Raw genomic sequence first — 269,217 nt, forward strand, 5'->3', positions numbered from 1 at the left:
AGGCTGAAGGCAGGTGGATTTCTGAGTTTGAGGCCATCCCCCACCCCCCAAACAAAGAAAAGAAAAGAAAAGAAGAGAAAGAACTGACCTAGGTTGAAGAAGTGTTATGTGCCTGGAGATGAGGGGCATGGAGGAGGCATGGTGGCGAGCATGTGCAGCCTCAAGAAAGAAAATAAACAGGGCTTGGAGGCAAGAGTGAGTCCACTTTGACTCAAACCAGAATTTCCTCATTTCTCTCTATTTTATTACTGTGGAAATTCGTGCACTCTTTATTTCCCCACAGTCCAAGCAGGGCCATTATGAAGCTAGTTTCCCTAAACTCGGCTCTAGGGATAACTCGGGGCCAGTGCTCTAAAGGTTGAGTTACAGAGCACAGGATAATTAAGTGATCATTAATTAAGTTGTACTTCAGAGTGTTCCCCTGTCTCAATTAGGTAGTAAGCCCTCTGAAAGCCGGAATTCCATAATTCATCCCTTGTCCTGCGAGGAGAATGAATGGTATTAGTTGAAGTGTCTAGTGTATGGGTGAATCTTGAGAGTCCTTGATGAAAACGGTCCTGGGAGGTGCGGTCGGGCTCAGAACCCGAAGTCAGACGGATGTGCTGGGTCGGACTCCCAGTCGCAGGGGGCGCTCTAGGTCAGCCTCGCGATCGGAGCTGCGACGCCGCTCTAGCCTCCGGGATGCCGCTCTCTGGTCTTGAGCCGGGGACAAGCTGCTGCTTTTTTGTCCTGGTGCGGCGGGAGCGCGCAGGGCGCGTGCGCACGCGGGGGTGTTTGGCTTCGCGCGGAGCGTGAGAGGTGCGGGGCGGAGAGGCGCGAGGCGGCTGCGGACCCACGGAGCGGCAGACCGATCGGCCCCCGCGGCCCGCGGCGGCCAGGCGGCCCGAGATGTTGTCTGGGAAGAAGGCGGCGGCGGCGGCAGCGGCGGCGGCGGCAGCGGCGGCTGCTGGGACCGAGGCCGGGCCCGGGGCGGCGGGCGGCGCCGAGAACGGCTCTGAGGTGGCCGCGCCGCCCGCGGGCCTGGCGGGCCCCACCGACATGGCTACGGGGGCGGCGGGCGAGCGCACTCCCCGAAAGAAGGAGCCTCCGCGGGCCTCGCCGCCCGGGGGCCTGGCCGAGCCGCCGGGGTCCGCTGGGCCCCAGGCGGGGCCCACAGCCGGGCCCGGCTCCGCGACGCCCATGGAGACCGGAATAGCCGAGACCCCGGAGGGCCGACGGACCAGTCGGCGCAAGCGGGCCAAGGTGAGGCCGTGATCGAACCGCTGGCCCGGGGGACGGGAGTGGGGCCGGGAGAGGGGAGGCCCGGCCTTTGTGCGGGGGACCCGGTGTATCGGGCGCTGGAGGGTGTGACCGTGATGGTCTGACTGGGAAAGATGGCTTCCCGACGGGTTTGTCTACCTGTGTGTCTGATGTGTGCGGACGGCGGGCGGCGTCTGGGTTGGGTACACAGGGGAGATGGGTGTGATGCTCTAGAGTCAAGCCGCATGAAAAGAAAGAGACTTTTTCTTTGTTTTTGAAAGGTCTTGCTGTACGCCAGGTACGCGTAGACTCTTCTTTCCTTTTTTTTTTTTTTTTTTAAAGATAAAAAAATAAAATAATACAAAGACCAATCGTTTATTGTGCGTGTGCGAGTTGCGGTCATAGGACATCTCGCCTGAGTCCGTCCTGTCTTTCCACCATGCTAAGTAAGGAATCGAACTGAGGTTGTCAGGCTTGGAGACCAGCGCTTTCTTGGGGCCCTGGTAGACTTTTTCAAATTGTGGAAGCGAGTGAAGAATACCAGTTGGTCACGGGGCGAATATAAAGATAAAGATTTGGCATCAAATCCAACACTATGCACAGATAACCTCTGTCTCACACCCCAGTATGCCAGATGGTGCATTTGGCACAGGGCCAGCGTTTTTCGTTTTCCCAAACACCACTGGACTGGTATTGTTAGCTTCATTTTCAGAATGAGTAAAAAGAGGTTTGCAGTTTCAGAGTTTGGTGTTTTGACAAGGTGTTATTCGTTATTGAAACAAACAAACAAACAACCTTCAGGGTCAATAACCTTGCTAAGCATTGGTGTGGCTTTATTGCACAGTATTAGCCTTTCCCAGAGATGCTTAATCTGATTGGGGAATTGGAAATACATATGGGTATGTAATAAATACAAGAAGTAGTCTAAGGGGCTGGAGAGATGGCTCAGTGGTTAAGACTGCTGACTGCTATTCCAGAGGTCCTGAGTTCAATTCCCAGCAACCATATGATGGCTCACAACCATCTGTAATGGGATCTGATGCCCTCTTCTGGTGTGTCTGAAGACTGCTAGTGTACTCAGATAAATAAATCTTTAAAAAAGAAAGTAGTCTAAGGGTATGGCTGAATGGCACAGGACTCGCCAAGCAGAATTGAGAATTTGTGTTTCTGTTTGTAGCACTGCAAGATAAATACAAGTGTTAAGTAGTGTGATTTAGGTAACTTCTTGTACATTGTTCTCCTGCTGTGCTGGGGAGTTGAATCTCTTATGTGCTAGACAGGTTCTCTACTATAGCCCCAGTCCTCCTTTTTATTTTGAAACTATATTGGCCCTAAATTTATCTTGTGGCTTAAACAGGGCTTGAACTTGTGAACCTCCTGGGTCAGCCTTCCAAGTGACTGGGATTCTAGACCTGCCTCATTAGGCCTGGTTTGTTAGTTTTTGATTAACAAATATCTTGTTATGTTGCTCGTAAGATCTCAAATTCCTATGCTCAACACATAGTCGGACCTAGGCTTCCAGAGTGGTCCCTACACTGTACCAGGCTGCCGGGTACCATTTCCAGGGCAGTGGGATGAGTGTTGCTGGAGGGCCTTCAGCTTCCTGCTTGAGATCTTCCTACTCACTGCTCAGTCATTTGGATTTGGAGGAAAGGCCGGTTGGCGGAGGAGGGATTATCAGACATGCATTAGAAAGGTGGAGTATTGGGGATACTGGAATAGTTTTAGCAGAGATGGAGAGGAAGGGTCAACCAAAACCAATGATGTGTGAAAATGCTATAAGGAAACCTACCAAATACGTTTTTAAAATCCACAAAACTAGAATCCTCTTAAAACTGAAGAAAGTGCATGTGGGAAGGCAAAGGCACACAGTGACGCCCTGCCCCCAAGATAATCTGAATACATTTCAAACCGCCTGCGTTAGTTTGTTTGTTTGATTTTTATTAAAGGCACAGAGGTTGACTTCAACCCTTGGACATGAAAGAAGGCAGAGTCCAGTAGGAACCCAATTTATCAAGTCAGGGCCAGAAACAGATAACTTAAAAACAGATTTGAGGTCTGGAGAGATGGCTCAGAAGTTAAGATTGCTGGCTGCTCTTCCAGAGGTCCTGAGTTTAATTCCCAGTAACCACATAGTGGCACAGAACCATCTATAATGAGATGTGGTGCCCTCTTCTGGCACGCAAGCATACGTGCAGTCAGAACACTGTATACATAATAAGTGAATGAATGAATGAATCTATCTCAAAACAGATTTGAGATAATTAATGTGTCAGTGTTGCTTTTAAATTATGTAATCTGGGGCTGGAGAGATGGCTCAGCGGTTAAGAGCAGTGACTGCTCTTCTGAAGATCCTGAGTTCAAATCCCAGCAACCACATGGTGGCTCACAACCATCCTTAATGAAATCTGACTCCTTCTTCTGGAGGTCTGAAGACAGCTACAGTGTACTTACATATAATAAATAAATACATCTTTAAGAAAAACTCTTTAAAAAATAAAATAATATAAATTATGTAATCATAAAAACACCACCACAGTCAGTTTAGAACATTTCATTGTTTCCCAGAGACACCTGGGTTTTTTTGTTTGGTTTTGTTTGGTTTTGTTTTGTTTTTGAAACAGGGTTTCTCTGTATAGCCCTGGCTGTCCTGGAACTCACTTTGTAGACCAGGCTGGCCTCGAACTCAGAAATCTGCCTACCTCTGCCTCCCAAGTGCTGGGATTAAAGGCGTGCGCCACCACTGCCCAGCTTTTTTTTTTTCCTGTTATGTATAAGGTAGCTGTGAACAGTAATGTAAAACATGCAAGCCTGTGTTTTCAAGTCTCTTGTAAGACTGTAGAGGAATTTTTAAAAAGATTTATTTATTTATTCCATGTATGTGAGTACACTGTCACTATCTTCAGACATACCAGAAGAGGGCATTGGATCCCATTACAGATGATTGTGAGCCACCATGTGGTTGCTGGAATTGAACTTAGGACCTCTGGGAAGAGCAGTCGGTACTCTTAACCACTGGGCCCTCTCTCCAGCCCTGTAGAGGAATTTTAATCTAGCAATATGACTGCTCTGGCAAGGGATCACATTCAGAGACCTTCTAGGTCTGTGTGAGTCAGCTGGAAAGACATCACTCTGTCTGAAATAAGACGTTCCCTTAGTACACATGAATCCCAAACAGTGTGTAAAGTCAGTTTGTAGAAGGAAGAGCCGTATTTGAGAATGACATCTAATTTCGAGTCAGAAAGACTCTCGACAGAATGAGTCAGAGATAGGATATGCCCAACACTCGCCAGAACAGCACAGGAAAGGATGGTAACTCAGGAGAGCAGCCCAGAGAGAGGCAGTTTTACAGAGACGGGCTGCAGGTGAACATAGACAAGCTCGGGCTTGTCTGGCATGAGGAGGAGCCTGAAGGTTAGAACAGATTGCTAGAATTAGTTTGAGGTTAAGCAGAGCAATTTAGTGAGAAGCCAAGAAGCCAGTTTGAATCAGTTAGCTTGGAGAGGAGTTTGGGCCAGAACATATGAGTTGAACCAGCCAGCTGTAGTTGAGCATGCACTAGAAAGGGTGAGCTCACTCAGCAGTAAGCCTCTGAGACACAATTACATCTGAGGAAATAAAGTTTACTTTTGCATAATACCTGATTATAATCTGTAAATCACATGTGGATTCTGCTTTTCTTTTGTGAGGAATTGCTACCAAGTGTTTTTCTAAAATAGCAGCTACAGTTTCACCTTTTCCTTAGCAATGTATGTGGGTGCTAGCTCTCCATATCTTTGTCTGTGTTTACATCGTCTGTCTTTTTATAGCCATCTTTGTAAAGTTGAAATGCTATTTCATTGTAGACATGTTCATTTTCGTAATGGCTAATGATGTTGAACATGGTTTTGTTTTGTTTTTATATTTGTATGCAAGATAGCTATTTTTAAAAGTTTGTAGTGCCCCCCCCCCCCAAAGGACAAACCAAGCTGGTCTTAAACTCATTATCTCCCTGTGTACTTGAGGATAACCTTAAGTTTCTGATCACTTGTACTCACCTTTTGTTTGTTTTGTTTTGTTTTGACATAGGGTTTTGGTTTCTTAGTAGAACAACCTGGCTGTCTTTTTTTTTTTTTTTTTAAAGGAATATAAAACTATTTATTGACCACTGTTCACCATTATTTACAGTAAAGTAAATATACAGTTGGATGACATTCTGATACTACAAAGTTACTTTTCTGGCTCATTGAACCATAACCCAAATACTGAAAAGATTGATCCTACCAGTAAGGAATGAGTCAGGGTAAAGAAAAAGCATGCAGGTCATTAAATGATATTAGCAAATTTTGTTCACTCACTTAGTCAGCAGGTCTTAAATTGCCAACGTCAGCTCCAACCACGATTCTATTTCCACATCAAACAGATTCCATGAATCATAACCTTTTAGTACAGACTTTAACTTTCTACAAAGGGATGGTTCACCAGAGGAACCTTTACACAGACTGGCTGACCTGGACCTGCCTCTGCAGACCAGCTGGCCTCTTAGGTCAGAGCTCTATCTGCCTCTAGCCCAAGTCTTGTTATTAAATCACACTATTACTTAGTCTAATTCCATTTTCCAAAGGGGACGTGTACAACATTCTGTAAATAAACCTCTGTATTTATGTGATAATTCATCAATTCTGATACAACCTGGCTGTCTTAGAATTCAATTTGTAAACTAGGCTAGCCTCAAACTCAACAGAGATCTACCTGCCTCCACCTGAGTGCTGGGACTAAAGGCCACATTCAGCCCTGCATCCACCTCGTAATTGCAGTGCTGGGATTACTGGTGTGTGTCGCTTATACCCATTTTTATCTGGCTCTGGGGATCAAATCCAGGGCATCCACTGTGGTAGGCAGGCACTATACTAGCTGAGCTATATCCCCAGCTCTACTTAGTCACATTCTTGGCTCTTTTTTTTTTTTAATGGGTTTAAAAGATCGTTTTAAAGTAAGATTTATTTTTTATTCTAGTTTCAAAACTTTTTTTTTTTTTTTTTTGGTTTTTCGAGACAGGGTTTCTCTGTGTAGCCCTGGCTGTCCTGGCACTCACTTTGTAGACCAGGCTGGCCTCGAACTCAGAAATCCGCCTGCCTCTGCCTCCCGAGTGCTGGGATTAAAGGCGTGCGCCACCACGCCCGGCTGTTTCAAAACTTTTAAACTTTAATTAGGTCCAATTTATATATTTGACTTATTCTGTTACTCCCAGGGTTGCATGTAAGGAATATTTTTTGGTCCCAACCATGTGTTTTCCTGTCATGCCACTACCGCAGTTCTGGTTACTGTGTTTTTATATAAGATGTGTGAACTCTTCAACTCTTTTTTTTTTTTTTGGTTTTTTCGAGACAGGGTTTCTCTGTGTAGCCCTGGCTGTCCTGGCACTCACTTTGCAGACCAGGCTGGCCTCGAACTCAGAAATCCGCCTGCCTCTGCCTCCCGAGTGCTGGGATTAAAGGCGTGCGCCACCACGCCCGGCTTTTTTGGTTTTTCGAGACAGGGTTTCTCTTTATAGCTCTGGCTGTCCTGGAGCTCACTTTGTAGACCAGGCTGGCCTCGAACTCAGAAATCCGCCTGCCTCTGCCTCCCGAGTGCTGGGATTAAAGGCGTGTGCCACCACGCCCGGCTGTATACTTTATTTTCTGAACCCCAGACATCTTGCATTTTTGATTTTGCGTGCCCGTCTCGTCAGCTTACTCCAGGGATCCCCTGTGTATCTTGAGCATTGGGATCACATGTGGGCATTCATTCTCGACCACCTTTTATGTGGGTGCTGGGGAGTCTGCTCTTCATTTCTGTCTCTTTTGTTTGTGCTTTTATCCCAGGAGCCACTTCCCAACTCTGTGGTCAGTTCTTAAACTTTCTTTCGTTCTTTCTTTTTTTTAGATTTATTTATTATTATATCTAAGTACACTGTAACTGCCTTCGGATGCACCAGAAGAAGGCGTCAGATCTCATTATGGATGGTTGTGAGCCACCATGTGGTTGCTGGGATTTGAACTCAGGACCTTTGGAAGAGCAGTCAGTGCTCTTAACCACTGAGCCATCTCTCCAGCACAGTTCTTCAAAAGAAACATAAAATATGTGTTTATTTTGGGACAGTTAGAAGCAAGGATGTGGAGCTAGAGAGATGGCTCAGTGGTTAGTACCCAAATGGCGGCACACAACCCTCCTGTAACTCCAGTTAAGGAGACCCAGTGCCTAAGTGAACAATGCATGTATATGGTGCACAAAAATACATGGACAGTCAGGCAGTGGTGGTGCACGCCTTTAATCCCAGCACTTGGGAGGCAGAGGCAGGCGGATTTCTGAGTTTGAGGACAACCTGGTCTACAGAGTGAGTTCCAGGACAGCCAGGGCTACACAGAGAAACCCTGTCTCAAAAATCCACCCCCCCCCAAATAAATAAAAATAATACTTGGATGAAAAATAAATAAAAACAAAAAATGGAGCAGTAGTAAAGAGATGAGAAGTCTCATCCCTTCATAGCCAGACTTAGAGCAAATGTGACCTGTAACTTGAGTGGAATGGTGTGTATCCATTTAAGGAGTAGAAAGCAAACTGATGGATGTGGGTTCCACTGGCCGGCGTGTGGGGGAGTGGAGGCAGCAGGAAGCTAGCAGAAGTGTGCCAAGTTTCAGGTTCAGTGAGAGGCCCTGTAGGGAAGAGAGCAGAGTAATGGAACAGGGCACCCAGTGTCCTTCTTTGGCCTTAGCCTGTGTAAGAGTACTTAATTAACACCTGTGCATATACACCACACAGAGAATTTCTTAAAAAGGAAGCTGAGGCGTATTATTGGGGTGGGATTTTGGGGGATCTGCTTGAGGTTTAATAATAAAGACGCAGGAACATTTGTATAGTAAGTATAAAGCTGTTGACCTTTTACTGGGGCAGACTCTTAGCTACAGTCTAACCTAACTTTTCTGCCATTGCATCCCCACTAAGTTACTTTTTTTTAAAAATTTTATTTATTTATTTATTTATATTCCAGTTGTTTCTCTCCCCTCCTGTCCCCCTTCCCACAATTCCTCATCCCATTCTTCTTCCCTCTTGCCTCTGAAAGGGTGCTCCCGCCCCCCACCAGGCCATCCCCCTTTCCTTGGACTTCAAGTCTCTTGAATCAAGCACATCTCCCATTGAAGCCAGACGGGACAGACCCTGTTATTTATGTGCCAGGGCCGTGTATGCTTGAGGTTGGTGGCTCAGTCTCTGGGAGCTCCCTGGGGTCTGGGTTAGTTGAGACTGCTAGTCTTCCTCTGGGGCACCCTCCCTTTCAGCTTCAATCCTTCACCTAATTCAACCATAGGAGCCCCCTATTTCAGTCCAGTGGTTGGGTATAAGTATTTGCTTTTGTCTCAGCTGCTGGTAGGACCTCTTGGAGGACAGCCATGCCAGCCAGATTCCCATCTGGGAGCACATCATAGCATCAGTAATAGTGTCAGGCCTTGGTGCCCCTCCTAACCCCTCCCCCCTCAACCCCCCATGAGATGGGTCTCATGTTGGGCCTGTCACTGGACCACCTTTCCTTCAGCCTCTTCTCCATTTTTGTCCCTGCAGTTCTTTTTAGATAGGAACAATTCTGGGTCAGAAATTTTGACTGAGGTTTAGTAACTCAGTCCCTCTACTTGAGGCCTGTCTGTCTACTGGAGGTGGACTCTCCAGTTCCCTCTCCCTAAGGAGACTGGGGCATTTTGGCTAAGGTCACCCCCATTTAGTCCTGAGAGTCTCTAAGTTACTCTTAGTCTCTTAAACTCCCTGCTTCATTCCCCTCAGCACTCTGTCTGCTTTGCCCAGTTATCTGTCCCTCCCCTTCCCCAGCTCTTTATTCTCCAAAAAGCCACATTCCAGTCTGAACCAGTCAGCTGCTGGACAACTCTAGATCCATCTCTTTGAGTTGCTCTTTGGCCTTGTTGATTGTTGCTTTTGGCCACTTGCTTTTTAACATAATCTCAGATCAGGTGAGGAAGGATAAGCATTTACATATAGAAAGCTGGTAATGGGCTGTAGAGAGAATAATACCAAATATTCTGCTAGCACCGGAGTCTGCCAGGGCAGAGCATTTAAAATTGGGAATGCAGGGGCACCTACAAGCTATTTGGTGCAATGTGTGGGGTAGGTCATTCCTAACTGTAGACTGGCTTTGCTTTAAGAGTTTTGAGGTGTATATAAATACTGTTTTATTGCCTAAAGATTGTTTAGTATGGGGGCCTCTCATTTAAAAATATGATGAAATTGCATAATCAAAATTAGTTTGAAGTTTTATAAAGGTGTTACTGAAGATGTCAGGGTTAAGGCCTGGGACCTGGCAGGTCTAACAAGCTAGGCTGGGCCATCTGTCCTCAGTTTGTCAATTAAAGAGACAAATAATAGCAAAAAGCAGAGAAAAGATAGCCAAAGTAGCCACAGCAGGAATAGAAACTAATACCTGAACTAATACATTCTCAGTCCATGGTATTTTAAGACCAGGGTCTCTTTATGTAGGCTATGCAGGCTGGCCATGAGATTGTGTAGCTCAGGTTGGGGTGACGTAAAAGTCACCTGGGTGCCGGAGTTACAGGCACGTGCCACATATCTGGCTCACTAGTTAACTGTATTTTTGGATGAGGGCCATTTTAATTGATACTTTCAATATGTGAACATGATAATACACATACTGGGAAAAAAACCCAAAACTACAGGAGGAGCTCTTGGGTCAGAGATGTGACCAGTGTTGGATAAAAAAGTTACACACAGACTGGGCTAAGCCTGGACTGACACAGTATGCTTTTCTTGAGGCTTTATTCTTTAGTAACTATTATAAATTGGTTTGATCGTTGTTATTTCTTTAAAATTTGAAGTATGAAAGCAATTAGTTGAGCCATTAATGGTTCCAAACAGAACCCCTGATTGAGGTTCTCAGTGTATTTAGTTCTTTTCTGGTATAATCTCCATGTAGGTAGAATACAGAGAAATGGATGAAAGCTTGGCCAACCTCTCAGAAGATGAGTATTATTCGGAAGAAGAAAGAAATGCTAAAGCAGAAAAGGAAAAGAAGCTCCCCCCACCACCTCCTCAAGCCCCACCTGAGGAAGAAAATGAAAGTGAGCCAGAAGAGCCGTCTGGTGAGTTGTAATGGTCAACCATCGTTTGTTATCTTAGAAATAAGAATCACTTGTTCTGTTCTTATATTGTAGTGTCATTTATGCCTCCATCTCTGGTTTATTCTGATTCTGGGGCTCTTTGCTGTGACTTTCTATGTGGTTGTATACATGAATGTGTGCACATCTATACATAGTGCTGCTGATCATCTTTTTGTTTATGTCTGAAGGAAGTAAGGGATGGTGATAGATAATAGCAATGTAAGTTGGTTAGAATTAGAAGAAAATAAATGGTTAGAGAAAACAAAGAATGTCAGATCCACAGAGCCAGTCAGTCCTGCCAAGGACAATTTGAGTTCACAGCTTAAAGTTTTGTTTTTTTGTTTTTGTTTTTATATACACATACTCATTATTAGTAAAAAGTTTTTCTTGGTAAACATATCAAAACATTCTGAAGTTAAAGGGATCAGGCCTAACGTCCTGTAATTTTAGTTATAGGGCTTTCTAATCAAAGGAATGGTATAAGGAGAGACTAAGGGGGTGGGGAGATGTTCAGTCAAGAGAGTTGGTGCAGCTCACAAGGACCCAAGTTCCTTTTTCTAACACTGAGTAAAAGCTGAGTGTGGTGGCAGGAGTGTGGAGTCTCAGTGCTGAGAGGCAGGGGCATGATTAATGATTGCTGCTGAGGTCTGATGGCCAGACAGCCTAGCTGAATCTGCCAGCTCCGGGTTCAGTGAGACTGCTCATTAGATAAGAGTGATCAAAGAAGATAGCCACTGTTGAACTCTGGCATCTATATGTGCGGTTGCTCGATTCTCCCTGTCCCGTCCCCCCCCCCCCCCCCGCCCCCATCTCTTTCTCTGTCTCTCCTCTGTCTCTGTCTTTCTTATGTGCATTTGCACGAACTCACACACAAAAAGAAAAGGATACAGGCGCGAAGAGAATCTGATCTCACATAAACTTCCTTATACCATGAAAAGATTATTGGATTTATATTTGTGTCAGAACTTCATCTAGCTGTTTTGTTTTGTTTTGTTTTGTTTTGTTTTGTTTTGTTTTGTTTGAGACAGGATTTCTCTATATAGCTCTGGCTGTCCTGGAACTCACTCTGTAGACCAGGCTGGCCTCAAATTCAGAAATCCGCCTGCCTCTGCCTCACAAGTGCTGGGATTAAGAGCGTGCACCACCACTGCCCGGTCTTCATATTAAATAGCCTGGCTGTGGTGGTACACACCTTTAATCCCAGCACTCAGGAGGCAGGGGCTGGGGGATCTCTGAGTTTGAGGACAGAGCTATGCAGAGAAACCCTGTCTCAAAACAAAAAAAAATCCTCATAAATCATTAAATATTGTCAGCCTTGAGTCCTAGCTCTCTGTGGCTATCCTAATCAGTTGTTTTGTTTTAGAAAAACAGTGTAAAACACGAGTCTTAATTAGTTTTTTTGTGTTTTTTGCTCTAAATAACATCTCATTAACTCATTTTTACTTTGAATGATCACAATGTTTCTTCTCCTTGAAATGACTTTTTAAATTTCTATTAGCTACAGGCCCCATACTTTACCAACTCTTTAGATGCAGATTTTAGGCCTCCTCTGCTGTCTTTTGCAGTACTTTCACTGTTACCCAGATCAAACTTATTTTGACAAGTTCTAGCTTTTGACCCAGGATCTTCAGCATCTTTTTATTTATTTTATCCACACCAAAAAACATGCTCTTTGATGTTACTGTAAATTACCAGATCTTACATATTTCTTTAAAAACCCACCATTAATGCTGTTACTCCATTTGAGGGAATTAAACGTTAGCTGTTAATGTAAACTTAGGTTTAGGCTTTGACTAGAGCTCTTACAAATAAATATCTTGTACAATTGAAATAAAATATTATAAAAATACTTTCTGAAAAAAAGAAAGATTAAATTCTGGACTCAATTCATCCAAGTGTCCAGGCGTTTGCTTGACCTCAGACTGTCTTAAAATACTTGATCAGACAACTCCGAACTGGAAGCCTTCCAGTCCTCGTGGTGCACCCTGTGCACTCGTGTCTAGAGGCAGCAGAGCCTTCTCCGCAACACCTTCTCAGTGTCTTCCTTCCCGTCCCCCATTTTGTATTTAGCTTTCTTGCCTTTGTTCAATCTGTATCTCCCTCTCTTTATCTCTAATATAATCTTTTTGATTCTCTTTCTTCTGCCTTTGCTGGGTACTTGCTATGTGAAATGCCTGTTGTAACTCATCAGGCTATAGAGTCCTCAACTTAAGAGTTAAGTATTGTACAGTGGTGATATGATATGTTAGAAGTTGGTTTTTGGTGTGGTATTTTGTGATCCTACTGTAAGGGTCCGAGAATTGCTGAAAAGATCCCAAACTCAAAAGTATGCAAAGACAAAAGCATTTATTTTGCAGAAACAGCCGGCATGAGTTCAGCTATCAAAGGATAATGGTGGCAACCACGAGGGAAGCTCATAGGCCCCTTGGTTTTCCAGTTGCGGTTAGGTCACCTTCCTTAGGATTGTTTGCACTTACAGGATATTTGTGCACTTCTGATTGGTTTGTACCTGGAGGAAGGGAGGGTTACCTTGTAGGTACCTTTTCATATTTGTTCTAAGCCCCAGGCCAGATGTCAGGGCAGTTGATGACTGGCTGCTCTTTGTGGTTTTTTTCCAAGAAGCCTGGGCTGCCCTTCTGGGAAATTGAAACTTAAGACCTAACATGGCTGCCTGTTCTAAAATGGAGTGAGTTGGGTCCTCTCAGAGGCTAGAAAACAGATGGAAGCCATACTGTAGAAAGCCTGGCTTGACTGGTCGGAGGTAGAAAGTAACCAGGTTGTTTTGTTTTGGGGACCTGACGAAGGGCCTGGAGGCATTCTACCAGTTGTGTGCTAGCACTTACCCCGCTGTCTGAGGTTCTGTAGACTGAAAGGATGGCACTGAGGCATTTGGTGTAGAAAAGGCAATCTGTAAGGGGCTAAAGGTATAGAGAGATTAAAGTGTCATGAGAGTTGACGTCATGGGTGCCTTTCTTACGCTAAGTGATACTCCATCCAGCCCCCAGTGAATTTCAAAATGAAAATAAGAGGTTTTATTTGTTTCACGTTGTTGGCCTAGCCTTGCTTTATTAGGATGAAGTTCTCTCTGGGCTTGACAACCCTCCCTCCCTTTTTTGACCGTTTCACTGTGGCATTATAGACCTATCAAGAGTCATGAGTAATACACAGAATTTTAAATAGCTGTTGCTTATGTTTAAACCTGTATTGTTTTGTTTTCTTAAAATTTTCATGTTGGTTATATTTGGTTTAACGAGTTTCATTTCGGAAGTATCTTTTGTGTGAAGATTAAACGTTGTTTGATCCTGGGGACGATTGGGAGCATCCGGACTTTGGGCTGTGTGGACTGCATGGTTAGTGGAGGAGCCTCTGTGAGAGGACTCATTCCGCTGACCTTAACTGGGTTAGAGTAACTGCCCCTTGGTTGAAGGAATCCGTTGGAAATACACTTTATTTGGAGCTTACCTCAGCTTGTCTCGTGCTTCACATCATCCCTTAATAGTTTCTGTGAGCTGCTCTGTTGTTGCTAAACCGCTAATGTACAGAAGTATCACGTGTGCTGGTCCTGGCGCCTTGCACTGATTTTACAGTTTCACTATTGGACTCTACTTTAGGAAGATAATATTTTGAGTAATAAGTAGCTTTGTTGTGTATAACTTGAAACATTTATGAAAATTTAGTAAAAGCACAGGAGTTTAATCCCAGCACTCAGGAGGCAGAGGCAGTTGGATCTCTTTGACTTTCAAGCCAGTCTGGTCTACAGAGTGAATTCCAGGACAGCCAAGGCAACACAGAGAAACCTGTATCAAAAAAATTCCTCCAAATGTAATAATTCCTTATTCACTGTATTCAGCACACCACAACAACTTTTTGTACAGTTTTAATCCGTTGTTGCAAGTGTAGTTCTTTTTTTTTTTTGGTTTTTCGAGACAGGGTTTCTCTGTGTAGCCCTGGCTGTCCTGGCACTCACTTTGTAGACCAGGCTGGCCTCGAACTCAGAAATCCGCCTGCCTCTGCCTCCCGAGTGCTGGGATTAAAGGCGTGCGCCACCACGCCCGGCGCAAGTGTAGTTCTTTAGTCTAAGAATTATTAAAAAAATAAGACTAAGAATTATTCAAAAACTAAGATAAGATCCTCCACCATAATATTCAGTCTGAAAGGACTCCAGATATTAGCAGCTAGCTGGTTGTAGGCATGAAGCACCACAATAAATGTATTTAAAGAAAACTGTAGTGAGAATTGAGAAGTTAGTTTAATTTTTTTAAAGTGGTGGATAAAATTGTATGACTTTGCTGTATATAATCTGCTTTAAAGAAATGTATATTTGTAGAGTTATAATCTAGTGAGGTTACCTTGATCAGATCGTTGTTTTTTTGATAAGGCTACTTAACATATACTCTTGGCATTTTTTTCTAAAGAACACAGCTTATTGTTTGTTGTTTACTATAGTCACTGTGTTGTATAATAGATTTTTTTTTTTTTAAAGAAATTGTTTGCAAGCTAATGTTTCCGTCCTAGATTGGATTTTGAAAAATTTATGTTAAACATGAAGAACTGATGTTAGGTTTTTATAAAGTGGTTTTAAATTCTTGATTTTGAACTGTTAATTGCTTTTGACTGGTAAGAGGAACCATTGAATACTATGTTTGGTCTTAGAGAGATTACCCTGCTTCGCTTCTTTGCTTTTCTTTTCTTTTCTTTTCTTTTTTTTGAATTGTGAAAGGTAATATATTTTACTCTACATGATTTACAGTTTTATTGTGGACAAACAAGTGAAAATGAGTTCTACAAAGTGGTGCCTTAAATTGCAATCTGTAGAGAAATTGTCTTTTTTAAAAAACTTCTTATTGTGTGTGTGTGCGTGCGCGCGCGCGTGAATTTCACATTGTGCACCCAGTCCCTCTTATCTCCTCTCTCCTAGTATCTACCCTCCACCCTTGCAGCTTCCCCCGAAACTGAAGCCGTAGTGTGTCAGTGTCCCACAGTGTACACTTTTCTCCACAAGGTTTTGCTTCTAAATGTTGATTGCAGTGACTTGATGGCTCTGCTGCTTATCAATGCTGGAGCCTCACTTTGTATTCTGTTGTTGCCCTGAGTCATGGAGATCCTGTAGTTTTGAACTAGCCCCTTCATGTTCAGTTCATCAATGGGGTAGGTGTTGAGGTGGGTCAATTCAAATCCCAGGATCTGGGCCTGAGAAGTATCTGAGCTATCCGCTGGCCAACTTTGCAGAGTGCTGCAGTAGGTGAGAGGACGGGCCAACTCTCCTACTCTGATGAGCTCTGATGACTTGGGGCCAGCTCTTCTGCCTGTTATAGGTGGCAAGGGGCATGCGTGTGTGGGTGCATTCACTGCAGGGAAGACATCTGGTAGGGTCAGCTCTCTTACACTCATGCCCTTGGGGCTGGCTCATGGTCCCCCCTACTGTTTTGCTCGGGTGAGGTGCAGGACCCTCTCTCCTGAGTGCTGTAGCTGGTGAGGGGAAGGGCCGGCTTGCACAGGATGCCCAGGTGAGGGGTGGGGCCAGTTCTGCACATGCCCCCAGGTGGCAGCCCAGACCAGGGACTTCTGCCTGGCTTTTGATGGTAACTGACCCCTGCTACTGCAGGGCCAGAGACCCAGACATGTGCCCTCTCCCCCCAGACCCTCCCCCATCCACCCCCCATGGCAGCACAGGCCAGGACCCCACCACTGTCCTAGGTGGCATCACCAGCTGCTCACATCAGGCTGTTCCTCACTACCGTCCAGTCTCCTTTCTGTCTCTCTTTAGTGTGCCCACATCCTTCTGCTTCTCTTTCTCTTCCATTTCTCCATTACTTACTTGCTCTTCTTAGTGAGTGGTGCCCGGGATCTCTGGGGTCATCTTAGGAGTGCTATGCTCAGCTTATGCATTATGGCACCCGGCAGGGGTCATTGGGGCATGGTCTGCTCCGCCGCTCTATGTGAGCACCAGACTGGCGATCATCTCAGGCTCCCTCCCTCTGGGAGCCCCATAGCACTGGTGGTTGTCTCATGGCTCTTCTGTCTTGGACTCAGTCCCACACAGCCTGTGGTCCTAGGCAGGATTCCGGCTCCCTTCAGGTGGAGCTCTGGGTTGCTTCCAGGGGGGCGAGGGCAGTTGCCTCAGGCTCTTTCTCCAGAGATTGTTAGGCTACTAATCACTCAGATGTTCACAGTGTTGAACAATAAAGTTGAACTAGGAATAGGATAGATTAATATTGTAGTCAGATTATAACTACATAGATCATTTTGGAAACTGGAGAGCCATTTTAGTACCTTATTGTCAAATGCATGCAACTATGAAGTATAATAGTGACATGTGGTATGGAATGTTACAGTGGTACTTTTAATAGTGGCACCAGGAGAAAGTTTGATATTGTCCATGTTTAAAACAGGTAAATAAAAAAAGTAAGCTTTTTTTTTAACTGCTCAGACACCTTAATCAGAATTAAGAATCAGAATTATATATTTCCTTTGAAGCATTGTGAAACCTACACTATGAGTTAAGACTTTGCATAAAAGTAAGGATCAAGAAAATGTCTACTGTCGACTCTGGGAGAACACTGTGTGAGAGTAGTCTTTCTGATTTCTAGGGGCTTTGTGCTCCTTCCTTCCTTCCTACTGTGCTGACGACTTCTTTGTCTGTGGTTCCTGCTGTTTCTGACCTCTGTGCCTTCTGGAGTGCGGAAGGAGAGCCTGCTGTTAGCAGACCCCTTTCTAGTTCCAGTTCTTGACAGGATGAGGGTTGCCTGGTTGAGTCCATTTGTTCAATGGTGGAGTAACTCTAGGTTTGCTGTTTCCATTGACACGTGTGAATTTCATGTAGAACGATATTGTTGCTCAAATACTGACCATCGGGAGCAGCTGTGAAAGGCCTCGGTAGTCAGTGTGCTCGAAGATTCTTCTGCTCAGTGTTTGCTCCCCGAGAGCCTCAGTTACTTCACCTTGCATTTATTCTGACAGACATAGCTCTTTTATCCTACACAAAACTGGTCAAATAGACAGTAGACGTGTACTTAGTTTATTTTAATTCTGCCTTAGTTTTTTTGGTTTTGTTTTTTATTTAAATGTATGAGTGTAATCTGAAACAGGAATTACAGCCAGTTTTAAGTCACTTAATGTGGGAGCAGGTATCCACCTCAGGTCCTGCCAGAAAAACAGGAATCTTTATTTCAAGCCCCTTGAATTTTGTTTTGTTTTGTTTTTTTGGGTTTTTTGATTGTTTTGGTGTTTGTTATTGTTGATTTTCTTTCTTTCTTTATTTTTTTTAAGGTCAGGCGGTTCTATAATTTTCTGGATGTTCTGGAACTTATGTAGATCAGGCTGGCTTGGAATTCAAAGAGATCCATCTGCCTCTGACTCCCCAGTGGTGGGAAAAGGCAGGCCAGCTTTTTAATGGTGTTTTTAAAACCACTTCTTAATATGGAGATAGGAGAAAAGTAGTGCAAAGTAGTGATGGTTTGTTCCATTTTTTAAAAAAGATTTTAAATTTCTTTTACATATATTAGTATTCTATCAGCATGTACCTCCATGCCAGAAGAGGGCATCGGATCCCAGATGGAAGTGGTTGCTGGGAATTGAACTCAGGGCCTCTAGAAGAGCAGTCAGTGCTCTTAACCCCTGAGCCATCTCTCCAGCCCCACTCTCAATTTTTATTTGCATGTGCCTATGTGGCCCAGAATAGGACGAATGTGCAGGAGTCAGTTCTTTTTAACCACCATGTAGGTCCCTCGAATCATCTGTTCACCACTTCTGGCAGCCAGTGCCACCCTAAGATCACCTGAGATCAATCATATATTTACTTACAAGCTTGAACTTGCATAGCCTCTTTCTACCTCCATGCAGTTTTTAAATCTTGAGATTTGTTGTTCCTTTTATGTTCTACAGTTTCTAGACATCTTTAGAATGCTGTTCCAGCTTCTCTCTTCCCAGTGTATCTGTTGCATTACCATGCTCCTAAACTAAAATGGAGCAGTATTTACCTTACCCACTTACACCCTCACTTGCACAGCCTTTCTGATTTACTAAGTCTTGTTTACGTACTCATTTCGTTCCAAGTTATTACACCTCACATATAAATTATTTTGTAACCCTTTAATTGAATTTTCTTCTGCTAGGTCATCCTTCCTACCAAGACATCTGTTACAAAGTGGTCAGATCAGTTTAATTAAAATTAAGTAAAATTGTTTTACTGCCTTGCTAACAATCAGTTTTCTTCCATTAATGCTAAGATTAAGATTAGGGTTCAGAGTGTCCAAGGTTTTGACAGGTTATTCTCTGCTGATGAAATGAGTCGATTCAAGCCAGATTTAAGTATATTTTAAAGGTTTATTGAGAAACAGCTTTTGGGCAGGTTCACTGGTCCCAAGGAACTAGGCCAGGGAAGTCACATGGGAAGTAGAAAGGGTGCCTGCGTACACAGGGAGAGAGAAAATTTGGGCAATGGGTGGAGAACCAAAGTGTCTGGATTCTATGGGGAGGGGAAGCCTAGCCTCTGGGCTGGAAAGTGCATCATTGAGTGGCCAGGTAAGGACTGATGGATGTTGAAAGGGCCTGGAGGCCAGGTTAAATAGACACCTCAGCTATGGATTCGTTCTGAGTCTGAAACCCAGCAAGCAGCTACAGAGTTGTTTTCCATTAGTCCGCATCTTTTATATTACCTTTTACACTCATCCTCTGAGTTCTTTACCTAAGAAATATTTTAGATTTGAATTTTTCATATTATGAAAGAGCTTTTAAAATATTTCCAGACCCTGTTTCAAAAAACAAACAAACAAACAAATATATATATTCCCAGTATGTTAGATAGCTTCTAAATTCACTTATATTATTATCAAATTACAGTATATTTTTATAATTAAAAATTATTATTAGGTTTTTACTTATTCTCTGCTCACTGCTCCCCCCCCCCGTTACTCCCTCCCACAGTCATTCCCCCCATCTTCTCTCCCCTTCTCCTATGAGAGGTGCCCCCTAGGTATTAGTATTATCCCCACTATGGCACATCAAGTCTCGGTGAGGCTAGGTGTATCCTCTCCCACTGAGGCCAGACAAGGCAGCCTAGCTAGAAGACTGCATCCCACATACAGGCAGCAGCTTTTGGAATAGCACCCCTGCTCTAGTAGTTCAGGACCCATATGAAGACCAAGCTGCACATCTGCTACATACATGCAGGGAGACTAGGTCCAGCCGGTGTGTTTTTAGTTGGTGGTTCAGTTTTTGAAAGCCCAAAGGATTCAGGTTAGTTGCCTCTGTTGGTCTTCTTGTGGCGTTCCTGTCTCCTTTGGGGCTGCAGTCCTTCCTCCTCATATTCTTCCATAAGAATCTCCAAGGTCCACGCTGGCTATGGGAGTCTGCATCTGTTTAAGTCAGCTGCTGGGTGGAGTCTCTCAGATGATAGTTGTGCTAGATCCTGTCTGTAAGTGTGACAGTATCTATCATTAATAGTGTTAGGGATTGGTGTTGGCCCATGGGTTGGTGGCCCGTAAGAGTATCTTTTTTTTTTTTTTTTTTTTTGTCTTTCCTCAGAAATCCGTCTGCCTCCCAAGTGCTGGGATTAAAAGCATGTGCCCCCACTGTCTGGCCAAGAGTATTTTTTTAAAAAAAAAAAAAACAGTTTTGTTATGTAGGCTAGGTTAGACCTGAATTTGGTCCCCACTTGAGCCTCCCAAGTAGTTGGGGTTTTAGGCATACATTATTCCACTTGGCTTGGTGTCTTTTTAAGAACTTTTAAAATGTAATTTTAAAAGCAGAAGCAAGGCAAAAGCCATCGGTTACCGTGTAGACACAGCCAAGTTCAAGAACTACATCACACACAACCAGTCCAAATGGCACAGAATGGCATCAAGAAACCCTGTCTCAAAGATACGAATCTCTTAAGGGGAGTGACCCCAAGTTCCTGAGGAACATGCGCTTTGCCAAGAAGCACAAGACAGGCCTGAAGAAGACGCAGGCCAACAATGCAGAGGCCATCAAGGCCCTTGTGAAGCCTCAGGCCATCAAGCCCAAGATGCCAAAGGGCTCAGCCACAGCTCAGCTGTCTGGCTTTCATCGCTCACCCCAAGCTTGGGAAGCGGATTCGAAGCTACATGGCCAAGGGTCAAGGCAGGGGCCAAAGCTCCAGCTAAGGCCCAGGCTTCAGTTCCAGCCCAGGCTCCCAAAGGTACCCAGGCCCATGTGAAGGCCCCACAGAAAAGGTTCCTGCCTGTATGAAGACAGTTGTACTGCTGTGACACAGCCTATCCACACACTGTTTGCAGATGACCAGTGCCTTATGCTGTTTTTACAAATAAACTCGAGGCAAGAAAAAAAAGCAGAAGCAAGAAAAAACTGCCTTACCTTGGTCTTGTCATATTATTTGTAGCACAATAATCATGAATAAGAAATATATCTCTTGATATAATAATATATATCATTGACAATAGAAAAACAAGAGTCTTGTAGCTGAAACAAGTTTGGTTATTGAATGACATGCATTGTAGTTGGAGAAAAAAAGAAAGGGAAATGATAAGAATAGAAAGGGTAGAGTAATTGAGTTTCAGTACCCAGTTGAAAGTGCTTTTGTAGCCTGGTGTGTTGGCACAGGCCTTTAAACCTAGCACTCGGGCCGGGCGTGGTGGCGCACGCCTTTAATCCCAGCACTTGGGAGGCAGAGGCAGGCGGATTTCTGAGTTCGAGGCCAGCCTGGTCTACAAAGTGAGTGCCAGGACAGCCAAGGCTACACAGAGAAACCCTGTCTCGAAAAACCAAAAAAAAAAAAAAAAAAACCTAGCACTCGGGAGACAGTCACGGGTTCTCTGTAAGTTCAGGTGTAAGACCATTCTGGTCTACAGAGCGAGTTCCAGGACTGCAAGAGCTACACACATAGTGAAACCCTATCTCAAAAAACAAAAAAGGGTACTTTTTCTTTTCTTTTCTTTTTTTAAAGTAGTAAAATGTCTCTGAGATAAGAAACCTTCATTTATGCCAAGTCAGGAACATCATTTGAGAGAGAACAGCTAGTGTTCCAATGTTAATCTTAAACTGGATTTGTTTACTATTATAAGCTCATAGCTCTGTTGAGAAACAAGTGAACAATGTCTTTCCTTTTTTTAAATCCACAGCACTTTCTAGGAATAAATGATGATACCCAGAGTGAACATTTCTGACTTCAACTGTAGGCCTGTGATCTCAAGATTAGCTTGTACATTGGGTTAGCAGTTCAGTCTTCCCATCATGCTTATGTGCTGTTTCGTAGGGCCTCTAAACAAGTCATACAGTGTAGCTTATCTAGGCTGAAGAACCTTCTAGAACCTAGTGGGTCCTTTAGACAAGAGCATAGGAAAATCCTTAAAACTGTCTGCCACATACCAGCATATTCTGTTAGTATTGTCAAAAATCATTGCTTGTATTTCTTTAGGATGGAGATATTTAAAATTGCATAGACCTTGGAACATTTTTATAAGGGCTTTGATTGTTTGACTTTACTGCTGCTTCAGACCCTGGTGGAATAATCAATCTGCTGTCCTGTGGGAACATTTTAAAATAAACTGTAATGAAGCTTGTCTTAAGTTCAGATCACTGGGAGATTGTTTTCCTGCTTTCATAGGCCACACTGTGATCTCCCGACAGTGTACCGGGGGCTGGAAGCTTAATGTCATAGTGTCTACCTTGGTGATAGATTGTGTAAGATTGTGTGATGATATTTTTAGATTGAATTTAAAGCTTCGATTCTTGAAGTTCTACAAAGTAGCATTGAGGAGATTTTTTTTTCTTTTTTTAAATATCAAGGCTTAGTATATAGCTTAAGGTGTAAATTCCCCTAGTGTGTTGCCTGGGTGTTTCCATCCTCCCACAAACAGATGTGTCTGCAGCTTGGCCTCTCATCATATGATGTCTTTACTGAGGAAACACTGGAATATTCAGTCCAGTCCTGTCTATTGTGTATGGAAGGAAAACAAAACTACTTTGGGTAGCTGAATTTTTTAGTTATATCCCCTGCTGTCATAAGAGCAGGATTTTTATTTTTATTTTTATTTTTCTAAGATTGTCAGTCATTTGCTTGTTGTCTTTTTAGATAGGAAATTAAGAGACTTGAATTGATGCTGAATTGTTGCAGTTTCAGGTCCTGTAGCCCATTTCAGACACAACTCAGTGTAGCAACAGTTAATTAAAGGATATTAGAACCCATCTCCCATCCCCACCCAGATTTACTAAATAAGAGTGGCAGCAAAAATGTAGGGATTAGAAATACTGTGTGCTTTGTCCTACTGCCTTTCAACAAGGATCAGCATGTGAAGTTGCAATGTCCTGACCAGAATTTGAAAGATGATGTAATTCCCTGGGCCTTGATTACAGAAGGAGCTTTCTGATGGGTTTACTAGTTGGTGGTAAATTCTTGAGTCACCAGCTATTAGGCCTTTATGTCCAGATATTATTTTAATTTATGGAGTAAGGTCCCTGAGTTCTCCTCTTTCCTTCCACAGGGCAAGCAGGAGGACTTCAAGACGACAGTTCTGGAGGGTATGGAGACGGCCAAGCATCAGGTGAGGGTGGCATTAGATGCTTGCCACTTTAGCAAGGTCAGGGAGTGATTGATGCTTGCAAGTGTTTTTGGCTATGGTATTCTCATTGTAGCCAGAACCGCAGGGGTGATGTAACCCACAGGACAGAGTAGTGTAAGGAGAGAGTGTAGCCAGAGCAAAGGCAAGCAGACTGTTGAAGTCCTCAGGCCGATCTCAGCCCTCCATTCTTCATGTTTTTGAGGAGATGGCGGGTACTTCTCTCGGGAATAATGGGACCTTTAAAGAGAAACAGAAGTAGTCACAGACAGGAAACAGGCCTCAGGTCTTTACAAGGCTAAGGTATTTTAGTTCTAGCCTGCAGGTGGCACCTTACACAGGTATGATTGTTGGTGCTGGGCACTTTCCCAGTTAATCATATGTAGTCACTTTACAGTTGAATTATTAGCATAAAAGTTGCCTTTTAAAAAAAAGTATATTCAAAGGGTTTTCTCTTTCAGACCAAACTATGGATTTTGACTTCTAGGAAAAAAGTAAAGAATTTATAGGGCCATCATTTGGAACAGTTAAGCTTGTTCCCAGAATTTGAAATAACAAGTTTGTGTTTCATCCTTTCGTCGTTGAAGTAAGTGTATGAGTGTGTGCGTGCCAGGGCCAAAAGCTGGTTTCTTTAGACACTTGGAGAAAATTGGAATACATATTACTTAATGTTAAAGACTGTCAACTCTCATTTAAGTATAGATTAAAGATATTTATCTGTAGCAGTTTGTCTAGCAGGTTCAGGACATATTTGTGTTTTATTTTGGATCAGATGTAGTTCCTTGGAGATAGAGCAGTTGGTAGGCAGACGGACATGTGAAACCATAGTGCATAGTTCTGGTTGTTGCCGGGAAGGCCATGAATGTTGTGAACCCTTCAGCCCTCTCTTGTATACATATGTGACACTGAGTTTAAAACATGCCTGAGTGGTCAGCATTCTTCTCCAAATGAAGGCAGATAATCTTGAGGGTTTCTTATAGCCAGGATTGTGTCTTGGTTTCTTAAAATCCATGTTGCTGTGTGTTCCTAAGTCTTAGAGCTAGAAGGGAGCTTGAGGTCATCTTGTCTAGCGTCCTGCCTTCAAACCAATATAGAGCTATGTCTCCTGTGTATGAGTTAGAGCCCAAAGCCAACAGCCGTGAAGTGAGAACTCAGGACCTCACTCCTTGATGTATAGACTGTTCTGCATCCTGATGACAGGCATCTGCCGCAAACACAAAATCTAATATGAGAACTCATGACTTTGCTTTTTTCCTCCTGTCTTTACTCTTTTTTTATTTTAAACTTGTTTTAGGACCTGCTACATCTGCTGATTTTAAGAAAAGATTTTGTATATAGATCCAGATCCCATCAGGCTTTTGTTTTCACTTTCAAGTCTGAAATCTTGTTAATTTACCTTTTTTATTTAACCAAAAGCAAGTGATACCAGAGGCCTCCTTTCTCTAACTTCTCTATTGCTTACACAAGTCAGAATATCATTTACATCTTATAAAAATCAGGGAAAAATAATTTGTGGCATAAAATCCCTGCGTTAGTCTTTCCTAGTTAACCCACCCTGCAAAATCTATGATGTTTCTTTTCTTTTCTTTTCTTTTCTTTTCTTTTCTTTTCTTTTCTTTTCTTTTCTTTTCTTTTCTTTCTTTCTTTCCTTTCTTTTTCTTTTTCTTTTTCTTTTTTTTTTTTTTTTGAGACAGGGTTTCTTTGTGTAGTCCTGGCTGTCCTGAACTCACTCTGTAGACCAGGCTGTCCTTGAACTCAGAGATCTGCCTGCCTCCGCCTCCGAAGTGCTGGGATTAAAGGCGTGCGTCACCACTGCCCGGCACGTTGTTTCTTTAAAAAGGAAGGCTTTATGTTTTCAGAGATGGCATCAGGTTAGAAAGGGCATTGTGGTTCAGTGTGATTTGCAGACTGGAAGGAAGACCATTCTAGAACTTAACTGTATGAGGGTTTGGGAGACAGGACTGAAGCTAGGCAGGCTGAGTGAGGCTTTTTAAAAATTTAGGCAACAATGAAAAAAATATCTAATAAAAAAATGTCTAAAAAAATGTAGGCAACATCTTTGTAAAATACTCGAATAATAGATTGTATCAAGTGTGCCCAATCACAAAAGTGAAAACTGTATTCCAGAGTCAAGCGTAAGTTACTTCTGAATCCTGTGTGCTGTCGGTTACTTAAAAACGAAAAGCACAGTCGCTATCCAGGCAGGCAGGCTCCTGTAGAGATGACTGCTGTGGGTTGTTGGGTTTTCCAGGGCAGTCGCTGCTTCATTCTGGAAGCTAAATCAAAACACTAAGGGAGATGTTTTGATTTCGTTTCTGGACAGTTTGTGCCAAATTAACCTTTTATTTTCTTTGAAAATAAGCTAGAGTTGTTTTTCAATCTTGTCACCCAATTTTCATAATGGCCTTCATTCTTTGAAATAAAAATCTATCTCTAAAGAAAGAAAAGATCATGACTGAGAGTCTTGATTTGTTAGCCAGGCCTGCAGATGTCTGTGCCAGGCCTGTTCTCTGAGCCGTCGGCACTCTCTAGTGTCCTAGAGGCTGTCTCACCTTGAGAACCTGCTGTCCCAGTGTCAGAGCAGGAAGATGGACCTGGAAAGTAGTGTTGTTCCTGATGTAGCAATACCATCTATTTAGCTTCTTAATTGCATTTGTGTAGTATTTTTGAATTCTGGTTTGGAGAAGTACTTTGTAGTCGCGGGGTGGAGTAAATAGCTTACCCAGTTGTTACACAGCCCCGGTGCCCAGAGTTGGCCAAGTGTCTGAGGGTTTTGTTTGTTTTTCCCAAAGAACACTTGCTTCTTGGAACCAAATGTCATAAGTAATTTTGGGAGGATTTTTTTCTATATACCTTTTCTTGCTGTCATTTGAAAAATAATCTGTTGTAGTAAAAGTCTCTTAAGCCAGGGTACAATACAGTATTAGCTAGGAAAGAAAATTATTTTTAGCAAGCCAAAGAATTCTGTTAATGTTATGTTGGGTTTACAGTGGAGTTTTGTCATATAGCCCAGGTTGGCTTTAAATGTGATCCTCCTGCCTCAGCCTCTGGAGTGCTGGTGTTACAATATGCACCATCATGGTCAGCTGAGAAATAGAGTTTAATGCAGATTTAATAGTAATCATTATTTTCATGTTAATAGTAAACACATGAACATTAAGTGTTTGGCCTAGGTACTAAACAGGAATGAGTAGAGAACTGTTCATTATAAGGATTTGAGATATTTTAGAGTTTGATTTTTGTTTTTTGTTCATTTGTTTTGGTTTGGGGATAGGAGACAGGGACATCAAAGCTGTATAGTTTTAGAAAATTTCTGTCCTTGCTAGCACCTTCTCCACCACTACTTCCTCCTTGAGTAATAGCACATGCTACCAGCAAAAATACAGCTTTTATTTTTATCCCTTAAGGCATATTTAGTTATCTGACAATCTTTGGTTTTTAGATTGGAGTTAGTTAAATTAGGATTGAGTATTGATTTTGTTTAGTAATGTGGAACACAGGGCTTTTGCCCTTAGATCTAGTGGTGGGTGGTGCTTCTCTTTTAGAATAGCTATTTAAAATGGGTGGCCTCTGGCAGCACTGGGCAGTTGCACTTGGCCTTTTTCTTAACTACTAATTTCTCTAAGTGGTGACTGTTATTTGAGTGTCGGTGGAAACAGGTCCGTTAGGAGAGTGGCTACAGTCTTCAAGGTAAAGTTGTGCCTGCTGTGTTCTTTACTACAAAGAAATCGTCTTTACCAAACTCACTCTTCCAGCGCTGCTTCTAACTTCTTGTTTCATGACCTTTTACTATTCTGTGTAGGAACTTTGGTTTTGTGTTGTTACCTCCTGTTTTACCTTTTGATACCGAATCTAGAAAGTCTAAAATTGTACCCTTTCTTGTCCCTTTCCTGTTTCCAGAGTGGAAATGGGCTAGGGATTGGCTCCTAGGGCCAGCTAAGCACGCGTACTCTTCCTGAGCTGCACCCGGGCCTGCTGGGCTGTTCAGATGCTGCTGTAGTGTTAAGATATTTGAGTTATAACCCCAGCGTGTGCCTGACTTTCCCAAAATCCTAACAGACATGAGTTTATCACTAGCTTATCAAATATTTAAAAGCCAATTTAAACAATTTCAGAATAACTCATTTTATTTGTAGTATATGTGTACACTCTCATACAGTGTGTGTAGCAGCAAGTCTTGTATATAGTGAAGTGTTTCTGATGTTGCTGGCAGAAATAAATTCTTGGACTTCTTCTGACTTAACTATTACGGTCTGCTTAATTTCTCTGCCCCCTTGCCAACACTAGATAGTGAGGACTAATAAATACATCCTGCTCTTGATAAATTGTGTAATTTTGTTGAGTTTTGAACCTTTAACTTTCCATTTCCTGCTGCAATCACAAATGAAGGCCTGTGCTTAAATGTTTCCTCCTGGCCTCTGTTAGTGAGCTTTCCTTTCATTTGTTTCTTCTCTAAGTTGTATGCTATCTGTGGTATTCATTTTAATTAGAATATAATCCACTCTTACATAATTGATGGATGAAAATATTCTAATTGGCTTGTTGTAAAGTAATAATTCATTAATAAACTCTAAACTTTGAGATGTTAAGCTTGAAATAGTACCTGAAATTTTAACTTTTGAGGCAAAATTAAAAAAACAAAACAAAACAGCTTTTAACAGGCAGTATCAGTCTGAATTAGGCAAAGCTTTGTAACTCTTCTCAGGCAGGAAAGGATTTGAGGTTTCATCATTGCTGGTCTCTGCTCATTTGCACTGTTCTAGTGGTCCTCTGCTTCCTTTGCTAGGTGTGGAGGGTGCAGCCTTTCAAAGCCGACTTCCCCATGATCGAATGACCTCTCAGGAAGCAGCCTGTTTCCCAGACATCATCAGTGGGCCTCAGCAGACACAGAAGGTGTTTCTGTTCATCAGGAATCGCACAGTAAGTGGCTAGGCCTCTGTTTTTCGCTTGGATTTTGAAAAGTGCCTATGAATTTTATCAGGAATACGGAAAACAAATAGAAGGGAGGGAAAAATTAAATTGTAATATATTTTTTACAGAATTTATTGCCAGAGATAAATTGTCTTTTCCTTTAGGTATTTAATTCTATTGGTTTTGGTTTTGTGCGTGTGTGCTTGTGTGTGTACTTGCATGTGAATGCATAGGTGTCTATGGAAGCCAAAGGAATCATCAGATGTCCTAGAACAGGAGCTACAGGCAGTTGTGAGGCATCCAGTGGGTACTGGAGCTGATGTGTATAAAGTTTCATTTCTGTATGCATTCATTTTTAGGGATCCTTCTCATACTTCATAAATATATTAAGAATCTACGGCCGGGCGTGGTGGCGCACGCCTTTAATCCCAGCACTTGGGAGGCAGAGGCAGGTGGATTTCTGAGTTCGAGGCCAGCCTGGTCTACAAAGTGAGTTCCAGGACAGCCAGGGCTACACAGAGAAACCCTGTCTCGAAAAACCAAAAAAAAAAAAAAGAATCTACATTGAAAAAAAATTGTCTCAACTCTTTTTGGGGTGGAATGGGAAGAAGTGCAAAGATGGGCTGTTTATATGGCAAGTGTTCTAACACTGAGCCATATCCCAGCCAGACCCCAGCGGATATAAATTACTTTAAGCAGTCACTGCCTTTCCCTTCAAACCTGCATCCTCAGTCAGGCTGTAGTGGCACACACTTTTCATCCCAGCACTGGGGAGGAAGAGGCAGGCTGATCTCTGTGAGTTCAAGGTCAGCCTAGTCTATGAGATTGAGTTCAGGATGGTCGGGGTTACCCTGTCTCAGAGAAACAAACAGAAAGAAAGGCTGCACTCCTAACCCTGTTTTGTCACCTGGTTTACCTTCTTCCTCTAGATTTAATGATTAATATCTTTATAATATTTCTCTTGATAGTTGGACCATAATTTAAATAACATAAACTTCCATTTTTACTTTGTTGTAATTAACCTCAGGCTGGTTTTAGTGCATTCTGGTTGTGTGTATGGAACATCCTTGCTGTGTGCATGATTCCTAGTGTATGTAAGTAGAATCTCAATTTGTAAAAATCAAAACTTAGTATGCATATTTTTCAATAACCAAAGAGAAGACTCATTTTAATAGTGGTTATAGTAGGATTAAAACCCTCAGCTGTTAGAAACGTTTTTAGCATTTTGGTACAGATAATCTACTAGAATATACTCTCATTGTCCTGCCCTGCCTCGTTTGTGTTATTAACTAGTTGTGCGCTACTGTAAGCAAACCCACCCTAGTTTGATTTCTTAGGCTACTGTTGCTGACTGTTGTTTTTGTATTTATTAGTCTTTTATATGGTCTTTTCTTCTCTTTTAAATGTTCTTTGCCAAAAAATTCTTTAGCTATCAGGCATAGTAACCTTGCCTTTAACTGCAACAGTCAGGAGGCTGCAGCAGGAGAAGCTCATTCAAGGTTAGTGTAGGCTACAGAATAGGAATCTGTCTCAGAACAAAACAAAATTCATCAGCTATTGGGGAAGGCAAGATGTTATTTGTTAACATACCCGTCATTTTCTCAAAGTATCTATCCGTGAAGTTTCTCCTGCTTTGAGTATGTCTCTGCGCATGTTTACTTTTTAGGCCCCACTTCTTTAATTTGGTTACTAGGTTGTACAATCACTGCTAAATTTGTATCACAAAAATACTATATAGCTAAGATGACAGGTCAGTTATACTGGAATTTTGACACACAGGAAAGTCGGGGTAAAGTAAGTGAATGGAAATGTCTTGTTTTATAAAAGTTTCTCTGGCTAGTGATTGCTTTTTTTCTGCAGTGATTGTGTCTGTTCCCTGATTCGGTTAGGTCTTTATCCTTGTGACTTGAGCACAATTGAAATAAAACCGTGACTGAGTTTTATTTCCTAGGATGGAAAGAGAAAGCAGCTGTGAGGAGGTTGAAGGGCTTGAGCCATGGCTGTGGGAGAAACTGCATTCTCTTCTGATTGTAGCTCTCCACAACGTGGGATCGCTCTAGTCACACCTTTTGTAATTGGTGTATCTAACCAAACTAACTCCTTGGTTAGAACTTAATCTACAAAACAGGGCTTGTTAATTTTTTAGTAAGACTTTAAATATGATGCTATTTATCCTGCTTTGTATTTTCTGTGTGTGTGTGTGTGTGTGTGTGTGTGTGTATTTTAGAAATTTCTGTTAAAACTCATGTTGACTATGAGTTTTAACATTGACTATGTTGTAATCTTTTCATTCTTTTTCTTTTTTTTTTTTAAAGATAGATTTATTTATTTATTTATTATATATAAGTACACTGTAGCTGTCTTCAGACACTCCAGAAGAGGGCGTCAGATCTCGTTACGGATGGTTGTGAGCCACCATGTGGTTGCTGGGATCTGAACTCCGGACCTTCGGAAGAGCAGTCGGGTGCTCTTACACACTGAGCCATCTCACCAGCCCTTTTTTTTGTTTGTTTTTTGTTTTTCCAAGACAGGGTTTCTCTGTGTAGCCCTGGCTGTCCTGGCACTCATTCTGTAGACCAGGCTGGCCTCGAACTCAGAAATCCGCCTGCCTCTGCCTCCCGAGTGCTGGGATTAAAGGCGTGCGCCACCACGCTCGGCATCTTATCTGCAAGCTTTGAAAATTATTTAATTATTATTCGCTGGCTCTTTTTTTCTTTCTTAAACATAATACTTTCTTGGCTTGAGTAACATAATATTCTGATTTTCTCCTGTGTCTACCATGTAGTCAGATGCTTTCCAACTCATTATTATGAGGTCTCCTCCATTCTAGGAGTCTTGTATACATTCACTCCATTGTCACACTGCAGACCTTATCTCCTCCGAGCCTCCTATCTTCTCTTGTCTCAGAACTAGAATCCGAGTATAATCTGCCTGTGGTTTTTCACTTACGCCATTTATCAACTCATTTACTTGTTCAACCCAAAACCGAGGGGCTGTCATTGACACTTTTCAGCCCCTGTAAACCTGCATGATTATAGCCATGTGATTTTTTTTTTTTTTAAATCTGATCAGTATCTGGAATTATATAATCCCCAGTTTAAATGCTAGCTATTCCTTACTGGTTATTTAGAATTTTTTTTTCTTTTTTAGGTCAAATAGCCTCCAGTGTCAAGAATCCATTGGTGTAGTTTTATGTAATAGCTTCCTTGTCAGTGCTCTAACCCTTCTGTGTGTGAGAATAGAAAATTCATAGCTGGAGTCTTAAATTTAAGAGATAATTTTACGGCTGATCAGGTGACGTGTTTCTGGGGATGTGTAATACAACTTCTGTCATCTAAAAACAGTTGCAGTTATGGTTGGACAACCCAAAGATTCAGCTGACGTTTGAAGCTGCTCTCCAACAGCTGGAAGCACCTTACAACAGTAAGTCCTGGGTTTATGGGAGAAGGTCCCTTGGGAACCTTGTGGCTTCTGATGGCTTTTATTTCATCTTGTGCTGTGCAGAAGTGACCTTTATGATTTTTGCTTGTTTCCTTGGCCTATAAATTGTATTGATGCACGTGTTTAAGAGGTTTCTAAATGTTTTCTCAGATCTATTGTCTCACTTTGACCTATGGAGTACTTTAGTATTTGATTAGCTAATTATCTGGTTTTCTTTCTGTTGACCACCAACAACGTCTTATAAAGGTTTTGCTAAAATATATGAATGTTGTTCATATCTTTATCTGTAATGTAACATCTTTTTAAAAGATTTGTTTATGTATTTGAGTTTTTAGTTCATATATATATCTGCACACCAGAAGCTGTCATCAGATTCCATTGTAGGCACTTGTAAGCCACCATGTGAATGCTAGGTATTGAACCTGGGAACCCTTGGAAGCATAGTCCGTGCTCTTAACTGCTGAGCCATCTCTCCAGCCCATAATATCTTTAAAATGCCAATTTAGCCAGGTATGCGGGCACATAGCCATGACCTCAGCATACTAGGGCAGAAGCAGGAGGGTTATTAGTTCTAGGTCAGCCTCAGCTACATAGCAAGTTTGAAACCAGCCTCAACTTCTTGAAACTGTCTCCAAATAGCACTCTCTCTCCGATCCCCATTTGTTGAACATTTTGAACTATGTTACAGCCTGATAGTACTGTGCCTTTGTTTGCTAAAGGCATCACCTGTCCAAGGGTCACATGAGTTGTATGTATGAAGGCTTCACATTAGAGAGAGAAGAATTAGTATAGCTTATTGTTTAAACTGTTGGAAATATGAACATGTTTTTAATGTGCTCTACAGGCGATACTGTGCTTGTCCACCGAGTTCACAGTTACTTAGAGCGCCATGGTCTTATCAACTTCGGCATCTACAAGAGGATAAAACCCTTACCAAGTAAGGACTTCCCTACCAAATGAATTAAGTGGCTTTTTGTAATACTTTTAGGTCTGTGTTTAATATTTGTGGTGCTGGTGACATTTTACTTTTATTAATATTTCCATTAGTGAAAATAATCTCAAGATTATAAGTCAAATGTTAAATAAATAAATGAATGTACATTTCTTTGAATTTCCTGTTTGAGAAGGTTTTAGGAAGAGAATAATTCCAGTTTTTAAAATTTTGAATTAAAGAGCTGTTAGAAATGGGAGAAGTCAGTGATGCAGGCAGCAGGTTTGAGGCTTTCCTCTGTGGTTCCTCTTGCTTTCTAAGTATTTGCCCTATTCATGCTGTTTGAGCAATGTCTGCTGCCAGGGATCTGAGAGATAAAGATATTCTGGAAAAAATTTAATATTTTCAGGAAGGAATACTAACTTAAACAGAAGTGAGACTCTTAAAGAGAATGGCTCACATTGGTACAGTTGTGAAGGCCTTCCTGAGTGGTTAGGCCACAGAACTTCAGATTTCTAATAATGGCTCAGACCTGTACGTTCAGTTACAAGTTTACGGTATTGAATTAATTTCTACAAGTTTCTGACATTTATAATTTCCACAGTCTCTACAGTTTGAAAGTAACTGAATTGTTAAGACATTACATTAAAAAGCCAAAAGTTCTCATGAGAAGAAAAAACATGCAAACTCAGAATTATAAAATACTATAATTTTTGTTCTCTTTTCTCCCTTTCAGTTAAAAAGACAGGGAAGGTGATTATTATAGGCTCAGGTGTTTCTGGCTTGGCAGCAGCTCGACAACTACAGAGTTTTGGGATGGATGTCACACTTCTAGAAGCCAGGGTGAGTTAGATTTTGGGATTAGAGGCCTGATCTAATGGAAACATGGTAAGGAATGAAAAGGATTGGAGACTCTGTGCTTGCCCAGGCTGGTTTCTGTGGTGTTGCAGGATAGCCTTGGGTGCTCTTTAGTGCTGGTGCTGTAGCTGTTGCTTATATTATGGTTATTTGGTGCGGGGAATCAAACCCAAGAGCCTTGCACACCGTAGTTTAGTAAATGCTCTACCATTGAGCTATATTTTTGCTAAATTATTTTTGACAGTAGATCTTGTGATCAGTGACTATGTGGAGTTCATAAAGGCTCCGTCCGTCCTTTGGGTGGATAATCTCAGATAGGTTTTTACTTGAAACACTCTATGTCTGCTTTAAGGTGTATAATTGTGTGTTTTATGCATTTATCTGGGTGTGACTACATGCACATGTGAGTGTAGGCTCCCAGAAGAGGGCATCACTCTCTTGAGCTGGATTGAGTTGGTTGTGAGTCACTTGGGGGTGCTGGGAATTGAACTCAGATCCTTTACAAGAGCATCCAGTGCTCTTAACTAGTGAGTTCTCTCTCCAGCTCTAAAGTTAGCGCTTTAATTTGGGGTGGTCAGAAACCTTGTAGGAGGTGATATTTCAGTTATTAAATTATATCCCTTGTTTGCTAGATAGGGAAAGGGAATTACCTGCGGTTGAGCAGGTCTTTCAGGAGCAGCTAAAGCTAGAAGAAGTAGTTCATCATCCCAGACCTGGGAGTAGAAACTGAGGTGGCGGGGTGAGAGCAGGTCACCTCAGGGACCTGTTAGAAAAGTGGTTTGTATACATCTTTTTTTTCTTCATATTTTGCCTTCCAGTGACTGATTTTTTAATTAAAAAAATGAAAGAAACTTTCTTAGTAACCTAAACATTTAAGCATTTTATAAAATCTTTAAAATACTATGTGTAGTTAATTCAAAATTGCTTTTTATGAAGTTTTAATTTTTTAAATAATATTTAAATAGAACATGGGGAAATGAAAATGATTTTCCTGATAGGCTGTTGCTTTTGTATGTACTCTGTACCATGTGTTAAGAGTAAAGGAAGGCAGGCATAGCAGCTCATTGTGATCCTTCCCACATTATAGCTCGTAAGATTTGCTCTGCAGGTTTTGTAGTGTATTCAAGTTTACAGGGTGCTTTGATATTTTCAATAATTTTAAGTTACCACTGTAACTCAGTAAGGTTTTTCTATCCCCGAAACCTTAATCAGTAGACATAAGCCTGGACCTGTTTAGGACTAAAATCTCTTGTTACCAGTTTGTGTTCCTGGGCATTAGGTTCCTTGGCAGAGGACATTTGTCAGAGAAGTTATTGATCCAAAGATGCAGTTACAATAACCAGTGACTGCATCCATGGCCCAGACTGCTGGGCCTTCTGGGAGCGCATCAGTCTAACCCTGGCTGGGGCAGCTTGTGATTCTCATCCCCACTGCAAAGGGCTGTAGTGATCCAAGGATGAGCATCAGCTCACGCGGGAGAGAGTTGTTTACTGATGGATTTATAAGCATATATGTTTTGAGTGGGCCTTGTGAGTCCTGTGCACTTAGAATAGCTGAGTTTCAGGTAGAGTAGAGTAGAGTATTGTAGTGTGCTTAGTTATGGTTAAAACAGGCTAAATGACTTTGACCATTTCATTTCTAACAAACAGGATCGTGTAGGTGGACGGGTTGCTACATTTCGCAAAGGAAACTATGTAGCTGATCTTGGCGCCATGGTTGTAACAGGTCTTGGTAAGTAGTTTAATTTGATACTGCATTACACAATCGAAAATGAGAAAGAGCTTACATTTAAACCAGTGGTTAATTTTATAATATACTAATTGGGGACTCATAGACAGTAAGTCATAATGACTTACCACAATCATAGGGACACACCATAGACAGACAGGAGTCATAGAGACACAGCACAGACAGACAGTGAGTGAGTCATAGGGACACAGCACAGTGAGTGAGTCATAGGGACACAGCACAGACAGACAGTGAGTGAGTCATAGGGACACAGCACAGTGAGTGAGTCATAGGGACACAGCACAGACAGTGAGTGAGTCATAGGGACACAGCACAGACAGACAGTGAGTGAGTCATAGGGACACAGCACAGACAGACAGTGAGTGAGTCATAGGGACACAGCACAGTGAGTGAGTCATAGGGACACAGCACAGACAGACAGTGAGTGAGTCATAGGGACACAGCACAGTGAGTGAGTCATAGGGACACAGCACAGACAGTGAGTGAGTCATAGGGACACAGCACAGACAGACAGTGAGTGAGTCATAGGGACACAGCACAGACAGACAGTGAGTGAGTTATAGGGACACAGCACAGACAATGAGTGAGTCATAGGGACACAGCACAGACAGATAGTGAGTGAGTCATAGGGACACAGCACAGACAATGAGTGAGTCATAGGGACACAGCACAGACAGACAGTGAGTGAGTCATAGGGACACAGCACAGACAGACAGTGAGTCATAGGGACACAGCACAGACAGACAGTGAGTGAGTCATAGGGACACAGTGAGTCATAGGGACACAGCACAGACAATGTGAGTCTTAGGGACACAGCACAGACAGATAGTGAGTGAGTCATAGGGACACAGCACAGACAGACAGTGAGTGAGTCATAGGGACACAGCACAGACAGACAGTGAGTCATAGGGACACAGCACAGACAGACAGTGAGTGAGTCATAGGGACACAGTGAGTCATAGGGACACAGCACAGACAATGTGAGTCTTAGGGACACACTACAGACAGACAGACAGTGAGTCATAGGGACACAGCACAGACAGAGTCATAATGAGAGTTTACTTACTTTCCTTATAGTTGTGGTTCTAGGCCAAAGGAGCAGTGATCTGATAGGCTTCTTGCTAATAGTTTCTGGTAGTTCAGATCACATGGCAAGAAACTGTATGTGAGTGCCTTTATGTCTCACCCTCCTAAGGCTAATAAGAGTCAGTCAAGTTCACCTATTATATCCTCTCCAAAGCGTTTACCTTTTGAATAGGAGGATTAAGTGGGAATTCAACTCCAGCCTGAGTTTGTTGTTTTGGTTCTGAGTTTGTTTTGTTCTAACGAGACAGGGTTTCTCTCAGTAGCTCTGAAAGTCCTGGAACTCAATCTGTAGATCAGGCTGACCTGGAGCTCAGAGATCCAATTGCTTCTGTGTCCCCACCCCCAAGTGCTAGGATTGAAGGCATGCGCCACTACAACCTGGCCCAACCTGTGTTTTGAGGGAGCAAAGTATATTCAAATCACAGCAGGTCCTTATCTCCTATTAGTGGAAGGTACCTTAACAATTATACTTTCTGAAGGCAGAAAAATGTGAATTGTACAAGTCTTTTGACACTAGGGCATCTTTTTATAGTTTAAAGAATTTATCCTAAGGAAACAGACCAGTGAGTGATGCTGTGTTTGGATCATTTCCAACACAACATTGTTTTTAATGGCACAGCGTTAGAAACCACATTAGAAGATTAAATTATTATATGGTGAGACATGAATATCCACTAAGAATTATAGCTTCATAGCATAACTTGTTTGCAATGTACTGCTAAATTATAACTATTGCAGAATGGGTTATAACCCTTTTATGTGAAGCCCTGTACACCTAAATCGCAGAAAGCTCTGTATTAAAACATTAACTTAAAGGATTATGAGTAATATAACTTTTCCCCCCCTGGTTTTTCTGAACAGGGTTTCTCTGTGTAGCCCTGGCTGTCCTAGAACTCACTCTATAGACTAGGTTGGCCTCAAACACAGAGATCCACCTGTCTTTGCCTCCCAAGTGCTGAGATTAAAGGTGCCTGGCTTATTTAATATTTTCACCTTGGTCTACGTTTTCCCTGTGAGCTTTAGAACAGAAGATATAATTAACACCCTGCATTGTCAGCTGCTTACTCGGTTTTTTGGCAGTGCTGCTGGGGATCCAGCTCAGTGCCTTGAAAATGGGAGACCACCTCTAGTACTGAGTTCTATGCCCGCCCTTGCTTATTCTGCAGGGTGTCTCATTGCATAGCTGGCTGGCCTTGGACACCACTCCGTCTTCCTGTCTCTCACCTTGAAAGGGCTGCAGCACCGGCATAGGCCACCAAGGCTGAATTTAGCAAGTTTTTGTTTTGAGTAAAGAAAATTTGACTTTGAGGTTTTCCTTTTCAAGGATAGGCTGACTTTGTTTGAGTTTTTTCCTAGGAGGGAATCCCATGGCTGTCGTCAGCAAACAAGTAAATATGGAACTGGCCAAGATCAAGCAAAAATGCCCACTTTATGAAGCCAATGGACAAGCTGTAAGTTGATGACAAACAGGTTTTCAAAATTTCTTTGGTTTGGTTGGAAATCATTTTAGGGAACTGTATGACTGAGCATGCTATGAGTATACAGACTGAGAAGAGAGATGAGCATGGCGTGACTATATAGACTTAGAAACAATTGACGTTTTTCTAGCTGTTTTCTTAACTCTGAGTTATTTAGGAAGAGATAATGGTATATGTGCAAATTTACATGTCTGCCTAGGCATTTTGTCTGTAGGAATTGACTGAAGGCTGGCCACACAGTTAATTGGCCCTAGCCAATTTTTTTCAATAGACCTATGGAATTGAACCTGAGTCTTCCTATTTCTGTGCTGTCCCTCCATCATGTGCTTTAGCTCTGTGTGCTCTGTCACTTCCCTTTGTGTGTATAGATAGAGGCTTCTGACGGGCGGGCTAGCAAACAGCCAGGGACACTTACCCAGAGGTAGAGTAAGTTAGTGCTTATGGTCAGAGAGAGGCCTAGGAGCTTCTTGTCCTTGGTGTGAGATTAGCAGCAACATGGCGATTGGTCTGAGATGTGAGAGAACAGGCCTTGGTCAGACATGCCTAGGCTGCCCCTGGCAATCCTGATTTTGGAGGTATGAGTAAAATTCAGAAGTTTGTGTTTAGCAGAAATTTGACCAGCTCCCCTGTCAGGATGAGAAAACACTGTCTGAGAATGTAAAAATATGGTTAACTTTGTATTTTGAGAAAGAAAGTTTGCTATGTAGTGTATATGTATAGCTAAGTTATTGTTACCAGGGTGATAAGATTCCCTGCTCTTAAGTTTTACAGGATGATGATCTCAGGGGACATCTGTGTTTACTCCTGATGTGGGCTTTATGGGCTTCAGACCAGAAAGAGGCTGATGTTAAGGAAACGCCTTGGGTTATGTCTACCAGATGTGCAGATTTCTTTCCAGGGCTTATTTGTGAGAGACATCTAACAAAATAGGAATGGAATGAGAGAGAAGGGATATAATTTATGCTAACTTATTAATAACTTATAAAAAGTTACTAATAATTTACTGACAAAAGTCAGTAAAAAAAATAAAGTTGAAGACAAGTTCTCTGCTGCAATCTACTGTTCCTTATATGGAAGTAGCACCCTCCAGTTTTTATTATGGAATTTTTAAAAATTTACAAAGTAGGAAGAGTATTATAGTACTCCCATTTCCCCAGTCTGTTTAACTTTCCTGTTTCTCCTGCAGGGAAAGAGGGTCTAAGAGTAACTGTTACCACAAGGGTTGCAGGTGCTAATTCATGTCTACTCAAGCCAACTTGGTTGCGACTCAGGTCCTAGCTCCCCGCCCCAGTGTTCTGGGTTCCGGAGTGAAAGAACATGCACAAAGTCTGTCAGCAAGATCAAGCTGAGGCAGATTTGCCAAGGGTTAGAGCCATTGCTACAGAAGAGTCAGGGCATGAGGGTGTGTGGAAGTGACTGGCAGGACAGGGTCACAGAGGGAGGGAACACATTTGTGAGTTGCAGTTTAGGACTTCAGCCGAGGTTGCACACTGGGGCTGAGGAAGGTGAGTAGGTGGAGAGAGCTCTGTGGGACGGGGTGAGGTCATCCTAGTGAGGTAAGAAGACAAGCTACAGTGTAGCCTTGCTGTGGGGGTGCTGGCCCAGGAGAAGTGACTTAGACAAGGCAGGAAAGAGCCTGGCTGTGTGAGGGGAACAGCAGCAAGTAAAGATCTAGGCAGAGAAGTGTGTTCAGCGCTTATACACTCCGTCTGTGACTGCTGGCTCCTGAGCCCTCCAGGGGCTGAGCCAGCGGGCCTCTGTACTAACTAAGCACAGCTTAGCTAAGCTCATAAAATAAGCTTTTAGTTTTGTGTTTGCTGGGTCGGGAATGGGATCCAGCCCCTCATGCTTCTCTAGGCGATTGCTCTATCAGTGCTGGCTTGTTTTGTTTTGTTTTTGTTTGTGTGGGGTTTTTTGGGGGGAGGGGTTGTTGTTATTGGTGATTTTATTTTTGTGTAGCACATTTTAAAAAACGTTTTAACAATATACCCACTAGCACGTTCCCCCGAAGCATAGTCACCAATCTGTCCTGTTACAGTGTGGGATATGATAAACAGCTTGTATAAGAACCACTTCTGCTGATCATACTATAGAAACTTGTCTATTATGTCCTGGTTAAGCTCCCTATCTGAGGACTAGGCCTGTGGGGAAACATTGAGTAATTTGAACAAGGGATATGGTTTTTCTTTCCTTTTTTCCCTTTAGAGTTAATTATTTTATGTATTTGCGTGTTTTGCATACATGATCTCTGTGCATAATGTGTGCCTGCTGCCCATGGAAGACAGAAGAGGGTTTTGGAACCCCAGGTACTGGAATTACAGTTGGTTGTGAAATACCACGTGGGTGTTGGGTATTGAACCTGGGTCCTCTGCAAAAGCAACGGTGCTCTTCACTGCCGAGCCGTCTTTCCTGCCTATGGTGTGGTGTTCCCTAAGTCCATTTGTGTTTGGTGCTATAGCCAAGTGATGGTTCTTCAGGCATTTTAGTTTTAGAAAGAATTCTTTGTAGCTTTGAGTTCCTCTTGCCTTTTGCATAGCTATATGTTAGAAACCACATTAATATGTTTTTCTGTCTCCGATGGTCTGGCTCAGTAAGAATGCAGAACTGTTGACCTGTAGGCTAGTTTTTCATTTAGAGGACAGGTACAGAGAACCTTGTTTGCTGTTGTTGAAGAAAGATGAGAAGTTGAGTAGGTCAGTAGTTTCATTTTGTAGAATGGAAAACTATTTCTCATGGATTTCCCTAAAGCCACTGTGATCAAGCATTTAAGAATCAGTTTGTTTCCTGGGGTTCTAGCTCAGATTCTCATTTTGTTCTGTTACACCTGCCTGTATTTTCAGGAGGATAGGTGGGGTAGGGCGAGTGATTGCCTGTGTGACTGTGTCCTCTTAAAGAGTTTAAAAATAGTTCCCTAAGGCTTAGCTCCATGGAGTATTCCTTTAATCCCAGCACTCAGGAGACAGAGGCACAAGGAGTTCTGTGAGTTTGAAGCCAGCTTGGTCTACATAGCAAGTTCCAGGACAGACAAGGCTACATAATAGAGAGACCCTGTTTCAAAACAAAACAAAATAGTTTCCCTTGGAGCCAGCAAGGCCCACCTAGAGTAGAAATTACTCAGCTATTAAGATTTCTTACTGTTTAAAAAATGAGATTCTAGCCGGGCGTGGTGGCGCACGCCTTTAATCCCAGCACTCAGGAGGCAGAGGCAGGCGGATTTCTGAGTTCGAGGCCAGCCTGGTCTACAAAGTGAGTTCCAGGACAGCCAGAGCTATAAAAAAAATGAGATTCTATGTTCTTTTATGTGCAACCTTAGTCAAAATTTACCCAGCACAGTTCTGTAATTCCAGCTACTTAGGAGCTAAAGCAGGAAGATCAAAAGAAATAAGAAGTAACAACAAACACCACCTATTACATTTTCTTCCTATAGCAAGGGTGGCCAGGTATAGAGCTGTGTGTGCCCTTAAGCAAGCACCGCCTGTGATATCTATAGCCTTCTCTCCTTTGTCTTTTGGTTTTTGTTTTTCTTTTGAGACCGGGTTTCCCTGTGTAGCCCTGGCCATTCTGGAACTCACAAAGACTGAGTGAACCCATTCATCTGGGGTTCAGTCCTTAGTATCACAAAGGAGGGAGGGAAGCAATTTGATGGTTCTTTTGTTAGTGCATAGAGAATTATTTTCCCATGTTTAATAAGGCCAGCAGTTACTGAAAGTTACAGATAGCACCGGATATGGAGGTACACATCTTCAATCCCGGCACTTAGGAGGCAGGTACAGGTGGATCTTTGTGAGTTCCAGGATAGCCAGGGTTACACAGAGAAACCCTGTCTCCAAAAACCAAAAAAAGAGAGAGGTTATAGATATCACAGGTGGTGCTTGCTTAAGGACACAGCTCCTTATCTAGCCACTTTTTGCTAGGAAAAAAATGTAAATAGATGGTGTTTGTTGTTACTATTCATTTTTTGTGTATGTGTACTTCTGTGTACATGTATGTCTGGTGTATATTGTGTTTGGAGTGTAAATGTACATAAAAGGTTGGTGTCTCCCTCTTTCATTCTTTGTCTTATTTCTGAGACAGGGTCTCTCACAGAACCTGGAGCTCACTGGTTGAGCTCTTTGGCTGGCCAGCAGGCTCTAGGGATCCTTGTGTCCCTGCTTCCCCTGCACTGGGTTACCTTCTTATGTGAAGGCTGGGATCTGAACTCAGCTGTGTGGTGGCACTCTGACTGACTTAATTAAGAATCTTATTGTCCTGGTGCCTATTGTTAAACTACTAAAATGACAATGATCCCTAAGGCAGTACCTCACCATTCTCTGCGGTTCTCTATGGGCAGCTAGAGAGAGTGTTGAGCTTCAGTGTTCGTTGGGGTTGGGGATGCACGATGATCCATCCTGCATGTCTAGAGTTTTCCTTTAGAGAAACATCTCCATAATTATTTGTAGAAGTAATAGAGTCCAAAGATTTTAAGCAAAGGGAATGAAATATAGAACACTGGTCATTTTTAAGTCCTTAGTCATTTACTAGATCTTTAAATTGTCAGATATGTAAAACATAGTGTCTGTAACTGGCCTTTTGGCAGTGGATTCAGTATTTAAATGCATTCAAAACACATTTGAGTTTCTCCTGATCACTATTGGTCTGCCAGCGGACACCTATGCTATTTACATTTCCCAATACTCCTTTCATTTACAACTGAAATGTTAGTGTTAATGTAGAACAGCCCGACTTCTCCTGGTTACACTGGCAAAATCAGCATTGCTGTAATTGCTCACCTGGGCAGAGAATGGATGGGCCTGGTTGCTGACTGCCTCACATACCTCATAACTCGGAGACTTGGGTCTAAGTGGGTACTGGACATGCAGTCTTTCATCTGGTATCAAATGTGGTAGTACTTCTTTGGTTTGAGTCTTGTTTGTTTTTGTGTTACTGTTCTGTGTTTTCTGTTTTTTAATTGAGTTTTCCTTTTGTTCGAGTGCTTTCTCACTCCCACCCCCGCCTGCCTTTGTTAAATTGCCCCGACCCCTGGCCATTTCTATGCCTTGACTCTCCCATTTTGGTCTCTGTATAGTCTGTTCCTTATTTCTCCAGTGGTTGCAGCTTCTAAGCTAACAGAATGCTTCTGTCATGCTATGTGTTTAAAGCCTTGATTTTACTGCTGTCATACAAAACTAAACTCGACGTGGCTGTTGGGCTGTTATTTACAGTTTATTTCTCCCTCTGCTGCACTGATTAAAAGGACACTGTCAAGGTATTTTTTCATAATTTTTCAAATCATTTTCTTCACTGTTTACAGTAACCCATTAAAAGCTTAACACTTAAATCTTTTCCTTTCAATGATCCTCTCCATCACACATTCACACTGGTTTGTTGTTGTAGAGTTGCGCCTATATGTTGGGCTGGTGCGTTTAGTTTTTGTCATTGAAAGCGCATGTAAAACATCAGTTTTGTTTTGTTTTGTTTTTTGGTGGGGAGTGTGGATGGGAAAGGGGGAAGTGTAATGAATCAAGCAGGCTGCTCAGAAAATAGAGGGAAGAAACAAAGGTCAATTTGGTCCCTCTAACCTTGACAGTGTCCCTTTAAATATTTCTCTACCACACACCCTAGGCCCAGTTCCTGAAAGGGGATGCTGGGTGTTTCTCAGTTGAACTCTTTTATGTGACTGTCACCCTAACCACAAAGATTAAAGCTTGTCTGAAGCAAGCCATCCAGTTGGCACTGGAAGAGCTTTAATCTGCCCCATTGCGCTCTTGTGTTTTGGCACATCCCGCCCCGCCCCGTGGTAGAGGAGGCATATGTGGTTTAGTAGCTCCTCTTGGTAGAGCATCCTCTTGTGAGGCATTTTAGAAACCTGCATAGAAACACTCCAGGAAAGCAGTCTTGCTGTTACCATTGGGGAGTCATGGAGATTTTTATACTGAGACGTGATTGTCTCCTTCTGAGAGGAGAGCTCAGTGCCGAGTGCTCGAGCCATCTTTTATAGCACTATTGCAGGCTTGCTTGCACCAGAAATAGCAAGTTCCCGGCAGGATTTCACTTTAAGTTACTGAATACATGGCCATCACATCTTTGAAAGTAACTGATGAGAATGTGAATGAAATTCATGAGAGGGTCTCTGAACAACTCTAGTGGTGCAGTCAGAGCAAGCAGGACCATCACTGAGAGCTCTTCTTTCACTGTGGAAATGGGGCACCAGCTATTCTGACCCACCAGCTCCTGAGACCACGGTAATGCATAAACAGCACCAAGCATCTGAAGCCTGGCTCTCTATCTCGTTTTCTACACAAACGAGATTATTGGAGTTTAGATTTCCTTTAGGCGGGGAGTAGCTAATTCTCTGTGAAAGCCACCTCTCTCCTTGAGGTGTTAAGTATGACTGTCACTTGTATCTGTTGTGTTCACAGATCCAAAGCAGAGCTGCTTTGGCGCTCTTCCCCTTCTCTTTTAGAGACAGTCACCCTTTTTTGATAGGTCATCTGTCTTTGCCATAGGAGTGACCCATCTCATGGGATGGTATAGTTGAGTGCTTGCAAGTGTAAAATTGAAGGGTTTCCATTGAGAGGTAGCTTCTTACTGTGGTGATTTTGTCCCATCCTACCAAACACTTCAGGCTTGGTAGCTTGGTAGCTGCTAGAGCCTATTTTACTGCTTGGTTTTCTTGTTCCCTATTGTAGATTGATTGCACAGTGAAGTCTATATTTTAAATCTCATTTCTTACACAGTGCCCAGCCCTGGCAAAAGATGCTTATCTTAGGCCTTGGTGTCTCTCACTATTGCCAATGACTCCAGCAGTGGGGCTGCAGATAGTTTACATTGGGACAAAACTAAGATGTATCCAAGGAATGGTACTAATGAACTAATTAATGCTGCTGTCTGTAGAGCCTGTAGAATGGTCTAGGTCAGCTAGAGGACTGCTTGGTTGTATGTTCCCTTCCTCTGCCACAGCAAGGCACCAGACCTTCTGGTAACTATTCATAGTCTAAGACCTTTAGCATTGAACTCTGAAGCTGAGACTCCATTATTAATTACTATGTAAAAGTATGGTTATGATGGGTTATTGTCGGCACCATGAATTTACTTCCATATTTTCTCCTGTCCTTTGAAATTCTTTCATCCTTGAGCAGGTAACTTGAGCTGCTTCTTTTCCCATTTTGTTCTTATTCTTTAAGGCCTTGAGGTGTGTGATCACAGTTTTTGTTCTCTGGGACTTTTCTAGTGTGTCCTTTGCATGTCAGTGCAGCGTAGCTCAGTGTACCTTGTGCTTTGTGTAACTTCAGCTAGTGCCAATGCAGGTCTTCTAGCTCCAGAGTCCCAGCTCTGAGGGAAAAGTGGGAGAGAAGGAAATATTTCAGGCCTGAAACATTTCATATCTCATTTAAATGGACTTACCACTTCATAGAAAAAGTCAAATCATTGTCCTCAAAGGTTTTCCTTTGAAATGCATATTTTGGCCTCTAAACTGTAGAACATTTTTGTGTGTTCATGGATGACTGCTTATAGTCTTATAAGGACCAACTCTGCTATATTCATATTTGCAGGTTCCAAAAGAGAAAGATGAAATGGTAGAACAAGAATTTAACCGGTTGCTAGAAGCCACCTCTTACCTTAGTCACCAGTTAGACTTCAACGTCCTCAATAATAAACCTGTATCCCTTGGCCAGGCATTGGAGGTTGTCATTCAGTAAGTACTTTGAAACTGTTTATTGCATAGTGAATTCCATTTACAGATTGTTATTTATGTCTTATTTGAGCTAATTTTTACATATTTTCATGTGAGATTTTAAGTTCTAAAATCAGGGCTGGAGAGATGACTCAGTGGTTAAAGAGGAGCACGGGCTGCTCATCCAGAGGGCCTGGGTTCAGTTCCCAGCGCTCCTACAGCCACTCATAACGGCTGTCTGTATAGTAACAGAAGAGCTGACACTCCCTTGCCCCTCCCTCTGAAGTAACTACACGCATGCAGTGCATAGACAAGACAGGCAAACACTCAAAATAAAACTAAATAAATTTTTTTTTAAAAAAGATGAATTTCAAAGTAACACATTTTAAAAAATTATAGAATCCCCAAGGCCACTTTCTAAAATGTACCTGTTCTAAAAGGTACCATTTTAATGCATATTATTTATCTTGTAGGCTAGGTAACAAATAGAACAAGCTAATTTCCTTGTCTGAATATTTGACATTTGTTGGGCTTTGGCCCTTGGATTTTTGGCTAGGTTCCAATTTTGTGCTATAGAGCCGGTTCTGCAGCTGGGCCATATATATGTGTTGTCTCTTACAGGCTGCAAGAAAAGCATGTCAAAGATGAGCAGATTGAACATTGGAAGAAGATAGTGAAAACTCAGGAGGAGTTGAAAGAGCTTCTTAATAAGGTAGAGCTTTGCATTCAGTGTTCTAAAAAACTAAAACGGGGATTCCTTTAACTTAAAATGCTAAAGGCCTTTTTGGAGCAGCCCGGCTGGGTCTCCTTATCCTTACCAACTGCAGTTGATTGGTACAGCACCTGTGCTGAGGTCTGGGGCTAGAGCAAGATGAGCTGAGGCCAGCTACTCATTGAAGACAACAACCTAGTCAGCCCATTCATTGCCATAATTCTCTCAGATGCCAACATTCCCACCTCCATTTCCTAACTGAGGACTCTGTCACCACCAAGTTTCAGGTTCTAGGTGTTTCAAATATAGTTGTATTTTCCTTTTTATTTTACCAACTGCAAAAAATATCAGTTTATGGAGAAATGGTTCCTTAGCTGGGGACAGGGCCTCACATTGTCAGGCTTCCTGTCACACAGGAACTCCAGCGCAGCTCTGTATGGACTGTGGCAAGGATTGAGGAGTAGCTGGAGAATTGCCAGTTGGTAGACATCTGCGGGCCAGGTTTCAATACCTTGTTGATAACTGAGAAACTAACATTAGGAATGATCGCTTAAGGTTCTTTTTGTAGTGATCTGACTTTTACATGTAAGTTTAATATAAGGATCAAAGCTGGGCATGGTGGTGAGCCTGTGAGATTCCAACACCCAAGAGGCTGAAGCAAGAGGAGCTGTGAGGTTAAGATCTGGGCTACATAGTGAGACCTTGTCTCAAAGCAAAGCAGTGACAGCTAGCTGCTTTCCCAAAATAAGTTTAAATTGATGGTAGGTTGTTTCACATATTTTTAAAAATGGAATATTCATTTCCCTCTTTATTGTTTTGGAAGACAAAAATCCATCTTAGTTACCTGATAATGTTTCAGAAACCTCTGTTAAACTCTGTTTTTTTCCCAAATGGCAGGACATAGAACTGGTATTCAGAATTTCCCAGGCTCTTTCATAACAGTGTACAGGAAGACTCACTGTGAAGGGTATGTTATTTGGGAATGAATTGCTTTGCTATCGAGTATGAAAATTTTTTACTTTTCCATCTTAGATGGTAAATTTGAAGGAGAAAATTAAAGAGCTCCATCAGCAATATAAAGAAGCTTCAGAAGTGAAACCGCCCAGAGATATTACAGCCGAGTTCCTGGTGAAAAGCAAGCACAGAGATCTGACTGCCCTCTGCAAGGTCAGTGCCGTCCTGCCCTGAACAGTCAGGGAGAGGTAGGGAGCCTGAGCCGAGCCACAGCCAATGGTAACTGTCTGTACTAGGAGAAGGGGTTTTGGTGCCTTAGGAGCCATGGAGAGTCAGTATTGTGTGAGAATGTTTCCTGCAGGGTTCTTATCCTGACGGTTGAGATTGGTAATGCATGTGAAGTTTGAAGTCAGACTGTGGTTTAAGTAACCCACCTGGTGTCCCTAACACCTTGGCCTCCGTAGTCACCTTATCTGTGGCAGGCATGGTATTAGCCACACACAGATTGGAGGGTCCTTGTGAAGCTTAAATGAACTATGTCTAAGGAGTCCTGTCCCAAGGCCCCGAGAGGTGCTGAGAGCATAGTAGCTGCTTTGCTCTACATCCTGGCTTGGAACACACTGCTAGTGCTTTTACCATTTCTCCTCCTGCCCTGTCTCACCCCAGACTCATAACTTGTTTCCAGATAAAGAACCCCGCCTTAAATTAAATCACACTTTATAAGCATGGTCTGAGCAGGAAGTGTGCTACATATGAATTAGGTAGATATCTATTTAAGATTAAGCCACACTCATTTATTTTTTTATATAATGTCAGGAATATGATGAATTAGCTGAAACACAAGGAAAGCTAGAAGAAAAACTTCAAGAATTGGAAGCCAATCCCCCAAGGTAAGGAGAGAAACTCAGACATTAAGAATTTTAGCTTCGCTTTCCTTGAGATCAGTTTGGAAGATAATAAAACAGTGATGCTTTTTTTCTTGAGCGTATTGAATTATGTGATGAATGGGAAGTGTGTGTGGACATGGGCTGTTTCTCAGGTTTGTAGTCTCCTCCTCTTACATGTTAGTGTGACGACATTCTCAGTATCTACAGTTAGCCCTTCTCCACGAGTCCTGGTATTGAGATGACCTCTCATAGGTGGGAATTGTCTTTGAGTGTGATTTAAAAGTACTGTTGCTTTATACTGGAAAGATTTGGAGCAGGAGACAGAACTGTTCTTGTTATTTCCACTGGGGTCAGGCAGTGACTGCATGCTAATAAAATACTCCACATGCATCCGCCCTGTTTTCTTGCAGACAGAGATGCTGTCTGTCCTTGGAGTAAATTAGCCTGTGGATTTGAGACGAAGCTTACACTTTTGTGATGTATGAAGACTTAGTATGAGGAAATTTTTTCACACAAAGGTGACCCCACTGTAATTTGCTAAACCAAGTTTGACATTGCTCTCTAGAAATTAGGGACAGAGTAGTTTAATAACAGAGGTGAGAGCCTGTTCTGTGCTTTAGATATAAGGCAGAGTCCCCCCCCCCCCCCCCCAGCTTAAAGTCCAGATTGGCTTACACCATCCATGGAGCTCATTGAGACTAGTAGTGATGTCTTTTGTATTTTTGTTAACCCTGTACTCCCTAATTTTTTTTTTTTTCAGTGATGTATACCTCTCATCAAGAGACAGACAAATACTTGACTGGCATTTTGCAAATCTTGAATTTGCCAACGCCACACCTCTCTCTACCCTCTCTCTTAAACATTGGGATCAGGTAGGACTCCTTCATTATTCTGTCTGTCTGTCTATATGTCTGTCTTGTAGACAGCTTCAGGAGGAGATGGCATTTGCTTACAAAAAATCTGCATAAGCAATCAGCTTGATGATTTGCCAAGCTTGTTTCACAATGAGCTACCACCACAACTAGGATATAGAGCATTTCACCCTGTTGTCATGGTGCACTCCTGTCATCCCAGTGCTTTGGAGGCTAGGACAGAAAAAAATTAGTGAATTCAAGGTCAGTATAGCCTAGATTGCCTCTTTAAAAACTTTTAGTTACAGAACATTTACATTATCCTGAGTTGTCTTCTGCCCTTTGCAATTAATCGCTCTGCCCGATACTGCTTTTCTTTCTTTCTTTCTTTTTGTTTGTTTGTTTGTTTGTTTTTTGAGACAGGGTTTCTCTGTGTAGCCCTGGCTGTCCTGGAACTCACTTTGTAGACCAGGCTGGCCTTGAACTCAGAAATCTGCCTGCCTCTGCCTCCCGAGTGCTGGGATTAAAGGCGTGCGCCACCACGCCCGGCCTTTGTCTTGTTTTCTTGTAAGTTGTCTTTATGAATGACTTCACTTACCATGATGTTGTTTATCTCTTTATTACAGCTCTACCGTAGAGATAAACATAGGTTGTTAATTTATTGCTGGTGATGTATGTGTGTATTGTGGTAATATTAGTGAAGTTGCTCTGAATATTATTTTTATCAGATAAAAATGTAAGAGTGGAGCTGAGCATGGTTGGTCATGCCTTTAATCCTAGCACTTGCAATTTAGGCAGAGGTGGATGTCTGAATCCATAGCCAGCCTGGTAGACATAATGAGTTCCAGGACAGCCAGTGAGACACACCGTGAGATCCTGTCTCTGACTGCTCCCCCACCCTCCAAAGAAAGTAGGAATGGAATTGCTAAGATCTTAGGGAAAGTAGTTTCTGGCTTTGGTGGTACTGGGGATCGGGTTCAGGGCCTGTGCCTATCAGGTAATTGCTCTGCCACTGCACTGTGCTTACACCCCTAGCCCTGTTTTTAACCATGTAACAAACTTCCGAACTGCATACTAGGTGACTTTCCCCTTTTAAGTCAGCGACGATCCATGTGTTTCACATCTCCAGAGATGCCACCATTCCAGTGACTGTCAGGATAGTACCTTCATGTTTATCAGCTGCTCTGTCTTCTTTCAGTGAAAATCTGGTTGTCTTTTAAGTCAGAAGAGCTCATTTGTCAGATACATATTTTACACTATTTTCTTCTAGTCTTTGGCTTGTCCTTTTTGTTACTGACTCTACATGACCCTAGGGCGCATGCTCTATCATTGTTACCCTTCTAGTTCTGTCTGTACTTTTTACATTCTGAAAAATTGTCATCCTCACACCTGAGCTTATCTTTGCTGCTAGATCAGTTTTAACATCTAATTACTAAAAATCATAATTCCTCCCCCCCCCCCCCCCCCCCAGTTTCTAGACCATTGGTATACTCTTAGCTTCCAGGTCAGACCCTGGCTTGATAACTTCAGATGTCCAAGAACTTAAGCCTCTGGGCTGCCTTCGCCTCACTTGACCAACTAGTTTTGGAAATCTTCCTCAACTTTAGTCTGTCAATTTAAGAACTAAAAGTGGATTTTGCTCTTAAGTAAAAATGTAATTATGGCAGTGGATCTGATGCCTTGAACATCTATAATGCTGTAAGGATTTTATTCATATGAATAAAATATATATATGTGTATATGTATATATGTGTATATATATGTGTGTGTGTGTGTGTATATGCTTTGTACTTCCTGATCATCTGTCTCTATCCCATCACATATGGATGGATGGACTATACCTGGTCATATAGGACTGTGCTAATAACTATCTAGGGACAAAAGAAACTTCTTACTGGAGATTAGGAGCAAGATCAGCCAGTGGTTCCTCCCACCCACCCCTGGGTAGTTTAACTTTTGAATACTGAGTAACTGTTTGTGGTCTTAAAATACTGTTTGGGGCAGGAGAGGTGGGACATAAGGGAGAGGGCAGGCAGTCAAGTGGGTTGGCTGCTCTGGCAGAGGATCTGGGTTTGAATGCCAGCACCAACATGACAGTTGTTCATTCTGGTCCCAGAGTATCCAATACCCTCTTATGGCTTCTATGCAGGAAAACATCCATACACACAAAATATAAAGATTTTAAAAATTGATTTGTACAAGCTTGTGGTCTTTAACACTATCCTATAGAACCCAATGCAAATGGCATAGCATAAATTATATTTTAAAAGTGTAACAACAGGCCTTTCTTTTACCTTGATAGGATGATGACTTTGAGTTTACTGGAAGCCACCTGACAGTAAGGAATGGCTACTCATGTGTGCCTGTGGCTTTAGCTGAAGGCTTGGACATTAAACTGAACACAGCAGTGCGACAGGTTCGCTACACAGCCTCAGGTACGTGCCTGCTCTATAGGAAGGTAGAGCACCTTTCCTGAATGAAACAGGGCTAATTTTTATCTTTATTTTTGGTAACTCGTTTGCATGATTCATGTGTACATTTTGTAGACACCTTTTGCAATCAGATGGCAAAGTGACAGAAAACATAATACCGTCTTCATTCTGTGTCCACAGGAAGTGAGTGTAGGTTAGTTATCATACTTATGATGTGCCATGTTCTCAAAAAAAATCATAATTATGTTTACAGGGAATTGATCAAAAAAGATATATGCGTATCTTTTGTATGCAAATATTCATGAACAGTTATACAACTACATGTGCATAGATACATATATACATACATACACGTGTTCATAAAAACCACCTTAGGGCTCATCAGCCACCTGCTTGTTGGTGCTCAGTCTTAGAGTTTATTCTGATTTTATTTTTGTTAATCTGTGTTATTTTTTTTAAGTACATATTAGTACATTTTTAAGTCAACTTAGAGATCAATTAGCATTATAGTGTATCTCACAGTTTGAGGCTATGTATCAGTCTTCGAGTTGTCATCCTTAGTGAGCAGGTCACCACTTTACTCCAGTGATAACTCGTGTAGGATTTATCAAGTGTGAGTGAGGGTTTAAAGCCTGGCAACCTTAGGTTCGCCTCTTCTGTTTTCTTGTCTGGAAAGTGAAGGAAATAGCATGTTGAACCTGTTGGCTGCCATATTCAGTTTCCTCATTGGAGCTATCCTTGTTACCATTAAAGTTTTCCCACTTTCTCTAGGATGTGAAGTGATTGCTGTGAACACACGTTCCACAAGTCAAACCTTTATTTATAAGTGTGATGCAGTTCTCTGCACACTTCCTTTGGGAGTGTTGAAGCAGCAGCCACCAGCTGTTCAGTTTGTGCCACCTCTTCCTGAGTGGAAAACATCTGCAGTCCAGAGGATGGGATTTGGCAACCTTAACAAGGTGCTGTGCTTTCCTCTCTCCTGTCGCTTAGTATTTGGTGTCCGGTAGCATCAGTGAAGAATGGGCTCTGCATGTAGCCATGTTTGCCTGTTCCCTCAGCTGTCTGATCCAGGCCTGAGGCCTGGCAGTGCCTGGTTGTATAATATTCAAGCACACACTTTATAATCCCAAACCTACTTGGGATTCTCTTAGGAGTGGTTAGTAAGTCGTAAGAAGTCTGACTCTGGAAGGGGACAGTGATGCTTAGAGAGCAGCACTCCGAGGCCAGCTGATGTGCTCCCTTCCTCTGCTAGGTGGTGTTATGCTTTGACCGTGTGTTCTGGGATCCGAGTGTCAATTTGTTTGGGCACGTTGGCAGTACAACTGCTAGCAGGGGTGAGCTCTTCCTCTTCTGGAACCTATATAAAGGTAACTGTTTGCTATTTTATTTTTTCATACTCTTATAGAGACAGAATTAGGAATATTGAAGTTTTCTAATGTAGATATGACTTTTTTTATTAACTTAATAAGCAAATCCTTAAAAAGCCCTTCAAAGTGTTGCATGTAAAAAAATGCATGTAAAAATGAAGAAACATCCTGATCCTATTTGCCCATAAGCCTCAGATCACTTCCTTAAAATGTGTTTATGTTCCTATCTCCCATCCTGTTTATTTTACAATCAGTTGGTTAACTAGAGCTAAATAAGTATATTTAATTCCCTCTTCCAAGAGAGTGAAGAACAGGTGTTTCCTATGCAGCAGTTGTAGGCCACTGCTCAGCAGCACAGACACGTTTTTGACCTGTCATTCAATCCCTGGTGAAGAGGCATTCATACACTGAGGGCACCATGCTTTTCCCTGGTTATATCCAGGCCATCTGGTCCTGTCACTGCCAGTATCATGGAATATCTCCCACACCCCCTTAGCATTCCTTACCCACCACCACCCATGTCCTTGTCCAGGCCATTGTCACCTCCTGTAACAGCTGCTAATAGTTACTAGTGTCCCTGTTTGTTGATTGCTAATGGGGAAGAAGGGTTTCCTACCAAGGATTTACTGAAGCCCTTCCTTTGTTCCCCATCTATCCTCCCTGCCGGCTCTAAGAACTTGGAACTGTTTTCAAATCCTGGTTGCTTTGTTGTTGAGAGCTTCTGTGTGTATTCCTTCTCTTTTCACTGTCTGGCTAGCTTTGCCTTTACAGCTTGATCAAATGTATATAATTGAGGGCATACATTCCTGTTGCCTAGAATCTGAATTAAATCTCTTATTCTGTTCTCTTTACTATGTCTTGTGTCACGATTCTGTGCCCATATGGTTATTTGCCTGTTAACTGTAGTATAGTTTGTATCTTTCACAACCACAGGAACTAGGTAGCCCTGGGGTTGTCATGCAATTCTGTTAATACTCACCAAATGGATGACTGTGGGTAGTAATAGGTATGAACTAGGTAAAAGGGATGTTGCTTGCCATTGCCATGGAGCCACCTTAAGTGGCCAGGACTAAAAATTCTAGGGGGTGGTGAAAGCCCACCAGTCAGTTTCTAGGGACAGAGCTGAGAACAGTAGTTTCCAGCTTTTTGTGGTATATGGCTTGTTGACTTTGTTCTCTTAAGAAAACCCTGGAATTGTTCTGTTTCCCCAGCTCCAATACTATTGGCCCTGGTAGCAGGAGAAGCTGCCGGCATTATGGAGAACATTAGTGATGATGTGATTGTCGGCCGGTGCCTGGCCATTCTCAAAGGGATTTTTGGCAGCAGTGCAGTACCACAGGTATGGGAGTGAGTGGACAAGCAGGGATTCAGCTTGCAACTGAACTAGGGCTTGGCCAGGATATTCCTTCCATGTCAGGATGAAGATATGTGCTGAGTGGACATGAATTTTAATGTGTGAAACTAAAGAATAATACTCTAGGGTGTGTCCCAGAAAAATCAAAGCTGCTAGCTTTTGATTCTCTTTTGTATGTGGGATCACATCCCAAGTAGCTTAATTCACCAAATACCTTGGGAAGTCTTAAGAATTTCTTGGTAGCTTATTTTTCAGGCCAATTGCAATACTTTTAGCCCCCTATGAAAGAGTAAGCAACATGGTTCTTCTCACATAAATAAGGTCTTCCCTAGTTGTCAGAGATGGCTGATTTGTCCTGGAAATGTGACTAACTCACATTTCTGTGTAGCCCAAGGAAACTGTGGTGTCTCGCTGGCGTGCTGATCCGTGGGCCCGGGGCTCCTATTCTTATGTGGCTGCAGGATCCTCTGGAAATGATTATGATTTAATGGCTCAGCCGATCACTCCTGGCCCCTCAATTCCAGGTGCCCCACAGGTAAGAAACTAGGAATCTGTGTCTGAGCCTATTTGGGAAAAGACCACAAGCTTAGGGAAGAACTGATATCTCTGACAATTTTAGACTATTATTTATTCTACCCTTAAGATACTTTTGGAATAAAGTACTATTTCTCATACATGAGCTTTGCAAATGTAGCCGAGATTAGAAATTAATCTAGAGTGTATACAAAGTCGGTAATTTTTCTTGCTCACTTTTTCCCTTTAAAAAGTCCTAGCCGGGCGTGGTGGCGCATGCCTTTAATCCCAGCACTTGGGAGGCAGAGGCAGGCGGATTTCTGAGTTCGAGGCCAGCCTGGTCTACAAAGTGAGTTCCAGGACAGCCAGGGCTACACAGAGAAACCCTGTCTCGAAAAACCAAAAAAAAAAAAAAAAAAAAAAAAAGTCCTATTTGAGGATTAGGAAAACAGCTAAGCATTTAAGAGTGGCTGCTGGTCTTCCAGAAGACCTGAGTTCAGCCCCCAGTACCTGTATCGGATGGTTTATCACCTCTTGGAATGATAGCTTCAGGGTATCTGACATTCTCTTCTATCTCCCTAGGCATACAAACTTTTTGAAGCCTTATCAATTGTACCTAATTTTCTGACAGCGTGTAGGATTGCAAAGGTCCGAGTTACTAGGGCTTTGTAGGTTGTAGGTCCTGCTCTTATATAGACTATGGTAAACCTTGTTACAGTATTTCTCAGTATCATAACCCCAAGGCTTGGTATCTGCTCTGAACTAGAAAGTCAAGTACATTCCTATCCCTAAGAAGGCTCTCCCCTTGTGGATCAGAGTTTAGGATGCCTTGCCAATCTTAGCCAGCAGGTACTACATGAAAACTAGAATATTGAGCATCAATAAACTGATCAAGAGACACTTTGGTAAACTGACAAACTAGTGATGGTAGCAGATCGGTCTTCAAAAGTCAACAGGAATTTAGCGATTTGAACACAATCAAGTTACGTTTGCAACTTGGTGATTCTCCTACCTCTATCCCCACTAGCCGATCCCGAGACTTTTCTTTGCTGGAGAACACACAATCCGCAACTACCCAGCTACAGTCCACGGTGCTCTGCTGAGTGGGCTTCGAGAAGCAGGAAGGATTGCCGACCAGTTTTTGGGAGCCATGTACACTTTGCCTCGTCAGGCCACACCAGGTGTCCCTGCACAGCAGTCCCCAAGTATGTGAGACAGATGTTTCTGAACAGAGAGATCCAATGGCATGTCGTCTGCCATGTAAGCAAGCTCTTCTAGCAATACTAGATCCTACTGAGGAACTCCATGTCATCAGCTGCTGGGACTCCTAGTTTGACAGCAGAGGCTGGCTCCTTTGGCTGACAGCACAGACAGGAACTTACCCATTGATTTGGAAGTACAGCTCCATAAAGACTGCTCGAGAAGCAAGTGGTGTGAGATAACCTCTTAGTCTATGGTGTTTGTTTGTTTTTTTTTTTTTTAATATATTTTGAGAATAAAACTTTAAAATAATTTTATATGAAAATTTATTTTTAGTTGTGTATGTGTGTGTCTATGTTGGAATGCACATTTAAGTGGGTGCCTGTGGAGGCCAAAGGCATTGGAGCTGATCACAGGTGGTTCTAAACCATCCAAACCACCATAGTTGTTGGGAACCAAACTCAGGTCTTCTGCAAGAACAGTGTGGTTTTTTTTAACCATTGGACCATCTCTCTAACCTCATATAAAGTTAGTTTGATCTTTTGGATTAAAGTTGTATATACACAGTACACAAGTGTTGCTCCCTTGGAAATGCAAAATCCTACCTCTGACAATAGCTTATCTGTTCTCTCCTTGTCTGTGAGGAGGGTCCGAGGGCTCTCCTACACTTGCAGTTCCTTTTTTAAAGCTTTTTGTGTATCAGTGTTTGCCTACGCGTGTCTGGTGCCCATGGGCCTTCATTTGGGTGCTAGGAACCAAACGTGTTCTCTCCAAGAGCTGCAACTGCTCTTAACCATAGAGCTATCTCTCCAGCCCCACTATAGTTATTAATGGCAGTCTATTAAATGAAAGGTTACATGGAAATGTTTCTTTGCACTTCTCATGTACTGGTGGTGATCATGTGTTGGCATAGAGCACCTTGTAATTGAACTGTCTCCTCTATAGCTACTAGAATAGTACCTATACCCTCTCCCCATCTCTAAATATAGTATCTGTAAAGTCTTCACTGCTATAGGTAGGTGTGTGTGTGTGTGTGTGTGTACTCAGGATGGCCTTGAACTCAGGATCTTTTTGCCTTCGTGTACTGGGATAATTGGTCTGCATCACTATACCTAGCTTTAAATGAAGCTGAGTTAAGGAACATTATTCTGGGTTTGGTTAGACGATGAAAACGGAGTGGGGGCTTTTCTCCTAGTCTCCCCGTGTGACAGCAATAGAAAAATGATGTTAGAGATGGAAAGGTGATTTCTGGTGCAGTAAATGGCAGATGCTTTTAAGACAAGGTCTCACTGTGTAGACCTGGCTGTCCTAAAACTCTGTTGGGATTAAAGGCATATAATTTCAGAGAAATTCTCTTTGACAACAGACAAACCTAAAAAGAAAATAGAGCAAAGAGTTAGCTGCTAGTTTTAATTCTGTATTTTGCCTAAATTTGTGAAATGTTATACCAGCAGTACCAATTCAGAGATAACAGCTGTTTCCAGAAATTATATTGACAAAATTGGCATCAATGACTCAAAGGAGCATATAGAAACAAGGGAGCTTTATTGGTTACAATATTGTGCTGCAGAGCCAACAGAGAGCATTACAGCCAAAGGATACATGCAGACAGGCAGCTTCAACTATACACATGCACCCAAGGAGCCCTGAGCCACTGCCTGTGGCTGTGCCCTGCTTTCCAGAGGCAGGTTCTGGCCTCTCTGGTCCCATGCTTGGAGCAGGAATGTAGAAGCTGCTGCACCTAGACTCCAAGGGGCAGAGGTGAAGCCAGAGCCACCTGCCTGGGCAGGTGTAGACCAACAGCTGAGGCCCCAGCAAAGGACCTATCATGCGTAAGTTTATTTAAGGGCTATCTATCTTTCTAGCCCTCTCAATCTTTAAAATACAAAAAAATAGACTTTATTCTCTTAAAAATACATTCCATTCAATACATGTTCTGAGCTGTGAAGCAGCAGGAAAATAGGACCTCTTTCCTATGACTCTGGTTGAGGTGGTAGAGGAGAACCCTGTTCCCCATTCAGGGTGTTTAAAAGATAATCCCTAAAAAGCAGCTCTTACAAAGCATTCTTTGTCTGAATAGAAACCCATGCCAACAAAGGCGGCCATGGGCCAGCCTCTGAGTCCCTGTTCCTTTACTGACCCATTAAATCTAAACAACTAACACAGCCCAGGACAAGAAATCCACTATTGCTCTAGGCACCGGCCCCTGCCACTTGAGAGGGATGGCTGGTGTGCAAGCTTGCCTGTAGCCTTGGCCCCACACAGATCTCTTCAACTCACTTGAACTGTCTCACTGCCTCAGAGTTGGAGTAGCTTCCCTGCCTGCCACACTGCAGCCTTTTCTGATTGTTTCAATATCAGAGTAGTAGCTGGTAACAGCAGCAGTGGAAGATAGCAGTTCCTGGCATGTAGCCAGCTCTTCATCCTCCAACCAAGCATATCCAGGACCAGGTTCCTGTACTCAGAACTCTCATAGACTCCTGACCTGCTGGCTCAATTTAGCCACCTATCCAAACTTTAGAGAAGCACTGTCAGGAAAGTGGGCCTTTTAGTGGGGAATATTTGGCTTGATTAGACAATGGTTTGAATACCAGTCTCCCTTCTATGTGGAGGCTTCCTGCAGCTTCTGGCTTGGGCCCAAAGGTTACATCTTGGTGTTTTCAGAAGTGATATGTCTTTCGACCTTGGAATCAGAGCCAGTCTAGCCATCCATATGAGGCCCAAGGGGACTTGAACCCTCTAGCCTCCATTTGCTTGGTATAAACGTTTGCAATGCTGAAGGTATTTAAAAATAAAATCTACTTTATGGCAGGACTAAAATGTGCAGACTAAAGAAACAAAATATCCTGAAATAATTGTTACAATCAAATGCTATTGCACTCAGATTTTCAAAATGGCATCCCACAGCTGTCCCTTTTCCACAGAACATTTCAAATAGCAGCAGGTGTTGGTGCTGCTAAAATGTGGAAAGATCCAGACTTTGGCACCAGGAGCTACAGCACCAGAAGAATCCAGGGCTCAATACCCAAAGACAAAAATTATTGACGAGATATTTTGAGGCAGGGCTTGGTGCCCCTCTGTTTTTATCAGCAGAGAAGAGCCACAGACTTAATTTCCTATACTCTTCAGTGGACCACCACAGGGGTCTGTTTCCTTTTAACTCTCAGGGCTGCCAATTGGTACAGGAGAGTGGCAGGGGGCACTGCAAGTGAAAGATTGCAGCCTTGAATTAAGGAGTTTCTGGCCAGTAACCTAAAAGCAGCAGCAGGAACAGATCTTGAAAACACTATCTTAGTTGTCTATCAAGTTGGGATGTGGAGGCAAGACACATGGCAGCAATGCCCTCAGGTTAGCAAAACTCCATTAAAACAGAAGTGCTAGTTATTCCTGTCCCTTGGGGGCTGGGGGAAGCAAACAAACAAAACATGGTAGATCTCCCCACACCCTGGCAGGATGGCTGAGTCTGATGCAGACAAGGGCAGATAAGTGCCAGTGTGTGTGTGCTAAGAAGGGTGAGGGGAGACTACTCAGTCCTCCTGAGGATGTCCTGTGTCTTCCCTGTGGCCAGGAAATTCACAGGAAAGGCACGGGAACAGGAATCAAACAGACTTACGTTATAAAAAGCACCTAGCTTGAAAGCCAGGAAATGTGGCACTGGGCAAGAGCCACATAAACCTGAGACCACCCAATCCAATCCCTTTACCTCATTGAAAACAGGCCTTACAGACTCATCCCCATGACAGAAACATGAGGAAGAGAGAAAAAAGACCCAGAAACAACTGAAGGCAGAAAGATGTTCCCCAGACTCATGTGGACATCACCTTCCAAAACCAAGAGTCAGCTCTCACTGATGGGTGAAACAAGTGTAGAACACCAAAGTTAAGGCCTTAAGAGGTCATCCACTCCATAGAACTCATTCTGAGCTGGGAAGCAGCAGTGGCAGAACACCTGCCTTGCACACCAGGTCCTATGCTCAATCCCCAGCATGCATCTGCAGGTGACACATGGGCACACATGCATGCAACCAACGAACCAACAAAGAACCCATTTTAAAGATAGGGAAAACTGAGGCTTCAAGAAGACTTGCCAAAGATCACAGAGCAAGGAATGACAAAGCCAGGAGGGATGGGGAAAAGTGGCTTTCCAAATTCCTAGTCTAGTGATAAGGCAATGACATCTACTTCACAAAGGTAGCCAAAGAGGGTCCCTTTGAATTGAAACAATGCTTCAGAAGATTCAGCAACAAGCAAACAGTTCTTAACTCCCCATGTGGTCAGTGTCAGTGTAAGGAGATAAAAGTTTATTATCTGCCTTCCTAAAAGGCTTAATGCACTTTGAATTGCATCAGTCCGAGGCCCTCAACAGGCAGGTATTGGCTTTCCTCCAATGAAATCTCTCAACTGGTAGATACTGAACTCGTAGATACTGAGGGCTTGCCTTTGCATCAGCAGTCAGCATGGTAAAGTGCAAGGTTTCCTCCACAGGGGATGGAGGAGCAAAGGGAGGGAAGCAGTCCATCCATGCCTTTCATGGAGCTATTGCTTGTGAAGTGACAAGAGGAATTTTTGTTTGCTTTCCCATTTGCTGGGCACTTCCTAAAAGGCAGGCTGTGCCGGGTCTGTCTACTCAGTGTAGGGATTTTCCTAAGAGGAAGTCAGCTGAAGTTTCCAGCTCCCAGAGAGGAAAGGTGATGCCAGCAGCAGTGTTGGTGCCTAGGAAAGGAGATGTACCAGATCTGTCTGTTCCTGATGCCTTTGGAAGGTGAGCTGAAAGCTGGCGTCGGAGGATGATGTCATTCCATTTGGTATCCGGCTCTGTCTCCATGAAACTGGTTATCCAAAAGTCAGGTCAGGGAAGCTTCAACATAAGGATGGTCCCCATAATTACTTAGGGGCAGCAGACCCTTTTTTGGTTTCCAAATTCTCAAGAACTCAAAGACAAAGGAATGTAAGTGTCTTAGGATAGAAATGATGGCTGATAATTCTTAATGTGTTCTTGGTGGGGGTAGAGGTGTCTCTTACAGCAAACAAAGAGCCAACCGGATATAGTGAGGAGACAAATCAGGGTATCAAACACAGAGCAAAAGGGACTGGGCTTTGATATACAAACTGCTTACCATGGAGCAGAGGAAAGGGCTTTGGCTACCTCTATATGGTAGTGGGTTTCTGTAGTTTCCCATTTGGGGGTCAAAGAATGGTCCATGCTACTTGGGGACAGAGATAGGAGAGAGGACTACTCATGCATCAGGGAAAGCTGGGCCTGAGTGACTGGTTTGTAGTCTCTGATCCTTTCTGGACAACTGGCAAAAATTACCTGAGCCATAGCCTGGCTCTCTACAGTCTCCCAGCCAAGGCCTTTGTGTCTAGCCTGGTTAACTGGCCTTGGGTCCTTCACAGGCCAGGATTGGGGAGAAGCTGAGAAGCAGGAGGAGAGAAGAAGCAGCAGACTTCACCTAGCTGGCTTAGTCTTCCTCAGCATAAGGCTTTGCTGGGTGTAGCCGCTCCTCAGTCCAAACTCGCTCATGCTCTGGCAGTCCCTGCTTCCCAGGCAGTTCAGAATGCTCCAGCGGGTTGTGTATTCGCCTGCTGGTAACAAATGTGCTGTCCTCCCCTTCCTCCTGTGCCAATGAGTAACAAGTAAAAAGTGAGCTGCAAAGAGTACAGGGAGGAATGAGACCCTCACCTTCCACCCTGGGAAGTTCTCCCACCTGGCATAAGACGCTGCACCACACAGTAACTACAGAGATATTCTTGGGGCGTGGGGGTGGGGAGCAGGAGTCAGTATAAAGCCCCTTGGAAATAGAGAACAACTGAGGAGACCAAGAAACTCATAACTGGGGCTGGAGAGATGGCTCAGAAGTTAAGAGCATTGGCTATTCTTCTAGAGGTCCTGAGTTCAATTCCCAGCAACCACATGGTGGCTCACAACCATCTGTAATGGGATCCGAGGCCCTCTTCTGGTGCGTCTGAAGGACAGCTACAGTGTACTCATATAAATAAAATAAATAAATCTTTAAAAAAAGAGAGAGAGAGACTCATAACTGAACAGAAGCCTGTCTATAGTCCAGAGCTTAAAACAGAAGTATGAGAGCAGACCCCCAAGTGGCATGTGTGAAAGCCACTTCCTTGATGCATGGCAGGACTATGCTGAATTGGGCAGCTCCTTACTTCTTACATATCGATGAAAAAGCACATACCTTCCCCCTTATATCATTCTTTCCCTTGGCTTGGTTCTCCCTGGAAACTCAGATAGCCAAATCTTCAAGACCCTAGATATCCATCTTTCTCAGCACTCTTGGAATTCTGCTTGGCAATATTCTTTGTCAAAGAATAATGAGTATGAGCAGAAAAGCCAGGTGAACAGGGTAGAGAGGCACTGGATCTACAGAGGGATCTTAGGTTCCAGTCTGAGGTCTTTTGTTGTTTTATGCATCTGGATGACCATGAATAAAGCATTTTGTCTTACCTTCACTTTACTATTCACATATGAAAAGTGAGGCTAGCACTCTCACAGGGATGTTTTAAGGGACACTGGGTGAACCTAAGAGTTAAGCGCCTGAAAGATTGACAGGCTTGCCCAGTTAACCCAGTCACTTGCCTTTTAAAATAACTACTACTGTGGGCTAGAGATGGCTCAGTGGTTTAAGAGCACAGACTATGCTTCCAGAAGACCTGGGTTCAATTCCCAGCACCCACAAGGCAGCTCACAACCATCTGTAACTCCAGTAGCAGGGGATCTGACAGCCTCTTGGCCTCTGTGAGTACCAGGCACACACTTGGTGCACAGACATACATGCACACTAAATAAATAAAACTTGATATAAAATTTAAAAGGTACTAGTAGTGAGTCTAGAGGCAAGACATTTTCATGGTCACGGGTTCCTGGTCCAAGACGCTCCTAGAGCCTTCTCCATACTGTTTTCACTCTGGTTCTCAAGTCAGTTGGTTCTGTATTCATCTGTTCTTTAATGAGTCATACTGAACTAGTCTCAGACAGAGAATACAATGGATCAGGCCTATCTAGAACTAAACAAAGTAACACTTGGGTATATAAAGTTTATAAAGTAGATCCAGGGTCAGACCTCATTCTCCCTATCTGTCAGCTGCCCACAGAGGCCTCCTGACCAACTGAGGCAGCAGGACAAGAAGAACCTGTTCACTGCCATCCTACGGGCACCTAAGAGCTTCCTGTTCACTACTCTGGAGATCTCAGGCAAACCAGGGAATAAATGCCACTTTGTTTGCCTCCCCTCTGTGTGAGAGCAAAATGGAGAAGACAGACAAAGAGATGAGAGAGAGGTTCTGGAAGTCGTGCTGCTTTCTCCCAAGCCTACCTGAAACACAGCATCTCTCAACCTTCTGGGTTCCCTAAGTCCTCAGTCAAACAGATCAAGGCCAAGGGAAGGAAAGTGAGACTCACCACGCTTGCTGAGTGGTTCCAGGAGGCAGCAGTGATAGCATCTCCCATCCGATCCCTCCGGGTGAGCACCTCTGATGCAGTGAGGCTACTTTGGGTCCTCCTTGAGGAGAGCTCAGGAGCATCCCCTGAATTTCCTACTTTTCGAGCGCCCTGTTCAGATGGGTGTGACCTGGGTTGTTCAAGTTCTAAGAAGTCTGTGGAAGACCTCTGTGTATAGGCGTTAGTAGCTTCCATGTTTCTACCTATTCGAGCTGGGGGGTCTTCTGAACATTTCAAGTCTCTCTTACTCTTCCAGGCATTCCGCACTGTGATGTGTCTGGTGTCTGAAGAGGCCACCTCTGAAGAGGCACTATGGCTTTTCCACCTGATTGTCTCGGCTGGGGGCACATGACTATTCTTCTCCACAGATTCTGATGGCTTGATTAGAATGCTACTCCGAGAGACCACCGTTTCTGCTCTATTCTTTGGAGACCCATCTCCCACTCTTTCAGCTTCTGTGAGCTGCAAAGTGATGTCATGTTTATGAATAGAGAGCTCAAGAGGGGAGCTGACATGGTTGCTAACTGCTGTGAGCTCTGGGGGCCCCACCTGGATGTTGCTGGTGGATGTATGCCTCTCCCTTGGGGCCTCGCTTGGGACAGCTCTAGGCCCACTGCTGTCAGAGGGGTAGATGGTAATGCTGCTTGTCACTTTGCTTGTCACAGATTTAGAGGTGGATTTCTGCTTCTCCAATACAACCTCAGTTCCAGATCCACCCATGATTTTTTTCACATCTTTATCAATGATAACGGGTTTTATAATTGCTCTAGACCGCAGGGCCTCTCTAGGGCTGAAGGGCCTTTGATTTTTCACCCCAGGACAGTTGGCATCTGGGAATTCTATAGCATTGGAGGATGGCCTGGTAGGTTTCACAGAGTCATTTTCTATTGCAGCATTTTTATCATTTTCAAATAGGGCAGTTCTAGTTCCCCCTCTGGACTTAACCTTTTCTCTTGAGTTTGGCTGTGGTTTGGGCTCTGGCTCTGGAGTGATAGTTGTGTTCACCAACTTGGCAGTAACAAAAGACTCTATGTCCAGGTCATCATCTGAGTCTGGCTTCTCTCTGCCACTGGATTTGATGACACGGCACCTCAGAGCTTCATGCTGACTGCTGTCTTCCATCACAACTGCTACAGACTGATCAATTCCTTCTTTATTTGGCAATGAAAAGCCTTGAAGTATATTTTCTTGGCTTCTTGAACTATAAAGATATTTTGATAAAATTGGAGATTTAGAATTTGAAAAATTGGCATCAGCCTCTACGCCATTGGCAGCCTTTTTACCCTTAGAAAGTCCTTCTGAGGAGGCTTTTTGAGATGAGGAGAGAGCTCCGATGGCCTTAGAGCAGCTAGACTCTACAGCCTGTGTTCCCTGACTTGCATGGCCAGGCACCTGTCCTCTCTTCCCACAGTGTGCCTCAGAGGAGAGGTCAGAAGTCTTATCACCTCTCCCCACTATATCATTGGTCACAGATCCATGAGTGGAATCACTAAATGTTCGCGTTGTCTTCTCTACTTTTCCCTTTAGTCCACTCTCAGTGCCTGGCTTGGGAGCTCCTTTCCAAACTTTAGTGTGCTCCTGGGCAGCAGGAGGGTAACGGCTAAGCACTGATGGCTGCTCCCTACCCCTTTTCCCTTCACTGTGAGAGGACCCAGGTGCAAATCGGTCTTCATTTCTCTTTGTCTCCTGAGTCCCACCGTCTGTACCCATTCCCATGTTGGAGGCTTTTGCTGCCCTTTTGTTTGTGAAAACGGGAGAAGAAGCCTGTTTGCTACTTAGAGAATAGTGTTCGTTACTGAGAGCAAACTCCCTGTTCCGGAGCCTTTCCCGCTTATGTTGGGGAGACAATTCCCGTGATGTATGCTTGGACACAGAGGCCTCACTCCCATGGCCTTTGAGCTTAGTCCTCTCGTGCCTGCCTCTGCCCAAAAGGAAAGCATCTTCACCTTCTATGTCGCCATTTCCTAACTCTTTTTGTTTCCTGACCTGCAGCTTTATCTCCTCTAGCTGGCTGGCTAAGCTTCTGCTTCTATTCAGTTCAGTTAGGTAATTATCCTGAAGGTCATTGTTTTTAGCCCTCATTTTCTTAAGCTCCTCTTCCAAAGATTCAAAATGTTTGATTTGTGTCTTAAGTTTCTCAATCTCTTGGTTAAGGTCTTTCACTTTGTTGTCTTCCTGATTCCGGTTCTTTTCATTTTCTGATTTGTCTCTGGTTTCATTCTCGACCTGCTTTAGATAGTCTAGACTGCCCTTCCTTTTTGACTCTTTGGATGACAGTGTAGAGGAAATACCGTCCTCTATCCGTAGGTCATTCCTTTCCAGAAAAGTGGAAGCGTTTCTCATGTGGTCTCGGTTCATTTTCTTGTTCTGCTCCAGTTTTTGAGTAAGCTCTTTTATTAATTTCTCATTTTCTTTCTCCTTTTCATTCAAGTATTTTCTCTCATTTACAAAGCTCAGGGTTAATGATTTTAGCTTTTCTAATTCTGACACTAAACTCTGCTCAGTTTTATCTAAGCGGTCCTCCGAAGATTCTAGTTCTTTCACTTTGACTCTGAGCATTTCCAACTCAGAAGAGATTTTCTTGGTCAGATTTCTCTCTTCATTGAGGCTCAAACAAAGCTGGGAACACTCATTCTTACTCCTGCTCAAAGCCTCCTCTAGCTTCTCTAAATCAACCATTCGTTTCTGAAGCCGCTCAATTTCAGATTTTAGCTCTCGGGTAAGGTTTTCTTCCTCTTCAAGTTTCTCCTTCATTGTATGACATAGATCCTCTGCTCTCTTAATTTCCTCATCTTTACCTTCAATCTTCAGTACTCGCTGGCGCAGCACCTCGATCTCAGCCAGCATGCTGGAGTTGCTGCCCTCTGCCTGGATCACCTTGTCCTGGAGGTCCAGGAGCTCATCCTCGGCTTTCTGGAGGTTTTTTGTAGCTTCCTCTAACTCATCGAGGCGGCGGCTCAGGCTCTGTAACTTAAATCGCAGGTGGCGATTGGAGGCAGCATCCTTGTAGTTAGCGAGTTCTGCCATGTCTACAGCCAATCAAGATGGGCTGCTAGAGACATCCAACTGCACTGGAGAAATTGGTTACCTTTCTCTTGGCATCCACAACTTTCTTTGGCAACTGAAGACCATTATCAGTCTACAGAATAAAAGCAGAAAGCATGACTGTAAAAAGAGCTCCAACCAGCAGTCCTTGTAGAGGACATACATAGTAGGTACATACAATTTTAATGGCTCAACTTGAGTAAACCTGCAAAACAAACCTGTTCTTTACAGCTGACAATGAACTGTAGCACCTAAGCACAGCATGGCATAGAAGTGCCAGGGAACAATACTCATGGCAGAGCACAAGGACCTCTACCACGCACACAATCTTCACCCTTTCTGTATTCATTTAAAAATAGAGCCTTTCTCCCTTAGCTATAAAGTGAGCATCGCCCTCTTTCCCCATTGCCCTTAAGAAAACATGTGGTGAGCTCTTGATAAGAACACACTAAATAATCCTGAGGTAGGAGGAGGGATAGGGAGGTTCACAGACCAAAGGAGGGAAGAATATCTGAAACAAGTTGGTGAAAGAACTGTATGTAAAAGAAATCCTGCCTCAAACAAAATAAAGTTAAATCTGCTTACAGACACAAGTTATACAAAAGAAAAACACAATTATAAAAGTAACAGGATTTTAAAAGTTGTCTCAATCCATCGAGCTGTTAGGACAAGAGATACAACACTGGATCTTTATAAGGGCAAGATGAGGTTCTGGAAGCTGGAAAATGCAAATTGAGGCAACTGGTAGGTTTTTCTCTGCCAGGTACAGGCCTGGTATCTTCTGCTAAGAGAGTACCTTAAATTTTTGGACTTGAAAGTGGAAGGACAAAAAGGTTAAGATACTAATTCTGTATGGGTGACAAACCTAATCACCTCTTAAAGGCCCCACCTCTTAATTATATTGTGGGGGATTAAGCTTGAACACGAGTTTTGTGGGGCACACAAACATTCAAATCATAGCAACAATCTCTGAAGAGTCATCAATTGAACATTAACTGAGTGGCAAGTAGAAGACAAATAATACTTATATAAACTGTCAGACTCGAGTTTTATACCTCCACTAAACTACCAAACCGACTGGGTTTAACCTATGAACTCATGAGCACCATCATGAACTGGACAGAGCCACGTGCACAGTATATGCCAGCACCAGCAGATGGCACGTTCTCAAGCTCATGTTCAAGGCTGTAATAACAAAGCTGTAATGGCTGGTGTTAACTGTCTACTGGACAGAACCTAGCCTTACCTGGGAGATGGGCCCTGAGCATGGAGTGGGGAAGTTGACTATGTTCATTGCTGCCTGCTGTGCGTGGCCCCTTTCTTGACAAGGATCCTGTCCTATATAAATGGAGAAAGGAAGGTGAGCAGCAGTGTGCATTCATTGCTCTCTGTTCCTGATCGTGGATGTGACAGGACCAGCTGCTTAAGATGCCTGCTACATTGATGAACTGTGCCCTTAAACCGTAAGCTGAAATAAACCCTTTCTCCCTTGAGCTGAGTTTATTTAGCAAGGTATTTTATCACATCAACAGAAAAAGAAACAGACGCTCACCTGAACAATTCTAAAAGAAATCTTAAATTAGTCCACAAAGGAATCAAACAAATCAGTAACAGAAGATGACTGGAAATAGACATATTTTGAAAGAAAAATACAACTTTCTGAAACCTGTAAGATAAACTTGGAACAACCCAAAAGAGAAAATGGAAAGATTTTTAAGAGCCAGAAGACTGGAGGTCTGCTACTATACGATGGTATCTTCTATGGATGACAGGGAGCTGCACCCACGAAATCTTAACAGTGAGGTTGCCAAAACAATCTGAACAACTGATGCCATCCCAACAGGGCCTGGAGGGATGTGTCACAGAGCCCAACCACCAGAAGAACAACTATAGGCAACTGATAGCTGCTAATTCCAAGTGGTCAACCCTAATACATATTTACTCAGTAGGAAGGGAGGGAGTGTGAGTGTGAGTGAGTGTGTGTGTGTGTAACAATAATAATTAAAGAGGCCATGAATCTGAAGGAGGAGCATATAGGCTAGAGGAGGAGAGAGTGGGTGTAAATGATGGAAATTCAGTATTTATGTATGATATTCTCTAAAGAATTGTAGGAAGAAGTCACAGTGTGGCTAAGAGATATTTATGGCACTCAGTGCACACGGTTGATGAAGTTTAACAATAATCTCAAAGGTAAGAAACAAACCGACAAACAGGCAAAGTAAACCGGATGTGATGGCAATCCCACAGCCAAGCAAAATAAAACAGGATGATTGGTTAAACAAAGGAGGTTAGCCTCGAGACCACTCACTACGAGCTAACGTAAATAATGTTAAATCATTAAAAAGTAAAAAAAGAGTGAAAATCTGGTTGAAACAAGAAAACAAGTGTGTGTGTGTGTGTGTGTGTGTGTGTGTTAGGGGTATGTTAACCAAAGACAAAGCTGTCTCTAGAAAGATAATAAAAACAGATGACAGAGATGACACTATAGATCTCAGAGACATTAAAGAGTAATTTATGAACAATTTTGTAGCCAAAATTTGGTAATCCAGATGAAACAGACCAATTACCTGAAAGCCACAATTTATCCAAATAGTAGACAATGTTGAGTAGGCCTATTCTGTTCACCAATAACTTTGCAAAATATATATAAAAGCCCAAATGGATTTACTGGTAAGTCCTTCAAGCATTTAGAAGAGTGTACCAATTTTCTAGAAGACAGAATCACAGCAAATTATTTCCCAGTTTATTCTGTAAGGCCAACAAAATCCTCATAAGATCAAAGATATCACAAGAAAATACAATCTACAGACCAGTATCTCCTGTACAGAGATACATCTAAGGTTCTTCCACAAAATACTAGTATATGAAAACTAGCAATGTAGAGGAAGAATTAAATGCTACAACCAACTGGATTTATCCAAGGAATGAAGGCTGCATCAGCTTTTGAAAACTGATATAAGTCATCATACCAATAGGTTCAAGAGAAACCAACAGGAATCACACACGGAAGCTCAGCACCTCCTGTGTGATGAGGGACAAGGCAAGAATTCTTGCCACCTATTTTCAACACTGTACTAGAAGCTTAGATAATACATTAGGCAAAAAAATAAAAAGATATGCTGATTGGGAGGAAAGAAAAACTTAGAGAAAGACATGCCTCTCTATGTAGAAAATTCAACAGAATGAGCAAGAAAATAAAGGCCACTTTAAAACAATGAGTGATTACAGATGGTTGCATGATAGACAATATATATAAAAACCAAGCCATTTCCCAATGTACCAGCAGTGAGCAAATAGAATTTGAAATTAAAGTACAGTATCATTTTTATTAACACTATAAAAATGAAATTTAAATGTAAACTCAAGTCCTATATGCATTTTTCATAGTTCTGCAGATTGTAAAACAGGAGACCTAAGTAAACGGGGAGAGTTTCCATGTTTCCTGGTAGGAAGACTCAATACAGTTCCGAATGTCAGTTCTATAGGCTCAATCAAAATCAAAATCTCTAGCAACTATTGTGTGGATACTGACAAACTGGTAAAGTTTTGGTAGACTTGGATGACCAGAAGAACTAACATAACATTAAAAATTAACAAAACTGATGCTATCCATCTAAGAAAGTCATCAGTCACAGCAGTAAGTATGAAAAGAATAGATAGATAAAGGAACAAAACAGCCCAGACTAAAAGCTGTCCTGTGATCTCTGAGAAAAGAGTAAAGGCAAAAAACACAACAAAAATCATCTTCTCTATAGACGAGGCTATAACCAGACTATATGCACAGACTTGAGTATAAAATGCAAAACTATCAACTCCTAAAAAAAATGAAAGGAGAAAAACCAGATGACCCTGAGTACAGTGGTAACCTCAGGTACTGTTCTAAAAGTACAATCCATGGAGGAAAGAACCAATAATCTAAGCTTGTTAAGGTGAAAGACATCTAGGCAAACCAAATACCAGGGAAAAAAATAACTAAACTACTTTTAGCAATAATACCAGGAACAGTGGTATACAACTTTAATTCCAGCACACAGGAAGCAGAAGCAAAACAGATTCTCTGTGAGTTCAAGGCCAGCCTAGTCTATAATGTGAGTCCCAGAACTGTTAGAGCTACACACATATAGAGACCTTGTCTTAAAAAAACAAACAAAAAACACCGGGCAGTGGTGGTGCGCACCTTTAATCCCAGCACTTGGGAAGCAGAGGCAGGCAGACTTCTGAGTTCGAATCAAGGCCAGCCTGGTCTACAAAGTGAGTTCCAGGACAGTCAGGGCTATCCAGAGAAACCCTGTCTCGAAAAAAACAAAAAACAAACAACAAAAAAAAAAAAAAAAAAAAAAACAAAGGGGGGGCCGTATAGTCATATATATAAAATCTCAGTAAGAAAAACATGAGTCAACATGAGTCCTTAACAAAGGATATATACAGATTACAAATAAGTGTATGGAAAAATTAGGTTGATTTAGAACTGAAAAAATACAATATACCAAAAGCGGTCCTGGTTGCTCATGCTCATAATCCCAACACTCGGAAAGCTGAGTCAGGAGAAAAGCACCTTCAACTTGAGGCCAGCTTGATCAACAGCCAGACCTTGTCTCAAAAAACAAAGACCCTCAGCACCACTACATATCTATTAAAACGTCCAAATCACTGCTAACAAGGAGGATACAGAGCAACAGGAATTCTCAACTCCATACCAGTGGTAATTCAAAATGGTAGCACCACTTCTGAAGACAGTTTCTAGCAAAACCAAGCATACTCTTACCGTATGATCTAGCAGTTTAACTCCTCGCTTACCAAAAATGGTTGAAAAACTATGTTTATATAAAAGCAGGCACATAAATATCTATAGTAATTGCATTTATAATTGGTTAAACCTAGAAGCAGGGAAATAAGTAAGCAGAGGGATACACTGTGACATCCAGACAGTGGAGTATTATTCATCTTTAAAATGAAATGAGTTATCAAGTTTAAAAAGCCTCACATGGTATGACTAACTGAATGGCATCTGGAGAAGGCCAAACTATAGAAACAGGAAGGGTGACTAGTGACATGGAGCCCGGCAATGACATACTCTGTATACTTGAATTATGCATCCATGGCATTCTACCTCTCTTTAAACCTATAAAATATACAAGATCAAGAGTAAAACCTATGCTGTCATGGCAGCACATACCTTTAATCACAGCACCTGAGGCAGAGACAGCTGGATCGCTATGAATTTTGAGGTCGGTCCACCCTTATGGGCATATTATTTTTATGTGCTATGTAAAGTTTACCCTTGTGTTATTCAAATGCTGATTTTCCTACCCTCATATCTTGTTTCAATCCAGACACAGCTTTGTAATGTTTATGTCAAGAATCTCAAGTTTGTGTAAACAATTTTTACCATTTATTCTCTGCCATGTTAATAAATATTGATCATCCAATGGCTGGGAAAAACAGAGCAGTTGGGGAAAGAGAAACAGAGAAATCCTCCAGGAGTGAGGAGGAGAGAATTTGTGAGAGTTTAGCAGAAACACCAAAGTCCCAATTACAAGAATTATTGGGATTTTGGCTGGTAGGTAGCCAGATTAGTTTAAGTGTTAAGATAAAACTGCCCAGATATTGAGGAGGGGCCTTGAAATAAATCTTGGTCTCCCTGTGTTGTTATTGGGAACTAGCCAGGATAAAGTAATATAGCTGATGTATTAATTTAATACATATTTAGATTAAATAATTCATTTTGCATTTGGTGCTCAATATGGAGAAGTACTCACACTTTTTTTTTAGGGGGGGGGGATTCGAGACAGGGTTTCTCTGTGTAGCTCTGGCTGTCCTGGAACTCACTTTGTAGACCAGGCTGGCCTCGAACTCAGAAATCCGCCTGCCTCTGCCTCCTAAGTGCTGGGATTAAAGGTGTGCGCCACCACGCCCGACTCAGTATTCACACCTTTAAAATTCATATTTAGTTATTAGATAGAAAGTTCCAGGTGAAAAGCAGAAAAGGCAAAGCTCCATTAGAGCTCTGAGTCTCTAAACCACTTGCAAGAATTCTGCTCTCCTCCAGGAGAGTCCTGCTGTGCACATGGCATTGGTTAATTAACAAAGGCCATTCCTAAAGTAGGGGCTTAGGGGATTCTTGAATGAATCCCCTTGGGGCGGCGGGGGTGGGGTTGGGTGGGGTGGGAGAGTCAGGACAGGACGAAAACAAAGAAAAGCAATACTTTTTTTCCTATTGACTATCAATAGATTGATACCCAATTTCAATGACTTAGAAGTTTACCCCAGGTAAAACAAAGTATTAAATGGCTTAAATGTAAAGCCAAAAAGTCAAATAGGAAATTTAAGGCCTTACGTGGTTAATATAGCCATAAATTAATGGGGAGACATGGGTTACCATTCCTCCAAGCTTCAAGGACAAGCCATAAAATAGGAGATGTTCTTGACGACACTATTAAAACTTTTTATCAAGAACAGTCATAGACTGTCCAAATTATCCATAAACAAGACAACAGCAGCTGACTATCCAGAGGGAGAGAGACTGCTAAAAGAACACAAATGGCCTTGCCACTAAGGACCATCCCACTAGGATAGAACAATGGCCTATGACAAAAAAAAAAAAAAAAAAAAAAAAAAATACAAGTACTAGAACAACTATATAAGAGCAGCTGTAGGCTCAACATATAGAAGAGTCCACCAGCCCTTGGAATTCTCCTGTATTTGTCATTTAAAAAAAAAAAAAAATCTAGCAAATGGAGGATATTGACAGATCTGAGAGCAATTAATAAAATCATTCAGCCAATGGCTTCTTTACAGTCTAGAATCCTGTCATTTTCCTTGTTACCTAAGGAATGGCCTATTATAGTGATTGATTTAAATTGCCTTTTTTATGATTCCTTTACAAAAACAATATAAAGAAAGGTTTACTTTTTCAATACCTACTTATAATAACAGCTGTCCAATAGAAGGTCTTGCCTCAAGGAATGTTGAACAGTCCTACTTTATGCCAATATTTTGTACAACAGCCATTCGAAATAATCCTTAAGCCATTTCCTCAATCCATAATTTACCATTACATGGATGATATTTTGTTGGCTGATTCAAATGGAGATACCTTAGAAAAAATGTTTAATAAAACAAAAAAAAATTCCTTTGCTTTCTTGGGGATTACAAATTACTCATGAAAAAACACAAAGAGGTGATTCTATTATTTATCTAGGACATAAGATAAGTCTGCAGAAAATTCAGCCACAAAAGACACAAATCAGGAGAGACCAATTAAGAACTCTTAATGATTGTTAAAAATTGCTGGGTGATATTAACTGGCTACAGACAACAATTGCTCTCACAATTCAAGAGCTAAGTAATTCATTTCAAACTTTATAAGGTGATAAAGAATTAAATAGTCCAAGAAACTTAACAGCTGAAGCTGAAAGGGGATTGACTCTGGTAGAAAAGAAACTAGAAGATGCACATACAGGTCATACTGACCCAACGATGGTCTGTATTTTAGTTATCTCACCTTCTACTCATTCTCCCATAGGAAATCTTATGCAGAGCAATTATATCTTAGAATGGATATTATTAGCTCACAAAAGGAATAAAAAATTAAAAACATATAGAAAAAGTTTCTGCACTTATTCTAAAAAGAAAAACGAGACTCTGTAAATTAGCTGGAATAAAAGCATCTGAGATTCTGATACCTTTCACTAATAATAGTGAGATTACCTCATTATGGGCACAAGATGAACACTGGCAAAGAGTTTGAAGTAATGTGGGGGAGGATATTAACAGCAAATACCCAAAAGCAAGAGACTTCAATTTATAAAAACTAATTGGATTCTCCCTTGTATAATAAAAGAAACACCAATTTCTAGAGGCCCTACATTCTCTATTGTTGCAAAAAAATCAGAAAATGTAGGTTATAAATCAGGAAAAAAATAGTAAAGTGGTTGAGAGTCCTTATGATCCAGTTAAAAATCAGAGTTCTATACAATTCTTACAGTATTATTAGGCTTTTCAGAGTCTCTTAATATAGTTACTAAGTCTCAATATGCAGAAAGAGTTGTCTGTATATAAAAACTGCTGAATTGATTCAGCATGATTCAGAATTAATTTCAAATACAGCAAGTAATCAGAAATGGAAATCATCCACTGTGTGTAACACATATCAGATCCCATATGGGTCTACCAGGTCCTCTAGCACAAGGTAATGCTAAAACTGATCAACTATTAATAAGAAATGTAAGCCGGGCGTGGTGGCGCACACCTTTAATCCCAGCACTCGGGAGGCAGAGGCAGGAGGATTTCTGAGTTCGAGGCCAGCCTGGTCTACGAAGTGAGTGCCAGGACAGCCAGGGCTACACAGAGAAACCCTGTCTCGAAAAACCAAAAAAAAAAAAAAAAAAAAAAAGGAAATGTACTAGAAGCCTCAGTATTTCATTAAAACTACCATGTGAACAATAAAGGTTTAAAAAGAGATTTTTCTATCATTTAGCAACTAGCCAAGGAAATTATTTTAAAAAATGTCCTATACTTGTTCTTTATATAACCACTTCATTACCTGCCGGGAGTAACCTTAAAGGTACCCAGAGAAATAAAATTTGGCAAATGGATATATTTTATTTTGCAGAGCTTGCAAAATTAAAATATGTGCACCATACCGTAGATAGATATTCAAGGTCTCAATAGGCGGCTGCTTTACCTTCTGAAAAGGCTGATTTGGTAATCACACATCTATTAGATGGTATGGCAACTATGGGAATACCTGTACAAATTAAGACTGACAATGCTCTAGCATGTGTCCCTAGTAAAATGAAACATTTTTTTTTACATATTTCAATATAAAGCATATTACAGATATACCACATAATTCTATGGGGCAAGCAGTTGTAGAGATCCAATCATACTTTAAAAGAAATGCTTAACAAACAGAAAGGGGTAACAAAGACCTTCAATCATAAATTACATAATGCTTTATTGACCTTAAAAACTCTTGAATGCTAATGAATAAAATCAGCTGCTTAGAGACAATGGACTATGGGGAAAAACTGAACTAAATTAGCCTGTATATATTAGGGATGTCTTAACATCTAAATGGAGGGAAAGAGCCGGGCGGCACACGCCTTTAATCCCAGCACTCAGGAGGCAGAGGCAGGCAAAGTGAGTTCCAGGACAGCCAGGGCTATACAGAGAAACCCTGTCTCGAAAAACAAACAAACAAACAAATAAATAAATGGAGGGAAAGAAAGAGGGTATGCCCATGTCTCCAGAGTAGAAGAAAAACTATGGATTCCATCCAAATTGATAATAATCAGATATGACCAGGGAGCATTCCTGAAGATCTTGGCTGCAGACAGGAAGAAAGAAATCAAGACAATTAAACAGGACAGGTAACATAATTTGCTGATCCCTCCATATGCAAACAGCTCTAAGATTGGCTGAGACATAAAAACGTCTCCAGCCAGAACTTCAGCTTGCTTAGCCAATAACCCTTTGGCTACAAAGTCCTCAGGACTTATCATGCCAACTTATAAAGAAAGACTGATGTCTTTCACCTGCTCAAACAAGAACAAAGAATCTTCATTAATTGATTTGTGCACCTTGCATTCCATAAATATGTTAACACAGAGCTATGTATTACTTGTGAGAGTTTATATATTTACAGATGCCAATGAAGTCAATACAACCCTGACAAGATTCACCCTCAGGGGTGCTGAGATGCTCAGGCTTACTGATCCACTCTCCTGCCTGACCCTCCCTCAGACTACCTCAGTGCTGTTTCTTCTAAAGACGTGCTCTCAGGACAACTTCAAAACACCCTACTTACTTAGTCCACCCTTTCAGACTGTTTCAATCAGGACTGTGTTTAAGACTGCACTTTCCCAACATACAGAGACTGAACAACAAATGCTACAGCTAACTTTCTTAAGACTAACAATTTTCACAATTTTCTTGGGCTCCCAAAAGGAATACTATATCTAAAATCAGCAGGAAGCAATTATACGAGAAGCAGGACCCATTCCCAAGAGGTGGAGTAGATGATTTTTGGTCCTTCAATGGGTGTTGGATGTTTGTCATCATTAAAAGAGGGATGGTTAGAGCTGAAGAGATGGCTCAATGGTTAAGAGCACTGTCTGCTCTTCCAGAGGTCCTGAGTTCAATTCCCAGCAACCACATGGTGTCTTCCAGCCAACTGTCATGGGACCTGATGCCCTCTTCTGGTGTGTCTGAAGACAGCGACAGTTACTCATATACATAAAATAAATAAATCTTAAAAAAAAAAAAAGAGGGATGGTTATAGTAGTTATGGTCTTAGACAGGGAAGAAACAAAACACGGTGTTTAGGTTCAAGGATTTCTTTTTCTTTTTTCTTTTCTTTTTTTTTTTTTTTGTTCTTTTTCTTTCCTCTATTATTCTTTCTCTCCTAGCTAGGGTTAGGGAGGAGGGGACAGAGGAGGAGAGAGGGAGAAAAGAGAAAGGGGGAATATAGAAATATTATAAGAATAATAGGAAAAAGGGATAGAGATCACTGAATTTACTTTTAAACCAAAAAAAAAAAAAAAAACCACCATTTTTTTAAGCCATAATCTTACATTGGTATAGATCTTTGTATATTGATATAAAAATTAAGGTTATATTTTTACACCGGCATAACGTTTTGTATATGTATACAAATGTAAAGTTTTTGATTCACATAATGTATATGTTTTCAACATTTGGGATATTGTACCAATATAATTCTTAAAGATACAATGAAAATTCTATTCCTTTTAAGCCTGCTATTACAAACTGTTTAGGATAATTAAGTAATGTGAATTAAAAGTCAGGCAATCAAACTTGTGGTCATAATAGATACTAGTTGAGTTAATTACAGTAAGATGTTTTCACAGTCATTCAAATAGTAAATAGAATAAACAGTGGGTGACAATTCAGATATACAATAGATAGATGGTCTTCAAAAACCTCAGAGATCCACAGAATATGACATTTAGAATGATTTCATTATTAAAAGATCTTTTCCAACAATGAGAAAGATCTGCTCCTGGAAGTTATCTCTAATCCACTTCAAAGAAGATAAAAGAGCATCAAAGAACCTCCATATGGAGTTCATCTCAGATGTGACAAAGCTGCCCATGTTTCATCTGCAGACAAAATGCTATCCAGAAAGAACAAACAGGATGCAGGGAAGTTGACTGCCAAGCTCCGCCAAGTTAGGGTTAGCAGTCCTTCATACTTCCTGCTTCACAAAAGGTCTGTCAGATATTCTGGGCATGAAGGCTGAAGATAGAACCTAGAGAATTTCTGGGGGACTTCCCAGACAACCTGCTCCTCTGTCATTTCTATAGTTTCAGAAGCTGCTGGCCTGTACTTCCTACATACTCAAGTAATATTTATTCCTTCTCAGGTCTGTGATAGGGGAAAAGACTAGATAAAGTTTCACAATTAATCTTAAGTTATACAGGATTTAATAAAATGTTTTATGTCTTAGAAGATGCTTTAGGTCAATAAGACAAGTTATGATAGAAAATGATTTAGGTACAAAACTCTAAATTCACCAAGTTAGGATGGACAATAGAATATTATCTACAAAATTGGCAAATAGTTATAGACTAGACATAATGTGAATCTTACCTGATTAGTCGTAACTGTTATCACTGTATATAGATTATTTATTATGAGTCTTCTGTCTAATATTTGTCTTTTATTAGACAAAAAAGGTGGAATGTAGGCATAATGCACTGTGTAAAGGTTACCCTCATATTATTCGAACGCTGACTTCTCCGCCCTCATATCTTATTTCAATCCAGACATGGCATTGTAATTCTTGTGTCAAGAATCTCCTCTCTCAAGTCTGTGTAAGCAATTCTTACCATTTATTCTCTGCCTTGTCAATAAATGCTGATTACCCAATGGCTGGGCAAAACAGAGAATAGGGCAGGACTTCTGCCAGCCAGGGGAAGGAGGAAGAGATCAGTCAAGATGAGTAAGGTGGAAAGAATTCTTGAGAGTTTAGCAGAAATATGAAGTCCCAAGTTGCAAGTATTCTTGGGATTTTGGCTAGTAGGTAGCCAGACTAGTCGAGGGGTTAGAATAGATAAGATAGACTGCCTAGATATTGAGGTGGAGCCTTGAAATATTTATATTAAATAATTAATTTTGTAAACCCTGTCTCAAAAAACTTTTTAAAAAAGTGAATCTTAATATATAGATAAGTTGGGTGATAACAATTATTATGACTAGCTCATGATGAAAATCAATATAAATGCCATGGTTTTTTCAAAAGACTACTAAAGAATCTGACTAGGAAGACCAAACAGGAAGCACTGTGATACTCCAAGCAAAAGCCGGTGTGGCTGATAACAGACACACTAAGAAGTGGTCAGAACTCTGGCCATGTGGAGGGAGAACCCCGTGCTTTTGTTCCTAGCCTGCACGTGATGTATAAGACAGGCAAGAAATCAAGGATGCTTCAGGTCAAGGTTGCTGGCCTAAATTTGTAGGACAGTGCTGTCCTAAGTCCAATGAAATTAAGTATAGATGGAACAGTAAGAAAAGGAAGATAAGTTTAAAACATTATCTGTGAGGGATTAATGGTCATCCAAAGACAATAGAGCCCATAAACACACAAGCAGGGTCAGAACTCAAAAGAGAGGTATTCTTACAATATAAATCTGTGAGTCAACAAAAACAGATGGCTTAGAAAAATATCGACATTGCCAAGGAATTGAGTGAGCATAGAGAAAATAAGACATCAACGGTCTAAACCCCAATGCTCACAGGGATGAAAATAGCAAAGGGGACAAAGCATCTGTGAGACAAGTGGAAAATCACAAGAGTGCATAGCACATAGTGTAATGGAAGCTTCCAAAAAGTAAGATTAACACAGGTGGATCTATCAAGACAATGATGTAACAAGTATTGCCAGCACGACACCAGTAGGGCTGAGGAGATATCTCAGTTGTAAGGCATTTTGTCCAGCATATGTGAAGCCTGGTGTTCCATCTCCAGTACCACACGTGCAGGGTGGCAGGGGTTCAGCATTATTTAACAGAATAGTGCTGGAAACAGCAACAGAATCAGGATTTGAAATTAGGGGCAGTCCATCCCATAATCAGCCACCAAACGCAGACACTATTGCATATGCCAGCAAGATTATGCTGAAAGGACCCTGATATAGCTGTCTCTTGTGAGGCTATGCCAGTGCCTGGCTAATACAGAAGTGGGTGCTCACAGTGATCTATAGGATGGAACACAGGGCCCCCAATGGAGGAGCTAGAGAAAGTACCCAAGGAGCTAAAGGGGTCTGCAACCCTATAGGTGGAACAATATGAACTAACCAGTACCCCAGAGCTCGTGTCTCTAGCTGCATATGTAGCTATGGGAAGAGAGGCCCCTTGGTCTTGCAAACTTTGTATGCCCCAGTACAGGGGAACACCAGGGCCAAGAAGTGGGAGTGGGTAGGTAGGAGAGAGGGTGGGGAGAGGGTATAGGGGGCTTTTGGTATAGCATTTGAAATGTGAATGAAGAAAATATCTAATAAAAAATTTAAAAATTAAAAAACACAGTCTAACCTATAAGAGAACACCCAGCATCTTATAGTAAAACTGACTCCCAACAATTCAACTGCAACTGAGGTTTGAAATAGCAAATGCCTTCTGGAGCACTGGCTGCACTACATGGTCTGAGCCACCAGATGGAGCCCGTGCACAGCTCTTATAGAACAGCAATGCTTGGGAGAAACTGCTACCATCAAACATGGATCATCCTTCACTCTGCTCCATCTATGGTTCAGCTCTCTTCTCTCCTCTAGGTTCTTCTAGACTCTTTCCCATCTCTCCGTAGCCTACATGCTTCCACGTTCTCCAAAACTGAAGGGAACAAGTCTCTTTCCTTTGGCTATTTGTCCACTGGCACAGCAAAAGCCTTAACTATTTTTACACTAGTTGGGGGATTAGGGACTCCACAAATTTCATATGTTCAGTAATAGAAAGGATAAAGAATTATTAAAGGATTTATACTAACTTAACAGTTACCAGAAGACAAATAATACCATGTGTCTACGAGAAGCTTTAAAAGCAATGTATCATTGTCAATATGCTTAAAACCATTAAGTTGTACAATGTAGAGGTTAACGTGATATATAACATTGCAATAATAATTTGTTTGCTTTCATTTTTCGAGACAGGGTTTCTCTGTGTGGTCCTGGCTGTCCTGGAACTCTCTCTGTAGACCAGGCTGGTCTCAAACTAACAGAGATCCACCCGCCTCTGCCTCCCAAGTATTGGATTACAGGTGTGTACCACCATGCCAGGTTCAATAGTGCAAAAAAAATTTAAAAACCCACACAACTGGGCATGGTAGTATTTCTGTAGTTCCAGCTACTCAGAAGTCTAAAGCAAGGGGATTCTTTAAACTAAGGAGCTTAAGCCTAGGAAACATAGTGAGGACCCCATACAAAACCAAAACAGAACAGAATGGCCTACCCTCCACTGACATTCTCCAAACATTCCCCTTTTACTACTTTATACTGAACTTTTCATGAACAAATATCTTAAGAGGAAATTATAATAGTTAGTCAACTTGATAACAATTTGGTATCCAACAAATCTCCAGGCAGACCTGTGAGAACTGTCTTGATTATATGATTATATTAACTGAAAGGGGAAGACCCACACTAGAAGTGAATGGAACAATTCCCCAGGATTAGCTCTGTAGATTCAGTGTGACCAGCCTTGACTTCTTCACCAAATGGGAACATTCTAAGTGTAAGCCAGAATAATCCTTTCTCCCTTAACTTTTTTTAAAAATCAGAATATTTTATTCTGGAAACAGGAAAAGAACTAATATAGATATGAAACTTTAGCGCTTCTCCATCTATAAATTACCACTATTCTGAATTATAAAAAGTTCAGGAACCTGACTACTGTTTTCATGTGGATCACATTTTTCTTTTTCGATGTTTTTAGTTATGTGTATATGTCTTTGTGAGTGTGCATGTCTGTGAGGGAACTGGGTCCCCTGCAGCTGGAGTTACATGCAGCTATGGTATCGCAGCTATGGTATCGCAGCCCAGCATAGGTGCTAAGAAGTGAACTCTAGTCCTCTACAAGTGCATTTAACCACTGAGCCACCTCGCCAGTCCCTCCATTTGGATTTTAGTGTTAATTTTCTATCTTCTGTTCAAAATTGAGTGTGGAGACTCAACCAGTATAGCACAGGAATGAAAAAGCTAAACTCAGTTAACAACCAACAAGTACTTACTTGACACTAAAAAGAGAGCATTACATTTCCTATCTGAAATCTTTTCAAGGCTCTTATTCTTCTTAGGTTAAAGTCCAAATTCTCCAATTAAACCAAGAAGCCCTGCATGTTCTGGCCTTGCCTGCCCAACTATCTCTCCAGCCTTATCTTCAGCCTGCATGTTAAGTCTCATTTTTAGCTGGTTGTAGTGGTAGAAGTACTGGAGATTGAACCCAGGGCCTTGAGCATGTCAGACAAATGCTCACAACAACTGTATGTGTATGAGTTTTATTTACTCAGTATATTCCTCCCTACTTGCTTTCTTATTTGTATTCTGAATTCTCAGTACTCAGCAAGGAGCCTAGCACACAATAAATGCTTTAAACTTAGTGACTGCGAGTATCTGAATGAACTTCCTAATGATTCGGTGTCTGGCCAGACACTGGCCTTTAACAGACAACACTAAGTAATACCAAGGAACTAACTGTTCATGGGTTACAACGGAGGAAATGAGTGGATCAGATGGAACAGGTTATCAGGTCCTGGACACATGTTCTCAAAGATCACACCCAAGCCCTATACCCACTTGCTCAGTGGCTTAACCATCATATTGTCCCCCTTCAAGACTGCAGGTCTGCGCGCCATGGAAACTGGGCCAAACTGCTGAAACCACTCCTTATAGGCTGCCCAAATATCATCACTGGGCTGGTAAGAACAAAAAGTATTTCTGGATCTTCCTCTACTCCTTAGAATGTTTTATACATTTATTTTTCTGTTTTTGTTTTTTGTTACAGGGTCTCTCAAAATAGTCCTGGCTGTCCTGAAACTCACTATTGACCAGGCTGGCCTCAAACTACATACCTTTAATTTCTTTAATACACATCTCTTATCTGAAGAAAGCGGTGGAGGTGCTGTATCCTGGGCTATCTACAAAAGAGAAAAGATTCCTTTCTTCCTAACGTTTCCCTGCTCTCTGCAGAAGATTCATTATTCAGTAAATATTTATGGCACTTCTATGATGTACCCAGACTTCTGTGAAGTGCAAGAATGAAAAACTTAAGAGCTTCTCCTTTGTCTTTAAAAAAATAAGACAGACATAGCCAAAGGTAAAACAATGTTTTTAAAAAAATAAAGCCATCCCTACTGGGCATAATGTCACTCTCCTGTGATCCAAGCTCTTGGGAGTCTGGGGCAAGAAGATCAAGAACTCACAGAGAGGGCTGGAGAGATGGCTCAGCGGTTAAGAGCACTGGCTGTTCTTCCACAGGTCCTGAGATCAATTCCCAGCAACCACATGGTGGCTCACAACTATCTGTAATGAGATCTGACGCCCTCTTCTGTATATATAAGTAAATAAATAAAGTGTTTCATTTCCACACTTTCACTCTAGAGTCCAAGTGCTCCTGGAACTTACCATGTAGCCCACACTAGCCTCAAATTCATAATGCTCCTGCCATGTGCCTGGGTCACAGGCATGTACCAACCGTCAGTTCCATCTTTTACAGCCAATGTCTCTCACATCAATATCTACCTCAGTTCTGATTAATATTAGAAAGATATCAATTGCATTTCCATTTGGCAGCTCATTTTTGCCAAACTTCTTAAGCCTCTTTAAAAAACAAAACAAAACAAACAAAAAACAAAACCAAGAACAGGGCCTTGTTTGTTTCATGCTGACCTTGAACTCAGTATGTAACCAAGGATGGCCTAGAATTTTTTAGACCCACTGCCTCTACTTCCCAAGTGCTAAGACTATATAGGTATATATCATAGCACCTGCCTTATGTGGTACTGGGGACCTGAACCTGGGCATGCTAAACAAGCATTTCACCAACTGAGCTACATCCTAAGCCCCTTAAACCTACTTCTAAGTGAACCTAGCTAGCCCTTTAGAAACTAGCTCTTCTTCCTGCCCTTGCAGATCAGGAAGATCTGAAATAGAACATAAAAAATCCTGCCCTGCCCCTTCTCCCAACATAGTTGCCATGATTCATTTCCTGTTCCCAACAGTCATTTATAGCAGGGGTCAGCAAACTTCTTTGCAGTTTGATATATAACCATACAGACTTAGGTTGGTCCTGGGGACTAAACCTGGGCATGCTAAACAAACATTCTACCAACTGAGCAGCTTGCCTGATTTTATAAATAATTTAAATATGGCTATGTTTATTCACTTCTATGTCTGACATGTCTGCTTCACACTATAGAGTTGTTGGGCCAGGCACTTTTCAAAGTGGAAAGAATTCAATGTACAAGCTGTCTTAGTAACTCATCATCAATTCTTATCTAAGCACTTTTCTTTTTCTTTTTCTTTTTTTTTTTTTTTTTTTTGGTTTTTCGAGACAGGGTTTCTCTGTGTAGCCCTGGCTGTCCTGGAACTCACTTTGTAGACCAGGCTGGCCTTGAACTCAGAAATCCACCTGCCTCTGCCTCCAAGTGCTGGGATTAAAGGCATGTGGCACCACGCCCGGCGTCTAAGCACTTCTAATGACAAGAAAGACAGACACTTTCCCACCAGAAAACTCATTCCATCTTTGAAGGCTCTACAGGAATTCACTATTTGTCAGCCTCAAATGTTAACCACATTATATGAAAACTCAATACTGTCTGACTTACACCAGACTGAGATCCACAGGGTAAAGGACATGTTTATATGCTATCCACTACCTCATGACAAGTTCCTCCTTGTCCTTACAACGTCCTTTTCATGAGTGGATTGACTTGAGTAGTGTTACCGAGATGTCTCTCTGTATCCAGGCATTTCCATGGCCACTACACATTTTCCAAACTTTCCCCCAGTCCTTTCTCTATCCACAGTACACCAGAAGTGACAAGGACCACGAAATCCCTTAGCTGTCCCCCCTCCTCAGTTCTCGTCCTCACAGTCCTAGTTCATTGTCATTCTCCACAGCCTTCCTGTGCCAATAAAGACTGGCTCACAAAACCCAGAGAAAGCAAAGGAATAGCTGTTAGTCTAAGTTTCTCTAATGTTTATTCTGGTGTGCTTCTGAAAGGTAAGTGAACCACCATCTCAACCCAGAAAGTAACGTTCTCAAAAGGTGAATGTGATACAATGAAAAGGACCTAGTTTAAAAACTTAATTCTGCCTCTTTTGTTGCCTGTGTAAACTTGATAAGTTATTTAACCTCTCACCTCACTTTCTGGCAATGATAAAAGCACTAACCTCAAAGAGTTGGAATAGGTATTAAGAAAGAAAACTATGACAGACAGGCCTGACACACAGTAAATACTCAATAAGTGACAGGTTAGCCCTGCTCCTTAAAATTTTTGGCTTCCTGAGTAGACTATAACCCTATCAGGCTGGGGACACAACAGAGAAAACATGTAAAGCACTTAGCTTAGCTTAGCCTCATATATGGTTCAAACAACAATGTATCAACCAATACTGACTTTCCTCCCTGGGATAGAAAATTGTCAAGACCTCAGAAAACACCCAATTCCACTGGTCTGCCAGGCATCTCTGTGCAGTATACTTACCATTTAGGTAATGGGAGCTTTCTGTGGGAACTTATGGTTGCCCTCCCCACTGTCTGCTGTCCTGTAAACAGTCACTGCCTTTCACTGGTAGCTGCTTGTTGACCTAGACAGAATATAAAAGAAGAAGTAAGTATAGCATGAATCATGCCAAGGCTCAGGTGACCCAAAGACTTTCACATATAGTTCAGCATCAGAAAAAGACAAGAAGAGCTATTTCTATAGCCTGACTGTAAAGAAAGCTACCTATGTCTCTGAAGGAGATAGAGGCTCCATGCTACCTCCCCTCCTATCAGATAACATGATTCCAGGCCAGATTGTCTTAAATTAAAAATCTATTATTTCCCAATATTCTAAAGATTTATGACATCTTGCATCTGGGAAGCACCTCAGAAATCAACTAAATGCCCAAGTGAAAGAGGAAACTGGATCTTGGAAAAGGTAAATCATGCAATGACATAGGGGTAAAGCTGGAATTATACTAATAATGTTTGGGAAGACAAGTAGAAAATCTATTACATCCTGAGCAGTTTATTTTATATATAAAACATCAATGTGATAATGTTGCATATAGATAATCTAAATCTTTTTTTTTGTTTTTTTTTTTTTTGTTTTTTTGTTTTTTTTTTTGGTTTTTCGAGACAGGGTTTCTCTGTGTAGCTCTGGCTGTCCTGGCACTCACTTTGTAGACCAGGCTGGCCTCGAACTCAGAAATCCACCTCCTTCTGCCTCCCGAGTGCTGGGATTAAAGGCATGCACCACCATGCCCAGCTTCTAGTTTTATTTAAAAGAAATCACTCCCTAAAAGAAAGGTGATAGAGTTAATCAATCTGAACCTTACTGCTAACATTAGAGAAAAGTTATGGGGGTAGAGGACTTGGGTCAAATCTTCCTGTCTATACTCTCAAAGAATGAAAATGGCATATGGGTGAGTGCTAACCTAAAGCTTTTGGACACAATCTCACATTCAAACATGTCCTTCCTTGAACCATAACTTACCATCCCTACAGACCACCTTCTAGCTTCCTTCCAAGACTGCTGGTCCCTTTAGTCTGAACTCTACAACCCTAAAATGTATGCATGCCACAGAACCAACTGTCTCTATTCTCTTAGAGAGCTAGGACAGAATTAGAGAAGGAGATAATAGTTTTGTTGTTTGTTTCTTTAATGGCTTAAAAGACTGGACAGGAAAAGAAGTATCTGAAGCGATAAGCCAGTAACCTGAAGCATGGACTAGGGGGTGTAGCTCAATTGGTAGCATGCATTAAGCCCAGGACACGATCCTCAGCATAATTTGGTTCTACAAAGACCAAAAGAGGACATGAGAGCCCTGGGACTGGAGCTACAGATAGTTGTGAGTCACTGCATAGGCACTGGGGACTGAAGGAAAGTCTTCCTCTGTTCTTCACCCTTCACCCATCTCTCCAGCCTAAAGAATTTCTTTTTAAAAGGAATCATACCCAGGGCTGAAAAGATGGCTCAGGGGTTAAGAGGATTGATTGCTCTTCCAGAGGTCCTGAGTTCAATCCCCAGCAACCACATGGTGGCTCACACCCATCTGTAATGGATTCCAATGCCCTCTTCTGCTGTGTCTGAAGACAGCTACAGTGTGCTCGTATGCATAAAATAAATTAATAAATATTTTAAAAAGAAAAATAAAATTAAAAGGCTCTATACTCTTTCTTTCTACCATGTGTATGTATCCCAGGAGTTGGACTCAGGTTGTCAGGCTTTATGGAACAGGTCTTTACATACTGAGTTCCTCACCAGCCCAAAATGACTGACAGTGGGAATACCAACTCCAGGCTACAGCTCCTTCAAAAAGCTTTTGCTTGGCCCTGACAATGTTATATACCAGTGGGATATATAGTAAGTGCAAGGCTATCTTCAAAGCAGAGGTGAAAGGATGAGTCCTTACACAGTATGGACAGTTCACCAACTGCCTCATTGTCCTGAGGAGCAAGGAAGTTCCAGAGAGGAAAGACTTGTCCAAGGTTACAAAGCACATTAACATGAACATTGTTATCTCTTTCTGTTTCCACAATTCTTCTGTAATGAATAAAATACTTTTAGAGAATTCTGCTTCCACATGACCCTCTCAAAGATTACAGCTATAAACATGATAAAAACAAAAACAACCATATAAAATGAACAGAAACTGGCAGATTTAGGAAAACTCAAAAAGGGACTGGGGTAGGTTCTGGCTGAAAGCATCTAGCTGTAGTCCTAATGAAAAAGCAAATATTAGGATTCTGGAAGAACCAAAGAGACTGGACCAGCCAAAGATAATGGGAAATAGGAAAATCAAGACCCAGCTGTGGGTGCAAACTTGGTTTTAAACTGGCCAACAGCCATGAACTATGCAACGTAGAAGGCAGAATCCAAAGACCTCATTAAAGACAAAAGAGTAGGAAAGAATACTGGCCACCACTAGGGTGGCAAAGCTTGTAATGTGAAGCCGGATGTGGTGGCACACACCTTTTGCCCCAGCACTCAGGATGAGAAACAAGAGGATCTCTGTGAGTTCAATGCCAGCCTGATCTACAAAGTGAGTTCCAGGACAGCCAGGGCTATACAGAGAAACCCTGTCTCAAAACCACACCGCCCTCCAAAAAATCCGAAAGAACTCCTGCATCCAAATGTATAAATATAACCCTAAATTATGTAAAGAATTAGAAAAATGAAGCCTAGTAACTAAAAACCCATAAGCAGAAGGCAACACTTTAAGACTCTGTAGAGGAATTTTAATCTAGCAACATGGCTGCTCTGGAAAGGGATGGCATCCAAAGTCTTTCAGGTCTGTATGATCTAGATGAAATGATACACCTTTAACCCCTCTGGTTGAAATACAGACATGCCCTTAGTACACCTTTAATCCCAAACAATGTAGGTAAGGTTAGTTCATAGAAGGAAGCAGCCATGCTTGAAAATGTCCTATTGAGGGGTAGGCAAAGTGATGAACCAGAGAAAGACTTTACAGAATGAGTCAGTCAGTTGAGAGGCAGTGCAGTGAAGTTGAGTTCATGGTAGTTCAGCTGGTGGCAGTTCAGTTTGTGGAATTCAGAGGCAGTTTTTACCAGGACAGTTTTACAGAGACAGGTTGTAGACAGAATAAGCTAGACATAGCCGAAGACAGAATGAGCCAGAGAATGAGATGGAAGCAGAAAATTAGAACACATTGCCAAAGTTAGTTTGAGACCACACAGAGCAATTCAGTCAGAAACCAAGAGAAGTCAGTTTGAATCAGTGAGCTTGGAGAGGAGTTTGAGTCAGAACAGCTGAGTTGAACCAGCCAACCAAAGATCAGAAAGATCTGCAAAGGGTGAGTTTATTTAGCTGTAAGCCTCCAAGATGACAATTACAAGTGAAAGATCCTGACAGAATGTAAAAGGTCACAGAAGCCCTGAAATTGGCAAAATAGATTTCATTGTTAGCAGAACTAGCTTCACTGATTTAGAAAAATAGAGGTGCACAATGCTCTGGGCGCTCCTTGAACCTGTGTGTCCGCCAATGTTCTGACCGTTCCTTGAACCCAGATGTGTGCTCACTGCTGCACCTCACTGTCAGGTGTTTGTGATATTGGTTGCTGGGATAGAGTCGGAAAATCACCCCAGCAACCACAGTTGGGGCCAATCCGGAGTTGCTGCACCTGCACCAGACTCTTTCCTTGTACCCCTCCCATACCCATTTCTTGAGAACAGACATTGTTTAGATCTGGAAATCCTCTACTCCCCCCTCCTCCTTTCCCCCCTGAGGGCCTATAAAAACTGGGACCCCTTTCCCCTCCAGGTCGACCCCTCTACCTCCTCTGCGTGGGATATGAGTCGTCCCCAGAGCTCTGGCTTTCCCCAAATAAAGCCTCATGTGGTTTGCATCAAGCTTGGTCTCTCGTGAGTTCTTGGGGGTCCGCTATTATCCCGAGGCCTGAGCAAGGGGCTCCTTTCGGAGTCTTTCATTAGTAACTTTTACAGGACTCAAATTGACCAAAGATAGAAGTATTACACCTCAAAGAAATGCTCAAAACGAAAGGAAAAATGGTAAATCTTGGATGAGAAATTGGAAGTTTTTTTAAAAGTAAGGAGTTTAGAACAGAAATATAATTGTATTTTGTTCTGTTTTAATTCACTAGACAGACTTAACAGAATTGAGTACTGGGGAGATGACTCAGTGAGTAAAATGGTTGTTACACAGACAATAGGATCTGAGGTCACAGTTATTTTAGGTATCTTAGAGATCTTCAACACCCATGTGCAGAAACCTGATATGGTAATGCACATCTGTTACCCCATTCTGGATGGTTGCTGGTCAGCCAATCTCCGAGAGTCCCAGGTTCAATAAAAGACACTATCTCAAAAACAAGATATAGAGCAAAGGCTGGGCGGTGGTGCCTTTAATCCCAGCACTTGGGAGGCAGAGGCAGGTGGATTTCTGAGTTCAAGGCCAGCCTGGTCTACAGAGTGAGTTCCAGGACAGCCCAGGCTCACAGCTGATAAAGGGTAAAGTGGACTCTCACCCAGGTTATTCCGCTCCAAATTCTGCTTCTCTTCTGGGGCATTATCTCAAATTGGCCACAGGAAAGCCAGTCCTGCTCCACAGTGCAATCATCATAAGCATAAGTAACTGACGAGCAGTTACTGAATTCATTTGCTTATCCATTCAAATAGCAACTAACTTCCTATAGTATATGGATCTCTTAGGTCAGCATTGAGAATGAAAAGTGAATAGAAACAGTCCTTGTCTTCACAGTAGTGAGAGCAGACTGAAATAGAAAATAAATAACCATAAAATACATAAATGATATGTACTGTGACTGGATAGAAATTTCCTCAAAGTGCCTAATGGGTGCCCTCTGGTAAGTGAAAGGGGAACAGTAAAAAATCAAGAGAAAGCAGCCTACCATGGTGGCTCAAAGCTATAACCCCAGCACTTTTATAAGGCTAAGGCAGGAGAAATGTTATGAGTTCAAAGCTAGCCTGGGCCACATAATGAGTTCTAGACCAGCCTGGGCTACAAGAGTGAGACCCTACACACCCTCTCCCCTCCCCTCCCCTCCCCTCTCCTCTCCCCTCCACTCGCCCCCCTTTAAAAACAAACAAACAAACAAACAAAGAGGATACTGCAGAGGTATGTAGGAAGCCACACCATGTACACATGCACACCTTGGAGAATAAATTATTAGGTTTTGTTTGTTTGGTTTGGTTGGTTTTTGTTTTTTCCTGGTTTTTACAAGACAAGTGTTTCTCTGTGTAGTCCTGGCTGTCCTCGAACTCAAAGATTCCCCTGCCACTGCCAGACATTGGTTTAAATCTTTATCTAAAGAATTACAGGAAGTCCCTTAAGTAGTAAAGATAAGACATTTGTGCTCTGAAAAGATCACTTTGACTTCAGTATGGGAGGAAGAATGTTCCTAAGAGAGATCAGTTGGAAACTGATTTTTGAAGTCCTGGAGAAATTATGTAAAAGCTAGTAAGAGGTGTATGCTGAGATTTATCATATACTACACCTAACCATTTTTTCTTAACACTTACAAAAGTTTTGCCTGCATGTATCAGTGGCCCACATGCATAACTGGTGCCAGAGGCCAGAGAGGATGCTACGTCTCTTGGGACTGGAGTTATAGATGGTTTATGAGCTTCCATGTGGGTGCTGGAAATTGAACCCTGGTGGTCTGGAATAGCTGACTACTAAGCCATCTCTTCAGGCACTGGGAACCATTTTTTCTTATTACTTTGTATCAATCAATTTAAACAAGTCTATGTGACAGACACTGTTATCACTCTTATAAAAGTTTACATACCCATCTTCATGCTGCTTCCCTTGTAACTCCTACCTAGTATGGATTTTAAATATACTGGCTGCCCCTCCTTTTTCTGCACATTACAAACATCAAGCCTGTCTAAGCAAAAAGCCTGTCCACACAAAAGCAGCTAGATGTCAAAGAAAAAAACCACTGGAACCATGGACCAGTGTCTTTTTAAATACATCACCACAGACTTCAAACACACATCTCTACACTGCTAGCAACTGTGCCATGCTTTTCCCTAAATTCCCTTTCATGCCTTTACTTCCCTTTTCAATTAACCTCTAAAGCCATGAGCTGATAACATGTCACCAAGAAGCAATATCTAGACCTTTATTTTCCAAGTCTACTACTATGCCAGCATTTTGCTTTCCTTAGTTACAGCAGATACTGCCCCTGCTGTTCTTTGTATACACATTACTCTCACTCTCTTCTCATAGCATTACTTTTTCTCTTTGCAGCCATCAGCATACAACATTCACTAGAAGGTGCCTACTTGGAGTAAACTGCACAATTCAACACTGGCCCTTCCAATAGAGCCAAAGAAGTGAAAGTTAACACTAAGACACTTGTGTAACAACTTGTCAATTGCTGCAACATCCAAATCCATGATTAGTGGATCCATCTCAAACAGAGTCTAGACAGCAAAGGTACTAAAGAGCATGTGGAGTGGGCACATGCACAGTATGCAGCCATGCAATGGTCTCTGGCAGATTAGGAAACAAACAAACAAACAAACAAACAAACAAATAAATAAAAACTGGTTTCAACTCACAGATAATTTGAAAAGTCATGCTCTTAGAACAGAAAAATAATGTGATACAAGATGACTAGAGGGACTCAATAAAATGAGATTCTAGGGACAGGAAATATTGCTTAGCAGTTAAGAACATTTGCTCTTGCAGAGGACTTGAATTTGGGTCCCAGCAATCCACAGGAAGGCCCCCAACTGTCCATAATTCCAGTACCAGGAGATCCAAATCCTTCTTTAAACTTGTAAGAGTACATGGTGCACAGATATATATGCAGGCTCAACAGTCATATAAATAAAATGAGATAATCTAAAAAAAATAAAATAAAAATAAAACCAATGAGATTCTAGGTTTCTAAAGGGTTGTCACATTGATCCAGAGAGCATATTTGGGAAATAAGATTCTACAATTTCCTATTTAGAAAAAAACAAAACAAAACAAGAAACTCTCCTTTGATCTCTACCTAAATGTCTAATTTGCAGCTAGCCTCCACAAACTCATATTCTTCATGAATCCTGCCTTCCACTCTTCTCACTACAAACACATCCCCTCAGTGCCCGCCTACCTCAGTCATAGCACAACCACTCATCAAGCTGTGCAGATCAAGCACCTAGACTCACTCTGGACTTTTCTTTGCCTTAAAAAATGTCAATCAGCAGGTCCTGTCAATCCTACTTCCCAGGGTACTTGGTTCTGTCCCTGTTCTCCACATTCCTTGCTGTACTTACTCTCACTTGCTGCTGTAAAAATCCCATTAAGCTTCTCTGATTCCAGCTGTCCCCATATAAACCACTCTCGAAACATTACATTTCCAAAATTTTAATTTTGGATCAAAACTCGAAACTATCAAGCAAACAAAAAGCTCCAGTGGCCTTCTATTTCACTTATCCACAGCCTTCAGCCCCAGCCTATGGGGGCTGTACAAGCTTCAGTCCTACTCTAACTTTCTGATGTCAGGGCTTACCCTCCTCTCTTCACTTTCCGTTTCATGTATATGCTGTCTTCATTTCTACCTAGAGCCTTTGCACTACCTGTTCCCTCTTCCCTTTGTATAGCTAGCTCCTTTTAGTCATTCAAAATTCAACATAAATTTTACTACCTCAGTAAAGTTAGGATCAGCCAACATAAAATAACTCTCACCCTCTACTATATCATCATACTTTGTGCTCATCTTAGCACATCCCTGCCTGCTATTTTACTATTCATCCCTCCTCTGTATAAATAACCATAACTTTTCTGTCTAGTTCATCACTATATCCCCAGTGCCTAGAGCAGTACTTGGTAGATAACAGATGGGTCTATATCCCCAGAGGAGTGGTGTGGGTTGGAGACACAAAGGTATGACTCATATCCATAAAGCCAATGGGGGTGGATGGAGATTACTCAGGGAGAATGTCTACTATGTGAGAGAGGAGGGCATGGAAGCATAAGCATTTAATAGCCACAGAAAGGAGGATGAGCCTGTAAAAACACCAGAGACGTAGGAGGAAGATTAGGGCAGTGAGTATTACACCACTGGAGTCAAAAGAAGAGTCCTAGAAGGAATGAGTGGTAACAGTTCACTAGCCAAGAAAACTACAGACAACATTTTTGTAAAATTAAATTTGGTAGAAGATACTGGTGACCTCAATAAGGATGTTACTGTGAAATGTAAGGGACAGAAGCCAGATGGACAAAGTGGAGAGTCAGTAAATATAGACAGCTGTGGTGGTTTATATATGCTGGGCCCATGGAGTGGCACTATTAGGAAGTGTCCTTGTTGGAGTAGATGTGTCACTGTGGGAGTGGACTTTAAGACCCTAGTCCTAGCTGCCTGGAAGCCAGTCTTCTCCTAGCTGCCTTTGGAACAAGATGTGAAACTCTAAGCTCCCCCAGCACCATACCATGTCTGCCTGGACACTGCCATGCTCTCACCTTGATGATAATGGACTGAACCTCTAAACCTGTAAGCCAGCCCCAATTAAATGTTGTCCTTATAAGAGTTGCCTTGGCCATAGTGTCTGTTCACAGCAGTAAAACCCTAAGACAACAGCTATGTAGAAGCATTTATATGTGTAAAAGTAAAGGTGGCTAAGAATAGGGAGAGTTGAAGAGGGGCTTCTGTTTGGTTTTGTCTAAACCAAGGAGGTAACCAAGTTCTATCCTATCAATCACAGGATGAACTCCATCCAAGTCTTAACAGGTATTAGTCACTCAAAGGTTTCAAATTGTTTTTAATCACACTAAACTTAGAATGTGACTTTTTTTATTAATTTCTAAGTGCCTAAAAATCAATGTGCAAGTCTTTTGCTTACAACAAACATCTCATCTCTCTATTACAATGCAAGATTAAAAAACAGCTTCTATATACAACCTTGGTACTATAAAAGCACCAACTGTCTTTCGTTTTACAGTGTCTAGAGAACAGCCTTTAGTCTCTATTTCACACTTTTTCCTCCCTGTTTCCTGCCAGGGCAACGTACTACAGTGGAAAGAGCAGACAGTCAAAAGTCAGAGGAGCTGGGTCCCAGCTTTAATTCAGTTACATAGCAATGTTGATAACTAAACTTTACCACATGTAGTTTTTCCACTGTATATAGAAGTCATATCTAAACGTCATGAAACTACTGTTAAGGTCTATTTAACAGTAGACTGCCTAGCCATGTACCACCTGGAACAGTTTCATTTACACTGACATTGTAATTAAATCTTACGTATTTTAATTGTCAATCCCTTTGTCTAGGTGTATCAGGAAGTCTTTGGAAAAAGAAACTTTGAAAAACACAGGTGTGGTTCCAACAGAAAGAATTTTAAAGACATACTAAGAGTGGTGGTTGGGCAAGACCGGAAGTATAACCAAGCAACATCCAAAAGGACAGGGAGGATGCCCAAGTCAGAGAAACAGGCTCTTCTCCCTCCCAAGTTCCTTCCTGTACTTATGTCTTTCTGTGTACAAGTACCATTTCTGTGTGAACATATACCATGTGTGTGCAAGTAGCCATAAGTACCTCCCAACCCCTCAACAGAAACATACCAAAAAACTTCTAGTGGTGTACTACAGCTTCCTGCCACTTCAGTGAACTCAGGCTGATTGGATGCATATGCATGTGCATCATGTGGAAGACACATGATATCTGGAGGGTATAAATAGGACTCTATGGAGTGATGGAGACAGAGCTTGGCTTGCTCGTACAGTTAGCTATGCTTGTGGGTCTCTTGTCTCCGCTGATCTTTGCTTCCCTGAGAGAGACACAGCTGAGAACTTCTCGTGGTGTTCCTATTGGTCCCTCCTGCTAACTCAAGTCAAGGCTGAGGCCTGGCTGTCTCTGCTAGTCTCTGCTAGGTTGTGTCACCACTGTTGCTATCCTGACTCTACTGAACTGGACTGGTGGTGTATCTGTGGAGTGTTTGTGAGTGGATTGAGCTGCTGCTGCTGCCTGCTAACCTGTGAACTGAACTGCCAATTTCCAGACAACACAGATGGGAGTTGCTCTAAAGAACTTTTCTGGGCTGGTGAGATGGCTCAGTGGGTAAGAGCACCCGACTGCTCTTCCAAAGGTCCAGAGTTCAAATCCCAGCAACCACATGGTGGCTCACAACCATCCGCAACGAGATCTGGCGCCCTCTTCTGGAATGTCTGAAGACAGCTACAGTGTACTTACATATAATAAATAAATCTTTTTTTAAAAAAAATCTTTAAACAAACTGAAATTTAAAAAAGAAAAAAAAAGAACTTTTCTAAACAGGTCCACTTTGCACACCACACCCCCATCCTTTCCTTTTCACTACCTCCGGTGGGTGGTAGGCTACAAGAGAGTTTAAAGTGTTTAAGAACCATCATTAAAAATAAAGTTTGAAAAAAGTTACACTAATAACAGCTCTTATACAGGGGTAAATAAAACACAAGTACTGAAGGATCATTTGTCCTCTCTAGCATCAACTGTATAGTAAAAAGGCAAATACATACATAATGTTAAGTTTTCTTTTTTTTTAAATTTTTAATATTTTTTATTACATATTTTCCTCAATTACATTTCCAATGCTATCCCAAAAGTCCCCCATAGCGCCCCCCACTTCCCTACCCACCCATTCCCATTCTTTTGGCCCTGGCATTCCCCTATATTGGGGCATATAAAGTTTGCAAGTCCAATGGGCCTCTCTTTCCAGTGATGGCCGACTAGGCCATCTTTCGATACATATGCAGCTAGAGACAAGAGCTCCGGGGTACTGGTTAGTTCATCATGTTGTTCCAACTATAGGGTTGCAGATCCCTTTAGCTCCTTGGGTACTTTCTCTAGCTTCTCCATTGGGAGCCCTGTGATACATCCAATAGCTGACTGTGAACATCCACTCCTGTGTTTGCTAGGCCCCGGCATCGTCTCACAAGAGACAGCTATATTTGGGTCCTTTCAGCAAAATCTTGCTAGTGTATGCAATGGTGTCAGCGTTTAGAAGCTGATTATGGGATGGATCCCTGGATACGGCAGTCTCTAGATGGTCCATCCTTTCATCACAGCTCCAAACTTTGTCTCTGTAACTCCTTCCATGGGTGTTTTGTTCCCAATTCTAAGAAGGGGCACAGTGTCCACACTTTGGTCTTCATTCTTCTTGAGTTTCATGCGTTTAGCAAATTGTATCTTATATCTTGGGTATCCTAAGTTTTGGGCTAATATCCACTTATCAGTGAATACATATTGTGTGAGTTCCTTTGTGATTGTGTTACCTCACTCAAGATGATGCCCTCCAGGTCCATCCATTTGGCTAGGAATTTCATAAATTCATTCTTTTTAATAGCTGAGTAGTACTCCATTGTGTAAATGTACCATAATTTCTGTATCCATTCCTCTGTTGAGGGACATCTGGGTTCTTTCCAGCTTCTGGCTATTATAAATAGGGCTGCTATGAACATAGTGGAGCATGTGTCCTTCTTACCGGTTGGGACATCTTCTGGATATATGCCCAGGAGAGGTATTGCTGGATCCTCCGGTAGTACTATGTCCAATTTTCTGAGGAACCGCCAGACTGATTTCCAGAGTGGTTGTACACGCTTGCAATCCCACCAACAATGGAGGAGTGTTCCTCTTTCTCCACATCCTCGCCAGCATCTGCTGTCACCTGAATTTTTGATCTTAGCCATTCTGACTGGTGTGAGGTGGAATCTCAGGGTTGTTTTGATTTGCATTTCCCTGATGATTAAGGATGTTGAACATTTTTTCAGGTGCTTCTCTGCCATTCGGTATTCCTCAGGTGAGAATTCTTTGTTCAGTTCTGAGCCCCATTTTTAATGGGGTTATTTGACTTTCTGGAGTCCACCTTCTTGAGTTCTTTATATATATTGGATATTAGTCCCTTATCTGATTTAGGATAGGTAAAGATCCTTTCCCAATCTGTTGGTGGTTTTTTTGTCTTATTGATGGTGTCTTTTGCCTCGCAGAAGCTTTGCAGTTTCATGAGGTCCCACTTGTCAATTCTCGATCTTACAGCACAAGCCATTGCTGTTCTATTCAAGAATTTTTCCCCTGTGCCCATATCTTCAAGGCTTTTCCCCACTTTCTCCTCTGTAAGTTTCAGTGTCTCTGGTTTTATGTGAAGTTCCTTGATCCACTTAGACTTGACCTTAGTACAAGGAGATAGGAATGGATCGATTCGCATTCTTCTACATGTTAACAACCAGTTGTGCCAGCACCATTTGTTGAAAATGCTGTCTTTCTTCCACTGGATGTTTTTAGCTCCCTTGTCGAAGATCAAGTGACCGTAGGTGTGTGGGTGATGTTAAGTTTTCTAAAAATGGTTTCCAGTGGTGACTACTATCATTATCAGGATTTTTTTTTTTCCAAGACAGGGTTTCTCTGTAGAGCCCTGGCTGTCCTGGAACTCACCTTGTAGACCAGGCTGGCCTTGAACTCAGAAATCCGCCTGCCTCTGTCTCCCAAGTGCAGGAATCAAAGGTATGTGCCACCAACAATCAGTGAAGTTCTTCATATATTAAAAAAGAAAAAACTAATACAACCACAAAAATGTTTGGAAGTATCAACCAAAGTAGAATAAATGACTTAGCAATTTTTACCAATTTTATTCCTTGGTATATAAAACCAAGAGTAATGAGGGCATATATCTACCAAGACATATACACTAGAGCGAAATGTTCATTGCAACTTTCTCACATAGCCGAAGTGGGTATGATCCCAAGTGTCCATCAACAGTAAAACCAGTAACTTTGGCCTGGCCATACAATTCAATATCAATAGGATGTTGGGGGGGTTGGGGGAGAGCCAGAACCAAAAGAATGCATACTATCTGACTATGTATGAAATTCAATAGGCAAAACAGCCAGGCCTACTGAAGAGCACTTATAAAAGCCATTCAAGAGGTTGAGACAGGATCTCTGGCTCATCCCCACCCCCCAACCCCCACAACCCACCCCCAGCTACAGAGGGAGTTCAAGTTAGCCTATGCAATTTAGTGACACTGTCTCAAAATATGTAAAAAGTAACAGAAGGGCTGGTGGGTATACTCAGTGACACAGGGCTGCACCAGCATGCTCAAGGCCACAGGCTCAATCCTAGTACTGCAACAACAAAGACAAAGCTAATTAACAAAGACGGTGCAATAGCCAAATGGGCCACACAACTGGGCTACAAACATATCAAGACCCTGTCTCAAACAAACAAAAACAAACCCAGACATGGCGGTGCACACCTATGATCTCAGCACTTAGGAAGGAAGCAGGAGAAACTAAAGTTCAAGGCACAGTGAGTTGGAACCCAGTTTGGCTACAAAATACCCGGTTTCAAAAGAAACATAAAAGTTAATTAATTTAATTAATGTCAACTTACTGTGGGAGCCAGTAATGATGATGAAGAATTATGAGGGAATGAATGGTCTGGAGTTCTGCAAATAGTCTGTGTTTTGATCTGCTATGTATCTTAATATAAGTCATTTTTATATTATATACACATAAAAATTTATTGAACAATTTGGGTCGATTACTACAGATATATAATATAATCATAAGAAAACAAATAAAAAATAAAATCAAAACTTTAGACATTGTTATTTTGTAAAAGTCATATAAGCAATTCTAATATATAGTCAGTACTTGGAACCTTTTATGTCAAAAAACTCAAACTCATGATTCCCTGGTCTTCTATTATAATATCAACTGTGAGGGAGAAAAAAAAGATGAAAAGATGGGGGTGGGTGCAGAATGTGGAGGGAAGGACTTAACTGAAAAAGGAAATGGTCAGAGCAAAGAGAAAAACAAAGGTCAGTTCTGATGTGACTAGGGACCCACACAGCTAACAGCAGCAGTGGGTGAGGCAAATCGCATCTTAGTTCAGCTCTGTACCTAAACATTGGCTGTGACCCTTAGGCAAACTGCTCCGTTTCTCTTAGGACTTCTTATAGTTTTAGTAATAACAAAGAATCCAGTAAGAACCAGGTCTCTTGACAGATCCTAGATTTATTCAGTATTGTAAGTGCCTATTTGTTTATTTCCTGTTCCAAACCCTACTCTTACTCTCTGAATAATACACCTTTCAGCTATTCAGAAAATTGAGGCAAGAATTCAAAACTTGCGTGGCCAACATACCAAGACTCTGTTTCAGAAAACAAAAGAAAAGAAATAATATAGCTCCTACTGCCCATTGCTTACACAGTACTTCATGGTTCAGATGACCTACACTCACACACACTCTCAGTCCTCAAACAATCCTCTCAGATTACAAGATTGCCAAAACTATTTTATATATTAAGAAGAAAAGCTGAGGCTCAACTTTTAAATAATTCCTATCGGGGGTGGTTAAGAGCACAGACTGCTCTTCCAGAGGTTCTGAGTTCAATTCCCAGCACCTACATGGTAGCTTACAACTATCTGTAATGGGATCCTATCCTCTTCTGGTGTGTCTGAAGACAGCTACTGTGTACTCATATAAAATAAATATACATAAATCTTTATAAAAAGAAAAGAGAAAAAACTTGTTAGCCGGAGGTAAACAACTGAAGAAGGGTTTTCCCTGCAGTTTCCTCAGGCCTAGGAGAGAGAAATTTATCACTGCTGCCACCCCTCTGGCCTCCCCAAATAGAGTAACCCTCTAGCTGTGACTGCAAGCTTTTCTTACCCCCTCTATCCCCCACCCCTGAGTATCAGCTTCACCAGCTATTTTTTGTTTTAACTTTTTATTGATTCTTTGTGAGTTTCACATCATGCACCCCAGTTCTGCTCACCTCCCGCCCCCTCATATCCACTGGCACTCTTGCAACCTCACAGAACACACAGAGGAAAACATCACGGAAGCTGTAGTATGTAAGAGTGTGTCCCACAAGGTATCCCTCTGTCCACACATCTTTACTTGCAAATGACTCATTGCTCTGGTTCAAGTTCTCTGGCTTCCGTGAAACCATCAATACTGGATGTTCACCAGGACTCCTCCTGATTATCTTGTTGTTGCCCTGTGTCATGGAGATCTTGCAGCAGGGCTGGCCCTTTCACACATCCCAATCATTCTCAGATGATACAGATCTGGGCCTGGGTGGTAGCTGAGCTGGTCAGTGTACCAGCTCTCCCTTATCCGAGCCACTAGCTCCAGCACTGCTCCAGCTGGGCCACCCAATGCTGCCACTGGCAGGAGACAGGGTCAGCTCTCCTGCTCTCATGCCCTTGGGGCTGCTTACCCACACACACACACACAGCTCCTGAGCCAGCTCCACTGTGCTGCCCAATCATGGCACCTGGCCTACTCTCCCAAGTACTGCAGCTGGCCAGGGACAGGGCCAGCTCACCTGCTCTCATGATGGGGGATGGGAGAAAGCAGTTCTCCCTCACTCTTGCCCTAAGGGCTGGCTCACCTGCACCCTCTTGACAAGAGCCAGCCCTACTATGGTGCATGCACAGATGAGGAGCAAGTTATTTTATTATAGTTTTGTTTAGTTGTTTTTGTTACTTTTGTGATAGACACTGAATGCAGGACTGTGCATATGTTAGGCAAGTGCTCTACCACTAAGCCACAATCCCAGCCTTCATTTTTACTCTTTTAAGAAAAAAATAAGACCAGACCAGGAAGAAAAATCTCCAAGACTTCAAACAGTCATACTCACAAGCTTCTATTATGTATAAAGCTGGAGAAATTAGGGCAAGACATGTCCCAGCAGGAAGATACCCTCCCACCAGCCCTCATTCAGTCAACTGTTTAGAGGACACTTGTTTTACTTAAGTCTACTGTTTTCTCCTCACCATTCTCGCTTCTTCAAAGAGTTGAAATGACATCTTCTTGAGTCTACATTCTCCTGTACGACGATCAAAATACCTAAATCAAAACTAAGCCACAAACTACATTTTTCTGACTTAGTAATTTAAACAGTCTTTTCCAAATTTTAAAATTAAAATTGTTTAAATACTTAGCCAGATATTCTTCAATGAATAATATAAGAAACACTAAAGAAAAAAAAATAACCAAAAACACTAACAGCTACACTGGGCATATATATTTATGGAAGTGTGGTACAAGAATAATAGCTGGGAACTTAAAATCCATTAAAAACCACTTGTGGGAAATAAAATATCTAGGGTGAGAACCAAGAGACTGGGCAACTGAGTCAAGCAAACTGGGTTTTAAAACAGTTTTACCAAAATATGCCTAGCATGCAGAGGTTTTACGCACCATACACAGCACCTATGGCAGCCAGTGTAGCCCAAGTGAATACAATGGAGCTGAGCACAACATGCGTGTTCTCTCCTCAGGCCAGCACCTAAACCAGCAGCAGCTCACCCTTGTCATCCACGACACCCCCTAACAATGCCCCACAGCCCAGCTATAGCACTGCAGGAGTTAAGCCAAGCAGTCCTCAAACTCAGGAGGAAACGAGCTTGCCACCTGACACTTCTCTGGCACATAAGCCGATTAGTTTGAGTTACAAACATAACTGCAAGATTCCAGTATGATGATGAAACCACTCTTTTTCTACAAACTAAAAATAACTTCTGTATCAAAATGGAAGCTTCTCCAAATATTTCTGCCCTGTCAGCAACCCAAAATTCTATTTCCCCAAATAATTAATCTATACATATATTGTTACTGAACCTTAGAATCCACATTTCCCCTATGTTCACATTCCTCATCCTAATGCTACCCTTCAAACAGAACAACAGTCCTAATGCCTTCCCACCTCTTGCATTTTAAGTTTCTCTTCCAATTACCAACCATGTACCAAGTTGTGGCTCACACTTTGTGTTGAGCCACAAGTGGAAGAGCTGAGCTGTAGCAAACCAGAATGAAATGCAAAAAGAATGAGAGACAAGACAGGGCATGATTGAAAATCAGCTAAATGTTTTTTATTAAGAAAGGGATGGAAGGCACTCCACCCACCTAGAAGAATATGAAGCTCTGTCCAGCATAGAGCCAGAGTATCCTATATAACTTTAGAGCATAGCCTTTACGTTTGTTCTAGAGTCAGGTGTATCCAAGTAGCTGAGTGTTCTACAAGAATTAGGAAGCTATCCTGAGTTGAAGTGACTTCTGTGTTGAAAATAAACTCCCATAGTTAAAGCCAAACAAGTTTGAATTGCAGATTTTTCCAGTCACAAGAAGAGGGGCTCTACAAAGAACTAGAAAGCTATGTCCTTTGTATCTTAGACTCAGTAGTAAGTCACCACTCCTTCCCAAAGCAAAAGCTGACTAGACTTCCTTGTTCTTTGCAACTGGCATCATAAAATGCCACAGTGCTGTGCCACCCTATAAAGGCCCAACAAGGCATTTGTTATTAGAACAGTCACTTGGGACACACATTAATGCACTTCCTACAGATCCAAGTTTCAAATAGTCTTTTAATATCCTTCTGTTGTTTTATGGTGTTTTGTTTGTTTGTTTTCGCTGTTTTGTTTTGTTTTAGATAGGGTCTCATATAGCTCAAGCAAGTCTCAAACTCACTATGAAGGCAAGAATGACCTGAACTTCCAATCTTCCTGCCTCTCCTTGAGTGTTGGATTACAGGTGAGCATATCATACCCAGTTTATGTATGTTGGAATAAATCTGGGGCCACATTGATATTAGGCAAGCTCTCTACCAATTGAGCTACAATCTTAGCTCCTATAGCTCTTTTAACATTTTACCATCTCTTTAAAAAAGCAAAACTAAAACTAGATTAGCTATAAAACCTATACTCATGGAAACATTTCTCAAAGAAAAAAAAGATTATCTCAGCCTGAGACCACCCAAGAAGCACAATGCAGGATTTGTAGCCTCCCAGTCTACAGTCTATCCACCAAACTGCAGAGCCATGGAGGCCAGAGAATGGATGGTACAGAAGCTGAACGCTATCAAAGATCTCAGCATGACCAAAAAGAAGTAAAAGGCATAGAGAGAGGAGGCAAGGTGAAACTACTGGAAGTAATGAAGTGAAGAAGAAGAAAAGTGGACTTGGACATTCAGTGGAAAATCACAAAGTATCCAACATACACAAGCAGAGTACAAAGGACTTGAAGGCACCTGGATCCACATACAGAACACTACCATATCCTCCAAGGTAGGACCAGTTGCTGCACAGGGTACAGCTATATGGCAGCATAAGGAGAAACGCGAGTCAAACTCAGGATCAGACTGGTCCATGTGGTATTCTGTAGAAACATTCTTCAATACATGTTTGTTGAAAAAAAATGAGATTTATTAATTTTATGTGTCTGAGTGGCCTAACATACATGTCTCTGTACCATGTACATGCAGTGCCCACAGAGGACAGAAGAGGGCATCTGTTCCCCTGGGCCTGAATACAGAACAGCTGTAAGATGCCATGTTGGTGCTGGACATGTTGGTTTGGTGTTCCTTCTGCAGGAACACCAAACCAAGTGCTCTTAACCACTGAGCTAGTTTTCCAGCCAGTTTTATTTTCTGCTGAGTCTGTACTTTTCAAAACTCTCCCTCAATTTGGAACCTGACTAAAGACTGCTCAATCTTGGTTTCTAGGTAACACTAAAAGATAACTTTTTAATTTGAAATGAAAAGCCCTGGATTTATACTAAACAAGGCCATTTTTACTCCTGAGTTAAATCTAAAATTCCCTGGCCAATCACAGCAGTGATTCCAGAAGATGGGAAAATAAGTCCCAGAGGAAATATGAGCTTAAAGTTAGACCTAAGTATCTAGAACTTCAACTGTAGTACCTTTGCCACATCAGACCTCTTCACAAGACTATCATTGGCAAATCACTGAAGAAAGAAGGCAAAAGAAAGTAAATACAGTAAATGGTAAAAGAAAAATGAATTTACTCTTCAGTACTAAGCAGAAAAACCAGTCTTTCTTTGTGAACTCTCCATAGAAAATAGAACTTCTTTGCGACCCAAGACCAGTTATTCCTTAATTTAATGACCTTTTCTCTTACACATCACATCATTTTTACTAAAAAGCAAATTGTAAATTACTACCCACTGCAATGAGCTAATCACTGGATTGGTAAAATCAGAAACCACCAACTGCAAGGATGGAAAGACATGAAAGCTCTTAGATTAATAACAGGGTAGGGAGATATATTCAGGGTAAGAAGACACTTATATTTTATTTGCAGGGTTTTGTTTGTTTATTTGGCTTATTTGTTTTAAGACAGGGTTCATTAGGCACCTCTGGCTTTCCTGGAACTCTGTATGTATAGACCTGACTAGCCTCAAACTCAGAGATCTGCCTGCCTCTGCCTCCTGAACATTTGGGATTAAAGGTTTACACACAGAGACTTGAGGGTACTTTCTATTAGAAAACTAGATAACTCCACCAAAGAAAACCTGACTTCATTATCTATATTCCAGTACTTAGATCGTGGAGGAAATTTCCTTTTCTTTGACTCTCAGCTTCTTTGATAGAAGAGAGGTTTATATTTTTTCCAAAAAGCCCAACCACAAGAGGAGCTGACTGCACAAGAAAAGATATGAAAGTCAGACTTGCTCACAGGCACAGCATAGCCCTAACAGAGAAGCATCTTAGCTATTAGGTCTCCCACAACATGACATTAACAGTAGTGCCATTAAAGCTGGGGCAACCATACACAAGAGAGGTTTATATTTTTTCCAAAAAGCCCAACCACAAGAGGAGCTGACTGCACAAGAAAAGATATGAAAGTCAGACTTGCTCACAGGCACAGCATAGCCCTAACAGAGAAGCATCTTAGCTATTAGGTCTCCCACAACATGACATTAACAGTAGTGCCATTAAAGCTGGGGCAACCATACACATCCTTCAACAGTGTGCCTGCCCACTAGAATAGTGGCTGTGACATTCTCGCACCCAGTTCAACATCTACAAACAGCTTACATTTGCCACTGATGACTGCAATCTCCTCCCTTAAAACCAAACTACACATTATACCTCTTCTCAGTGCCTTCATTTTGTTCACTTTCACTAAGATATTTTCATGCTAGAGACTTAATACTGTGTGAAAACTATAACATCTTTTTGGAGGGGGTACAGGGGGTTGGGTTTTTTTCAAAATAGGGTCTCACTATGTAGCTCAGGCTGTCTTGAAACATTCTGTAAATCAGACAAGACTCAAACATGAAGAGATTGATGTGTCTCTACCTTCTAAGTGCTAAGATTAGAGGTATGTGTCACTACATCTGGTGAAAATTTAATCGTAAGTAACTTTAATTTTCAAGATTGAATGATTGATTGATTGATTATATGTAAGTACACTGTAGCTGTCTTCAGATACTCCAGAAGAGGGCATCAGATCTCATTATGGATGGTTGTAAGCCACCATGTGGTTTCTGGGATTTGAACTCAGGACCTTCAGAAGAGCAGTCAGTGCTCTTAACCACTGAGCCATCTCTCCAGCCCTTGAATTTTCAATGAGCAGAAAATCCCCAAGGTATTGAATGTGAGCAAGGTTTTGCTTTGTTTCATTTTTGGTTTTTGTTGTAGAACATAAGTGTATAGCGGAATTGGCCTTCTCTATTCAAAGGTTTCTCCCTCCTGGGTTTATGGCTAAGGTGAAAATTAAGAACACTAATAGGAAAGAAGATAAAGGCTCCTTTTTTTTTTCCTGCTGTGGCATCAATATATCTTAGAGTAGGCAATAGAGACTAAAGCCAGACTTAAAGCTCTGTGGTGCACGCCTTTAATCCCAGCACTCGGGAGGCAGAGGCAGGCAGATTTCTGAGTTCGAGACCAACTTGGTCTACAAAGTGAGTTCCAGGACAGCCAGGGCTACACAGAGAAACCCTGTCTCGAAAAACCAAAAAAAAAAAAAAAAAAAAAAAAAAAAGTAAATACAAGATCCACTGGACATTATACAAGAATGGGTCTTCGGGCGTGGTGGCGCACGCCTTTAATCCCAGCACTTGGGAGGCAGAGGCAGGCAGATTTCTGAGTTCGAGGCCAGCCTGGTCTACAAAGTGAGTTCCAGGACAGCCAGGGCTACACAGAGAAACCCTGTCTCGAAAAAACAAAACAAAACAAGAATGGGTCTTAAGTAAGGAGGTGCTAGCCTGCACAGCCACTAAGCTCAGGGTAAAGATGACGTCTAATGACAAGAATAGAGAAAATAAATTTCAAACCCTGGTTTCAAACTTTGGTACTTGTTAATATTGCAAACTTCCCGATACTGTCCTCAGATGTCCATACGTGGATATGTGGTAGAGCCAATTACTTTTTAATTTGCACTTTGGTAGTGGACTACTTTTTTATGTTTTTTAAATTACACTTATGGGGGAGAGAGCTGTAGCATGGCTTGTATATAAAGGGCAAAGGACAATTTTGTGGGAGTCACATCTCTCCACCATGTAGATCTTTCAGGAATCAAACTCAAGTGGCAAGTGCTTTTATCCACTAAGTCATCTCATCAATCCAAAACTACTTTATACAGGCTGTTAATGACTTGAATCTGGACTATTCTCCCCTACTAATGTATTCAGTACTCTCTGTCTCAGTTGGTGGCACTGTTTTATGGAGCTCTGAGTTTTAAGAGGTGAGGCACTAAAATGAGCCTTTGAAGGTTATACAGCCTAATTAATCTATGCTTCATAATCAGACAAGATATGAGATATCACCTCAGCCCCTGCCATCACAGGCAGAAATGTTACTGTGGCCATGACTTTCTGACCATGATGTACTGTATCATCTAAATCATAAGCTAAAATAAAGCTTTTCTCCTCTAAATTGTTTCTGCCAGATATTTTATTATAATGTCAAGATAAGTAAAAATGAATTCTAAGCCAGCCTGGACTTAAATAGCAAAATTCTTCTCAAATATTAATAATCATAATAATAACAAAAAGAATCTTTTTTAAATTAAATGTAGCCGGGCGTGGTGGCGCACGCCTTTAATCCCAGCACTTGGGAGGCAGAGGCAGGCGGATTTCTGAGTTCGAGGCCAGCCTGGTCTACAAAGTGAGTGCCAGGACAGCCAAGGCTACACAGAGAAACCCTGTCTCGAAAAACCAAAAAAATAAAAAAATAAAAAATAATAAAATTAAATGTAAATACACTGTAGCTGTCTTCAGACACCCCAGAAGAGGTCACCAGATCCCATTATGGGTGGTTGTAAGCCACCATGTAGTTTTTGGGATTTGAACTCAGGACCTTAGGAAGAGCAGTGAGTCAGTATTCTTACCCACTGAGCCATCTCTCCAGCCCCCACAAAAAGAATCTTTAACTTGATGCTTGCTCTTTTCCTGTTTTTTTTTTCCCCCTTCATGGTTCTTAGCACTTCCTAAGACTTAATACTTACCTTCCTCACTAGAATGTAACTCCATTAGGAAAGGGGCTTCCCTACCACTACCACTGTATTCCTAGGACCCTCAAACAATACCTGAAATATAATAGGTATCCTTTATAAATGTTTATAAATATGGAACTACTTCAGCCGGGCAGTGGTGGCACATGCCTTTAATCCCAGCACCTGGGAGGCAGAGGCAAAGGCAGGCAGATTTCTGAGGCCAGCCTGGTCTACAAAGTGAGTTCCAGGACAGCCAGGGCTAGACAGAGAAACCCTGTCTCGAACAGCCAAATATGTGTGTGTGTGTGTGTGTGTGTGTGTGTGTGTATGGAACTACTTCAGAAAGCAAAATATGGTCTTATTAGCCTCACTCATTTGCTGGCTAACCTCTAGGCAGTCACTTTCCTGTTTTGATGGTGACCACATTCAGCAAAGTGAATCTAGGGACTATCCTAGAGAGGTACTCTGCCACCTGACTTTTACTATGATAATACAATTTTCTCCCTAGCTGAACTACAACTGAGGCTTAAAGATCCAATCTATAGCTGTTTTCAAAGGACTTACATTCCACAGGAATGACCTGGCCCCTACTATATGAGAAGCCAAATACAGTGCTGGGAACACCAATGTGAGAGCTGCAAGTTTCAACAGCACGATACAACATACCACACAAAGATTGCTACATTCTGTTCTGCAATGGGTCAGCCAGACACTTCCTGCCCAGACATAACTAATTAACCACATGTCCTAGATTAGGGTTACTATTGCTGTGATGAACCACCATGACCAAAGCAATCTGGGGAGGAAAGGGTTTATTCAGCTAATACTTCCACATTGCTGTTCATCACTGAAGGAAGTCAGGACAGGAACTCAAACAGGACTGGAACCTGAAAGCAAGAGCTGATGAAGAGGCCATGGAGTAGTACTGCTTAGTGGCTTGCTCCTCATAGTATGTTAGCCTGCTTTCTTATTGAATCCGGGACCACCAGTCCAGGGATGGCACCACCCACAATGGGCTGTGCCCTTCTCCATCAATCATTTAAAAAAAAAAAAAAAAAAAAGCCTTACAACCAGATCTACAGAGACATTTTCTCAATTGAGGTTCCTCCTTTCAGATAACTCTAGCTGTGTCAAGCTGACATATAACTAGCCAGCACACCATGTATGTGTCTATATTCACCTGTGATCAGAAATACCTTGGACAGCATATACTAAGGTCTATATATCACTTTATTCCTCAAAACAACCCTGGGGCTGGAGAGATAGCTCAGTGACTAACAAGTGTGTACTCTCAAAACCGAAACAAGAAAAAGGAAGGAAGGAAAGGAAGAAGGGAGGAAGTAGAAAAGGCTCAAACTCACAAACTCACTCCCTTTGAATAGTAAGAAACAACAGAAAACAGCTTCCAAAATTGGATTTAACATAATCCATTTTTGCAAAATTGGGAGAGGGTGGGTTTTTTTTTTTTTTAAATGGTTTTGTTGCTTAAGATACAGTCTGGAATATGTTAGCCAGGATAGCCCTGAACTTGTGGACTTAAGCAATCCTGCCACCTCAATGTCTCAAGTGCTGGGAGGTACAGGTATATGCCACAAAGCCAGAAGAGAATTTGGATATAAATTAAGCCAATCCAGGTACTGTACTAAAGGGGAGATATAAAATAAAAATCTAAGTTTAAATTATTAAGTAGTGATAAATTCTCTGGCTTTTCCATCTAACAATGGTACCCTAAAATTCAAATTTGACAAAACCAAAACAAACAAACCACTATTACAGTATTATGTGAAAATAACAAGTGCGTAATGAACGTTGATGGTAGAGCAACACTACTCAACCTACAAAGGACTGCATTACAGCCTCACCACAGTGGAAATACTGACATAAGATTCTTAAATTCCAACTAGTTTGTCCTTCAGAAAGGATATGGTTTACTTATCATCTTTTTTTCCCGGGGGCTGGGTCGATATTACCTCTCTAACAGCACCAGAGTCTCTCAATAGTCAAGACTGGGATATAGATCTAATCATATACTGTTTTGTTTTAAGAAGGATTTTCAACAATAGCCTTACCACATACTGCGGAGGGAGGACGATGGGGACTGCATTTCTCTATATCCAGTCAATAATTCCCTCCTTTCATGTTATGGTTTGACCCACTTGAGACATCTGTTGTCAGTTCTATTAAATCAAATTCAGGGGGAGGAGGAGAACAATACAACTCCAGAAGACGTCTAAGGACTCTCCTTAGGGGAGGCCAATAAACACCATCAGCACATGCCTAATGTCGGGCTTATTCTTCTATAGCAAATTATAAAAAAGCAAGCCAGCCAGTCATAAAAAGACACTCAAGAGGCTGGTGAGATGGCTCAGTGGGTAAGAGCACCCAACTGCTCTTCCAAAGGTCCAGAGTTCAAATCCCAGCAACCACATGGTGGCTCACAACCACCCGTAATGAGATCTGATGCCCTCTTCTGGAGTGTCTGAAGACAGCTACAGTGTACTTACATATAATAAATAAATAAAATAAATCTTAAAAAAAAAAAGACACTCAATAATCTCAAATTTTAGACAACATTTAGAAAGTGCCAAATTATCTCTCTACCACTTGCTTAGCTTCTCTCAGCACTCCCTGCTGGTAGTTCCTGTACCTGCATGGGCTCCAGAAGCAGAGTGCTAATGTACCTCCTATGGGAGGGCCCTGGGCTACATCTTCAGTAGAGCACCCACATCTGATATGGGAAAGCCCTGCTCCAACAAATAAACAGTAACATTTACAAAACTGGATTTGTTCTAAACACTTATTTTTCTATAAAGTATGTGAATACAGTCACTGACATGAAAAGAAAGGATCAGCTCTAATTAGTGCCACAAAGTACTTTTTCCTATTGATAACACTGTTGAGGCTGGTATTAAGCAATAAAGGGGTTTTTTAAAGTCAGAGTTAAGGTAGGGGAAAGAGAAATTGTACAGGAGTTGTTTTGATTGCATTATGTGTGTGATTATTCTAAATAAAGACTAATATTTTAAATATTATTAAGCCCAGCAGTCTCATTTCTAGCCCTCAAATATAAAAGACTATGACTCTATCAAATCTCAACTATAGTGAGGATAGTAAATCTTGCAATACATTTCAACAACTACGTTCAACATTTCCCCATCCATCCCTAAACAACAAAAAACTCAACTACACAGCACCTATTAATAATATGAATTCTATCCTAAGTAGGAGCTCTTTCCTAAAGATACAGAGCTTAAAAAATCCTTCCCATTAATTTTCAGAATGTGTCGCTATATCTATGTATAAACCATATGACAGAAGTGACAGAATCCAATTAGAGTTGGATTTAATCTGTGTCTGTGTGTGGGGTGTGTGGGCGTGGGTGTGTACATATATGAAAGCTATATGGTTTCTTACTCAAAAGCTCCTTGTGTTTACACCACAATTTTACTAACTCCAACCCAAACTTAAAACTGTAGAACTATATAACTTCTTTGTAATTCTACTAATAAGACAAAGAATATAATATTATTTAGTAGGATACGCTGAAAGAAAAAGTGAAAGTTAATGAAACCTGAGGCTCTTCCGGTTTCAGCAAGTTAAAGGCTTTTGTAATTAGTCTGCTGGTTTGGTTTTATTTGGTTTTCTTTGAAACAGCATCTCCCTATTTAACCCAAGCTAGCTTCTATCTGGTCTCCTCCTACCCCAGCCTCCTAAGTGCTAAAATTGCAAGCATAAGGCTAAAAATAAACAGTTTCTTAAAATCAAGCCTATTCACACAGGTGTGGTGCTGCATCCATCTGTACTCCAGGCACTTGGAAGCTGAAACAAGAGGATCTTGAAGTCAAGACTATTTAAACATCACCAACATCAGGCTCTATCAATGGATTGAATATTTTGGATGTTTTATGGAATATAACTTGGATTCCTCCATGTCTCTCCACCACACAAAGTAACTCTACTGAATCTGGTTATTACGCCTCTTACCGTGCAGCCTCTCCCACCATTCCTAATATCATGGTGTCTATCACTTCGTAATTCAAGTCACAGGTCAAAGGTAATTTCCTCGAAATGCCTTACCTGATGATCTGGGCTAAAGCTGCACCCCTCTCCTAACATGTCTGGGAATCTATATCCAAAATCATACTACTACTATGTTTGTTTGTTTGTTTGTTTGAGACGGGGTTTTTCTGTGTAGCTCTGGCCATCCTGAAACTTAGAGATCTGACTGCCTCTATATGTTGAATGTGGGATTAAAGGAATCTGCCACTATGGCCTGGACTACTTTATGTCTTTTTTTTTTTTTAAACTGCTTTCTTTCCCAAATAATTTATAAACTCTACAAAGATAAAGACTTTGTGAGTGTTGTTTAATCACTATATCCAATGCCCAGAATACTGTACAGCATGCAAAAGGTAGTCAATAAATATTAACCATACAAAGACTGTATTTGCTCACTCTTACACAACACTACAGGTTTTCTAAAGATCATTAACATTGTTTTCTATTTATTTCCCACAGCATCATACTGATTAAATGTATAAAAGCGACCAAATAAAAGTTTTAACTACTGAGCAAAGAAAGAGTTTCCTTTTCTGTTATAGTCTTCCAATCTGTTGGAGTCTTTTGTTTTGGTTTGTTTTGGTTTGTTTTGGTTTTGGTTTTTCGAGACAGGGTTTCTCTGTGTAGCCCTGGCTAGCCTGGAACTCACTCTGTAGACCAGGCTGGCCTCGAACTCAGAAATCCGCCTACCTCTGCCTTCCAAGTGCTGAGATTAAAGGCATGCGCCACCACGCCCCGCACTGTTGGCATCTCTAAATCAACAAAAATTACTCATTAACTACCTTCTAAAAGCCATGCATTATTAACTAAGTATCTACCATAAGCCAAGTTAGGCTGCATTCTAGGCTTTTTTGCTTTGCTTTGGTTTGCTTTGGTTTGTTTGTTTTCAAGAGATCTCACTCATCACTGATTTTGTTGTTGTTGTTTTGTTTTAATTTTGCAGAGCTAGGAATCAAATACAGAGGAGATTCACCACTTAGTTCTCAGTCCTGGTATTCTGAACAATCTAATACTTGAACATGAGCCAAAGAAGCCCTGAAACCTTCTCCTGTTTTCATTCTGGTGATCTCATATTTTATTGACCAAAGGAATCCAAGTGGTTATTGCTACCTGCAGGGCATCACTTAAACACAGTGGTATTTTTTATGTCAAAAGAGACCACAGTGAGAACTTTACTGTCCAACTATATCAATATCTCTTTAGCTACTGTAAACCCTTTTAAAGTTTTATGTTATGTATATGAGTGTTTGGGCTGCCATGTATGTCTGTGCACCATATACATATGGTGAATATAGAGGCCAGAAAAGGGCATCTGATCACCTGGAGCTGGTGTTACAAACAACTGTAAGCTACCATGTGGATGCTAAGAACTGACAGAGCAACAACTACTGAGCCATCATCTCTCCAGCCCCCAATTATTATACTTTCAACGAATATTTCTTAAAAAGCCAAAAACGACATTCCTAAGAGATCAGGAGGCATCTGGACGGAGAAACTATTTTTCTAGGTGTGATAATATTGTGGTTGTGGTAGATGGTACTCCTTCATTCACACCTGAATTTTATTAAGTAGTGGGGGGGGGGGGCATGTTTAGGTTTTATTTTTCCCAGTGCTGGAAATCAAACCTAAGTCTTCACACATAGTAGGCAAATACTCTACACTGCTGAGCTGCATCCCCAGCCTGGGGGTAATCATATTCAAATAGTTACTTACAAAAACATATACTATAGAGGATTATTAGGTGCATTTTTCTAGTTATAACTACCTGGTTAACTTTCAGTACAGGCTTAATAGTAACTTGACCATAATTGATTCAGAGACTACTAAGAGGACACAGAAACCAAACCACTAAAACATATAAAATATTGACAAAGGAATAAAGAATAAAAAAAAAAAAAAAAAAAAAAAAAAACCTTATCAAGGCCAAAACAACTAACAGGATCAAGGCCCTTCTTCTTCCCAGCAGAAAAACCAACCACAGAACTGCAGTGACAATGTATCTGAAAAGGGTTTTGTTAAGCTCATGAGGATTTGAAAATACAAATTTTCAAATTTGTTGTTGTTACTTAAGTATATGTTAAGAACTTTAGTTCCAGCTTTAGGGCTGGAACAATGGATGGCTCAGTAGTTAAGAGCACATACTACTCTTCCTGAGGACCTGAGTTCAAAATGCCACTAAAGATACATACGCAAATGTGGGAAGGTTGTTCTAGATCAAGGATCTATAAACAGAAGTTTTACCAGAGCACAGCCACTCACATGCACTCATGTGGTGCTTATGGTTGTGATTCCCTAATAAGCAAGAGACTCTGGAGCCCACAAAGCTGGAAATCCTTCTAACTTTAGATAACAAGGAGTTATGTTAGATATGAACAAAAATTAAATACTGTATGAATGCTAATGCTAAAGTATATTAAGTATTGATGAATAATGTATGCAGTTTTCTTCCAAATATTTCAGATGAGAAAGTATAAGAAAAATAAATAAATAAAGCAAATGTGTATTAACAAGTGTAGAATCTAGGCCAGCAGTTATCAAGTTTTCAGATGTGTCTCCTTTACTTTAAAGCATTAATGAAGGTCTCAAAGGGCTTTTTTTATATTATATATGTAGATAGCTATATTAACTATATAAAACTTAAAACAAAACCTTGAGTGCCGGGCGTGGTGGCGCACGCCTTTAATCCCAGCACTCCGGAGGCAGAGGCAGAGGCAGAGGCAGAGGCAGGCGGATTTCTGAGTTCGAGGCCAGCCTGGTCTACAAAGTGAGTTCCAGGACAGCCAGGGCTACACAGAGAAACCCTGTCTCAAAAAACAAAACAAAACAAAACAAAACAAAACAAAACAAAGAACAAAAAACAAAACCTTGAAAACAGGCTGGAGAGATGGCTCAGTGGTTTAGAGCACTGGCTACTCTTTGAGTTCAATTCCCAGCATCCACTCCAGCTCAAGGGATCTGGCACCCTCACAGACAGATATGCAGGCAAAACACCAATACACATAAAAGAAAAAGAGTTTAAAAAAATTTTTTTGAAGGATGGCAATGGCACACACCTTTGATCCCAGCACTCTTCAAGAGGCAGAGGCAGTGGTTCTCTGTAAGTTCGAAGCCAGCCTGGTTTAAAGAATAAGTTTCAGGACAGCCAGGTTATAAAGAGAAACTTTGTCTCAAAAAACCAAAAGGAAAAAAAAAAGAAAACCTTAAAAACATATTTTAGTTTTAATAACATTCAATAGAAATTACAAACTTTAACAATAACTTCTCCAAAAAAAAAATAAAATCTGATGAAAAGAGTAAAATGAGTCTCACTGCAGTCCCAGGGCCCTTCTTGGTGTTTGCTGTAGCTCTCTAAAACTTACTTTGATATGCAATCATTTTAACATGGTGTTCTGTTTGAAATGGATAAAGAAATATCCTGCTGGGCAGTGGTGGCGCACACCTTTAATCCCAGCAGAGGCAGGTGGATTTCTGATTTCAAGGCCAGCCTAGTCTATAGACTGAGTTCCAGGACAGCCAGGGCTACACAGAGAAACCCTGTCTCAAAAAAAAAAAAAAAAGAAAGAAAGAAAAAAAAGAAAGAAAGAAAGAAATATCCCCTACTTCACAAAGTATGTATACATTAAGGTATTTTAATAACCTGTAAAAATAATTAAGAGATATTTTTCTTTGCTATTGTACCAGAATTTGACAGGTAGAAGTTTTTAAAGGTTAACTGTAATGTAGATTCTTAACAACCTCTATTATATAAAATTCTTTGACCAGTTTTTCACTTTGAATGCATCTTTTACCTCTGTAAATGCCCACACTGGTCATTTAAAAATGCTGTGTCACTAAAGTGACAACAAACAATCAAATAAACAGAACTTTCACAGTGTACTCCATTGTCAGTGTCAAAACAGTTAGTATTGCCAATGTCATTTAAAAACAAGTCTAAGTTGGATATAATGTCAAACTCCCAGAAATAAGTCACCTTTAATTCTATTTTTTCCTTGGAAGCTCAAATTGTATCCTTGAAAATAAATAAATACCATCAGTTTCCTTTACAGTGACAAGCTACATTTCATTTATTTTCAAGATGATGTTAGCCAAAGGTTTAAGTCTAAACTTAGTTTAGCTATCAATCACCCCTTCAAATGAAACTAGTGCTTCCTGAAAAAGAAAAATGTTACTGTAGCTTGAAATTCAAACTGCAGCAATGTTTTTCTTGATGTATTAACTGGACATAGGCAGAAGGGCTTCACATGAACTTCCCATCATACCAAATACAACAGTATGCACTCAAGGATCAATATATTAATAAAACTGATGGTTTTGGTGCTTCATCAATTACTTTTAAAAGTGAAACTAGTATTCTTGCTTTTAAACATGTGTCATGAGCATAATTCTCATCAACACAATTAAATGCTGTTCCCCCACCCACCACCACACCCGAGACAGGGTTTCTCTGTAGCCCTGGCTGTCCTGGAACTCACTCTGTAGACCAGGCTATCCTCGAACTTAGAAATCCACCTGCCTCTGACTCCCAAGTGCTGGGACTAAAGACATGTGCCACCACCACCTGGCAAAATGCTGCTTTCTTTATGTAGGCTAAGACATAAATAAGCAACATTATTGGCTATTAGCTTTTGTAACACTAGTACAAATAGTAATGTATTGGCATTAATAAAATAGTTTTGATTACCTTTAATTTAATTAAATAATTTAATTAAATTTAGTTTAATTTAAATATATTAATTACATTTAATTAAAATAGTTTTTAGGACCTTAAGAATTTTATAAATCCATGAGTACTAATGTGTATGAAAGGGTTATGAACATTCATAATACTATTTATCCAACTGCTTCACTTTAGGAAATTTCAAAATATATGATTGGAAGCCATATTAATATATGAATGTTGTAAGTCTGAAGCCTGCCTGAAGCTAAATAGGAAGATTTTGCAAGAAAGCAAGCATTAGCTTATCATTAGTAATAAGTAAATGCAAATCAAAATAATTTTACCTCCACTAGTGTAACTAAAAAATAAAAAAAGACATGCATTAATAAAGCAATATGGAAACAATTTCCATCCATACTATTAGGAGTGTAAAATAAAAATGACACAAACACCAGGAAGGTTGGCAGCAAGTCCTCAAAACATTAAGCAGAGTGAGTATATGACCCTGCATCTGTTCAAGGTATTTACCCAAGGGATGGAAAGTTCCTAATAGACTAGAAGTAAAAACAGCCCAAATGTCCACAAATGAATGAGAAACAAAGCTGGAATTTTCACCAGGCATGCCTATAATCTCAGAACCCAGGAAAGAGAGATGGGAGGATTACAAATTTGAGGTTGGCATAATTACATAGTTCTAGGCCAAATAGTGCTATACTATATAGCAAGACTCTATCCAAAGGGCGGGGGGTGGAGGAGACCTCTAAAAAGAAGTACCAATACATACTGCAATATGAAAGAAAATCCTTTAAAGCATTACAGTAGTGTCAAGTTTAGTGGCCCACCCTTGTAAGCCCAGTACTAGAAGGTAAAAGGAAAGAGGATCAGGAGTTCAAGATCATCTTCAGTAACACATCAAGTTTTCAGACCAGCCTGGCCTATGTAAAATCCTATCACAAACCAACTAAAAATTAAAAACACCCCAAAATTAAAAGAAAACACTGGGGCTGGTGAGATGGCTCAGAGGTTAAGAGCACTGACTGCTCTTCCAGAGGTCCTGAGTTCAAATCCCAACAACCACATGGTGGCTCACAACCATCTGTAATGAGATCTGATGCCCTCTTCTGGTGCATCTGAAGACTTTAGACAGCTACAGTATACTTATGTATAATAATAAATAAATCTTTTTTAAAAAGTTTTCTTTCTCAGTTTTAAAAAGAAAACACTACACCTAGTAAAAGAGGTCAGACACTATCAAGCCTGAGTTGACAAGAAAAAGAAGCAGACATTTATATGAAATGTCCAATATAGGCAAATCCATAGAGACAGAAAGTGATTTATAGCTCAACAGTGAGTCACAGAATGGAAAGTGACTGCTAGTGGGCATGTGACTTCTTTTTGAAGTGATAGAAATGTTCTGACATTAAACAGTAGAGATGGTTGCACAACTCTGAGAATATATTTTTAAAGACCACTGCAACAAGACCTGCTCTAGCTGCTGAGAAGGCTTAGGGCAGGAAGATTCCAAGTTCAAGTCCTATTTGGGCTATAGAGTAGTCTGGGGCCAGACAAGATCATACCTCAAGAAGAAAAGGGGATGTAGCTCAATGGTAGAACATTTGCCTAACATGCAGCCCTGGATTTGATGCCTGGCATAAGGGGACTGGCAGAGTGGAAAAGGGAGAAAAGAAAGGGGATGGGGATGGGGGAAATAAGGGGAAAGCTGGGCACTGTAGCACATACCTTTAAACCTAGCACTCAGGAAGCAGAAGTGGCAGGTAAATCTCTGAGTTTTAGGCCAGCCTGGTCTACAGAGCAAATTGGGACAGCCAGAGCCACATGGGGGGGGAGGGGGGGAACCAGACATAGTGACATGGGTAGCACACACCTTCAATCCCAGCACTTGCAAAGCAGAAATGGGAGAACAGGATCCCTGAGTTCTAAGACAGCTAGGACTACACAGAGAGACCATATCTCAAAAAAAAAAAAAAAAAGAGGATGAGAAAAAAAAGAAGAGAAGGAAAGAAAACAGGCTACTCCACCTCGCTGAGGCAAAGCTGGCCCCGAAGGCCTGAGAGTGAGAGAGCATGCCTAGCACCCTGCCTGGGTAGTACAGTAGAGCTGACCCTGGTGGTGAGGAGTGAGTGAGCCAGCCTCAGGGTGGTGTGATCGAGGGAGAGATGCCATCCTCATCCTCCTCATCCTCCCCCTCCCTCTCCCCTTTGCCTCCCACTGCCTGTGGCATGCAGGTGAGCTCACCCCAAGGTCAGGAGAGAGGGAAAGCTGGTCCCATCCCTCACCGACTACAAAACTCAAGAGAGAGAGACCCTGCACCCCACCCCTGCCTGTACAGAACAGCAGAGTTGGTGCTAATGGTGAAGGTATGGGCCATGAAAGCGGAAGAACTGACCCTGTCCCAAGCCAGCTTCAGCATTGAGTAAGCTAGACAGACAGCCCTGGAAAGAGCTCACCCTGGTAGTGCAGGCACAGGAAAACTAGTGGATTGACCAACTCAGCTACCTCCCAGGCCTTTGAGTTGGTCCACCCGAACATCTATCTCATTTATGAACTTGTGGAGCACATGAAAGGGGTGGTCCTGCAGATTCAAAGTTACAGGATCTCTATGACACAGGACAACATGATATCAGAAAGAAGTGCCTGTGAGGATAGAGTATTGATAGCCTAGCAAAGTCAAAGACCAATGACTTACTGCAATGAATGTTTGCAAGTAGAGATGTATGACTCTGGCACACTACAGCTTCCACAACAAGATGGTTTGGGGTTTTTCTTGTTTTGTTTTGTTTTTTTTGTTTTATTTCTCTCTTTTGGCTGGGAGGTTGCAAGGATACAAAGGCACAGGGAGATGAGTGGGGTTGGGGTGCATTATATGAAATTCACACACAAAAAATCAATAAAAAGCTTTAAAATAAAAATGCAGGCTAAGCTAGTCATCAGGAGCAAGCCAGTAAGCAGCATTCACTCCTCCATGGTCTTTGAATCAGTTCTACCTCTAGGTTCCTGCCCAGGTTGAGTTCCTGTCTTGACTTCCCTCAGTGGGCTGTGATTCAAGATGGGGCTAAGAGGCTCCTCTTCAAGTTATTTGGTCATGGTGTTTCGTCACAGCAACAAAAACCCTAAATAAGACATTTTGTTTCAAAAAAAAAAAAAAAAAACCTAGTCTATACTATTTATATTTTTTCAGCTGGGCAGAAGTGCTGAGCATTTCTTTTTCACCATAAAATATGTTGTAGTGAGCTGGACAGTGGTGGCAAATGCCTTTAATCCCAGCACTAGGGAGGCAGAGGTAAGGAGATCTCTGAGTTCCAGGCCAGTCAGGGTTACACAGAGAAACCCTGTCTTGGGAAAAATTGCCATGGTGGATAAAAACCCAAGTGCCAAACAATCTACTTGTCTATCTATCCTCATTTAATTTTACATCTAAGATAAATACAAGTATACCAATTTTAACATGGAATTCAACATCAGAAGAGTTATTAAAAATTAATGATAGCTTACAAGACTATACCCATGATTTCTGCTGGAGATCATAAACTTATTGCCATATTTAATTCTGCCAACAACCATAAGAACTAGGTATAGGTAGAATTTTGATTTATAGATCAGAAAACATAGGTTCAAGAAAGCTAAAATTTCCCTTAGAATTTAGCTTTAAAAAGCAAAACTGAAAGCCCGGCAGTGGTGGCACACACCTTTAATCCCAGCACTCGGGAGGCAGAGGCGGGCGGATTTCTGAGTTTGAGGCCAGCCTGGTCTACAAAGTGAGTTCCAGGACAGCCCCAGGGCTACACAGAGAAACCCTGTCTCGAAACCCCCCTCCCAAAAAAAAAAAAAAAGCAAAACTGAGATTAAATCCAGAGCTCCCAACACTAAAGCTCTGTCTTCCATCTGCCCTCAATTATTACCAACCAATCCAATGTGCTTTGATTCTTACACATCCTAAATAGCTAGTGAATGACACAGGAGTAGCCCCTCAAATAAGCTACTTATAAACACATACATCTCCTGAAGACACCGTACAGGACACAAGAGAAGGCTCCAGCTGGACAAACCCTAGAACTCTCTTCAGGCTTTACAAGGGCATCTGAGAGAGACCAAGAAGAAAGGAAGGAAGGAAGGAAGGAAGCAAGCTGATGGGCCTAGAAGCTCTTGGATATTATAGTTCTAAGGAGCTGCAAAAAATTGACAAAACATAGTAAGAGTGGAATTCAGTTCAAGCCATCCAAGAGTTAAAGCCAAGAACCACACAACATTCTAGCGGTAGGTAGCTCTCATCGCCCACTCATTTTACCCTTTTCTCCAGGGAAGCTGTTTTCCCAGTTCCCAGAAAATTCAATATCCTTCGAATACTCCTTTGCAGTTCACTAGGATAAGATATAGGAATGACACAGCAACATCCTCCTCACACCCACACCTCCTAAGTAGGAAAAGAATCAAATAGTAGGAATAGCTGGAATGATCTTCCCTCTCATTGAAAATAGCACAAATTCAAACTGGGGACATAGCTCTATTGGTAGAGTGCTGACCTAGCATGCATGAAGCCCTTGGTTCCATTCTCTACAGTCCATAAACTGATCATAGAGGCACACACTGTACTTGGCACATAAGTAGAGGTAGAAGGATCAGAAGTTCAAGGTCATTGAGCTTCAGGGGGGAGGGGGCAGCAATAGATTACTCTTACTTATACAAGAGGAAGAACTACCTACTACTGAACTCATTCCAAACTTCCCCCAACCAACATTCAGAGTTTAAGAAGCATTTAAATTTTAGTCCTTTTCATTTTGTTCTTCTGTCCTTTCATGGATTTTTTTTTTCCAAAATAGAACTAGATTCTAGACCCTATCTCTTTCACAGAATGCTAAAGTACTCTGAAAGGTAAAAAGCACAAAATCTCTAATAGTTACTCTTTACTGTTAAACCTTTGCATAAACATGTTAATTCCTTACACTAAGCCTATGAGGCAGATACTACTGTCCTCCTTTTCCCAGTAAATAAACTAAAGTCCATAGAAATAGAATTATTTTCCCAAGTTTACAAAAACATTACTTGGCAAAGCTAGAATTCAACTTCAACCCATCGGATTAATACATTTGGGTATGCTACTAAATTAATACACATGTGATATAAACCATGTTAGAATATTATGGCACATGGATTTGGGCTCAATAACCTAATTAAACATCCAACCACTATTTGAAATCTATGCTTTATTTTCTAAGCCTGGTCTGTAGCCCAGGCTGGTCTAGAATTTGAAATGGACTCCAGACTGGTTTCAAACTCACTGCTATCCTCCTGTATCAGCTTCTCAAATACTATCTTACAGTGATGAGTCACCATGCCTAGCTGAATTCTACTTTATTCCCACTGCCCTATACCTTTTTTTTTTCTTTTTTCTTTTTCTTTTTTTTTTTCCAGTCTGCAATTAAAATAAGACAGATAAATTATATAGATCAGTGGCTCTGGAGTCATAAAAAGCCAGGTATACAGTATATCATTTAGTAACAACATGTTACTTCAGTGCACTTGAATATAAAATAAGAATAACTAAACTTAAGAACTAAGTTCATGGGGCTGGAGAGATGGCTCAGTGGTTAAGAGCACTGACTGCTCCTCCAGAGGTCCTGAGTTCAAATCCCAGCAACCACATGGTGGCTCACAACCATCTGTAATGAGATCTGACGCCCTCTTCTGGTGTGTCTGAAGACAGCTTCAGCGTACTTACATATAATAAATAAATTAAAAAAAAAAAGAGAGCTAAGTTCATTACAAACTCAGCACAGTGGCTAACACATGCTAAGTAATAAGCAAATCCCTCCAGTAATTGTTTTACTCTTGGTCATCTTACCCATTAGCCAAGTTAACAAGTCTCTAAAAACTTTTGCTCCAAAGCAATCTAGTCACCCTGAATGGGCATATATATATACACTGGGTTTCAAATACTAGAATCTCATTCCATGGTACTATTTTCAGTTTTGTTTGTTTGTTTTGATCAGTGATGGGGATGGAACCCAGGGGTTCGTGTAGATTAAACAAATATCACTGAGCTTCACATCATCTCCTTATAAATTGATTGGCTGTCTATATGCTAAGGACTCTAGTTATACAATTTCCCTCATGACATTACAATACACACCATACTGCTGCTGATATGTGTGTCTTCCACTCATATCTTTTAATATCTTTTTTACTTTGCTTAGATTTATTTATATATAAGTGTTTGTCTACATGAATATCTGTATATCATGTATATGCCTAGTGCTCGAAGAAGCCAGAAGAGGGTGTCAGATCCCCAGCAACTGGATTTATAAACAGTTACAAGCTGTCATATGGATGCTGGGAACTGAACCTGGATCTTCTGCAAGAGCAATAAGTGCTTTTAACCACTAAGCCATCTGTCCAACCCCTTTCTTATATTTCCTTTATGTAACAATACTACTGCAAACTCATCTCTTAGATCAGTGGTTTTCAGGGCTCACAACTGCCAATAACTGCAGTTCTAATAAATCTAATGTACTCTGCTGGCTTCCACTGGCATCAGATACACAGACATATATGCAGCCAAAACATTCATTCAAATAAAATTAGATAGATAGGTAGGTAGATAGATAGATAGATAGATCTAGAAGAGCTGTTCTCAATCTGTGGGTATCAACCACTTTGGGAGTCATATATCAGATATTCTGAATGTTAGACATTTACATTATAATTCATAACACTATCAAAATTACAGTTATGAAATAGCAACAAAATAATTTTATGGCCGGGATCACCACAACATGAAGAACTGTGTAATAAAAGGGTTGAAGCTTTAGGAATGTTGAGAACCACTGTCTTAGACAAACTGTCAGTTTTTAATTTTTCACTATGTATTTTGAGAGAGTGGCTAGGGACCCAATTCAGAGCCTTATATAGGCTAGAGAGATTTTGACCAAAGACTTCATAGCCCCAGCCACATGATCACACTTCTGATTTGATTGGTAAAGCAAATCAGAAGTGTGAGCAAAAGCAAAAGTCACTGTATTCAGCTCAACAAAACAAACTCAAGTGATAATTATCTTCTTAGAAACCATTTACTCACCAGGCATGGTGGGCATGTCTTTGATCCTAGCACTGAGAAAGCAGAAGCAGGTGGATTTCTGTAAATTCTAGCCCAGTGTGACCTACAAGGCAAGTTCCAAGCCAGTCAGGGCTACACAGTGAGACTCCCATCTCAAAAACAACAACAAAAAAGAAAAAGGAAAAAAAAAAAAAAGGAAAGAAAAACATCTTTTTAAAGAGCCTATTTAAACCTTCTCTTAGAACATGTGATATCAGAAACAAAAGTTATATAGAAAAATAAAAACCATATGCCAGACTTTCATTTAGTTTGTGGGTGCAACACTTATCAAATGGAATGATACAATCATTAAACTGCATAGAATGAATATTTGGAGTTTTTAAACAGTTCTAGGGGTCAGCAAAGGACTAGAAAGACGGAACAACCCCTTCCCATGCCAGACGTTTCAGAGTATTCAACTAGCAAAATCAGGATAATCATCCAGAAAAGGGCTCAGTGTGCATTATGAGTGAAAAGATGGAGAGAGTGTTGAAGGAAAGATTAAGATTCTAGGAATTGAGGCTGGAGAAATGGCTCCATAGTTAAAAGCACCAACTACTCTTCCAAAAGACCGAATTCAATTCCCAACACTCAGCAGGTGGTTCACAGCCACCTGTAACTCCTGCTCCAGTGGATTCTTACTCTTCTGCCTTCTCTGCAAACCTGTACTCACACACATACCTACACATCTCTCTCTCACACACACAAATATAGTAATAATGAATGAAGTGTACAGAAATGGAGCTTAGCTTTCTCATGCTAAGACAATTTTGATAAACAGAATTTGTAATTTTAGATGATAAAAATGAAGACAGTTAAGTTAAAGAACTGTGTGACTACAGAGTACAGCTTAAATGGAGAAACACACAGGCAGGTTCTGGGCACCACAAACATTACATCTTCAGCACTACACAGTGCAATGTCTCCAAGAGGATCTTCAAAAACCAGTTTCCCAGAAACTGGATCCTAAAACATCCTTTAATTTCATTTACCAAAAACAGAATTTGCTAGACTATCACCAACAGTTTGTGTCCATTTGTTTGCTGAAGTAGACATTTGGTTTTTGTTTCTTTTGGGGGGGTTGTTTTTGTTTTAGAGGGGGGTTGGGTTTTTTTTTTTTTTTTTTGGTTTTTCGAGACAGGGTTTTTCTGTGTAGCCCTGGCTGTCCTGGCACTCACTTTGTAGACCAGGGTGGCCTCGAACTCAGAAATCCGCCTGCCTCTGCCTCCCGAGTGCTGGGATTAAAGGCGTGCGCCACCATGCCCGGCGGGGGGTTGGGTTTTTTTCTTTTTTCTTTTTTTTTTTTTTTTTTTTTGGTTTTTCAAGACAGGGTTTCTCTGTATAGCCCTGGCTATCCTGGAACTCACTCTGTAAACCAGGTACGCTGAAGCTGTCTTCAGACACCCCAGAAGAGGGCATCTGATCGCATTACGGATAGTTGTGAGCCACTATGTGGTTGCTGGGATTTGAACTCAGGACCTTTGGAAGGGCAGTCAGTGCTCTTAACTGCTGAGTCATCTCTCCAGCCCCCTATGTCCTCTTCTTACCACAAGGCACATAAGAGATCCACAGACAGACAGACAGACAGACATGCAAGCAAAGCATTCATACACATAAAATATACAACAGTAGGATTTATTTAAAAAGAAACAAAAAACTCCTTTCTAACCCTCTACTTCATTAATAAATCTACAATTCCAAATATATCATGTCATTACCTAATTTATAAACTTTCAATGGCTCCCAAAAGTTGACAAGATCAAGTCTAAATTCCTCAGTGTGACTACTGATGCTTGTTAATCTTAATCTTACCTCCTTCACAGTCCAGACTATATCATGCAGGTCTTCTCAGGCCCATCAAGCACACAAGTGTGTCCCAATCTCAGTATCTTCAGTTTGCATTGTCCTAGTCTAGAAAATCATCCTCTCTTCCTTCCTGCCAATTCAAATCCAGCAAAACTTGATCTGTCTTCATGAAGTTCTCAGACTAAACTTAGCAAAGCACAGACTCGTTTCCAGACAAATCAGTAGCCTAACAAATTTTACTGTAGTCACTGTACTTAATGGCACTTCCAAAGGATACTAATGTACATTTTCCACAAAGGGAATTATGTAGTACTTAGACCTGTTTTCCTCCAAGATACCTTTTTCTCTTGTCTGCTTTTAAGGCTCTGTCTTTTGTAGTGGTGTTTGATGTTTCTCATCTTCATGTCCTCATTTGGAAAAATAAGCTCTTGAAATGAGGCTGGTTTTTGAACCAGTAGTCTATATCCCTTGTATCAGCTCACTACAATTGAGGAACTCTTTCAAAAGTAAACACTGTCTCCCCAGTTAGAATTTTAAGAGCTGTATGTGGCACTCCTTTGTTTTTTTTTGTTTGTCCTGCATTAACTACTCTGGGGTTGGACACAAAACCAGCACTATAAGCAAAACATATATATAAATCCTTGCTTTTAAAATCTGATGTGACAGTAGCCACAATTGTACATGAAGTCAGTCAGTGTTCTCATTTTCTCTCCTCCCCTGAACACTAACTGCACATTTCTACATTACTCCTGTGACTTCAAATGATCACTAACTGCAGTCCACTAACTTTTATTTATGATTGAAATTTTATCCTTCATTTCTTTAGCATCTCCTCAGTCTCTCTAACCCTTTACCTGCGTCACTATCTTCCTATTTGTTTTAATCACACTTCTTTTCACTTTTTCTTTCTATATCGGAGACTGAACCTCAGCTATGATATGCAAACACTCCGCACCCCAGAGCCATATTTCTGTGTGTGTGTGTGTGTGTGTGTGTGTGTGTGTGTGTCTTACTTAGGGTTACTATTGCTGTGATGAAACACCACAACCAAAAGTAACTTAAAGAAGAAAGGTTTATTTCACTTACATGTCCTGAATCACAGTCAGAGGAAACTAAGATAGGAGTTTAAACTTGGCAGGAACCTAGAGGCATGAGTAATGGAGGGATGCTCCTTATGGCTTGCTCAGCCTGCTTTCCTAGAGAAACCAGGACCTGACCAGTTCAGGGGTGGCCACATTTAAAATGGGCTGGGGCTGAGGCTGGTCCCTCTCATATCAAATCCTGAGAAAACACCCTCAGACTGACTTACAGCCCAGTCTTATGGAGAAATTTCTCAATTAAGGTCTTCTCCTCAACCGGGCAGAGGTGGCACACGCCTTTAATCCCAGCACTTGGAAGGCAGAGGCAGGAAGATGTCTGAGTTTGAGGCCAGCCTGGTCTACAGAGTAAGTTCCAGGACAGCCAGGGCTATACAAACAAACAAACCAATTAAAAAAAAAAAAGAAAAAAAGGTTTCCTCCTCTGAGCTAACTATCGCTTGTGTCAAATTGGCATAAAAGTAGCCTGAACAGTATGTGTGCATGTGTTACTGAGAAACCTAACTAATAAGCACGGCCCTCCAGCATGTTAAGCAAGCACTCTACTACTGAGCTACATCCAATCTCTCTTAAAATTTTTATGCTTACTGTCAAACTGTTTTAGAATCTAACCTCAAAAGTGTTTGTTAACCTAGTCGTCAGACAAGTTCCTACAAAAAAGACATTGATAATGTCTAATCTTATCTAAGTACATTAAGAATATCTCATGTACAACTGTGGCACAAAGCACAAGAATTAAGTATTCCTGCAAGGCCTGGTGGCACCCACCTGTGTAATCACAGAAAGGGAAGGAGGAGGGAAGAGAAGGAACAGTGAAGATGTGGGGAGATGGCTCAGTGGATCTGAGCACTTGTCATTCGAGCCTGACAACCTGAGTTCGGAACCCCAGAACCCTCATAAAGCCAGATGTTGTCTCGTGTGCTTCTGTAACCCTCATACACCCTTAAGGGGAAATAGATGGTTGAGACTGAAGAATTCCCAGAGGCTCACAGGCCAGCCATCTGGTGTACATAGCAGTGAATAAGAGATTCTGTCTCAAACGAGGTGGAAGATCAACATCCAAAGTCCTCTGATCTCTATATGTATCATGTACCTGGTATGTACATACCTGTAAACACACACACACACACCAAACAAAAACAACACCACCATGGTACAAGACTTGCCTAGCATGTATAAAGCCCTGGGTTTAATCACCAGTATTCCAACAAATAAAAAAATTAAAGATTTTAAAACATAGCACTCCTTACTTAAACCTACAAGACACCATTGCAGTCAGATACAGGTAACTATCTACTAACAGTAGTTTGTGGGTCTAACTTAATTTTTAAGTATCTTACCAATAGCTACTACTGTCACTCTCCCATATAGACATTTATGAATCTCTACAACCATCAAAATCTAAACGAGATTATACTGGTTTAGTAAAGTGGAAGTTGTAAGTTCTCCCTCCAAGACACATGACTTCATTAGTCCCGGGTAGTCATCTAGATTTCTGGTACCAGGTATGATTTTTTGGTTGAATGGGTTTTAAGTACTATTAGAGAGCTGCTACTTGCCACTATCAAGGTATATGTGTGGAAGAAGAAGCAAAAAGATTGTAAATGCCAGATGATAAGAGACTTTGCTATGAAATTTTGTTTCCTAGCAATATCAAAAGCTACACCCATAAAGTCTCACCAACATGACTGCCTTAAACAAGAACTGAACAAAGACAACATTAGACACACTAAATCAACAGAGAAACGTAGGAAGCCTCAATCCTCACAAAGAACTATGGGCAACTAAGGAATGCTGAGATCCAGAGAAATAGTCTTCTCCAAGGAAGAACACAACTGGTTATCCAATGCCAAATGGTAGCCCCAAAAACATACATATAAGGAACATTATACAGACTGAGCAGTCATATTTATGCATTTAGGAACATATGTGTGTATACGCGTATATACATATGTATGTGTGCATATATATATGTGTGTGTGTATATATACATATATACATACATACACATATCCATATGTGTGTGTGTGTGTGTGTAACAACAATTAATGAAAAAAAAAAGACCATGAATCTGAAAAAGAACAAGAAGGAATATATAGGAGAGTTTAGGAGAAGGAAAGGGAAGCGGAAATGATGTAATTATATCTCACAATATAATTGAAAATTTTAAATCTAAAAATATTCCTCCTATCAGCATGACAAAGTATTGGTTGTACTTCTTAGGGAAAAATGATATTTCATATACATAGTTGATAAAATGATCCAGTGTGCTGGCTTGAACAGTAGAGTTCTACAGGAAGTTTAAGAACCTTGCTTGACACTGACATCCGGGGCTAACTGACCTTTCAAATCTATAAAGTAGAAACAATATAATCTATACCAAAGTGCTCATATATAAATAGAGTTTAAGATGAGTTATATTTTTCTATTTCAACTTTTCATCTTCTGCAGAAAACGTACACAAATAACCCTTGGTAAGTAGGTCTCTGGAAAACAGATTTTACCCTTGTGATTAAAAACTAAAGTTTAGCCAGGCGTGGTGGCGCACGCCTTTAGTCCCAGCACTCGGGAGGCAGAGGCAGGCGGATTTCTGAGTTCGAGGCCAGCCTGGTCTACAAAGTGAGTGCCAGGACAGCCAGGGCTACACAGAGAAACCCTGTCTCGAAAAAAACCAAAAAAAAATAAAAAAAATAAAAAATAAAGTTTAGGGCTGGAGAGATGGCTCAGTGGTTAAGAGCACTGACTGCTCTTCGCTCTTCCAGAGGTCCTGAGTTCAATTCCCAGCAACCACATGGTGGCTACAACCATCTGTAATGGGATCTGACATTCTCTTCTGGTGTGTCTGAAGACAGCTACAGTGTACTTATATACCTAAAATAAATAAATAAATCTTAAAAAAAAAAAAACTATACAGTTTAATCTGTTACTCTATAGACTTGGACATCAATAGACCATAAAATATTTCCTTTTCATTTTTATTTGAGAAAGGATCTCCCTATATAGCCCAGTCTGGTCTCCAACTTACAATCCTCCTGCCTCAGTCTCCTGTTGGGATTACAGTCCTCTGCTACCATACCTAGTACGGCCTAACACATTATTATTTTTTAAGGTAACAAAAATCACACAATATTAATACAAGCTAACAGTTCATGAAGAGAATTCCAAATTCAATCATAATACAAGTCTAACAAGTTATATTTAAGCAATAATTTTAACAGAAATCCAAAACAAGGATGTTTTTCAAAGGAATCATTTTAGAAAACAAGACTCTCTTCTTCTTTTCATATAATCAAGACTCAAAACCTTTGAAACACCACTTGTAGGATTCTCAAAGGCAAGCCTCACACATAAAGAAACCCCATTCTTCTCTTCACCTTTTAGAATTACATGGCTTCTCACTTGAGACCAAAAACAATTAATCACTCACTTCACTCGACAGACTGGCCTAACTGCCAAAGGTTAAACATAAACCTCTTAAAAATGAAGATTTATCAGGTTTAGGAAATGTACAACATGCTCTAAAAACAAATTCAAAGAAAGTACAACAGCCCTTCCTTACATACAGGATATTCATCCCAAGACCCTAGAAGATTACCTGAAAGCTGAGATAAGAAACTTGGATATACTATGTTTTGTGCTATACAAATCTATGATACAGCTTAAGTTATACATCAGGCACATAAGGAGATTAATAGAAAATAGGATAATTAAAATATTGTAATAAAACTTTTGAAGGCAAAAAGTGGGAGGGAAATAAAATTTTAAAATGTCAGGCATAATGGTATACACCTGTAATCTCAGAACTTAGAAGGCTAAGGCAGGAAGATCATGAGTTCAAGGGCAGCTTCAGATACATGAGACCTTGTGGGGAAAAAAATTAAAGCTGAATTATATTTTAAATTGGGAGTGGGAGCTTTGTGTATGGCTTTACATATACCCAGGCAAAGTATATAGCTTTAATCCCAGCACTCAGAAAGCAAAGAAAAGTGAATCTCTGAGTTTGAGGCTAGCCTGGTCTACAGAGGGAGTTCTAGGACAAAAATCCTCTCTCAACAAAAGCTTAAATGAGGCCGGGCAGTGGTGGCGCACGCCTTTAATCCCAGCACTTGGGAGGCAGAGGCAGGCGGATTTCTGAGTTCGAGGTCAGCCTGGTCTACAGAGTGAGTTCCAGGACAGCCAGGGCTACACAGAGAAATCCTGTCTTGGGGGGAAAAAAAGCTTAAATGGGGCGGGGGGAGGGGGAGGAGTTCTTGCTAGAAATGAAACCTAGGCCCTTGCACACACTAAGCAAGTTCCACCACTTAGCTACTTTCATAACCCCAAGTCAAGAATTATCTTTTTGTTGTTGTTTTGTTTTGTTTTCTTTTTCGAGACAGGGTTTCTCTGTATAGCGCTGGTTGTCCTGGAACTCACTTTGTAGACCAGGCTGGCCTCAAACTCAGAAATCCGCCTGCCTCTGCCTCCCAAGTGCTAGGATTAAAGGCGTGCGCCACCACGCCCGGCTAAGAATTATCTTTAGACCAAAAATGATTGACTATATAGGTAACAAACTACATAAAAATAAAGCCAGATAAGGAAGGTCACTATATAGCAAGTTCAGTTTAGAATTCCATCAAATAATATTAAAACTTCCCATTTTAGGAAGTTCAGACATTAGTATTTGAAAAGCTATTCTACTACCTTCCAGATAGCTCAAAGAGGAGTATCTGATCATAAAATTACACAGCAACAAATCTAGAACCCCCAAATACCACAACTGATCTATGTAAAAGCAAGGAAAATTATACTAAAAAGTCACCAGAAAAAGAAAAGTGAAATTCTCTAATTTCAACTACCATACTTTCCTAAATATTTGCTTACAAAAGGGCTTCTGAAGACACAGTATTTCTTTATATATCCACTCCTTTGTTTTTTTGTTTTGTTTTGTTTTGTTTTTGTTTTTTGGTTTTTCGAGACAGGGTTTCTCTGTATAGCTCTGGCTGTCCTGGAACTCACTTTGTAGACCAGGCTGGCCTCGAACTCAGAAATCCACCTGCCTCTGCTTCCCGAGTGCTGGGACTAAAGGCGTGCGCCACCACGCCCGGCTTATATATCCACTCCTTATGTCAGGACCTCCATATGACTCTGTGTGTGTGTGTATGTGTGTGTGTGTGTGTGTACTTTCTTCAGAACAGTGCTTGGGACATAATTATTATAACTGATGTAAAATTTACTTTAGATCTATACCTGGAATAAGAAAAAGACAATGGCCAACAATATAATCACTATCCCAAAATGATTAAATAACTTAAAATAATTTTAAGCAGTTCAATAGTTTGAAGTATTTATATTCTCTTACCAGGAATTTCCATTTCTAGTTGCATAGCTGATCTGTAAGTAATGAATTCTAAAGATTTTTTTAATGGATGGTCCAAAGTTTATCATTTGTCTCCTTACATTAAAATTAAAAATCAATTTACTGGCTTGACATACCTATGCATGTGAATTATTTTTAACTGATCTATTAGTTGTAATAAAAAAGTTAAAAACCAAATAATCTTTGTTTTTAAAGATTTATTTACTTTATGTATGTGAGTACACTGATGGATGTAAGCCTTCATGTGGTTGTTGGGAATTAAATTTTTAGGACCTCTGCTTGCTCTGGTCGACCTCGCTCCAGTCAGCCCCACTGTCAACTACGCTCGCTCAGTCCCTGCTTGCTCTGGCCCAATGATTGATTTATTTATTATTATACATAAGTACACTGTAGCTGTCTTCAGACACACCAGAAGAGGGCGTCAAATCTCATTACAGGTGGTTGTGAGCCTCGATGTGGTTGCTGGGATTTGAACCTAGGACCTTCAGAAGATCAGTCAGTGCTCTTACCCGCTGAGCCATCTCACCAGCCCAAAAGCAAATAATCCTATTTCATAAAATATTTCAGAATTTATAAAGGACAATAGTGACATTACAAAAAATAACAAAATTACTCTCTCAGAAATTTCAAACAATTTGCTTAATAAAACAATTACTAGATCACTCTGGAATCTTATAGTATAATTCCATCAGGAAAGTAAAAATAATCACTGATTTAAAATATATAGTAGGCCTCTCTTTTTGTTATTGCTGTTGTTGTTGCTTGGTTTTTGGGTTTTTCGGGTTTTTTTTTTTTTTTTTTTTTCAGGTTTTCTCTCTGTCCTGGCTGTGTAGTCCTGGCTGTCCTGGAACTCACTCTGTAGACCAGGCTGGACTCAAACTCAGAAATCCGCCTACCTCTGCCTCCCAAGTGCTGGGATTAAAGACATGAGCCACCACTGCCCAGCTAGGACTCTCTTAAAATGGGGGTTTCTTTCTATTTATCACTCATTATAAGATGTCTACTAAATTAATCTGCACTCACACTGACTCAAAGTACACATTATTATGCCTTTAATACAAAAAGGAAGAATAACTGCCAAGAAAGTTTATCAACAGTGTACATGTTTAAGATTTATCTATGTATGTACATTTGTGTTTTGCCTGCAATTTTCTGTGTGAGGGTGTCAGGTCCCATATAACTGTAGTTACAGACAGTTCTGAGCTACAATGTAGGTGCTAGGGACTAAAACCAGGTCTTCTGGAAAAGCAGCATGTGTTCTCAAGAGTTGAGCCATCTCTCCAGCCCCTTCGCTTTAAATAGATCTGACTGGTTGAAATTTTCCTTTTTCTTTTCTTTCTTTTTATAGGGGAGATAGGGAGTGTGAATCTGTTCATGATGTGCAAATGTGCATGCAGGTGTGTATACAATGTTTGTGCAAGTAAAGGCCAGCGGCCAGCACTGTCTCTCCTCAACTGCTCACCTTTCTCTCATTTTAGAGACAGTCTTTCACTATGATATATAGCTCTTAGCTAGTCTGGAATTCAGTACACAGACCAAGCTGACCTCCATCTCACAGAGATAAACCTGCCTCTGCCTCCCAGGTACAAGGATTGATGATGAGTATCACATGTCCAACTCACTTCATTTTTTGAGACAGTGTCTCTCACTGAATCTGGAACTCATTGATTCAGCTAGCCAAAGAGCTTCAGAGATCCATTTTCTCTCCACCACCCCTGTGCTGGGGTTAGTCACTGTACATGCAGCACTTTTACATGGGTGTTGGGGATCCAACCTCAAATGTTTGCATGACAGGCACTTTACCAAGTCATCTCTTCAGCCCATACTTTGATTCTTGTTTTATCTGTATATGTGTATTCTTGTGAGTATACACATTCCACAGCATGTGTATGGAGGTCAGAGGGCAACCTCAGGTTTAAGACATCACCTTCTACTTTGTTCAAGGCATGGTATCATTTGCTCCTACAACTCCATGCTGGCTAGCCTGAGAGCATTCAGGGATTTTCCTATCTCTGTCTTCTGTCTTGTAGAAGAAACACTGGAATCACACATACATGTTATCCTGCCAGGCTTTATATAAGCTCTGGGGATCTGAACTTAGGTCCTCATGCTTGTGTGACAGGTGCTTTACCCATTGAGATATCCCTATTTTGTTTGTGTTTTTGAGACACAGTCTCACCATACAGCCCAAACTAGCTATATGGTGACCAGTCACACCAATCCCAGTTTTGAGATTACAGGCATGTGATACAAAATTTTCAGAATTTTCATTATCAACAGAACCAATAAAATATTAATCAAAAATAATTCAAATGAGATACTACTAGCTGATATCTCACTTCGGTTAGTGACTCCAATCCTAGGTCTTACAGACTTGTACAGAGCAAGTACCTTTCCCAGTGGAAACGCTTAGTTCTTTCAAAGGAACAATTGCTTTGTGGCACCAAGATTGAACTTCTAAACTCTCATACCATACCAGTCTACTACTACCTGAAGCACTTAGTGCATTCCTTCTTTCTAGATTAAAGAAAATATTATGCAGAATTCCAGTCTTTAAAAAAAGAATCTGGGGCTGGAGAGATGCTCAGCGGTTAAGAGCACTGACTGCTCTTCCAGAGGTCCTGAGTTCAATTCCCAGCAACCACATGGTGGCTCACAACCATCTGTAATGAGATCTGACGCCTTCTTCTGGTGTGTCTGAAGACAGCTACAATATACTTATAATAAATAAATAAATCTTTAAAAAAAAAAAAAAGAATCCATATTGATAAGCCTAAGAAGTTAAAATTGATACCTATACATAAGTAGTTTTGATGATGCTCAATCTACTGAAGACAAATGTGGTGATAAATGCAGTAAAGCATGCCTGTGACATCTCAGCATTTAGAAGGCAGGGTCAGGAAAACTGTACACTAAAGGCCAGCCTAAATAAAAACAGAAAGAAAGGGGGGAGGGGGAGGTGCAGAGAACGCTAGTGAGATGTCTCAGTGGGCTGTTGCTATGTGAGCTTGGGTTCAGGTCCCCAGCACCCATAAAAGTTGAGAAAGTAACCCCACCACAAGTGGGAGAAAAAGACAAGCAGATCCCAAAAGTCTGCTGACCAGCCAGTCTAGTCAGTCACTGTTCACTATTACCAAGTTCACTAAGAGAACTTGTCTCAAAATATGAGGGAGATGGATAGAGGAAGACACCCGATGCTGTGCTTGTGAAATGCACACACACACAAAATACCCTCTACTGAGGACCTACTATGTGCAGTGTTCAGTGAAATGATTAGAGAATTACTAAATAATATAAATAACTTCTGAATTCAAATTCCTTATCAAATTATGCAATTAGGACATAAGCTAGTATGGGAGTTGAAGCAATGGCTCAGCAGTTAGGAATCTTAGCTGCTCTTCTAAAGGATCAGAGTACGGCTACCAGTTCTGATGATGGAAAACAAAACTGACTAACTCCAGCTCTAGGGGATTCCCATACCCTCCCCAAGATCACCTGTACACATGTTGCAACACTGACACACAGAAACATTAAAAAATAAAATAATTTCTTAAAGATATAAGCTATTAAACTAACAACAACAAAAACATGGCAAGTATTATAAATTGTAAGATTATAGAGAGGGAAGAGCCAGCAAGGTGAGTAAATGGGTAAAGGTGCGTGCCTGCTGTCAAGCTTGGTGACCTGAATTAGGTCTCAGAGACCCACATAAAGCTGGAAAAGAAAGCCAACTCCGCAACTACATAAAGTTGTCCTCTGACCTCATCACACAAGCATACAGAACACACACAGTAAATAGTTTGTTTTTTGTTTGTTTGTTTGTTTGTTGTTTGAGAGAGAGAACAAAATGGTTCAGTGGATACAGGCACTTACTGCTAAGCCTGACAACCTGAGTTTTATCCCCAGGAGTCAAAGGGAGAAATATACCCAAGTTGTTCTCTGGCCTCCATACATATACTGTGGTATGCAAACATGTATGTGCAAACACATACACAATAAATGTAATTTGTTTTGTTTTTTGAGACTGGGTCTCACTATGTAATTCTAGTTGTCCTAGAACTCATTATGTAGACCAGCCAGCCTCAAACTCACAAAGATCCACTTGCCTCTGCATGCCAAATACTGGGATTAAACACATGCACCACTATACCCACCTAAACATTGTTTAATATTTTTGATAAAGCTTTTGATCCAACAAGATAAATTAGGATTAAGACAAGCCAATATTATTTGTCAAGAACATAAGGAATATCAATAAACATACCACACAAAAGAAGCACTTTACTTCTATTACATTTCTCTTTATTTACTTTGTGTGCATGTGTGTGTGTGTGTGTACATGCATGTGTATGCCTGCATGGCACGGCATACATGTAATTGTCAAGGACAACTTATAAGAATTGTTGCTCTCCTTCCACTCTATGGGTCTCAGACCAGATTCAGGCTGTTTAGACTTGGTGGCAAACACTTTTATCTGCTGAACCATCTCAACAGCACACAGAGACGATAAATTTACTTTGGCAAAGTCAGGATGACAGCAATGAAAAACAGCTGATTCTTGAAGAGAGTAAAGCAGCGCCAGTTGGTGATGGTGGTGGTAATGCACACCTTTAAGCACAGCACCTGGGAGGCAGAGGCAGGTGAATCTCCAAGTTCAAGGCCAGCCTAATCTACAAAGTGAGTTCCAGAACAGCCAGGGCTACACAGAGAACCCTATCTCCAAAAACTAAAAGAAAGAGGGAGGGGGAGTGGGAGGGCCAAAAAAGATGATACAAACAAAGGTGTTAGCTTTGGAATATAATTATTAAATATTTATTAAATACAATATGCCATACTGTGGTAGGTATTAGGGATACACACACTCAAGAACAAAATAAATGACTTCTTTGCTCCTACAAAGTGTAGTAGGAAGACAGATAATAATCATGGAAGCAGGTGTATCATTATAAATCATAATGAATAAATCATAATAGGTCCTACGAAGAAAAACAACAAAAGCCAGTAACAGGGAATAACGGAAAAGGACTAACAAGACAGGGTAGTGAGAAGTATCTCTGATTCACAACATAAACTTAAGCACTCAGGAGACAAAGGCAGGTGGGTCTCTGAGTTCAATGCCAGCAAAGTTAGTTCCAGGATAGCTGTTTAAATCCCTGTCTGGAATGAAGAAGGAAAAAAAAAAAAAAAAACACAACAAAAAACAAAAACCTCTCCCAGAGCAGAGACAGGATGAAGTCCACTATTAAAAAATAATAATTTAAAGGGATTTTTAAAGAGAACTGTTTCTAGACAAATCTGAGGACCAGAGTTCAGATCCCAGCACCAACTTAAAAATCTAGAGGTTTCACAAATGCCACAATCCTCGTACTGCTCAGCTCTTCCTCCCTTTCTTTTTCTCCCTCCTTTTCCAAGTCTCCTCCTGATTCTTCCCACCCTGCCTACACAAAGGAGCCCACATACACAATTTTCCCTCTCAAACACAAATATAAATCTTTACAAAAGAGAAGTTCAAGGTCACCCTGGTTGACAGAATAAGTTTAAACCCAGGCAACTTAGTTAACAACTATCTCAAAACACAGTAAGAACAGGCTGGGGATATAATTCTGTAAAGAGCACTTACCCATCATATGTGAGAAAGAGAAGAAAGAAAAACTTGGCAGAACACTTACTCAGAATATGTAATCCCCTACACACACATATAAACATACTTTCTCCCCCACCCCACTATGTCTGAGATCACCCTGGGTTATATGGGACCCTGTCTCAAAACTCAAATTAAATAATTAAATAAGACTGTCCAGATAAAACAAAGCGGGGCCCAGGCCAAGTATGAAGTTCCTGGATAACAAACTACAGAGATGGGAACTTTGGATCATGTGTAAAGGGAAGGAGTGGCTCAGACAGTAAATGAATACAAAGTACTATACTTAAAAATAATAAATGCTGAGTATGAGAGGGAATTGTGCAATAAAAGATGAACTACAAATTCGTTAGCACAGCAGCATCAGGCCTACTATACTGCACCTCCAATTTTAACATCTCAAAATCTTAAACTGTGCAGGGCGTGGTGGCACATGTCTTTAATCCCGGCACTTGGGAGGCAGAGGCACGTGAATTACTGAGTTCGAGGCCAGCCTAGTCTACAGAGGGAGTTCCAGGACAGCCAGGACTACACAGAGAAACCCTATCTCGAAACCCCGCCCCCCCAAAAAAAATCTTAAAGTGTGTTCTTTGAGCTACCCCCACCACTACACTAGAGTAGAATGTCTGCCCCTCACAGGGTCTGGAAGTAACTGATCTGAGCTCAGCTCCTTGGTGTATAAAATGAGGATAACTACTTCATAACTATGAAGTAAGCTACTATAATTTTCTCCCTATAGTCACCCAAAATGTTGAGTAGTCTGGAGGATATTTTAATTTAATTATTATTTTCTAATAGTCTAAGGAAGGAAGGACAATAGTTGATGCTAACAAGAGTTTTCATCCTGGGAAAAACTTCACAGATGGAAATGGAGGGCTAAACAATATAAATAAAAACGAGAGAGAACGGAGAAAAATAATAAATAGAATTGTGGCTACTTCTAGACTCTGGCATCTAAAAGCTCTGCAGGTAAGGTTTTAGCAATTCCTAAGACAGACTTGAGCAACACAGCAACTTGAGTCAAGTTTAGTGACTCAAGAAAAATATAAGGAAAGAAAAGTCTTCCTAGCAAGCCACAAGTTCTGCCTAATATATCCTCTCCTTTGAAAAATTTTGTCTAAAGTACGTCTGTTACAAGTGGGAAGGCAAGACATTCAAACATCTCACAGCATCTCTACCCTTAAGCATTATTATGTGAACGTGTTAACATTTCAAGAGGCTGGAGAAGAGCTGTTAAGAGCACTGCTGCTCTTGCAGAGGACTCTGGTTCAATTTCCAACACCCATATGGCAGCTCACAACTGTCTGTAACTCCAGTTCCAGAAGAACCAAACCCTCACACAGACAACATGCAGGCCATACACCAGTGCACATAAAAGTAAATCATTAAAAAACAAACAACAACAAGAAGGAACTACAGCCAGGTGGTGGTGGCACAGCACTCGGGAGGCAGACAGATCTCTGGGAGTTTGAGGCTAGCTTGGTCTACAGAATTCCAGGATAGCCAGTGCTACACAGAGAAACCCTGTCCTCAAAAAACAAAAAAAAATAAAATGAAGCTTTAACTAGGGTTACTTTTAGCAAAAATATATCCTTTGACCTTGAAGTAACCAAAATCTACTTCTTTCCAAATATAATCATTACTTCATCTCTTCTGCTCAGCATTAAATATTTAAGGTTTCCCTATTTCCTACCAAGCTGGCATACAGACACCCTAGTATTTATTCTGATTTCACAGTATAAAATCTAAGCACAGAAACCTAACCTTCCTTAGGATCAATCTGTTACCAATTCCTTAAAATTTAAAAGAATAAAGGTAGTAGTAATGACTTCACAACTGTACAACTCTATAACTTTAGCAAAGCTCAAACTATACACCTAACATTGGCTAATTATATCTTACATAAATTATATATCAATAACATATACATTCATTCACTCAGCAAATAAATTTTATGAGTGTCCATTATGTGCATCAAAATTTGTAGCAAATCCTGCAGGTTGGATTATCTGAGTCACACAAGCAGTGTGCTTTACTGAGTTATTACTGTCCCAAAACTGTTACATGAAAATGTTTTAATTTCTGGATCCTGAATGTCACCTTAATGGTGGCCTCTACTGTACAACTTTCTACCAAGTTCCATTATATAGATGAAATTATGAGCAACTTATACATTCATTGTTTTAATCCAACATAAGCAAAACATTAAGCATCTACTATATAAAGTATATATTTTTATATAGTCTTTGTACCAAAAAAACATGCCACCAAAGCATATTGACAACACTCTGGAAGAAGGCTATTTATTGTAAAATACTTGAGTGACTTACTCTAAGGTCCTCAGGGACCCAGTGGGCTGACTCAAAAATGCAGAAACTAAGTTCCTCAGTTCCCAAGGCAGCAGCATGCATGGTGGAGAGAACTGTGGGCCTTCCAAGCTGATTTGGCTTATGAATTCCAGTACCACTACTGTTTATATGCATGAGCTTGGGGATAGTCACTTTTACATTCTGACCTTCAATTTGCTCAACTAGCACTTCACAGATTTGCAATGACTACGTAATATACTCAATACCCGGTATTATTGAATGACAACTCAACAGTATGAGTTTCCTTTCTTGGTCTTCAGGCTTTAAAAAAAAAATATATATATATATATATATATATCGAGGAAGGCTAATTAACAAACAATCCATGTTATGGGAACTAGAGAGAGGGCAAAAAGTTTAAGAGCCCTTCTTGCTCTCCAGAAGACCAAAGTTCAGTTTCCAGCACACATGTCAGGCAGCTCCCCACCATAGCTGCCTATAACAAAAACTTGAGAGGGATCTGGCCTCAGAAACACCTGAACTCATGTGAGCATTCCCATACACAGGAAGACAAATCTTTTTTAAACTCCACGTTATTAGTGGATGGTCAGCTGTGAACCTATACTTCCTGCCTTCATAGTCCAATCCATCCCTTACCCATCCCACTATTTCTAGTTTTTCAAACTTTAGCTGCTATGTTTAGAAAAGTGATTTAATTTTAGAAACCTGGAAAATTCTTCCGAGTAAATTGAGCAAAACCTTAATCTGCCCCAAGGGGAAATTCTGTGCAAAACAATTATTTCTAACAAGAGAAGAATTTTCTAAGGGGGTTATAGAATTTAACCACACAAATGCCACCAAAGCTGCACACAAAGTGACAGAAGGCAATCTGGAACATACTGTACAGATTTTCCCAGAGGAAATCGCCTCCCCTCATCTGGGGTTGCTAAATCTTCCTAGGTGATCTGAATTCTTCCCGGCTCCGTCACTAGTCCAGATCCTTAAGCCAGAACCACAGACAGCAGTTGGGAAATAAATAACTAAATAAAAAGGAAAAAAAGAAATACCCTGAACAAACCCCAAATCTCAAAAATATCTTCCAAAAGGCACTGAGGTCCAGAGAGTTATTTTCTCCTCAATGGACAGAAAAGCCACCACGAGGCGCTCAGAAGCACAATCCTTTCCCCCAAGGTCATTCAAGTCATCGAAGGTGCGACAGAGAATCTGCAAGCTCCTCGGTTAAAGAACACTGCGGAGATTTTTTTTTTTTTTTTGGAGGTGTGTGAAGAGGGATGGGGGGCGGGGGGGCTGCCTGCTCTCTTCCCCTCTCCCACCCCGAAGTGTGAGCACCCGCCTCGGCATTTCCGAAACAAGCCACAACAAGCTCTGCAGTGTTAGGAAAGGGGCTGACGCGATGAAGAAACAGATGCTCCATAGCAAGATGGGTCTTTCTCGGCCGGCTGAGGCTCCTGCGAGGTAATTAGCAGAAACCGCAGGCACCTCGGAGAGGTCCCCACCGGGCTGCGGAACCCACCAGCCCCGCCGTGCCCGTGCCCCGGACGCCGGCTTCCACCTCGCTAGTCGCCTGGCCAGCCGCAGGCCAAAAGCGGCTCCCGAAACCGCACTTCATTCCTGCGCTTCGGGAAGCCATGGCTCCCTTCCCTGCCGGGCCGCGGGGCGGGGTGCGCGCTGCGGAAAGTTCACCGCGGCGGCGGGAGGGGGCCGGCGGCTACCCGAGTGCCCCTGCAGATTCCACCATTAATTAGTCCTCGGGACTGTCGACTGGCAACTTAAACAAAGCGAATGCCTCGAATTCCTTCCCGGGCCGCGGCGGTCTGGCCCGCGAGACGGGAGCAGCGCGCCGGCGGGAGCCGCGCGGGCGGGCGGGCGGGCCGCAGCCCCGGGGCCGACAGCTGCGGACGCCCCGGGGCCGCCGCGGGCCTCTCCCCGGCCCCCCGCGCGTCGCGTCCCGCACACCGGCCGCGGCCCTTCCTGTCCGCTCACTTCCTTCCTCCCGGCTCGCCGCCCCGCGGAGCCCGGCGAGGACCCCGACGCCTCCCTCCCTGGCCGCCACAGCCGCGCTCGCCCTCACTCGGCGTCTCCCCAGTCTCCTCAGAAACGTCCCTCCCCCTCCTCAGGAAGAAAAAAAAAATCTGAGTCTCTCCCTCCAACTCCGGCCACACTCTCTCCGGCTGGCCCACGGGAGACTTCCCCTTCCCGGCTCCGCTTCCAGAACCCGCGCGCACTCCCCGCCGTCCCCGGGACACCCCGGCCGAGACCCCCTCACCCCCGGCACACGAGCCGGACTCCCGGGCCGCCCGCCTCGCCACACTCCCGCCGCCGCCTCACCTCAGCGGCTGCGGCCCGCGCTCCCGCCGCCGGAGGATCCGGCGCTCCGCTCCCAGCGGCCGGCGCCTGCTCAGGCTCCCCCAGACTGACAATGAGGGGCGGGGCCGTGTGTGGCGTCAGCCCTCCGGGGCGGGGCAGATGTCAGGCCACGCCTCCTTCGGTCCTTTCTTAAGCCCTCCCACTTCCAAGCCCAGGGTTTGAACCTAGCCAAGTTTTCAATTGCCTTCCTAGCTAGGTGCCCCGGACCTGGGCTTGGCTCCGAAGGAAACCTGACTTGGAAGGCAAGACCGCGCTCAAAAGAAACGCTCTCAGAGACGTTGGGAGGGTGCAGTAAAATCGTCCATGCAAAGGGATTAGGGCCTGAAATGAAGTCATCGCTCTACCAAACACCACTTACTCAGTGAGTGTGGAGAAGGGACTGGGCGTGGCTCAGAGGTCATGACTTCTAGTCCCACTGGCTCCACATTCATTCCTCAGGTGCTGCCAGGAAAGTCCTTTCCCATCTATATTCCTTAGTTTTTCCTTCTTTAAAATGGGAATCGGCAGTGGGCCACATGGTCTCAAAAAGTCCCCCCAATGCCTTCTATGTGCAAAGTACTAGGGCCCAGAGAACCCCTGGGGGAAGTGGGGTTTGAAGGTAACTCAGGACCTAAATCCTGCAGAGCACAGAGACGTTCTGTGGGCGCCCTCCCACGTGCTGGCACCCAGCAGCCTGCACAAGCCGGGACACAGATGGCTAAGAGCTGCTTCCTCTCTGCAGGAGTATGGCTGGTCTCTGGAGAGGCCTCTTGTGTAAGCTCTTTATTGCCTATGGAACAAAGGCCAAATCCATGGCCTGGTATGCTCACTTCCTACCTTCATACACACGCTCTGAAGTTTACCCAAACTTCCCTCAGCACACCCACCGCTTTCCCACATCCGGCCTTCTGCTTGTCACCTCATCTGTGTGTGTCCTCCTAGTTCTCCCAAGGCAAAAAGACCAACCCTCTTTGCTCTCTGTACCTGATGGTATTGACTCCAGCTCTCACAGGGCCGTGGATACATTATAACTTGTATCCTGTTGACCTCCCGCTGGGTGTGGTAGTGGCACATTCCTATCTTTAATCCCAGCACTCAGGAGGCAGGTGCATTGCTAGTTTGAGACAAGCAGGGCTACGAATAAGAGAACATGTCTTAAAAAATAATGCCATCCATGGCCATGAGCGCTGGTAGGCAAATGCTGAAGAGGGTGAAACAGGAGAATCACACATTTAGGGCCAACCTGGAGTACCCTTTAGGGCTGGGGATACAGTTCGGTTGATAGAGCATTTGTCTAGTATGCTTCCATCACAAACACTGCATCGTTGGATGTGGTAGCATATACCTGTAATTCCAGCACTCAGGAGGTAAAGCCAGAAAATTCAGGAATTCAACTGCAGAGACGGGCATAGTAGCAAATGCTTTTAATCCCAACACTTGGGAGGCAGAGGCAGGCAGAGTTCTGTGAGTTCGAGGCCAACCTGGTCTACATAGTAAGTTCTAGGACAGCCAGAGCTACATAGTGAAATCCTGTCTCAAAGAAAGAAAGAAAGAGTTCAGAACTGGGGAGATAGCCTATTTGTTAGAGCATTTTGCAGAGGATCCAGGTTCTGTCTCAACACCCACATGGAAGTTCACAACAATCTGCAGCCCCAGCTCCAAAGGATCTAATACTCTTTTCTGGTCTTTGCAGGCACCGGGTACATACATGATACACATACATACACATAAGCAAAACATTCATCCACGGGGGCTGGAGAGATAGCTCAGCGGTTAAGAACACTGTCTACTCTTCTGAAGGTCCTGAGTTCAATTCCCAGCAACCACATGGTGGCTCACACCATCTCTAATGAGATCTGATGCCCTCTTCTGGTGCGTCTGAAGACAGCTACAGTGTACTTAGATATAATGATAAATAAATCATTTTTTAAAAAACACTCATCCACATGAAAAAATTAATAAATAAAAATAAAGTTGGTTGGTGTTGTCGATGTTTTCAAGGCAGGGTTTCACTGTGTAGCTCTGGCTGTCCTGGAACTAGATATGTAAGAGAGGCTGGCCTTGAACTCAGAGGTCTGCCTCTGCCTCCTGAGTACAGGGATTTAAAACAAAGGTTTTTAAAAACAAAGTTAAGGCCATCCTCAGCAACTTAGTGGGCCTGAGGCCGTTCTGGGCTACATAATTCTCTGTCTCTAATTAAATAAGCAAAATTTCATTTGTTCCTTAGTGATTCTGGGTATGAAACTCACACATTTTTGTGAAACTCGAGTTGTGATGTGACAAACCTATTTCGCAGCTCACGGGAGTTCACTGAGCCTCAGTCCCTCCGTTTGTGATAGGTGATCCGTATGGTATTTGTTTAGACTTGGCAAACTGGCTCAATGGTAGAGCATTTGCCTAGCAAGCACTAAGTCCTAGGTTCAATTCCCAGCACCAAAGGATTAGTTAATTAGTTAATTAGTTGATTAATTAAATGTGATAATCCAAACACAGTGATGCATGTCTGTAATTTCAACACTTCGGAAGGACTATGAGTTTGTGTAAAGCCTGGGTGAGATGCTGTTTCCAAAACTGAGTAAAAATCTGGATACTATAGAGAAACCACCAGGCACAAACAGTGTGATGATCATTCTTATTTTCACAATCACCACTATCAATGATATTCCTAGCTTCTAACGTCATACAGTATTCTTGTGATGACCCACCCAGTCACCAGGTTAGGTGGTACAGGGCTGTAACCACAGGAGTTCAAGACCACGCTGGGCCACATGACATTCTTAAGACCCTGTCTCAAAAAAGGAAGGAAGGAAGGAAGAAAGGAAGAAGGAAAGGAAGAAAGAAAGTCTGAAAATAAAAAAAGAAAAGAGCCAGGCGGTGGTGCATGCCTTTAATCCCAGCACTTGAGAGGCAGAGGCAGGCGGATTTCTGAGTTTGGGGCCAGCCTGGTCTACAAAGTGAGTTCCAGGACAGCCAGGGCTACACAGAGAAACCCTGTCTCAAAAAAACAAAACAAAAAAAAAAAAAAACAAAAACAAAAAAAGAGAGAGAGAGAAGAAAAAGGAATGGAAAGAGAAAAAAAATTCACCCAGTCATTTCATAGGGGAAGACCTCTAGGGTTTGACATAAGGAAGAGGTTTACTAAATGAGGCCATTAGAGCAGAAACCAGTTCCCCAGTCTCCAGCCCCCAGGTGGATTGTGCAGGCCCCAGGGCCTGTGTCTTGGCACACTTCCCAGTTGACAGCTGCGCGTTCTCTCCACAGGTTTTTGCAGCAGAATGACCTGTTTCTGCTCTATGCCTCCTCCTGGAGAGATGAGTGTGCGTTAGTCTGTCCTTAGCTTCTTCATGGTCTTTCAGAAGAACCGCAGCAAGGCCCTGGGCCTTTCCAGAACACCCGTCTGTGGGAAGAGGGGAGGGGCTTCTGATTAATTTCCTGTGTTGCAGATAGGCAAATAGCTGTCCTGAAATGCCTGGGCTGGTCCCCAAGGGCCCCTAAAAATTGTGGTTTATTTTTAGACCAGGAGATTCAAAAATGCTTCTTGCCATGAAAAATAAGCTTGATCACAGGCTTGCTTCAGGCACAGAGAGGGCCTTTCCTAAGCCCTCTATCTGCTGACTCTGACTTACGGCACTGAAAAACATTCAGAAGAGAGAACCAAGCATGAACAGGGAGAGCTGGAACTTTCTCTGAAGTGTTCATGGCCCCATCAATCACTTACTAACTCACTCAAAGCAAAGGCTTTGAAACAAACAACAACAAAGCTTTGGAACAGAACAGATCCGGAGTTACATCCTAACTCCACCGTTTGTCAGTTATGAAACCTCAGACTTCCAAATCCCTGCACCTCAGCTTCTCATCTGCAAAAAGAGAATAGTGCATACCTACTATTGTGAATGTCGTGGATTGAATGAAGTAGTGTATGGAGGAACTGTTAAAAGCTTACCCCGCACTCCAGCAGAGGTGGCTCACGCCTTGCTTGGATCCCAACACTATGAAAGCAGAGGCAGTTGGATCTTTGAGTTTGAGGCCACCCTGGTCTACATTTGAGTTCCAGGACAGCCAGAGCTACACAGAGAAATCCTGTCATGGAAAACAACAACAACAACAACTTAGAACTCTGTTCTTGCTAGGAAATGGTAGTTGATTGAGTGTGTGTGTGTTTGTGTGTGTGTGTGTGTGTGTGTGAGAGAGAGAGAGAGAGAGAGAGAGAGAGGTTGGGAACTGAACCCAGGCCTTCAGACATGGTAGACAAGTGCTCTACTGTTTTAGCGACATCCCTGGGCTGCTGTTACTGTTTCACCATGCTCTTCCAATAAGTGTCCCATGCATTGGCCTCTAAGAATTAACGACAGCCCTGTCCTCAAGGAGCCTGCAGTAAAACAAACTGGCTTGTGTGACTAGGCGGGAGCAGGTGTCTGTGGAGTGGTGTCAGCTGCGAGAGTCACAGAATCACAGGTGGACCTGAGGCCTGTGGTTTATGTGTGTTAATCTACATAGAGGGAGAAATTCAGAGACCCAAAAGAAAAAAGGAAAGAAGAGGACTTTCGCCTTTCTCCCCCTGCGTTTTGTTTTGTTCTGTGCATGCATAGGAACTTTGAAAAGAGACCCAAGTGGATGCTAAGAGGGAGGAAAATGTATGAAAATACAGCTTCTACATCAGCAGAAGGTACCCGTGCCAACTGTGTGTAGTGGTGAGGAAGTCCCAAAGGTAACTGGGTGTGACATCACATGCCTATAATTCACACACTCCAAAGGTAGAGGATCAGCTCAAAGCCAGCCTGAACTACATAAGACACCTTTTCTAAAATAAAAAAAAAATTAAAAAAAAAAAAGTTCCACAAATCCCATCCCATTTTTGGTGGGGTCCCAGTAAATGCTCCTAAATATAGAATTCTTTAATTCTTTGCCGAAGACTCAGGATCCCAGCAACCATTTAGTCATTCATTCACAGTAAGAGCTTCAGCCCAGAGGAAAAAAAAACTAAGATTAGAATTTTAGGAGCTGGGGCTATAAGACCATGACGGAGCACATGCTGAGCCTTTGCAAGGCCTGGGATTGTATGCATCACAGGCCTACAACTGTGGTGGTGGTGGGGAGCCCTGTGTGTGTGCGCGCGCGCGCGCGCGCAGGTGTGGGTGGGGGAGGGCACAAACCCCCAGCTATACACTTACCAACTTCAATCTTTACCCAGTCCACCAACTCCAGTACAAATCTCTTCTGGAAGCATCCTCACAGACACATCTAGAAAAGATCTGGGCATCCAATCTCCCAGACATACTGACACAGAAAAGTCAGTGCTCACACGGTGAGATGTCCCCTCCCCCACCCCAGGCCAAAGAACAGCAAGCTGTCAGCTCTTGTGTGCCTAAACTTGCACTTTCAATTTCCCTCTGTGATATCTTCCTGCCATTTAATTTTTTTTTTTTACAAGCAGCACGTATTACTGTGTCATCAGAAAATACGGCTGTAAAAGCCTATATAAAAAGAATGCTAACCAAGCTAGAGTTGGCTCACCTTTGTTGGTCTGCAAACAATAAATTATAATGCAATAATGAATGAGGCCAGGAGCAAAGTCTCCTAGGGATCAAGGAAAGTGAGAGTAGGGAGGGATGAAGCCACCCTCCATCTGCCTCCTAATCTCCAAATGGCGCGGCTTTTAGTCCTTTCACGACCTAGGACTCCCACACTGCACCGGTTTTACACGGTCATTCCTCAAGCACCTATGGACCCTTTAGCATAAACGTAAGAATCACAAGTGATAAGTACTTTACACCAACTATCTGGTCATGTTATAGGAAGCCTTTATTACTCTTTCTAGTTTCGGCAAACAGGCTTAGAGGCAAAGCAAGTCAGAGAAGCAATGCTCCTTACCTAAAATCACCAGTTTATTTGGACCTAAACCAAAAGTGGTGCACATGAGTAGCTGAGGCCTTGAAGCTGAGGATGTATGTATCTATCTTAGTGGTCATCAGCTGTACAAGGCTTTGAGAATCCACCTTCAGCGCAGCTCCCCGCCTCCAAAAGGGGAGGAGGACTTGAACAAGTCGGTAGTCTCCATCAATTCCCCCACCTCCTTGGGATAAAAACGTACGTCCACACTTTATGCAAACTAAGTACTTGTACATTGTGATGGAAGTGAGATCCATTATCCCAGCACTCTAGGGACCCAGCGTCTCTCATCTCTGTCTTTCCGGCTGCTCCCCCATTAGTGTTTCTCTCCAGGCCTGTTTAACCCCTGCTAGCACACACTTAGGACCATCTTCTTTGCACAAGTCCGTTTCATTCCCCTCCCTAGCCAGTCTGGGACCTCCTTGAAAATAGGAATGGTGCTTATTCATTTCTGGTGCTTTCCTGCCCTTAAAGTGGCATCTGGCACGCATCTCTGCATCCCTTCGCTCTTCACTTCACAACAAATGCCTGGATGTTTAACGCGTGTCAGCGCTACACAGTCTTACTTTAGCGAAGGTCCCTGTCTCCCTGAACTTTGTGTGCTTCTGAAGTGGAAAGACAAGGCACCGATTAACAATTGTTTAATACTATTGGCACTAAGTGTCTCAAGGAATCAGGCCATGTGGGCTAGAAGGGTGGGGTGGGGAAACCTAACTGGGTTTAGAGTTGAAAGACTCTTTAAAAAGGACATGGCCCGGAAGCTCAAGAAGTTAAGGAACCTACTTAAGATCACACAGTAAGGGGGAAAGCTGGGTCCTGAGCCTGGGAATGGCTGGTCCCAACTCTCAGGCTATACTAGAAAGCACCGCCCTTTTATGTCCTCCATCTTTTTCTTCCTTAACTCTCATTGGTGAAAAGGGATCACGGTCTGCCCATCACAGTAGTCTCTAGGTCCGGTACAGTTTTTGAGATCTCCACCATTAAGAAACTAAATCTCCGGGAGCCAAGCACAAGTTGAGACTCAAAGAGACACCCGGAGTCTAACGCCAGCCGGTCCAGCAATGTCCTAGCGACCCAGTGGAGCACTCACCCACACACCCTAAGCAGGTCGCCCCCTCAAAGCGAGCTCTGGGTCCGCGCCCTCCCTGCCTGCACCCCGACGCGGTGGCGCCTGCAGGATCCCGGCCACGCGGCTGCCGCACTGGCGCGGGGATGGGACTGCGGCAGGGGCGTGCGGCGGTGACAGCTCGCTGCACCCAGGGACGCCGCGATGCAGCAGCTCCGGCTTTTCCCACCCACGGGCAGGGCGTTCCCGCCAGCGCGCTTCCTGCAGCCGAAGGACGGGGCGGAGGGCCCCGGGGCCTGGCAGGCCGGGTTCCTGGCTTTCTCTGCGTTTCCTGAGCCGGACGACCGGGGGATGGGACTTGCGGCGCAAAGCTCCTTCTCCGGAATGCGGCCAGGAAGCCGCTTCTTGTGAACTCGGGGTCCTCCTCTGCCGGGAACGCGCGGGTGTGTGTGTGTGTGTGTGTGCGCGTGTGCGCATGTGTGTGTGTTGAGGGTATGTGTGTGTGAGACAGTCCTTGGAACAGGGCAAGAGGCCACACACTTATCCCAGGGAGGCAGAGTCCACAATGCGACCAGATTCCAACCGCCTGATGTCAGCCTGTTAACTCCATCCTTAGGATGAGAACAGTGAGGCTGACGGACGAGGGGTGAGCACCGGGTTGCGGACGAGGATCCGAGGACAATTTATAGGATCTATTCTAACTCAGGTCGTCCTGATTATCACAATAGACTTTACCCACTGGGCCGGGAATCTGACAACCAGAGAGGTCATGTGGTTTCTTCGTCACACAGCTATGTAACAGCTAGGACTCCAGCCTTGTGCTTCCAGACCTCAGGCCGGCCCATTCATTGAGCTGCCTCCTCGCTGTAGTTCAGTAAGCTGCAGGTTAAGACCTTAACTCATTTATTATGAGTCCCCCAAATGCCCACCCAGAACTCAGCACTAAACTGTTATCTCGGAAAAGACCACGGAATTAGGCAATCAAGCTAAAAGTTGGGGCATCCTGCTTGACTCTTTTCTATGACCTTAAAAACTAGTGAAGATCCAGTCTCTGACTGTTTCCTATCATGGTGCTCTCCAAATTTCCTTTGGGGACAAAAGTTTGGTTTAAACTGCAAATGTAAAGCCATTTAAGGGCTCATCCTTAAAATGTCTGCCGCACAATCATGAGGGCCTGACTTCCAAACCCCAGCACCCACAAAAACATGCTGGGTGCGACCTGGTGTGGTGGCACAGGCCTTTAATCCCAGCCCTTGGACTATTGGATCACTGAGTTCAAGGGCAGCCTGGTCTACAGAGAGAGTTCCAGGACAGCCCGGGCCACACAGAAAGACCCTCTCTCAAAAACAAGCAAAGGAACAAAGGAACAACCCAGCTGATGTCATGTGACTGCCCGAGCCTGTAAACCTATCATTGGGAGGTAGAGACAAATACCTGACTGTCATTTGGCCAGTCAGCTTAGTTAAGCCAATGAGCTTCCGTTTCAGTCAGTCACTCTCTATCTCTAAAGCTACTGGTGGTGTGACTGAGGAGGGATGTTGACTTTTGGCCTCCATATGTGCACACAACATTCTTTTAAATGTAAATGCTCTGTGTGTGTGTGTGTGTGTGTGTGTGTGTGTGTGTGTGTCAGAGAGGCTACTGTGCACCAGAGGCTGCTATGCACACGTGCTATGGAGGCCAGAGGGCAGCATCCTCAACTGCTTTCCACTGCAATATTTTTCTTTAAGATTTATTTATTGACTTATTTAATGTATATGAATGCTCTGTCTGCATGTACACCTGCATGCCAGAAGAGGGCACCAGATCCCATTACAGATGGTTGTGAGCCACCATGTGGTTGCTGGGAATTGAACTCAGGACCTCTGGAAGAGCAGTTAGTGCTCTTAACCACTAAGCCATCTTCTCTGGCACCCCTCCCTTTTTTTTTTTTAAGATTCGTTTGTTTTTTAAAGTGCATGCTCATGTGTGTGTGTGTGTGTGTGTGTGAGAGAGAGAGAGAGAGAGAGAGAGAGAGAGAGATTGTGTGTACAGGTACCTTTGAGGCCAGAAGAGGTTATCAAATCCCTGGAGCATTAGTTACAGATTCCCATGTAAAGCTGGGAACTGAATTCAGGTTCTCTTCAAAAGCAGCCAGTGCTCTAACCAATGAACAAACTCTCTAAACGTTCTTCTCTTTATTTTATTTTTCTGAGACAAGCTCTTTTACTGAACATAAAATGCTGTAATCCAGATAGGCCAGCTAGCCAATGGGCTCTAAAGACCCATTTCCCCCAGCACTGACATTACAGTGACACAAACATCTACCCACTGAGCCATCTCCCCAGCCCTAAATGCTTTTACCTATGGTTCCTCGAAAGCAAGGCAAGCCCATTTTCCCTCTTGTGGCCACTCTGCATCCATATATACATGAGCTGGACCTGTGTCAGCTCTTCACCAAAGATGCCTCCCCTCCAGGTTTAGAGCTGTTTCAGAGAAAAGCAGCCCAGACTACATTTTTCCAGCCTGTCTTGCAATTATGTGCAAATATGTGACTCTTTCCTACCAACGGGACAGTGGCAGGGATGACGTGGCACCACATCCAGGCCAGCGTGGTTAGGAAGCATGCATGTGCTCTCTCTTACATCTGCCAAGGGAATGCCAGCACCAGGGTGACGTTGGAAGCCACACAATGAACGTGGCAGAACCTGAATCAGTCTGGGTTTTACTTCATCCCTATACTGGCCAGGGCATACATTGGAAGAGATTCGGGTTTGTTTTTTTTTCTACTTTTTCAAATATATGTGTAGTGTGTGTGTGTGTGTGTGTGTGTGTGTGTGCAGCTGCTAGCACTCATTTCAAGCTCTGGGTATCTTTCTCCATCCCTCTCCACCTTAGACATTGAGGCAAGGTCCCACCACTAAAGCCAGGGCTCCCTGGTTTTGCTCCTCTAGCTTACTGGCTTGTACCAAAGATCCCACTCCAATTCCCTGCCTTGGGATTCTAGCTGGACCTCCATGTCCACCTGTGTCCTGTGTGGGCTGGGTTTGAGAGGTCCAAACTCCACTCAAATTCCACTCCTCATGCTTGTAACAAGCGCCTTACCCACCAGGCCACTGGGAGAGCTTCCTTTTAGTAGAGTGCTGAGGTTGTGTCAAGGTTGGTCTGCTATAGCGCTAGTATCGTTTCATGAATTTTATGGGTGCAGCACTAACTTATGCAGAGCTGTGTAATGCAAGAAACTTTCACTGTTCTGGCCCTGGAAGCTGCTCAAAGACGCTCACACTGCATGGCTGTGACTGGCGAGCTCAGCCAGTCGGAAGGTCCCTATTCATCTCATAAATGTCTTATGTCCTGCCGATTCCAAAAAGGGTTTGGAGGTGGTTTCCGCCGCAGCCTAAAGACCATTTGATCAATAATTAAAGAGCAGGAATCAAGGAGTAATGAATGCCTGGGCAGAAGGCCAGAGGAGAAGGAAGGAAGAAACATGAAATTCTGAATACAGCAGTGGCTGATGGAAAGTTTTTTAAGGACGGGGACTGTGATATAACCCAAAGCGTGGGTCTGAGCTTCCTGGCAGCCAAAGCAAAGAAGGAAACAGGATGTGCTTCAAATTGTATAGGAAGTAGTCAACGTGATTAAGTGCACAGCCCCTGGAGACAGTGTTGTGTTAATTAACTAGCTTTATTTATTTATTTTTCTGGTGCTGAAGATTAAATGGAGAGCCTTCTACCTCCCAGGCAAGTTCCCTACATTGAGCTAGGTGATTTTGAAACCCAGTTCTTCTGCTCACTAGTCACATGACCATCAGAAATTCTTGAACGTCTCCGTTTGAGCCCCTTTCTTTGGGACCATTTGGGAAGATTGAGTCAAGCAAGGGGTATGAGGTTCTCAGAGAAGGCCTGGCATGAGGGAAATTGTTTATGACAATTCACTATCGGGTTGGTAGCATGTGCCTGCCTAGCATGTGCCTAGCATGTGCATGGGAAGTTCTGGGTTCCCTTTCCAGCACCTCCTCTCCCCAGAGAAGTTTTGTCTTGATATGACTGGAAGAATCAGGCCAGTGATTTGGGAAAGATTCATGTTTCCCTGTGCTAAATTCTCTCTGGCAGGTGTCATACGAATACAACGGTCTGTGCTGCCAAGCTGACAACTGCAGTACCTTGTGTTAACTATTTTTCTCTTAGTGGCTTTTGGCCCAGTTTTACTTATTGGATAATTCAAGGTGCTGTGCGAACCTTGAGCTCCAAGTGCACTGACCTAGCCACAGGCCAAGTAAATGGAGATCAGTATATACGTGGGTGAACTCTTCCCAGCCTAGGTTTCCCCACCCATACAATGGGGTGAGTAAGAAATAGGACCTTCCTCACTCATGGGCAGTAATGAGCACCTGAGAGAGAGAATGTATACAAAGGGCTGGGTGTAATTCAGTGGTGAAAGCACTGCTTGCTCAACGTGCGTGAGGCCTGGGGCTCAATTATCCAGTATGCCGAAGATGAAGAAAAGGAAGGAAGGAAGGAAGGAAGGAAGGAAGGAAGGAAGGAAGGAAGGACCCAAAGATGAAAGAAAGAAAGAAAGAAAGAAAGAAAGAAAGAAAGAAAGAAAGAAAGAAAGAATAATGTAGGGACCGGAGAGATGGGGAGATAGCTCAGTAGTTAAGAACACTCGGTGAGTAACTGTTAGGGCCTGAGTTCAGAACCAGGCACTCACATTAAAAAAAAAAAAAAAAAAAAAGGCAACCTGGTGGTACACACCTTTAATCCCAGCCCTCGGGAAGCTGAGGTAGGTGGACCCAGCATGGTCTACAGAGTAAGTTCCAGGACAGCCAGGGATACGCAGAGAAACCCTGTCTCAAACAAACAAACAAACAAACAAACAAAAAAAAAGGCTGGATTTTTCTGGTAGCCAACCTGGCTCAGTGAGAGATCCTGTCTCAAAGAAATAAGGCAGAGGAGAGTGATAGAGCAGGTGCCTGATGCCTTTCTCTGGCATCTGTGCAAGTACTGACACATACTCTAGTGAGTGCGCACACACACAGAGGCACACAACCTACACACACACACACACAAGATTTTTAAAAAGAAAATAAAGCAGGGGTATATACAAGACCTTTATCTCAGTAACCGGGGTCAGAGGCAACCTTCAGTGCGCAAGCACAAGCGAGAGAGCAAACAAAATAGGACAGAGACTCGCTTCTTGAAACCTGGCCCAGAAAAATCATTTTGAATGTTTCAACAAGGGAAACAGCCACAACACCTTTCTCCTGAAGGTGGCCCTGGACTAACCAGATTGTTTTCTTTGCCTTTGGCTAGAATTCCCTTGGCCTAATTCCAAGGGCTCTCAGCCTGGGGCTGACCTGATTTGAAACCCACCCTGGTTTGAAGAAGTCCTTCCTGCCAGAGAGCCAAGGTGCCCTACAGTATAACCACAGACTCTCTGAGGGATGGAGAACCTAAAACTCCCCTCTTCATGGGTGTTCTCTGACCCCTACACACACACACACAAAAAGACCCCCCCAAAAAAACAAAAACAAAAAACCATGCTGAGCATTTGTCATGATTTGTATATGCTTGGCCCAGGGAGAGGCACTATTTGGAGGTGTGGTCTTGATGGAGTAGGTGTGTCACTGTGGGTGTGGGCTTTAAGACCCTCATCCTAGCTTCCTGGAAGCCAGTCTTCCACTAGCGGCCTTCAGATGAAGATGTAGAACTCTCAGCTCCTCCTGCACCATGCCTGCCTGGATGCTGCCATGTTCCCGCCTTGATGATAATGGACTGAACCTCTGAACCTGTAAGCCAGCCCCAATTAAATGTTGTCCTTTATAAGACTTGCCTTGGTCATGGTGTCTGTTCAGAGCAGTAAAATCCTAACTAAGGCAGCCCTACCCACACCACCTTGTCCAAGGCCTCAAAGGTTGGTCTTAGCCATAATCATATTTTACTTTTTACATTTGATTTATTATTGCTGTGCATGTATGCTGGGGTGTGTGTGCATGCCACAGAACATGTGTGACGTTAGAGGACAACTTTGTGGGGTCAGTTATCTCCATTTCTATGCGAGTTTTAAGGATCTGATCCAGGTCACCAGGTCCCTGTTGAGCCATCTCCATAGCCCTATAACCACATTTTACAGATATAGAAGCTGGGGGACTTGATTACCAAATTGACTTGGCTGTGCTAACGCAGCCAATAATTAGCAGAGTTGGCACCTGAAAGAGATGTTTACCACCAGAATGTGTCCTAATGGAATATCCTTCCTCTGCCCTCCTAACCCCCAATCTGGCTTCTTTCTTAGCCTCTTCTCTCTCTCCCTCTCCCTCTCCCTCTCCCTCTCCCTCTCCCTCTCCCTCTCCCTCTCCCTCTCCCTCTCCCTCTCCCTCTCCCTCTCCCTCTCCCTCTCCCTCTCCCTCTCCCTCTCCCTCTCCCTCTCCCTCTCCCCCCACCCATCTCTCTCTCTGTCTGTCTATTGATATCAAGGATCTTCTAAGATATACCAGCTGAAGAGCAGATCTTCTTGGCCCAGGGAAGTCCCCTAGCCTGAGAGAACTGTCACCTAACCAAGACAGTTTCACTGGGGTACCCAGGAGCCCATGGGAAGGTCTTGGTGGATGGAAAATTAACCCCTGCTGTCATTACATTACCCCAGCTCAGTCTTCTGTGCTCAGTTCCTTGGTTAGCCTCTGTCTCTCCAGACTTCTCCACCTCCCTTCCTCTGTCTTCACACAGCTCAAGTGATCCATCTCAGCTCCCATCTTACGACACCATCCTCCCAAATAGTCCTCAATAGATCTCTGTTCCTCCCGGGATAAAGTTCAAAGCAGATAGACTGTTTGAGTCCCCAAGGTCTTACCTACTTCCCATCCAATCTTCCCTTTCTTCTAGGCCTCCCTCACTCCTGGCCTCCCTGCCCCCACCCCTAGTATCTCAAACCTTTCTCGAGGTTTCCAGCCTCAAGTCTTTGAACTTAACAGTTCCGTGTGTGGTGTGAGAGGAACAGAAGTCCTGATTGAGCTGCAGGGCCTAAGCTGAGCTCTGGAGCTGCCAGACCCATTAGTAACCCCCACCCCCACAGGCTTCCAAGAGTGGTGGCAGACATGTCAGCCATCTGGAAGGTTTTCACTAGCGGTGGCCACCAACCACCTAGTGAGAGCAGCAAAACCTGGAGCTTTCTGCAGAGCCTGAGAAAGACAGATCTCATCTCGCACCCCATTTGGTGTGCCAGCACAACTCTCTGAGCCAGCTGCCAAGAAGGTTCCCAGAGGCAAAGATTTCCTACCCTGTCTGCTGGAGTCTTATTTCCTAGTGTTTACCATCACCTTCCGCTACTTCCGTGGTCAGGCCGAGTTCGCCTCTGAGAGTGTCTGCAATGCATACCTTAGTGATCTAAGTGCTGTCCCAGAACAGGCAGAGGCTTGCCTCTGTTTCTTGGAGAAAAGTAATGCCAGAGAAAGGGGGTTTGCCCACCCTTCTTTCTGCATTATTTCCTGATGCTTCTGCGCCATCTGGTGGACAGATGTGGAATGGACCAGGATTTAGGCGGAAGGAAACGCCTTATTCAAACTTCTTGAGGGCAAGATGTTCCTACTGGATTCTGTCCTATGATGGGATCTCAGACTTGTACCAGCCCCTCTCGGGATTAGGTTCCTTTTTTTTTTTTTTTATCAGAAAAAAGGCAGGAAGGGAATGGGTTCTTCTAGCTCTAACACAGCCAAGGCCCATGTCTCTTTGTCGGGGCTGGAGAGACGGCTCAGTGGGAAAGAGCACTGGCTGCTTGCTTGATTCCCAGTACATACGTGGCAGCTCACCACCATCTGTAACTCCAATCCCAGAGGATTTAATTTCTCTTCTGGCTTCCTTGACCACTATATATACAGGCAAAACACCCAAATACATTTTGAAAAAAACTCTTTAAAAAACAAAATCAAAGTCCAATATGGTAGCTCGTATCTTTAATCCCAGAACTCAAGAGGCAGAGACAGGCACATCCTTGTGAGTTTTAGGCCAGTCTCATCTATATAGCAACTTCCAAGCCAGCTAGGACCTCATTCTGTGAGACCTCATCTTCCTCAATCTTCCTCATGCTGTGAGACCCCCAACCATAGCACTATCTCCTTTGCTATTTCATAACTATAATATTGCTACTGTCATGAATCAAAATGTAAATTTCTGATATGCAGGATATCGGATATGTGTCCCTTGTGAAAGGGTTGTTCAAGTTTCCCAAGAGGCCAAGACCCACAAGTTGAGAACCTCTGGCATACTGAGACCCTGTCTGGAACAAACAAACAAAAAATCAAAACAAAAAAAGGGATATGCTTGCACTTGACCCCAGCTTGTTCTTAGAACTAGATTTGTACCCTTGGCCAGTTCCTTCTCTGCTTTAAGTATACATTTGCCACACTATGGTGCCATAACATGGTGACTGTTGCTAGGCAGAAATACTACAGCTGAGCCATGGTGGTGCACACCTTTAATCCCAGCACGTGGAAGGCAGAGGCAGGCGGATTTCTGAGTTCGAGGCCAGCCTGGTCTGCAGACCAAGATCCAGGACAGCCAGGACTACACAGAGAAACCCAGTCTGAACACCCCTGTCACTCCTCCCCCCACAAAAGAAATGACATACATTTTCTTTAGATTCCTAGTGCCTGGCTAATGCTAGGTCAACATAGGTATGGTTGAGGGTGAGCATCCTGTCCCTGAATCTGTTCAAGGATACTTGTTGGGCATGCCAAAGAGTCAAGTGACTGAGCTGTCCCAGTGGGGTTCAGGGAACCTGGGTGTGGTAATTTATGTCTTTAATCCCAGCACTCAGAACGCAGAAGAGGCACAGAGATCGAGGCCAACCTGGTCTACACATTGAGTTCCAGGACAGCCAGGGCTATACTAGAGATACTCCGTCTCAAACAAACAAACAAACAAACACAAACAAACAAAAAACAAAACCAGAGTGGTTCAGGGATTAGGGTAAATTCGGAGGTAGTGATGCTGTTCATGGGTGACGTCACCTAGATATGAATGCTCATTTGTCTCTTCCAGTGAGTTTCAGGGATACCTTGAGCAGATTTCTTAGGCATTTTAAGCCCCCATCTACCTATCTGCAAAATGGGGATAACGGTTTCCTATTCCCCAAATTGCTGGGAGTCAGCAAGATAAATCGATCCAAGATCATGAGTTGCTGCTGTGACAGGGATGATGTGACTAAAGGTGCCCTAGACAACTGTTAAAATCCCCTTTCTCCAGGTCTGGGATCCCTGTTTCTGTCTTTGACAGCAAAATTCAGGATTAGCAAAGCAAATAAATGCTATAGTAAGACCCTTCAGTCAGAGGATGGCTCAAATCAGGTACTTGCTAGAACTTATAAAGAAGGCACTCTCCCCTCTGGCTGGAAAGCCATCTGAGGGCAGCGAGGGGGTGGGGCACAACAGGCCAGGTGAAGAACAGACTGTCTGCCTTTCTAATCTGTTGAGTGTACTTTGATCCCCAAATGGACTCTGAGCTTGGTGAGGGATCTGGTGGCCATATGGGGACAGAAAACAACCAATCATAAAAAAAAAAAAAAAAGAAAAGAGAAAAGAAAAAACGATAGATCACAGGTTGCCAACTGGCAACCCAAGAGCTAGACCTGGCTCCCAGGCTCTTGGTCAGTAGTCCGAATCATCAACTGTGTGTATTTGCCTCGCCACTTAATTAGTTCCAAGTGAGTAAGTGGTAGTCTAGTCCCATTCAGAGATTTCCCCAGTTCTGAACACTGCAGTGTCTGGGACAGTACCAGGCCCCAGCCACCTTCTTGGGTTGACAGTATTGTTATTCGTGTGGTACCAAAGAATAGCCTGAGTTAAAAAGCAAGAAACTGGAAACCCTGGCTACCATTTCCCACTAATGCGCGCGCACGTGTGTGTGTGTGTGTGTGTGTGTGTGTGTGTGTGTGTGTGTGTCTAGGTGTTCGTGGGTGAACACATGTGTGCCTGTGTGTGGAGGACACCTTGGGTGTTGGTACTCGGGTGACAACGTACACATGATTGCCTGGATGAGGTTAGCTGATTGGTCCTGAGCCTCACAATTCTGCTTGTCTTTGCCTCTTCAGCGCTGGGATTCCAAGCCCTCTGAGCCTCATGCATGCACTGCAGACACTTTACAGAGTATCTCTCCGGCTTTACTGCTTTTCAAAGGCAAACACTCGCGTGCCTGGCCACATCCTCTGAGGGTTCAGAGTGTAGCCTGACTTGAATTCTGGCACTAGGATACAGGGCAAAAGACTGAGTTTCCTGGGACTTTAGCTTCGAATCAGGACTGTAACAACTGGACTTGCTTCACTGGGTTAAGTGGCTACTGCCCATAAAATGCTTAAGGCATACCTAGGTACACAGTCAGAACTCAATATATGCTATTATCATTAACCACATGCTGTCTGGCTGTGTGCCAGGTGCTAAGAGGACAGAGATAGATAAGCGGGCCCCACGAGGCTCAGAGTCTGATGGCGATCATAGGGTGATTGATGGACGGTGGAAGTCCCTCCCTCCCTCCCTCTCTCCCCCCTCCCCCTGATCTTGAAAGCAGAGGAGCTGAGGTCACCTGTGTCCACGGAGCTCAGATATTTGCACACCCTGCAGGATTCACATCCTGGAGGCCTGAAGTCTGTTGAGAAGTAAACGGTGGAGGAGGGGTGGCTGGGAATGTAGCTCGGTGGGAAACCATTCCCCTAGCGTGTGTGAAGCTCTGGGCTATGCTTCCAGGTCTGAAAAATAAATCAATAATAAACAATCAAACTGGCCTGGGAAGCTGGGTTTATAATGACATACTTACAGTGCCAGCTACCCAGAAGCCAAAGGTAGGAGGATCACCTGAGTCCTGAAGTTCAAAGCCAGCCACCCTGGGTAAAGACCTAGGGCTTTCATTATTTATTTATTTACATACTTATTTATTTTGATTTATTTATTTATTTATTTTTGAGGCAAATGAAGAGGCAATTTGATTTTGGGTGGGGGTGTTATTTGTTGTATATGCTTTTTGTTTTGTTTTGTGAGATAGGGTCTCACTGTCATCTTGGACAGCCTAAACTCAAAAGGTCCTCTTAACCTTTTTTTTTTTTGTTTTGTTTTTCGAGACAGGGTTTCTCTGTGTAGCCCTGGCTGTCCTGGAACTCACTTTGTAGACCAGGCTGGCCTCGAACTCAGAAATCCGCCTGCCTCTGCCTCCCGAGTGCTGGGATTAAAGGCGTGCGCCACCACGCCTGGCTCCTCTTAACCTCTTAACCTTTGTCATTCCTGGTCCTCCGGGACATTGTGCTCCTCAAAACTGGGTTTCTGTGAGGAAGGGACAGGGCTGGCACCAGGAGACCGTGCCATACTTGCAGAAACCAGAACTTAGCAGAGTCTGTGTTGGGTGAGGCCTTGCCCTTCCCTGGCGTCATCTCTGTCACACTGGGTGTGTGTCTGTGACTAAGTGTGAAAGAATTAAAAGCATGCCCAGGATGGGAGGTGGGAGGAAAGAAGATGGAGAGGAGAAAGGTCTTCGGTACAGATGGTCTCTGTGCTCATAAGAAACTCTTTGTTTGTTTGTTTGTTTGTTTGTATTGATGTGGATTGAACCCAGGGCCTCATGTACTCTCAGGGAAATCTGTAGCCCCAGCCCTCAGGCTTGCTCTATCTATCTATCTTATCTGTCTGTCTGTCCATCCGTCTATCTATCTATCTATCCATCTCTTTATCTATGCGATCTCATGTACCCTAGGCTGGCCTCAGACTTGCTTATAGCCCAGAGTGACCTTAAACTCCCCATCTTCCTGCTTCCACTTCCCTATTGCTAGGCTCACACGTGTGCCACTGGGCTTGGTTTATGCAATGCTGGGGTGGCAAAGCCAGGGTTTTTCGTATGCTAGGCACTCGCTCTATTAATTGGGCTATATCTCCAGCACCGCCTCAAGTTGATTTTTAACTTAATCTTTTGTGGCAGGATCTCATTTTGTAGTTCAGGCTTGCCTTGAACTTGTAATCATCCTGCCTGAGACTTCCAAACTACACTTCCAAGTCTACAAGTATTTATTATTATTATTATTATTGAGACCTGTTTACTCTGTGTAGCCCTGGCTGTCCTACTTCTCACTCTGTAGACCAGGCTGGCCTCTAACTCACAGAGATCCACCTGCGTCTGCCTCCCAAGTGTTGAGACTAAAGGCATGTGCTACCACATCTGGATGATTTTATTGATTGATTGATTGATTGATTGAGACAGGGTTTCAACATATATCCCTGGCTAGGCCTAGAATCAATATGGAGTGTGGGTTAGCTGGTCAGACTTCATTAGCTCCTCAAACCACAGGCCTATGCTAGACAGGTTTATTTTCAATTTGTCCTTCATGTGTCCTGAGGAGCGCAGGAACTGTGGGAAGAACGTGGGCCCCTTCAGATGATAACAAAGGGCTGCCAGCCTGGGATAGATGAGATCTTGCTAAAATAAAAAAATAAATAAAAAATTAAAAAAAAAAAAACCACAAAGACCAGCACACCTTATCTCTGCTGGGGCTGACCTTGTCACTTTCACAGTGGGGGTGACTTCTGGAGGAAGAGAAGGCAGTCTGGAGGCTGAGCTAGGACAAGCTAAGTCACCAGATCCAATTTGACCCCTTGGAGACACTGGGTTGACTGGCTTCCTTGCCAGCCATCCCATCTGAGCTATAGCCTCCCATCTGACCCAGTTCCCCTTGACACCGATTCTCATACTAGGTCAGGTTCCCAAACGGAAGCAGTTACCATCTCCCAAAAATTTAAAGACAAGACTTTGAGCAGAAGGCATTAGGAAACAGGATTCCCTTTGTCCACCAATCACTCATTCATTCAACCATGAATTTACTGAACACCTACTATACACAGACCCTGTGGCATACTGGTCAAAGAGAGAATACAGCAAATAAAAACATCATCTTCAAGCCTACACCAGAGGGGAGGGACAGGCAGTAAGCAAGGACTAATGCTTAAGTGTGATCACTGGAAGCAAGTGTAATGAAAACATAAACCCAGGAGCCAGGCTTGGCAGTCTGGTTTGTAATCCCAGCACTGGGAAGACTGAGGCTGGAGGATCTCAAGTTCAAGTCCAGCCTAAGCATGTAGGGAGGAGACCTGCTTCAAAAGTCTAATGATGGGTCTGAAGAGTTGACTCCCAGCTTAAGAGTACCTGCTGCTCTTCCAAACGATCTGGGTTCAGTTCCCAGAACCTACACGGTGGCTGAGAGTTGACCATAATCCCAGTTCCAAGGGTTCTGATGCCTCTTCTGACCTCCATGAGCCCTGCACACACATAGGGTACATACATACACACATGCAAGCACTCATACACACACTGATACACACAGAATAAAGTAAAACTTTTGTTTTGGTTTTTGGTTGGGTTTTTTTTTTTTTTTTTTGAGACAGGGTTTTTCTGTATAGCCTTGGCTGTCCTGGAACTCACTCTGTAGACCAGGCTGGCCTCAAACTCAGAAATCCACCTGCCTCTGCCTCCCAAGTGCTAGGATTAAAGGCATGCGCCACCACCGCCCGGCGTAAAACTTTTTTTAAGTCCATACTAGAAGTTGGTAAGATAAAAGCCAACCTGGTAAAAGCCAAAGCCTTGGAGACATGAGTTCAATCCATGAAAACCCACACAAAGGTGAAAAAAGGGGACCAAGCCTCCAAAAATGTCCACCGACTTCATATGCACGCTACAGCACGGGCCCACGCCTGCCTACGCACACATCATGGGCATACACACAAGAATAATGGCTTTTTTTTTTTTTTTTTTTTTTTTGAGACAGGGTTTCTCTGTATAGCCCTGGCTGTCCTGGAACTCACTTTGTAGACCAGGCTGGCCTCGAACTCAGAAATCCGCCTGCCTCTGCCTCCCAAGTGAATAATGGCTATTTCTAAAGCTGATTATAACGATGTCAAAGAAGGGGCAGAGATGAACTGGGAAGAGGGGTCAGCCACTCTTTTTAAATAGAATCTGCAAACTAGCCTTTGAGCTACCTGCCACCTGTTGGTCAACAACTCAGAGTGTTTATTTACATGTCTCTGTTCATGACACAGTGGCAGAGACCAGAGTGTGTCAGAGAGCTGGAGACAGTCACTCTCTGGTCCCTTTACAAAGCTTCGCCACTGCAAGGAAACACTATGCCATGCCCACTAGAATGGCGCCAATAAAAAAGACAGACAGTAACAGGAGCCACAGAATGTGGACCGAGTGGAACCCTTACGTGGCGCTCCTGGGAAGGGAAATGGGGGTGTGGCCACTCTGGGAAACTGTGGTTGGTTTGCAGGAGGCTAAACGCAGCTGTCACATAACAGGTCGAGTCCACTCCTAAGACTCGAAACTTCTGTCCACACCAAAACTTGGGCTTGGATTTTCACAACCTCATTGGCGCCAGCTAAAAAATGGGAGCAATTCAAATGTCCTTCAATGGATGAATAAAATGTGACACAGACCCACAAGCCGGCAATAATAAGAATTATAACATATGTTGTGAATTGAATAAGCTGCAGAAAACATTAAACAAATAAAAGAAGCCAGTCTCTGGACATAGTACTACTGGAAGATACAGCAATTCCTCTCCTGGGCATATACCCAAAAGATGTTCCAACTGGTAATAAGGACACATGCTCTACTATGTTCATAGCAGCCTTATTTATAATAGCCAGAAGCTGGAAAGAACCCGTATGTCCCTCAACAGAGGAATGGATACATAAGATGTGGTACATTTACACAATGGAGTACTACTCAGCTATTAAAAACAATGAATTTATGAAATTCTTGGGCAAATGGATGTATCTGGAGGGCATCATCCTGAGCGAGGTAACCCAATCACAAAAGAAGTCACTTGATATGCACTCACTGATAAGTGGATATTAGTCCAGAAACTTAGAATACCCAAGATACAATTTGCAAAACACAAGAAAATCAAGAAGAAGGAAGACCAACGTGTGGATAATTCATTTCTCCTTAGAATAGGGAACAAAATACCCATGGAAGGAGTTACAGAGACAAAGTTTGGAGCGAAGATGAAAGGATGGATCATCCAGGACTACCCCACCCGGGGATCCATCCCATAATCAGCCACCAAACACAGACACTATTGCACATGCCAACAAGATTTTGCTGAAAGGATCCTGATATAGCTGTCTCATACAGAAGTGGATGCTCACAGTCATCTATTGGATGGATCACAGGGCCCCCAATGGAGAAGCTAGAGAAAGCACCCAAGGAGCTGAAGGGGTCTGCAGCCCTATAGGTGGAACAATAATATGAACTAATCAGTACTCACAGAGCTCGTGTCTCTAGCTGCATATGTAGCAGAAGATGGCCTAGTTGGCCATCATTGGGAAGAGAGGCCCCTTGGTCTTGCAAACTTTATATGCCCCAGTACGGGGGAACGCCAGGGCCAAGAAGTGGGAGTGGGTGGGTAGGGGAGCAGGGAGAGGGGAGGGTATATGGGACTTTCAGGATAGCATTTGAAATGTACATAAAGAAAATATCTAATAAAAAATTGGAAAAAGAAAAAAAGAAGCCAGCCTCCAAGATCACCCACTGTAGGATTCTGGTCTTGATTTTTGGTTGGTTTGTCTGTTTTATTACAGGGTCTAACCTTGTAGTCTTGGCTGGCCTAGAACTGGCTGTATAGACCAAGTTGGTCTCAAAGTCACAGAGATCCACCAGCCTCTGTTTCTAGAGTACAAGGATTGAAGACATATACCATGCCAGGATATTTTGTTTTGTTTGAGACATTGTCTTGCTGTGTAGCCTTGACTAGCCTCATATTGCAATATAGCCCAATTCAGCCTCAAAGGTACAGGAATCCCCCTGCCTCAGCTTCCTGAGAGTTTGGGTCACAGACACGCTTCAACAAGCAGCAGGATTCCACTTTATACGAAAAGTCCAGCATCGAAAAGTCTTCAGGGCAGAGCAATTGAGATGGCTCAGTGGGTCAAGGTGCATGCTACTAAGTCTGAAACCACTTAAATACCATCCCCAGGACCCATATGGTGGAAGGAGAAAACTGGCTCCCACAACTTGTTCTCTGACCTCCACACATGCCCTGTAGCTTGTATACACACACACACACACACACACACACACACACACACACACAAAGTAATTAATTAATATTAAAAAATAAAAGGTCTGGTGGTGGTGGCGCAAGCCTTTAATCCCAGCCCTTGGGAGGCAGAGGCAGGCGGATCTCTGTAAGTTCTAGGTCAGCCAGGGGTACACAGAGAAACCTTGTCTCAAAGACAAAAAAATAAAAATAAATTACCGGACAGAAAGTAGATGTGTATTTAGCAAGGAGAGGTTTCTTTATGTGGGAGGGGTTGGGGTGAAAGTGGTTGCTCTTGTGTGTGCTTTCTTTCTTTTGCCTTGAGACAGTCTTCCTATGCAGCTCTGGCTGTCTTGAAACTCACTGAGTAGACCAGGCTCATGACAGAGATCTGCCTGCCTCTGTCTCCTGAGTGCAAGGATTGAAGATTTAAAGGTATATGCCACACCGCCCTGGCTTGAGCCAACCTGAGGTTCAAAGTCACCCTGAACAACACAGTGAACCCTTGTCACAAAACAGACTCCCAGCTCTTCTCATCTGATTCCGTGGACCTGAGACCAGGGATCCAGGGTCAGCAAGCTCGTGGGGTGATTCTGAGTAGGGAGTCCAGGAACTGAACTGTAACAACACATCTAGAACAATCTCCTCTTTCTGGGTTGCCCTTCTCTCCTTCCCAGCCTTCCTGACATCTGGCTCTCACTCCTCTCCCTGTGGCTGAGGCCTCACGGAACCCCAGAAGCTCTGCTGCTGTCTTACCTGGGACCATGTGCCCTGCCTTCCTCTGCTTCTTCTCCCGACACCTCAGTGCACCTCCTGACCCTTGTCGTCCCACCAGGGCTCATCGTTATGAAGCTGTCTCTTAACAAAGCCCTCCTCTGACCACAGCCACATTTCTTTCTTACACTTGTAAGATGAGGAGGAAGAGAACATGAAAAAGAGACACGGAGCACACGAGGGGGCGGGGGGGGGGACACAGAGCGCATGGGGGTACTTTAGAGGAGCCCTTACTACTACTACTGTTGTTATTGTTGTTATCTTGTTGCTGCCTGAGTTTGAGTAGGTCAATTCCTGGATCTCCAAATTGTAGGGACTTTTGTTTTGTTTTGTTGGGTTTTTCGAGACGGGGTTTCTTTACGTAGCCCTGGCTGTCCTGGAACTCACTCTGTAGACCAGGCTGGCCTCGAACTCAGAAACTTACCTGCCTCTGCCTCCCGAGTGCTGGGATTAAAGGCGTGCGCCACCACTGCCCGGCTAGTAGGGACTTTTGTGTCAAGTGCTGTGTTAATTTTTACGACACAGTAATTATCATCTCCACTTTATACTTCCGGGAAAGAAAAGAGCACACAGTTAGGAACTGACAGCGCCTGCATTTGAACCTAAGGATCCCATTCTCGGTTTCTCTCGTTTTGTTTATTTTGTTTGTTTTTCAAGACAGGGTTTCTCTGTATAGCCCTGGCTATCCTGGAACTCACTTTGTAGACCAGGCTGGCCTCGAACTCAGAAATCTGCCTGCCTCTGCCTCCCGAGTGCTGGGATTAAAGGCGTGTGCCACCACGCCCGGTGGAGAGTTTTTTGGGTGTTTTCCTAACATCTCTGAAATCTATTTTTGTGTATATATAAATGTGTGCATGTGCAGGCATCAGAAGACAGCTTGTGGGAGATAGTTCTCCCTACCATGTGTGTCCTGGGAATCAAGCTCATGTCATCAGGCTTGGTGGTATCTTTACCCACGGAGCCATCTTGCCACCAGGCCCAGTTTCTCAGTTTTCAATTGTCACTTTATTGGAGCATCCACAATTAGGAGGCTTAACGTTTTTTGCAAATGTTATGATAGTTATATGCAAATGACATGCAAATGAAGGCCACAGGGCCTGGTGTGAGGTGGGTGCTCAGTGGATGTTGTAAACCAGAGTTAAGTTGAAAGTCTGTAATTCCGGGGTGGAAGGGGTGGGGAATCCATCCCTGGAACCTATGTAAAAAGCTGGATATTGCCCTGCGTGTGTGAATGCCTGTGTGGAGGTGGAAACAGAGACCATCCCTGGAGCTTGTGGACTAACTAACTTAGAATATACAAGGCAGGGGTGGAGACAAGGGAGACCCTGCTTCAAAAAAGGTGTAAGGAAAGGACTGACACCAGAGGTGTGGCATGCCACACAGCCTTACACACTCATCATATGCACACATAGGGGGCAATCGGCGAATGCATAATTTTGTAAACATGTCACTGCTCGCTGTGTCTCATGCAGTTTATTTGGTAACACTCAACATCTTAAGAACTCCGAGGACAAGGGTTGTAAAAAAGAATAATCCAGGGGGGAAAAATTCAGAATAAGGTGTCCCATTCAAAGCTTCGAGTGTCCCGTACTGGTCAGTCTTCTTGAGCTACAGGATGGTGGGTTTTATCTTCGGAACATTGCATAATAGAGACAGAGGGAAGAACGAAAGATGCAGAGCTGATCTGGTCCCAAGTATACCTCTCTCCTGCTGCCTCTTTCTGACTTTCTCTCCATCTACGATGGGTCACTGATACCACTTTCCTTATGGACAACCAGGACCCAGTAGAAACAATTCCTGGGTGTTATCTTCTAATCAACGAGCTACAGGAGATGACAACCCCTCCTTTCTAACTCCAAATTCTTTTTTAATTCAAGTCAATGATCACACCCATTCTCAAAAGCCCTCTGTAAAATCCCAGGTAGACCAGAAGGCCTTCCCTCCAAGCCTGCTAGAGAGTAAGACATTCTTTCACCTGGGTCCTACAGTTATATTTCTTCCAACCCAGAGAACCATGAGGATATTATGTTAAGGGATGTCGTCAGTCCTGTCTGCCCTTTACACAACACAATGACCTAGCTTTAGATGATTCAGGGGTCTGGAGGATGCTGGCAATCAAACACAGAACAAATCCATTAATTTAATCCAAGACCCAAGATAGCACAAATCAACCCAGGTCTCAGAGAAACGGCAGTAATTTTTAAAAAAAGGCAACCCCAGTGGGGTTACAGGACATAACGGGTAAACAAGAGTCACCCCCAAATCCGACTAAGAGACCTTCCGGAAATGGACGACTTTCTGAAACGCTTGTCGAAAGTCTTCGTTGAACACAGTGTAGATGACGGGGTTAATGAGAGAGTTTAAATAACCTAGCCACGTGAAGAAGTCAAAGAGGACCGGGTGAATCCAACAGGAGTCCCTGCAGATGGGGAGGACCAAGGATACTACAAAGAAAGGCAGCCAGCAGATGATAAAGGCCCCCAGAATGATACCCAGGGTCTTAGTGGCTTTCCTTTCTCGGGCTGCAGAGATCCTTTTGCGTTCTAGGATGCTATCAGCAAGCTTGATTTTCACCTGGTTGAAAAAGAGAGGGGAGCCGACTGTGTGTGTGTGGCTCTCGTGGAGGCTGGGGTTGAGCGAGCAGAGTGAAGAGCCAGCAGAGCCTGTGATAAGCTGTGCCGTGGTGAAGCGCTTCCCGTAGAGGGAGGGCGGCTTCAGGATTCGACTCCGGGCAGCCACGTATATGCGGCCATACAGGATAATGAGCAAGATGGATGGGATATAGAAGGCCCCACAGGTCGAGTAGATGGTGTAAGAAATCTGAGATGTGTTCACCAGGCAGTCGGACATCTCCTCGTGAGCCGTGGCCTGCCGCCAGAAGAGCGGAGGGATAGAGATACAGATAGAGATGACCCAGACGGCCGCAATCATGGCTGCTGCGTGGCCTGCGGTCCGACGCTTGCTGTACTCCAGGGCATCGGTGATGGCCCAGTATCTGTCTAGAGCAATGACACAGAGATGCAAGATGGAGGCCGTGCAGCATGTAATGTCAGAAGACACCCAGATGTCACACAGGATCTGGCCAAAGTTCCAGGTGCGGGTGGTGGTGTAGGCTATGCTGATGGGCATGACCAAGATAGAAACCAGGAGGTCCGTAGTGGCCAAGGAGCCAATGAGATAGTTGGCTGGGGTGTGGAGCTTCTTGGTGAGCAGAATGGTGGTAAGGACGAAGGCATTGGAGAGGACAGTGGCCAGTGTGATGACAGACAGGACCACCACGAGCGAGATTCTGAGAGCCTGCAGGACCTCTGGGTCCCAAGCTCCTGTCGCGTTCAGGGATCTGTTGGAGGCCTCCTGAGGAAGGCCTTCTAGGGACTGGTTTGGAGGAGACATGCTCGGTGTTCGTCTCTTCCCACAGACTTCTACACACACCGCTCGCTCCTTCACCGCAGTCCGATCCACAGAGCAAGGTCATCCTTCGGCTTCACAACTGTGAAAGCCATATACATCAGGACGGAGCACAGGAAAAACAAAACAAAACAAGACAAAACAAAAAAAACCAAAACTTAAAGACGTGGGCAGGGAAGAACACCAAGACCACGGCTAGCTGCTTCCAGAAGCAGATAAACCCCAAGGCATCTTGGGTTTCTGGGAGTTCTCCCGGCAGATGGTCCAGCCCAGTGGACACATGATAGTTTTGTTAGATAATTACCAAGGTCTCACAGGAGGATGGGTAGGATTCTGGGGTTCTTGCCTTTGACACTCTACTGCTTTTCAAAACATAAGACGTCAACATATTCAACGAAAACTTCAATGTTTCCCTGTTCATACTTGGAGAAGACTCTGGATATCAGGTCAGTTCCAGAGAGCTTTTAAAGCCAGAGACAAAAGGAAACAGCTGATTCAGAGGTGCGCCACCAGGAGCTGCCTTTTCCCAGGCCCCTGCCGACACATCATGAGTGTTCAGCGTTGGTTCTGTCCTGCTGACGGCTTTGTGTCTGACCAGACAAAACATTCCCGTGACCAAGACTCAAAGAATGCATGATCTAGAAGGAGGCAAAACAAATGGGTCACCGCTGGTTCACCGAGCTGTGTTCGGAAGCTCTGAGGCTTGAGAAAGAAAAAGAGAAAAAAAAAAAAAAAGTAGTTAGAATCAAGAAAGGATTCCGAAAGCTGTGAAGGTAGAATGCAAATGATACTGCTTTAGCTGCCCCTGGTCCTGTGAATCCTAGTGCCTGACTTTCTGAGATCAAGAACATCACGGTGGTGGTGTGCCCCACCCACACAATTCCCAGAGGGGACAGAGTGTCCTAGCTTTTGGAAGTATCACAGTTTTGTTCCAAGCACATGAAGTCAGCGCTGTAAACTGAATCAGAAAGCGTCTCTCTACACGCAGCCATGACAGCTAAGCCAAACCAAACCAGGCCTGGGGGGAAACAAAGGTTTCCAGAAAGAACCCCAGATTGTCTCACATTGTCTGACAGTTCAGGGTGACAGATTTCCATTCATCAGAACACTCCAGATTTCCTAGAGTCAGCACAAGTGACTTGTGGGAGAGGGAGGAAAGGAACCGTGGTACTTTTGTATTAAGGCATGGCCTCATGTAGCCCAGGTTGGCCTTAAATTCACTCTCCTGTCTAGGAAAACTTTAGACTCTTGATCCTCCTGACTCCACTTTCTGAATTCTGGGATTGAAGATTTTATGCTTGGTTCTAAATGATTCTTAAAACAAGGCAAAACCAGCCAGGCAGTGGTGGTACACACCTTTAATCCCAGCACCTTGGGAGGCAGAGGCAGGCAGATTTCTGAGTTCGAGGCCAGCCTGGGCTACAAAGTGAGTTCCAGGATAGCCAGGGCTATACAGAGAAACCCTGTCTCGAAAAACCAAACCAACCAACCAAACAAACAAACAAACAAACAAACAAAAAACAAGACAAAACCTACAGCAAGCCACAAATAGGCACACGTTTTTAATCCCAGCACTCAGGAGGCAAAGACAGGTGGATTTCTGTGCGTTAGAGGCCAACTTGGTAACATATAAAGTTCTAGGCTACATAGTAAGAACCTGCCTCAAAAAGAAAAAAAGATAACAAAAGCAAAAAGCCCTACAACAAAACATTTCTTATTAAGTAAAGAAGTTAACTGCTAAATTTTAAATTCTTGGACATTTTTCATGATAGAAATTCACCTCTAGAAAAAGAATTGAACTTCATAAATGGAAACTGGATTTTGCTCCCCACCCCCACCCACCCCTAGATTAGTTGGTTTGTTTTGAAAGTTTACCTTTTATTTGTATTTATTTGTTTTTAATATAAATATATATATTGTTTATTTGTTTTAAATATATATGTGCACGCACACACATATATATTGAAACTGTCTTCAGACACACCAAAGAGGGCATCAGATCCCACTACAGATGGTTGTGAGCTACCATGTGGTTGCTGGGAATTGAACTCTGGACTTCTGGAAGAGCAGCCAGTGCTCTTTTTTTTTTTCTTTTTTCTTTTTATTAGGTATTTTCCTCATTTACATTTCCAATGCTATCCCAAAAGTCCCCCATACCCTCCCCCCCACCCCCTACCCACCCACTCCCACTTTTTGGCCCTGGCATTCCCCTGTACTGTGGCATATAAAGTTTGCAAGTCCAATGGGCCTCTCTTTCCAGTGATGGCTGACTAGGCCATCTTTTGATACATATGCAGCTAGAGTCAAGAGCTTCGGGGTACTGGTTAGTTCATATTGTTGTTCCACCTATAGCAGCCAGTGCTCTTAACTGCTGAGCCATCTCTCCATTCCCTGCCCTATTTTCATCTCCCATCTCACTGTAAGAGCTACTGAATGTGTTTTTTTTTTAAAGGACTGTGGGTTGTTTTTTTTTTAAGATTTATTTATTATTATTATACATAAGTACACTGAAGCTGACTTTAGACGTGCCAGAAGAGGGCATCAGATCTCATTACGGGTGGTTGTGAGCCACCATGTGGTTGCTGAAATTTGAACTCAGGACCTTCGGAAGAGCATATAGTGCTCTTACCCACTGAGCCATCTCCCCAGCCCAGCTACTGAATGTTTTAATGTGTTCTGACATGTATGACTAGTCTACGCAGTGAGTCCCAGGATAGCCAGGACTATATAGGGAGATTCTGTCTCAAAAACCAAAACAACATCTGGGCAGTAGTGGCACATACTATCTTCCCAGTGGTTTTGCAGGTGGAGGTAGGAAGATTAGGTGTTCAAAGCCAGCCTCAGTTATATCGAAAGTTTGAGGTCAGCCTAGGTTATATGAGACCCTACCTCCAAGAAAGGAAGGAAGAAAGGAAGGAAAGAGGAAGAGAGGGAGAGAAGGAGAGAAGAAATCAGCCTCGGTTATATGAGAACCTATCATCAAGGAAGGAAGGAAGGAAGGAAGAAAAAAAAAACCTCTAGAACATAGCCCCAAATATAAGACATCATTATCATCATCATTATTGAGACAGAGTCTTACTGTGTAGCCCTGGCTGTCGTAGAACGCATACAATAATAGACCAAGTGGACCTAAACTCAACAGAGATCATCCAGCCTCAGGCCCTTCTTCTTTCTGAAGAGTCTTCAACTGAGTCACGAAACCTACAATTTTTAATCCCATCTGATTAGCCTGTGAGCAGACGAGACGGTACAAGTGTCAAGTGTCACCTTCTGAGAATAAAGGGAAAGTTGGAGGTGCCCGTAGCACAGCCTGCTGGATTACAGGCACACCCAGCCTGTTATTGTTGTTATTAGTGGCATTCTTGCCATGTTACAGGCTCAGAGCCAGCCCAGTCACCAAACCTGTCCAGTGAGCGATATATCCTCCAACTTAAGGAATTGGCTAGTAGGTGTTCAGAGAGGTGACATCACCCAGCTGGAGGTAGAAGAACTGAGTCCAGAGCTCTCCAACTCTCTACCTTTGTTCAAATTTTGCAACTCAGGAAGAAAAGCCTGAAGGCATAGGTATGGCCCCAGGGATAATAAATAACAGAACAACTCTCCTGTCCCCTCCTGTCCCCTCCTACCCCGTCTTGCCCCAGGCTCCATTCCACATCTGCAGCTGCCTTCCCTTCCCTTTGGCTCACACAGAAGATGTGAGGTCAGATTGAATCCTTAGGAAGTTTCTTGCCTGCAGACAGCCTAGGTGGGCTTGCTACTGTTCTGTCCCACAGCAGGCTAGTGTGCCTGTCCCACACACTCAGGTGGGCTCCAGACATTCCAGTCACCTCCCTGCAGGAAGAGCCCAGGGCTGGGACGGCTGAGAGGCTGGTAGGAGGGCAAGCCCTCGGCGACATCTTGGGAAGAGGGACAGGGACAAAGGAGATAGCCTTGGTCAGGGGCTTGAACTGGAACTTGTAAAGGAAGTGACATCATTTTAGAGGCTTCCTGAACCGAGTTAGGAGACTTGTCCCTGATCTTTTACCTTTGGAGGCATGGACTACAGATCTACAAATAGCTGCCTTTCTCAGTAACACCTCAGATAACAAAATAGAACCATAAATAAAAATGACCATTTCATTGTGCTCTCACCCGGGAGGTGAGACATTTTTTTTTTCTGAGTCAAGGTTCCTCTGTGTCATCCTGGTTGTCCTAAAACTTGCTCTGTAGACCAAACTGGCCTCCAGCTCACAGAGATTTCCCGCCTCTGCCTCCAGAGTGCTGGAATTAAAGGTTGTCCTCACCTCTGCCCAGCTACAGATTTTTAATCTGATCAAATTAGTGTATGAGAAGGCGAGCCGGTACAAGTGCCACCCTCTGAGAATAAAGGGAAAGTTGGAGGCGCCCGGAACACAGCATTTGCACTGTCTCAGGACATGAACGATGTGAGGACCCCATGAGAACCTGTGCTCCCATCCCTCTATGTGGCTGATGGGTAGACAGACACTTCCGTGTTCATGGGCTGATGAGAAATGATTGGTGTGGGTGGTCCCAAAGGTAAGAGCAAACCTCCAGAAACTAATGAACTGTCCCTCAATGGCAGAACCTGAACACTACACCACAGAGCCCTATAGTGGTCTATTTTTTCATTTCATTTTATTGTGTGTGGATGTGGGTATGGGTGTGCATGCGCATGTGTGCATGCGTGGACAGTGTGTTGGGAATTGAACCGATGCCCTCATGCATGCTATGCAAGCAGCCTACCACTAGGCTATAGAACTCTCCAGATCTATTTCCTGTGTGTATGTTCATGGAGGCCAGAGGTCAACCTAGAGTGTCATTTCTCAGGTGCTATCCACTCCATTTTACCTCTCCCCTTCTCTCTTTCTTTCTTAGACATCGTCTCCTGGCCTGGAGCTTACCAAGTCATATAGCTTAGCTTGCCAGAGAGGCCCAGGGGTCTCCCAATCTCTGCTTTCCCAAAGCTGAGGTTAGAAGCATGAACGGGCCATGTGAGGCTTCTTTGTCTATGAAACACTTCATCAGTGAGCCGTCTCCACAGCCCTGGATGTTTAGTTTCAAAATACGGTGGTGGGTGTATGGGTTCTGTTCTTTCTTTCTTTCTATTAATCTCATGTAGTTTCATCTGACCTTGAACTCATTACGTCGCTTGAACCTCTGACCCTTCCTGCCCTCGCCTCCTAAATGCTGGGATTGCAAGTGATTGACGCAACCCCAGCGTACACAGTGCTGGAGATCAAACCCAGGGCTCAGTGTGTGGTAGCTGGGCATTCCACCAACTGAGCTGCACCTAAGTCCTTTTATTCTTCAGTCTGCAAACACACATATGTATATATACATACACATATCACACACACACACACACTACTTTGTAGGGAATAATACATTCGTAAACAAAATAAAAAGGTCTGAAGGAGAGAAGAGTCAACAGAGAAAAAAGCTGACAGAGACAGAGACAGAGACAGAGAGAGCAGAGCCTGGGGAGAGAAGCAAAGGGCCCCATCCTTGGATGTCTGAGTGACCTCCTACCGTGAACCTTTACTTCAACCTTCTCTCAGCTGAGTCGCCTCAAATGGGCCCAACCGGCCCTGAAAAGTCGAACAAGACAGACTTTCAGCTCTTCCCACCAAACAGCCCCCATTTTCAGTTCTTTCCAACCCAGCAGTCCCCTTTCCTCCTGGCCCCTCCTGGTTTGTCAACCAGAGCACCACTACTTTTCTCCCAGAATCTTCCTAGGTTTCAACAAGGTCAGGACACCCTTGGCAGAGAACCTGGCACATACAGGGGTCCTCCCTCTAGCCCTGAACCTAAGCTTCCTGCCCTGGGCTCAGAGAAGATCACTCCCTGCTTCTATCTGAAGAGTCCTTAACTGAAGTCATGAAACCTACCAGAAACCAAGCGGACTAATGGCTCTGCAGAAGCCAGTCTCAGCCTTTTAGAGGAAAAAAAAAAGAAAAAAATCCAGGGCTTTCTGATCAAAGATTTGTTGCAGTAGAATAAATCCCCCACAGAGGAATTCATGTCTGCATTCTCTGTAGGAGCGGCGTGGTACGGATGAGTGAGCCCTGGACAGGGGGAATAGCGCTCCACAAATCTGAGCACTTTCCATTTTATAAAAGGCCTCCCTCCACAGCTGTTATCTGCTTCCATTCTCTATCCTGGGAGGGAGTGCCCACAGTCAGAGCCCTTCTCTACCGGAAAATCAAGGTAGCATGCATGCTTCCTGGAGATGAAGTGAGGGTTAAATGTAATGTGTGTGATATAGACAGGAAAATCTTTCCATGGCTTATGGCTGTGTGTGTGTGTATGTGTGTGTGTGAACATATGAGTGCTAATTTTAAACTTTAATCAGTATCTTCAGGTACAAATAAATCGGTTTCAAGGTCCAACCACTCAAATTATAAAAGCTGGAAAATGGGGCTGGAGAGACGGCTCAGCCGTTAAGAGCACTTGCTGCTCTTGCAGAGGACTCTACTGAGGAACACAGCTCTCATATCAGGCAGCTCACGGCTGTGACTCCAGCTCCAGAGGATCTGACAGTTCTGGCTTCTCCAGGCACCTGCACTCATGCACAAAATTAAAGAATAAAAATCTTAAAAGTCTGGGAAAAAAAGTCAGACATGGTGTAATGGTTTGTATATGCTCAGCCCAGGGAGTGGCATGATTAGAAGGTGTGGTCCTGTTGGAGTAGGTGTGGCCTTGTTGGAGTAGGTGTGTCACTGTGGGCGTGGGCTTTAAGACCCTCACCCTAGCTGCCTGGAAACCAGTAATCTGCTAGCAGCCTGCAGATGAGGATGTAGAACTCTCGGCTCCTCCTGCACCATACCTGCCTGGATGCTGCCATGTTCCTGCCTTGATGATAATGGACTGAACCTCTGAACCTGTAAGCCAGCCCCAATGAAATGTTGTCCTTATAAGAGTTGCCTTAGCCGGGCGTGGTGGCGCACGCCTTTAATCCCAGCACTCGGGAGGCAGAGGCAGGCGGATTTCTGAGTTCGAGGCCAGCCTGGTCTACAAAGTGAGTGCCAGGACAGCCAGGACTACACAGAGAAACCCTGTCTCAAAAAAAAAAAAAAAAAAAAAGAGTTGCCTTGGTCATGGTGTCTGTTCACAGAAGTAAAACCCAAACTAAGACACATGGTCACACAGACCTTTAGCTCTAGCACTCAGGAAGCAGAGGCAGGCAGATCTCTGTGATTTTGAGGTCAGCCTGGTCTACACAGTGAGTTACAAGACAGCCATGGCTCTGTAGAGAGATCCTGTCTCAAAAAAAAAAAAATCTGGAAAATGTAGGAGAAGGTAAACACCTTTTTTCTTCCCTTCCTTCCTTCCCTCCTTCCTTCCTTTCTTTGTTTAAGACAGTGTCTAATCAGGCGTGGTGGCGCACGCCTTTAATCCCAGCACTTGGGAGGGAGAGGCAAACAGATTTCTGAGTTCGAGGCCAGCCTGGTCTACAGAGTGAGTTCCAGGACAGCCAGGGCTACACAGAGAAACCCTGTCTCGAAAAACAACAACACAAAAAGACACAGTGTCTTATCTGGGTGTAGTGGTGCATGCCTTTGAATCTAGCACTCTTTGTGAGTTCAAGGCCATCCTGGTCTATATATTGAGTTCCAGGACAGCCAGGCCTTCATATTGAGACCCTGTCTGGAAAAATAACAACAAAAAGTACGGTGTCCTGCACTCTAAGAGGGCCTCATACTCACTGAGTAGCCAACCTGCAAAACGGTCCCCTCCTTAAGGACAGGATCCAGGGTGGCATTTGCTTTGTTTTGAGACTTTGCCTTTCTATGGAGCCAAGGCTAGCCTCAAACTAACTGTGTTGATCCTCCTGCCTCAGCCAGTCAAGTGCTCGCATGAGAGTTGAGAAACAACACTGGCTGGGTTTAGAGTGTCAATCTTTTTGTTTGTTTGTTTGTTTGGTTGGTTTTTTTCAAGACAGGGTTTCTATGTGTAGGCCTGGCTGTCCTGGAACTCACTCTGTAGACCAGGCTGGCCTCGAACTCAGAAATCTGCCCGCCTCTGCTTCCCAAGTGCTAGGATTAAAGGCGTGTGCCACCACTGTTCCGCTAGAGTGTCAATCTTGAAAAGGAAGGGGCCTCTGAGGGTTTTGTTTCTAGAGCTGTAAAAATTCACCAGGCCACACAGTGGGGTTTGGAGGAGATTTACTTGTATATGCCAAGTGGCCTAAAGAGCACTGGAGGCACCGGCTGTCTGTCACGGGCAGACCTCAGGCTTATCAGTTGAACATCTATGTCCAGTTTCTTCAAGTAGAAAATGAAGACAATCTCCACGTGGCTCCCCCACAACTGGAATTGGGGGGGGGCTGTCTTTAAAGTTATAGCCTGACTGTGGAATCCATTCCCCAATGGGGCTGCCTTGTCTGGCCTCAGTGGGAGAGGTTACGCCTAATCCTTCATAGATTTGATCTACCAGAGTTGGGGGATCCTCAGGTGGGCCCCACCCTCTCAGAGGAGAAGGGAAGGGAGGGTGAGGAAGTCTGAGAGGAAGAAAACAGGAAGCAGGGGGCAGTGTGTTTGGGATGTAAAAGAATAAATAAATAAATTAATTAATTAATTAATAATAGAAGAAAATAATAAAATGAAGACAGACAATAGCAGCCCAGCACCATATAGCCACACAGAGGGGTGGAAAGTGGGGTGTCTAACAAAGGCCCCATCAGTTATAGCCACTGTGGACCCCTATTTATCTTTCCATGCTTTCCTTACCCAGCGTCAACCCTGGTCTAAAGTATGACATAGAAAGTTCTAGAAAAAACAAAACAAAACAAAACAATTTCTAAGTTATAAGCTGTGCCCCATTCTGAGCAGCACGATAAAATCTTGCACAGTCCTGTTTAGACTGGCCCAGAGGTGACTCATCCCTTGCCTGGCATAGCCCGGCAGCACAGTGTGTGTGTGTGTATGTGTGTGTGTGTGTGCGCTCACTTCTTGCCCATTAGTCACCCAGGGGCTGTCTCCACTGGGACCAACGTCTGCTCTCACAGCACTCTGTTTAAATGTCCCATATATGGCTGTCACTTAACACTACACTGGTGCCTATGACATTCACCTGGCTCCTCATCGCTTAGGCATTTTAGGCATTATATCATCTTACATCATCACAAAAAGGGGAGTGGAAGGGAGAGGTTATAGTCACGTAACGTAGAAAATAACTTTCTCTTTTTGAGACCAGGTCTCACTATGTAGCCCAGGTTAGCTTGAAGCTACACCAGGCTGCCCTTGAACTCACTGAGATCACCCCTCCTTTCTAGAACCTTCTTTTCAGCTAATTATCTGGCCCCTAGCCCCCCCTCCCTCGGGGGGCTTCCACGGCACTTTCACTGCTCGGTTTAAGGGCCCCACCATGAACAGTCCTTCTGCCTCCAACTCATTCTGACTCAGCTTGCTGGCATCTTCCAACTTCAGCAACATACATCTGCCTGCTTTTGTGGCAGGGCTCTCTCCCCCTCTAAACCTCTGTCTCCCTTGTCCTCCTCTGCTTGGGAAGTGTCATCTCTTCTGCCCTCTGGCTGTCTCAGTCCTGGTCACCCTTCTGGACTAGACTACTGCATGCTTGAGATGTCTTTCCTCGTCTGCCGGCCCTTCCCCTGAGAACCCATCCCTATCTCCACACAAATTCCTCGAGGACAGGGGCTAGGTTTTATTCCACCTAAGACTCTGACAAGATGTTGATGCTGAGGGGGCTTTAGAGATGGCTCAGTGGTTAGACCCTTCACTGGTCTCGTTGAAGATGCAGGTTGAATCCCCAGCATCCGTGTTAGGTAGCTCATAACTGCACATAACTGGAGCTCCAGGGCTCTCTCTGATGCCTCTGTACCTGGGGCACCTGCATTCATGTGCACAGACTCACACACAGACACACAATAAAAATTAACCTTTAAATGTCTGTGTCAGACACCAAGAAGATGGCTTTAAGAACAGGGTCTGGTGGAGGCAGGGGTTCTCTAGGCTTTAGCTTGGCTCTGCTACTAACTCTATGTAACTCTTAAGTCATGTCCTTATTTGACGCTCAGGTTCTCAAGTTTCAAAAAGATAGTCTTGGACCGAATTAGAGACTTGCCCTGAGGAGTTAAACCTAGAGAACTTCTGTAAATCATAAGTGGAGCCGGACAGTGGTGGCGCACGCCTTTAATCCCAGCACTCGGAAGGCAGAGGCAAGCAGATTTCTGAGTTCAAGGCCAGCCTGGTCCACAGTGTGAGTTCCAGGACATCCAGGACTACACAGAGAAACCCTATCTTGAAAAACAAAAACAAAAAACAACCGACCAAACAAACAAAAAAATCTTAAGTGGCTGGGCATGGAAGCACAGGCCTGTAGCCTCAGCAACTAGGGCTGGGGCAGGGGGATTGAAAAAGTTCAGGGTGTGCCTGGATGGCAGAGTGATTTTCAGGCCAGCCTGGGCAACCGAGGGTGACACTGCTTTAAAAGATAAAAGAAGAAAAGAAGCGGGGTGCTAGAGATGTAGCTCAGTGGCAGGGCTCTTGCTTTTGGCAGCACTAGGGTTTGAACTTCAGCAGGGTGCGGTGGGACAGGGGGATGCCAAAGCAAAGCCCACAGTTATCTTTTGCGCCTCACCCTCTGAGAGAGAATGCAGACACTGTAATTTCTAAAAATTCCTCAAGTGCTTCTGTGTGGCCTGCCTGGGGTGACACGGAGATATGGCGATCAATGATGGTTGAAGATCGATAAAATGTCCCATACAGGAGAGACCTGTTTTCAGGGCCTTTGAACCAGTTAGGGAGTTCAGGTTTGCTCTTCTCTGGGTTGTTATGAGCCCTCAACAGGCCAGAGGCCACTGTGAACAAGCCAAAGAGAGGCCTAGAAGCAAGAGCCCTTGCCACTGTGCATGTGGGAAAGTGGGCATCGAGATCTTAATGTCCCTCTACCTGCCCCTGAGGCAGGACCAGCACACCATTTACAGAAGGAGAGACAGCATGAGAAATGAGTCTCTCAAGGCCATGCCTGGCACAGGTGGATTAAGGGCCTGAGTCAGGAACTCTAGAAGAGTCAGTCTTGAGGTCACTGAGCACTTGAAACGGAGACATGGAGATGTGACTTAAGCGTAAAAAAAACACCGATACACACCTGGAATCCCAGCACTTGTGAGGCTAAAGCAGGAAAACAGAGTTCCAGGCTAACCGAGGCAACACAGTGAGAGCCTGTATACAGACAGGCAGACACACACAGACACACACACAGATACATACACAGAGAGATACACACAGAGACACACAGACATATACATGCAGATACAGACACACACACAGACACACAGATACACAGAGACACACAGACATACAGACACACACACACACTCAGACACACACACACACACACAGAGACACACAGACACACACACACAGACAGACAGACAGACAGACACACACACACACAAACTCTTTGCCCCTGCTCCCCACCAGGAACAACAAGGGCTGGACAATGCAGCCCCAGAACAAGTAATTGCAAACAAGGTGCTATCGCCCCCTAGGGGTCACTTCGGTATATTTGTCTTCTGAGAACTGCATTTTTGGCCAGGAAAGAGGGCAGCCACAGAGGCCTCGTGGGTGGCCAACATTAAAAAGAGCTTAGCAAGCATTGTATTGAACGTCTCCTATAGACACTCATTATGTCCAATCACAATCCTTTCTATTGTCTCCCAGGGGAGGAAACTGTAGCTCAGTAGCACATTCAGAGCTAGGATGAAATTTTAGCACCGGGATTTGGTTTTGCCTGGCTTCATGCTACATCACTCATAAAAGGCGTGAAAGCCCGCCCAGGTCTTCTTTCTCTTCCCACAAAGATTTGGTGGGATCAGGCCTGAAAACATGCAGGACACCTTAGCCAGGCCTGGAGGCTCGCTCATTCCAGCACTTGGGAGGCTGAGGCAGTTTGAAGTCAGCCTGGGCTGCATAGCAAGACCTTTATCTAAGAAAAATCAGGAGAAAGGGAGAGAAGAGGGGGATGGGGCGGGGGGGGGGGGGGGAGAAAGAGAGGGGGGAGGAGCTTTACTCCTGCTGGGTTCCAGCATGCTCTCCTGGCAGAGCCTTCTCCCACCAAGTCCGTAGGTAGGTAGACGGTTAACACCTTTGTTCAGCACTTGGCACAGCCCAGAGGAAAGAGGGAAGTGGCATGCATTGCTGTCTCACACTTGGCTGTGCCTGGAGAGGGCCTGACAGCCACCCTGGCCTGCTGCAGGTGAGACTGCCGGGACCAGGCTGCATGGCTCACACCGAACAGTGTGTGAAGGGGAGAGGAGGTGGGGGGTGGGGTGGAGCGGGTGCACACAGCACAGTCATGGCAGCTCTGGGATTTGCAAAAAACCTAGGTGTCAGAGTGGGAACGGCTTTTATAGAAACCAATGAGTCCAGCTCCCCGAAGGTGCTGATAAGGAGACTCAGAAAGGGTGAGGCGCTTCACCGAGTCACCCAGTGGATTACAGGTATAGACCAAGTCCCCAGACCCCCAGACTCTCACTTGCAGCGTGAACCTGAGACAAAGGGCAGACAGACTCAGGGGAAGTCCAGCCCTGATGGTGACATATGCTTCTGCTGTCTTCATGCTTCCTGCCCCACCCCCAAGACCTCTTCCATCAACAGCAAATCTGATAGCACAGTCAGGCCTTTTGAACCGCACACCTGCATCTCTAGAGAGCATCCAAGCTCATGGATTGAACCCTCTCTCCTCTTTGGGGCAGAAGAGAATTTGCTTTCTCTAACATGGGTAAACAAGGCAATAACAACAGAGATCTATTTCCTGGAAACCAAACAGGGAATCGTAGTGTTTTTAAAGGATTCAAGTCCACCAGCCACCATCTGGTTTCCCTGCTCGCTGGCACAGGCGAGGTAGCCTGTGGAATCACCTAGACTGCTTGCTTCCCAGATCCACTTACTACCTCTGTGATCTTGGATAAGTTGCTTAGCCTCTCTGAGCCTTTCCCCCATTCAATAATTCCCAAGGGTGAGAGCAACCGGCATCTGACACTGATCTTGGGAGATTTACAGTGATGTCTAGAGACACAGTTCTGTGCCTGGGATGTCCTGAGAGGATGACAACATACGTGTCAGGAGCCACGGAAAGACGACCTGCTGATACCCCAAGACCCGATTCTGAGAGTGGCTTTGAGGTACAGGACCGAAGCTTGGAGAACATTTGCCCGTAGTCACCCCAAATCCCCTTCACTTCCTGCCATTTACCATTGCAAAGACCACTTGAACTGACTCCTTCCCCTCCCTTATGTGGACTCACTGAAGCCCCACCTCTTGACTGAGGCCTGTATTTAGAAAGACAGTGGTTCTTTTGCTTCTCTGAGTGTCTCCACAGGTCACTCCCGCTACCCAAAATGCCTTTCTTTTTTATTGTTTAAAATCTTTATTGTATGTGTGTGATGAGTGTGTGGTCCATGTATGTACACATGTGTGTGTGCCAGCCAAATGAGGATACGGGGTGTCCTCCCCAAACACTCCCAGCCTCATTCCCTTGAGATAGGGTCTTTCGAGGTCACCATTTAAGTTATGCTGGCTGACCTGTGATCTTCCGGGGTCTGCCTGTCTCATATCCCCAGAGCCAGAATTACAGGTTTTTTTTTTTTTAATTTTTTTTTAAAGATTTATTTATTTATTATATGTAAGTACACTGTAGCTGTCTTCAGACACTCCAGAAGAGGGCGCCAGATCTCGTTACGGATGGTTGTTAGCCACCATGTGGTTGCTGGGATTTGAACTCTGGACCTTTGGAAGAGCAGTCGGGTGCTCTTACCCACTGAGCCATCTCACCAGCCCAGAATTACAGGTTATACAGCCATGCCTGGCTTTTTTTCACATGGGTGCTGGGAACTTGAACTCAGGTCTCCATGCTTGTGCAGCAGCCCCTCTTACCTACTGTGCCCCTCCCTCTCCTCCAAAGAAGGCTTTCTGGAAGTTTCCCTGGACCCCAGAGTAGAACGGATCCCTCCTGCTCTCCATACTAAGTTTCTGATGGGAGATTACATTTGGCCTCCCCGACTGTCCTCAGTTGCTGACTTCTGGTGTCCCTGCCAGACTGGGGGTTCTGGAAGGGACTGGCACATGGGTGGTGGAGCTCAGTGTCCTTCCCCAGCCACCTGCAGGGCTCCCTGTTCAACCTCCCCATCACTGAAATGTCCTCTCTCCCCTGTGTGTGTCAGTCTGTCCCTCACGCAGGGCCTGCCTCACTGCAATGCAGAGCTTCTGTGTCTCACCTCTCCCCACAATAAAGGTCATTCCGAGAGCAGGGACTTGGCTTTGTTCATAGCTAAACATTTTAGAGTTGATACAGACGATCAATAAAAATTTACTCAAAGAGTGCATGAAAGAATACAGACGATTCTACCCTTCTTAGACCTGTTCCCTCATCGCTAGTAATCCAAATGCCTTGTGGTGAGTCTATCTGACATCCCTACAGGAGCTCAAAACTCAGTCAAAGCTAGGCGGTGGTGGTGCACACCTTTAATCCCAGCAGAGGCAAAGGCAGGTGGATCTCTGAGTTTGAGGCCAGCCTGGTCTACAGAGAGAGTTCCAGGACACCCAGAGCTACACAAAGAAATCGTGTCTCCAAAAAACCAACCAACCAACCAACCAACCAACCAACCAACCAACCAACCAAAGAAAGAAAGAAACAAACAAATTCAGTCAAGCCCTGTCACCCAGACTTCCTCTTGGCTGGCCTCCATATTGCTGACCAAACCCAGGGCCTTGTGCCTGCCAGATAAGCATGCCCCAGATAAGACATAGCCCAGATTGGCCTCAGACCGGACACCCTCATGCCTCTGCCTCCTGAGGCATGGGTTCACAGGTGTGTACTACTAGGACCAACTTCTTACTTAAATGTGTTGGTTTTGTTTTGTTTTGGCCAGAGGACAGCTTGAGGTATCCTTCCTCTTTCCACCATGATGTTCCCAGGTCGACAGACTTGGCAGCAGTGCCCACTGAGCCACCCTGTCAGCCCCTCTTGATGCTTTCTGGATTGGGGTGGAACCCAGGGTTTCATGTATTCGAAGCAAGCACTGTGCAGCTGAGCCTCCAGCCCAGCACCCAAACTGGTGCTTTCCCCCTTTCTGCTGTTTCCCCCAGCTATCTCATAAAAAGGAGAAAACAGAGGACCCCCCATGAGTCAACGGCACTGTTGATAGCCTTGGTCTCTGTATCTTCCACCCTTCCAGGTTCTGTTTCCTCTCCCCACATATTTGGGACATTTGTTTGTCTTACATTGGACTGCTCTGTCTGCCTAAAGACACAATATCTCTGCTACAGACGCCACTTCCTCTGGAAGCCCTTCCCACCCACGCTCTGAAGAGTCATATGTAGCACAGGCTGGCTTTCAAGTAGTTAATATAGTCAGGAGTGATCTTGAACTCCTGTCTACCTCCTGAGTGCTGGGATTACAGATGTGCACCATCATGACCAGTTGTATGCAGCACTAGGGATCAAACCAGGGCCCTGTTAGGCTTGCTCGGCAAGTACTCTACCAGCTGAGCTATATTCCTAGTCCCCCAATCTCTCTCCTTTGATCTCCTGACTTCAAGTCTATTTGTTGGCTCCTCCTGCCTATGGCTAGAAGCTCATTGAAGATAATCCCACTCCCTACCCACTCCAGACCAAATCACTTGCAGCCAATCTAGAATAAGTCTGTTTATAGGGCCCAAAAGTACCCAAAAGAAATCAGCTAGGCCTGGCTAGAGGGCTAGCCTAGCATGCATAGGCTCTGAGTTTGAGCCCCTCCAAGACCACACCCCCTACAATAATAATAGTAATAATAAATAATAATAATAATGTTAGTCTCCCTTTCCCCATGTTTTCTCTCTTTCTCTCTCTCTCTCTTTCTCTCTCACTTTTGTTTTTGAGATAGTCTTATTTTGTAGCCCAGGCTAGCCTCAAACTCGAGATCTAACTACCTCTGTGTCCCAAGGGCTGGGATAATAGGTCTGAGTAGCACTCCGGCCTTCTCCACTCTGTTTATAGTACTCCAAGAGCCCCTGATCATCCAGGACAAAATCCAAAGCCTCGCCAAGATCTACAAGTCCCCCACTGTCTGCCTTGACACCATCACCTCTTTGACATCAGCTCCTACCTGCCTCCCCAGTCAGCACACCACTTCACCCACCAACACATAGTAGGGCTCTCCTCCCTTCCAGTGCCACTCCTGAGATCGCTCTGGCCCTTAACACAAGCTGATGCTTTCCACTTTATCTGTTTACTGACGGTCTCTCCACTGCACACCCCCACTGGACCCACATAACACATAGCTCTGTCTAGTTCATCATTGTGTCCCCAGGGCCTGACTAGTGGCTGGCTGCCGGTAAGCGGTGGCTTCCCAGCCCAAGAGTGCTCTAGGCTGGAGACATCCACCTATGAGTCATGTGCTCAGGGGTGGTATGGAGAGCCCAAGGGAAGGTGAGATCACCCAGGGAAAGAGGGTCTACCATAAATGGGAAGGAGGGCCCAGGGCAGCAGGGCACCCAGTGCCTGGGCATACGAAAATGAGCCTGAAAAACAAACAAACAAACAAAAAAAAAACAAAGAGGAAAGAGTATTTGGTCAAAGGAGCCCAAGAATCCTGTTTCAGAGGGAATATGTGGCCACAGTGTTCACTATGGAGGGGGAGTCAGGGGGATGGGGGCACCTTAGATCGGATCTGGCTTCCTGTATGCTGACCTTGGACTCTGTGGGCCTTGCTGCCAGCCATCTCAACAAGGAGGGCTCCCTCTCAGGTCTGGGAATGCCAGCCTCAAAGCATCCATATTTCTGTCCGTGTTCATATCACCCTTGCCAAAAAGAAACGTTATCCATCCAGAGAGAGAAGGGACCACAGCAGATCCACTCTCTTATCAGGGAGATAGTAAAGGCAAGGAGCCATCTTTATATTCCTGGTCCTGTCATCGGATAGAGAAGAGTGGGGGCCCTAGACCCTGCCACTTATACCCACTGGCCTGGACTCCAGCTTCCAATGGAGTCCTGGTCTCTTGAATAAAGCCCACTTTCTACCAACCAACTGGGAAATATCAGTGATCAAAGCTCAGCTGCCCAAGTGGCCAGCTTGCTGTTGTCATAAAAGGACCATTATAGGAAGGGCTGAGAGTCTAGCCAATGTCACTGGCATGTAGAGGAAAGCACAGACCTGCAACACAAATGCCACTAGAAAACACCATAAGGTGTTCTCAGCCTTCCTGATGCTGCAGCCCTTCAACACAGCTCTTCATGTGGTGGTGACCCTCAACCATAAATTTTTTGTTGTTGTTGTTGCTACTTCATAATTGTAATTTTGCTAATTTTATAAATCGTAATGTAAGTATCTGTATTTTCTGAACTCTTAGGCAACCCGCACCCCCACCCCCGTGAAAGGGTCGGTCGAGTCTCAAAGGGGTTGAGACCCAGGGGTTGAGAACCACTGCCGTAAAGCAATCTCCAAGATGAGATCTGAGGTTGCTACTACAAGGCCGGGCGAGGAAGGCCGAGTTCCTGTCTGAGGTCAGATGTAAGACTAGGCAGTGATTCCATTTGATTTTGCAAAGCAAACCTGGAGTATGGTCTTTGTCACCCTCGTTTCATATAGGAGGGAGCCAATGCTCAGAGAACTCTACGGCTTTCCCACAGCTAAGCAAGTAGCCAGGGCTAGTTTGCTAATGTGGCCAGTTTGAGAGTATTAGGATCTTAATCTCTGATGGTCCCCAAACCCAGCGAGTGGGGGCGAGGGGGCGCGTTGAGTATTACATTCTACAAGTACTGAGACTTTGGGCAAGATTTTTCGCCACCTTCTTCCCATCTGCAATAAAGCCAATCTCCCTGAGCTTTGCAGTTCTGATGTTGCTCGAAAAGCTAGGATTTGCAGAGAACTTTACTGCGTATAAAAAGGCATCCACGGTCTCTCACCCACTCCCACCAATCCGCAGTGAAAGGGAAGCGTCCTCTCCATTTGAAAGATGTGCACACTGAGGCTCAGAGAGAAGCAGTGACCTGCCCAAGGTCAAGAGCAAGTCAGGGGGCCCTTTCCAAACCCGAGCTCCAAATTGGACGCTCCTTCAAGTCCCCTCCCGTACTGGCGTCACCCCTGACCTGGCCGGTAGAGGGCTCCCCGATTCCCTAGGCCGTCACCGCGGGCCACCTAGGGGGTAGACTTTTCACCTCGGGCCGAGGGGGTGGGCACTCCTGTCCAGTGGGATCTTCCCAGAGCGCGGGACACGGAGGACGCTCTCCCAGGGTCCCGCAGCCTCCCCTGGGGAATCCCTCCGCCCACCCCATGATCCAGGGCTTTGGACAACCATCCGGGATGCTCCCTTCGGGCCCCGATGGTCCTTTGGGACGGTCTTTCCATGCACTCCTGTCCCGTCCGAGAGGCGCACAGAGGCGGGACGCCAGGTGACCCATCAGGACCCGCCCGGCTAGGCTCAGCTCCCGGAGGCTGCGACACCCCAAGCTCCCGCGCTTACCAGCTCCCTGCTGGGAGGTTCGGAACAACGCTGCTGGCGCCTCGCACCCCTACGGGCTACAGCCCGGCCTCCTCCACGACCCCACTGAGCTCCGGGCGCCGCCGCCCTCCGCGCCTGCAGCTCGAGCTCCGTGCTCCTGCCCGCGCCCGCCGCTGCTCCGCGCTCAGCTCCCCGGCTCCTCCCCCGCTGGGCTCGCTCCCCACTCGGCCTCCCGCCCACAGCAGGGGAGGCCCGCCCGGAGCCCCTGCCCCAATCCCACGGTGGGAGGACGCAGGGGATGCGGGTGGAGGAGGCCCACCTGTAGGAAGGAATGGACTGTCCGGGGAAAGTGGACCGTGCCTAGACTCCATCCGCAGGTTCCTCACAAGCTGAGTCTCCCGCCCCCTACCTTTAATTTAGCAAGTATTTATTGATCTGCTCTATATCTGCACCGGCTATGCACTGCGCTTAAAACCATTGTGCAACCCCCGCCCCTTGGGGCTCACGTTCTACTGGGGCGGATGCGATGCACTTAATGAGATGACAGATGTTTCAGGAGGAAAATAAAGCAAGAAAGAAGGTGGGGAGCGGACAGGGTGGTCGGAGGCAGTGGGAGGGCGGGGGAAGGGAGAAAGTCTCACCGGGAAAGCAGCCTCTCAGGACAGACCGGAGGTAGGAAGCGTCCCGGCCACACACCAGAGGTGGAATGAGTACAGTTTCCTGCTGGGCAAGCAGAGTGATCCCAAAGTTGGGGCAGCAGATCTGACCGCCAGCTCCCTTATTAAGCCTTTAGTAGGGGCTGCGGATGTAGAGAGCCAGGAAAAAAAAAAAAAAAAAGAGGACTGAGTTCAAAGACAGGGAGGGCAAAGACTCCTGCTTGACCAGGTTCCGTACAGCTCCGGTGGACCTGGCCTTCCGTGTCCTTGCCCACCCACTGTGTCTCCTTACTGTTTGTATATTCTCATGTCTTGTTATCACCAGCATCCACCCGTAGACTGGTTATGTGTTCTTGATGAATTGACCCTATTAGCATCATGAAGTGACCACGACTCTTCATCCCTGGTAAAAAGTTGTGTCTTTGAGTCTCCTTTGGGGGGGAGTGCATAGGGAGATCCGGAAGCACCCACCAGCACCCACACAGCTGTTTGACATCTGGCACACCAGCACACTGAGAACTCAGCAGCTATTCCACGCCTTGCTTGCAGCGTCCTTCAGTGTCCTTCTATTTGCACCAAACTCTCTGCCCACCTGGCCCTCCCCTCCAGCCCCCACCCCTTGCTCTCCTGGTCTGTCATTTGTGATTGGCTTGGAGCCTCCATCTCTCTCAGTCTCTCTTTTTTGGAAGGCTGTGATCAATGGTCATTAATAATGCAGAGGTTCTTTTTGTCTTAGCGCAGATCCCAGGCAAATAAATCCGCGGCATGAATAGACAGGAGTTATGGGCAGCCACACCTCAATCAGCGGTCTCTCCTCTCTTTAGGCCCTTGGCTCTTTCCCCACACAGGAGATGGGGAGATTGAGCAATGCCAAACATAGGTGGCCTTAATATAGGCTGTGCTACCAGTGTCCTGGCTGAACCCCTGTGGAGGGCCAGAGGGTCCTGATACACAGCCCAGCATGGCAGCTGCCAAGGTCCTACCCTGAGGTCTTGTGGTTGAAAACTACATACTTTAGAGTAGACAGCGGCATGTCACGAGTGTGAGTGTGTGTGTGTGTGTGTGTGTGTGTGTGTGTGTGTGTGTGTCTTCTATCAAAAGTCCCTGAAGCAGCCCTGGGAAAAGATATGAGCAACATAGCTCAGTTGGGAGCATACTGGCCTAGCATGCACAAACACCTGACTTTAACACCCAGCATCTAATAAAGCAAGAGTAGCAGCACATGCCTTAATCCCAGCACTAGGGAGGATTAGAAGTTCAAGGTCACTGGCTACATTCACAGGGAGTCTGAGTCCAGTCTAGACTCTATGAGACTGTCTCAAAATAATGATGATGGTGATGATGGTGGGGGGGGAGGAGGAAGAAGAGGAAGGAAAGGAGGAAGAAGAGGAGGAGAAAGGGAAGAAGAAAGGACAGGAGAAAAGGACACACCTGAAGCGATCAATACCTTCTAGTAGCACCTGCTTATAGAACAGCTCAGGGCAATGTTGATGGAAATAGCTATGTGTATGGAGGGAGTTCACTTCAGATTCTCAGTCCTTCCCGGGACTAGCATTTGTGCAAAGTGCCATCTCTGTCCCCCTGGGAGGAAACCTCCACACAGCTGGGGAGAGCAGAATGTGGGAAGCAGAAGCAGAGGAAGAGGTATACAAGCCCTTGGTTGTAGGCACATGGGAGGGGTCACCCTGTCCTTGAGCCTCCAAGACAGGCAGGAGGCATCTAGGCAAGGGGTGCAGAGAAGATTCCTCAGGGGCAGTCGCTGTGCAGAGGCACCAAACAAACAAACAAACAAACGCAGGACAGGCCCTTGCTGCAGAGGCTCTGGATGGAACGGAATTGTAGAGAGTAAATGACCTGTGCTGGAGGGACAGGACAGGCAGGCTTAGAGAGGCTTGAAGGCCAGGTGACAGGGACCTCTTTTCACTCCTGGGCTGAGAACTGGAGAAAGGGTGTAAGCAAAGACACAGCATGACTGCACAGGGCACCCTGACAATCCTGGTGTCCTGACAGGACACAGCATGACCACACAGGGCACCCTGACAATCCTGGTGTCCTGACAGGGCACAGCATGATTGCACAGGGCACACCATCAATCCTGGTGCCCTGACAGAGCACAGCATGACCTCACAGGTCACGCAGGCAGTCCTGGTGCTCTGATACCGAGGGGCTCACTGCCCCCAGAACCTTTGTAGTCTGAATCATTGTCACAACCATAAGGAGAAGGGAGGGAAAGTGAGAGAGAACACTGTGGGGGCGGGGTGCGATTCCCAGTGAGCTTCCTACCTTCTCCAAGCTAACCTCTAGCTTCCAGGAAGCCAACTGCCTGAGCAGAGGGCTCTGAGTCTCTGGCTAAGGCTTTGACATCTCTAGGTCCTCCCACAGCCTCCTGAGAGGCCCTATTTCTCTTGTTCTGACACCCCAGGTCTTCGCAACCTCTTCTATCCCTACACCCCTGCTCTTTCTCAGCAAGATCTGGCTCTCATTCCCCCACCCCCTACCCCTGGTGTCTAGAAAGCTCTCCTCCCCCTCCTAGCATCAGCATCTCCTCACTGACAGAATGTTTCCTACCTCCTCTGTGTACCAGCCTCCTCCTCCAGGTCCAGCTTAATGACCCCTTTTCTACGTGGTCCTCATATCCCTGATGCAGAGGAGAGTGGATCCCTCCAGGGAGGCTCACACCAAAGTGGGCTTAATCATGCAAGGGCAGATCCCCCCAACTTTGACTCTTGACTTCAGCATTGAATGGCTGCATAACTCCAGATGCATGTTCCACTTCTGGAACCTTGGCGAGCGTGTGTCGCATCATGATCATGGTAAAGGTGGCTTACCTCACAAGGTTATAACTGAAGAAGACCATGCTTACGTCATGTAATACCCACCAGTAGGGAGCCTTGGGAGAGTCACTGTGATTCCAATCAGATACCTCACAATTACTCTAAGTCCATCTACTGTGATGACTTCCTGACGATCATCTTCCATGATGAGCTCCTGGCTGAGCAAGCCAAGCCTGAGTCATCATCTTGCTACACCCAAGGCCTAGGTCTACTCTGGCACACCATAAGCATTCATTCCAAGCTAGATGGCTGGGTACACAACGGGAGAAGAGGGCTGGGCATGCAGATCAGCTCGGCTAGCATACACCAACCAACCCTTGGGTTTGGTTCTCCGGCACCACACAAGCCATTCATGGTGGTCCATGCCTGCAATCCCAGCACTCAGGAGGTGGAAGCCGGAGGATCATGAGTTCAAGGCCAGCTTGGGCTCTGCGACACCTGCCTCAAGAAGAAATAAGAAAAGAAGGAGGAGGAGAAAGAGCAAAGGGGAAGAGGAGAGGAGGGGAAAGGGGGAGGAGGGAGAGGAAGAAGAAAAAGAGGAAGAGGAGGAGGGAGAGGAGGAAGAGGGAGCCATCACTTGGCCATTTCTACTTGCTAGAGCCCCTCTGCTTCAGAGGTGGCAGTCCAATTTAAGCTTTCCTGAGGAGTGCTAAATGAATCCCGTGTCGAGGAGCGTGTGTCTGGGACAAGCTTTGTCACCAGACAGGCTGTGCTCCGCAGAGTCTTCAGAGGAGATCTGTCTAGACACAGGGGACATGCCTGCCAGGGAGCAATGGGGATGGCATGGGAATCAGAGCCCAGGGGAAGGCTCTCTAGGGACCCAGCTTCACATTCCTCCCTTTCTCCCTGAGGCTTAGGACCTGCCCAGGCAGCCTTGCTGTCTGCACCCCCGCATGCCCCCCCACCCCACCAACCCCCCCCGCAGGTGAAGTGACTTTATATGGTTTTTCCCCTGGGGGACAGCAGAGTGATTCAGCATAGCCCACAATGCCAGCCGCTCTGCTAACTCTCCAGACCCTTGTTAAGAAAGGATTGCCTGTTTCCAGCCCATGACAAAGAGAGAAAGCACAGGACACAAATGACCTCTCTTGCAAGGCAAGACTTCAGTTAGATCTGTTCCCTCAGGAATCAGGAGTCCAAATAGCCTTTTCTTTTCAGTATACACTGCTACGGTAATTGGTATCAGGACAGCGAGGAGAATTAAGGTCTGCCACGTACTCTCAGGGAGTTCACAACCTAGAGCCAGAAGTGAAGGTGTGCTAATGGTTATATTCCCAGCTCTGCCTGGCAAGATGGTAACTAAATCAGAGGCTGTCAGAGGTTCGAGTCTTAGCAGCTCAAGTGGTTCAGCCCCGATCGATAGCTCAGGAGACCCAGGAGGAAGCAACTGAGGAGTATGGTTAAGAACTTGGATCCTGGAGCCAGACTTCTTGGTTTGATTCTCAACTTTCCCATTCCCTAGCTGTGTGACTGTGAGTTGGTCACTTACCCTCTCTGGACCTCAGGTTGCCTGAAAGAAGGGAAACGCTGGAGGAATTAAGTGGAATCACCCATGCGTGAGATTCGCCAAAACACTTAGCACACAATTCGCTCGGTTTTAGTCCTGATGATTTTTAACAGCTGACCTGGTTACCCATCTCAGGATGCACTTAGGGCTTCGCAATTCTCTTCTCAATGCCCTTCTCAGCTTTCCATGGCTCCTCTGTTTACCAGAGTGTGCTCAAGGGAGACTGGAGGTCACCTGGGAACAGCTGTGCCTGTGACTCGCTGTCCTTGGGGACAAGTGTCTCCCCCTTGTCTCCATTTCTCGCCTCTTCAGCCTAGAGTCCAAGGACTCACCCCAGACTGGAACTGCACAGAGACTCCTGACCACAAGCCAGAGCCCCCCATGGCAATTTCCTCTGGACCAGACAGAACAGGCTGAGCCAGCCAGAGCCAACAGGAAATTCCCAGGAACAGAGAGGGGTGGGCATGGACAGCAACAGAGATGGCTATCACCTCAAAGCCAGTTGCTAGCCTTGAGCCTCAGCCTGAGCCAGCGGGAGGGGAGTCATCAGCAGGGCCCCGGCTCTGTTTTCCTCTGCTTCAGCTTTTAACAAGAGAATTTAATTAAGAGCTTGATAGCCTGCCTGGGGAATGGAGATCCCAGGGGCCAGCAGCGAGGAGACTGTGGCTGCAAGGAAGGCAAGGAGAGACTCTCTCAGGATGGACCTGTGTGAGCTTGAGCCTCCACAGAGAGCTGGGACCCATCGAGGACAATGAGTCTGACCGTAGGACAAAAGTCCTTCCCTACAGTACCTGGAGAAGTGTTAGATTGATTACTGACTGACTGACTGATTGACTGATTGGCTGACTGACTGATTGACTGACTAACTAACTAACTAACTAACCAACTGATTGGAGACAGGGTCTCATGTAGTCCAGGCAGAATTCGAACTCCCTACATAGCACGGATGACCTTGACCATCCTTGATTCTACTTCCGGAGTTCTGTGATTATAGAGTCGGAATACCTGGTTTTGTGTGGTATGGGGGATTAAACCCAGGACCTCAGGCATGTTAGGCAGTCACTCAGCCAACTGAGTCAGATCCCCAGGAGCGGTAGAGTCCATGGTACACATTTTGAAAAGTTTACACCACCATGGTGGTACACATTTTGAAAAGTTTACACCAGCCATGGAAGCAGGCGGAATTTGCTTATCCCGAGTGTCTCTACTCACCCTTCTCAGAAGGAAAAATATGGACCATCCTTACCAAGGCCTCGCAAAGCAGATCTTGTCAGTGCCATCGCGATAGAGCAAGGGCCCGTAGCAATGGACTTTTGTGGTAGGGAGAGACTTTCACTCCAAATATACTGCAGACAAGTGGAGTTTATAACCATGGGGCACAGCTGGAAGGCCTGAGGGTGAGGGGGATGCTGGCCAAACCCACCCAGCAGGGTTCTTGATGGAGACAGGCCCGAGTGACAGCCCTGGGGGGGGGGGAGTGTAAGGGGGCGGAGTAGATGAGGGAAGGAATAAGAAGCAGAGAGTAAGTATGGCAGCCATGGTCAGATAAGATGGGGGGGGGGGGGATCCAGCTAAACGGACCTTGACAGACTGTTTGCTAACAGTGGATGTTATAAGAAAGAGCTGGACCAGCCTGGGACCCAGTTCAAAAACCTGAGCACTTTTCTGTCGAGCCGAGACTCCGTCATTTTAACAAAGAGTATTGAATAACTTTTTTTCTTCTTTTAAACAACACTGTGCCAGACCTGGTAACACACACCTGTAATCTCAGCATGCAGGCTGAGGCAGGAGGATGGAAAAGGGGTTTAATGGCAACCTGGGCTGAGGAGTGAGACCTTGACACACATCAAACCCAAGCCATGTCTTCCCAGGGAGCTGCTGGAGCACGGAGGAAGTCAGAGGATCTGGTTCTGCTTCCAACAGCCCTCCCTTAGCCTTGATGTTCTAATCTGCAAAATGGAGAGAGCTCTGTCACCCCAAATGGTCCATCTGCAAAACAGGAGCAGAAATAGCTGCCTACAGAATCATGGGGTGAATGTGTCAGTCGGGACCCCAAAAGGAGACTTCACATCAGAGAGAAAGGAAACCAGGCTTAGGAGATAGAACTGACTGGGAGAGACCCCACCCACCCACCAAACTCCCACCCACACAGCCCTGTGCTTCACTCAACCAGCTGCATGAATTTAGGCAGGGATGGTACCTCTCTGAGCCTCGTTGCTGTTAGCACCTGTTGTTATACTTATGAGCCGTGAGAGGCCAATTAACCAGGAAATAGAAACACTTCACCTGGCTCTCTATAGGCACCCTGTGATGGTTTGAATATGCTTGGCCCAGGTAGAGGCACTATTAGGAGGTGTAGCCTTGTTGGAGTAGGTGTGTCACTGTGGGCATGGACTTAAGACCCTCATATTAGCTGCCTGGAATAATGGACTGAACCTCTGAATCTGTAAGCCAGCCCAAATTAAAGTTGTTCTTATAAGAGTTGCCATGGGAGCCGGCAGTGGTGGCGCACACCTTTAATCCCAGCACTTGGGAGGCAGAGGCAGGTGGATTTCTGAGTTCAAGGCCAGCCTGGTCTACAGAGTGAGTTCCAGGTCAGCCAGAGCTACATAGTGAGACCGTGTCTCAAAAACAAACAAACAAACAAAACAAAAAGAACGACAATGACAACAACAAAACAAAAAAAAAGCAAAACAAGCAAACAAATCCACACAAAAACTAAATAATAACAACAATTAAAAAAAAAGTGATCCGGTATTTAGAAGATAGTGGTTGTATGGGCTTGTGTGTGCTGTGAAGAATATGGGATGGATAAAATGAGGATTTGTTGTGAGGGAACCAGGCAGGAAGGGCAGGGCCTGACAAAAATGAGGACCACTTCTGAGATGCCTCTAGGTCTACCCAGGACCAGTGGAGCCTTCCACGGAGACAGAGACACAGAGGCCACCCCCAGCTCTCCTGGTTCTCCACGGATCTCCTGAACTGCTGCAGCCTTCAAAGTGGCTGAATTCATTCAGGGCAGCAGAGGAAGCCAGGGAGGCGACGAGGCTTTTTCTCACACATTCCCAGCTGCGAGACAGAATTCCTTAGTAAAGCCAGGCCCCAGGACTCAGCTCAGGGTCATCTTCACACAGGGAGCGGTTTGAGGCCAGCATGACATGAGACCCAGATTTAAAAAAAAAAAAAAGGAAAAAGGAAAAGAAAACAATCTTCACTAAACAAGTAAATGAACAACTATGAAAGGGCTTCGTCAATGTCAGCCCCACTTACTCGAAGGGTTCGCTGGAACCCTGGCACTGCAGCGGGGAGAGTTTCCACACTGAATCTCCTCTAAGCAATCCAGGAGCTCCGTTCTTTACTGCTCCCATTTTAAAGGTGAAGAAACAACTCAAGCTCTCACAGCTAAGAAATGATGGAGCTGGGTTGGGGAGATGACTCAGCGGGGAAGAGCACTGACTGCTCTTCTGAAGGTCCTGAGTTCAAATCCCATATGGGATGGATAAAATGAGGATCGAAATGAGATCTGAAAATCTCTTCTGGAGTGTCTGAAGTGCTGAAGACAGCTACAGTGTACTTATATATAATAAATAAATCTTTTTAAAAAAGAAAAAAGAAAAAGAAAGAAATGACGGGGCTGGGCTCTCCACACGAGCAGCTGGCTCTGTGGACCCGGCTACTTGCTCTGGGTGGCTCTCTCTAAGTAGAAAATAGATGGCTAGTGTTCTTCTTGTACAACTGTGAAAACAAACAAGGCCAAATTCTGTAGGAAAGCGTTATGAAAGAACAAACATGGAGGATGGTAGATCCCAGGACCAAGCCAAGGGGAGGCCCGGGAGGCTTGGGAGGCCAGGGAGGCCCGGGAGGCCAGAGGAATTTGTACCTTTTCCCCCAGAGCCCCATAAGGCTGGAACCCCTTGGCCCTGGTGGCCCTTCCGCAGTGTGCACGTATGTGCAATGTCATCACTGGGAGGCGTGTTCTTCAGAGCAGTTTCCTCCTCCGCTAATGGGGCAGAGGGGGCGGGGCTGCTCTGGAACACACACACCTTCCGGTCTCGCCACTTAATAACCCCATCCTACAGCACCACGGGGCTGTAGCTGAGTTGAAAGGCAGGATTTGACTCTCAAGAGTGGCGCAGAGAAAAATAATAATAATAGTAATATGTGAGTCCCACTTCCAATTTTAACCTTCAGATGCTGAGAAGAGAGGAGCTCGCATCTCTCTGAAGAGAAGACGTTTTTGACAGGCTCTGTAATCCGAGGGAACTTTCTGGAATAGATGATGGACAGGCACATGTGACATACCCAAGCATCCGTTTTCACTCTTAGATATTACCTTCTAAACTGAAAAGGACTCTAAACTTCACGTGGAAATAAACATTCCTTTCAAAGGCATCCTTTAGATTTATTTTTCTTAAAGCATTGTTTTTATTATTTTAAATCATGTGTACGTTTGTGTGTCTGTATGTGGGTATGTGGACAAGAATGCAGGTGCCCTTAAAGGCCAGAAGAGGGTGTTGGATCTTTTGTGGCTGCAGTTACAGGCCGGTGTGAGCTGTCTGAAGTGGATGCCGGGGGACTGCATTCCAGTCCACCGTGAGAGCGGTCAGTGCTCTTATCCATGGAGCCATTCCTCCAGTTCATTTTTGTTGTTGTTGTTGTTTGGTTTGGTTTGGTTGGCTGGGGGGTTGTTTGTTTGTTTGTTTTGTTTTTGCGATGGAATCTCTTTGTGGTCCAGGCTCATCATCGGGAGGCTCACTGTTCTCAAGAGCAGTTTCTGGTATAACAGGGCGGGGGTGGGGGGGGGCAGGGCTGGCTCCGGAACCCACACACCTTCCAGTCTCGCCACTTAACTCATTCCTACCGTACCACGGGAAGGCAGGAGAAGGTCAGGGGCTGACTCTCAGGAGAGGCACAGGGGAAAATAATAATAATAATAACAGCAACACATGAGTGCCAATTCTAAATTCAGCTTTCAGCTGCCAAGAACAAAACTTACTGTATGAGCTCCTGCAGCCGAGGCTGACTTTGAACTCCTGATCCCCGGAGGCCTCCTAAGTACTGAGATCACAGGTGTGTGCCACCTACCTGGTGCCACGTGTTTGGTGCCACGTGTGCGAGGACAGTTTTGAAATGTTAGGTCTGACTTTCACTCTTCAAACTGAAGAGATTTTTTTTAAGGAGATTAGTGGTGCCCGGCACCAGCGAGATTGTGGGGAGATGCTTTCTTTGGACAGCACCAGGACAAGGGCATCTGGAGCAGTGTTTGTGTGTTTGGGCAAACAAGCTGACAGCAAACATCAAAATGTCAGACAAGGAAGGCTTTTTAATCATTCTGTTGTAAAGTATTATCTTACAAAAAACCACCATCATCGCTACTGATGGCTTATCGCGGTGGGAAAGGCGAAGGGCACCTAGAAGTCCCTGGACTTCCTGCTGGTTAAAGAAAAAGGACAGCTGCGTGATTAGACAATATAAAGCACTAAACAATAGCTCAGTAGGGTCCGGGATGCAGCTAGAGACCCAGTGTGTGCCTAGGATGAGGGCCTGGGTTCTAGTCCTACCTTTACAGAGAACAGAGTCAGTGGGTCCATGTGTATTGATAAGCTAAGTGAGAATAAGTTACATTTGGGAGCCAGCAGTGTATTGCAGTGGTAGGAGCACTTGTCTAGCACAGGCTCTGGGTTCAATCTGCATTACTGGAAAAGAAAAAGAAAAAAGAAATTATATGGGCTATGATTCAATTCTAGTCTCCTTGTATATATGTTGTATATGTATATATGTATGTATATATACATATGTATATATCCTTGATATATATGATATTATATATATTATTATTGAAGGACCCTCAGTGAATTAAGAGTGATCACCTCCTAAAGGTGAGGGAGAGATCTGGAAGACATTCAACACTTACACTTTTAGCATATGCTTGTTTGTTTTTGAGACAGGGGCTCACTGTGTAACCCTGACTAGCTTGAAGTAGACCAGGCTGGCCTCGAACACCCAGAGCTCAGGCTGCCTCTGCCTCCAGAGTGCTGGCATGAAGGATGTGCGTGCACCAGCACCACTCTGGACCTACATTTGATTTTTCTTACACACAAGGTGTGGCCAACATATTTTCTAACATGGATGAATTAAATATGAAAAAAAAAACAGTATGAAGTGACTTTATACTAATCTTCACATGGCTTATTATGTTAAGGGAGATATTGCTGAGTGTGGAGGCATACATCTTTAAATCTGAGCATTCAGGAGGCAGACGCAGGCAGATCTCTGGGCATTTGAGGCTAACCTGGTCTACAGAGTTCCAGGCCAGCCAGGGCTACATAGGAAGACACTGTCTCAAAACCAATAATAACAAAACTAATTACTAAGGACTCTCCTGGCTCTAACATTTTATAAATACTTAACAAAAATAAGTTATGTATGCAAGCAAGCATGCATTATGCATGTATGCATGTATGTATGTGTGTATGTGTGTATGCATGTATGTATGTGTTTTTCGGTGCTAGGGACTAAGTCCAGTCTCTCGCACACACTATACTCCAGCAATATTCTTTCAGTTCTGATAGAGCATCTCAGGGAACTTCAGGCCCTTAAGCTTATCTCCAGCCCAGACGGTCCTCGAACTCCACATGCCCTGCCTCAGCCTCCTGAATAACTAAGATTCCATGCCAGCATGCCAGAGTCACTGCGCATTAAAAGCCTTGCTCATCGGTTAGCAGAGACTGTTGCCCAGTACATCCAAGAACTCTGTATCCACAGAGCTGCTGGACTGTTTCATCGTGTTAAAACCAACAAACCAGTGTTGGAGATCCTACTCATGTAGAGCACTTGCCCACCTTACCAGAGGCTCTGGCTTCCCTCCCTGGACCTCAAGAATTGTAAGACCACACAAAGGGGAAGAGACTTCTCCAAACCACAGTGCTAATGGCTCCCACTCCTGAGCTGATGGCGTCTCCAGTCCTGTCTCAGGTCCTAGGTATACAGAAGAGAAAAGGCCTTCCCCTTCCCTCTCAGCCTCCCCCAGCATGCACCAGCTGTGAGCGCCACAGAATGAAAGCTCAAACATTCTAAAGCCGTTCCAAACACATCTCCTCTCTTGCAGAGGAAGAGCATCCTTGAAGGAAGATGCTAAATTGCCTTAATTATATTTCTTTCAAAGGCACAACGTACCCATCTGCTTTCTTGGTAGGGGGTGAGGATGCATACTGAGCACAAATATAAATCAGCCCCAATACAAACACAATTAGCAGCCCTGGCCTGCCCTGCTATCTCGAAGAAAAGTGTAGCGTCGCTGTTGGGCTGCGGTCCAGTTCAGAAGAACCACTCTTCGGGGCTCCAGCTGGCCGGCTTTTCTCTAGTTATATTTATATATTTATTTGTTTGTTTGTTTGGTATGGGGGTGTATGAGTGTGAGTGTGTGTGGCTGATGTGTATGAGTGTGTGGGTATATGTGAGAAGGGTGTGTATGAATGTATGAGTGTGTATGTGTATGTGAGGTGGGTGTGTATGAGTGTGTATGTGTACATGGGGTGGGTGTGTATGAGTGTGTGTATATGTGAGGTGGGTGTGTATGAATGTGTGTATGTGTATGTGAGGTGGGTGTATAAGAGTGTGTGAAGTATGTACTTGTATGTGAGGGGTGTGTGTGTGTGTGTGTATGTGTGATGGAGCATGTGTGGAGGTTGAAGAACAAGCCTCAGGGGCAGGTTCTCTCTCCCACCATGAGGGTCCAGGAGATGGAACTTGGATAATGAAACTGGGAGGCAAGCGTCTTGACTGGCTTCCCCACAGACCATGGAGCTGACTTAGGACAAGAAGAGAGGGGTAGCTGGGCGTGGTGGCGCATGCTTTTAATCCCAGCACTTGGGAGGCAGAGGCAGGAGGATTTCTGAGTTCAAGGCCAGCCTGGTCTACAGAGCGAGTTCCAGGACAGCCAGAACTACACAGAGAAACCCTGTCTCTAAAAAACAAAAAAAAAAAAAAAGAAGAAGAGAGGGGTATGTGGTGATCTCCATGATGGGTCTGGGAGGGGTGACAGGCCAGGGCCCTTGGCTGAGGCAACAGCAAGACTGAACAGTAATGGGGTCATTAGAAGTCCAAGAAGGTGGAACAGTCTAGCAAAGACTTTGAAATGGCAAAGTATAAAAAGCACAGAAGACAACTCAAGGTTCAAACCCTGGCCCAGGCACTTCTTAGCTATGTGAACTTTGGTGAGATAGATAGCTTTTTCTGGAGAAAGGGTGAGTGAAAGACTAGAGAGAGAACATGTACACAACTCTCAACACCAGGTGGCATTCTATTATTACTATTATTATTTTATTATTATTATTATTATTATTATTATTATTATTTACTTTACATCCTGGTCACTGCATCCCTCCCAGTCCCTCCTCCAACAATCCTTCCCCCATCGCCCCTCTCCCTCTCCTCTGAGTAGATGGGGTCCCTCGATATCCCCCCACCCTGGCACATCAAATCTCTGTGAGGCTAGGTGCATCGTCTCCCACTGAGGCCAGACAAGGCAGCCCAGCTAGAAGAACATCTCCCACAGATAGGTGACAGCTTTTGGGACAGCCCCCAGCTCCAGTTGCTTGGGACCCACATGAAGGCCAAGACACACATCTATGACATATGTGCGCAGGCAGGTTGTTAACTATTCTTATCAGCCTGATGCTTCTTCATGGTCTCCCCTCTGCCTGCACACACTTCATCCTTAGGGGGCCCTACCTCAGGGCTGCAGCCCAGCCTCCGCTGACTTTCTGACTCCTTGGGAGAGAAGGACATGGCCATTTGGAACGAGAACAGCAGCTGAGTCCCTTCCTGTCCCTGAGGGAAATATACATGAACTTGAGTAAGTGACTTCACCGCATTTGGACTCAGTTTCTCCATTTATAACACAAAATCGAAAAGACGCTTTGGCTCTGGCCACCTGGTGCTACCTCAAGCTCTCAAGCACTCAGTGGGAAGAAATGCCCAGTGTTTGCTTATGCCTTAGAACTCGGGAACTGGGACCGGGAAGAGATGGGCCGTGGGGAGAGCCATCCTCTGGACAATGCCTGCTTTCTTTCCCTGCAGGCCATGAGGGGACTCTCCACCATGATGGTGGCTTTCATTTTTTTGGAACCTACTCTGCATCTTGCAGGCACTGCGTGGGGGATTTAACACGTGTAAAACCTCCCATCCCTGCCATACCGCCAGAAATAAATGACCTCATTTTCAGGAGGAAGAAACCTGTTTGGAGACATTAAGCCGCCTGACATCTAGTCAGATAGTGAGAATGGAGTTTATAGCCAGGTAGGCCTGGCCTCAAATCCTCGTGCTTGGGGGAATGTGGATCAAAGTCTGGATTTGATCAATGTCATTTGCTGCAGAGCATTGAAGTGTCACACCCAGGTCCATTCAAAGGCACACTTACCTACATGTTCATCAAATTTTCTCTTCTCCTGAGGCTGGAGATGTAACTCCGTTGGTAGAGCACTTGTCTAGCATGCACGGAGCCCTGGGTTCAGTTCCCAGCACTGCATAAACCAGGTGTGGTGGCGCATGCCTGCCATCCCAGAACTCATGAAGTAGAGGCAGGAGGATCAAAAATGCAAGGTCATCCTAGGCTCCTTAGAGAGCTGGGAGGCCAGCCTGGGTGATATGTATCAGCCTGGCCTTGAACTCAAGATCGTCTGTATCTACCTCCCAATTGCTGGGATTAAAGGCATATACCACTACATCTAGTAAGGCAGTATTTTTAATTGAAACTTTTTCTTTCCTCTTTCTCTCCTTCTTTCTTTTTCTTTTTCTGTTTTGTTTTTTTGAGACAAGCTTGTGTGTGTGTGTGTGTAGTGTAGTGTAGTCTTGGCTATCCTGTAATTCACCCTGTAGACCTGGCTGACTTCAAACTCAGAGCAACCTGCCTGCCTCTGACTCTGGAGTGTTGGATGAAAGGCATTTGCCACTACTACCTGGTAGTTTTTTCTTTTATCAAGGGCTTTATTTAGGTTAGTAATACCATAGGGTTTAATTCAAATAAACAGGATAAGCGTTTAAATTCATCTCTAGACACCTAGTTTTTTTCTTTTTTTTTTTTTTAAAGATTTATTTATTTATTATATGTAAGTACACTGTAGCTGTCTTCAGACATTCCAGAAGAGGGCGCCAGATCTCGTTGCGGATGGTTGTGAGCCACCATGTGGTTGCTGGGATTTGAACTCTGGACCTTCGGAAGAGCAGTCGGGTGCTCTTACCCACTGAGCCGTCTCACCAGCCCCGACACCTAGTTTGAAAGTTATTTACTTCTTCAGCCAGTGGGATGATGGCTCAGCAGATGAAGAGGTGCTTGGTGCCAAGCCTGGCCACCCGACTTTGATCCCTGGAGCCTGCATGGTAAAAGGAGGAAGGAGAGAACAGATTCCCAGAAATGTCTGCTAATCTACACACAACACACACAACACACACACACACAAACACAATCAAATCCATACACGCCTATAAAACATTTGAAACATAATTGAAAAAGTATTTCTCAATATATATATATATATATATATATATATATATTGTTTTTTTAATATATTGAAAATATTCACACAGGGTCTCTGGGAGAGCCGGACAGACCTCACAGTGGTGCTGGCATGGCTTGAGAGAGCAGGGCTGGTCTTCAGACAGCATCAGTTCCATTTGTGAAATGCTTGAGACAGAGGGAAAGAAGCAGGCTGGTGAGATGACTCAGCATGTAAAGGCTCAGAACGCTTGGTGACCTGAGCCTGATTCCCTGTAAGTAAAGTAGAAGAAGAAGACAGACTCCACAGAGCTGTTCTCTGACCTCCACAGGTACCATGTGGCATACGTGACACACATTGGTGGTGGTGGTGAGTGGTGGTGGTGGTGGTGGTGGTGATGTTATGACGATGGTGAATGTTCTAGCTTCATTCTATAACTATGATAAAAAATACTCTAACCAATAGCAGCTCAGGGGGAGGAGAATATTTATTTGACTTACAGTTTCAGGTCACTGAAGGAAGTCAATTTAGTAACTCAGCAGGGAACTTGAAACAGAAACCCTGAAGGAACACTGCTTGCTGTCTTGCTCTCTGGTTCATGCTTAGCTAGCTGTAAACTGAAGGACCATCTACCCAGGGAATGGTGCCGCCCACAGTGGGCTGGAAACTGCCTGCATCAATTAACAGTCAAGGCAATTCCCCACAGACATGCCCACAGGCCAATCCCTCAATCGAGGCTTTCCTCTTGGATGACAAGGTTACATCAGGTTGGCAGTTAATGCTATCTGGCACAGTAAATAAGTTTTACCAAATAGCTCCAGATATCTGCAATAAGCATACTCTGAAGCAAAAATATTTGACATCTGATTTTAATGGGGATAACAGCCCCAGGAACTGTAACTGTCTGTGGGTTGTGACCTTTACAAGTAGCTGACTTAGTGAAATAACCCGGGAGGCAGAGACAGACTCTCCCATGTCCGTGCCCTACTGCAGGCAACAGACCCAGGTGACGCTCTAGACTCCAGTGAGTCACTAGATTGGGCTGTTTGAGAAGTCAAACTCCCAAGCACTCTGAGAATTCTCAATGGCTCGTTACATTGACTGGGACCAGATGTCCAGCCAACTGTGTGATGCTCTCCAGTGTACACTCGGGAAAAGAAGTCTTGTATTCAAAGGACCACCAAGAGCTGCTGCGGCACAGGGAGGGGTCACTGGAGGGCCATGCTCGCTCTCTGCTTCTTGGCAGCTTCACGGAGTAGCTTGAGCATGTAAAATATGTAGCCTAACTTACTATTATGTTTAATTATCATAGAGTTCTTGCTGTGTTTCCAGCAGATGACATGTTCTCGAACAGGGGCTTCATTAAGGGAGACTGCGTGCTCTATCTGTGCAGCAGGCTTGGGGAATGCATCGTCTGTGCCATTGTATTTATGGAGGGGATTGATAACCAAGACTCTTTCTTTATCTAGTTTTTATTCACTTACATCCTGATCACAGCCCCCTCCCTCCTCTCCTCTCAGTCCCACACCCTTACAATCCCTTCCCCTATTGCCTTTCCCCTTCTCCTTAAAGAAGGGGAGCCCCTCTTGGGTATCATCCACCTTGGGACATCTAGTCCCAGCAGGGACTAGGCACATCCTCTCCCCCTGAGTCCCAACAAGGTAGGGGAAGGCGACTCAATGGCAGGGAACAGAGACTGAGACAGACCCTGCTCCACTTGTTAGGGGTCCCACATGAAGATCAAGCTGCATATTTGCTACTAATGGGTAGGGGGCATAGTCAAGACTCTTAAGGGGAACAAAAGGAGCTACAGTGGAGAGGAAGCCATTGGCTGACAGAACTGAAAGTCTAGGAATGGAGGATTCTGGGTGCCGCTGGACAGAGATGCTATGATTCTGTTTTCTCTCCTTGTCTCATAAAACCTGAGCGAGTCAGAGGACAGGAGGAGGCTCCCAGAGGGAAACCAGGTCACTCATCAGAAGCAAGGCAGGCAGCTGCAGGCAAAGGACAGCTGCCTCTTACTTACCTATGTCCCCTGGGGGGGTGTGAGGACAGGCTCCCAAAATGGTACAAGAGGACAGATGACAGTTTTCTAACCAGATGTACACCCTGAGGTGTTTGTCTGTCTGTCTTAGGTTTTCCCCCTACCCCTCACTCATCCACCGGATCACTGACAACATCTAGAATATGCCTAACCCGGTCCTCAACATATACAGCCTTCTGGCTCTTGATCTAAAAGAGTGACTGACTCTCATTGAGAGGTTGCCACCTCAAGAATTCAGCTTAAGTTCAAATCCAGATTAGGCTGTGTGGTCTTGGCCAGGTGACTCAGCCTTCCTGAGCCTCAGTTTCCTCATCTGTAGAATGGACATGAGGACAGTATATACCATATGTCTTCTTTCTTTTAGGGATAATGAAACTGTTCTCCATTTCAAGAGTCGTAAGAGTTATATGATTTCAGAAATAGGTTTTGTTTGTTTGTTTGTTTGTTTGTCTGTCTGTTGTTTTTTCCAGACAGGATTTCTCTGTCCTAGAACTCACTTTGTGGACCAGGCTGGCCTAACACAGAGATTAACCTGCCTCTGCCTCCTGAGTGCTGAGATTAAAGGTATGTATCTCAACTGCCCGGCCACAAAGAACACTTTAAAAATCACTGAGCCACATACCTTAAGAGGATACATTTGGGGCTTTGGGCTGGGGGTACAGCTCAGTGGCAGAGTGCTAATCTAGAATACCCGAGGCCCTGGGTTTGATCCCCAGTGCTGCTTTAAAAAAAAAAAAAAAAAAAAAAGAAGATGGCTAATAAGATGTGGGAAGCCACATACGCCATTACAAGATGGCGGTTGGCCACCACCCATGAATATGGGTAAACAACCAATGTGCGCATGTGCAAAAGAGTTTTTTGCTGAGTCACTGCCTGGCCCGAGGCATGTTAATGAGGTACTGAAAGCATAACCAATCAAGTGTAGACACGCCTCTCCTAGGCCTATATAAGCAGCGCCAGTTCTGGGGCTCCGGATCTTTCACATTCGCAGCCATGCTCTGCCAATAAACGTGTTGCAGAAGGATCCTGTTGTGGTGTCTTTCTTGCTGGCGAGTCAGGCGTCTACAATAAGATGTCTCAGCAGGTGAACGGTGTCTGTCGCTAAGCCTGATGGTCCCAGACTCACATGAGGAAGCAGATAACTGACTCCCAAAGCTGTCCTCTGATTTCCACAAACATGCCGTGGTGCATGCCGCCCTCAGTAATAAATACATAAATTTCAGTCTTTGAGAAGTGAGAAAGAGTGAGTATATGTGTGAATGTTATGACCTTTCTTCTTTCAGTTAGGTTTCTTTCATTCATTTGGCTTTTTGGTTTTTTTTTTTTTAGACAAGGGTTCTCTGTGTAGTGTCTTTTAGGTTTCTTTCTTTCTTTTTTTTTTAGAGATTTATTTATTTATTTATTTAATGTATATGGGTACACTGTAGCTGTACAGATAGTTGTGAGCCTTCATGTGGTGTTGGGAATTGAATTTTAGGACTTCTGTTCTCTCTGGTCAATCCTACTTGCTCCAGTCAGTCCCACTTGCTCAGGCCTAAAGATTTGTTTATTATTATATGTAAGTACCCTGTAGCTGTCTTCAGACACACCAGAAGAGAGAGACAGATCTCATTACAGGTGGTTGTGAGCCACCATGTGGTTGCTGGGAATTGAATTCAGGACCTCGGGAAGAGCAGTCAGTGCTCTTACCCTCTGAGCCATCTTTTTTTTTTTTTTTTTTTTTTTTTTTTGAGACAGGGTTTCTCTGTGTAGCTCTGGCTGTCCTGGCACTCACTTTGTAGACCAGGCTGGCCTCGAACTCAGAAATCCGCCTGCCTCTGCCTCCCGAGTGCTGGGATTAAAGGCGTGCGCCACCACGCCCGGCTTTTCTTTTTTTTTTTCCTCTGAGCCATCTTGCCAGCCCATCTTTTAGGCTTCTTGAGGCAGGTTCTCATGTTTCCAGTCTGGTCTCTGACCCCCTGGTCCTCTTCCCCCTACCTTCTGGGTCCTCATCTTCTTCATCATCCTCACCTTCATCTTCAGTGTTGACTGGGACAGGGGACAAATTTAAAACAAAGCTGTGAAGATGGCTGCTGGGTCAATGATACAGCCCTTGCCCTGGATTCCATATCTAGTATTGGGGAAAAAAAAGAAAAATGTAATGTATTAATTGACCCGTTGTTTTATTTTTCCACATGACTTAAAATAGACGACATCTGGCTAGGAAACAAAGTGGGGCTTCATGTGGAAGCTGCACCATCTAAATAAAAACGCGTGGCTTAAAAATAACCTTTATTTTCTTAAAATATTATCATGGCTGACAGATCTGACTACACAGAAATAAATGCTTCTCTGTGGCAAATGACACCATAAACAAAGTCAAAACGACAAGATTGGGGAAAATGTTTCTACATAAAACAAGGGGCTTAGAGCCAGGCAGGGCACACCTCTAATCCCGGCACTCAGGAGTCAGAGGCAGGCAAAAGATCTCTCTGTGAGTTCGAGACCAGCCTGGTCTACGGAGTGAGTTCTAGGACAGCCAGGGCTACACAGAAAAACAAAACAAAACAAAAACCTGCCTTGAAAAGCCAAAATAATAAATAAATAAATAAACAAATAAATAGGAAGTAAATAAATAAAAACAAAGTGTTTGGAGCTAGAGACGTGGCTCAGTGGTGGAGCGCTCGCCCAGCTTGTATGAAACCTTAAATCTGAGCTCTGGTACTCGGGGAAAAGTAAGGGTGGGGCTGACAGTATAGGGCTGGGCTGGGGACACAGCTCAAAGGCATCCCACTTTCCTGACTTGCACAAGGACCTTGGTCCTGTTCCCAGTACTGCAAAAATAAGGCAACAAAACCTCAAATATTGATCAGATAATTGTCCTAAAAAGTAACCAGGAAGAATACAATCTACTAGAAAAATGGAGTAAAGGCATAGTGAAGGGTGACCTTGAACTTCTGACCCTCCTGCCTCCATCTCCCAACTGCTGGTATGATGGGCTCGTGCCAACAGATCCATAAGCAGAGCTGGGGTCCTCCGTGCATGCTAGGCAAGCACTGGACCAACTGAGCTTACCCCCTGCCCCAAGACACTACCTCTTTTGATTGTTTGATTGTGTGGTTTGTTTTGTTTGGTTGGTTGGTTGGCTGGTTGGTTGGTTGGTTGGTGGGTGGGTTTGGTTTGGTTTGTATTTTGAGACAGGGTTTCTCTGTGTAGCCCTGGCTGTCCTGAAACTCACTCTGTAGACCAGGCTGGCCTTGATCCACCTGCCTCTGCCTCCTAAGTGCTGGGATTAAAGTGTGTTACCATTGCCTGGCTCAACGTATTGTTTTTAAAATTTCTTTTTAAGCGACTTATTTATTTATTTATTTATTTATTTATTTATTTAATGTACATTAGTGCTTTGCCTGCATGTGTGTCTGTATGAGGGTGACAGGAGAATTATAGACAGCTGTGAGCTGCCACGTGATTGCTGGAAACTGTACCGAGGTCCTTTGGAAGAGCATTCAGTGCTCTTAACAGATGAGCCGTCTCTCCAGCCCCGATTTATTTTATTTTTATTTATATATAGGTGTGTGGGTGCACACTGATAGCAGAAGAGTGTAGCGGACCCCCTGGAGCAAGCGCTATGGCAGTTGTGAGCCACCACGTGGGTACAGGGAACAGAGTGTCCTCTGTAAGTGCTCTTCAAGTTCTCTTGGTCACTGACTGTCTCCTCAGCCCACAGTGGCTTGCTTGTTTGTTTGTTGTTTGTTTGCAAACACCAGGCACACTGCTTCATGCCTTCGATCCCTGTAATGCCTCTGAGGGAACAGAGGTGAAAGGGTCAAGAGTTTGAGGTCATCTTTGTCTAGTCCCGACTGCATGAGACCTTGTCTTGAAAGCAATTAATTATTGGTTTGGGGTTTGATTTTGTTTTGTTACAGAGCTGCATTGATTTTGAGCCGAGAACTTTGGTCTAGAGATTCCTTGTTGAGTTTCAGCCTCTCAGCAGTAGTCGATCTGCCCAAGACTAAGGGCAGGGGCTGGGCTTTGGCTACCAGGCTTGGTCCTCCTTGCACAGGGAAAACGGGTACAAACAGGGAAGGGATCTGAGGCATACTACAGGTAGAAAAACAGGAAACAAAGAAACAGGGGGGGGGGCGACTCAGGGGAAGGCGGGGCACGGCTGACCCTGCACAGCCTCGGGTCCCTGGAGATCTGACTCAGTGATATCAGGGGTAAGCTTACTCCCTAGTCATTGTGTGATGGGCTGAGTCACGAAAGGTTAGCCCCAGAGGGAGGTCCAGCAGTTGGGTATCCAGTGACTTGCTGACTTTCTTGGACTGATTTGCTGATCAATGAAGGGAGGGGGAGGTAGCTCAGTTGGTAGGGTGCTTATCCAGCATGCACCAGGCCCTGGTTTTGATCTCCAGCACTCATAAAATAGGCACGGTGATGTATATCTTCAGTTCTAAGGACGTCGAGACAGTCAGGCTGGGGCTACTCATGGCAGAACACTTGCTTGGGATGCGTGTGACTATGGGTTCCATCCCAGCACCCTGAAAAGAGTGTTAGGATCTCTGGGACTTCTCTGGCTACGTGCTGAGTGGTTCTGGGTAGTTGACGTCACCTCTCTCAGCCCCAGCTTTCCCATCTGAGTACAGAGCTTGTCTCCAGAGAACGTTGTAGTGGCGATGGTCCTGCCTGTGAGCCCGGTCCACGGCAGACCTCAAACCCAACTGGCTCTGGGTAGTGGAGCTGTGGGAAGTGGCAATGGCTGAGTGTGGTCACAGCAGTGGCTCTAGCGGTACTGTGGCCCTGGCTGTGGGACGGTCTGTAGCAGAGGGCGTGGCTTTCCTGTGACGATGTATAGGCCTGCGCCTACACTCAGAATCTTTCCTCCAGGGGGAAAGGCTCAACTGACTGGCTCAGCAGAACCACACAGGCAGGCCGTCTGCCTTCTGGAAGCTGAAAAGAGGGACCGCTGTATCCAGTGCCCCAGGCCCAGTTTATAAAAATAACCCTCCAAAGCCGGACAGTGGAGGCGCATGCCTTTAATCCCAGCACGTGGGAGGCAGAGACAGGTAGATTTCTGAGTTCGAGGCCAGTCTGGTCTACAGAGTGAGTTCCAGGACAGCCAGGGCTACACAGAGAAACCCTGTCTCGAAAAACCAAAAAAAACAAAACCAAAAACCCTCCGAGTCCCCTATGGGGTGCAGGCAGTACCCCATCCTGCTCTTCACAGCCCAGGTTGGCTTCGGCGGCAGCCACAGTCACTATCTCAGAAATAACCATGGCTGCCCTGGCCGCCCTGACAGCAGAGACTACAGATGTCCAGTTGGTTGATTTTAATTCCCACCCCCCAACAGAAACCGTGGCACCTGTCAATCAGACTGTTCCTCGGTCGGTTGTCTACTGGTGAGTCTGGCTGCAGGAGAGAGGATGGCACCTCATCCTGGCCCTCAGGTCGCCCCCAGGGGTAGCCTGGAGGATGAAGGATCACCTAGAGCAAGCTGCTCCTTGCCTCTTATTTGCTTATTCGGGGAAGAGCCGGCACCGGGCCATGGGCCTGGGTTTGCATTCAAGCTCCACACTTCTTGGCCCATGACAACGGTAGAGCGGCTTGCCTCTATTTCTTCATCCTGGCCACTAGCCGTGAATTGGAAATCTTACCTCGTAGTCCCAGAGGGAGAAACTGAGGCTCCGGGAGCCACGGTGACTTCTGGAAGCCACAGAACAAGTCCTTGCCAAATGAAACCCTAAAGGCTACCAGCAGAGGGCTGTCACTTCTATGCTTTCCTCTCAGGTGCCACATAGATACCTGGTGGCTGCTGTCCTCCTGTGGCCCTGGGAACAAGCCCGAGCAGTGCCCAGCTAACCCATGGTTCTCTGAGCCTCCAGCCCTTCCATTCCAGTGTGTGTGGCTAACAAGCCAGTCTCACTATTTAAAGTTCATAAGGGAAGTCTGAATGTCAGCTCAACTGAAAAGGGAAGAATGAGACATGAAGTCCAGCGCCCGGGAGCAGAGGGATTTTCTTTTGGCTGAGTGTTTTGACTAAGCTGCTTGTTGGCTTGAGTCACCCCTTCACTGAAGAATTATCTAGATCAGGCTGACCCATAGGCATGCCTGTGTGGGACTGTCTTAATGATTAACTGATATGAGAAGAAGACCGGGGCCACAGTGGGTGACACCATTCCCTAGGCTGGAATGGAGAGGGTGTTGGTGTATGTGTCCTGGGCTGGATAGGAAAGAAAAGAGGAAGCAAATAGGGCTGTGTGCACGCATTTCTTCTTGCTCTTAACTGTGTGTGGTGCTATTAACCGCTTCACATTCCTGCTTCACGCTCCTGCCACCGTGACTTCTCTGCTGAGCCAGACTGTAGCCAGGAACTCGAAGCCGAATAAGCCCTTTCTCCCTGGAGCTGCTTCTTTTTTTTTTTTTTTTTTTTTTTTTTTTTTGGTTTTTCGAGACAGGGTTTCTCTGTGTAGCCCTGGCTGTCCTGGCACTCACTTTGTAGACCAGGCTGGCCTCGAACTCAGAAATCCACCTGCCTCTGCCTCCCGAGTGCTGGGATTAAAGGCGTGCGCCACCACGCCCGGCTCTGGAGCTGCTTCTTGTCAGGGTATTTTATCAGAGCATCAAGATGAAACTGGTACGCACAGGAAGTACTCGGAACCCTCTGGATCTCCGTTCCAAAATCTGGCCATTCCCAAATCTCCAAAATCTCATGATTCCCAGTAGTTTCAGTCCAAAGCAGTCTTCAGCCTGACTGGGAACAAAGGGAGGTCTGATAGCTAGGCCTTCCATCCTCACTGTCTGGAGTCAAATCTCAGTTCAGCTGTGTGTCTTGGAACAAGTTGCTTTGCTCACCGGTAATTCCATTTCCTGTATGAACGTTGAGATGGTAACAGTGCCCACTGATGGGTGGTTAGTTTAAGTGAGATGGTGTATGTCAGCAGTCAGCGGGCACTGAGCCTCTATGACTACACCAGCTGATTACTGAAAACCACTGGTTATTTTCATGTTCTCTTACCTACAATGCAAACTCGCTGGAGGCGAGGATGGTGTCTGGTTTATGTTTTGCACAAGATAGACACGAAAATAAAGATTATAAATTAAAACCTAGGGCTGTGGCTGTAGCTCAGGTAGTAGCATGTGTAAGACTCGGGGTTTGATCCCCAGTAATATAGTTCTTGGGACACCGGTAAACATCTCCAAGGATGTGGAAGTCCCTCAGTAACAACACAGTTACAGGTAGCTTTGCTAAGTAGCCACTGGTGCCTCCTAGGCAGAAGGACTCTGTTCTGTGTGAGCATTCTGCACATGCATGTTAGAGTGTGTGTGTGTGTGTGAGTGTGTGTGAGCATGCATGCGTGTGTGCACGTGTACATGTGAGCATGCATGTAAGCTTGTGTGTGTGTGTGTGTTTGGGGCTGGGTTGGGGCTGGAACCCAGGACCTCACACATGCGAAGTGCCTGCTCTGGACTTTCCTCTGGGAATGTTAATGGCCCTGCTCACAACCTTTCTTCCTCTGCTTCTAGTGTTCTCCTTATTGTGTGTTAAAGACTGGGTCTTGGGGGCTGGTGAGATGGCTCAGTGGGTAAGAGCACCCGACTGCTCTTCCGAAGGTCCACAGTTCAAATCCCAGCAACCACATGGTGGCTCACAACCATCCGTAACGAGATCTGGCGCCCTCTTCTGGAGTGTCTGAAGACAGCTACAGTGTACTTGCATATAATAAATAAATAAATCTTAAAAAAAAAAAAAAAAAAAGACTGGGTCTCACTATGGCCTGGAACTTACTCTGTAGCCCAGGCTGGCCTCCTGTGACATAGCTATCCTCCTGTGACACTCTTCCAGAAATGAGATACTACCTGCCTCTCTCTCATCTTGATTTTCCCTGGCATTTTAATCTGTAGGCAGAGGAGAAAAAAAGATGCACTTCTGAGTCCTGTGGCTCCTGAGTCAACCAAAGCACAAGCTACCTTGTAACTCTTTTTCCCTGAGAGAAATGAAAGCTTTCTATCCATCATCTGTCAACCTCTCCCTGGCTAATGTCTTCTCTCTTCCTTTCTCCTTCCTTCCTCTTTCTTTCCTTCCTTCTTTCCTCCCCCCCCCCATCCCAGACCAGAAAACAAAATAAAATAAAACAAAACTGCTCAGAGCATCTTCCTTTCCCTCCTGACCAATTACTTAACTGGGCATCCTATAACATAAACTTTACACGATTAATCGTTTCCATGGCAACCGCACACCCAGACACTCTGCCTTCAAAGCAGTCACATCTCTTTATTTTTTTCTCTTTTTTCCCTCCATTACAAATTCAAGCTTGCCAAAAAGTAACTTTTATTTAAAGTACAGAGACAGAGGCTAACAAGGTTTGTAAAGGGGATCAAATGACTGTACCAGCTAGGGGTCCCTGGGTAGAGCAGGAGATGATTTCTGAAGAAAAAAAAAAAGCCCAAAAGTCTGCTGTAAGCCAATCATAGCTACCGTATCTTGCTGAAGCCATTTTAAGTCTGCAGAAGAAACTTATTGAATTGTAAATATGACGATGACAGGGAGCCCTCAGTTTCAGAGCACTGCCCCTGACATCCACCTAGACTCTGCTTTCAGCATTTTGTGTCCGAGAACCATCTCATTTAACCACAGTTGCATCCTGCAGAGATTTTTGCCTGCAGATATTATTACAGCTGCCAAGTGCATGTGCTTCTGAGGAAACTGATTTAGTTCCCAAATCAGACCTCAGAGCTGCTGTGTTCAAGCCCGCACCTCCTAACATCTGTAACAGCTGTCTGTCTGATCTGCAAGAAGGGGAATATGTCAGGCCAGTGGTTAACTCAAGCTTGGGAGGTTGTTCCATCCCTCTCTTACATATAACTGGTGACCAGGGAGGGAGCTACTGGCCACACCATTAGGAAATTGCAAGGGTGGGATTTGAACCCATGACGGTTTACTTGTCTGTCATAGTCCATTTAAACATCTGTAACAAAATGTCATAAGCTTGTTATAAATGGCAGAGATTGCCAGAGAGAGAGAGAGAGAGAGAGAGAGAGAGAGAGAGAGAGGTAGTGCACACCTTTAATCCCAGCTCTTAGGAGGCAGAGGCAGGTGGTTCTCTGTGAGTTTGAGACTGTCCAGGACAGTAAGGGCTACACAGAGAAACCGTGTCTTAAATAAATAAATAAATAAATAGCAGGGGTTTGAAGTTCTAGAGTCTGGAAAGTCCAAGATCAGGTGCTGGTAGATTGGGTGTCTGGTGTTGCCTGGCTTTCTAGACCACTGATGCCTTTTCTCATTGTTCGTCAAACGGGGGCAGGACAAGGGGATGTCTATCAAGCCTCTTTTATAGAAGGCGCTAATCCCACTCCTGAGGGCCCCATCCCTACAAAGTAATCACTTCCCATGCCTGCGGTTCTGGGTTCACCTCCAGCACCGCAGATAAACCCCAGCCTGTATAGGCGAGTGCAGGCATGGAGGTCAGAAGACAACACAGCCTGGTCTCTCCTACAGTGGGATCCAGGATTTGAACTCAGGTCATTGAGTTTGTGTGAGAAGTTCTTTTATCTGCTCAGCCAACTCACCAGCCCCGAGAATGAAGATTCTGACCTAAGAATTTAGGGGGGGGCACCCAAATACTCTGATGGTAGCAGCCCCAAGGAACACTACCACAGAGAAGCAAGGAAGAAGGTCTCTTTACTCAGTGGAATTGATCTGAATGGAGAGTTCCGGCAGGCTCAGTGGGGGGCAGGGTAACCCCACACACTCGCACACTTGGCACAATTCCATTGTTGCACCTGCCTAACTTGTAATTTGCACATCTTTCTAACCAGTTGAGGGCAGGACCTTTATTTTCTCACCCATATCCCTGGTCCTGAAAACAGTGTATCTTTGTTGATTGGATGTTCACAGGGTCATCTGGAACTATCTACCAGAGCACTGGCCTCCAGGGAACTGGGGTTCCTCAGAATTTTCAAATGTGAAAAGCTTATTGGCTAGTCAATTCTTAAAAAACAAACAAACAAACAAAAAAAAAACAAGTTGTTTTTTTTTAAGATTATTTAATGGTAAATAATTTTTTTCTTAAGATTTATTTATTTATTTTATTTATACAAGTACACTATAGTTGTGAGCCTTCATGTGGTTGTTGGGGGTTGAATTTAGAACCTCTGCTTGCTCCAGTTGGCCCTGCTTTCTCTGGCCCAAATATTTATTTATTATTATAAATAATTACACTGTAGCTATTTTCAGGTGCACCAGAAGAGGGCGTCAGATCTCCTTAGAGGTGGTTGTGAGCCACCATGTGGTTGCTAGGATTTGAACTCAAGACGTTTGAAAGAGCAGTCAGTCTTACCTGCTAAGCCATCTTGCCAGCTCCCAGTAAATAAATTTTTATGTATGTGAGTACACTGTCACTATCTTCAGACACACCAGAAGAGGGCATCAGATCCCATTACAGATGGTTGTGAGCCACCATGTGGTTGCTGGGAATTGAACTCAGGACCTCTGGAAGAGCAGTCCGTAAGTGCTCTTAACTGCTCAGCCATCTCTCTACCCCTGGCTAGTCAATCCTTAGGTGCCCCGATGACAGTGGAGAAGGGTGACATGAGCCTGAGAAAGGAGGTGCAGATCCCGGAGACAGGACGATAGAATCACAGTGATGTCCAGAGCCAGCCAAGGCTAAGTTATTTGGAGAGATCTCATGGTGCTTCCAAACCAATCTAAATCCCATCAATTTGTAAAGCCCGGGATGGTGACACAGGCTTGTAATGCCGGTACTCAAGAGGCCGAGGCAGGAAGATCAGCCTGAGATTAGCCTGTAAGACCTACTGAAACCCTGTGGGAGAGGGAGGGAGGGGGAGGAGAGGAGGAGGAGGAGGAAGAGGAAGAAGAGGAAGAGGAGGAGGAGAGCAGGGACAGGGACCAATTTTGCATGTTTTTCTTTGTGTGCACAAGTATGTGATGTGTTCCTGTGTGTGTGCACATGGACATGCATGGGGGACGCAGAGGCCAACGTCCTTTGTCTTCCTCCATTCCTCTCCCAGAGATCCTCCTGTCTCTACTCACCAGCGCTGGGTTACCGGCGCCTTGGGTTTCCTGGGGTTATGCTGCCTACCTTGCAGAACTTTGGGATGGGCACTGGGGATCAAACTCAGGTCTGCAATTTTCTTTGTTTGCTTGCTTGCTCTTTTGTTTTTATGGTCAGAACCTTACCAACTAATCCATCTTTCACCACCATGCATATTGCTCGTTTTTACTGGAGAGATGGCGCTGAGTGCTCTTCCAGAGGCCCTGAGTTCAATTCCCAGCAACCACATGGTAGCTCACAGCCATCTGTAATGGGGTCTGATGCCCTCTTCTGGTATGAGTAAAGACAGTAAAAGCATATTCACATACATAAAATAAATAAATAGATCTTTTTTTTAAAAAATTAACATTTAGCCGGGCGTGGTGGAGCACGCCTTTAATCCCAGCACTCGGGAGGCAGAGGCAGGCGGATTTTTGAGTTCGAGGCCAGCCTGGTCTACAAAGTGAGTTCCAGGACAGCCAGGGCTACACAGAGAAACCATGTCTTGAAAAAAAAAAATGAACATTTAGTTTCTATGTACATGTGTATGTGTGCACACGTGTGCCTTTGTACCATGGCATGCACATGGAGATCAAAAGACAGCTTGCAGGGATCAGTTCTATCCACCACACAGGTTTCAAGGACTGAACCTGGCTTGGCAGCAAGCACCTTTACCCACTGAGCCATCTCGTTGGACCGCACATGTTTATTCTTGTCCACATAATGATGCCGTAATTTCCAAGACTAGAACATCACAGGGCACAGGGGTATGGAGTTACAGAAGGGACAAATTGCTCTGCTGTAGCAGTTTTGAGGCCTCCCTACAAGGATACGGGGAGGCCTTCATCAGCTCAGCCTCTCTTCTGTGTCCCTTGCCACTGCAGGGACCCATGTCAATCGAGGAAAGGGAGTCTCTGAGCTGGCCATCTGCTCACCCAGTAGGGCTACAGAGTGGGCTCATCCAGTAGGGCTACAGAGAGAGAGCCTGTCTCAAAAGCCATATGGAAAAAATAAAAGAGGAGAATGAGAGAGTGGGTGTATTCCTAGTGACTCTAAGCCCCCTGTGATTCCTCAGAGAGCGAGCAGCGTCGGCGTGGAAGCCTCCACCCAGAACAACTGAATGAAGATGGGCAGTGCCTGCGGTGACATTCTGTCTTCCTCTCACAGAGATCAAGGGTGGAGACTTACTGAGTTGGGCGAAGGACTTCCAGCTTCCTGAAGGTGAGTGGCTAAGACAACACTGAGAAACAGAGACAGGTGGCTAGCTCTGTCTCCAAGGAAGGGACCTGAACTGAAATTATCAATCTAAAGGACAGAGATAGTGGCTCTTGCCTTTAATCCCAACACTCAAGAGGCAGAGGCAGGAGGATCTCTGTGAGTTTGGAGCCAGCCTGGACTATATAGTGAGTTCCAGGATAGCCAGGGTTATGTAGAGACACCATGTCTCAAAACAACAACAGCAACAAAAACCCCCAAACCCCCAAAACAAAACAAAACAAAAAAACAGGACTTGAGAAAATTACCAGGGCTTGAGAGATACTCAGTGGTTAAGAGCACTGTCTGCTCTTTTAGAGGACCTGGGTTCAATTCCCAGCATCCACATGGCGGCTCACACCTGTTTCCACTACCACAGGATCTGACGCCCTCACTTAGAGACACACATTCAGGCAAAACATCAATGAACATAAAATAAAATTTAAAAAAGAAAGAAAAGAAAAATGTCTCCACAAATGTGGGCTGAAACAAACAAAGAAATAAAGGGATGAATAAATAAATTTGGGCTGTAGACATGCTTGTGCAGCATTTTCTTACTTTGTGATTGATGGAGAAGGGCCCTGCCCATTGTGGGCGGAGCCATCCCTGGGCTGGTGTGCCTTTTAAAAAATTTTTTTTAGAAAGCAAAGTCAGCAAGGGATAGGGGCAAATCAGTAAACAACACCCCTCCATGGCTTCTGCATCAGCTCCTGCCTCCAGGTTCTCACTTCCTCCAGTGATGGACTACCATGTATGAGTCAGATTAACCCTTTCCTCCCCAGCTGGCTTTTTATCATCCTGTTCCATTGCAGCATCAGAACCCCTAACTAAAACCGGAAGCTAGCTCCACGGACTCCTTCCCATCGTGAATCCCTCCCAAAGTTCACTCTATGTCCAGTGGGCTGTGGACCCCACTGAAGACCACAATTTAAACAAATGTAGGTCTGGGTGTGCTGGATCACGCCTGTAAGATCAGCACTCAGGAGGCTGAGGCAGGAGGATCGCTTTGAACTTGAGGACAGCCTAGGGAGTTTCGGATCACCCTGAAATATGAAATTAGAGCCTGCCTGTGAATAAATAATAAATAAAAGTGGCATTTGCGACTTTACGGTGGCAGCGCTTATCCTATATGTTCCCCTGGAGGTAGGCTCAGGGTTCCATCAGGGTGCTCTGAACACTAAGAGGTAGTTATATGCACTTCTCGTATGTAACCGTGTATTTTACAATTATTTCAAGTTGGTGTTAAAAAAAAAAACATCAAATAGCTGAGTGTGGTAGCAAACACCATTAATCCCAGCATTTGAAAAGCAGAGGCAGGTGGATTTCTATGAATTTTGCTAGCTTGCTGTACACAGCCTAATCCAGGCCAGCCAGGGCCACATAGTAAGACTCCATCTTAAAAGAAAATGGCAGGGGTCAGGGGGAAGGCTGGAAGATGGTCAGCGATTACAGCAAGCGCTTGCTGAGTTCGGGTCCCAGGTCCTGGGATATCCCACATCTTAGGCCTCTCAGGGCAACTGCAGCCATGTGCACGAACCAATACACAAGCGCACATACTAAAAACATAAACTATTGTGAAAAGAGAGAAGATGAGCAACTGTGTCAGGTCTGCAGGGAACTTAACAAGAGAGCACAGGCCCAGGCTTCCTTCTAAAGACCCAGCCCAGGAACACAGCACAAGGCTCCTCCATCCCCATCCCTGGCTTGTGGTGTCCTCTCAGGTGTTACCACTTATGCAGAATGGGCCTCTCCAGGTCCCTTCTGGCTGTACAGACGTAGAGAAGACTTTGCCGCAGCAGGGAGAATAAGAGCCCCAGTCTGACAACCCGTGGGAATAACTCCCCACTCAACAGCAAAAATGTATTCCTGTCTTGACATCTACAATGGAAGCTTAATTGCTGATAAGTAGCTGACAACCAGTAGATGCCATCCGGGAGCTAAATCTATAACAGGCTCTAGGAGCTCCTCCAGAATGCCAGGCTCCTGGGGGCGGGGGGGAGCCAACAGATCGGGGCATAGTGCATCACCAGCTTGGTCAGGGAACCCTGGGGTCAAGGAAGGCAAACTCGTCCTACCCCCTCCCCCCACCCCCATTCCCCCACCCTCATTCCCCCATCCCCTCATCCCCCATTCCCCCAGCAAGAAGTGGCAGCAGAGACAACAGGTGCCACTCCGAGGGCCACTTCCTCCGGGGCACTGTGGTCATTGCTTTTGTGGTCATGTAATATTGTGGATGGCACTGTAGGTGCTGTGGTGAGTCTCAGTGAGGGCCACTACTTATCTTACTGAGGACTTACTGTGTCCCTGTCTGTCTCCCGAGCATGTGAGGTAAAACAGTGCTTTAGTTTTCGAGACTGTATGACCAGGGGTTCAAGGTTCTGTTTCCAGCACCCACATTGGGTGGCTCACAACTACCAGGAACTTGAGCTCCAAGGGATCGGAAGCCCTCTTCTGGAATATTCAGGTATATTCACACGCATGGTTTGCACACACACTGTGGTGGACGAGGGACCCAACCAAGCAGTCTGGCTCAGGGCTGGGGCTCTACCTTCCTACACTCCTATACAAGATCACTATATCTCACAAGATCACTCCAAAAAGCCTGGTTACTGTCATCTCATCTTAAGGTAGTGACCAAGACTCAGGTAGATCGAGTGACGTCCTTAAGGTTGTATTGCATATGTGAGGCAGAGTCAGGGTTCAGTGGGAGGCTTATGTGTAGTCTAGTTTTTTTAAAGATGTATTTATTTTACGTATATGAGTGCTCTCTCTGCATGCATACCTGTGTGCCAGAAGGGGGCATCAGATCCAAGTACAGATGGTTGTGAGCCATCATAAAGGCACTTGGAATTGAACTCAGGACCTCTGGAAAAGCAGTCAGGGCTCTTAATCGCTGAGCCATCTCTCCAGCACCCAGACTTATGCATATTCAAAGTCCCTGCTTCTCACTGTCCGTCCTCTTTTGGTGAGTTTGTGCCCAGCTCTCTGAGGAGCCACTGAGACAGAAATTATAAATGCTCTCTCAGGCAGGACACATTTATCTTTGTTATGGAGCTGTCACAGAATCGATGTTACCTCAGGCAAAGTCCCCTTTGTAAGCAAAATGTTAGGTAAGACGCCTGGTCACGGCCAGGTCATACTCAGTGACACAGGATAAGGACAGGGGGCTTGAATTGCTTCTGGCTCTAAGGCTGGAGCTGCCAGGAAGCTCAGGTTCAAAGCCCTGCTTGGGGCTGGAATAACGGTGCTCACCTTGAATGCACAACACCCTAGGTATAGTCTTCAGTGCCATAAAGCCAAACCAAGCCACAGAGCCCCTAGAAACACCCCCTTTCCTTTCTTATCTCTTCAACTCCTGTCCCCCATTTTTTAAAAAAGATTTATTTATTTATTTATTTATTATATTATATTATATTATATTATATGTACTTCAGACACTCCAGAAGAGGGCATCAGATTTCATTACAGATGGTTGTGAACCACCATGTGGTTGCTGGGATTTGAACTTGGGACCTTTGGAAGAGCATTCGGCGCTCTTAACCACTGAACCATCTCACCAGCACCTGTCCTCCATTTTGAAACAGGATCTCAGGTAGTTCTGGCTGTCCTTGAACTCCTGATCCTCCTGGCTCCACCTCTCAAAGCTAGGATTAGAAGTGTTCACTACAGAGCTTGGCTCAACTCTTCCTTGCCTCTTGCCAGAGGAGAAAGTCCAGGATAGGTATCCAGGGATTCCATTAGTGTCTGTGGCATACTGACTACAGTGGTGACATTATGGTTTCTTCTTTCATAGTTCTACTGGAGGCGGAAAGGGAAGGCTGAGGCCGGAAGCCCCATGGAAGTGGAAGACTGGGGCCAGAAGTGAAAACCCAGTAAACACGTCCTGCGTGGAGTTAGAAAACTGTCCATAGACTCCCCCAGGTGGCTTTTCCTAGGCGGGTCACCCATACAAACTCATTAGACTGTGAGCACTCCAAGGGGACAAGAGCCTGGAGCTCTGTCCCCTGGGTTCAGATCTCAGCTTGGGCCCCTTGTCCATGTGGGCAACTTCCTTTCTCTTCCTGTACCCACAGTTTCCTCATCTGTGAATTGGGAACGAAACGACACCTGTTCTCATCTGTTCTGCAGCATGCAGTTAGAGTTCATGTACATTGCCTGCAAAATGCCTAGAGCAGTAGGGGCTTTTGGGTGTTTCAGGTTTGGGACGGGGGTTGGGGGAGGGGCAGGGCTGGGGTCTGGGTGGGTATGATGTAGTGAGTGCTGACTCTTGTCCTTACTGGACCTTGTATCCCCTAGGCTTGGCACAGGAAATGCTGATGGGAACAGGTGACTTCCAGCTCTCCCTGTTGTCCCATTTAGGGATGAAGTGGCCAGAACAGAGGCAGGGAATCTGCCTTTTTTGCCCTCTGTGCAGCCTCAGTCGCCCACTCTGGGTGTTCCCTAAGTAGCTTCTGTCTGAAAGCAGAGAACTTACAGCAATCCTCCTGCCTCAGCCTCCTGAATGTGGGGATTAGGAGCATGTGTCACCACATCCAGATCTTTTTTTCAAATTAGGTAAGTGAGACCTAAAGAAATTTTAAAATCTTAAATAAATTAGGAGACAGGTAGAGCCAAGATTTGAACTCAGGCTGGCCTTGCTCCAGAGTTAGAGCTGAGGAGCATGGAGCCTGAGGCTGTTAGGAGACCACGGACCTTAACCAGCTTTTTGCCAGTATTAAAAATACACGAAGCAACAATTTCTTTTCTTTCTTTTTTTTTTTTTTTTTTTGAACACTGTTGCTGTCTTTGGACACACCAGAAGCGGGCATCAGATCCTATTACATACAGGTGGTTTTGAGCCACCATGTGGTCGCTGGGAATTGAACTCAGGACCTCTGGAAGAGCAGACTGTGCTCTTAACCACTGAGCCATCTCTCCAGCCCCATTGTTGTTGATTTTCAAGACAAGGTTTCTCTGTGTAGCCCTGACTGTCCTAAAAGTCCCTCTGTAAGACAAAGGTGGCCTCAACTCAGAGAGCTGCCTGCCTCTGCCTCCCAAGTGCTGGGATGACAGGAGTGTGGCAGCACACCTGGGTGAAAGAGATAGTTGCGTTTGGTCTCTGGGGGAGGATACATGGAATGTCATGACAGAGTAAGAGTTCACATCTGGAACCAGTAAGCGGAAGGGAAAGGGTGGGAGCCAGCCTTGCTCCCTCACAAGAACACCCCCCCCCCCGTAAGAAGGACCAAAGCAAAGCCCAGCAGCCCCCACTCCCCCACCTCACCGAGCTGACTCAGGAACCCAGCCCCGGCTTTGATCATCCTTATGAGAGCTCCAGCAATTAGGAAGCTGAGGGAGGAGGATTGCTGTGAGTTTGAGACCAGCCCACAGTGTAAAACTATGTTTCAAAACATAAAGGGGGGTGTGGAGAGGGAGAAACAGAAGAGAGGAAGGAAGAGGAGAAAGAGGAGGAGGAGGAGGGAGCACCAGCCAGCAGAGCACTTGCTTAGCATACATAAGACTCTGCATTCAAACTTCAGCACCACAGATTATTTTTGAAAAAGTGATAAAAATGTAGATTGGGGGGCTCAGGAGAAGGCTTAGTCAGTAAAATGCTTGCTACACAAGCGTGAGGACCGGAGTTCAGATCCCAGCACAGCACCTATCTAAAAAGTTAGGTGGGGTTGTGTGCACCCGCCCGCCTGGAGCAGTTCAAGGTGCGAGCTCTGGTTAGCTAATGGGGAAGAGGGGTAGGAACTCCACCCGAAGCTGATGCTAGTCTTAAAGCCAGCGCCCCTCCTCAGGAACTGCTCTCCTCGGCTCAAAGATCAATCCTCCCACAGGGACAAATTGCTATTCTGTCCTCTGGCTTCCAATCCTGTTTGCTATGAGATAACAGCCTCCTATCTCCTTTTTCCAGAGTGGTCCCCCCTCCCCCCTCCCCCCCTACCCCCACCCCCCGCTCATCCTGAATCCCAGTACAAGGCTTCCTCAGATGAGGAGACATTCAAAGGTCTCCGGCTCTGAGCTGTCTTCACTTCACCTTGTCTGCCGAAAGCCAGCTCTGTGGTTTCAGGCTGCCTTGTGCCTCCCCGGGAACTGTCTCCAGAGCGTGACCCATACAGCGTTTAGTGAGGACGCGTCTGCTGTTCCTAGCACGGAAACACGGTGCTCCAAAGACTGACCTGGGGGCTGTCTACACTGCTGCAGCACCGGAGGAGACGAAGGACACAGAAAGCCATGCTCCCGTTGCAGGCATTTACAGTTAATTAGGAAGGAAGAACATAGGAACAATTACAGATTTGCTAACACCCCCCAGGTGCAAATTAACCTAATTCCCAAGCTGCCGCCCCCAAGGTCATCATGACCCAATATAGCCAGCCTCCTGGAACGAGGTGCCAGCCATGGCCTCCCTGTAAGCTGCCTACTTGGAGTTGCCAGCATAAGGAATTATCTCCTCGCCATGTTTACAACCCTCTACTTCAGAGAGCAATTTTTCTCTAACATTTCTTTCTTTGGCCCAGCCCTAGCAGGGAGACGGGAGCTGGGACCGTTGAAGACTGTCTAGACTTCCAGCCTTCAGGCTGAGACTCGCAAGTCTCAGTCCAAGTTCTGCATTTAAGGTAATGCAATTGTGGGGCCAGCAAGATGGCTCAGCAGGTAAACATTTGCCACCAGGGCTGAAGACCTGAGGTGTCGAGATTCTGGGAATCTACCAAGTCCTGAAAATTATCCTCTGAGCTCTGCCCACATGCCATGGCATGACCTGCCCCCTGGCACCAACACACACATACAAATAAATAGAAAAAAAAGTTGTAAGATAATGCCATCTGGGGGCTGCTAAGATGGGGCAGCGGGTTAAAACACCATACAAACCCGATAACCTCAATTCGATCCCAAGGCTCCACGATGAGTTTCAGTATCAATGGATAGAGTGAATAAACTCCCCAGATTTGTCCTCTGATCTACACACACACACACACACACACACACACACACACACGTATACTTCCTATACCAATCATCATCATCACCGGCATCACCATCATCACCATCACCATATAATAAATAAAAAATGTGAAGGGGGCTGAAGAGATGGATGGCTCAGCAGCTCGGAGCACTGGCTGTGCTTCTGGAGGGCTGCGGTTTGATTTCCAGCACCCTCAGGTCTGCTCACTATAACTACAGTTCCAGGGGATCAACACGCTCTTCTGGCCTACATGTCTGCTACATGCACATGACGTAGACAAAACACCCATCCATAGGAAATAAAAACAAAACACATCTTTTAGAAAAATTACTTAAGCCAGGTTGGTGGCTTCCCCCTTTTAGCCCCAACACTTGGGAGGCAGAGGCAGGAGATGCTATCTCTTGAGTTCAAGCCTGGCCTGTTTTACAGAGGAAGTTCCAGGACAGCCAGGGCTACCCAAAGAAACCTTGCTCAAAATTCATTCATTCATTCATTCAATTAAAAATAATAAAACTTTTTATTTACATGCAATGCCATTTCTCTCCTTAGCTCTCCCATCTGCAAGGAGAAGAAGACAAAACGTGCCAGTCTTTCTGCTCACACACATTTCATCCCATCCACCCATCCACCCATCATACAGTAGACACCATCATGGTTCCCAAATCTAACTGGATGAACGTTCTCTCCCACTGCTGATCTAACCCATCCCCTCCTCTGAACCCATTTCTTTATCTGCCACGGGATAGAACAGATAGAACTATAGACATGTCAAAGAAAGGATCCAAATTAGAGGCAGATTACCCATGGGAAGGAAGGGGCAGACATAAGATGCTAACCCCAGAACTTACAAGATAGAGACGGGAGGAGCAGTTCAACCTAGGCTACATCAGAGTTTAAGGCTAGCCTGGGCTACGTAAGAAGCTATCTGGGAAAAGGGGTAAGAGGGCTGATGAGATGGCTCAGTGGGTAAAGATGGTTGATGTCAAATCTGCTCGCCTGAGTCTCATCCCCATGCCCCACTCCGAGGGAAGAGAGAACTCCTCAAGGTTGTCCTTTGACCTCTACGGCAGCATTTGCGGGCTTCCTCCTATTCCCCAGAGAAGGGATTGCTGTCAGGAGCATTAAGTTGAGGTAGTGGGGTAGCCTCGGGGGTGTGTTTTTGTATCTGAGATGAGACCTTTCTCCTCCCTCACTGTCTGTACCTTAACTTCATCCTTTGGAGCTTTGCTGGGATGCTGCAAAGTCACCATCAACAGGAGCGTCAGCTTGTCTCCTAATGTCCCTAGTACAGAGACGTTTGTTCTAGCCAGTAAGTGAATCCTGTGGTTTGAACAATGTCCTCCCCAAGGGCCCAAGTGTTGAGATATAAGATGAGACACCCATGACCCATAAAGTTTTTTTTTTTTTTAAAGCTGCATGTAACAGACAAAGCAAGCTCTGAAAAGTCCATTCTAAGAGCTCCAACCTTTTCACAGCAAGGGTCTTTGAGTCCCTAGACTCCTGGGTCCCTGTTGTTTGCCTCTTACTGGAAGTGCACAATCTTTTCCTCCATGCTCCCTGCTTATTCTGCAGTACTGCGTCTCTGCTTGATTCTTTGCTCAGAGACACAAGAAGTGGTACCGTGAGGGACTGACTTAGGCATTAAAACTGGAAAAAGTAGCTGGGTGGTGGTGGCTCATGCTTTACTCCCAGAACATGGGAGGCAGAGGCAGGGGGATTGCTGAGTTCCAGCCAGCTTGATCTACAGAAGGAGTTCTAGGACAGCCAGTGCTACACAGAGAAACCATGTCTCAAAAACAACAACAAAACAAAACAAAACAGGACTGGGGAGATGACTCAGAGGTTAAGAACACTGCTCTTCCAAAGGTCCTGAGTTCAATTTCCAGCAACCACATAGTACCTTATAACTATCTATAGTGGGGTCTAGTCCCCTCTCCTGGCTTGTAGGCATACATGCAGGCAGAACATTGTATACATAATAAATAAGTGAACCTTAACAAACTGGACGAAGTGCAGAAGCCAGTTCAGGGCCCTTGTGAACCACAGCCTGAACAATTCAGGCCAAGTTCTGGTGGCAATAAATGCTGTGTAAGAGACACACATCTGGCCACCCAGGGAGGGCACTACAGGGATCTGCTGGGCGGGGGTAGCCAAGACTTGAAGGCGAGGAAGGAATTAAGTGGGCAAAGAACCAGGAGGCTTTAATGGGAGCGAGAAAAAGCATTTGGGCAGAGAGAATCGCATATGCAAGCACTCTCTAGCCTCAAGAGAAGGCCAGAGTGGTTGAAAAACCAAACTCAGGAAGAAAGCGGTGCCCGGGGAGGAAGGGATCAGGCTGGGCTCTGCTTCAGAAGCCAGAGGAAGAATTTTTACTTTTGGCCTGAGCCACCGTGTGTTTAAGTAGGGTGTGATTTCTTGGCAGTAGGCCCATGCCCAAACTGCAGTGGCTCTCTGCCTCTGCCACTGCCCGCAGTAAGTCCTCTTTGAACGCTACAGCCTCTTGGTCCCTTTGGTCCATTTTAGCCATTCTATGGGCTACATAAACACTGGTGTGTGAAGCACAACATGTGAGCTTCCAGCTAGTATAATTAGTTAAAATAACATAAAGGAGCCTGTGATTATGCCAGCTATCGGAAGAAATCAGAACCATCAGTAAATGGTGACCAGCAAAGGTCTGACATTGTAGAAGGTCATAAATGACACTCATCTATGTTCCCTGCATACATGGCCGTTATCCACTACAACACACAAATCCCATCCTTTGTGTTACTCCAAATCTGCACAGCCTGTTTGCACACTGTGTCATGGTACTCTGTCTTGTCTCTCTTAGAGGGGAGAGTTGAGGCAGAGTGGCCAAGAACTTGGTACCCTGCCTCCTCAGTCTCCCAAGTGCTGGGATTGCAGGCATGGCCACATCTAGTTTAAAGTTTTGCGGGGATGGGATCTGGAGGACTGGAGGGGCTGGAGAGATGACTTCCGGTTAAGCGCACTTACTGCTCTTGCAGTAGACCCAGGTTCAGTTCCTAGCACCCATATTGGGGGCAGAGGCTTACCACTGCCTAGCACTTCAGCTTCAGGGAGGGGATCTGCTGCCATCTTCTGGCCTCTGTGGGCACTGCACACACACACACACACACTCACACACACACACTCACACACACACACAGAGCACAAACATAATAAGGTCACTCATACGTATAAAGTAAAAAAAAAAAAAACAAAAAACCCTTTAACGTCTTCTCGCTAACTAGGTGTGTGTTTCACAGCAATTTCTACCACCTGAGGTTAGTTTAAAACTTTGGGAGCAGTCAGAATAAGCCAGCCACTCCCCCTCTCCCTCCCCCCTCCCCCCACAGCCGCACTTGATAAGCACACATTGACCTGTACTTGTGCTTCTGTCTAAACCAGCACAAGCCTCCTAGCCAGGGCTTGGCGCATGTTAGGAACAACAGGTGGAATTCAGGGACAAAAAGTATGTGCTGTGTTAACCTTTGCTGTTCCTGCTGGTAATAAAAATAGCTAGCATTTCCTGAAGGCTCCCCATAGGAGAGGTCTCCTATGCCACGGAACTTCCTTTATGCAATGCCTCACGAGTAATTATTGTCTGCTGTCCATGGAGAAGATATGTCATTTGCCCAAGATGGCATTTTGGTTGAACGAGGGCAGGAACACAGAGCCTGTCTGCTTTGCATTATGTCTGTGCACTGTTCTTCATTTCTAGATAGTGCCAGCCAGACACTGCTCTCCCATGTGAGACCGCTCTGCAGGCCACCACTCCAGCAGGCCAACTGCAGGATGATTTCAGCTGGGTCTCTAGAAGCTTTGGAAACTTCAAAGCAGAGGCAGGCGGAGCAGGCTCTGGAAGGACTGAGCGTGGGTCTCAGTGACAGCTGTGTTGTCTGATCTCGATTGTTAACGTGGCTGGAAGGAGAGAGTCCTGGGATGGGAGGAAAGCCTGCTCTGGGTGTGAGGGCAACCCCCCCCCATGCCAGGGCATCCCTCCAAGACAGAGCATGGGTGGCACTGGGTGAGAGGCTAAGGGTGGGATGGGATACGGGAAAAGAAACCTCTAGCACAGGCATGCTCGCTCTCTGCTTCCCAGCTGTCGTGGGTGAGCAGCGCCTCTCACCAGCCCCTCTCAGGTGCACGGAGCAGCAGGGCCAGTCTCTCAAACCAGAAATTAAAGGAGTCTTTCCTCTCATATTATTAACTGTTTTCATTGCTGTGACAAGATTCCTGCCAGAAGTGACTTTATGGGAAAGAAGGTTTCTCTGGGGTCATAGGTCAGAAGGGATTTCGAGCATCGTCGGCATGAGGCCTGGAGGGGCTCAGTCTGTGGCAGCAGGGGCCTGCATCATGGCCTGCTCAGATCAGATGGAGCAGAAGATAGAATGAGTCCACAGCAGGGCCAGGCTACAGCTCTCAAATGCCTGCCTTCTGAGACCCACTTCTGCCTGCTGTGCCCCCAGCCACGTTCAGTCCATGTCTTGTACCCTTGGGCCTGGGAAGAAGGATCAGTTAGTGAGGACCTGAGCCTGGCTCCACAGCATACATATAAAATATTGGAAATAGCAGGACATGCCTGTGGCTTAGCAACCTCAGCACAAGGAGGCAGAGACAAGGAGATCATGAGGGCTAACTGGCTGGCCAGAAAGCCTATTGCGCTTCAGCTTCAGTGAGAGATCTTGCCTCAAAAAATAAAGTAGAGGGGCTGGAGAGATGGCCTAAGAGTTAAGAGCACTGATTGCTCTTCCAGAGGTCCTGAGTTCAAATCCCAGCAACCACATGGTGGCTCACAACCATCTGTAATGGGATCTGATGCCCTCTTCTGGTGTGTCTGAAGACCGTGACAGTGTACTCATATAAATAAAATAAATAAATAAATCTAAATAAATAAAAAATAAAAATAAAGTGGAGAGATTGAGGTACGCACTTGACGTTGATCTCTGCGCTTGGCCTCTGTGCAAGCTCACACATACGCTCATGAACACCTGCATACATTCAAAACCATGACAAAGAAAAACACTGTCACCAACTAGTGACCAAATGTTCAAATACAAAGTGTGAGCATGTTTGTGTTTGTGTGTCTGTGTGAGCAGGTGTGTAAGCATGTGTTTTTGTGTGTGTGTGTGTGTGAGTCTGAGTCTGTGAGAGCATGTGTGTGAGAGCATGTGTGTGTGAGCATGTGTGTAATCATGTGTGTGAGTGTGTGTGTGAACATGCATATAAGCATGTGTGTAAACATGTATGTGTGTGAGTGAGTGAAAGCCTGTGTGAGTGTCTGTATGAGTGTGTGTGTGAGTGTGTGTTTGTGTGTGTGTGCTATGGTGTGGGGAGGGGGCATCTCTCATTCAAACCATCATATCTAGTTTAAACTGTTTCCCCTCAGGCGTTTGTTGTTCTGTGAAAAGTTGGACCGACACACTAGCCCATGTTCAAGGATTGTTTGTTGAATTAAAATCACTGTTCTCATTCAGATATAAAATACCCATTTTAAATATCTTCCTTAACTCAATATTGAGAAAAGCAGAAGATGTTAAAACCGTCTCAAAGGAGAATACACATCACAGACACTTCTCATCAGGAATATTGACACAATGGACTTCTCTGCAGTCAGAGGAAGCCAATAGCACTCCTGCCAGACGTGTCTGCAGGTCACAGACAGGAGCTATTTCACTTGGTCAGTTCTCTCCCGTTTATAGGTTTTGGACTGGATGTAGCTCAGTGGTGGAATTCTGTCTGGCATGTGCAAGGCCCTGGTTTGATCCCCAGCATTACATAAGAAAAAAAATACTTTATACAGCACTTGGGAGACTGAGGCAGGGGGATCATTGAGTTTGAGGCCAGCCTGCTTTAAGGACAACCTGCCATGTTCCTGTTGTACACGCGTGAGTGTTGAGGCCTCCTGCCCCAGCATGGCTGTAGCCATTTTTTTCTATGCCTGCAAGCTTTTTTATATTGTTGTAACATGCCTGCCAGTCACTGACACAGAAAAATAATTTGACTCAAAGCAAGGTCAGGCTGATCACATATCCTGTTATGTTCTGTATGTTCTGAAGTTTGTTGATCTTAAGAAATTCCACAAAGCTTTACGTAGAACCCATCAAATTAAAGGTCAGTATGAACTACTATGTTTGACATGGCTTGAGTCAAGAGCCAACCACTGGGCACCACTTCCTGCACCTTGGTCAGTATGTTCTCTCTCTCTCTCTCTCTCTCTCTCTCTCTCTCTCTCTCTCTCTCTCTCTCTCTCTCTCTGTGTGTGTGTTTCCTTTATGAGCTGACAAGAAAGATGTTCATGACCGTGGCTCAGTCCCAGATCCTGAGCTGTAGTCCTGATCGATCAGTATTAGGGTGTGCACTCAATAAACCATTCCTGCCTGATTGACATTTGTGTGGTCTGTAGGGTGACTCATGGGCCTCAACACTGAGGATTTCAGTTCAGACCCCTAGGACCCCAAAATACTCGGGCACGTGCATAATCCCAGTGCTGAGGAGAAGGAGGCAGGGGGATTTCTGGAGTTTGCTGGTCAGACAGCTTGGCTGAACATCCAAGCTCCACATTCGGCGAGGGGCCCTGTCTCAAAGGCAGAAAGAGTAAGGGTGGCAGCGTTGGCCACACACACTTGTCATTGTGACCAGACATCTGACAAGGAACAGCATAAGGGGGAAGGCTGATTTTCCCCTTGTGGGGGATAGTGTCCAGCATGGCTGGGAGGAGCAGGCCCCAGCTGTGTGGGCACAAACTGGCTTATACTGGACACCAGGAAGCAGCAGATGGGAATGTGGTACTCAGCCGGCTTTCTCCCATCTGTCCTTTCTATCAGTCTGGGGTCGCAGTCTGTGTGATTGAGAGGGTGCTGTTCACATTCAGTGTGGGTCCCCTCTGAGCTAATCCTCACTAGAAACGCCCCATAGTCACACCCAAAGGCTAGCCTCATCCCAGCAAGTTGTCAGCCAAAAATTAGCATCACTCCATCGATGACTTGAGGGTAGTGTAGACCACAGGCCAAGGGAGTCAGTGGTCTCTGGATGCTGGAAAAGGTAAGGAAATAGTTTCTCCCTGGAGCCTTCAGGAGCACAGCTCTGTGAACTTTGACTCAGTAAGGTACATTCTGGACTTTTGACTTCCAGAGCTTAGGGCTCTGTGTGTGGTGTGTGTGTGTGTGTGTGTGTGTGTATGTGTGTGTATGTGTGCATGCCCTGGGGATTACGATGGGGGTCTTGTGTTGTGTCATGGTATGCACAAAATCTTCCCCTGAGTATATACATCTGTCTTAGAGTTTCTATTCCTACACAAACATCATGACCAAGAAACAAGTTGGAGCCGGGCGATGGTGGCGCACGCCTTTAATCCCAGCACTTGGGAGGCAGAGGCAGGCGGATTTCTGAGTTCGAGGCCAGCCTGGTCTACAAAGTGAGTTCCAGGACAGCCAGGGCTATACAGAGAAACCCTGTCTCGAAAAACCAAAAAAAAAAAAAAAAAAAAAAAGAAACAAGTTGGGGAGGAAAGGGTTTATTCAGCTTACACTTCCACATTGCTGTTGATCACCAAAGGAAGTCAGGACTGGAACTCAAGCAGGTCAGGAAGCAGGAGCTGATGCAGAGGCCATGGAGGGATGTTTCTTACTGGCTTGCTTCCCCTGGCTTGCTCAGCCTGCTTTCTTACAGAACCCAAGACTACCAGCCCAGGGATGGCACCACCCACCATGGGCTGGGCCCTCCCACCCTTGGTCACTAATTGAGAAAATACCTTACAGCTGGATCTCATGGAGGCATTTCCTCAAGGGAGGCTCCTTTCTCTGTGATAACTCCAGCTTGTGTCAAGGTGACACACAAAACAGGCCAGTATAACATCCTACTACTAAAGTATATCCCGGCCCAGTTCCCATTGTTTTCAGTCACCAGGTTGTTACAGTGGCGATGGGAAATGATATACCCTCATTGATCAAAACATAAACTTGCAGGAAGGTCATTCGTGCCTACAAAGTCAGGCTGCACTTCAGTTCATCTTGACAGGAGAGAAAGGTTTGCAGGGAATGAGAATGTATAGACACACATTGCTGCAGATTTGGAGGAGGGATTTCAGTTCAAGTGGATCCCTGTCTTTCTGTGGGATTCCCAGGCTGGTCTCACCCCAAAGCGACCTTTCCTACCCACACGTTAGAGAACTTGAAGACAGAGGCCCCATGAAACTCCAACTTGCCTCCTTAACACCAGTCAGAGCTGATGAAGTCATCTCAGACAGGACAAGGCGGGGCCACAACTGCAAACACACTTTTCCCAGTTAGAGTCTGGTAAAGAGGAGACCACTGCTCATAAATGTAAAGAAGTTAACTATGGGTAGACGTAGGAAGAGTTGCTGTGGAAAGGAGAGAGAGAAATGGACCGATGAGAAAAAGATTTTTTTTTTCTAGTGCTAGGAACCAAGCCTAGGTCACTCCACCCCCTCCCAGCTCAAAGTGTGGCTTTTTGGCATTCCATTTTAGCTTACAGAGTATACCAAATTGTTTAACAACAACAACAATAACAACAACAAAAGCCTCCCTATGTACCCAGAGAAAAGTTTTCAAGGCATCAATAATATTTCAAACTACCACCTTCTCTAACCCATTCATTCAGTCCTGTGTGATGCTTTTTGGTCTGGGAAAGCCTCATGTAGCCCAGGCTAGCCTCAAACTCCCTATGTACGGAGGATAACCTTGAATCCTGTCTCCACCCCTCGAATGCTGGGATTAGGTACATGGCACTGTGCCTGGATCACACGTTGTGATCTGTAATTCTTGTTTCTGGCTCTGAGTTAGAAACCTAATGACGTCACCTGCTTCTAAACTGAAGAGCCCTAACTCTCCCTGCTGGTACAGCCTGGGGTTGTCTGAGTGGTGACAGCTAAAGTCTGCAGGACATGGTTGGGAGAACCAGAAGTTTGAGTCACTCTTTCTCCTGGCATGAGGCAAGGGAACCCTGACTAGTTCTTTGTTGAAGACAAACTCTTGGCCAGCAGCTTATCGCTGAGTCATCAGAAAAGCCTCAGGGTAAAATAAAACCTGTCTGGTGCAGCTTTACAGAAAGAAATGAAATTAATTAAGTAGACCTAGGGACCCATGATACATTCCTTTTCTGTCCTTGTGGTGCTGGAGACCAATCCCAGAGCTGCGCATACCGAATATGCTGTACCCCAAAGCCACAGCCGGAGCTCCGTCTCAGCTCCCGGAATTTGTACCTGACCTTGCATGCTTTCAAAAGAGAAATGGCTTGTGGCTTTGTCAAATCCTCCGAGAAAGCTATGATCTCAGCACCAGATGGACCCTGACAACTCCCACCACCTTGAGCCCCACCCCAGCCCCTTCGAGGTCTGAGACAACCTGAAGATCCAGCAATCTTTTTCAGTCTTCTCCTTGATAATGAGCGCACCTATCCTGGCCCTCACACCAAGCTCTCCTGACCACTGTTGAGCGGTTGTGCTATTTTTTCTCAATATTTCAATACACATCCGTGGATGAGTTGCTTTTGTTTACTGAAATCTGACCAACATGACTTGCATTTCCACACTATGTCTACCTTCCAATGACCTATATCCGACCTTTCTAGTTAGACCCATCTCTGCCTTGAGAAAAGAACCTGGGCTTTATATGATTCATAGACATTTGGTTTTCAGGCTTGTTATTAACCAGAGACCTGGGATGATATAGCCTCTGAACAATCCTAGCAGTACTGGATTATACATCCTAGAATAATGCAGGAGTCCCTGCATCGTAGCGACATGAGTGAAGGGAAGCTTTTCCTTACAGACTGTCGAAGAGCCGGAGGACAGAGACTGTTGCTCGCATGGAACCATAACCTAGCAAGACATCCTTAGAACTCACCTGCTAATCACACAGGAAAGCACAGTAGCTTAACAGTGGAGAGCTGTAGCAAGCTTTCTTCTTTTTTAATTCTTAGAATTTACTTAGGGCCAATGAGATGGCTCTGAGATGGCTCGGGAAAGGGTCCCGTGCCCGTCAGAGGGCCTGAGTTCAATCCCTGGAACCCACAGAGTGGAAGGCAAGAACTGACACCTGAAAGTTGACTTCTGATCTCCATGTGTGCGCAATGACATGTGCGCATGCACACACACACAATGAACAGATATAATCCAATAAAAATGACTGTTTATATTTAAAAGTCATTTATTGTGTGTAAACGTGAGTGAGTGGAGGACACAGGCTGACACTCCATTTTTCTCCAACTTATTTATATTCATTCATTAATTTATTTTTATTAGATATTTTCTTTATTTACATTTCAAAAGTTATCCCATTTCCTGGTTTCCCCTCCGAAAATACCCTATCCCCTCCCCCTGCTCCCCAACCCAACCACTCCTGCTTCCTGGCCCTGGCATTCCCCTACACTGGGGCATCGAGCCTTCACAGGACCAAGGGCCTCTCCTCCCATTGATGACTGACAAGGCCATCCTCTGCTATATATGCAGCTGGTGCCATGGGTCCCTACATGTGTTTTCTTTGGTTGGTGGTTTAGTCCCTGGGAGCTCTGGGGGTGCTGGTTGGTTCATATTGTTGTTCTTCCTATGGGGCTGCAACCCCCTTCAGCTCCTTGGGTACTCTCTCTAGCTCCTTCATTGGGGAATCTGTGTTCAGTCCAGTGATTGACTGTGAGCAACCACCTCTATATTTTTCAGGCACTGGTAGAGCCTCTCAAGACACAGCTATATCAGGCTCCTGTCAGCAAGCACTTGTTGGCATCCACAATAGTGTCTGGGTTTGGTGACTGTATATGGGATGGATCCCCAGGTGGGGTATTAATTAATTAATTTATTGACTATATATCCTACACCCTACCTCCTCTCCTCCCAGTCCCACCTTTTCACCCCCACCTTATTGTTTTTTTAAGATATGTATCTGTATGTGTGTGCATGAGAGTGCAGGAGCCCTGAGGCCAGAGATATTGGACCTTGGTGATGAAGTTATGGACAGTTGTAAGCTTCTAGATGTGGGTGCTGGGAACCGAACTCAGGTCCTCTGCAAGAGCGGCATATAGTCTAAGCCCCAGATCTCCTCCTTATTTTGTGAGACAAAGTCTCTCTCTGAACCTGTAGCACACTGATTGTTTCAGCTGGATGGGCTGGCCAGCGAGCCCCAGGGATCCTCCTGCCTTGGCCTCCCTCCCCAGAGCTCAGTGATAAGCTAACGTTGCTGCCTTAGCCTGGGTTAGCCCCAGACTTACAGCTATTCTCCTGCTTTGGCTTCTCAAGTGTTGGGATTACAGACAAGCGCTATCATCACCAGTAAGCCTTCTGGTGTGAGGCACGGAGGACCCAGGGTCACTTCCATGAGGTTCCTGGTACATGTGCAGGTATGACCCTACCCCCATCACACAAAATCACCAGGACCAGGCCAGACTGGGATGATCTGCAAAATCTAGAAAACAACACATGGAAGGCTGAGGATAGCCTCAGACTGAAGGAGATGAACAGCTGGGCTGGGGAGGGAGCTTAGTGGTAGCACACTGGGCTGGGATGCTTGAGACCTGGGGTTTGATATCCAGGTGAAGGAATATGTACCAGAGGTAGAACACAGGAGGACCCCTAGGTCAACACACACACACACACACACACACACGCACGCGCACACACACACACACACACACACACACATGTGCACGCCCACACTCACACAAATAAGTAATTTAAAAGGCATTTCAAACATAAGACCTGCCACCTCCGCCAGCACACATACAGCACGTTAATAGCTTAGTCACAGCCTCTCTGGAGGACTGTGACATTAAAATGTTAAAGAAGGGTGGCTGGAGAGATGGCTCTGGTGTAGTTAGGAGCATTAACTGCTTCTACTGATGACCTGGGTTCTGTCTCCCGTCTCCCCACTGTGCATCGCAGATGTCTGTAACTCTAGTCCTGGGGGATTGGATGCCCTCTTTTACGCCTCCTCAGGCACCAAGCACACAAGTGGCGCACAGACATGCAGGCAGGCAAGACATTCATACACATACAGTAAAAATAAATAACCCTTTAAAATGCTGAGGGTGGCAGTCAGAGCAGTGTGTGTGTGTGTGTGTGTGTGTGTGTGTGTGTGTGTGTGTGCCTGCCTAAGGATAGCAGAGTCATGTTACTGGTACAGGCTTCCCCCTCCCTGCTGGCCCCTCATCTAGAGAATGTGCAGACAGCACCCACTTCAGAGGCTCACACGGCTTCTCCCACGTCCCTTTCAGCTCTAGACGGATGCCCCACTTTCCACGGGAGAAAAAGCAGCTGAGAGAGAAGAAAGTGTGTAAGGGACTCCAGCATCAGGATGACACAGGAATGCCAGGGGACCTCTCCCAACCTCCAGCCCTCAGCAGCTCCTCGCCGTCCCCAGGACAAAGCACAAAAGTTCCCCCAACCTAGGGATAAAATATTCCACCTATTATTTTTGGGGGACAATTATGGCGCGTTTCGGGCTGCGTCAATGATTGCTTACTATTGCTCCGAGACTCCAAATAACTTTAGGTTCCCATAGCAACATGTTCAGCTTTGGAAGCTGACATTGTTCCCTAATCCACGTGGGAAGGAGCAATAATGGCTTCCAGAAAACTCATAGCAAGTGAGGGAGACCACGTCAGGAGGTGGAGGGTGGGGACAGTGACCAATTATCAAGGATTTTGTCTGGCCAAAGACAGTGGACTTTCCTCCATCAACACAAGTGCCTAACCCATCAGCCATCCTGGATGGGCCCCAGAGACCACAGCCTGCTGAGACTGAGTCTTCCGAGAACACGAAGCCTTTCAATGTTGGCAAGACCAAGGCCAGAGGTGAAGGCCCTGCGCCCTATCATGTTTGAGAAATGTCATAAGTCCTCTAATGAGGATTTCAAAGAAAAGATGCTTGGAATTCAAAAGAAGTATGTTGGCAGATAAATATAATGGCTGACCACAAGTTGAATTATCTGAGGGCCATGTGCTGATATGTGCTTCCTGCTGTAGAAGGTACCTTTACTCAAGGTACCTGACAGCAAATGTGCAGGTTTCCCTGCACCAACTGGTGACCAATTCTCCATCTCCCAGGACACCAAATGTCCAATGACTCAACTCTGTCACTGCATGAAGCACAGACCTGACGTGGAAACCTAAGAGCTCTTTGGAAAGTCAATTGCGTCGGATGGTGTTTGCTGGGACAAACACGTGAAGGGGATGTGTGTTCCTGAAGTGGACATTCTGCTAAAGCAAGCACGTGAAAGGACATGAGATGAAGGGTTCTTCCCTAACGACATTGCATTGGCTTGCATTGGTCTGCTTACATTGTGTGGTTGAGCTCCATTTGTCAGGTCTCCATAGAAAATGCACCAAAACACTTCTGGTGGTGTGTTGCAGCTTCTCCTTTTTTTTTTTTTAATATTTTTTTATTACGTATTTTCCTCAATTACATTTCCAATGCTATCCCAAAAGTCCCCCATACCCTCCCCCCTACTTTCCTACCCACCCATTCCCATTATTTGGCCCTGGCGTTCCCCTGTACTGGGGCATATAAAGTTTGCAAGTCCAATGGGCCTCTCTTTCTAGTGATGGCCGACTAGGCCATCTTTTGATACATATGCAGCTAGAGTCAAGAACTCCGGGGTACTGGTTAGTTCATAATGTTGTTGCACCTACAGGGTTGCAGATCTCTTTAGCTCCTTGGATACTTTCTCTAGCTCCTCCATTGGGGGCCCTGGTGTTGCAGCTTCTTGCCACTTTCAAGGATCCAGGCTGATTGGCAGAGTGATGTCAGCTGAGACAGACCCACGTGCTGAGGCAAGACCTGGGGAGGGCAGGTGATATTTGGAGGGAGTATAAAAAGGACAGTGATGGAGTCTGGGCTTGGCTTGCTTATAGAGCTAGCTGTGCCATGCTGGTTGCATCTTCACTGAGCTGAGGGATGCACAGCTGAAAGCTTCTGGTATTTCTCTGGGTCCCTTCTGCTGACTCGTGCTAAGGTCTGGCTGTTCCTGCTAGGTCATGGTCATGTCATCTCTGCTGCTATCCCAACACTACTGAGTTGGATTGCTGATGTATCCGTGAACTGTTTGCGAGTGGATCAAGCTGCCGCTGCCTGCTGACCTGTGAACTGAACTGCTGAGTTCCTGACAGTGCAGATGAGACTTGCTCCAAAGAACCATTTCTACCTGGGCATATATCCAGAAGATGTCCAAACCGGTAAAAAGGACACATGCTCCACTATGTTCATAGCAGCCCTATTTATAATAGCCAGAAGCTGGAAAGAACCCAGATGTCCCTCAACAGAGGAATGGATACAGAAATTATGGTACATTTACACAACGGAGTACTACTCAGCTATTAAAAAGAATGAATTTATGAAATTCCTAGCCAAATGGATGGACCTGGAGGGCATCATCTTGAGTGAGGTAACACAATCACAAAGGAACTCACACAATATGTATTCACTGATAAGTGGATATTAGCCCAAAACTTAGGATACCCAAGATATAAGATACAATTTGCTAAACGCATGAAACTCAAGAAGAATGAAGACCAAAGTGGGGACACTGTGCCCCTTCTTAGAATTGGGAACAAAACACCCAGGGAAGGAGTTACAGAGACTAAGTTCGTAGCTGTGATGAAAGGATGGACCATTTAGAGACTGCCGTATCCAGGGATCCATCCCATAATCAGCTTCTAAACGCTGACACCATTGCATACACTAGCAAGATTTTGCTGAAAGGACCCAAATATAGCTGTCTCTTGTGAGACGATGCCGGGGCCTAGCAAACACAGGAGTGGATGTTCACAGTCAGCTATTGGATGTATCACAGGGCTCCCAATGGAGAAGCTAGAGAAAGTACCCAAGGAGCTAAAGGGATCTGCAACCCTATTGTTGGAACAACATGATGTACTAACCAGAACCCCGGAGCTCTAGTCTCTAGCTGCATATGTATCGAAAGATGGCCTAGTCGGCCATCAATGGAAAGAGAGGCCCATTGGACTTGCAAACTTTATATGCCCCAATATAGGGGAATGCCAGGGCCAAAAGAATGGGAATGGGTGGGTAGGGAAGTGGGGGGCGCTATGGGGGACTTTTGGGATAGCATTGGAAATGTAATTGAGGAAAATATGTAATAAAAATATTAAAAATTAAGAAAAAAAAAGAACCATTTCTAAACAGGTTCACTTCCCCCATATCCTTTCTTTTCCACTACCTCTGGTGGGTGGTGGGCCAGAAGGGAAAATAGACATTGAAAAAGAATAAAGTTACACAGACCCAACAGGATGAGGGTTCAGTCTCACAAGTCTGTCCAATGTCCAATGTCGGTTTTAGGTCTTTCTGGACTGGCCACAAATGCAGGGTCTTTGACATCAGTAATTTGCCAGATGGGGGCCACAGGAAAGCAACTTTCTTGCTCTTGCTGATGTATCATACACCAGAACAGCCAAGTAAAACTGATGCCTCCAGCCAGGGCACGGGGCAGAGCTTAGATGGTTGATACTCTAGAGAACCGTCCCAGAACCTCAGCACGTTCCTTCACACCAAGGGAAGTGCTACACATTTCGAATGTCATTGTCCAAATACTTTTAATGATTTATTTATCTTATGTACATTGGTGTTTTGCCTGCATGTATGTCTGTGAGAGTGTGTCGGATCTCCTGGAATTGGAGTTACAGACAGTTGTGAGCTGCAATGTGGGTGCTGAGAATTGAACCCAGGTCCTCTGGAAGAGTTCTTAACTGATGAGCCATCTCTCCAGCCCATTGTCCAAGTTTTTATAGAAGCCAACCCTGAGTCTTTTTTTTTTTTTGGTTTTTCGAGACAGGGTTTCTCTGTGTAGCCCTGGCTGTCCTGGAACTCACTCTGTAGACCAGGCTGTCCTCGAACTCAGAAACCCACCTGCCTCTGCCTCCCAAGTGCTGGGATTAAAGGCGTGCACCACCACCACCTGGCAATCCTGAGTCTATTAATGGCCCTCCAGCTCAAGTGTGACTGAAAAGGGGATTTCTTAAGAAAGTGACTCAGTATCACTGAGAAAACTGAGCACGGGTCCAAAAGCTTCAGAAAAAATAATGGAAAGTATTTTTTAAAAGATTTATTTATTATTAAGATTTATTTATTATTTTATGTGTACGAACACTGTAGCTGTTTTCAGACACACCAGAAGAGGGCATTAGATTCCATTACAGATGGTTGTGAGCCACCATGCCGTTCCTGGGAATTGAACTCAGAACCTCTGAAAGAGCAGTCAGCGCTCTTAACCGCTGAGCCAAGTCTCCAGCCTCGGAAAGTATTTTTTTTGATTGAATTGGACTTAAATTATTGAATCACATCTTGCTTTTAACAGGAACTAGGAAACTTTTTAAAAAATACCCCATTACTAACATTGCTTGGTGTTTGAAGATTATTTTTGTGTCATTTATGTAAAATAAACATTCATAAACCAGAGTAGAATTAAAAAGTGACCTTTAGCTGGGTGGTAGTGACACATACCTTTAATCCCAGCATCTGAGAGGCAGAGGCAGGTGGATCTCTTGAGTTTGAGACCAGCCTGGTCTACAGAGTTCATTTTAGGTTAGCCAGGTCTACACAGAGAAACTCTGTTTCAAAAACAAACAACAAACAAACAAACAAACAACAAAAGCCCTGACTTTTAGCCAAGAAACTGAGCATTTCCAAAATAAATATAACCCTGTAAATTGGTGTTTTTGTGTGCTAGGTTATAGTCAGGTCTGGTACATGACAGGCAAAGGATTCTACCACTCAGCCTCTCCAAGACAGACAGAGGTTTGTTTTTTTTTCCTCCCTCCTTCCCTCCCTCCCCCTCCCCCCTCTCTCTTTTCTTCCTTTCTTTCTTTTTGAGACAGGGTCTCTTGTAGCCCAGGCTGGCATTCAATTTCCCCAAATTAATTAAGTTCCCCTTGAACTTCTGATCCTCTTGCCTCTACCTCCCAAATTCTGGAATTACAGGTGTGTATCATCATGAACGATTTAGACAGGCTAGTGATTGAACCCAGGGCCTCATGCATGCTATGCAGTCCCTCTACCAACTGAGCCACAGCCCAAGAGGCAGTTTTTAAAGTGTTAAGGGAGCTGGGCGTGGTGGCATACGCCTTTAATCCCAGCACTTGGGAGGCAGAGGCAGGCAGATTTCTGCGTTCGAGGCCAGCCTGGTCTACACAGTGAGTTCTAGGACAGCCAGGGCTATACAGAGAAACCCTGTCTCAAAACAACAACAACAAAAAAAGTGTTAAGGCCCACAGCTCATAATGTATTGGTGGAATGTTTCAGGCTTTATGCTCATTCCGTTAGAGTTCAAAATGGTGAACATCAAGGGAGATGAGACTTCAAAGAAGTCTCTGAAATGTGAAGACCGCTATTTTCTGTGACACGAACAGGTGGTTCTTTGTTCTAGAAACCTGTAACCCTTGTACGTAGCGCCTCCTTGTGGCTAAAATAGGGAACAGTCTAACTTGTCCTTCCTATCATATTTGTGTCTCCTTTTTGGAGAATGTTATCTTTTAGCCTTTTTAATTTTTCCCCAGTGTTTCTAGTTGTCCAACAAATATTTGTAAGAAAAATCTATCATACTATAGAGTTAAGGTCTGGGAATCCAGAATTATGATACTGCTTTATGCCCCACCTCCAACACCATGGATTTGTATGAAGGGTGTGGGGGGGGGGGCGGGTAGGTGGGTGCTAGGACATCGTCCATGCTAGGTAGGCACTGTACAGCTAGGCTACATATCTAGCCCCTAGTGTTAGTTTGGAACACAGATTCTGACAGAAACTTTTTATAGAAACTTTTTATAGTAGTGGGGATCAAATGTAGTCTTCTGTGTGCTAGGCAAACATTGTACTCAGGCCCCTGCCCCACCGTCTCATAGTTAAAGATGACTCAGTCAGCTTGGTCATTTAAAGGGAAATCTTCCTGTGCGGAACGATGCCTCTTAGAGGCTAGAGGACTCTCCAGTTTTCACAGTTCTAACAAAAAGTAAAGGGAAGACCAAGGCCTTAAGCCAGTGGTTCTCAACCCGTGGACCGTGACCTCTTTGGGGCAGAATAACCTTTTCAGAGAGGTCACCTAAGACCACTGGAAGTCACAGACATTTACACTACAATTCATAACCGTAGCAAAATGAGTTATGAAGTAGCCACAGAAATCAGTCTGTGGTTGGGGGGTCACAGCATGAGGGACTGTATTAAGGGCAATGGGAAGGTAGAGAACTACTATCTTAATTGAAGGCCTAGTTCTGGTGTCTGCTGTAAGTTTATTATGTAGGTGACTCACAGAAATACTGCCCCTTTGAGTCTGGCCACCCCCTTTTTAAATTGTGGGGGTTTTTTTTTGTTTTTTGTTTTTTTTTTTTTTTAGGGCAGGGTTTTTCTATGTAGCCTTGGCCATCTTGAAACTTGCTTTGTGAGTTATGCCAATCTTAGATGTCATCTGCTTCCTCCTCTCTGTGCTGTTGTCCTCTGCCACACCTGTCTGTGAGACCAGTGGCCCAGACCACTGGGATGCTGGGCTAGTGCTACCTTTGAGCTGTGACCCTGACTGTTCCCTTCCTAACCCAGGGAGGGACGACTCAGCTGCAGCTGCTTCCAGCAGCAAAGCAAAGCTTGCTTCAGAGGGAAAGCACAGGGCTTGCCTTAGAAGCTGACTGAAGGCAGACTGAGCTGATCAAAACTACACACCCAGCTGGATTCAATAGGTTACTGTAAGTGTGTATAATCCCACAGGGTTTCAGCATGTTGGCTATTATGTAATAGGCTTGTTTCCTGATTCAACCTTCCTAGCCTTTATCTCATCTATAAAATGGAAAGACAAGAGTTGCAGTTTTCAAGGGATGATGCAAGCAATGGATTTTAGTGTGTGACTGTGTATGTAAAGATGCTACTGTAACATCGTATATAGCCGTATGTGCTCACATAGCTTATATATGTTGTGATACAGCCATGTGGCACTGTGATGGGTCACCCCAGTTGCCCTCCACCATACTGCATGGGTGCCAGTCATTTGACTGAGACTATGAGGCTAATAATTTTTGACAAAAATGTAACTGTGAGGCTAGAGTTTTGTTTTGTTTTCCCTTGTGATGCTGAGACTGAACCCAAGCCCTTGGGGATGTAGGCAGGTGCTACCTGTCAGCTGTACCATAGGTTGTCTTAGAGCTCAGTTTTAAACGTTATAAAAATGTAAGGTCGGGCTGGTGAGATGGCTCAGTGGGTAAGAGCACCTGACTGCTCTTCCAAAGGTCCGGAGTTCAAATCCCAGCAACCACATGGTGGCTCACAACCATCCGTAACAAGATCTGACTCCCTCTTCTGGAGTGTCTGAAGACAGCTACAGTGTACTTACATATAATCAATAAATAAATCTTAAAAAAAATGTAAGGTCAATGACTTGTATGAAACGCATAAACTAACGAGTCATAAAGAATACTTACAGAATCACCATGCTGACAAAAGGCAAGGACTGGGGTGCTCTTTTCATGCCATACCTCCTGGCCAGTCTGCCTTCCTGGCTTTGGTTTATAGCTTTGTGACATGTGTAGAATCACACTGTGACTTTTGTTGGAATCCTCGGTCACCACTGCTTATAAGATTCACCTAGTGTTGGGACCTCAAGCACACTGACATTATCAACCTGTGGTGGTTTGAATTTGCTCGGCCCATGAGAAGTGGCACTATTAAGAGGAGTGGCCTTGTTAGAGGAAGGTGTCAGTGTGAGGTTGGGCTCTGAGGTCCTAAGCTCAGTCAGGCTACACCCCGTGTGTAAGAGGTCCTCCTAGCTGCCTGCAGAAGATAGTCCTGCCGCTGCCTTTGGATCAAGATGGAGAACTCTCAGCTCTTCCAGCACCGTGGCTGCCTGCATGCTGCCATGCTTCCCACTGTGATGATGATGGACTGAACCTCTGACTGTAAGCCAGCCCAATGTTGTCCTTTATAAAAGTTGCCTTGGTCAGGGTGTCTCTTCACAGCAAGGAAACCCTCTTTGAAATGACTGCAGTCAGTTCAGCCATTAGAAGCAGATGGCAGATGAATGGCATGGCATAGTGCTTGCATGGCAGTCATGAAAATGCTGTATTTATCTCTGGGAACACACACTGGCCTAGGTGTTTTCCTGTTACTGTGGCAAACATCATGATCAAAAGCAACTTGGAAAGGAAAGGGTTTATTTCAGCTGCAGGTTATCCAACACTGAGGGAAGCCAGGGCAGGAACTGAAGCAGTCACCATGGAGGAATACTGCTTACTGACTTGACACAGACCCTTTCTTCCTTTAGAAAGATATATATTTGTATGAGCAGTTTGCTTGCAAGTCTGTCTGGGCACCTTGCGTACGATTGGTGTCTGCTGAGATCAGGTGTTGGATGCCCTGGACCTGGAGTTATGAACAGCTGTGAGCTGCCCTAGGAGTGCTGGGAATCAAACTTGAATCTTCAGCAACAAGAGCTTTTAACCTCTGAGCCGTCTGTCCAGTTCACAGTCTCCTTTTTTATGCAGGCCAGGATACCTGCCCAGGGTGGCATTGCCCACTGTAGGCTGAGCCATCCCAAACGAATATTTCATCAAAAACTGTCCACAGATTCACCCACAGGCTAATCTGATGGATCGGTTCTTCAGCTGAGTGCCCCCTCTTCCCAGGTGACTCAGATTTGTTTCAAATTGACAAAAACAAGTGTGTGTGCACGTGCACGCATGCACACACACACACACACACACTATGTTATATGCAGCACAGGTTAACTTTATGTGAAAGAACAGTCCATCCTACTTTTGGAATTTGGCGTCCATGTAGGGGGTGTTTGTGTGTTTTCTATGGCATGTGCAGTGGTCAGAGAACAACTTTGTGGAGTTAGTTCTTTTACCTTTCTTTTATACCCTTCTATGGGTGCAGGTGGTCAAACCCAGTTGTCAGGCTTATGAAGCAAGCCAACAAGCAGACCTGGTTCTACTTTTTGACATTTACAAATAACAATTTGTAACTTACAAATGTCAAACTTACTATCAACTCATTTTATCTTTTGTTTGTTTTTTTTCAAGACAGGGTTACCATGTGTAGTCCTGTTATGTCCTGGAAGGAACTCACTCTGTAAGGCAGGTTGGCCTCAAACTCATGTACACCCATCTGCCTCTACCCCCAGAATGTTGGGACTAAAGGCATGTATCACCATGCCTGGCGCACTCGCTTGCTTGAGCATGCGCGATCTCTCTCTCTATATATATATGTATATATACATATATATATGTATATATATAGTGTGTGTGTGTATATATATATATATACACATATATATATATAGAGAGAGAGAGAGAGAGTGTATGTATGTATGTATAAAAAATTTAAAGAGGATATCAGCCTGGCCTCCAACAAGAGACTCATTTACCTCTATTTTTCCAGGGCTGGGATTAAATGCCTTCATCACCACTCCAGGCCAACATTCATTTTGCTATATTGTATGTGTACCTATATGTGTGCATTCAAGGAATTGCACATGTACGTGTAGAGGTCCTAAGATATCAGCTGTGTTCCTCAACCACTGTCCACTCATTGAGAAAAGGTCTCTTGCTGAACCCAGAGCTGCCTGAGTGTGGCTAGCCTAGGGATTGCTAGGTCTTGCCTCAGGGATTACTTCTCTCTCTACCTAACCAAGTGCTGGAACTACAGGAGGGGTGAAAGGAGCCACCAGACCACCCAGCTTTGTAGGTGGGTCCTGGGGACCTGAACTGTGGTCTTCTGCTCCTCGGGCTAACACTATTCACCAACACATCTCTCCAGCCCTGTTTTTTTTTTTTTTCTTTAAGATTTATTATTATTATATCTAAGTACACTGTAGTTGTCTTCAGACACACCAGAAGAGGGCATCAGATCTCATTACGGATGGTTGTGAGCCACCATGTGGTTGCTGGGATTTGAACTCAGGACCTTCAGAAAAGCAGTCGGTGCTCTTAACCACTGAGCCATCTCCAGCCCTTGTTTTGTTTCTTAAAATAAAGTCTCAACCCAGACCGATCTCTCACAACCATAAAGTTGATCATCCTGCCTCTGCCTCCAGAGTTCTGCAATTACAGCTGTTGTGGCATCTCTGCCACCAACACCACACACTCACATTTTGGGTTAGTTTTTATTGTTTTGAGTGAGGGCCTCACTATGTTATTTTGACTGGCCTGAAACTCCTCTCTGGATTCACCTCTCTGCTTCCCAAGTGCTTCTATTAAACTTATGTATCCTATGACAAATTTTTCTTGGGTATAAATTTAAAGAGGGCCAACACTTTGCTGTTGGGTGTATTTTTATATTTACCCAGTAAAAATAAGATTTTCTTATGAAGTAATTGTTCAAATTCAGTTTTGTTTTGGTTTTTGAGACAGGGTTTCCGTGAAGCATTGGCTGTCCTGTAACTTGCTCTATAGACCAGCCTGGTCTTGAAATCAAGAGCCCCACCTACCTTTAATTCCCAAGTGCTGGGATTAAAAGCATGCACCTCCCACCCCCAACACACACACACACACACACACACACACACACATTGCCTGGCTCTAATTCAGTTTGTTATTGCATGTAATATTTATATACTCATGGGAGGAGCATGCCAGCATGGCACACAGGTGGGGACTGTTTGCTGGAGTTCGTTTTTTTTTTTCTTACCAAGTGAGTCCCAGGGCTCAAAGCAGTTGACTGGCACTCTAGCCCCTCTGTCTCCTTATGAATAGGGATGCCCTGTTATGCAAGCAGGATTCTGTGGTGATGATGGAGACTGGACAGATTCTTCAGTACAAGAGGGAAGCTGGCGACATTTGTCACGAAAAGTTACAGATCTGGGGTTTCCCACCACACTAAACACTACTTGCTAGGCATGAGTGAGCCACCTCCCAACCAGTCAGGTCTTCAAATGACTGAAACCTGAAAGACAAAGCTCTCATTAAGCCATAATTTTGTTTTTGAAACAAGATCTCAGCTTTTTATGTCAGTGTTAGGGATCCAAACTCAGGTTTTGCACAACAAGCATCTCACCAACAGAAAACCATTACCCAGCCACTGTGAACTACGTCGCCTAGGGTTACTTTGAAAGGTCTTTTCATTTTTGTGTGTGAATGTATGTCATGTATGTGTAGGTACCAATGCCAGGAGAGACCATCACATGCCTATCATATCCACTCTGCTGGAGTTACAATCATTGAAGGCTGTGAGCCGCTGAGAACTCCAGTTCCCTGGAAGAGCAGGACGATTCTATTGCAGAGCCATCTCTCTCCAGTCCCCCATCTTCAAGCTGGGTTGCATGCATGTGTGGCTTCTGTGTGTACACGTGTATAAGGCAGAGGTTGGTTACTTCCTCCGTTTCTTTCCACACTGAACCTGGCTGGAGCTCACCAAACTTGGCTAGAGTGGCTGGCCAGTGAGCTCAAGGGAGCCTCCTTCGTCACCGCAATGTTACGATTACAGAGGTGCAGTCATCTTTTAAGACTCTGTGTTGGCCTGCATGTTATGTGTGTTCCAAGCTCATTCCTGGCATCCTCACATCAGAGGAAGGGGTCAGATCTGGAACTGGATTCAGTGTTGAGTCACCGTACTGGGTCGTTGTATTCCTAGCCAATAAGCCATCTCTCTAGCTCCCAACATCTTTTTAAATTGCTCAGATTTTTTAAAAAGTTTAAGACTTTATTCTATGTTTGTTATGTGCATAGTTGTGTGAGCTCACGTGGCCCATGTTCATGTAGGATCCTGTAGAGCAGAAGAGGGCTTTAGACAGTTGTGAGCCACCATGTGAGCACTGGGAATTGAACCCAGGTCCCCTGGAAGAACAGCCAGAGCTCCTAACCCCTAAGCGATGTCTTCAGCCTGAAACTTTTTTTAATTCTGTTCTCACAGACAATGGGTATTAAATCCTTTGAGAGCACCTGTAAGCTGCCTGACACGGGTGCTGGGAATCAAATTCTCGTCCCGTCTGGAAGAGGTGTGCTTTTAATTCCTGAACCTCTGCGACTCTAACTTGCTCAGCTTTTCATGTCAGCGCTGGGGACCCAAACTAACGTCTTAGGCTTACACAGCAAGCACTTTGCCAACAGAACTACCTACCCAGCCACATTGAACTTTGGATCTTCCTATGGGCTAGGGTTACCACAGGCACACGCCACCACAGGCAATTATAAAGGGCTGGGCTGGAACCTAGGGCTTCTCCAGTGCTAGGTAAGTGCCAACTGCTACATCCCTAGGATTCTTTATTTGGTTTGGTTTTGCAATGCAGTATGGTTGTCCTGGAACCGTGTAGACCTCAAACTCAGAGATCAGACACACCAGAAGAGGGCATTAGATCCCATCACAGGCTGTTGTGAGCCACCATGTGGCTGCTGACAGTTGAACTCAGGACTTCCAGAAGAGCAGCAGTCAGTGCTCTTAACTGCTGAGCCATTTCTCCAGCACCCATCAGTAGATCATTTAAAACCATTTTCTGTTAATGTACACGAAAGTAAAAAAAAAAAAACAAAACAATAATTTACATGTATGTATTTATTTTCTGATACAGGGTTTCATTTGAGTCAGGCTACTATGTAGCTAAGGCTGGGTTTGAACCACTGTTCCTGCCTCTACCTCCTAAGTGCTAGGGTTACAGGCATATACCACCTGGCTCTGAGTAACCTTTGCATCCGTGTTTCCTACTCTTTTCACTTCTAGCACCAAGTCAAGCCATTCAAGAGAGATATGCTTCCTTAAAGGCTAAGATGCAGCTTAGTGGCAGACAACATATAAAGCACCCCTAGGCTCAAAACCTAGTCTCTCTCTCTCTCTCTCTCTCTCTCTCTCTCTCACACACACACACACACACACACACACACCATGTGGTACTTTATATTTTAATGCTTAATCCACAGGGAACAGCACTAAGGAATTAAAAGAATTAGTAGGTGTGGACTTATTGAAGGAAGTGTGTGTCCATGGGGGTGGGCTTTGAGGTTTCAAAAGCCCACACCAAGCCCAATTCTTTTTGCTTAAAAGATGATATAAGCTCTTAGCTACTGCTTCAGTGCCTGCCTGCCTGCCTTCCTAAAGGCTTGCTCCCTACCATGACGATCATCTACTAAACTTCTGAAACTGTAAGCTAACCCCCGATTAGATGCTTTCTTTACTAAGAGCTGCCCAGTCATGGTGTCTCTTCATAGCAACAGAGTAATGTAAACCCACTCATGCTTATAAACAGCCATCACATTACACTACCTTTTGGGTTTGTTGAGACAGGGTCAATGTATCCCGAGATGCCCTGTAACTTGCTGTGTAGACCAGGCTGGCCTTGAGCTCACAGAGATCCGCTCGCCTATGCGTCCCGAGTGCTGGGATTAAAGGCATGGCGCACCATTGCCTGGCTACAACACTCTTGAAACTACTTGGCTGCTCATTAGTCCATGAACCTTTCCATACGTTCAAGACTTAACATAGGGGCTTCTGTGTGCTTCAGGTACATCCAGGATCCTGGGGACTTGCTCAGAGAACTGAAGCAGCACATACAAACAGTGAAGTAGCAAAGGATATATTCATGCAGCCCAACCAGGCTAGGCTAAATCAGCCCGCTGCCCTAGGTCCCTGATACCTTCTAGTATATAAAGAGATACTTACTAGGGACTGGAAGAGAGCTATATACATCAGTGATACATGTGTTAACCAGGCTGGTCTTTTACACAAAGATAGACATGTGTACAGCTCATGGAAGATGAAGTCCAAGTATGCCAAGGGCTTTGGTAGGAACTGATGTGTGTATTGCAAGCCAAGCAGCAACCTAGGATGCCAAGGCCAGTGCTTTGCTACATATGGGGTGTGTGTCTGTGTGTGTGTGTAAGCACACGTGGAGGTCAGCAGAGGACAAGTCTCTGTGTATAGCCCTGGCTGGCCTCAAACTCAAGAGATTCAACTGCCTCTGCCTCCCTAGTGCTAGAATTAAAGGTGTGGACTACAATGTCCTGTAAGAGCATTCTTGGAACAGCTTCTTCAACTAAAAATGAAATTCCTCTAGATCTCAGACCGAGTTTAAAGTTAGAACAATATCCCCCAGAACAGGAAGAGTTAGAATGGGAGGCAGCTGTGAAAGCCACAGCTAACACAAGTCCTCTCCCTCCCGGCTGCTCATCAGACGCAACCAGCTCATCTCAGTTCACATCCATGCTCCTTTTCTCTACAGGGGCTGACGTGAAATCTGCCATCTTCTGGTGCTAAAAACACAGACTGAAATAGCATAGCCACTTGCAGAAAAAGGTTTTGCAGGGCGGGTCTAGGTTCAATTTCCAGTACCAGCACCAAACACAAAAATTTTAATTCCTTGAATTACCATCTGACCCAACAATTCCACTCCTAGTTATGTCCTAACAGAAATGAACAGATAGGCACAGAAAACCTTACACAATGTCCAGTACACTGTTCATTCGTCAACCCAGTGTCTATCAACTGAAGAATGCAAACCAGATACACATCTACTGAAGGCATGTTACTCGTCCATAAAAAATTGAACAAACTTTGATGAATGCTACAACATGGATGAACCCTAGACACACTAAATGAAAGCAGCCAGTTACAGAAGTCAGCATAATATATGCAGTCATGCATGTGAAAAGTTTAGGATGTGTCGACTGAAATGACAGAAGGTAAAGTCAGAGGTTGAGGGAGGGAAGAAAGGAAAAAGGGTCTTTTTCGGAGGGATGGGAGTCCACAAGATTGAACCTGGGACTTCATGAGTGCTTGGGAGAAACTCTACAGCTGAGCTGCAGCAAGAAAGCATCTTAAATTTAGACAGCGATGGGAGCTGACACTATGTATGCTGACGTCCACCTAACGTGTACTGTGAATGAACTGTATGCATACGAGCTATTATCTCAGTAAGACTTGGTGTTTTGTATTTAAGACAGGACCTTGCTATGGAGTCCACATGCCACCGTGCCCGAGAGAAGACACTCAAGGCTTCCAAGTTGAGCAGACCCACCGGAACACTAGCACTTTAACAAGATGCTTGAGTGGCTTACATAACGTAACGTCTGGGACGTAGGAATCTAAAACAATCATGGTCAAAACTGTTCCTCTAAGGAATTTTACTCTTCACAGGCCAATCTCAGTGTTACTAGGGCAGAGTTCTTTATTTTAATGGTCCAGGATTGAACCCAAGGCCTTACCTATGGCAGGGAAAGCCCCGTAAGTTTTTGACTCCAGGACCTTATTGCATGGCCCGGGGTTCTTCCTGTCTCCCAGAGTGCAAGGACTACACAGGTGCAGGTAGAGCTACTCCTTCTCTGTCACAACTGGTCAAACTACACAACCCAACACTTTTTAGACTGATTTCTTCAAATTCTTTTTCCATTAAAATTGTGTAATTTCAGTACTGAGTAGAACTTGCAATGAATTATGTTGTTTTTCTGTTACTCCTGCTTACACCTCAGTCCTGGAGGGGCAGCAGTTAACATGTAAACAGTTATCAAAGAACTAGAATCTAGAAGGAAATGAGGCACAATACCCAGTGAGTTCAGACAACAGTTTATTAAAGCAACACCAGGTTTACAGAGTGACACACAGCAGTGGAAGAGGCACAGAGGTGCTGTGCACAGCACAGGCACTTACCTCCCTCAGCAGCTCACGGAGTCTCTTCTCTTCTGCACAAAGAAAACTCTGTTTCTAAAAGAATTCTAGGGAAAGTCTCAGCATTCAGTTTACCATGTTTTAACAGTTAAAGACAAACTCCGCCCCTCTCCCGAGTCCACATTCTAAAGAGAAAGTGCCCCCTTGTTCCTTTAAGTCTGTGTCTGGGGAAAGGAGAAGGTTATTATGTAAACTGAACGTCTTAAGAGAGACCGGCTTAGAGTCAAAAAAGGAATTTCTGACTTTGAAAACCCCAAGCTACTGCTACATTAATTAATTTTCATCACTAGTTGGACATTCCTACTTACTCTTCCTTCCTTTTTGTTTTCTTTTTGAGTCCTAGCTGTGCAGCTCTGGATAGCTTGGAACTTGCTATGAAGGCCAGGCTTGCCTTGAATATCACGTGACCTACCTGTCTCTGCCTCCTGAGCATAAAAGGGCGTGCTGTTACACCTGGCATTTCTTTCTTTTTTTAAACAAATACAAGTTTTTATTACGAACCTGAATGTTTTGGGGGTACTTACTGCAGGTACTGCACATGTATTATCATAACCAAATAGAGAGTGCATGTTCTGCAGCCAACCTGCCTGTGTTCAAATACTGGTCCTACATCATTGTTACACATACTCAGGCCAATTGTGTTAGCTTCTCTGCTGGTCTTGAAATACTATTACATGTAAGGCTCTTATAGTACCTGAAACAAGAAGGATCTAGAAAATGTTACCCTATCCATACAAACCCACGTAGGCGTGTGTGTGTCCACTGTAGGAGACTAACCGATGGTGCAAGGTTGGCTTCAAGCCCTTGACACTCCTGCCTCAGCCTCTCAGTGCTGGGTTACAAGTGTACAACTCACCTTGCTAAACCTTCCATTTAGAATGTGTAGTCAGGTTAGCATATGTAGGGTAGATTGCTAGTAAAACATTTAGCCACTCCCTTTTTTTTGGGGGGGGGGGAGGGGGAGTTCGAGACAGGGTTTCTCTGTGTAGCCCTGGCTGTCCTGGAGCTCACTCTGTAGACCAGGCTGGCCTCGAACTCAGAAATCTGCCTGCCTCTGCCTCCTGAGTACTGGGATTAAAGGCGTGTGCCACCACGCCCAGCCTAGCCACTTCCTTTTTAATCAGATTTTGATTCCTTAAACTAAGATCTCTGTACTTTATGAATCAAAATGAGTTTCTCAAGGTCATGACCCCTGTACTAGTTTACTTCCCAGGCCTGCAGGATGCCTACTGCACAGGTACGTGGTCAGTCTGGAATAATTTAGTTCTAGTAATTTTTGAGTCTTTTTTTTTTTTTTTTGTAACAAAATAAATGAATGTTAACAGAAATGACTACCCCTCCCCACACACACAATGTATATGTTCCTATCAAATGCAAATGTAATCCTAGTGGACCCTCTGACACTACCAAGTTTAAAAGCATATACACAGAGGACAGAACTAACACAAGGAAGGACTCACCACGGCTGGGACTTGCTGCATTGCCACAGCTCTCTGTGAACTTTAAAGATTCCAGGTTTCTGTGTATGAGAGTTCTGCTTGCATGTGTCTGCACACTATGAGCCTGTCTGGTGCCTTCCAAAGTCAGAACACTGGATCCCCTGGAGCGGAGTTATGCATGGCTGTGAGCTGCCATGTGGGCCCTGGGAGCTGCACCCAGATTCTCTGCAACAAGTGCTCTTTTCTGCTGAGCTATCACTCCAGCCTGACTCCTTGAATTCTTCATCCTCTTTCCCAGCTTCTCAAGTGCCGGAGCTTCAGGTGTGCACCGTCATGCCTGGCTAACGTGGGATACTTGCAGGCTCAACTACTCTAAACTTTCCACAGTCCTGCAACGCATTCAAAATAACACATAGCTGAGGAGCCCAGAAGGGAGCTGTCTGTCTTTACAAAAGCAGAACCGTGGTTCTAATTCATGGGCAGTCTTTCTTCAGAAACAGTTCACTCACCTCAGTACCTCTCCTAAGAACACCAAACAGCTGTTAACGCTGAGCTGGAAAATTCCATGAGCCTGGGTCTTTTCCTCTCCCTGTTGAGTGGAAGTCAGGCAGGACAGGGCAGGATGGGAACGCTAGACAGGAATTCCCATTTCCCTTTGCATTCTTCAGATGTTATTTCCCCAAACGTCTGCACTGGCTGGCTTCCACTTCAGCATCAGTCACGAAATCTTGAAGGTCAGACACAGACAGTAAACAGGGAAGGACATAAAATTAAGTCACGGGGGCATAGTCTGAGGTCTTGCAACTTCAACTGGGAAGAGGCACACTCTGAGGCATGAATTGCAAGTTGTAATTCAATTTTTTAATTCAAAACTTGGCTCTCTAACAAGCTCAAAATCTATGTGCAGACATTTTCTTTCTTCTTTCTGAATTTCTTCGATTAGGGGACCAAGTAATGGGTTTTATTATGGCATCTTCAGTCATTACAGTTTCTCATCCCTTCCCAAAATCCCATCCAAGCCACCCCCACCTGCGGTTTGTTCCCTCTCCCAGGTTAGGCTGGAAACCTCCTAGTCCTTCTGAGCTGGGTTCTCACTAAGTTGCCTAAGCTGCTTTGGAGCCTCCTGCCCGAGTGCGTGTTTGGTAATGCGGGTGCAAACGACCACAGTCAGCTTCTACATGATTTTAATAAAACGTTCAGTGAGGAAAGACGTGATTCCAATGAAGACCAAACACAATGAATTTAGTGTTAGTCTTAATGATTTTGCTGAATAGGTAAAAGGAAAACAATTCTGATAAAAAGAGCTGGTCACACTAATCAACTCTAATTTGTCAAATGTAAAATATGATGCACCACTTAAACAGAAAAAAGTGAGCTTGTATTTAATGATCACTGGCGCAGGCTTTGTAGTTAAAAGGTTTATCTCTATTCAGCTGACTTTTCTTCTTTAAAAAGTTGAGACAGAGTCTCAATGTGTAGCTCAACTTAGGCTGGCCTCAACCTTGAGCCTCTTGTGCCTTAGCCCCCTCAGCCTCCCAAGCCCAGAGATTAGAAGTGTGGACCTCTGCGCCCAGCTTGGTCAACTGCTGTCTGAGTCATAGGAAATAAGCAATGAAATGAAGTCAGCATAGAGTAGAAAAAATATTGAAAAGTGCATGTAAAAGGGACCAGGAAACTCTTTATACTATAAAATCATAAACTGAAAACCAGAACTTTAAAAAATGTGGGTAGCTAGCAAACCAAATTCTATTTGTTTTCGTTAACTCATAAGCAGGTTGGCCAAACTGACTTGACAGCTCAACTCCCTGAGATGACCAGAGTGTGTCATCACTCATTTGGGAATGAAAACGACAACAGATGAAAAGAAACCCAAGACTTGCTTTTAGGGGAATGCTGTTAAGAGTCTGACTGTTCCGACCATGTGACCAGGCAATCATCCTTGCTGGATGGTCCTAGATTCCACATGACACATCCCTCCTCAAGGCACACTCCATGGGTGGCTCAGCAGTGATCCTCAGGAGAAATCATTTACAAATGTGCACTTTGCAATGACTGTTACCTAGCTCAGCAGCTAAAAAGGCAAAAAGAAATAAAAAAACATATAACGCTACTGTAGGGACCAGGAAGCGTGTTGACTGATAATAACACAATGACTAGAAACAATGCACATTAGTACTGAGAATGCACCCCATGCCAAGTTTTGGCTTTACAAACCCCCCAACCCTCCAGAATGCCTGTCTTTCATCATATGGTCAATTTCCAGGCTGATATTTGGAAAGTGTTAACATTATCATGAAGTATTTACTGAATAGGAAGGACAGCCAGCTGATGATTTTAAAAAAAATCAAGATTGGACTCAACAGATCATCTAATGGCAGAAAAATTGATAATTAAAGATCAGACACAGCAACCACAGTTGTTAATAGAAGGTCCTGGGGCTGGTGAGATGGCTCAGTGGGTAAGAGCACCCGACTGCTCTTCCAAAGGTCCAGAGTTCAAATCCCAGCAACCACATGGTGGCTCACAACCATCCGTATCGAGATCTGGCGCCCTCTTCTGGAGTGTCTGAAGACAGCTACAGTGTACTTACATATAATAAATAAATCTTTAAAAAAAAAAAAAATAGAAGGTCCTAGCAGTAGAGCTTGTGTTGACTGCTTATAAAGAAAAACAAACCAGAACTCAATTTTACAGAGGAAGTGAGTCGCATGTCAGATGTCTCAGCTCAGATTTAAGGAGGAGCGTGAGAAAAGGCTGTCACTGAGCTCAATCTTAGTCTGCAGGTTCGGCAGAACATTCCCATCAAAGGCAGAATGCACACAGAAAGAGCCTTTCAAATCAGAGACCCTCAGAGCTTAGCAGCGTGGTAGGGAGCCTGTGTCACAACCGACCGGCATCTGGAAAGGAGGCACAAACAAGTTAGCTGCAGGGTTGAAACAGACATTAGGGAGTAGTCAGTCAGACTTCTCATACATCCTAGCTTGTGAATTTTGTTGTCAGAACAGGCAAGAGCAATTTCCACAGTATTTTTCCTTGATTCAGGGTCTTGCATCCCCCAGGGTGGCTTTGAACTTGATATGAAGCAGAGGACCACTGTGAATTTCTCAATCTCCTGCCTCTATTTTCTAAGCACTGGGATTACAGGCAAGTACCACTCCACCCAGTTTATGAGGTGCCGAGGGTCAAATGCAGAGGTTCATGCAGGTGAGCACTCACAGCCGAGCTCCATTCCCCAGCCCACAGGTTGTACTTCAATTCCCTTCGGTCCAGCACTGGGAGTGGAGGGTCAATTTCACCGGCACTGTCAGTGTTAACACTGTACTTCTGGGTGTTTCTACTCTGACCAATTTCTCTAACATTTACTCAGTTCCACTGGCATCTCATGAAGCCTACAGTTCACAGGGGCTCCAATGACAGATACAGTTTGTGCCTCGTTAAAGACAAACATCTTGATAACCTGGATAACCGGATCATTTTTCCTTCTTTTCATACCTAGTTTATAAACCTAAGAAAAAGTAGAGGTCCTTGAAATAAGACATTCCAAGGACATCAACTATCCCCAAAAAAGTGCCTCTAACCTCTAATGAGTGACATCACTCTAGGCTCGTCATTCCTGCCTTCTTAGTTAACTGTGTAATTAGGAGCCATGCAGCATTGCAGCAATGCAGTTATGCTTTCAGGTAGCAGCCATGTTTGTCATTAGCTACAATAATCTAACTTCAAATTTTTGTATGGCTCTTTAAAATACTAATTTCAAATATAAGCAACACTATTTTTTATTTTCTGAGACAGAATCTCACTGTGTTGCCCTGGCTAGCCTTGAGCTCAGAGACCTGCCTCTTCCTCGGGAGGATCAAAGGCCTGCTCTACTACGGCTCCTTCTGTGTTGCTGTTGACACCACTATTGTTCTAACACAACACTCAGGTCCCTGACTGAGACAGGCCCAATAATCTGTCTACATACAAACATAGCAGAACCAGACATATTCTGCCCCACACTTCTTAGTTCTTTTGATTCAGTGGGCCAAGTCAAGAACAAAAGCAAACTCAGACGCTAGTCCTTGGTAGCATGAAGACAGAATGGCTGCTGGTATCAAAAGGCAATGTCTTCTAACCTGGCCCCGAGGAAAATGGCAATCTCAGAAGTCTTATTAGCACATGAAATGCATCTTTAAAAGTAATAATGAAGGTCATGTAAGTTGTAAGATGTTCATTATATGAGAATAAAAGTAAGGCCAGAGAACATTCTGAGCATCTTGATCATTTGTGTGTGTGTGTGTTGCCGCGAACTGAACCTATACCCCCCACATCCTAGGCAAGCACTTACCATTCAACACTTCCGGGTCCTTTCCAATGACCAAAAGCCACTAATAAAACACTGTTCTTGAACTGTATCCTATCTGCAGCCTAAGGACAGCAAAGGTCTCCTCTAGAGATGCTGTCCTTGGATTGAAGGGTTCCAGTGCCATTGTGTCCTTTCTGCTACCAGAATAAAACGAACTTGCTCCAATGTGTTTCCTGGCAGGGTTCCTTCTTCCACACTATGTCCTTCAATGTTCATTTTGTTAGTTTAAGTTATCTGTATAGAAAGAACATAAGAACACAAACTGCACAATAATATATTCCACTTCCCTAAGGCAGGCTGCTACTTCATCCCCTGCAACCTTCAAGTCTTCTAGGCAAGAGCCCTACCTACCCTTCTTTATCTGGGAGAGAGGAAAAAAAAAAGGGTCTAATCTACACTTCTTCTAACATAGACATTCTTATCCTTTCTTTAAAAACTCTGCTAATAAGCTCATGGGCATTAAGGCAGGAGTGGGGGGTTGAAATGAGAGGTAGGTTGGTAGTCAAAAGAGCTATTATTTTTCACCTAAGTGCCACCCAAAGCTTATCTGACTACCAACCTCTTCCCTTTATTCTTGCTTTTGGTCTCTGAGAAATCACTGTCAGGAATAGACTTGTCAAAGTGAGGTTATTTTCCAAAAGAGCGAGCGATCCCATCTCCCCATGGATAGAGACGTAGGAGCAAGGGGCGGGGGCTGCTGCAGTGTCCTGGGCAAAGGTAAGACTTCAAAAAAGGATACTGCCACTGAAGCCAGAGCACTTAACTAGTTAGCGGGTGCTCTATCACTGAGTTCCATCTTGGTGATTTAAGACAAGATATCATCATGTAGTTCAGGCTAGCCTCAAACTGAAGAGTGCAGCGGAGGCCTTATAGGTTGTCAGTAACTTCATACCAGAGCATCTTCTTTTGTTTTTAGACAGGGTCTTACTTTGTAGCCATGGCTGGCCTATAACTCACTATATAAACCAGGCTGGCCTTGAATTCTGGGAAGTCCACCAGCTTTTGCCTCCCAAATGCTGAGATTAAAGGCATGAGTCACCATGGTATCACCATAAAACCCAAGGCTGGCTTAGAATCTGTGATCCTCTTGTTTGATCCTCTTGTGTGGTAATAATAAGATTTGTATCACCATGTTTAGTTTTACTTTAAAAAATTATCAGAAGTAAATTAGCTGTACGTACACACACACACACACACACACACACACACGCACGCACGCACGCACGCACGCACGGGAAGAGAAAGTCCCATTGTAATGCAAATGCTGTTTCTAAAAGATCAGCAATAACTCTGGAGGTGAGAAGTTACCTCCCTATAATCCCAGTACTAAGAAGGCTCATGAGTTATAGGTTAGCCTCAAACTCTCCCAAGTCTTTGAGGATAGCCCTAAACTTCTGATCCTTCTGTCTCAGCCTCCCCAGAACTATAGAAAGGCATTACGATGCCCAATTTATGAGGTACTCAAGTTTTGACCCAAGGGTTCACATTCACACATGGTAGGCAAGTACATTACTAGCCAGCTCTAAGACCCTGTGGGGTATAGGACAGAGATGACTTTTAAAAAGATTAGATTTATCTTTGTTTTTCCCCAGAGTTTCTTTGTGTAGCTCTGGTTGTCCTAAAATTCAACTCTGTAGACCAGGCTGGCCTTAAACTCAAGAGATCCATCTGCTTCTGTCTCCTGAGTGTTGGAATTAAAGACATGTGCCACCCACCACTGTCTGGCTTGGATGTTTTATTAATGTCATATTTCATATCATGCATACTGTCTAACTCTAGCAGCCATGTATTCTACCCTAACCCAAAGCAGCCTTGTGGGGCCAGTGTGGCGATATACATTGATAACCCTAGGGCTATCCAAGAGGCATAGGCCAGAGAATACTTGAGTTCAAGACCACTCATGGACTCCATAGTAAGGCCTAATCCAAGGGCTGGGATATAGTTCAGTATAGTTCAGCTGAAAACACACACACACACACACACACACACACAGAGCGACACAGACACAGAAACTCAAGGTAACACACACACACACAGAGCGACACAGAAACTCAAGGTAACCTGAAAGTGCATGCATGTCAAATACAAGGTTTCAGCTCTTGCTTAATGTCTCAATATTACGGTGCTAACTAAGGTAGCTAGCTAGGTAAGCAGCCCTGCTGACAACTAAGCTAGGACCCCAGCCACTTATGTTATCATTTTCTGTTTAACTCAGACATTCATGAAATAGAATAGCAAAAACAAAAAATACCCAGGCTAATCTAAAGCCATTGCTTTTAAGTTTTTCACTTACCATTCTTTCTAGGTTAGAGAAAATAGTTTTTCTCCCCCCCCACCCCCCCGTGTATCCCTGGCTGTCCTACAAATGAATGCTGGGATTAAAGGTTTATACCACCAACCCTGGCTGAAAAGTTTTTCCTTAGTCTTACTGTGTAAATCAGCCAGCCTTCAACTGTGTATGAAGCTGGCCTCAAACTTTGGTCCACAACTCTGTTCTCCCGAGTGCTGGATTATAGGCATTTGTAGCATGCCTGGCTTAGAATGTTTAAAAGAATGTATAAATAAGTAGTTTCATACTAATTCAGGGCTCAACTTTTTTGGCTTTTATATAATTCTATTTTATTATTGTTTTGTTTCCTTGAGATAACATCTCTATGTACTCCTGGTTGGCCTGGAACTCACTGTGTAGACCAACGTGGCCCTGAGCTTTTAGTGAGCCTTCTGCTCTGCCTCTGCCTCCCTGGTGCTGAGATTAGAAGTAGGCCCAGGAAGGCTCAGCTTTGTGTTTTTACATTCACACATAAACAGGGGTAATACATAAAGCCCTTTAGCCAGCTTTTCATCACATCCTTGAAAATGCAGAAAAGACTAAACTTGAAGACGGTAGGACAACTGAATGAACTAGTACTTTCAAAGTCTTATATAGCACTTACTAGATAGAATTCAGGAATAAACAGATTCAGATTTTTAAAAATAAAGTACAAAGGACATTTTTAAATGTTTAAAGTCACTTAGAAAGAGGAGCTTTCCAGGCTAGAGAGGTGGCTCAGCAGTAAAGAGCACTGGCTGCTCTCCCAAAGGACCAGAGTTTGATTCCCAGCCACTATCAAGGTGGCTTACAAACATCTCAGGCACTCAATCCCGCACACATACAAACATCTATACACACAAGGTTTCGAAAAAAAGCAGCTTTATCAAATCAAATATAAGCCTGCCTAGATTAAAAATAGCTTCCTTTTTATCCTGATGTTTTTCCTTGGGTTTCTTGCTTTTTCGGTTTTTCGAGACAGGGTTTCTCTGTGTAGCCCTGGCTGTCCTGGAACTCACTCTGTAGACCAGGCTGTCCTGGAACTCAGAAATCGGCCTGCCCCTGCCTCCCGAGTGCTGGGATTTTAAAGGCGTGCGCTACCACGCCCAGCTTTTTCCTTGGGTTTCTTATTCCAGCCCAAGCTTGTGTACCTTAGACAAGCTCTCTACCACCGAGCTACATTCCCAGCCCCAAACTGAGTTAATCACAGATCAAAATGTGATACTTTGATCTAAACTTTTATTTTTTTTTTTCGGTGCTGGGATAAACCCAGAGGGCTGTACATGGCATTCTATCACTTAACCGTACCTACAGCCTACTTTAAATTCAAATTAGGGTACAACACAATATAAAATTCATCATTTACTTCAGTTTATGTCTATTTCCAACCTAATGTTTAAGCTGTACAAACCGTCTAGTGTGGCACGTGCCTGTAATCATCAGAGGCAGAATGAGCGGTGCTCTCTCTCACACCCCAGCCGTGTCAGTCCCTTGCAAGCGTGAGGCTGCACTGGCCACACATACAGTTGACTTACCTGTCACCTGAGTGCTTCTACATAACCCTACCCTGCCACTTCAGGGTCAAAGACAAAGCTCAAACCACCTCAACTGACATCGTTACCAGTCAGCATCCCCTTCCCGAGTCTCAAGTGTGTCTTTACCTTCAGTAACTCCTGAAGTGGTTTCCTGACCTCCCCCTAAGCTAGCATAAAGTGACCTGGCCTCCATGGCTTGATTTTTGAACAACCTCTTAAATTAACTTCTTGATCCACTTCATTTTCTTACCATTTCCTTGGGACTCCAAGCACTAATGACATTTGCAGCCTTTTACCAGTGTTTTCTGTTGCTAGGTGGCAAACCAGGGCCTGTGCAACCAAATCCTCAACCTTTACCATAGTTTAAAATCTCAAAGCTAGATCTAGGCAAATCAGTGTAAGGTTTGTTATTGCCAGGTGTGGTGGTAAATGCCATTAATCCCAGCACTCACAAGTCAGTCTGAAGCCACATGTGTACACGAGTTCAGGGCACCCAAGACTACACAGTGAGACCATTTCAATAATGATGATGATAAGGAAGAAGAGGAAGAAGAAGAAGAGAAGGAAGAGGAGAAGGAAAAGGAATAGCAGCAGCAGCAGGAGGAGGAGGAAGAGGAGGAAGAGGAGGTAGTAGTAATAGTAGTAGTAGTAGAAGAAGTAGCGGCGGCTGCTACTTCGTGTGGTAGTATACACCTTTGTCCCAGCACTCTGGAGGCAGAGGCAGGCTAATTTCTGAGTTCAGAGAATTACAGGACAGGCAGGAAGCAGCTTAAAGAACAAACCAACCAACCATAACAAAAAAACTTTTAGCTTTTCTACTTAGCTTTCTACTAAGGTTTTCTTCTTTTGTTGAGCCCCAGAAATGTGAAAAACTCATGACCTTGGCATCACCTAGAAGCTTGGTGCTGATCAATCAGTCACCTCAACTTTTAACAAAGCCCTACCAGTCAGCTCGACACAAGAGAATCAACTACAAGACCAGCATTAGCCTGGGAAATGAACTCAAGAGACAAGAGGGATCTGAACATCTCTGAGGGCTTCTATCCATGTCGGCGTGTGGGGTACTGGTAAGTGATAACTGTGACCTGAACATCTGCGAACATCTCCTCAATCCCCAGCGTCCCTTCCAAGGACTTTAGGGATTGCCTTTATGTACTGTGCGAGCCGGCTTCCAAGGAGCTGGGGAGAGCAGAGCCTTCAGTTTAACATTTACAAAAAAATGGTCTCATTTGGCCTTTTTTTTTTTTCATTTAGAGAAGTCAAATAGAAATTGTTACAATGAATGAACATAACTACATTACTCTCCACAACATAAGAATGAGTTTCAGCAACGATATTTACTTTTGTTTATATTTGAAGGATACTGTCCCTGTATAGCCTCAGACTTTGATCCTCCCTCCAGAACGCTGCTCCAGCAGGACTTTATGGGCTAACAGGAGGCACATCAAAACTAAACACACACAATGTAACCAAAATCTGAGTGATTTTTCTTTTGGTTTTGTTGTTATTTGTTTTTTGAGACAGGGTTTCTCTGTATAGCCCTGGCTATCCTGGAACTCTGTAGAAAAGGCTGGCCTTGAACTCAGACATCTGCCTGCCTCTGCCTCCTCAGTGCTGAGATTAAGGAGTGTGCAACACCACTGCCTGGCTTACTTCAACCATGATTTGCTGGAAAGACATTAAGTTCTGACCAAACCAACTGAGGTATTCTAACAATAGCTAAATGAATAAATCCCATTACACTTATCAGGTTCAATAACAGGATTTGTTTGGTAACATTTTGATCAATATAAAGCACACTTCCTTTTAAGCCTGAAATTTTAAACACTGACTAAAAATAGCTTTTAAAGTATATTATTTTTTATTTAATCTATTTTAAAATCCAGGGAACCAAAAGTAAGACTTAAAGGATTCTTGGCTCGAGCATAAAATTAACCTCCCAAGAACACATGGCAGTGGCCAAGGCCTCAGTGGAATATGAGACCTGAAATAACGCAGTTCCTTTCCGTTCAAGGAAATGCTTTCTTCTCTGCACAGCTGACAACTCCAGAATGACTTTCTCAGACGATGCTGCAGTTCTCACAGCCACAGCCGTGAAGCTGAGTTTTAGGCTAATGAACTTGTATATGATTTTTGAAGGATGCTGCTGCATAGTTTGAATAATTTTTATATAAACTGACTACCTTGCTCAAGCGAGCCTCAACCATGAGTCTAACTGTACGATTTTATGAATTAACTTACTAGCATCACAGTGGGAAGCTAAACGCTAGGCTTTGTGCACAGGAGTAAGTGCTACTAAACTATTTCCACAGACTTCTGCTCTAGTAACAACTAGACCCTAATGGTTCCCATAAGCATGGTGGCACAAGCTTTTAGTCCCAGCACTTGGGAGGCAGCAGACATGGGCTACATAGGAAGACTCTTAGTGAAAAAAAAGTTAGGTCATTATCTAGGAGTCACAAATAACTGACAGAAACAAGGTTTCTTGAAGAAAATACCTGTACCAGGTCCTAATTTTTCTAAAATTTCTAGAAAAGTGGTATCTTCAAAGATATAGACACAACTATCCTGGAAAATATTCATTAAACTAATTCCTTTAAATGAAGTAAATGAATTCAGGGTTGAGACAGCAGTAAAGATAGCCTAGAGACATCCCAGACTAAATGTGGCCCACATCTGATCTTGGAGCTAGACAGGGTGGGACCTGATCAGTATTTATACCGCACCTCCCTGGCCTCTGCCCTACCCTGGCTATGACAGTCTCTTAGAGAGCTTTGGACACGGCTGCTTTGAGAACAGCCCTTCCTGTTTCACTGAGTGACCTTTTGACCTGGGGACAATGGAAAAAAACCAGAACAGTAAACTGAAAACCAGTGACCTAAGGGAAGGCCCATCACTCTCACCTCTATATAACTTAAGTTTACCAGCAATCCTCATTCACAAGACAAATCGGAATGTATCTAGACACCTTCTTGCTACTTATTCAACTTGTTTTGATCATTTGACCCCTATGACCATCTCCTAAGCCTTTTTTTTTGGTATTAGAAGCACAGTTAAAGATGGATGAGTAAGTGTATGACTTTAAGTAAATCTCCATTGTGAGCAGCAGAGCTTCCTTCCACCTTTATCACTGGTGAGGATCTAAGTATGCCCTTGAGGAAAATAACAGAAGAGAACCGCCACATCAAGCCAACCTGCAAGAGAATGGGAGCTATATTAAACAGATACTAAACTTACAGGAAGGCAGAGAACTCTTCCATGGAACTTCCTGTTCACTGGCAGTATTTCTCAACTACAGACCCAAACCCTCCAACACAGCTTGCATCAAATACCACCTCTCTTTGTGGTACCACGTTACTGCTCAAGGCAATAAAAAGCCTACTGCCAACATCACACGGGTGCTTCCATTTGCCCCTTCACAGTTTCTCTAGACCACTTCCAATGTTGTTAAATTTTCCTAAGAAAAACTTTATTGGAGCCTAAAATGCCAGAGTCAACATTTCTGCCTGATACTTCTGAGCCCAGGTCTTACAAAGGTACTCAAGTACCCCGGGGAGAGCCCCGCCCCACAGGGATTCAGTAAGTAAACCACTTTGCTACTCCTTAACTGGCTTCTTTCAAATAGGTTAGGACTGAATTTGGGAGGAATTTTGAGTGTAAAAACCTAAATTACACAGCTGAAGACTCTGTTTTGCACAACTGAATTAATCACACGCCACCCCAAATCACCAACACAACATTTTGAACATGTTAAATTTTATTAAAAATATTAACATCATACAAATATTCCAATACAGGTATGGTACATGAACACTGTACCAAAAGCAGGTTTTTCTTGAAATCATTAAATGGACGTGTCATGTAGCTGTCCCAATTTGGATATATCTCGTGTTACTGTACTGTATGTACACCAGAAAGTGCTTTAGTGTTTTGCAGGCATCGGCCAGAGAACATAACCCTAAACACTGCAGTGACTCTTCAAAGCACAACTCTGCCTATCGTCTTTAGCAGCCAGAAGAGCCTCTTTAGCCAAATCTCTAGACCTGTGAAAAATCACAGTAAGTAATGTTCTGAGATCCTGACATAGCTGCTACATGGACTGGAAGCCCCTTATTGGAGCAATTTAAGAGTTCTTCCATAGTGCCCATTTCCTTTCTGGTCTCATCAAGTGTATTTTGTTGCAAATGCATATGGTTAATAAATTATACTGTTATTTCTCTTAATTTACACAAACTCATCCAAATTGAGTGTCCCTAACGCCATTAACTTTATTCCCAAGAAGCAGGCTGTTTAGTGCAAGCAACCAAGTCCTACAGCTCACTTTTTTCCAGCACTGATGCACGCACAGTAAAATGTGGACAAAGGAACAAAACTTCAACTCACCCTGAAACTGCTGGTTATTCTGTGTGATTGTCACTGCGACACCAAGAGCTAAGCACTTAAGGTCCCAATGCTGACTAGCACATATGTAATACCTACCAGATTCTATACTGATTCTATACTGATTCACCCTGAAACTGCTGGTTATTCTGTGTGATTGTCACTGCGGCACCAAGAGCTAAGCTCTTAAGGCCCCAATGCTGACTAGCACATATGTAATACCTACCAGATTCTATACTGATACTGCCACCTGAAGGCAAAGGTCCACAAGAATACTGAGGCAGCTCTTCAAACATCAACACCTGCAATTACTTTTATTCAGTGTCACAAATTATAATTTTGCCTAGTTATTAAATTGGTTTCCCTCAATTTATACTTAATCATCATGATATACCCTGAGTATAAGCTGGGAGGATTTTTGTTTTTAGTTGTTTAATTTTTTTGTGCTACTAAGGATTGATCCTAGAGCTTTATGTATGTCAAGCAAGTGCTCTACCACTGAGCTACATCCTGAGCCTTGGTTTTTTTTTTTTTGAGGCAAGTTTCCATTGTGTGACCCCGGCCGGCCTGGGGTTCATACTCCCCAGTGCTGGGATTCCAGGTAAGCACCACCTCAGGCAGTTCACCATTTCCAGGTCTAGGAATCTAGACTGTTGACTCTAGCAGTCTTTACTAATTGTGCTTATTTTTACCTAGTATGGGGTGCTGAGGACTGAACTTAGTGCCTCTAACATTGTTAAATATGAGCTCTCAATGTTTCTACTCACGCTCTAGGCCTCAAGACCTGCAGCCATGTAAACGTCCTCTGGGCCCTAAGTTACTATATAAACGGATCTTTAAAACCAATACTACCTTATTAAACTGCCAGGATTCTCAAGTTTAATTTTGCAATATTAAAATTTTATAGAATTAAAAATATATATACTATTTAAACCCTCCAATCTAGGCAATACCTTCTCATTTTCATTAAACATTAGTGTACAATAAATCTCTTAAAATACTCATACACTAATATCCCATAAAAATGTAATAGATGATACCAGAGAGACTGAAATCACAGAAAAATAAAATATCATTATTGCTTCAACAGATATTCTAGATTGTAAGGTATCTGGCTTGATAAACTGTAACTGGAAATGTTCATATCTTAGTATCCTGCTGATCTACTAACTTGAAAATGAGTTAAGTATTTATTATATGTTCCTGTTGAGAATGCAAATTCTACTTAGACACTTATTTTTCCTTAAAGCCAACATGATTTCCTGCTTACAAGATATGGGCAACATTTTCCCACAACTAATGTCCCACTTGTAAATAAATTAAAAACAAAAACAAAAATAAAAACAGAAAAACAGAAAGAAAAAGAAATAGAAAAAAAAAGTTCTTACCAACAATTCCACTGGTTATGGTCCCCAGCGAACCCCACCTAGCAAGTCGACATCATGACATGTCAGGGCAGGGCAGCCTCAACCTCGCTTCCCTGATAGTCAGGTGATAAAAGGAAGGAGTTAAAACAGGAAGAGAACACTTGCAGATTTCTGGACAACGTCTGAAAATGATAAAAAAAGCAAAACCAAAGCAAAACCAGAGCTTCTGGTAACCTCAAAGTAATAACAACAATAATGAATATATGTATATATATATATATACACACACACATATAAACATGTATTTTAAAAAGAAAAATATTTCTAGAAACAGTACCAGTAACTACTTTAAATATTAATATTAAATTATTGACCAATATATTAAGTGAGTTAATACTTTGAAAGCTTCATGTTTGGGTTTCAAAAGTAAGACCTGATCTACAAACTTGTAATGCAGAAGTAAACATTTGGTTCGAGGATCTGTTACGCTGGACTTTGCAGTTAGTCATGTAATCCACTGGCTCTACCAGCACTCTACCCCTAAGTTAACAGAAGCTCCATTTCAGAGAAACAAACACATTTCTATGTCCAGTGCAGTCTTTCTATAAGGCTTTTTCTTCACTGCTCACTTAGGAGATTCCAAATCATCAGAACAGCGGAAACAGTAAGGACAACCGGCTGCCTGAGAACAGCTCAGGACAGTAAGACTGTCTCTGAAAGGCAAACTTTTAGCAAATTTACAAATCTTTATAACAAACAAGGACTAGCCTTATAGCAAGTATTTACTGGAAGGGACTGGTTTTACAAATATTACACAATTAATAAAACATAGGTATGATTATATTTAAATGAGCAGGAGGCAAATGATGTAATGAGTTTCAAGAATAATTTTATAAGGCTTTATGATAGGAGTGGAATTTTATGTCCTTTCTCTTCTATACAGAATTTATGTAAGAGGGTTCACATCCTATACCAAAGTCAATGAGAAAAATCATCTAACTAGGAGAAAGCACTGGGCTTTCTTCTGCAGAATAATCCCAGGAACTAAGAAAAATGAAAAACAATTCTGCTCTACTTTTTTTTTTAAAGGAACTTTTAAAACCAAAACTCATTTTCCTTATCTTTTGATCAGGTAAAACTCAAATTTAATTAGGAATCTGGCAACTTATTAGAACTTTTTTGTTTTTAATTAGAACACCTTCATATAAATATACACATTTAAACAACTGCTATAAATGAGTGATCAAATAAAAATTTGCATTCCATTATGGGGAAGGAATATACTTGTTAATGTCAGGAGGATACCTACAGAGAGGTCTACCTCAATATAGGTATTACCTTCCCAACACTCATTTAATCTGACAGGCTCATAAATAAAGTCTCATCAACTAAATTGGGTGGGGAGAAAAAAAGATGGCAAGGTAGGATAGGAAGTCAAGCCCCTCAGAACTCCTAATCTGTGCCTAGTCACTTAAAAAACCAAACCCTCCCTAGCGTGAATGTGCGCCTCTCCTTGATTGACATTCGTTCACTGTCTATGAGAAGCTGAGCACCGGGGTTATCTTTTTCTCAATACTACAAGCAATGACTCACATGACATCAAAAAGGGAAAGCTCTAAAGGGAAATTTTATATAGGGTCACTGACTTTTAACTAAGTAAAAACTTATAAAGCAAAGATTAAAGGAAATCTCTGCAGATATATTCTTAGTTAGTGAGAGGAACAGAATAGGGAGTGCCCAGTTAAAACTTGAAATAGACTATACAATGAAAGGATTTTGAAATGGAACTTGAGGTTTTACTAGTTTGTATTTTAGGGTTATTGGCAGAAGCACAATAAATTGCATTTTCAGAATCATTTCTATTTCCTTTCATAATTTTCTTTATGACTAACATCTAATTAAATGTTTTTAATCGATTAATTATGTATGTGTAAAACATATCCTCTGATTCCATATGTGTGCTACATACAACACAACTGTGACTCCTTCCACCGAGTGGGTCTGGGGATCATACTCAGTCAGGTTTGGCAGCACTTGCTGGGAAATCTTACTAGCCCTTAACATGTATTTAGGGGGAAAAAAATAAAACTTAGTTATGTTTTTCTTTCCAAGAAAAAATTAATGCTTTAAGTCTAATTTACACTCAAGGCCTCAAATTATTATAAGTTTAAAAGCAGCAGTTAGAGAGTGTCTGTCTGCTCTCTTTATTTTTATACACGGGCATTAGAAAAACTTTTAAAAAAAACTATAATCTAAACCTAACACCCATGCTAACATAACTACAACAGGCCACATGATTCCTTTATCAACTTCTATAGAATAAAATTTAATAAAGCCTGTTAAAATACTATTCTGTATGAATAAGCTTTGAAAAACAAATGTGGTTATTTGGCTTCCATCAGCAAATGTTAAAGCTCAAAATGAAGTCATGAGACTGGAAACGTGATTGACTGTGCGGACAAGAAGTGAATGGTTTATGATTCTGAAACCTGAAACTGTGATCACAAAAGACACCAAACAGGAACAGAGCGTAAAACAAGGGAGTCCATTTTCATTATCCCCCAGTGGCTTATGCTTTATAATGTAAAACATTTTAGAGGGGTTAGCGATACAACTCAATGGTAGCATGTGTGCAGGCCCTGGGTTCAATTCCCAGCACCAAATGGGGGAAAAAAAAAAATCAAAATGAAAGTTTACATTCTTCTGCTCTTTTCATTTAGCAAAG

General features: G+C 44.0%; 3 protein-coding genes and 2 long non-coding RNA genes across 10 annotated transcripts; 1 reads left to right on the forward strand and 4 right to left on the reverse strand.

The window, feature by feature from the left end:
* The first annotated feature begins 692 nt into the window (after nt 1–692).
* Nucleotides 693–55,624, forward strand: Kdm1a (lysine demethylase 1A). 2 transcript variants are annotated; one of them, XM_021160225.3, is made up of 20 exons: nt 693–1,242; nt 10,193–10,358; nt 22,838–22,897; nt 27,699–27,832; nt 31,168–31,246; nt 32,109–32,201; nt 32,932–33,038; nt 34,703–34,784; nt 37,245–37,339; nt 44,899–45,041; nt 45,642–45,732; nt 46,765–46,899; nt 47,503–47,576; nt 48,334–48,445; nt 50,727–50,859; nt 51,628–51,815; nt 52,109–52,223; nt 53,435–53,562; nt 53,966–54,112; nt 55,118–55,624. In XM_021160225.3, the coding sequence occupies exons 1-20, from the start codon at nt 889–891 to the stop codon at nt 55,301–55,303; spliced, it is 2,622 nt and encodes an 873-aa protein (XP_021015884.1). In that variant the 5' UTR covers nt 693–888; the 3' UTR covers nt 55,304–55,624. The 2 variants fall into 2 exon arrangements, with proteins under 2 accessions (XP_021015884.1, XP_021015885.1); XM_021160226.3 differs by lacking the exon at nt 22,838–22,897 and having other exon boundaries at nt 694–1,242.
* Nucleotides 55,625–56,811: 1,187 nt separating this feature from the next.
* Nucleotides 56,812–141,203, reverse strand: Luzp1 (leucine zipper protein 1). 5 transcript variants are annotated; one of them, XM_021159895.2, is made up of 6 exons: nt 141,124–141,197; nt 122,548–122,629; nt 84,517–84,619; nt 67,040–67,131; nt 62,710–65,887; nt 56,812–60,907 (listed from the first exon to the last, which is right to left on the reverse strand). In XM_021159895.2, the coding sequence occupies exons 5-6, from the start codon at nt 65,773–65,775 to the stop codon at nt 60,752–60,754; spliced, it is 3,222 nt and encodes a 1,073-aa protein (XP_021015554.1). In that variant the 5' UTR covers nt 65,776–65,887; nt 67,040–67,131; nt 84,517–84,619; nt 122,548–122,629; nt 141,124–141,197; the 3' UTR covers nt 56,812–60,751. The 5 variants fall into 5 exon arrangements, with proteins under 5 accessions (XP_021015554.1, XP_029332625.1, XP_021015553.1 ...); XM_029476765.2 differs by lacking the exon at nt 141,124–141,197 and adding an exon at nt 124,378–125,311; XM_021159894.2 differs by lacking the exon at nt 122,548–122,629 and having other exon boundaries at nt 141,124–141,203.
* A 3,049-nt stretch (nt 141,204–144,252) lies between these two features.
* On the reverse strand, nt 144,253–145,234 carry LOC147004192 (uncharacterized). The gene is made up of 2 exons (XR_015047226.1): nt 145,085–145,234; nt 144,253–144,538 (listed from the first exon to the last, which is right to left on the reverse strand). It is a non-coding gene; the product is annotated as an uncharacterized LOC147004192 (long non-coding RNA).
* A 21,637-nt stretch (nt 145,235–166,871) lies between these two features.
* Nucleotides 166,872–168,309, reverse strand: Htr1d (5-hydroxytryptamine receptor 1D). The gene has a single exon (XM_021161079.2). It carries the CDS (start codon nt 168,302–168,304, stop codon nt 167,180–167,182), a length of 1,125 nt encoding a protein of 374 aa, XP_021016738.1. The 5' UTR covers nt 168,305–168,309; the 3' UTR covers nt 166,872–167,179.
* Nucleotides 168,310–251,000: 82,691 nt separating this feature from the next.
* Nucleotides 251,001–255,119, reverse strand: LOC147004193 (uncharacterized). The gene is made up of 2 exons (XR_015047302.1): nt 253,067–255,119; nt 251,001–252,946 (listed from the first exon to the last, which is right to left on the reverse strand). It is a non-coding gene; the product is annotated as an uncharacterized LOC147004193 (long non-coding RNA).
* Between the last annotated feature and the right edge of the window lie 14,098 nt (nt 255,120–269,217).

Source organism: Mus caroli, unplaced genomic scaffold, assembly GCF_978045245.1.
Source record: "Mus caroli unplaced genomic scaffold, Mus_caroli_1 scaffold_6, whole genome shotgun sequence".
Lineage (NCBI taxonomy): Eukaryota > Metazoa > Chordata > Mammalia > Rodentia > Muridae > Mus > Mus caroli.

Bases quoted from the DNA above. Each gene is read 5' to 3' on its own strand.
- Luzp1 (XM_029476766.2), bottom strand. From the start codon at position 65,775: ATGGCAGAACTCGCTAACTACAAGGATGCTGCCTCCAATCGCCACCTG. The intron at 60,908-62,709 runs GTGAGTCTCACT...TCATTGGCACAG, and splicing joins GGAACCACTCAGCAAGCGTG to GAGGAAGGGGAGGACAGCAC.
- Htr1d (XM_021161079.2), bottom strand. From the start codon at position 168,304: ATGTCTCCTCCAAACCAGTCCCTAGAAGGCCTTCCTCAGGAGGCCTCC.
- Kdm1a (XM_021160225.3), top strand. From the start codon at position 889: ATGTTGTCTGGGAAGAAGGCGGCGGCGGCGGCAGCGGCGGCGGCGGCA. The intron at 52,224-53,434 runs GTAACTGTTTGC...CTGTTTCCCCAG, and splicing joins CTTCTGGAACCTATATAAAG to CTCCAATACTATTGGCCCTG. The intron at 53,563-53,965 runs GTATGGGAGTGA...ATTTCTGTGTAG, and splicing joins GCAGCAGTGCAGTACCACAG to CCCAAGGAAACTGTGGTGTC.